The sequence below is a fragment of the Tasmannia lanceolata genome, unplaced genomic scaffold (genome assembly GCF_043159265.1).
Source record: "Tasmannia lanceolata isolate RefF3 unplaced genomic scaffold, GAP_Taslan_0.1 ptg000006l, whole genome shotgun sequence".
NCBI lineage: Eukaryota > Viridiplantae > Streptophyta > Magnoliopsida > Canellales > Winteraceae > Tasmannia > Tasmannia lanceolata.
In genome coordinates this window covers 47,931,265-48,219,622 of record NW_027518683.1, presented here as the reverse complement: position 1 = coordinate 48,219,622, position 288,358 = coordinate 47,931,265, and the positions used below count along the sequence as shown (strand labels likewise).

General features: G+C 38.7%; 5 protein-coding genes and 2 pseudogenes across 20 annotated transcripts; 4 read left to right on the top strand and 3 right to left on the bottom strand.

Moving 5' to 3' along the window:
- Positions 1–55,526: 55,526 nt before the first annotated feature.
- LOC143879112 (uncharacterized) lies at positions 55,527–56,432 on the bottom strand. Its single transcript, XM_077381296.1, has one exon. The coding sequence runs from the start codon at positions 56,430–56,432 to the stop codon at positions 55,527–55,529; it is 906 nt and encodes a 301-aa protein (XP_077237411.1).
- Positions 56,433–64,565: 8,133 nt separating this feature from the next.
- On the top strand, positions 64,566–92,611 carry LOC143880424 (UPF0481 protein At3g47200-like). Of its 4 annotated transcripts, none has more exons than XM_077383425.1 (5): positions 64,566–65,850; positions 84,915–85,103; positions 86,680–86,922; positions 90,200–90,353; positions 91,718–91,990. In XM_077383425.1, the coding sequence occupies exons 1-5, from the start codon at positions 64,801–64,803 to the stop codon at positions 91,843–91,845; spliced, it is 1,764 nt and encodes a 587-aa protein (XP_077239540.1). In that variant the 5' UTR covers positions 64,566–64,800; the 3' UTR covers positions 91,846–91,990. The 4 variants fall into 4 exon arrangements, with proteins under 4 accessions (XP_077239540.1, XP_077239537.1, XP_077239539.1 ...); XM_077383422.1 differs by having other exon boundaries at positions 64,572–65,850; positions 90,200–90,292; positions 91,718–92,611; XM_077383424.1 differs by lacking the exon at positions 84,915–85,103 and having other exon boundaries at positions 64,572–65,850; positions 90,200–90,292; positions 91,718–92,611.
- A 5,249-nt stretch (positions 92,612–97,860) lies between these two features.
- On the top strand, positions 97,861–244,550 carry LOC143880423 (UPF0481 protein At3g47200-like). 3 transcript variants are annotated; one of them, XM_077383419.1, is made up of 4 exons: positions 97,861–98,885; positions 194,290–194,466; positions 197,857–197,949; positions 243,576–244,550. In XM_077383419.1, the coding sequence occupies exons 1-4, from the start codon at positions 98,088–98,090 to the stop codon at positions 244,257–244,259; spliced, it is 1,752 nt and encodes a 583-aa protein (XP_077239534.1). In that variant the 5' UTR covers positions 97,861–98,087; the 3' UTR covers positions 244,260–244,550. The 3 variants fall into 3 exon arrangements, with proteins under 3 accessions (XP_077239534.1, XP_077239536.1, XP_077239535.1); XM_077383420.1 differs by lacking the exon at positions 97,861–98,885 and adding an exon at positions 188,695–189,546; XM_077383421.1 differs by lacking the exons at positions 194,290–194,466; positions 197,857–197,949; positions 243,576–244,550 and adding an exon at positions 106,913–107,773 and having other exon boundaries at positions 97,872–98,885.
- A 4,663-nt stretch (positions 244,551–249,213) lies between these two features.
- LOC143879110 (elongation factor 1-alpha pseudogene) lies at positions 249,214–249,525 on the top strand (annotated as a pseudogene).
- Positions 249,381–254,499, top strand: LOC143880421 (elongation factor 1-alpha pseudogene; annotated as a pseudogene). 10 transcript variants are annotated; one of them, XR_013251691.1, is made up of 8 exons: positions 249,381–249,521; positions 250,689–251,589; positions 251,675–251,773; positions 251,981–252,055; positions 252,147–252,196; positions 253,337–253,387; positions 253,481–253,530; positions 253,966–254,499. The product of XR_013251691.1 is annotated as an elongation factor 1-alpha pseudogene, transcript variant X6 (transcript). The 10 variants fall into 10 exon arrangements; XR_013251686.1 differs by having other exon boundaries at positions 250,689–251,773; XR_013251689.1 differs by having other exon boundaries at positions 250,689–251,773; positions 253,462–253,530.
- Positions 254,500–257,276: 2,777 nt separating this feature from the next.
- IRX9 (Nucleotide-diphospho-sugar transferases superfamily protein) lies at positions 257,277–260,499 on the bottom strand. Its single transcript, XM_077380918.1, has 3 exons — positions 259,512–260,499; positions 259,090–259,318; positions 257,277–257,741 (listed from the first exon to the last, which is right to left on the bottom strand). Exons 1-3 carry the CDS (start codon positions 260,186–260,188, stop codon positions 257,589–257,591), a joined length of 1,059 nt encoding a protein of 352 aa, XP_077237033.1. The 5' UTR covers positions 260,189–260,499; the 3' UTR covers positions 257,277–257,588.
- A 6,496-nt stretch (positions 260,500–266,995) lies between these two features.
- On the bottom strand, positions 266,996–270,456 carry LOC143880420 (vicilin-like seed storage protein At2g28490). The gene is made up of 5 exons (XM_077383417.1): positions 270,118–270,456; positions 269,436–269,617; positions 269,230–269,310; positions 268,361–268,780; positions 266,996–267,580 (listed from the first exon to the last, which is right to left on the bottom strand). The coding sequence occupies exons 1-5, from the start codon at positions 270,410–270,412 to the stop codon at positions 267,146–267,148; spliced, it is 1,413 nt and encodes a 470-aa protein (XP_077239532.1). The 5' UTR covers positions 270,413–270,456; the 3' UTR covers positions 266,996–267,145.
- Between the last annotated feature and the right edge of the window lie 17,902 nt (positions 270,457–288,358).

The window sequence follows — 288,358 nt, the reverse complement described above, 5'->3', positions numbered from 1 at the left end:
TCTCACTGGGCTGTATGATGTCTATCTAAAGCCTTATGTGGATTCCATATAATGTTAGGCATACGATGGGCTCACATCACATGACCGAGACCCCATTTTGGACTGATTCAAATCGTCCAATTAATGAACCACATTCATGAGCTATGTCATTTTCATGGATTAATCCTAACCATGAATTTTTATGGGCTACAATTCAATTAAGACTTCTTAAATTCTTTCTACCCAATAAATGGATGGTTCGGATTACTTCTATGATATCGTAGTGCACTTAATTGGGTGATCAAATCCACCCACTAATTATCTCGATAAAATAATATGAACCATTCATTTAAATGATCTTGGCCATCCAAAATATAGCTCATCCAGAAATCATCCTTGCTCTCAAATCAGCCCATATTTGTGCGAAAATCCAAAACAAAAGAGAGTAGCTTTAGCAAAGCAATAAATTGCATCTTATGGGTTCGGCCAATCTTGGACTCTTTTATGTTGAGAACATAGATAATCTAAGCCATTCAAATTGTAGCACCCACAATCTACCCTGATCTGGACACCCTATAAATTTTCTTTGGAATTTCGTCTCTCTAGCTCATTTTCTGTAAAAATTCGGAAATTACCCTGTAACACCAAAGACAGAAAAAATACCTTAGTAGCACCGCTTTAAATGAGAAAATTACATGTTATTTGTAACTAATTCACACATAAATGTGCTCATCAGTCCTGTTTTTGGAATATAGTTTTTTTTTGGAAAAATTATGAAAAAAATGCAAAGTTTACGTTATATTGTGAATCAAGGGTGGGGTTTTCAAATTCATGAGAAAAGGGCTGGCAGGTACGGTAGGGAATGGAAAACGACTAAAATACCCTCCCATCAATTTAACCACTCGTTTTACCCTTTCTCCCCCTTTTACCTTTTTTCACTCGTTTTTTCACTCGTTCTCCCCCTTTTATCTCGTTGACGGTGACTATTCTTGCCGGAAAGCTTCGGTCCACGTCGGAAAGCTTTGCTCTTCGCCGGAAAGTGTAGCTCCTCTTGCGAAAACCATTACTTCAACTCTCCCAAGGTTATTTTTAAACCATTTAATCTAGGGTTCATTTTTTGGGTTTTCTTGTTGGGGGGTTGGATATGAAATAGTTGGAACCATTATTGAAATTGAATGAAGCTATAATTAGTTCCTGTGTTAGGGTTTCAAAAGGTTTCAGTTGATTTCTAGGTTATCAATGGTGTCAAATGGTTTGGAAAGGGTTTCATTTTGTTGATTTTCATTTTTTTAGGGTTTGGATGGAATGAAAGAAATATATTTTAGAGACCAAATATTTTCTTAGTTTCCATGTATTTGACTATGGTTTCGAAGGATTTAATTTAGGGTTTCTATGTTTTCAAGGGTTTCATTTAGGGTTCCAAAGGGTTCCACCACTAATTGCTCGAATTTTAAATTCTTACTGGAATTTTTCCATAGGGTGGGACCCACTTTAAGAGGTGTTTTATCCTATTCAAAGAAGAGCCTTGATCTACACCATTGGATAAAAGAATCAAGGGCCTTGTTGAACTCCACTTGACCTTGTGTATGTTATCAAAGTTGGAAAACCTTTTAGTTCAAACAAATGCCGTTTGGAACATTTTTCTTTCATCATGATTTTGGCTCCTTGATCCATGAAACCTCGTTTAACAAGAAAAGATAGATCATTGATGGGGCCCACGAGTTTCACAAATTGAATTGTGTCCACCATGATGATCGGACATACATAATGTCCATACAAGGTAGCTGAAAATTCAAAAGGAGTACCATTATTAAGAGATGAAGGTTAAATTTTGGTTCTTAGTGGGGTTACTTTTTCTCTTCTATTCCCATCACTTTCCAACCGTAGGATGGAGATTTCCAAGGAGTTTATTTTTAGACAGACACTTGAGAAGAATAGCAATAAGGGTATTAAAATAGCAAGCTAGGGGATGAGTGTCATTGAAATAGTAACTCTATTTAGCCATTTGCTATTTTGAAAACGAGGGAGTGAAGAAACCGAAAAAGCAAGTTGCTAAGCTTAGAAGAATTGCATGGTGAACCATGTTGCTGCCATATGGCATCTTCTTTTGAAGGGATATGGAGATATGGTAATTGGGAATAAAATATTCAAGGTAAGTCAGCTATTGAAATTGGATATATTCTCTCCCTCTTTTATTAAAAGAATGAAAAGAAAAACGGTATATTGTTGTATAAAAGGGACCCATCTGGGTGTTAATTTAGAATGCATGGTATTTACTATTCCCGAAACAGTAAACCATTCTCATGATAAATTGGAGACGGCCAAACGTGAGACAAAAGACATATTCAGCATGTTAAAATTTGGGGAGGAAACTATCTATTTCTGCACATGCAAGTGGGCCCCTAAATGGCTTTCTTCGGTCTTTCTTTTATTTATTATTTGCTAAAATAGTAACATGGAAGAGAAGTTGCTGGAAGATGCTTTTGTTAAGTAAAAAAAAAAGAAGGAAAGGGTTGGGCTATTTTCGTGGGTGGAAGCTATTTTCCTTTCTTGGATAAGATATTATAGGAAAGTAGTGTTTTTTTTTTTTAAGGAGAGAAGGGTAGTCGATCACTACACTATGTTGTTTTTGTTCTCTCACTACTCTCTCCATCTCTTATTCTCCTCTCTCTCCATCCTCTCTAAAATTCTCTCCACTACTCTCAACCTCTCTCTCTTAGGTTTTCTTGTTCTTTCTTTTTCTTTTTCTTTTCAACTCTTAATCCAAGATATCATCATCCGCCATTCAAACTCAAGGTGACATTAAAGCTTGAAGGAGGAAGATTCAACCAAAGATTGGAGGAGAAAAAGAATAAGTTCCTTTTATTTTTGTTATTTATTTTAAGTTCAATTTGATGTAATTTTGTTTCAATTCAAGTTAGTGAAGAAGTAATTTGCTTTTGTTTCATTTCCTTTCAAGTTCTATATGGCAATTCTTCTCCTATCTATCTCTTTTATTTTTGTTTTTCTTCATTTCTTCATGAATAACTAAATCCTAATTACTTAGGGTTTAGTTGAAACCATGGGGAAGGAGAAATATTTATAATTAAATCAATCTACTCAATTGAAAAATTGTGTAGGATTTTGTGTTTGGAAAATTCCAATCATTCATGCCATTGGCTTTCCCCTTTCGTATGAATGATTGTTGATTAACAAATATAAAAATCTATATAATCAATGTAAATTGGAGAGTGGATTTGATTAATTACTTATAAGGAATGACATCCCTTTGATCTTATTCCTTATTGACTAGTTAATCAAATTTTAAACCTAGTTCAAGAGTTGTTTTAATTTATCAATTTAATCAAAACCCATGGTGGATTCTAACCCTAAGTATTCTCTTATATTGAATTAAGGTTTTTACACTATTCCAAATTACTTTTGCAATTTTCCAATTTACTTAAGTCCTTAGAATTTAGTTTTCTAATTAAATTAGATAAGTAGTTAATAGAGATCATTAAAATTTGGTACACTTTGCCTAAATTAGGATTTTAAATAAAAAAGATCTTAGTTAAATTTAATTCTTAGATTGAATAGAATATACGCTTATATATAGTGTTGGCTCCGAGGTCAAGTCCGTGGAAATCCTGAGATTTTGCTAGGCAACAGTATATCATAGCTAGTATTCTAATCGGTACAAGAATAGGATTGACAACTAGATTTCTCTTCCCTGAATTCGACCCGTATTTACACGATCCGTGCATTTGCGGTTATTTAATTTATTCAATCAAGTTTTTGGCGCCGTTGCCGGGGTAGAGAGTTGCATTAGAATCTTAATTATTCGAAGTGTTAGATTAGTAGTTACTTTTAGTTTAGTTATATTTTTGGTTTCTTGCCTATCCGTCTCTCTTACTTGGTTTTCTTGTGTTTATGACCGTAGGTTTGGTGCGGAACTCGGCCAATCGACTAGAAAGAGCAAACCGGTTAAAGACGGCGGAAGACATCGCAACAAATCCAAATCAAGTAGTCATGGCGGAAGAAGAAGAGCCGCCCAAGAGTTTGCGCGATCGCTTCTATCCGGCCCGAACCGCGCAACCTTCTTGCATTAGATTGCCGATTGCGCAGGGCAATAATTTTGAGCTAAAGTCGTAATTTATCTCTTTGCTTCCTCATTTTCATGGCCTCCCTTCGGAGGATGCTTATTTATTTTTGCGTGAGTTTGAAGATGTATGTGCTTTGATTAAGTTGCAACAACTTACCGATGATGCGGTAAAGTTGCGGTTTATTACGTTTTCACTCAAGAATGGAGCCAAAAAGTGGCTCTATGGCTTACCAACGAACTCCATCACCACTTGGGAGGAGTTCACCGTCGCTTTTCTAAAAAAGCTTTTTCCACTACATAAATAAGCTTAGGAACGATATTTTACAATTCAAACAAAAGCCATTAGAGTCATTTTCTAAGTTTATGGAGAGGTTCAAAGACCTACTCCAAGAGTGTCCTTACCATGGAATTAATTTGTGGCACTTATGCCAAATTGTTTATGAGGGCATAGATTATCAAACAAAGCAACTTCTTGAATCCATGTGTCCTAACGGTTTTACATCTTTCACGGATGAGGCGTGGCATGGAACTTCTTACTTGATTTGGCGAAAAAAACAAGAGAGTGAGAATCCACTCAAGACGGTGAGAGAGCCACTTCGAGTAAGGGATTTCTAATATAGGGTGCCATAGCAAAAGAGCCACATCTTGATAGCTTAATCAAAAGGCTAGAAGCAATAGTTGTTAAAGGACCTTCACAAGTCAATCAAATTGCACATAGTGTTCCCATGTGTAATTGGTGTCAAGCCACGGACCATGTCATGGAAGAGTGTCCAACTCTTGCTAAATTTGGTAATTCTAATGAGAATGTAAGTGCTTTGTATTCTAATAATCCTTATTCTAGCACTTATAATCCGGAATGGAGAAATCATCCCAACTTTTCATGGAGTCAAGGTGGACCATCTAATTTCCAAGGCCAAGGCCAATTCGGCCAACCTAGGCCCACCTTCCCTCCCACTTTTGTTCGGCCATCCCCTTCCCCTCCTACTTTTCAAAACCCCATGATCAATAATATTTCAAATCAGCAACCGCCGGGTTTTCAAAAACAAGGAGAGTCGGCACGCATAGCTTCCTTAGAAAAAAGCATAGAACTTCTCACTAGCACTTTCATGACAAACCAACACAACATGGAGAAGCAAATCTCCCAACTTGCCATGGCGTTGCGTGAGAGGGAAAAGGGGAAGATGCCAAGTGAACCCGTTCCTAATCCAAGGAACGTGAATATGAATGTGAATCAACAGGTACCGCCAAATCAGTTGAATGCCATTCAACCAATTTTGTCGCTGCAAGAGCCCTCCAACGAATGTAATGCTGTATATACTTTAAGGAGTGGTAGAGATTACCACAAGGAGGAGGTCAGATCTGAACCTTCTATAGATATACAAGATACATCCAAAGAGGTAAGAAAAGACTCCCCTCCAACAGGTTCGATTGCGGAACCCAAACAGGTAAGTGAAGAGCAGGCTGTTTCTCCACCTGAAAATGAGTATGTGCCTAAAGCTCCATTTCCAAGGAGACTTGCTAATAACAAGAAGGTGGATGCCATGGATAAAATTTTAAATGTGTTTAAACAAGTGCAAATTAGCATTCCTTTATTAGATGCGATTTCTCAGGTTCCTACTTATGCCAAAGTGTTGAAAGATTTGTGCACACAAAAGCGCACAAATAATGTGCCCAAGAAAGCTTTCTTGGCTGCAAATATAAGTTCCATCTTGTCTCAACAAATGGTGGTTAAGTATAAGGATCCAGGATGTCCTACTATTTCTTGCACTATTGGTAACACAAATATTGAACATGCTCTTTTGGATTTGAGTGCAAGTGTAAATCTCTTGCCTTTTTCTGTATTTAAGAAACTAGGATTATGAGACCTCAAACCAACCACCATCACTCCTCAATTGGCGGATAGATCAATTAAAATACCCAAAGGGATGGTTAAGGATGTGTTAGTTAAAGTAAGTGATTTTTTATTTCCCGTAGATTTTGTTGTGTTAGATACCGAGCATGTTGCTAATATCAAGGATCAAATTCCTATCATCCTTGGTAGGCCGTTCCTTGCCACTAGCAACGCTCTAATTAATTGTAGAAATGGATTAATGAAATTGTCTTTTGGAAACACATCGGTTGATTTTAATGTCTTTAGATTGGGTAAGCAACCAAATTTTCATGAAGAAATCAATATGTTGCATTCCTTTCCTGACGATATTGTTTCTAATTTTGAAATTGATTTTGATGCAGGATTCCAAGAATGCTTGGACGAACTAGGAAATGATGGAGATGATTTCTTTTCCAAAGCTTTTGCCATCCAAAACGTGGAGCCTGTTGGACCACTCGCAACATCTCTTCCAAAGACATCAATCGAAGAAGCGCCACAGTTGGAGTTGAAGCCCTTGCCTTCTCATTTACGTTATGCATTTTTGGGTAATAATTGTACTTTGCCTGTAATAATTGCTGTGGACCTAACCTCCCCTCAAGAGGAGGAACTCATTAAATTGTTAAAAGATAACAAGGAAGCCATAGGTTGGACAATGGCCGACATCAAAGGAATTAGCCCTTCGATTGTGCAAAATCACATCCATCTCGTTGAGGGTGCCAAACCTTCAAGGGAACATCAAAGAAGGGCTAATCCCGTGATGAAGAAAGCCATCCAAAAAGACATTTTAAAATGGTTAGATAACGGGATCATATATCCCATCTCGGATAGCCAATGGGTGAGTCCCGTCCAAGTAGTGCCTAAGAAGTCGGGAGTTACCGTTATACAATCCGCCACCAATGAACTTATTCCTACTCGTATTCAAACAGGGTGGCGGGTTTGTATTGACTACCGAAAGCTTAATGCTGCTACTTGGAAGGATCACTTTCCTTTGCCTTTTATTGATCAAATGTTAGAAAGGTTAGCAGGTCATGAGTATTATTGCTTTCTTGATGGATATTCCGGTTACAACCAAATTCCCATAGCTCCTGAAGATCAAGAGAAAATGATATTCACATGCCCCTTTGAAACGTTTGCTTATAGACGCATGCCTTTTGGGTTATGCAATGCACCGGCAACTTTCCAAAGATGCATGATGAGTATCTTTTCTGACATGGTGGAGACTTTCTTAGAGGTTTTTATGGATGATTTTTCTATTCATGGCTCCACCTATGCCGAATGTTTACACACTTAAAATTGGTTTTAGAAAGGAGTAGAGAAAAGAACCTTGTCCTCAATTGGGAAAAGTGTCATTTTATGGTAAAAGAGGGCATCGTTCTAGGACATGTGATTGCTAAAGAGGGAATTAAGGTTGATAAAGCCAAGGTGGATCTCATTGTCCATCTTCCACCACCCAAAAGCGTGAAGGATATTCGATCATTTTTGGGCCATGCGGGCTGTTACCGACGTTTTATAAAAGATTTTTCTAAAATTGCTAGGCCTCTAACCAACTTGTTAGCAAAAGATCAAAAATTTGAGTTTTTCAAAGAATGCTTCGATTCTTTTGAGTGTTTGAAAAAGGAGCTAACTACGGCTCCCATCATTCAAGCACCTAATTGGACCGAACCGTTTGAAATTATGTGTGATACTTCCGACTTTGCAATAGGAGCCGTGTTGGGTCAAAGATTCAATAAATTACCGCATGTAATCTATTATGCAAGTAGAACTCTCAATGATGCACAACTCAACTACACCACTACCGAGAAAGAATTTCTAGCGGTTGTGTTTGCATTAGAGAAGTTTCGGTCCTACTTGATTGGATCGCATGTGATAGTTTATACCGACCATTCGGCAATCAAGTATCTTGTTGGAAAGAAGGATGCTAAAGCTCGCCTCATTAGGTGGGTTTTACTTCTTCAAGAGTTTGATTTGGAGATTAGAGATAAAAAGGGTACGGAAAACTTGGTTGCCGATCACTTGTCTAGACTTCCTAATGCAAAGAATGACGAAGGTCCAATTAATGAAAACTTCCCTGATGAGCAATTGTTTGCTATTTCTAGTGAGCCATGGTATGCAGATATTGTGAATTACTTGCTTACAGGTGCTACACCGGATCATTGGTCCAACCAAGACAAATACCGGTTTCACTCACAGGTAAAGTATTTTTTTTGGGATGATCCCTATTTGTTCAAAACTTGTTCAGATTAGATTGTCCGACGATGTGTGTTCGATCATGAGCACCAATCGATTCTATCTTTTTGCCATGATCAAGCCTGTGGTGGCCACTTTAGTGCAAAGAAAACCGCGAACAAAGTTTTACAATGTGGTTTCTATTGGCCAAGTCTTTTTAGGGATGCTTTTGATTTTTGTAAGGCATGTAGATCTTGTCAGTCATTAGGTAGAGTTACAAAGCGAAATACGATGCCCCTCAACCCGATCTTAGTGGTAGAAATCTTTGATGTGTGGGGTATTGATTTTATGGGACAATTTCCCAACTCTTTTGAAAACTTGTATATTTTGTTAGGTGTAGATTATGTGTCAAAATGGATTGAAGCCATTGCTTGCAAATCTAATGACCACAAGGTGGTGGTCAAGTTTCTTAAAGAAAATATCTTTTCGTGCTTTGGTACACCTCGTGCCATCATTAGTGATAGGGGTAAGCACTTTTGTAATAGGCCGTTTGAAGCTCTTATGAAGAAATATGGTATTACTCATAAGTTGGCCACCCCTTATTATCCTCAAACGAGTGGCCAAGTGGAGGTTTCAAATAGGCAAATTAAGCAAATTTTGGAGAAGACAGTGAATCCAAACCGCAAAGATTGGTCCATTAGATTAGTGGATGCCTTGTGGGCTCATAGGATGGCATTCAAGACTGATCTTGGTCAGTCTCCTTACCGTCTTGTGTATGGAAAAGCTTGTCACCTCCCGGTTGAATTGGAACATAAAGCTTTTTGGGTTATTAAGAAACTAAACTTTGATTTGTCTTCTGGAGGTGTTCAAAGGAGATTACAACTTTCAGAATTGGAGGAGTTGCGCAATGAAGCGTACGAGAATGCAAAGATCTATAAAGAGAAGACAAAAGCTTTTCATGACAAACATCTTTTGAGAAAATCTTTTCAAGAGGGCGAAAAAGTGCTTCTCTACAATTCAAGATTGCATATCTTTCCAGGTAAGTTAAGATCCCGTTGGGATGGACCATATGTGGTTAATAAAGTTTTCTCCCATGGTGCGGTCGAGGTTCTAAATCCAAGCAATGGTGAGATTTTTAAAATTAATGGTCAAAGATTAAAGCCATTTATTGAGTTGTCCAAGCCGGATATGGAAGAGGTTACGGGTCTCCATGAACCTTCCTATTCGAATCATGCCTAAACAAATACGGTACGTACCCTCCTTTCTATTTTTTGTCCTCATATTTTTCTTTCTATTTTTAATGCCTTGAGGACAATGCATAAATCAAGTATGGGGGGGTAGCTTTTGAAAACTTCATTTTCTAATCTTTTCTATAGTTAAAGTTATAAATTTTCTTTTCCTTTTGTTTTTTGTAATTTTTCAAATTAGAAAGAACTTGGTATTCTTAAAAAGAAAGTTGTTTTCCTATTTTAAGTAAGAAAGTTAGTGGATATTTTAATTTTAAAATTTGAAAAATTAGAAAGAATACTTTCCTTTCTTAGTTTTGTTTTCTTTTGGAATCTTTCTTTTAAAAGGATTTGAATAAGAAATAGAAATAGAAAGTTGCTTTTTATATGGTATGGATAAAAAGAAAAGAAAGGTTGAAACAAAAGAAAGAAAGAATGATTTTTAGAAAGTTTTCTTCTTGATTATAGTTTTGATTTGTAGTGATTGAGTAAATTAAATAACCGCAAATGCACGGATCGTGTAAATAGGGGTCGAACTCAAGGAAGAGAAATCTAGTTGTCAATCCTATTCTTGTACCGATTAGAATACTTGCTATGATATACTATTGCCTGGCAAAATCTTAGGATTTCCGTGCACTTGACCTCGGAGCCAACACTATATATAAGCGTATATTCTATTCAATCTAAGAATCAAATTTAACTAAGATTTTTTTGATTTAAAATCCTAATTTAGGCAAAGTGTACCAAATTTTAATGATCTCAAATTTTAATGATCTCTATTAACTACTTATCTAATTTAATTAGAAAACTAAATTATAAGGGCTTAAGTAAATTGGAAAATTGCAAAAGTAATTTGGAATAGTGTAAAAACCTTAATTCAATATAAGAGAATACTTAGGGTTAGAATCCACCATGGGTTTGGATTAAATTGATTAATTAAAACAACTCTTGAACTGGGTTGAAAATTTGATTAACTAGTCAATAAAGAATAAGATCAAAGGGATGTCATTCCTTATAAGTAATTAATCAAATCCACTCTCCAATTTACATTGATTATATAGAACTTTATATTTGTTAATCAACAATCATTCATACGAAAGGGGAAAGCCAATGGCATGACTGATTGGAATTTTCCAAACACAAAATCCTACACAATTTTTCAATTGAGTAGATTGATTTAATTATAAATATTTATCCTTCCCCATGGTTTCAACTAAACCCTAAGTAATTAGGATTTAGTTATTCATGAAGAAATGAAGAAAAACAAAAATAAAAGAGATAGATGGGAGAAGAATTGGCATATAGAACTTGAAAGGAAATGAAACAAAAGCAAATTACTTCTTCACTAACTTGAATTGAAACAAAATTACATCAAATTGAACTTAAAATAAATTAAAAAATAAAAGGAACTTATTCTTTTTCTCCTCCAATCTTTGGTTGAATCTTCCTCCTTCAAGCTTTAATGTCACCTTGAGTTTGAATGGTGGATGATGATGCCTTGGATTGAGAGTTGAAAAGAAAAAGAAAAAGAAAGAACAAGAAAACCTAAGAGAGAGAGCTTGAGAGTAGTGGAGAGAATTTTAGAGAGGATGGAGAGAGAGGAGAATAAGAGATGGACAGAGTAGTGAGAGAACAAAAACAACATAGTGTAGTGATCGATCACCCTTCTCTCCTTAAAAAAAAAAAACACTACTTTCCTATAATATCTTATCCAAGAAAGGAAAATAGCTTCCACCCACGAAAATAGCCCAACCCTTTCGTTCTTTTTTTTTTACTTAACAAAAGCATCTTCCAGCAACTTCTCTTCCATGTTACTATTTCAACAAATAATAAATAAAAGAAAGACCGAAGAAAGCCATTTAGGGGCCCACTTGCATGTACAGAAATAGATAGTTTCTTCCCCAAATTTTAACATGCTGAATATGTCTTTTGTCTCACGTTTGGCCGTCTCCAATTTATCATGAGAATGGTTTACTGTTTCAGGAATAGTAAATACCATGCATTCTAAATTAACACCCAGGTGGGTCCCTTTTATACAACAATATACCGTTTTTCTTTTCATTCTTTTAATAAAAGAGGGAGAGAATATATTCAATTTCAATAGCTGACTTACCTTGAATATTTTATTCCCAATTACCATATCTCCATATCCCTTCAAAAGAAAATGCCATATGGCAGCAACATGGTTCACCATGCAATTCTTCTAAGCTTAGCAACTTGTTGTTTCGGTTTCTTCACTCCCTCGTTTTCAAAATAGCAAATGGCTAAATAGAGTTACTATTTCAATGACACTCATCCCTTAGCTTGCTATTTGAATACCCTTATTGCTATTCTTCTCAAGTGTCTGTCTAAAAATAAACTCCTTGGAAATCTCCATCCTACAGTTGGAAAGTGATGGGAATAGAAGAGAAAAAGTAACCCCACTAAGGACCAAAATTTAACCTTCATCTCTTAATAATGGCACTCCTTTTCAATTTTCAGCTACCTTGTATGGACATTATGTATGTCCGATCATCATGGTGGACACAATTCAATTTATGAAACTTGTGGGCCCCATCAATGATCTATCTTTTCTTGTTAAACGAGGTTTCATGGATCAAGGGCCCAAAATCATGATGAAAGAAAAATGTTCCAAACGGCAGTTGTTTGAACTAAAAGGTTTTCCAACTTTGATAACATACACAAGGTCAAGTGGAGTTCAACAAGGCCCTTGATTCTTTTATCCAATGGTGTAGATCAAGGCTCTTCTTTGAATAGGATAAAACACCTCTTAAAGTGGGTCCCACCCTATGGAAAAATTCCAGTAAGAATGTAAAATTCGAGCAATTAGTGGTGGTCCCCCTGCTACTTGGCCGAGCACCACAATGAATTCAGTAATCTTATTTTTTTTAAAACTCAATAGGCCCCACCAAGTTGACCGAACCACACTTATAATCTTAACCATCCATTTTAATTGCCCACAATTGAAGTAGAATGCGCCCAAAGAATATTCTCCATAAGAGTGATCCGAACCACTCAATTTGATTGCCCAAAGTCAGTGGTTATTTTCCCAACCCATTTTCGTGGGTTGGTCTAAACCGTTCATTGTGTGAACCTCAATGTAAATTACTTGTACTGCTCCTCTCTCTTCCCAAAGCTAATCCGAGCCATCCAAATTTTGGATCTCGATGTAATTTGAATCCCCAACTATTTCCATATGACGATCGTGACCATTGGTTGGATTGTACACTTGGATTCGGCTAAGATTTTTTCAAACTTTAAATTTTCTTTAAAATTTCCTTTCGCTAGCTCCATTTTCTTTGAAAATCCATAAATAACCCTGAAACACTAAAAACATAGAAAATACCTTAGAAGCACCGCTCTAAAATATAAAATATGCATGCATCTTACCACTACTATTGACACATAAATGTGTTCATCATGTAGCCTTTTTGACTTGAGCTATTAAGTCTGAAGGGTTTTTATGCCTAGTTCCTTAAAGCCAACTGGCTTGAGAGCAACTGACTGAAAACTCCATACATGGGTCAATTAGAAAGCTTAATAAATCAAAGCATTGCACGTAATCAAAGGTAAATTTGAACTCATATGCATCAATGTCTATGACATATGCAAATCAAAGATTAGTCGAACACTGCTTAGTAGCCTGGGTGTCTGGTGCATGCCCTGCATGTCATTCACGCCAAAAGCAGTAGAGGATTACAGAAACTGAGTTCTATTCTTAGAAAGTAATGGAAAAGTGTAAAGGATGGTGGACCATATAAGATTGCAATTTTTCTATTAAGTTTCAAAATTAAATTTCTTTTACGGTACGATTACATTAGAGGCAAGTTTAAGGGAGCAAAGTGGGACAAATTCAAAAGAGGATTCCTTCATTAAAATATTTTTCTAATTTTTCCAACTTGGGATAGGATGCAAAGATTAAGTATGGGAGTATTCTTGTTCTTCTATTTTGAGTAATTTATCAAAGAAAAAGGATTAGAAATTTTTACCTTTATTCTATAGTTAAATTTGGAAAGAAAAGTTTGTTTTTGGAATTTTATGTGTATATTCACTGCCAACACTCACGAGACATAAAAATGGCTTTAATCCGGCTTTGACAACTCAATAAATGGCTTTAATCTTTGACCATTAACTTTAAAAATCTCACCATTGCTTGGATTTAGAACCTCGACCGCACCATGGGAGAAAACTTTATGCACAATGTATGGTCCATCCCATCGAGACCGCAACTTACCAGGAAAGATATGCAATCTTGAATTGTAGAGAAGCACTTTTTCGCCCTCTTGAAACGATTTTCTCAAAATATGTTTATCATAAAAAGCTTTTGTCTTCTCTTTGTAGATTTTTGCATTCTCATAGGCATCATTCAGCAACTCTTCCAACTCGGCAAGTTGAAGTCTTCTATGATTACCTGCATAAGACAAATCAAAATTTAGTTTCTTAGTAGCCCAAAAAGCTTTATGTTCCAATTCAACCGGGAGGTGACAAGCTTTGCCATAAACAAGGCGGTAAGGAGACTGACCAAGATCAGTCTTGAATGCCGTCCTATGAGCCCACAAGGCATCCACTAATCTAACAGACCAATCTTTGTGGTTTGGATTTACTGTCTTCTCCAAAATTTGCTTAATTTGCCTATTTGAAACCTCCACTTGGCCACTCGTTTGAGGATGATAAGGGGTGGCCAACTTATGAGTAATACCATATTTCTTCATAAGAGCTTCAAGCGGTTTATTACAAAAGTGCTTACCCCTATCACTAATGATGGCACGAGGTGTACCGAAGCGCGAAAAAATATTTTCTTTAAGAAACTTGACCACCACCTTGTGGTCATTGGATTTGAAAGCAATGGCTTCAATCCATTTTGACACATAATCTACACCTAACAAAATATACAAGTTTTCAAAAGAGTTGGGAAACAGACCCATAAAATCAATACCCCACACATCGAAGATTTCTACCACTAAGATCGGGTTGAGGGGCATCATATTTCGCTTTGTAACTCTTCCAAATGACTGACAAGATCTACATGCCTTACAAAAATCAAAAGCATCCCTAAAAAGACTAGGCCAATAGAAACCACATTGTAAAACTTTGTGCGCGGTTTTCTTTGCACTAAAGTGGCCACCACAGGCTTGATCATGGCAAAAAGATAGAATCGATTGGTGCTCATGATCGGGCACACATCGTCGGACAATCTGATCCGAACAAGTTTTGAACAAATAGGGATCATCCCAAAAGAAATACTTTACCTGTGAGTGAAACCGGTATTTGTTTTGGTTGGACCAATGATCCGGTGTAGCACCTGTAACCAAGTAATTCACAATATCCGCATACCATGGTTCACTAAAAATAGCAAACAATTGCTCATCAGGGAAGTTTTCATTAATTGGACCTTCGTCATTCTTTGCATTAGGAAGTCTAGACAAGTGATCGACAATCAAGTTTTCCGTACCCTTTTTATCTCTAATCTCCAAATCAAACTCTTGAAGAAGTAAAACCTACCGAAAGAGGCGAGCTTTAGCATCCTTCTTTCCAACGAGATACTTGATTGCCGAATGGTGGGTATAAATTATCACATGCGATCCAATCAAGTAGGACCTAAACTTTTCTAATGCAAACACAACCGCTAGAAATTCTTTTTCCGTAGTGGTGTAGTTGAGTTGTGCATCATTGAGAGTCCTACTTGCATAATAGATTACATGCGGTAATTTATTGAATCTTTGACCCAACACGGCTCCTATTGCAAAGTCGGAAGCATCACACATAATTTCAAACGGTTCGGTCTAATCAGTTGCTTGAATGATGGGAGCCGTAGTAAGCTCCTTTTTCAAACACTCAAAAGAATCGAAGCATTCTTTGGAAAACTCAAATTTTTGATCTTTTGCTAACAAGTTGGTTAGAGGCCTAGCAATTTTAGAAAACTCTTTTATAAAACGCCGGTAAAAGCCCGCATGGCCTAAAAATGATCGAATATCCTTCACACTTTTGGGTGGTGGAAGATGGACAATGAGATCCACCTTAGCTTTATCAACCATAATACCTTCTTTTGAAATCACATGACCTAGAACTATGCCCTCTTTTACCATAAAATGACACTTTTCCCAATTGAGGACAAGGTTCTTTTCTCTACTCCTTTTTAAGACCAATTTTAACTGATGTAAACATTCGGCATAGGTGGAGCCATGAATAGAAAAATCATCCATAAAAACCTCTAAGAAGGTCTCCACCATGTCAGAAAAGATACTCATCATGCATCTTTGGAAATTTGTCGGAGCATTACATAAGCCAAAAGGCATGCGTCTATAAGCAAACGTTCCAAAGGGGCATGTGAATGTCGTTTTCTCTTTATCTTCAGGAGCTATGGGAATTTGGTTGTAACCGGAATATCCATCAAAAAAGCAATAATACTCATGACCTGCTAACCTTTCTAACATTTGATCAATAAAAGGCAAAGGAAAGTGATCCTTCCAAGTAGCGGCATTAAGCTTTCGGTAGTCAATACAAACCCGTCATCCCGTTTGAATGCGAGTTGGAATAAGCTCATTGGTGGCGGATTGTATAACCATGACTCCCAACTTCTTAGGCACTACTTGGACGGGACTCACCCATTGGCTATCCGAGATGGGATAAATGATCCCATTATCTAACCATTTTAAAATCTCTTTTTGGATGGCTTCCTTCATCACAGGATTAGCCCTTCTTTGATGTTCCCTTGAAGGTTTGGCACCCTCAACGAGATGGATGTGATGTTGCACAATCGAAGGGCTAAGTCCTTTGATGTCGGCCATTGTCCAACCTATGGCTTCCTTGTTATCTTTTAGCAATTTAATGAGTTCCTCCTCTTGAGGGGAGGTTAGATCCGCAGCAATTATTATAGGCAAAGTACAATTATCACCCAAAAATGCATAACGTAAATGAGAAGGCAAGGGCTTCAACTCCAACTGTGGCGCTTCTTCGATTGATGTCTTTGGAAGAGATGTTGCGAGTGGTCCAACAGGCTCAACGTTTTGGATGGCAAAAGTTTTGAAAAAGAAATCATCTTCATCATTTCCTAGTTCGTCCAAGCTTTCTTGGAATCCTGCATCAAAATCAATTTCAAAATTAGAAACAATATCGTCAGGAAAGGAATGCAACATATTGATTTCTTCATGAAAATTAGGTTGCTTACCCAATCTAAAGACATTAAAATCAACCGATGTGTTTCCAAAAGATAATTTCATTAGGCCATTCCTACAGTTAATTAAAGCATTGCTAGTAGCAAGGAAAGGCCTACTAAGGATGATAGGAATTTGATCCTTGATATTAGCAACATGCTCGGTATCTAACACAACAAAATCTACAGGAAATAAAAAAATCACCTACTTTAACTAACACATCATCAACCATCCCTTTGGGTGTTTTAATTGATCTATCCTTCAATTGAAGAGTGATGGTGGTTGGTTTGAGGTCTCCTAATCCTAGTTGCTTAAACACAGAAAAAGGCAAGAGATTTACACTTGCACCCAAATCCAAAAGAGCATGTTCAATATTTGTGTTACCAATAGTGCAAGAAATAGTAGGACATCCTGGGTCCTTATACTTAGCCACCATTTGTTGAGACAAGATGGAACTTATATTTGCGGCCAAGAAAGCTTTCTTGGGCACATTAATTGTGCGCTTTTGTGTGCACAAATCTTTCAACACTTTGGCATAAGTAGGAACCTGAGAAATCGCATCTAATAAAGGAATGTTAATTTGCACTTGTTTAAAGACATTTACAATTTTATCAATGGCATCCACCTTCTTATTATTAGCAAGTCTCCTTGGATAAGGAGCTTTAGGCACATACTCATTTTCAGGTGGAGAAACAACCTGCTCTTCACTTACCTGTTTGGGTTCCGCAATCGAGCCTGTTAGAGGGGAGTCTTTTCTTACCTCTTTGGATGTTTCTTGTATATCTATAGAAGGTTCAGATCTGACCTCCTCCTTGTGGTAATATCTACCACTCCTTAAAGCATATACGGCATTACATTCGTTGGAGGGCTCTTGCGGCGATAAAATTGGTTGAATGGTATTCAACTGATTTGGCGGTACCTGTTGATTCACATTCATATTCGCGTTCCTTGGATTAGGAACGGGTTGACTTGGCATCTTCCCCTTTTCCCTCTCATGCAACGCCATGGCAAGTTGGGAGATTTGCTTCTCCATGTTGTGTTGGCTTGTCATGAAAGTGCTAGTGAGAAGTTCTATGCTTTTTTCTAAGGAAGCTATGCGTGCCGACTCTCCTTGTTTTTGAAAACCCGGCGGTTGCTGATTTGAAACATTATTAATCATGGGGTTTTGAAAAGTAGGAGGGGAAGGGGATGGCTGAACAAAAGTGGGAGGGAAGGTGGGCCTAGGTTGGCCGAATTGGCCTTGGCCTTGGAAATTAGATGGTCCACCTTGACTCCATGAAAAGTTGGGATGATTTCTCCATTCCGGATTATAAGTGCTAGAATAAGGATTATTAGAATACAAAGCACTTACATTCTCATTAGAATTACCAAATTTAGCAAGAGTTGGACACTCTTCCATGACATGGTCCGTGGCTTGACACCAACTACACATAGGAACACTATGTGCAATTTGATTGACTTGTGAAGGTACTTTGACAATTATTGATTTTAGTCTTTTGATAAGGCTATTAAGATGGGCCTCTTTTGCCACGGCACCCTCTATTAGAAATCCCTTACTTGAAGTGGCTCTCTCACCGTCATGAGTGGAATCCCACTCTCTAGTTTTTTCCGCCAAATCAAGTAAGAAGTTCCATGCCGCGACCTCATCCGTGAAAGATGTAAAACCGTTAGGACACAGGGATTCAAGAAGTTGCTTTGTTTGGTAATCTATGCCCTCATAAACAATTTGGCATAAGTGCCACAAATCAATTCCATGGTGAGGACACTCTTGGAGTAGGTCTTTGAACCTCTCCATAAACTTAGAAAATGACTCTAATGGCTCTTTTTTTTAATTCTAAAATATTGTTCCTAAGCTTATTAGTTTTATGTAATGGAAAAAACTTTTTTAGGAAAGCGACGGCGAACTCCTCCCAAGTGGTGATGGAGTTCGTTGGTAAGCCATAGAGCCACTTTTTGGCTCCATCTTTGAGTGAAAACGTAATTAACCGCAACTTTACCGCATCATCGGTAATTTGTTGCAACTTAATCAAAGCACATACATCTTCAAACTCACGCAAAAAAAATAAGCATCCTCCGAAGTGATGTCATGAAAATGAGGAAGCAAAGAGATAAATTGTGATTTTAGCTCAAAATTATTGCCCTGTGCAATCGGCAATCTAATGCAAGAAGGTTGCGCGGTTCGGGCCAGATATAAGCGATCGCGCAAACTCTTGGGTGGCTCTTGTTCTTCCGCCATGACTACTTGATTTGGATTTGGTGTGATGTCTTCCGCCGTCTCTAACCGGTTTCCTCTTTCTAGTCGATTGGCCGAGTTCCGCACCCAACCTGCACTCATAAACACAAGAAAACCAAGTAAGAGAGATGGATAGGCAGGAAACAAAAATTATAACTGAACTAAAAATAACTACTAATCTAACACTTCGAATAATTAAGATTCTAATGCAACTCTCTTCGCAGGCAACGGCGCCAAAAACTTGATTGCAAAATTTAATAACCGCAAGTGCACGGATCGTGTAAATACGAGTCAAACTCAGGGAAGAGAAATCTAGTTGTCAATTCTATTCTTTTACCGATTAGAATACTAGCTATGATATAATGTTGCCTGGAATGGACTCAGGATTTCCGTGGACTTAGACCTAGGAGCCAACACTATATAGAAGCGTATATTCTATTCAATCTAAGAATCAAATTCAACTAAGATCTTTTTTATTTAAAATCCTAATTTAGGCAAAGTGTACCAAATTTTAATGATCTCTATTAACTACTTATCTAATTTAATTAGAAAACTAAATTCTAAGGGCTTAAGTAAATTGGTAAATTGCAAAAGTAATTTGGAATAGTGTAAAAACCTTAATTCAATATAAAAGATTACTTAGGGTTAGAATCCACCATGAGTTTGGATTAGATTGATTAATTAAAACAACTCTTGAATTGGGTTGAAAATTCGATTAACTAGTCAATAAGGAATAAGATCAAAGGGATGTCATTCCTTAAAAGTAATTAATCAAATCCACTCTCCAATTTATATTAATTATGTAGAACTTTATTTTTGTTAATCAACAATCATTCATACGAAAGGTGAAACCCAATGGCATGAATGATTGGGATTTTCCAAACACATAATCCTACACAATTTTTTAATTGAATACATTGATTTAATTATAAATATTTCTCCTTTCCCATGGCTTCAACTAAACTCTAAGTAATTAGGATTTAGTTGTTCATGGAAAATGGAAGAAAAACAAAAATAAAGGAGATATAAAAGAGAAGAGATGCCATATAAGAACTTAAACAAGCAAAATAACACAAGTACTCTCTTTAATATTGAACTTCGAAACAAAAGTACATCGAATTATAACTTGGAATTGAACTTGAAAATTAAGAACAAAAGTAAAGTAAACTTAGTCTTTTTCTCTTCTTCTCAAGTTTTGGTTGACTCCTAGTTCGCCTTCCTTCAAGCCTTGATCGCCTTACATTGATGTTGAACGGTTGGATCGACCCCCTTGATTTGGGAGAGAAAAAGAATGAAAAATTAAACAAGAGAATAAGAGGGAATTAATGCGCAAAATTTTGAGAAGAACAAGAAGAGGCGGAAAATTATTAGAAAACAACAAAATAAAGAGATGATAGCAAAAAGAGAGGGTTCGGCCAACTTAGGGGTGAGAAAAAAAAAACAGAGAGAGCCAGAGAGCATGGGAGTGAGACAAACTATATATGTGTTTTCTCTTTTTTTTTTGTTGCTCGGCTAAGCTTTTCAAAAATGGCAAGTGCTTTGCTTTCGGCTGATGGCAACTTGTATTGCATGGCATCTTTCTTTATTCGCATGACACGGTAGCATGTATGGCATAGCAATTAATAGCATCTTTGGATCGGCTTCTGTTTTTGTTTTGTTTATGGGAACAGCAAATTACTATTTTATAGCATGCATAGCATAGCTAACATGCCATATACATAGCCTTCTATCAACAGCAACATGCCTCTATTTGATACATAGCTTTGAACGGCTATTGCATGGGAACAGCAACATGGCTTGCATATATGGACAAAAGAGATGAAGAAGGGAAAGTGAAAGTGGGTCCCTCATGTGTTGTCTGTGTTTGGAATATAGTATTAGAAAATACCATTTTGTAATCCAAGAAAAACAAAAACGTGGGGTCCTTGTTTTAGACCAAGGTGGGTCCCATTTTTCCATGCGTCCAAAAAAAACAAAAAATTCATGGGCTGAATTGGCTTGCATGGTTTTGGTTGGCAAGATGCCAAATTTAGTATTGTTGCTTTCCATAATGTGAGAGTAGCACCGTGTAATGGCCGAGTGGGCCCCAGAATAGAAATTGCGGAATCATGAGGTGGAGAAGGGAGTTGCCACAACCATGTTTTGATAGCTACACTAACTAATCTCCTCCTTACATCAAAGGTTATTATATCCCATGGTAGTGGCGATATCATTTCAATTCACTAGCCAAAAAGCTGCTTCAAAACAAACCGGATCACCACCTTCCATTTAATCTCACTGGGTTGTATGATGTCTATCTAAAGCCTTGTGTGGATTCCATATAATGTTGGGCATACGATGGGCTCACATCACATGACCGAGACCCCATTTTGGACTGATTCAAATCGTCCAATTAATGAACCACATTCATGAGCTATGTCATTTTCATGGATTAATCCTAACCATGAATTTTTATGGGCTACAATTCAATTAAGACTTCTTAAATTCTTTCTACCCAATAAATGGATGGTTCGGATTACTTCGATGATATCGTAGTGCACTTAATTGGGTGATCAAATCCACCCACTAATTATCTCGATAAAATAATATGAACCATTCATTTAAATGATCTTGGCCATCCAAAATATAGCTCATCCAGAAATCATCCTTGCTCTCAAATCAGCCCATATTTGTGCGAAAATCCAAAACAAAAGAGAGTAGCTTTAGCAAAGCAATAAATTGCATCTTATGGGTTCTGCCAATATTGGACTCTTCTATGTTGAGAACATAGATAATCTAAGCCATTCAAATTGTAGCACCCACAATTGACCCTGATCTGGACACCCTATAAATTTTCTTTGGAATTTCGTCTCTCTAGCTCATTTTCTGTAAAAATTCGGAAATTACCCTGTAACACCAAAGACAGAAAAAATACCTTAGTAGCACCGCTTTAAATGAGAAATTATATGTTTTTTCTAACTACAATTCACACATAAATGTGCTCATCAGTCCTGTTTTTGGAATAGAGTTTTTTTTTGGAAAAATTATGAAAAAAATGCAAAGTTTACGTTATATTGTGAATCAAGGGTGGGGTTTTCAAATTCATGAGAAAAGGGCTGGCAGGTACGGTAGGGAATGGAAAACGACTAAAATACCCTCCCATCACTTTAACCACTCGTTTTACCCTTTCTCCCCCTTTTACCTTTTTTCACTCGTTTTCTCTCTTTTTTCACTCGTTTTTTCACTCGTTCTCCCCCTTTTATCTCGTTGACGGTGACTATTCTTGCTGGAAAGCTTCGGTCCACATCGGAAAGCTTCGCTCCTCGCCGGAAAGTGTAGCTCCTCTTGCGAAAACCATTACTTCAACTCTCCCAAGGTTATTTTTAAACCATTTAATCTAGGGTTTATTTTTTGGGTTTTCTTGTTGGGGGGTTGGATATGAAATAGTTGGAACCATTATTGAAATTGTATGAAGCTATAATTAGTTCCTGTGTTAGGGTTTCAAAAGGTTTCAGTTGATTTCTAGGTTATCAATGGTTTCAAATGGTTTGGAAAGGGTTTCATTTTGTTGATTTTCGTTTTTTTAGGGTTTGGATGGAATGAAAGAAATATATTTTAGAGACCAAATATTTTCTTAGTTTCCATGTATTTGACTATGGTTTCGAAGGATTTAATTTAGGGTTTCTATGTTTTCAAGGGTTTCATTTAGGGTTCCAAAGGGTTCCATTTGTTATGAAAGGTTTAATTGTGGTTTGTTAGGAGTTCATTCAGGATTTTTAGGTTTTTAAGGGTTTCATTTTGGTGGGCAAGGGTTTTATTTTTGTTTTCAAATGGTGTCATTTGATTCTGTTGGCAGAAGGACCGTTATCGATTTTGTTTTGCACTCTTTTGACAGAAGGGAAAGAGGCAAACCATTATTTTTGGGATTTTTGAGACCTTAGAACCCCTTGAAACCAGTAAGTATGGTTCCAAGGATCCTTATAACCACTGATTATGATTCCAACTGTCTAATGCTGTGTTTCAAGTGGTTCGAAGTCTGAAAATAGTGGTTCCTATTGTTCATTCTGTGGAAAGAATTATCCTAATTGTCAATTTTGGTTCAATTGTGGTTCCAACTCTCTAACTTGTGGTTCCAACCCTCATATTTGTTGTTCCAAGGATCCTCTATTTCGGCATTTTTCAATGGGTTCATCTTTGGTTTCTTTTTTGTATGTAGTTGGAACCATTTTTGTTTCTGAAGGGTTTCAATAGTTTAATTTTTTGGTTCAAAACGTTTCAATGTTTTAGGGTCGGTAGGGATTGAAAGATTACTAAAATACCCTTCCTTCTTTAACCACTCCTTTTACCCTTCTCCCCCATTTACCTTTTTACACTCAATTTCTCTCTTCCATTCCCCGCCGACGGAGATTGTTCTTGCCGGAAAGCTTCGCTCGTCGTCGGACATCTATTCCAATATTGCCGGGATCCATAATCCTCTTTCCAAAACCACTACTTGAACTCTCCGAAGGTATTTTTTAAATCAGGATTTCTTTTTTTGGGTTTTGTTCTTCAGGGGTTGGATCTGAAATACTTGGAACCATTATTGAAATTGTATGAAGCTATAATTAGTTCATCTGTTAGGGTTTGAAAAGGTTTCACTTGATTTCTAGTTTATCAATGGTTTCAAATGGTTTAGGGTTTCGTTTTGTTGCTTTTCATTTCTTTTGGGTTTCGATGGGTTGAAACAAATATATTTTTGAAACCAAATATTTTCTTAGTTTCCAAGTATTTAGCTATGGTTTCTAAGGATTTAATTTAGGGTTTCTATGTTTTGAAGGGTTTCATTTAGGGTTCAAAAGGGTTCCATTTGTTTTCAAAGGTTTAACTGTGGTTTCGAAGGATTTCATTAAGGATTTGTAGGTTTTAATTGTGGTGGCCAAGGGTTTTATTTTTGTTTGAAAGGGTTTCATTTGATTTTGTTGGCAGAAGGACCGTTATTGTAGACACCCCATTTTGACCGTGCCCTAAACCCTTCCAATTTTATGCAAAACCCCATCAAACCAATGCTTTAGGACTCCAAATTTCTCCCCAAGGTAAGTTAGGGTCCCAGCTAGGTCCCCGCAAAATTTCGTCAAAATCCGAGTACGTTTGCCTAGCGAACGAGCAGAGAAAGGACCGTAGTGTAAACCAGAAAAGGGGGGTGAATTATCCTGGAACGGTGCAGAGCAGATTTTGAATAAGACACGATTGGATGGTGCGCCCATCAATTTTTCCGCCAATAGTGCGCCCATCAATATTGGTAGTGCCAATATCACCACCCTGTTTTTATAAAATAAAAAAATAATAATAAAAAAATAAAAATCGATTTTACAGAGAGAGAGGAGAATCGTCGGTTTCTTTTACATATATAAATATATATATATAATATAAAATAAAAACCCATCATGATTGTCCCCCCTTTTTTTCTTTTCTTGAGCCCACACCTCCCATTTGACGAAAAAAAATAAAAATAAAAAACCATCATCACTGTCCCCCCTCCCTTTCCTTTTTTTCTTCATTTCCCCCTCATTTTCTTCACCTACCACCCCTCTTTCGTCAAACCAGAATAATATAAAAAAAAAAAAAAACCATTGGAGGAGTTCTTCTGGTCGCCAACCCTCTGCAGACAGAAAAAAAGAAAAGAAAAGAAGAAACGACAGTAGAAGAAAAACCAGAGGGGAGAGAGAGAGAGAGATCTGCAGAGGGGAGGGGGAGAGAGAGAGAGATCACCAGAGGGGAGAGAGAGAGAGAGAGAGAGGAGAGATCTGTAGAGAGAGAGAGAGGGAGAGAAAGAGAGAGAGAGAGAGAGTCTTCTCCTCCGGCAACCCAGCCGGAATCCGGCGAGGCCAAACCCATTTCCGACCGACCATCCACCGATCACCACCACCATCATCCGACCCTCCATCCACCACAGACCACCACCTCTTCTCCTCCGGCAACCCAACCGGATTCCGGCCACCTTCTCCGGCATCCTCCCAACCAACCACCGGAGCTCCACCGGCATCCACATCTCCTCCACCCCACCTCCAGCGGGCCCCACCTCCAGCGGGTCCCACATCAGCGGGTCCTACATCAGCGGGTCCCACATCAGCGGGCCCCACACAAGCACGACTCTGTCAATACCTTCCTGGATCTCTTGTTCCTCCTATAGCTGGCGTAAGTTCAATTTTTTTATTTTATAATTATTCATTCTTTGCACTACACGGGTCCCACATCAGCGGGTCCCACAGCGGGTCCCACATCAGTAGGTCCCACAGCGGGTCCCACATCAGCGGGTCCCACAGCGGGTCCCACATCAGTGGGTCCCACAACGGGTCCCACAGCGGGTCCCAGCGGGTCCCACATCAGCGGGTCCCACAGCGGGTCCCACATCAGTAGGTCCCACAGCGGGTCCCACATCCGTGGGTCCCACAGCGGGTCCCACAGCGGGTCCCACAAGCGGGTCCCACAGCGGGTCCCACATCAGCGGGTCCCACAGCGGGTCCCACAACAGCGGGTCCCACAGCGGGTCCCACAACAGCGGGTCCCACAGCGGGTCCCACATCAGTGGGTCCCACATCGGCGGGTCCCACAGCAGGTCACACATCAGCGGGTCCCACAACAGCGGGTCCTACTATGAATAGTAGTTTTGAATAGTACTTATAAATAGTAATTATGAATAGTAGTTTTGAATAGTACTTATAAATAGTAATTATGAATAGTAGTTTTGAATAGTACCTATAAATAGTAATTATGAATAGTATTTTTGAATAGTAATCTTGTATAGTAATTATAAATAGTAATTATAACAGTCTTCAGCACAGGAGTCAGTCCTTCAGTCAGTCCAGGAATTTTTCCTGTCATCATAGGGGTTAGGATTCTGTCCATCCTCCCATCAAGTTGTGATCTTTACCCGCTCCTGCAAGGTATAGGATGCTGTCCAACCCTTGCCGAGTTATTTTCCTGTTCGTTCCCCCGCAAAGTATAGGATGCTGTCCAACCTTTGCGGGATTCCAGAAGTCTCCCTACCCTTATGATGATAGGATTTTATTCTCTGGTGTCAAAAAAACAACAAAAACATTTCAAAAATACTTGAAAACAACAAAAACATTCCAAAAACACTTGAAAACAACAAAAACATTCCAAAAACACTTGCAAATTCAAAAACATCTCAAAAATAATTCAAAATCCAAAAACATTTTAAAAATCAAAAATTTCAAAAAAAATCTTGAGTCATGTGCAGAGTAGTTAGGAATTCTGGTCCGAACTACGTTGGCTTGATCCCTTTCAACAGGGTACGTAGTGCAGCTTGGGATCCACATCCCAGGTCCAGCCAAACCTTTAAAAATAAACATTTCAAATATTCCAAAAAAATACAAAAAAAAACTTCAAAACCTTTTCAAAAAAGATCTTCCCCTAGAGTTAGGAGTCTGTCCTAGATATTTAGGGTGTTTTAGAGTTAGGAGTCGGTCCTGATTTGTATTGATATGGTGTGTCCTGTCGTGTGAGTGTCCCTAGAGTTAGGAGGCCTCAAGTCGATCGGTTAGACATTTAGTCGAACCGATGGCTAGACTAGGAAGCATATAGTCAACCCATGGTTTTCCTTAGAATGCACAGCCTAGATACACATAGGATATAGGGCCCACCTGCATTAGCTTAAGGCTAATCAACTTGCATTAGTTAGGACATATAGAGAGTCCTAAAAATTACAATCCACTTGAATTTAAGCAATCGCACAAAAAGCTTTAAAAACTAGTCGAGTCTAGTTGATCGAGTCTAGGATAGCGGTCCTAGAGGTTTAGGCATTGTGGTTTAGCATAGGACACCGAACTACGTTGGCTCTGATTCTTCCCGAGGCCGGGATACGTAGTGCAGCTAGGATGGATGGCCATCCTGGTCCGAGTCAAGTATTGCATTAGAGTCTAGGGTTTGTCGTGTCGGGTCATGTGTCGAGTCGTGTTGTGTTGTGTGTTTTGCTGTGTTTTCTTATTTTTATGTACAGATCCTATACCTTTAGCTGTAGCATGCATGTGCTTGTCCACCAGAACTTAGACACCAATTAGGCATGGCACTCATAACCTAGCTATTCTTAGGCGACATATCTTTCATTTCTTTTGTGTGTGCTTCTTATTCATCTCCGAGACATGCATGATTAGCTAGACGTTATCTCGGAGATATTCGTTCCCATTTCGCATGATTTTCGCCCAAAACTCTTCAAAATTAATAATAAATGGCATAAGAGACCAGGTGCTAGCACTTGGGCGAATTGGGGGCGCCTAATCCCTTCCCCATTCGTCATCAGGCACGAACCCTATTTTATATCTCTGGTTATCCGTTGCAACAGAGCACAGCATGGGATCCAGGGCCCACTTCCTTGGATGGCGACTCTTCTTTGTTTAAGGTACGCCTCGAATCTGGGCTAGTCCCCGAATCGAGAGGTATCTCACTTTACATCGCCGCTCATGCTGTGAGGGGCACTCTTTCGAGAGTTCCTTGGTGGGGCTCTCCTTCACGTGGACGATCTAGAGAGACTCGTGCGGGGGCACGTCCCCTCACGCCCGTCCCGGATCTGGTTCCACAGACTGGCGACTCTGCTGGGGATTTCTTGAAACATTGCCTAACTCTGTAAAAATGCCATTGTTACTAATTTTGAGGAAATTTGGGCCAAAATCGAGTTAAATGGGAACTTTATCGTTAGAAATCCAGGGGCACCAAGTAGGCGCGTAAATAAAACAAGGGATTCACACATCGCACATCATACATTGTCATATTCTTTATTTCTTTCATCATTTTCATTATTGGCCTCAGGGAATAGATATGACGCGTACCAGATGGGAACCGTTGTATCTATTTCCGAGCTATGCGCCGGAGCTGCAGCCGTAGACACTGGGTGTGCTGGTGTTCTACAGCAGCCGATGAGCAATGAACATACTTTGTATAATGCTGGGTGTGCTGGCGTTATACATCAAGGGTATGGTCATAAGCATAGTACCCTGCAGAAATGCCCGGGCCCTACTTTTATTTCATTATATTATGTATATATATTAGTTTCTCCCTTTAGAACCAAAATTAGGGAACCCTTGCTAGGACACTATATATATGTACTCATATAGGACGAACATGTGCGACCAGCATATGTAAGCCTAGGATAGAAGTCAGCCTACCCATGTAGTGTAGAAGGGTAAGTCACACCGTGGTTACCCGCCGCGTTATCTAGTACACTCACAGACACTTCTGGGTCAAGATTTTCTTGGCTGCGCTAGATTAGACTAGGGTTGGTGCCCCTGGTTAGGATGTATATATATGTATATATTTATTATTAGATTAGGGCTTGCTTCTTAGTTAGGTTTCCTTCTAATCTAATCAATTTTTCCCCATCTATCCATTCTGTGGATTATCATCAGATTCTTGGCTCTTTTAGTCATGATCTGTTTTCCGTAAGCCTGATCATTTGATCGATCCTGATCAGATCACTCCACATGTCGATTGTGAGTCTATCTTGCCATTATCATTATCGGAGTGTGTGTTCTTGCTGAGAGCCCTGCTTTATCTTGATCATGACGGCATACTCTTCATGTTTAGTTGCTGAGACCCTCCTAGTATAGCCGTCATGCTGCTGATTCTTTTCAGAACCCTTGAACGTAATCATTATCCTTTTGGGTTCATTGACAAACTATGTGCTTACCTTACCACATCTCCTACTATAGCCGTTATGCTGTCGAATTTTCTCCAAATACCTTGAGTGTGATCATCATCCTTTTGGCTTGTTGACAAACCATGTACTTGCCGTACCACATCTTTATGTACAGTTGTTATGCTGTCGGATTTTACCCAACGGAAGGATGTATTGGTGCTACCTTTTGTCTCAACTTGCGCATTGCATTGCCATGTGATTAATTCTCATTGAGCTTAGTGTTTGTGGTGTCCATGAAAGGAGTCTTAGTCACTCGTCTGCCATCAACCCCAAAAGAGCTTTCATTTCTAAACTCGCTTGGTCTAGCCAGTCTGCTGTACCTTTTTCCTCTCACATTGCCCAGATGGCCGAGTACACTGAAAATCTCATCTTGACAGAAATGAGAGAGACGATGATGACATTCAAGACCTGATAGACAGGGATCCCCTCATTCTTCTTGAACTCAAGTGCTTCCAAGAACCCTACACCTAACCGTGTTGCACCTCCTACACCCACCATGGGAACCATTTCACCCATTCAACCCTTCATATATCTTACCACCTTTACCTGTACCACCTCTGGGCTGGAAAATGATTGGGAAGAGAAAAGAAAAATATCATACCAGAGAAAGCCTTGCCATTGTCAGGTGCCAAAGAACAATTTGAGCTGGGTCAACAGAAACCGAAGAGACCCTCCCTTCTGAGATTCTAACTCTAGGATTACTCTTTCCGATCATTATCGCCATTAATGAAGGCACGTTGTCCTTGAACTTTCAGCGCCAATCCGTTGCCTCCGATAAAGTGTCTCATCTTTGAAATTTGTTTTGAAGTGTGTATACCAACCCTCCTGTCAAAGTTGGTAAGTCTAACCATGTCAGTATCAATTCTAAGTATGTTGTGTTTACCGGTCTCTCTCATTGTGAGCCAATGTCCAATCTTTTGCTGAATTTGATGGAGAGCCTATCGTGGCGCATCAAAAATCATTGTATGTACTTCAAACATTCAATGAAAAGAACATTTGATTCCAGTGTCGTCAATATTCTTGTATATGTTCACTCTTGGATCTAATGTTAATAAACAAATTAAGACACCCTCCTCGAATGAGGATGCCGATGAAATTCTCCTCGAGATTTGAAAGATAATCAAACGAGAGGAAGAGCGTCGAGCAAAGCCACTTGAAGATGAAATTGATACCGTGGATAGTGGTATCGAAATCCGAAACTCGGGAAATAAGGATTGGCAAAATCTCCCGAAGAGTGCAAAGAGTCGATAAACCTATTTAGAGGGTTCAAGGAAGTGTTGCTTGGTCCTATGAGGATAAATCAGAAGCGTGCCTTGGCACTGTTCAACGTGAGTCACCCTCAGCTTCAGACATCAGGTCGAAAGAAAAAAAAAATCAAATGAAGAATACCAGACATCAAATGCAATGAATGAAAAATTGAGAGAAGACTTTCAGACAACAAAGTCATGAGCATAGAACATGAACCCCAAGAAGAATGCTTGGGCTATAAATTGTGATGGAATTTCCAGTTAAAACATTCCAGGTGTAGGGGCATTCCCCACATCCAAGCAAAAAAATTAAAATCAGAATGAACAAAGAAAAATAAGATAGAATCCAGAGAAGAAAGGAGAAGGGAGCATGCCCCACGTCAACTCCTCAAGAACGTCAGAATCGCAGGAAGCAGAGTCGATAAATGGATTGAAAATTTCAAAATCATCTTCAGCATTCATAGAAGACCCAGAGCCGTAGAATCCCGAATATCAGTGCGAGATCCCAAAGAAAAAGTGGGAATTCAATCAGTCTAGCTTGCACAGTGCAGATGAAGTCTTGCCAGGAAATGCCGCCAGACTCCTCAAAAAAAAAGAGAAAGGAAAAAAGTTCAAAGCCATTGAACCTTAGCCATTCAAGAAGCTTGTATGCCAAAACATCAGAAGGCCATCCTTGGACGCCTGAGCCTTAAACGCCAAAAATCCCAAGTTCAAAAAAAAATCCTTTTGCGAACACCTTCGAGCCTCAACAAAATCAAACATTCTTTTCAAACACCCGCAAATTAGGGGCATTTCGGCCCGAACTACGTCTGACCTGATCCCCAACTCTTCGGGGGTACGTAGGCAACCTGATCAATTCAGGTTCGGTCAACCTTTGGGATAAAAATCAAATTATTCCCTTTCAACCTTTGGGATAAAAGTCAAATTATTCCCTTTCAACCGTTGGGATAAAAATCAAATTATTCCCTTTCAACCTTTGGAATAAAAATCAAATTATTCCCTTTCAACTTTTGAGCTTAAAAGCCAAATCATTCTGTTCCAAATCTCAGTGAACTACGCGAACCTGATCCTCCATTATTGGGGTACTGAGGCAACCTGGCCAATCCAAGTCTAGTCGAAACTTTGAAATCCAAAAGAAATATCCAACCGTTTTGAACCCCAGCCCACTTAGAAAGTCCTTCTGGTGAACAAGCAGAGGTTCAAAGTCAAGAACAAAAAATGATGGAGTCTGAAGACCCGCTAGACTGAAAACCCGAGAGGGCGGTCTAGGCAAAATTTAGGGTCATTCACCCGCTAAGTTGACAACTGAAAAGTCAGCTTAGGCAAAAGTTAGGGTATCGAGCCCGCTGGATTGAAAACCCGAAAGGGCGAACCAGGCAAAAGTTAGGGCAAGCGGTCCGTCAAATTGAAAACCTGAAAAGGCAATCTGGTCAATGGCAATGACTTCCAGCAAAAAGTGAATCATTGAGGTGGAGAAACAGTCTTCAACCAGGGTAAAATCTCGGAGTCCAAGTAGTGCCAGCAAGCTTACTTTAACATTCCTCTAAACTGAGGGCATCGAAACCGAGCAATCCAAAAGGGATAATAACCATGACATAAACACCGAAAAAGGAGAGTTGTGCATCTTGACACGGTCTTCGAAATACTCTAAGAGTGGCTAAGCCATACCCTTAAAAAATGACACATCAGATCCAAGAGTGAGTCAAAAGCGAGTCGAGTCCTTGGAACAATGAGAATCTTCTTTGATTGAGTCCTTGGAAATCTGTTCCTCCTTCATATTTGTGTTCCCTCTCCTTGCGAAGTCCAAACTGTCAGATGCTGGAAGAATGGGAGCGTGTCATCCAAAATGCGAAGAAAATTCAGAGTAAATCCTGGTTTAGGTATCAGAAGGGGCGGGAGACATCTTGTTCAAACCTACCAGAGACCTTAAGCCTCCAAAAGTGAGCAATGCGAAAGAAGGGATTTTCAGACTCAGCCATCATGGTTATTGTCCTATTCTCTCCATACAAAAGAACTTTGCATCCTTGAGCCTTCATGAAATGAAGCATCTTTTCTTCAACCATCATTGTCCTGCCTCCTTAAAACTCCTGTCATGGAAACACAATATACTAGGGGCATCTTTTATGACTTGCGTCATAAAAGATATCAAGCACAAAAGGCAATCAGTGCCAATGTCTTCAGTAAGTTGAGATAAGAGATGTACGAGTATATCTCGAGCCAAACTTCAAACTTCTCAGACAAGTGCACTCTCTGAAAGGTCAACTTCCCCAGAAAATCAATTTCCTCAGTGGAGTCTAGAATTTGCTCGCGCAGCCTTCAATCCCCGGCAAAATTCAGTTCTCTCAAAAAAAAATGGTCAATACTCAAAACCTCAGCAAGTTACCTGTGTCTGGTTCTCAACAGAGATCGCACACTCCTAACGTTCTCGGCAAGAGACGATCAATCTTGTAATGGACTCGATCACAATCTCGATTTCTTGAATCAAAATTGTTCCTTCTTGAGTTTCGTGTTCTTGGTTCCTAGAGTGGTTTGATCATGATGATTGTCTAATTATACCGCTTTGTTGATCTGCCTAGATGCTGTCTTCTCAGATCCCAATTTAGGTTTGATCATGATAACTGTCTAATCATTCCGCCGTGTTGATCTGTCAAGATGCTATCTTCCCAGATCCCAATTTAGGTTTGATCATGATAACTGTCTAATCATTCCGCCGTGGTGATCTGTCAAGATGCTATCTTCCCAGATCCCAATTTAGGTTTGATCATGATAACTGTCTAATCATTCCGCCGTGTTGATCTGTCAAGATGCTATCTTCCCAGATCCCAATTTAGGTTTGATCATGATAGCTGTCTAATCATTCCGCCGTGTTGATCTGTCAAGATGCTATCTTCCCAGATCCCAATTTAGGTTTGATCATGATAACTGTCTAATCATTCCGCCGTGTTGATCTGTCAAGATGCTATCTTCCCAGATCCCAATTTAGGTTTGATCATGATAACTGTCTAATCATTCCGCCGTGGTGATCTGTCAAGATGTTATCTTCCCAGATCCCAATTTAGGTTTGATCATGATAACTGTCTAATCATTCCGCCGTGTTGATCTGTCAAGATGCTATCTTCCCAGATCCCAATTTAGGTTTGATCATGATAACTGTCTAATCATTCCGCCGTGTTGATCTGTCAAGATGCTATCTTCCCAGATCCCAATTTAGGTTTGATCATGATAGCTGTCTAATCATTCCGCCGTGTTGATCTGTCAAGATGCTATCTTCCCAGATCTCAATTTAGGCTTGATCATGATAGCTGTCTAATCATTCCACCATGTTGATCTGTCAAGATGCTATCTTCCCAGATCCCAATTTAGGTTTGATCATGATAGCTGTCTAATCATTCCGCCATGTTGATCTGTCAAGATGCTATCTTCCCAGATCCCAATTTAGGTTTGATCATGATAGCTGTCTAATCATTCCGCCATGGTGATCTGTCAAGATGCTATCTTCCCAGATCCCAATTTCGGTTTGATCATGATAGCTGTCTAATCATTCCGCCGTATTGATCTGTCAAGATGCTATCTTCCCAGATCCCAATTTAGGTTTGATCATGATAGCTGTCTAATCATTCCGCCGTGTTGATCTGTCAAGATGCTATCTTCCCAGATCCCAATTTAGGTTTGATCATGATAGCTGTCTAATCATTCCACCATGTTGATCTGTCAAGATGCTATCTTCTCAGATCCCAATTTAGGTTTGATCATGATAGCTGTCTAATCATTCCACCATGTTGATCTGTCAAGATGCTATCTTCCCAGATCCCAATTTAGGTTTGATCATGATAGCTGTCTAATCATTCCGCCCTGATCATCTGCCAAGATGCTATCTTCTCAGATCCAAATTCAGGTTTGCATATCTTCGACCTTTCGGTTCATTCGCAACCAGGTCAATCCTTGAGTTTTGACTCATTCGCAGTCTCGCTCATATCCTCGGCCTTTCGGTTCATTCGCAACCAGGTCATAGGTTTGATCATGATAACTGTCTAATCATTCCGCCCTGATCATCTGCCAAGATGCTATCTTCTCAGATCCAAATTCAGGCTTGCATATCTTCGACCTTTCGGTTCATTCGCAACCAGGTCAATCCTTTGAGTTTTGACTCATTCGCAGTCTCGCTCATATCCTCGGCCTTTCGGTTCATTCGCAACCAGGTCATAGGTTTGATCATGATAACCGTCTAATCATTCCGCCCTGATCATCTGCCAAGATGCTATCTTCTCAGATCCAAATTCAGGTTTGCATATCTTCAACCTTTCGGTTCATTCGCAACCAGGTCAATCCTTTGAGTTTTGACTCATTCGCAGTCTCGCTCATATCCTCGACCTTTTGGTTCATTCGCAACCGGGTCAAAATCATAGGTTTCCGACTCATTCGCAGTCAGGCCTGTTTTCTAATTTCTTGACTCATTCGCAGTCAAGTTAATCTCTTTGACTTCGGTTCGTTCGCAGCCAAGTCATAATTCTGGCCTTTTGGTTCATTCGCAACCGGGTCAAAATCTCGGACTCTTCGGCACATTCGCTGCCAAGTTCTCGCTGATTTCTTGATTCATTTGCAATCAAGATAATCTCCCGGACTTCGACTCCTTCGCAGTCGAGTCAATCTTTCAATTCTTAACTCATTCACAGCTAAAACCAAATTCCAGCCTTTTGGTTCATTCGCAACCAAGCTAAAATCTTAGACTCTTCGGCTCATTCGCTGCCGAGTTTCTTGCTGATTTCTTGATTCATTCGCAATCAAGCTAATCTCCCTGACTCTGACTCATTCGCAGTCGAGTCAATCCCTCACTTTATAGTTCATTCGCAACTAGGCCAGTATCCCTGATTTTGGCTCCTTTGCAGTCAAGTCAACCCTTCGCTTTTCGGTTCGCTCGCAACCAAGCAAATTTTGACCTTCCGACTCATTCGCAGTCAAGTCAATTCTCGGCTTCTGGTTCAATCGCTACCTAACCAATATCTTTCCCGGCTCTCTCGCAGCCAAATCAATCCTTTAAAGTTTTGCAAGAGAGGCTATCTCATCCATATATCCACTATTGAGTTACGAGTTCAAGAGAGGCTATCTCACCAGCGTTTGTGGAGTCAGAGTCCGGTGAAAGGCAATTTCACCATGTTATCTTTGTGAGTATCATTTTCAAAAATCCAAAAAAAAAAAAAAACAAAAAACAAAAAATCCAAAATTAAAAAAAAAAAAAAAAAAAAAACCCTCTGATTTTGGGCCAGTCAAAATGTGTTGTCTGTTCAGCTTTGACATTCGCGCGACAAGCACGCTCTGCCAAAGAGGGGCATCTGTAGACACCCCATTTTGACCGTGCCCTAAACCCTTCCAATTTTATGCAAAACCCCATCAAACCAATGCTTTAGGACTCCAAATTTCTCCCCAAGGTAAGTTAGGGTCCCAGCTAGGTCCCCGCAAAATTTCGTCAAAATCCGAGTACGTTTGCCTAGCGAACGAGCAGAGAAAGGACCGTAGTGTAAACCAGAAAAGGGGGGTGAATTATCCTGGAACGGTGCAGAGCAGATTTTGAATAAGACACGATTGGATGGTGCGCCCATCAATTTTTCCGCCAATAGTGCGCCCATCAATATTGGTAGTGCCAATATCACCACCCTGTTTTTATAAAATAAAAAAATAATAATAAAAAAATAAAAATCGATTTTACAGAGAGAGAGGAGAATCGTCGGTTTCTTTTACATATATAAATATATATATATAATATAAAATAAAAACCCATCATGATTGTCCCCCCTTTTTTTCTTTTCTTGAGCCCACACCTCCCATTTGACGAAAAAAAATAAAAATAAAAAACCATCATCACTGTCCCCCCTCCCTTTCCTTTTTTTCTTCATTTCCCCCTCATTTTCTTCACCTACCACCCCTCTTTCGTCAAACCAGAATAATATAAAAAAAAAAAAAAACCATTGGAGGAGTTCTTCTGGTCGCCAACCCTCTGCAGACAGAAAAAAAGAAAAGAAAAGAAGAAACGACAGTAGAAGAAAAACCAGAGGGGAGAGAGAGAGAGAGATCTGCAGAGGGGAGGGGGAGAGAGAGAGAGATCACCAGAGGGGAGAGAGAGAGAGAGAGAGAGGAGAGATCTGTAGAGAGAGAGAGAGGGAGAGAAAGAGAGAGAGAGAGAGAGTCTTCTCCTCCGGCAACCCAGCCGGAATCCGGCGAGGCCAAACCCATTTCCGACCGACCATCCACCGATCACCACCACCATCATCCGACCCTCCATCCACCACAGACCACCACCTCTTCTCCTCCGGCAACCCAACCGGATTCCGGCCACCTTCTCCGGCATCCTCCCAACCAACCACCGGAGCTCCACCGGCATCCACATCTCCTCCACCCCACCTCCAGCGGGCCCCACCTCCAGCGGGTCCCACATCAGCGGGTCCTACATCAGCGGGTCCCACATCAGCGGGCCCCACACAAGCACGACTCTGTCAATACCTTCCTGGATCTCTTGTTCCTCCTATAGCTGGCGTAAGTTCAATTTTTTTATTTTATAATTATTCATTCTTTGCACTACACGGGTCCCACATCAGCGGGTCCCACAGCGGGTCCCACATCAGTAGGTCCCACAGCGGGTCCCACATCAGCGGGTCCCACAGCGGGTCCCACATCAGTGGGTCCCACAACGGGTCCCACAGCGGGTCCCAGCGGGTCCCACATCAGCGGGTCCCACAGCGGGTCCCACATCAGTAGGTCCCACAGCGGGTCCCACATCCGTGGGTCCCACAGCGGGTCCCACAGCGGGTCCCACAAGCGGGTCCCACAGCGGGTCCCACATCAGCGGGTCCCACAGCGGGTCCCACAACAGCGGGTCCCACAGCGGGTCCCACAACAGCGGGTCCCACAGCGGGTCCCACATCAGTGGGTCCCACATCGGCGGGTCCCACAGCAGGTCACACATCAGCGGGTCCCACAACAGCGGGTCCTACTATGAATAGTAGTTTTGAATAGTACTTATAAATAGTAATTATGAATAGTAGTTTTGAATAGTACTTATAAATAGTAATTATGAATAGTAGTTTTGAATAGTACCTATAAATAGTAATTATGAATAGTATTTTTGAATAGTAATCTTGTATAGTAATTATAAATAGTAATTATAACAGTCTTCAGCACAGGAGTCAGTCCTTCAGTCAGTCCAGGAATTTTTCCTGTCATCATAGGGGTTAGGATTCTGTCCATCCTCCCATCAAGTTGTGATCTTTACCCGCTCCTGCAAGGTATAGGATGCTGTCCAACCCTTGCCGAGTTATTTTCCTGTTCGTTCCCCCGCAAAGTATAGGATGCTGTCCAACCTTTGCGGGATTCCAGAAGTCTCCCTACCCTTATGATGATAGGATTTTATTCTCTGGTGTCAAAAAAACAACAAAAACATTTCAAAAATACTTGAAAACAACAAAAACATTCCAAAAACACTTGAAAACAACAAAAACATTCCAAAAACACTTGCAAATTCAAAAACATCTCAAAAATAATTCAAAATCCAAAAACATTTTAAAAATCAAAAATTTCAAAAAAAATCTTGAGTCATGTGCAGAGTAGTTAGGAATTCTGGTCCGAACTACGTTGGCTTGATCCCTTTCAACAGGGTACGTAGTGCAGCTTGGGATCCACATCCCAGGTCCAGCCAAACCTTTAAAAATAAACATTTCAAATATTCCAAAAAAATACAAAAAAAAACTTCAAAACCTTTTCAAAAAAGATCTTCCCCTAGAGTTAGGAGTCTGTCCTAGATATTTAGGGTGTTTTAGAGTTAGGAGTCGGTCCTGATTTGTATTGATATGGTGTGTCCTGTCGTGTGAGTGTCCCTAGAGTTAGGAGGCCTCAAGTCGATCGGTTAGACATTTAGTCGAACCGATGGCTAGACTAGGAAGCATATAGTCAACCCATGGTTTTCCTTAGAATGCACAGCCTAGATACACATAGGATATAGGGCCCACCTGCATTAGCTTAAGGCTAATCAACTTGCATTAGTTAGGACATATAGAGAGTCCTAAAAATTACAATCCACTTGAATTTAAGCAATCGCACAAAAAGCTTTAAAAACTAGTCGAGTCTAGTTGATCGAGTCTAGGATAGCGGTCCTAGAGGTTTAGGCATTGTGGTTTAGCATAGGACACCGAACTACGTTGGCTCTGATTCTTCCCGAGGCCGGGATACGTAGTGCAGCTAGGATGGATGGCCATCCTGGTCCGAGTCAAGTATTGCATTAGAGTCTAGGGTTTGTCGTGTCGGGTCATGTGTCGAGTCGTGTTGTGTTGTGTGTTTTGCTGTGTTTTCTTATTTTTATGTACAGATCCTATACCTTTAGCTGTAGCATGCATGTGCTTGTCCACCAGAACTTAGACACCAATTAGGCATGGCACTCATAACCTAGCTATTCTTAGGCGACATATCTTTCATTTCTTTTGTGTGTGCTTCTTATTCATCTCCGAGACATGCATGATTAGCTAGACGTTATCTCGGAGATATTCGTTCCCATTTCGCATGATTTTCGCCCAAAACTCTTCAAAATTAATAATAAATGGCATAAGAGACCAGGTGCTAGCACTTGGGCGAATTGGGGGCGCCTAATCCCTTCCCCATTCGTCATCAGGCACGAACCCTATTTTATATCTCTGGTTATCCGTTGCAACAGAGCACAGCATGGGATCCAGGGCCCACTTCCTTGGATGGCGACTCTTCTTTGTTTAAGGTACGCCTCGAATCTGGGCTAGTCCCCGAATCGAGAGGTATCTCACTTTACATCGCCGCTCATGCTGTGAGGGGCACTCTTTCGAGAGTTCCTTGGTGGGGCTCTCCTTCACGTGGACGATCTAGAGAGACTCGTGCGGGGGCACGTCCCCTCACGCCCGTCCCGGATCTGGTTCCACAGTTATCGATTTTGTTTTCCACTCTTTTGACAGAAGGGAAAGAGGTAGAACGATTATTTATGGGATTTTTGAGACTTTAGAACCCTTGAAACCAGTAAGTATGGTTCGAAGGATCCTTGTAACCAGTAATTGTGATTCCAACTGTCTAATACTGTGTTTCAAGTGGTTCCAAGTCTGAAAATAGTGGTTCTTATTGTTCCTTCTATGGAAATAATTATCCTAATTGTCAATTTTGGTTCAATTGTGGTTCCAACTCTCTAACTTGTGGTTCCAACCTCATATTTGTGATTCCAAGGATCCTCTATTTCTGCATTTTTCAATGGATTCATCATTCGTTTCTTTTTTGTATATAGTTTGAAGCATTTTTGTTTCCGAAGGGTTTCAATAGTTAATTTTTGGTTCCAAAGGGTTTCAATATTTTAGGGTCGCATTTGTGGTTTCAATGGTTTCATTGGTTTCACTTAGTGTTTCATTTAGGGTTTCAATGGTTGCATATAGGTTTTCAATAGTTTAAAGGGTTTCATTTGGTGTTTCAATGGTTTTCAATGCTTTTCAATGGTTGAAATGTTTTGAATGTGTTTGAAGGGTTTCAATTACGGGTTTGAAAGTTGGAACCATTATTCCATGGAAGTTGGATCCATGAAACCACATATTACAAAGTTGGAACCAATATTCCATGGACCCTCTATCCAGTAATAGTGGTTCGAACGGTTTAATTTATGGTTTCGTAGTTCCTCTATCCAGTAATTGTGGTTTGAACTTTCTACTATGTGGTTTCAACTGTCGTATTTATGGTTTCATGGATCCTCTAACATTGGTTTGAAGTTGTTCCAAGTATCTAAATAGTGGTTTTTGTACGAACATTATGAAACATGGTTTTGTTCGAAGTATCTTCTTTTTCAACTTTTCAACTATCTTCTACTTGAAATATCTTCCCCTCCAAGTTTATTCTCCTACTTTCTGCAGATAAGGACCAGAAGCTACTCCCTTTTTACTTTGTGAACCCCTCTAACCACCTAAGCCAAAACCCCTATAGTCATGCGGCGCGCTAAGCAAATAAAGAAGAATGTGAATGTAGAAGAAGGGGTCTTCCACCCGCAAATGGCGTGGGAAGGCTATCCGTGAGCCCTCCCCTACTCCTCCTACCTCCGACGAGGATATGGGCGATGACGATCAAGATGTAGAGGTCGGCTCCCTCGGTTGTATAGAAACGAAAGGCATACTCCGAGGTAGGAAAGTCATTTTTAAAGATCTCGAAGATTTTAATGTGAAACCCTTATTTCTAGCGTTTGGATGGGTCAATTTTCTTGAAATTCACTGTGAATCGTACCCGACTCTCGTGAAGCAATTCTATGCCAATTACAGATTCGACAAAGATTCGAAGGTCTTCCAATCTAGAGTAAACAATAAAACCATCCATATAACACTTCAAAAGTTTTGTGAAGTTGTCTCTCTTCCCACCACAGGCGATGAAATCTACTTTTGGCCCGGTAATATGAATGACATTAGCGCCTGTATACATGATCCGGTCACCACCTATAGGGACCTTGGTTGCGAAGGCCCACCTACTGACGGCTCAACCAACGTATCGTACAATTCCCTCAGCCCTATGTGCAAAGTTCTACACAAGATTCTGACGAGAAATATCACGCCTCGCGGAGGCAATGCTGACATGGTCCGGCCTTTTGAAGCTTTTATTATGCATTGACTTCTTCGCGGCACGGCCCTTCACCTTGGCTATATCCTCCTTAGGTTCATGGAGGACACGAGGACGAAGGCCTTGGCTAGTCTACCATTCGGGATGCTTCTCACGCATGTCTTGAAGCATGAGATGCTGATACAAGGTGGTGAAGAACGCCTTAGTCCCTTTACTACGTTCAATGCTAAAACTATAAAGGCCATGCGGCTTGATGTACAGGGCCCTGCTCCCCCTCCTCGTCAGCCGGGTCAGCGTTTTGCATCACAGGAATTTGTTGTGCAGGAGCTTCGTGCACATCGTCAGTACCTTGACGGGCAGTTTACCGCGGTTCATCAGCCTCTAGAATCCCATCATCAGGACCAATTGGCGACTCAGCAAGTTTTGACTGGGCTACGCACCGAGGTCTCCACCCTCCGCCAGGACTACACCATGGCAGTCACCTCCCTCTGTCAGGGCTACGGCACAGCGGTCACCTCACTGACCGAGCAGGTTTCTTCACTCACCAACTTGGTCCGCCGTCTGTTGCCCCCAGATCATTAGACCGTTGCTGTGCAAAAAAAAAAAATTGTTTACTGTTTTTGGCATGTATATGGATTGTATGTTATTATGGTTGTTGTGGTTTATATTATGGATTGATGAATGTTATGTTATATAGGGGTTTCATATGTTATTATGGATGGATGGATGATATGTTAGTATGGTTCTATTTCTGTGTCTTGCTTGCATGGTATGTTTCTGATGGTTGTTATAAATTTGATTCAAGTATCTATATAGCTATGGTTGTTTTAAGTGATTTTTGGTGGTTTATGTTTGAATGGTTTAGCATGAGTCTCGTACAGTTTGTTATGGTTGCTATGAGTTGGGGAGCCGTATGTTGTTTGAAGCGATGTTTGATTGTTTAAATTTGAAGGGATTAGCTACGGTTGTCATATTTGGTGTTGATGATTGAAATTAACAAGAGGGGGGTGAATTGAATTTTAACACTAAATTATCCCTTTTGAAAATTACTTGTGAACCTAGTTAGAATTTTTCTTCTTTAAATTAGGTTTTTGGTTAGTGCAAGTAAGATTGAAAACAAAAGATATACCAAACCAAAAACAAGAATTGAAAGTACAAAAATGAGAGATGACACACCGATATATAGTGGTTCGGGCAAAGCCCTACTCCACTCTTCTTAAGATCGTCCTTAAGGATTTCCACTATTGGAGACCTCCACGATGCCCGGCTCCGAGGCGGTTACACTTCCAAGGGATATTAAATAAGGATGCCCTTACACCTTTACAAAGGACTCTCCTTCTCCGTCGAGTTCTAAGCGGTGCTCCCTAGGGTATTAAGGTAGGATGCCCTAGCCATCTTTACAAAAAAAATGAAGATTGAATAGCTTGGCTTCTTCTTGAAAGCTTGATGCTCTTCGTAGACCCTTGATTGCTCTTCAATGATGGTAGTTGCAAGTGAGAGCTCTAGATATCCCAGCTCAAGAAATTTGCAAGTGCAAGGCAAGTGTGGGAAGAAAACAAAATTTTAAGCAAAAATGGATTGCAAGTTTTCTTTAATGCTCAAGGAGGTTTTCAAATCATCAAGAGAGGGGAAATGAATCCTCTAGATGTTGTATATATAGCCTCTCTATGGAATATGACCGTTTGGGGGTGGCAATAACAAAAATCACAAATTTATTCAAATCCCAACGGCTATATTCTCACCTGTCGCGAGGTTCTCGGAGTTCCGAGAACCATTCTCGGAGCTCCAAGAAATTCTCAGAGCTCCGAGAAATATTCTCGGAGTTCCGAGAGAACGGCCAGAAGAAATAAAATTTCTACTAGACCATTTCTCGGAGTTCCGAGAAATTTCTCGGAGTTCCGAGGGAAGTCTCGGAGTTCCGAGCTCGGAGCTCTGAGAAAAATCTCGGAGTTCCGAGAAGCAAAAAAAACAGCAAATTCGAGATTTTATTGCTTGTTTGATTTTTGGCTTTTGGAACTCAACTCCTATGATACTTATGGAATGTTTATGAGGGTCCCAACATGTTGGTCCACCACATAATCATTCACTAAACCTTTAAAGTTCTTTAAGTGTTCTTTGAAAAACATTTTGAAAATACTTTGCCTTGACTTGAAAATCTAAAGAGATGAGATGTACAATGATACCTATGCCACCTTCAATTTCTCTTTAGCTTTGGTCTTCAAGTTGATCTTCCATCTTTGCATGCTTGCTTGAGAGATGATGTGAGCTCCACTTGGCTCCTTTGACTCTTGTTGGGTACATCTTCAAGCATGACCATGTTGTGTGTTGGTTTCTTCAATGATCAATCCTATCTTAAACACAACACTTCAAAGCAAATTGATTAGTATTCAAAAACACAATCAATTATGTTTAGAATCATCAAAACAAGATAGGAGAGTAGACCCTTGGGCTTACAATCTCCCCCTTTTTGATGATGACAAACAAAATTGATTATGAGGTGTGTGTGGAGTGACATAGTAGGCAAGTGAATATTGGAACTCCCCCTCAATATATGCACACAGATAAATGATACAAATTATAAGCATATGGTGCATATTATAAGCATATGGTGCATATAGTCAATTGAATAGATAATCAATTTCAAACCTTCTCCCCCTTTTGTCATCGACAGAAAGGGTGTAAAAAAAATAAAGCAATTTAGAAGTAGATGAAGATTGAGATAGGTACTCCCCCTAGATCAATGCTTATGGTATAAAAATATATAAAAATATATATAACCAAGTAATGCACATATACCTGTTCATGATCGAGATGTTGACATATGTCAAAATATTAGGTATTTTAATTAGAGTGAAAGTACCTCTCCAACTTAGAAAACTAAGAAGGCTAAGAGTACCAATTGAGTGATTTTTAAGATTAATATTTGACATCTCATTCATGCAGATACTACCAAACAAAGATGATATATATAAATACTATATAGATAAGCTGGTGAAAGGCACAAAGTATTTATTTGGCAATTTCTTTGACTTGATCCGCACTCCAAATGTTTAAGGCACTTCGGATATAACAAATTCTATCATCACTAAGGGGTTTTGTAAAGATATCCGCTAATTGATCTTCAGTGTTGATATACTTTAAGCAAATATCCCCTTTTTGTGAGTGATCTCTAATGAAGTGGTGCCTAATCTCAATGTGTTTTGTTCTTGAGTGTTGTATGGGGTTCTTTGTTAAGCTTATAGCACTAGTGTTGTCACATTGGATGAGAATATTTTCCATTTTAATGCAATAGTCCTTCAATGTGCTTTTCATCCATAGGACTTGAGCACAACAAGCTCCAGCTGCCACATATTCTGCTTCTGTTGTGGACAGAGCTACTGAATTTTGCTTCTTGCTAAACCATGAAACAAGTGATTTACCCACGAATTGGCAAGTCCCACTAGTGCTTTTCCTATCTACTCTACATCCAGCGAAGTCTGCATCTGAATATCCGATGAGAGTGAAGGAAGATGATCTTTCATACCATAGTCCTAGACTTTGTGTTCCTCTTAAATACTTGAAGATCTTTTTGACTGCTGATAGGTGAGACTCTTTTGGATCCGATTGAAATCAAGCACAGAGACAGACAGTAAACATAATGTCTGGTCTGCTGGCTGTCAAATAGAGTAAACTACATATCATACCCCTATACATCTTCTGGTCCACAGATTTGCCAAATTTATCCTTTTCTAGCTTAGCAGTAGTACTCATGGGAATTCTTGATGTCTTACTGCTATCCATGCCATACTTCTTTAATAACTTCTTTGTATATTTTTCTTGATTTAAAAATATTCCATTTTTGTATTGTTTAATTTGGAGTCCTAAGAAATAAGTTAACTCACCCATCATGCTCATTTTAAATTCATTTTTCATTAAAGTTGCAAATTCATCACACAATTTTTGATTAGTTGAGCCACATATGGTATCATCCACATATATCTGGACAAGGAGGATATCTTGATTTTCTCTCTTGATAAATAATATTTTATCCACCTTTCCCATCTCAAATCCTTTTTCAACCAAGAAAGTGCAAAGCCTCTCATACCAAGCTCTAGGAGCTTGCTTTAATCCATATAAAGCTTTATCAAGCCTGAAGACATGATTTGGGTGTTTGAAGTCTTCAAAACCTGGAGGTTGCTCAACATACACTTCCTCTTGGATATAGCCATTTAGGAAGGCACTTTTGACATCCATTTGATATAGTTTAAATCCTTTATGAGATGCATATGCCAAGAGTATCCTAATAGCCTCCATACGGGCAACAGGAGCAAATGTCTCATCATAGTCTATTCCCTCCTCCTGATTGTACCCTTGGGCTATCAGCCTAGCTTTATTTCTAGTGATAATTCCATTTTCATCCAATTTATTTCTATACACCCATCTCGTGCCAATGACAGGATGATCACTAGGTCTAGGCACTAGCCTCCACACCTTGTTCCTTTCGAATTGACTTAACAACTCTTGCATAGCCATCAACCAATATTCATCCTTTTCAGCTTCTTTGATGGATTTAGGTTCTAATTCGGATAGGAACGCCAAATTGTTACTCACACTACGATAGTATGATCGAGTTCTCACTGGCGATGTGGCATCACCTAAAATTTGGGATTCAGGATGATCTACCAATGTTCTCATATCCCTAGGTAATGAGTTATCATTTTCATTTTCTACTTCCTCACTAGGTAGTGTATGACTTGTAGATGCATGAGGAGGAGCACTTAATTTAGGAAAAAGATGTTCAATGGGTTCATCCTCATCATGTGGCATTTCTTGAGGTGTTGGCTCTCTCTCATCAAATGTCACATGCATGGATTCTTGTACAACTAGGGTTCTTCTATTAAATACTCTATATGCCTTGCTATGTGAAGAATACCCTAAGAAAATTCCATCATCCGACTTCTTATCAAATTTGTGTAGATTATCTTTAATGTTTAAAATGAAGCATTTACATCCAAACACTCTAAAATAGCTTATATTTGGTTTCAAATTTTTCCAAAGCTCATAAGGTATTTTCTTAGAAATTGGCCTTAAATATACCCTGTTTATGATATAGCAAGCGGAGCTAACCGCTTCCGCCCAAAAATATTTAGGGAGATCATTTTCATGCAACATAGTTCTAGCCATTTCTTGGAGAGTACGATTCTTTCTTTCTACAACTCCATTTTGTTGAGGTGTTCTAGGTGCGGAAAAATTATGTTTTATGCCATGTTCATTACAGTAAGTGTCAAAATGTACATTTTCAAATTCCGTTCCATGATCACTTCTAATGTAAGAGATAGCAACACCTTTTTTATTTTGTATTTGATTGCACAATATAAGGAAGTTTTCATAAGTTTCATCTTTGTGTGCTAGAAATATGACCCATGTAAATCGTGAGTAGTCATCCACAACTACAAACACGTACCTCTTTCCACCTAGGCTACTTGTCTTCATTGGTCCAAAAAGATCCATATGAAGTAGCTCCAAGGGGTAGGAAGTTGAAATCATATTTTTAAGTGCAAATGAGCTCTTCAATTGTTTTCCTAATTGACAAGTTCTACAAATGTGATCTTTGGTGTATTTGAACTTAGGCAATCCTCTAACAATTTCTTTTGAGGAGAGGGTAGAAATGAGTTCCATTCCGGCATGACCCAACCTCCTATGCCATAGCCAAGAATCCTCACTAATGGCATTAAGACAAGTCACATTTTGGAGTCTAAGATCATCTAGTCCAATTGTGTAAATGTTATTGTCTCTAGAACCTATGAATTTTACTTTTCCATCTATCTTATTTTTAATGCATTTGTCGGGATTGAAGACTACTTCAAACCCATTATCACATAATTGACTACTGCTAATAAGATTATGGGACAAGCCATCAACAAATAGTACATCATGTATGGGAGAGGTAGAGTTACCTATGGTGCCTTCACCTTTGACTTTTCCTTTCTTATCATCTCCAAAGGTAACGTCTCCACCATCCTTGAGTGATAGGGATGCAAATTGAGTAAGGTCGCCTGTCATGTGTCTAGAGCATCCACTATCAAGGTACCATGTGTTCTTCTTGTTATGGCTTTTAAGGCATACCTACATATGAATAGGCAAGTGAGATCCCTTAGGTACCCAAATCTTTCTAATCTTGCTATGTTCATTTATTTTCACTTTAGAGTTCAATTTGATTTTATCTTGTTTAGCATACAAGCAAGAAACCTTGTAATGACCTTCTAGACCACAATAAAAACAAATTTTGGTACTACTAGATGAAGCCTTTTCAAGTTTGTTTTTATAGTTGGATATTGCAGTATTCCATTTATGTCCAAGTCCACTTTTGTCACTTGACATTCTTTGTATATTAACAAGCTTATTCAATTTCAATGAACTATTTTCAAATTTTTCAAAAAGTTTCTTTAGTTCATCATATTCAAAAGATAGTTTATCATTTTCATGCTTTAGCTTGTTGTTTTCATTAGAAAGTTCTTGTCGGTTCTCATTTAAGATTTTGAGAGAAGCATTTAACTCATGAATTTCTACTTTGTATTTTTCATTTTTATCATCTAAAAATTCATGATCTTTCTTTAACCAACCAAATTCTTTTGTCATGTTAGCAAGGGAATTTTCAAGTAATGCAATTTTATCAAATTGAATTTCAAGTTCATCATTTGCATTTTGTAAGGAATCTAGAACTTCTTTTAAGACAATGACATCATTTAAAGTGTTTACCTCGTTATTGTCGTTTGTTGAGGTCATGAAGCACACGTTCCTTGCTATCAAGCAATCTTCGTCATCATTTTGTTCGCCTTCGCTTTCAATTTCCTCATCCCACGTGGCTGTCATTCCTTTCTTGCCTTCTCTTCTCTTGAAACGGTTGGTTGAAGAAGGCTCATTGTTGAGTGGACAATCCGGGTGAATGTGTCCAAGCTTCTTGCAACCGTAGCATCGGGGTTGAGAAGATCCATCACCAAGTTCTTCTTTCTTCTTGAATGGAGGATTGGTCCTTCTATTTCTCATGCCTGCCATATTCCTTTGTAAGAATTTGATCCTTCTTGTTAGGAGGGCAACTTCATCTTCCATGTCTTCCTTTGCATCTTCATTTTCACCTACATTACAAGCAAAAGCAATTCCTTTTCCTTTTTAAATTTTAGTTTCAATTTCGGGTGCTTTTGTTTTGAAAATCATCTCATGGGTGATCAAGGATCCAATTAGTTCATCTAGGTTTAATGTATTCATGTCCTTGGCTTCCGTGATTGCGGAGGTTTTGGATTCCCATGACAAAGGTAGGGACCTAAGAATTTTGGTCACTAAATCTCTATTAGAAAATTGTTTTCCAAGACCCCTTAGTCCATTTACAAGATTGGTGAATCTAGTGTACATGTCGGCAATTGTTTCATCGGGTGTCATTTGAAAGAGTTCATATTGCCGAAAAAGATGATTCATTTTAGATTCTTTGACTTGATTGGTTCCTTCATGGGTGACCTCTAAGGTATCCCAAATTTCCTTAGCCGAATTCAAATTTGATACTCTATTGAATTCTCCGGGAGATAGAGCACAAATAAGGGAATTCATAGCTTTGGCATTATAATTTGAAGCTTGTTGTTCGGCTTCGGTCCAATCATTTAGATTTCTTGTGGGTAATGTGTATTCCTTATTAATTGCTCTCCACATTTGATAATCTTGGGTTAAAAAGATTTTCATTTTAGTTTTCCAAAAACCATAGTTTGTTCCATCAAAATAGGGTGGCCTAGTGTTTGAGTAACCTTCATGGTGTTGAGGATGGTTTGCCATTTTAGAATCTTTACTCTAGACTGGTTAGGGTTTTAAAAAAAAAAATTAGAGACGAGGCTTTGATACCAATTGAAATTAACAAGAGGGGGGGTGAATTGAATTTTAACACTAAATTATCCCTTTTGAAAATTACTTGTGAACCTAGTTAGAATTTTTCTTCTTTAAATTAGGTTTTTGGTTAGTGCAAGTAAGATTGAAAACAAAAGATATACCAAACCAAAAACAAGAATTGAAAGTACAAAAATGAGAGATGACACACCGATATATAGTGGTTCGGGCAAAGCCCTACTCCACTCTTCTTAAGATCGTCCTTAAGGATTTCCACTATTGGAGACCTCCACGATGCCCGGCTCCGAGGCGGTTACACTTCCAAGGGATATTAAATAAGGATGCCCTTACACTTTTACAAAGGACTCTCCTTCTCCGCCGAGTTCTAAGCGGTGCTCCCTAGGGTATTAAGGTAGGATGCCCTAGCCACCTTTACAAAAAAAATGAAGATTGAATAGCTTGGCTTCTTCTTGAAAGCTTGATGCTCTTCGTAGACCCTTGATTGCTCTTCAATGATGGTAGTTGCAAGTGAGAGCTCTAGATATTCCAACTCAAGAAATTTGCAAGTGCAAGGCAAGTGTGGGAAGAAAACAAAATTTTAAGCAAAAATGGATTGCAAGTTTTCTTTAATGCTCAAGGAGGTTTTCAAATCATCAAGAGAGGGGAAATGAATCCTCTAGATGTTGTATAAATAGCCTCTCTATGGAATATGACCGTTTGGGGGTGGCAATAACAAAAATCACAAATTTATTCAAATCCCAACGGCTATATTCTTACCTGTCGCGAGGTTCTCGGAGTTCCGAGAACCATTCTCGGAGTTCCGAGAGAACGGCCAGAAGAAATAAAATTTCTACTGGACCATTTCTCGGAGTTCCGAGAAATTTCTCGGAGTTCCGAGCTCGGAGTTCCGAGAAGCAAAAAAAAAAACAGCAAATTCGAGATTTTATTGCTTGTTTGATTTTTGGCTTTTGGAACTCAACTCCTATGATACTTATGAAATGTTTATGAGGGTCCCAACATGTTGGTCCACCATATAATCATTCACTAAACCTTTAAAGTTCTTTAAGTGTTCTTTGAAAAACATTTTGAAAATACTTTGCCTTGACTTGAAAATCTAAAGAGAGGAGATGTACAATGATACCTATGCCACCTTCAATTTCTCTTTAGCTTTGGTCTTCAAGTTGATCTTCCATCTTTGTATGCTTGCTTGAGAGATGATGTGAGCTCCACTTGGCTCCTTTGACTCTTGTTGGGTACATCTTCAAGCATGACCATGTTGTGTGTTGGTTTCTTCAATGATCAATCCTATCTTAAACACAACACTTCAAAGCAAATTGATTAGTATTCAAAAACACAATCAATTATGTTTAGAATCATCAAAACAAGATAGGAGAGTAGACCTTTGGGCTTACAATGATCTTTACGTATGGTTGTTTGAAGTTACTTGGGGAGCCCTGTGTTGTTTCAAGTGATTACCTATGGTTTCTCTATCCTTGTTGTTTCAATGGAGTAATACTGTGTTTGAATAGACTAATATTGTGGTTGAAGTGATTGTTGCTGGTTTCAACAGATATAGACCAAGTTAAGAAAATTGTTGATCTTTCCCATCAATTATTTGCATCTTCGCCATGGTGAGTAACTGTTCTATTTTCCGTTTGCATCTCCTCGTGTTTCTACCTCAACTGTTTCATAGTGCCATGTTTTGCAGGCGAAATATGTCTTATCTAGATGTTGTCCGTCACGCTTTCACGAGTCCCTAAAAACGATTCGGTTACGGGATGCGCATAGGGATTTCATAAAGGAGACCCCATTTACAGATTTGATTCTGCATGAGGGCCTCGAAGATGTGGAGTTGCGGAAGAAGATTTTGACGACATTGGTAAATAAATGGGATCCCAAACGGAAAGCATTTCGTTTGGGCGGCATTGTAGTCCCATTTCTAGTTAGTGATGTAGCGAAGATATTAGGTTTAAGTATGATTGGGGAAAGGCCGCAATTAGATTGGTCTAGCAGGGATAGTGTGGATGGTTGGAGGTTTGGGGCTCCAACCGCCACCTTTGACGAGGTCGTCAAGGTTATTCATGCCGATATGGATTCAAACGAAGAAGACTTCGTGAAGTTGACTGTGAAGCATTTGATATTGTTATTCTGCAGCACTGTCTTGTTTGCGCAGAGGGACCAGAAGGCATGTTCTTGCCTCCTCCCGATATTGATCTGCAGACTATAGGAAATGTTGCATGGGCTTATCCCGTTCATGAGTTCTTGGTCAGATCATTAGATTCACATGCTGCACTCCATGGAAAGGGACATATACTGGGTTGCTCTATCATTTTACTGGTAATTATTGCATATAGTTTTTTGTTTCTATCTTATACGGATCTAATCTAGTTTGATATCAGGTATGGCTATTTGAGCATATCACGTTATGGGCACCTAATTGTCCTGATGCGTATCCGCGTCTATTTAAGTGGACCGTTCAGATGGATACGAAGAAGATGGAGCATAAACGGTTGATTAACTGTATTCTTCATGGGATGGTGAAAGCCTCAGAGGTGAGAGTATAATGCATGTTGATCGTTGTATGTCTTTCGTGTTATTTTTTACAGTCGTATTTGTAATTAATAATATGGAATGTATTTCAGGTGGTTAGGAGGGTCGAAGCTATGGCAAGGGAAGAATCTCTACTTCGAGTCGATGATCAACACGACGATGCTAGTATTCCTTGCGATTCAGTCGGTTCAATTGTGGTTGCAGTGGGGGATTGCATGGGTCCAACTATGCATGTACTGAGGGATCCAATGAGGCCAATTGCGACATATCAGAGGAGGGAACGAAGGAGGAGGAGTAGGAGAGGAAGAGGGGAACATGGGAAGTCTGAGGTACATGAATCCGTTACAAAGAGGTCAGTGGGGGATGGCATGGGTCCAATTGTGCCTGTAGTGGGGGATTCAATGGCGCCAACTGCAGCAGAGCAGGGGAGGGAAAGAAGGAGGAGTAGGAGAAGAAGTGGGGCACATGAGAAGTCCAAAGTAGATGAATCTGTTACAAAGAGATCATTGTTGGAGAGGATAACTAAAGTTGAACGTGAAATGAGGGAGATAAAAACTCATTTGTTCGGGAGATATTCGAGAAAGAGGGAAGGTTTGGAGTAAGGAAATGATATCCCAACGAAGATAACGAGAAAGAGGGAAGGAGAGGCCGAAAATAAGGATGGGGAAGCCGAGATAGTGACTGCCAAGGGGGAAGTAGGGGATGGTGTTTTTGTAGATGATATGGGGAAATATTTGGTTGATGATAGTGTAGAAGATATCTCTATTGATAGCCTAATTACTCGGGATGTCAGGGATGCTGCAGCTAATATGGTTACTATCTTGCTTGACAGTCCTGATTTGAACCCCAGTCAGAGTAAGAAATCGAATAAGAAACAAGATAAGAAACTAATTGGGAGCATTGAAAAAAATGTGAAGCAACGTCGAAGGAGGTTACAACCTAGTAGAGCACTCAGTTCATCATATGTCATAAGCAAGCGGAAAAGCATTTATGCTCTTCGCAATGTCACCGGGCCTGCAGCGATGAAGGTGGATGCATTGACAGTGCTACAACCTTAGTAAATTTTTGTACAACCTAGATTGTTTTGGAATTCTAATTTCTCCGATTAATTTCATAGATAGGTTGTTTCAGTACAATTATATGATCAAAGGTCCATAGAGGGAGATGACTTTTTACTGGATTTGCAGTGACAGAGTCATTCACAGTGATGGGTACCACATGTGTAAAGAAGACTTGCTTATACTAACCGATCGTAGAGGGTGGTTATCATCTCCGGTAAGATGTTATATGTTTCACTTAGTAACGTAAAGAGTGAATAATGCGTTGCTACACATTTCTTCTTAAATTCCTTCTCGTTGACCTATGGTCTGTTCTGTAGATTGTTAATGCATATACAGATTACTTGAACTTGCGGGACGAATGTTTGCGAACAAAACAAAAGGGAGCATGCATTTGCCTTACTACCCATCTAGCTGTGAGATTAAATTCACTTATAAGTAATGGTTTTTATTTTTGAAGCTACAGGCAATTCTAATTTCTAACATTTCTTTTTCTGGTTGCAGCAACTTATACTTCATGAAAGATGTGAACGTCCCGATGCATGTTCCAGATTCGTAAATCGTCTACAGAACATCCCACTTCAAGAGATACGAAAAGTACTCATTCCAATTAACATAGATATGGTTCATTGGGTTCTTCTAGTGTTGGATATGGGGCATCATACCTTCCTTCTTTACGATTCTCTAGTCGCTCGCACGGATTCTAGAAGTGTGCAACCTCTTATGAGTACTACTCTAAACTTGATTCGTAGGCCAATTATTAATTAATTTGTGCTGACTACTGCCCTAACGTACGGAATTATTGATTTGTAGGTCGATTACCTTGTTCAATGGTTCATAAGGGTGAAAGACAGTGATGTAAGTGCATTCCCTATTGATGTAGTGGCCGATCGGCCCATACAAGGTAACAGGTATGTTGCGTGCAATTACTTCAGTTTACGAAACCTCCGTAAACGATTAATTCTTATTGTTGCATATATTCTTCATGTTTTGCAGCCACGACTGTGGGCTGTTCGTTTTGAAAGAGATGGAATACATCACCCGTGACGCTAGCCTCGATTTCACCCAGAAAGATATTACGGCTATGCGAGATTCGCAACTTTCTGAAATGTTGAATGGGGTGTATGGGACAGTATCCCTGTAACTTGTTGACATTCTTACCTGGGAGACATTGTTGTTGGTTGTACATGTATTAGACTTCAATTGGTTGCCAGTTGATCTGATACTTGCTCTCTTCGTTCCAGAAGTAGGTGGCGGAAATCAACCTGCTAGGGTGACTGGATATTTTTCAAACAATTGGGAAACATCAAAATATTTTAGTTATTCATTATGATAATTGTGCTTGTTTGCAGGTAAGCCTTGTTTCAATTCCTGGCTCTCTTCAGCGTTAGTGGCAACTTGAAGAAGTCGTGGATGAAGAATGGCTTCAACATCTGCTCCTTCAATGGCAAGCTTCTGAGTGAGCAGGATCGGGAGAAGCGGAAGAAGTTGCAGGAAGAGTGGGAGAGATGGGGGAAGCACTGGAGACAGTTGCATGAGATGGCGAAGCTAGTGATGAAGAGGAAGAATATGAAGCCAAAGAAGTGGAAGTTGAAGAAGTCGTGGATGTTATAGAACAGATTGTCTCGTATGATTTTTTAGTAGTAGTACTCATTGATCACACTCTATTTTATTTTATTTTAACTTTTAAATGTTGATTGTATGTTTAATTTCAACCCATAACTGACACAGCTGGGACTTTTTGTTTCAGTCCCTATGTTCAATGAAACCAAGAGGCAGCTGCTAATTTTTCTTTTAGCCATTGGTCTCTCACTATTTATAAATGTAATCTGCAATTTATTATTTTTGCTGATATTGGCACTACAATGTTTTGATATTAGGGCGAACTCCTCTTATCTTTGGCTTATGACAGCATTTTGGTAATTGTACTACTTTGACAGCTAGTTAAATAAAAAATGAGAAGGTGAGTTTGCTCCATTATCAAAGCATGGGATCTATTTCTCCCCTTCGAACTTTCCAGGTTTGTTTGTGGATCAATGCGTGTATAATGTAGTGCTTTTAGTAAATCTGTGTCATCGTTCTCTCTGCCGTTGTTTGACCCCTTGACCTGAAATTCATTTTTCTCGGCTGGACAAATGTTTTTCAATTCTGCCCATACGAAAAAAATACTGGAATTGCTCCCAATATTACTTACACAGTTACATGTAAACCCCCTTAAAGTTTTGAATTTGTATAAGGTAGCCCCCTCTTTGAAACATAAGCAATGGTAATGAAGACCCCATACACCCCTCTGAACCCCATTCCCATATCCAAACACTGGGATTTGAATTGGTGTTAGATCGGATATCCGAAAGTTTGTTTCGGACTTCCGAATGAAGTCCAGTGGAATGGCCATTCTACTGGTCTTCATTCGGAAGTCTGAAACTTTGTTTGGACTTCCAAAACGGACTTCCGAAAAACCGTTCGGACTTGCGAATGAAGTCCAGTGGAATGGCAATTCTACTGGACTGCATTCGAAAGTCCAAACAAAGTTTCGGACTTCTGAATGAAATCGAATGGAATCACAATTCTACTGGAATTCATTCGGAAGTCCGAACGGTTTTTCAGAAGTCCGAACAAAGTTTCGGACTTCCGAATGAAATCCAGTGGAATCGCAATTCTACTGGACTTCCTTCGGAAGTCCGAGGCTGGGTTCGGACTTTCGAGTAGGCCTACGTACACATTGTTGGTCCACAGATGGAAGGGTTACGATGATCCGATGGACCTGATTTTTTGGGCACACCCTATATATGTGACGGCCCATCAAATGAACGCTTTGAATGATCCAAACAATGTGGGCCGACTGAGTTTTCAGTAGTGTTTGGAACCAATGATATTTCCAACACCAATGATACATTAATGATCACTTTTACAACAGTCACGATCAGCTGTACAACCAATTTAATACTATAAGTCTATAATAACGTTTAATTTATACAAATTCTGTGTGAGTAAATATCATGTGCAGTATGAAGTGTCCCAAAATCAATGCCACTTTGTACAAAAAAACCAACAACTCCATCCCTAAGCAAAGAAAGGAGGTGCGAAGGACACACCGGACCTACAAGAGAAACTTGCAACAATCAATAAAATGATGAGTTTGATATAGAAATCATATCGAGTGAGTAATAATGGAACATACCTATTTTCTGTAGGTGCGGATGGACCGATGGGCGTCATATTTAACTGACGATTTACAAGGGGATTTTTGCACGTTCTTTTGTTTTGTCCAGGTTCCCCTCATGATTTGCAGTTGTGATGTTGTCCAAATTGCAGCCCTCTTTCCATTCGTACTTTTTTGGGTCGTCCAGGCTGTCTTCTTACTCGTGGTGGCAACACTACTTCTAAAACATGGGATGGCTCCGGCCATTGTGTTCGATCTAAAGTAGGGTGAATCACCTCTTCATATGTAGTCCGATAAGTTGAAGCCAAAAACCAATCCTGGCAGTACCTATATTTGTCCAGCTTGTTTACTCCCATGGCTGCTATGGCATGCCCACACGGCAATCCCATCATTTGGAAAAGACCACATGTACACATTCTCTTCTCTAAGTCCACACGATCCATATTAGTTGATGATATCACTTCATATTCATTCCAACTACACGGCCGGGGTGTAAACTTACTGCCATACAAACATGATCTGTCTAACCATTTTTCTGCATTATGGGTCAAATGCGTTTTCCATTTAGAAGCAGCCTTGCGGCGAAGGTGGAAGTAGTCTTGTACTTTCCATCTAGTGTGATCGACTAGAGCCGCGATCGGTAACTCCCGTGCGCCCTTTAATACGTTGTTGAAGGACTCCGCGGCATTAGTTGTCAACATATTCCACCTAGACCCTTTAAATATACATTAGCCCAGTTTTCTTTAGGAATCTCAGATATCAATTTCTCTGCTTTTGCGTTCTTCGCTTTAATACATTCCATCGTCTCCTTATAGTCTCTCTCCCTTAAAGCATATACGGCTCTCGAAAATAGTTTGCAAAGTATTTGACTCTTAAAGGTCTTCAGGAAATTGGCATTGAGGTGACGAATACAGTAGCTATGGTACAATCCCGGCAATGCTTCGTCTATAGCTCTAGGCAAACCCTTCATCCGATCAGAGGAAATAGTGAATTCGTTGTTGTTTTTTTCTGCTGGTATCACCCTCTGGCGGAGTAAACGAAGAAACCATAGCCAGCTCTCATACATCTCATTCTCAACCATTGCATATGCTAACGGAAATAATCCACCGTCACCATCTACTGCAGTCGCAGTCAATAAAATTCCTTTATACTTGCCTCGCAAATGTGTCCCATCAATTAGTATCAGTGGTCTAATTGTTCGACTGAAGGCGCGTATGCTAGGGCCGAATGACCAAAATAAACGACCAAATGTATTATCTCCACCCGTCCATAGCTCCCGACTACGATATACACACATAATGGTGCCAGGATTGCATCTCTCCATCACTTCAGCATATGCAGGAAGGATGCGGTAAGACGCCTCGGCATTTCCACACATTATTTCATGTATAATGACCTTCGCATTGAAAGCCTTCGCATAGCTTATGGTTATACCCCACTTATCCTTGATGTATGCTCTTATCAAAGCAGGCCTCACATCTCCTGGGCGGGGAAATAACCCAAGGCAGGGGTCTGCTGCCCAAGCTGCTGTGACAAGGGGATGGTCATTACCCCTCAAAGTACGTGAGCATGTATGCTCTGGCACAAACCTTTTTACCATAACATGATCCAAATAATTTCTCCCACTGATTCTGAAGGGGCAACTTTTATCCTTGCATCTAACAGCATACTTTGTAGGCTTTGAATCTACTGGGACGAATACAAACTTCCGTTCAACTCTTTGACTTTCTTCTTAAATACTTTCAAATTCGGAAAGATTCCCCCCACCTTGATCTCCTCAAGTCCTATACGTCCCTCATTTAATTCATCTACAACCATCTCATCTACTTTCAACGGCTCCCTCGTATACGTATTACAGAACGGGTCACCCACAACGTTCTGTAGACCAACGAGGGGGCGTCACCTTCGCACTCATCTTCCTTACCAAAGTCACCTTCGCGCTCACTGTTCTCAACAAAGTCATCATCACCAAATGAATCATCACCCTTTATACTGTTACCATCCTCGCATTCAATGCCATCACTAACATGCATATCACTATGAAAATCCCTGTTGAACTCTGCATCGTGCTTGCACAGTAGGGACTACGTTAGAATGAATATTGTATGAGACAAACATAGAACTGGCCAAGTAAATGTAATTAGTAATTAGAAGATTACATGGCAGTGCTCATATGTTGAGTTGTATTTTCCTCTGTCTTATTAAAAATAGGGTCCTCATAGTCTTGGTTCAAGTCCACTGAATATCTTTTTGGATTCCGAGCAATATTGGTATCTTTTCGGATTCTGCCCAATATTGGTATGTTCTTCGGACCAGCAACGTCATTTCGATCAGGTGTTGCTGAGGCTGCACGGATGGAATTATTTCCGGGGTTCAATGGCGGTTCAAGAGGACGAGAAGAAGGTTCACAAATATTTTCATATAAAATAGGATCTTCATAATGTTGATTTCTATCCCCCATATTCCTAACCAATGACAAATTTCACATGAGCTAATAGTGTAATCGAATGAGAGTTCAAAGAATGAAAATTTCCACCTGAGTGAATATTTTACCTCCGGATGGGGATCGGTGCAGAACTAATTCCTCCTACTTTGTACTCTTTAGTTATGTACATGCTCATACAATTGAAGAGGCTATTCTCAAAGAGCATCATCACCATAGCTAGGTCATCATCATTTCGAATGTCGTACAATAAGATTTGATATGGATCCACGACATATCGACATTTTATAGATTGCGAGATACCGATTGCTGTGGTTCCAATTTTTTGGTGAACTAGAGACTCAAATTCTGAAAATTTTATATGCCGATTCACAATTAAAGACATCTTCGTCCCGCCAATATACTGAAATGATACTTCATCCTTCAAGTACCCATCAACGTGTAAGATAAAAGAAGCCCTTCTTTCCACCATTTTCGCAAACCCTATTAGGATAAGAACCGTTATTAAACCTTTATAAAATTTCAATACAAACTATGAACAACCATTTACAATGATACAACCACTTTAGAATGTTAGAACCACAATTGGAACAATAAGTTAGACTCTTGGAACCACATTTTATACCTCGGAACCACTACGGAACCACATTTTATACCTCGGAACAACTAGGGAACCACATTCTATACCCCTGAACCACTACGAAACCACATCTTATACCCCGGAACTAGTTGGGAACCACAATTGATACCCCGGAACCACTAGGGAAACACATTTTATAGTTCAGAACGACTAGGGAACCATATTTTCTACCCTGGAACCACTCGGGAACCACATTTTATACACCGGAACCACTAGGGAACCACATCTTATACCCCAGAACCACTTGCGAACCACATTTTATACGCCGTAACCACTAGAGAACCACATTTCATACCCTGGAACCACTAGGGATACACATTTTATACCCCTGAACCACTAGGGAACCACATCTTATACCCTGGAACGACTTGTGAGCCACATTTTATACGCCGGAACCACTAGGGAACCACATTTCATACCTCAGAACCACTAAGGAACCATATTTTCTACCCTGGAACCACTAGGGAACGACATTTTCTACCCCGTAACCACTAGAGAATCACATTTTATAAGCCGGAAGGACTAGGGAACGACATTTTATACCCGGGAACCTCTACGGAACCACATCTTATACACTGGAACCACTTGGGAGCTATATTTTATACGCCGGAACCACTAGAGAACCACATTTCATACGCCAGAACCACTAGGGAACCACATTTATACTCCGCAACCACTACGGAACCACAGTTTATACCTCGTAACAACTAGGGAACCACATTTTATACCCCGAAACCACTAGGGAACCACATTTTAAACCCCGGAACCACTTGGGAACCACATTTTATACGCCGGAACCACTAGGAAACCACATTTTATACCCAGAACCAGTAGGGAAACACATTTTATACCTTGGAACAACTAGGGAACCACATTTTATACAACGCAACCACTACGGAACCACATTTTATACCTCGGAACCACTAGGGAACCACATTTTCTACCCCGGAACCACTAAGGAAGCACATTTATTACCCCATGACCACTCGGGAACCACATTTCATACCCCGGAACCACTAGGGAACCACATTTTATACCCCACAACCACTACGGAACCATATTTTATACCTCGGAACCACTAGGGAACCATATTTTCTACCCCGGAACCACTAGGGAACCACATATTTTACTCCAGGACCACTCGGGAACCACATTTTATACCCCGGAACCACTAGGGAAACACATTTTATACCTCGGAATCACGAGGGAACCACATTTTATACCCCGCAACCACTCCGGAACCACATTTTATACCTCGGAACCACTAGGGAACCACATTTTATACCCCGCAACCACTACGGAACCACATTTTATACCTTGAAACCACTAGGGAACCACATTTTCTACCCCGAAACCACTAGGGAACCACATTTTTTACCCCGGGACCACTCGGGAACCACATTTTATACCCCGGAACCACTAGGGAACCACATCTTATACCCTGGAACGACTTGTGAGCCACATTTTATACCCCGGAACCAATAGGGAACAACATTTTATACCCCTAAACCATTACAGAACCACATTTTATACCTCAGAACCACTAAGGACCCACATTTTCTACCCCGGAACCACTAGGGAACCACATTTTTTATCCCGGGACCAGTCGGGAATCACATTTTATACCCCGGAACCACTACAGAAACACATTTTATACCTCGGAACCACTAGGGAACCACATTTTATACACCGCAACCACTATGGAACCACATTTTATAGCTCGGAACCATTAGGGAATCACATGTTCTACCCCGGAACCACTAGGGAAGCACATTTTTTACCCCGGGACCACTTGGGAACCAAATTTCATACCCCGGAAGCACTAGGGAACCACATTTTATACCCCACAACCACTACGGAACCACATTTTATACCTCGGAACCACTAGGGAACCACATTTTCTACCCCGGAACCACTAGGGAACCACATATTTTACCCCTGGACCACTCGGGAACCACATTTTATACCCCGGAACCACTAGGAAAACACATTTTATACCTCGGAATCACTAGGAAACCACATTTTATACCCCGTAACCACTCCGGAACCACATTTTATACCTAGGAACCACTAGGGAACCACATTTTCTACCCCGGAATTACTAAGGAACCACATTTCATACCCCGGAACCACTAGGGAACCGCATTTTATACCCCGCAACCACTACGGAACCACATTTTATACCTTGGAATCACTAGGGAACCACATTTTCTACCCTTGAACCACTAGGGAAGCACATTTTTTACCCCGGGACCACTCGGGAACCACTTATACCCCGGAACCACTAGGGGAACACATTTATACCTCGGAACCACTAGGGAACCATATTTTCTATCCTGGAACCACTAGGGAACCACATTTTATACACCGGAACCACTAGGGAACCACATCTTATACCCCGAAACCACTTGAAAACCACATTTTATACGCCGGAACCACTAGGGAACAACATTTCATACCCCGGAACCACTAGGGAACCATATTTTATACCCCTGAACCACTACGGAACCAGATTTTATACTCGGGAACCACTACGGAACCACATTTTATACCCCACAATCACTACGGAACCACATTTTATACCTTGTAACCACTAGGGAAACACATTTTATACCTCGGAACCACTAGGGAACCATATTTTCTACCCTGGAACCACTAGGGAAGCACATTTTATACACCGGAACCACTAGGGAACCACATCTTATACCCCAGAACAACTTGAAAACTACATTTTATACATCGGAACCACATTTCATACCCCGGAACCACTAGGGAAACATATTTTGTACCCCTAAACCACTACAGAACCACATTTTATACCTCAGAACCACTAGGGAACCACATTTTACACCCGGGAACCACTATGGAACCACATTTTATACCCCGCAACCACTACGGAACCACATTTTATACATCGTAACCACCAGGGAAACACATTTTATACCTCAGAACCACTAGGGAACCATATTTTCTACCCTGGAACCACTAGGGAACCACATTTTATACACCGGAACCACTAGAGAACCACATCTTATACCCTGCAACCTCTTGAAAACCACATTTTATACGCCGGAACCACTAGGGAACCACATTTCATACCCCGGAACCACTAGGGAACCATATTTTATACCCCTGAACCACTACGGAACCACATTTTATACATCGGAACCACTAGGGAACCACATTTTATACCCCAGTAACTCTACGGAACCACATTTTATACCCCGCAACCACTATGGAACCACATTTTATACCTCGTAACCACTAGGGAACCACATTTTATACCCTGGAACCACTAGGGAACAACATTTTATACGCCGGACCCACTAGGGAACCACATTTCATACCCCATAACCACTAGGGAACCACATTTTATACCCCTGAACCTAGTACGGAACAACATTTTATACTCCGGAACCATTTGGGAACCACATTTTATACACCGGAACTACTAGGAAACCACATTTCATACCCCGGAACCACTAGGAAACCATATTTTATACCCCTGAACTACTACGGAACCACATTTTATACCTCGGAACCACTAGGGAACCACATTTTATACCCCGAAACCACTAGGGAACCACATTTTATACCTCGCAACTAAGGGTGTCAATTTTGGCTCGGGCTCGGAAGCTCGCTCGAGCTCGGCTCGAAAAAAGCTCGGCTCGAGCTCAGCTCGAATCCTTAACGAGCCGAGCCGAGCCGGCTTGCTAGGCTCGTTAAGCTTAACGAGCCGAGCCCGAATTAGGCCAGGCTCGGCTCGTTAAGAAAAACCCGTATAAAAGTAGTCGTAAATATAATATAAATAGTAGTAAATATAATATAAATATAATACAGCTGACGTATAATCATGACTTTTTCCGTAAATGTCATAACTTCCTACCTTTTAGTTGTATTTTTTTTGTAATTGTCATAACTTTTTACCATTTTTTGGTAATTTTCCATTTAAAACTTTATACATTCGCTACTATTATACTTTTTCCGTAATGATTACTTCTTTTTTTACTTTTTTTCGGTAATGATTACTCTTTCTCTTTGCTGTGATAATCCAAACCGTCCATTTGATATTCGAATATAACCCAAGCTCGATAGGCTCGCGAGCCTAGCCGAGCCTGACCGAGCCGAGCCGAGCGGAGCCTGGTTCGAGCCCGAGCCTAGCCTTTGAGCTTAACGAGCCGAGCCGAGCCTGGCCAAGCTCGGCTCGGCTCGGCTCGTTTACACCCCTACTCGCAACCACTATGGAACCACTTTTTATACCTCGTAACCAAAAGGGAACCACATTTTTTACCCCGGAACCACAAGGGAACCACATTTTATACTCTGCATCCATTACAGAACCACATTTTATACCTCGTAACCACTAGGGAATGACATTTTATACCCTGGAACCACTAGGGAACCACATTTTCAACCCCGAAACCACTTGGGAACCACATTTTATACGCCAGAACCACTAGGGAACACATTTCATACCCCAGAACCACTAGGGAACCACATTTTATACCCTTGAACCTAGTACGGAACCAAATTTATACCTCAGAACCACTAGGGAACCACATTTTATATGCCGGAACCAGTACGGAGCGACATTTTCTACCCCGGAACCAGTACGAACCAAATTGGGTAGAAACAAGTAATGGTCTTTTTCCAACAGAGAAAATGGTGGTTCTAACTTTCTTTTAAAACCCAAGAAAACAATGAAAACAATTATACAACAAACATAGAACAACTTGGGTAATTTCTCTGTTTTTTTTAACACAAAACAATGGAAACCTTCATAAAATGTTAAAACCCAACAAAACATGAAAACCTTTATAAATTGTTAAAACCCAACAAAACATGAAAACCTTCATAAAATGTTAAACCATATTCAAGTAGAGGAGCATGGACCTACTTGGAGCTATGTTTATCACCCAAGTTCAAATTTGTCACAAGTAATGGTGTTTTTTTTTTTAACAAAATACAATGGGATTGGAGCTTCCAAAGGATGACAATGGCTGCACTGGGTGTCTTTCACGTTGGATGGGTGGGGAAGAAGAAAGAAAAACGTGAAGTGGGTAGCTGAAAAAAACATAGGGATTAGAGCATAAAAAATGGTGGGAAAATGAAAGTGGGGGTATATTTGTCCTAAAACTCATACTCTCTCACCTGACAGCCCTTTTTTTACAAAATTTAAATATCTATCCTTTATTCACAATTTAGCATAAACTTTGCATTTTTTAAATAATTTTTCCTTTTTTTTTTTGTTTTTTTGCTATTTATTATCCATTGTTAGGCGGATATTTTACACTTGTTTTCCTGGCATACCCTTTTTCGTCATTAACTATGCTAACTACGCTTATGAAATGATGGGAATGCTAAATTGAAAGGCACTCTTATAAAACACAACTGTAAGGGCACCCCATTCGAGCCACGTCACCCAACCGGGTTAAATTATTCACTTGATTTTGCATTATCAGTGCCATTATAACTGCAGTTGGTCAAGTGGATCCAATGGGGCACCCTTGTGATTGGGTTTTTCCAAGGTTCCCTCTCTTTACTTTAGCTTTCCTTTCACTACAACAAACTACACTTTTGCCGGCTTTCATAACCGCCGGCCAAACAAGCCATAACGCCGGCTTATGATTTACTGGCGGATTGCTAGGGTGTATTATTTCGCCGGCTAATAGTAATGGTAAAACTTTCGCCGGCGCTAAGAAATGTCGGGATAATATATGGCGATCAGATGCGCAGGGACCAAGTGCAGGGTATCCATAGGTTGATTGCGGGCTAAACACTTATGAAAAACAGTTGCCGGCCGCTGGCTAAGTAAGTTCGAGATTACATTTGGAAAACATTTTTCATAGAAAAATTTGACTGTAATTTTGTTCTATGGTTATTTTTTTCACTCCTCATGCATAACATGAGTTGGGCCAATCATTTTACACCCATGCATTAGTACGAGTGTGGACCACCATTTTACCACCAGGCCCAATCATTGTGTGGATTCCACCATTTTACATCTCATGTTTTGATGGAGTGGGCCCATTATTTTGCACCCAATCATAGCAGGGTCAAAAATGCTAGTATCCTATATAAATATAAAATGACATAAAAACAAGGGTATTGCTGTTACCCATGTTATAAGAAATATAGACGTATATGTTTCATTGAGAAACAATGGGGTGTCTTCCTAACAGGTCTCTATAAAAATAGAGATAAAAGAAACACTACACCACTAACAAGTTTTACTTGAAAATTGAAATTTACAATACACCATGATTTAACATCTTAAAAAAAAAACTAAATCAATGCTGTAAATAAGCCTATAAAATGACCTCTTTATTGCATCAGTCAGGTGGCTACATATAATATCTGATAAATATCAACAACCTTGTGAGATTGATGAGTTACATAGTTACAAAATTCTTAAAATCCTTGAAATTTTTTCCAAAACTTTATCCCAGTTTTAGAATTTAAATAATTATGAATAATTTTTGTTATTTTTTAAAAAAAACACATTGTTTAATTGAATAAGGAATTTTTGAATTTAATGAATAACTCGTCAGTTTCTAAAATGCCATTTTAGTGAATTTGAACTCACATCATAAGCTGTTGGAGATGACATTATTTACTCTTTTATACTTTAGTCTCCTTTTAAGGTTGGCTTACACTGCATGTGGACTTTTATTATGAAATGATTTTTAAACCTAGGGAAACAACCCTGTTGGAGATGGCCTTATTTAATATTTTATTCTTCAACACATCTTCTATTTCCTTTTCATAGAAAATTCTAACCAAGATTGAAACCAAATCATGAGAGAATGGGAGGAAAATGCTACCTCAGCAGTTTAGAACTTAGAAGATATCAGAAGAAAGGTAATACCTTGTGGGTTTCAAGCCATGGAGACAGTGGTGGAAGGATTACTAACAGGAGAGAAAAGTAACTTGGTAGCCGATATTGAGAACCAAATCCTCCCTAACAATTTTCGTGGAGATGAGGAAGAGAAACCGGAGGATGTGGTGGCGCCAGTTATGGTGGCGCGAGTCACCGAGGTAGAGGAGGTCGACGAGGTCGTGGTGGGGGCGAACGGGCTGGTGATGGCGGCGCCAGTCACCGAGATAGAGGAGGTCCACGAGGTAGTGCCGGGGGCGAATGCGCCGGTGATGGTGGCGCCAGTCACCGAGATAGAGGAGGCCCACGAGGTCGTGCCGGGGGCGAACGAGCCAGTGATGGTGGCGCCAGTCACCGAGATAGAGGAGACCCACGAGGTCGCGACGGGGGCGAACGGGCCGGTGATGGTGGCGCCAGTCACCGAGATAGAGGAGGTTCACGAGGTCGTGCTGGGGGCGAATGCTCCGGCGATGGTGGCGCCAGTCACCGAGATAGAGGAGGTCGACGAGGTCATGCCGGGGGCAAACACGCCGGTGATGGTGGGAGAGGAGGAGGAGATATTGAAGGAGAGGTCGATTTATATTGTACCGCAATGGATAAAACGGCTAAATAAGGCGGCCTACGAACCACATATAGTGTCCATAGGACCCTACCATCATGGGAAATCACACTTGAAGCCATTCGAAGAGCACAAGGTAAGAGCTCGCGACCAGTTTATCAAGAGATCAGAGAAAACCGAGGAAGATTACAAGAAGGCATTAAAGGAAGTGGAGGAAAAATTGAAAAGGTCTTATGAGCAGCTTCGTGATCAGAGGTGGAATGATTCAGAAAATTTCTTGAAACTGATGCTGGTGGACGGATGTTTCTATATCGAGTTTGGAAGAGTATTAGAGGGGACGATGACGGACTATTCTCGCGCAGACCCCATTTTCAGCTTTCATGGCATCTCCATCATCGCTTCCTTTGTTAGGCGAGACACGATGATGCTTGAAAACCAGCTGCCTTTACTGGTTATTGAGACTTTGCTAGCTGTTGAAAGTGGTACAGAGATGGACGAGGTCTGTATGACTTGCTTCAATTTTCTTTTACTTTCAGTATCATGAATTCTTTTTCCTGGAATACCCCAATGGTGAGGGACTGTGGGAGAGGCATAGATAGGAGATGGAGAGAGTGAGAGGAGAGGGAAATAAAAAGCCTCAACTCATTCGTGCCCTCTCAAGACTCTCCTTGTCCCACCAGCCCTACTCCTCCCTCACCACTTGGTTAGACACTAACTTATTATGAAAATATACAAAGGGGAATGATATATCCGCCCCTTTTGATTACTTCAGACAGGCTAGTGTACGTGGCAATCAACCGATTCAACCCCGTTGATACACTGCTGTTGGCTGTCCAAAGTAATCAAAAGGGACGGATATATCACTTCCTAAAACAAAATGGGCGATGATATAGGCTCCGTCTATTTCAACTTAAAATGCGTGCAAAACAGATTTCACACCCAATTTTTCTCACTTAAAGAATGGGCATAAAATTTGTTTTATGCCTATTTTCTACATAGGAATGGGCAAAAAATTTGTCTTATGGCTATTTTTTCACTTAAAAGTTGGCATATAGTTTTACACCCATTTTACCACACCATATGGAAAGGAAAATGAAATGTAGGCAGCCTCTTTAGGCTCATTTTTTGTAGAAAGAAATGGAACCATATATAAAAGGAAAATGATATGTCGGCTCGGCAAAAAAAACGGGACGGCAAAAATTTGAGTTTAATATGGCATTGGTTGAAAAAAAAAAAAAACGTAATAAAAAAAATGGAAACACAAGAAAATGAGTTTAGAATTTTGTCACTTACAAAATATGGTGGGGTAAAATTGGAAAGGTGGCCAAAAAACATGTTTAAAAGGGTTTTGAACATGTTTAAAACATTTGCCTAAAAAACGGAGTTTTATTCGGAGTTTTAAACCGCAGGAATAAAAGGCGTTTTTACGTTTCAAAGGGAGTTTTGCCGACTCATGTGGCCTCCCAAGTGGGCGTAGGGGATGAGATGACCACTCCCTGTGCATCATGGCCAAACTATTGAAAGCGAGTACAATTTGCCCTCTTGGCTCCTTTTACCACGTCATCCATGTGGGCCTCTGACGTGGCACATAAGGTTGGGCTCCTTGAAAAACCGACAGGTACTCGATCAATAGCTGATAAGGGTTTTTTTTCAATAATTGTTAAGAATCCTGGTGGGTAGAGTAGTTGTGTCTAGGTAGGATTAGGATTTGAGTATGCTTAGGGTCCTTGAATTTTCAAGGCAGTTACTAGCAAAAGCAGTTTCCTATCTCAATAGAGAGTTTACCTTGAGATTTTAATAGTATCCTATTCATATGGGAAATCCCCATTCATCCTATAACCCAAATACGCTTTGTGTACGACTTCAAGGCAAAAGAAGGTACAACTCGAAATAACTACAACCGAGAGAAAAAAGAAAAAAAAGAAGGCAGACTTGGGTTTTAAAGAAAAGTGAAGACTCGGTGATGTTTTACGCTTTGGGTCTTCGAGGCAAAAGAGGGTACAACTACAGCCAAGAGAAAAAGAAACAAATGCAGAGTTGGATTTTTACAGAAAAGTGAAAACGCCTTTACTGGTGTTGGTGGGATTTGTGGCTGATGGAGATTTAAGATCAACAAGTAATGATGCTTCAAGGCGCGTAATCGCTTTCCTTAAGACAAATTTTGCCCCCACCAGTAGCCTTGTAAGAATATCCTACAAATGTCTGACGACGCTTTGTACAAGCGGAATCAAACCCAAAACGCCCTTTAAGAATTACAAGCCTCAGAGAAATTCACTAAAACTGTTTTTGCAGAAAAACAGTATTTATTGTATTGTTTAGTATAAAACTCATCCTTTAAAAACAAGAGAGTAAACAAGAAAGTAGGGAAATTTCATGAGAGAAAAGTCCAGCAATAACTATATATCAAAAGACAGATTTTCTACTCTTTTTATAGAGTCATAGATGTCTTTTCAATGTAAAAAGCATCCCATCAAAGTACCCTTTAGAATGTTAAAAGCATCCCTTCAAAGTACCCTTTAGATTAGTTTGTACAATGGCCATTAGATCGCACCTCTTCGCGATATAATTAATTTGGATCATCCATAAAGTTTCCCTTGAGTTTGAAATCATCCATGACTATTGGGAAGCAAAAGGACACGAAGAGATTCAAATTTGGAAGTGAAAAGATGTGTCCATTTTTCTCCCAACGGATAGATTTTCTCACAGCCGCGGTAGACCAGGATACCTGCAGTAGACCGGGATACCCGCGGTCGCCCGCCAATATGCTTATAAACTTTTTATTTTTACGATCCAAAGAACCGCGGTTGACTGGCCATACCTTTCTGGAAATCGTTTATATTTCCAGATTCCAATTCGCGGTCGACCGAACCTCCGCGGTCGACCGGCCCTCTTTGAAAATCTGTTTTAATTTCTGTTTTTATTTGATAATGCACTTTAAAACATTTTGAATTGACCCAAAACATTTTGAAAATATCTAATAACTAGTTCTTCTTTGGCATTCTTTTGGGTGAAGGAAAAATGAAGAAGAAGAGTTTTGGATCTCTCTTGGGTGAGGAGGAAGAAGAAGAAGCAAGGCTATTCTAGGAAGCGAAAGCGCTTGGATCCTAGACGGCGTAGAGATTGTTTCTCATTTATCTGGAGAAAGCTTTGGGCTTTTGTATTCTTCGGAAACGTTGCGTATTGTTAACACGTAATACCAGGAACACACTTCGTGTTCAGATTGTTAACGGGCCACCGCAGAGGGCTGATTTTGCGCCTCAATTCCGCAATAAGTGGTATCAAAGCTTTGATTTTATAATGGCTGTAACGGTTTCTAATGTAAAGTTTGAAGTTGAAAGATTTGACAGGAAGAACAATTTTAATTTGTGGCAAGTCAATCTTCATTATTTGTTAGTTCAACAATGATTACATAAAGCACTGTTATGGAAGGCGAAGAAGCCTGTAGATATGTCAGATGATGACTCGGATGACATGGAGTTGAAGGCTATGAGCTCTATTCGCTTCTCGTGGGAAACGATGTCAAATACTATGTCATGTATGAGAAATCTGCAGCAGATATGTGGTTAAACTTGAAAGCCTGTATATCACAAAGTCTCTTACAACCAGGTTGTATTTGAAACAACAACTTTACACCTTGAATATGAAGGAAGGGACTGAAGTGATAGAACACTTGAATGCCGATAACAAGATAATCTGTCAATTATCGAATATTGATGTGAGAATTGATTATGAAGACAAGGGCTTGATTTTGTTGACTTCTCTGCCTCCATCGTATGAACATTTCGTTGCAACACTACTTTATGATAAGGATACTATAAAAGCTAGATGACGTCACTGCTGCTCTACTTTCTAATGAGATAAGAACGAGGCCTACGGGTAAGAAGCAAGCAGAAGGTTTGGTTTTTAGAGGAAGACCACTGTAATAGGAGAAAGGATTAATCGAGGCAAGTCTAGGTCAAAATCGAAAAGAGGAGAAGGCAAGATAAAGTGTTTCTATTGCCATAAATTGGGCACGTAAAGAAAGAATGCCGAAAACATAAGGAAGATCCGAAAAAGTAGTAATAAGCGGCTTTAGAACAAGCAAGTGTGGCAGAAGAAAACTAAGATGAAGACTACGGTAAGGTTCTCATTGCCTCATCAGGTATTGATTGTTATCATGATGTGTGGATCCTTGATACATGATGTTCTTTTCATATGTGCCCACATAGCCATTTGTTCTCTACGTATGAGTAGTAGAACGGTGGCTTGGTTTTGATGGGGAATGACAATTCTTGCAAGACAGTTGGGATAAGCACAGTGAATTTAAAGATGTTTGATGGGACCATTAGAACCTTGACAGGAGTTAGACATGTTCCAAAGCTGAAGAAAAATTAATTTTTCTTTGGGTGCTTTAGACACTAGTGGATGTCGATTTACTGAAGATGGTGGAGCTCTGAAAGTTGTAAATTGTTATCTTATGGTCATGAAGGCAAAGATGATCAAAAATTATTTATACGAGTTGATGAGAAAGACAATGGTAGGTGGAGCAGCCATTTCTAAAGAAGAAAATGATGTGACTGATTTGACACAGCTTTGGCATATGCGGTTGGGACATATGAGTCAGCAGGGTTTGAGAAAGCTCAGCAATCAGGATCTACTCAAGGGTGTTAAAAGTTACAAGTTAAACTTCTGTGAGCATTGTGTCTTCGGCAAACAGTGCAGGGCGGAGTTTCAAAACTTCAATTCATCGCAGGGCAAACAGTTGTTTCAAATGCCAGTGCTCTCTATTTTGTGGCGTTTGTCGATGATTAATCTAGAAAAGTATGGATTTGCTTTCTATAGGGAATCTGAGATGTTTTCCACATTCAAGAAATGGAAGACCATAATTGAGAAGCAAACTGGCAACGAGGTGAAGTGTCTGAGGACGGACTATGGAGGAGAATATATGTCTTCTAAATTTATTGAGTTCTGCAAGGGCGAAGGCATAGTTCGCTACTTTACTACACCAGAAATTCCACAACATAATGGAGTTGCAGAACGACTTAACAGGACTCTTATAGAGAAGGCTCGCAGTATGTTGAGAAATGCTGGATTAGAGAAGGACATCTGGGCAGAAGTGGTTAATACAGCATGTTACTTGGTCAACAGGTCACCTTCGACAGCAATTTCTTGCAAAACTCCAGAAGAGGTATGATCAGATAAACCTTGTGATTATTCTATTTTGAGAATATTTGGTTGTCTTGCTTATATTCATGTTAATAATGACCAATGCTCTAAACTTGACCCAAAATCTAAAAAGTGTATTTTTCTTAAATATGCATGTGTGGTCAAGGGATATAGTGTGGGATCCTTCTTTTAACAAGCTAACAATTAGTCGAGATATTTTTTTTCGATAAATCTTCTATGTTAAAGTCACCTACGCAGATTGGAGAAGAAGAATAACATGACATGGGTGAGACCATTGAGGTGGAGGTTGACACTCCAAAAGAAGTGTAGAAAGAAAATATTCAAGTTGAAATTCCCGAAGCAAGACTGCTTGGGCAGGATCAGCAGATGCACCAGTCAGAATCACAGGTTAGAAGATCTCAAAGAACTCATAAGCCACCCGTACGATATGGATATGAGGACATGTTGGCTTTTGCATTGGTAACAAAAAGTGGAGATCCGGCTACATTCTAAGTAGCAGTTTTCTGTGAAAACTCTAAGAATTGGGAGGATGCAATGGGTAAAGAAGTGGAATCTCTTCAGAAGAACCAGACTTGAGATTTGGTGGAGTTACCAAAGGGCAAAAGGATGATTAGGTGCAAGTGGATTTATAGAAAAAATGAGGAAAGCTCAGAAAATGGTGCAGAAAAATACAAAGCACGTTTAGTGGCAAATGATATGCTCAGAAGGAAGGAGTGGACTACAATGAGATATTTTCACCAGTAGTGAAGCATACTTCGATAAGAGTATTACTTGCCATGCAGCGTTGTTTGACCTTGATCTTGAGCAACTTGATGTGAAAACAGTGTTTTTGCATGGGAATCTAGAAAAGGAAATCTACTTGCATCAACCAGAGGGTATCAAGTGTTGGAAAATGAAATATCATGGACAACGTGGATTCAGATTACCTTGGAGATTTGGACAAAAGAAGGTACACCACGTGTAATGCTTTTATGCTTGCTAAAAGACTTGTCAGTTGGAGGCCCACTTTACAGTCAACTATAGCTTTGTCTACTATAGAGACAGATTATATGGCAGCAACAAAAGTGGTGAAGAAGTCATATTGGTGAGAGGACTCGTAATTGAACTTGGGGTCGAGCAAGAAAACACTTGTGTATATTGCGATAGCCAGAGTGCTTTGGACTTGGCAAGGAATAAAGATTTTCATGCGAGGACAAAACAAATAGATGTGAGGTACCATTTTATTCAAGAGGTCATTGATGGAGATGAAATTTCCTTGGAGAAGGTGGACACAAGAAGCAATGCTGCAGACATGTTGACTAAGCTTGTACTACAAAGAAGTTCAAACATTGCTTGGACTTGATTAACATCCAACAAGTTGGGTCGAACTAGCACCCTTTGGGGTATGGTGGAGAAGACTTTGTGATGAAATATATTTTTACAGATTGTCGATGAATCAAATTCAAGCCAAGGTGGAGAAAGTTAAAGTTGCCTTGAATTTTCAAGGCTACGTGCAAAACCAGTTTCCTATCTTAGTAGGAAACCTTGAGATTTTAATAGTATCCTATTCATATGGGAAATCTCTACTCCAGGTTGGAGAATTATCCTTAACACAAATGCGTTTATTGCGTACGACTTTGAAAAACATTATTGGGTGATGTTTTATGCTTTGGGTCTTCAAGGCAAAAGAGGGTACAACTCGAAATAACTAGAATTAATCGATAGAAAAGAAAAATCGCAGAGTTGGGTTTTTACAGAAAAGTGAAAACATCTTAACCGGTTCTTCTTGGGCACTTTTTTGGGTAAAGGAAAAGTGAAGAAGAATAGTTTTGGATCTCTCTTGGGAGGGAAGGCACTTGGATCCTAGATGGTGTAGAGATTGTTTCTCGTGTAATCCGGAGAAAGCTTTACGCTTTTGTAATCTAGTGAGTGATTCTTGTAATCCACATAGGCTCTGTTCACTTGTTTTCCCGAGAAAGAAAAGGAAAGGAAAGGAAAGGAATCTGACGTGGCAAAATGGAAAGGAAAGGAAAAGAAACTGTGATTTTCCCATGCTTTCTCGCTGTTCACTTGCCCAGAAAGGGAGGGAAAATATGCAGGAAAGTTATTTTCTCGCTGTTCACTTGCCCAGAAAGGGAGGGAAAATATACAGGAAAGTTATTTTCTCGCTGTTCAGTTGCCCAGAAAGCGGATGGATCAAGACCGTTGATTGGGCAGATCCAACAGTGCAAAATTTCTAGACTTGTCAAAATTTAGCTTCAACCTGGGGGGGGGGGGGGCTCCACCTCTACACTTCCAACACCTTTTTAATATAATTGAAAGTGACTTTTTCGAAAAAAAAAAAAAATTTGAAATTACTCTATATAATGTGCCACGTAGGTTATATAGCAATCACATAATACAATTTCAGCTGATTCAAAGCATGAATTTGATAAATTACATATTCAAACTATTGTTAGCTACAACTGTGTTTCCCACATAAAAGCTCAAGAATCAGGGCATCACTCTGGCAGTTTTATGTTCTAATCTCCATGGTTGCCTAAATGACATGACTGTACCTGAAGGCAATGAGCAGCACTTTCACTTGTCGAGTCGATTGACAATGCTCGTTGGTAGAGTTCCCTTGCTGTAACTATGTTTATCATAAACTAAAACTAACCAATTATAAGAATCAAATCATCCAAAAAGAAATTAAACATTAGTTATAACATTTCCACCTAACTCATACATCCAAAATAAAGTTCATATATAAACGGTTGAACAAAAAATAGATAAACATCACATAGCCAAATGGCGCATACGGCGCAGAATGCGCCTCAACATCTCCACTCGGTCCATCTCGTCGAGAGAAAGGAAGGCCCTAGCTTTCTTGTGATGCCCGTGAAGGTACACATAAGCATCAATAAGGTCACCTCTAACGTAACCATCAATGTTCAGCACTGCATCTTTGAGGCCAGGGAGGCTGTGTACCTCACTAGTAGAAGTTCCTGCATCACCAACCATTTTAATGCCCAGTCTGCATATAAAACCATAATGTGAGTAAACATACCTCATAAACAAGTGGGAAAAAAGTCTAAAATACTACTATCATAGGTACTAACCCCACACCAATGGCAAACCCCAAAAACCAAGGAACACTGTGGATGTCCTCTTCACGCTTGTCTTGCAAATCCTCATGGCGCTTATCATATGCATTTAAGGCTGCTTCTGCCTCCTTCCTTGTAGCGTAGGAGCGATAAGATGCTCCACTATACCTGTTCACTTGAAGGTGACAATCTGCCCAACTGTCGAATATGCCCACCTGCCGTCCCTTGAAAACGACATAAAATTTATCCTTCGCCATTACCTGGTACCACATAAACAAGTCATAATAGTTGCAATAACAAATGATAGATAAACAACATTTTCATTTAGAAGCTTTATAAGATAACATACAAAAACTATTGATGCAATCAAACCCATACATAATTTAGTCCATCAAACCCATACTAATTTAGTCCATCAAACTCATACCAACAAACCCATGAACCAATACTAATGCAAACATAGAAATTACATAAATCTCAAGAAAGCAAGGAATATAAGCTACGGTTCCAGCAAACTACACATCGAAATTGTGAAATCCACATCCAAACACAGGTGGTGCACAACTATTGCGACCATGTCATTTCCTAACGACGACGTGCTTCGAAATCATTCCACATTTGATTCATGATTGCGGTTCGAATGTTACGACCTTCCCTTACATCCTCGGCCCTGGTCATAGGAGGAGGAGGAACAGGTCCTTCTTCCTCCTCTTCCTCCTCAGCTACAAGCGATGCCAGCTCATCGTCAACATCCTGAATGTAGGAGTCATCAGGCATCTCCCTCCTAATGTGGTTGTGGACGCAGCAACAGGCCAACACTATGTCGATCTGCTTGGAATATGAATACATGGGTGCTGAATTTAATATGCTGAATCGCTTCTTCAAGACACCAAAAGTTCGCTCGATTACATTCCTGGCTGAAGAATGCCTTTGATTATACAACTCCTCGGCTTTCCTAGGTCTGCGCCCTCTAATCTGATTGAGATGGTAACCAATACCTCGGATTGGAGTTATAAAATGGGACAGACACGGATACCCGGCATCACCAAGGTAAAACGTTCCTACAATGAAACAAAGGATTACAATTAAATTAGCTAAGTACTACAGAAACCGCATCAATACAAACAGTCTAATAAGCTAATTATTACCTGGCAAAATGGGAATCCCGTTCGGCTTTGATATAGCAGATGCTAACACCCGTGAGTCCGATGCCGACCCCTCCCACCCACAAAGGACGTAGGTAAACTTTAGGTCAAAGTCGCAACAGGCTAACACATTTTGGGATGGGAAGTGCTTACGACAAATATATCTTTTTTGAATATCCTCAGATACTTTTGCATGAATGTGGGTCCCGTCAATTGCACCAATACAATCCTATAATAAGGACATTCAAATGTCAACCTGAATTAACAACCTTCAGTCGAAATGCGTAGCTATCGTAAACGTACCTTAAAGTAAGGCATAAAATTAGGATTATCAAGGATTGCCCGTGGTGTCTCCCTTGATGGACGTACTATAAACATGTCTTGTAGGATGTGAACAGCGTCGAGAACCTTATTAAAATACTTTGAAACAGTAGCCCCTGACCTTCTTGTGGTTGCCCTAACAGTACGATTCCTTTCATTGTGTGCAATCACACTTAAGAAAATAGCCACCTGTTCCTCAACAGTGCAGTGAATTGTGTCTTTCAACAATGTCGTGCTTCTGAAAAGGCCCATGAAGGAGCGGAAGCACCGAACATCCATTCGAAGAAGAGCAACACAATGGTTCTCTGCGTGCGTGATACGTCTAACAAAGGTCCTACGGGTTAAGTATCCGCTTTCGTAAGGGGTTCTTGTAATATTCTGCTCAAGGTATAGTCGAACCCTAAGCGTAACTGCGGCCGCCGCAGAGATTACTATAGCTGCAGCTCGAAGGATCAACATCCGCCTATCTGCTGGTTGACGAGGCATGATGGTAACCCTACCAAATACTAAAACAAATAACATTTAGGATAATAACACAACCGGCAAAGACACCATAACCACAGTCACAACCATCGAAACAAAACTCCTACAGCCACCACCAACCACCAAAGCACCAACAACCACCCACAACCTCCAAACCACCATTAACCACCAAACAACCAAAACCCACAACCACCAATGTAAGAATATGCGAAGCAAAACTGTGCATGAATGTGAACCACCCACAACCAATATCCACCAAACCGTAGATGGACTACACAGAAAAATTGCACCCAAAAAAATTGCAAAATTATAAAACAGAGATGGACTACATAGAAAAGAAGCAACAAGAACAAAAGAATCTGTAAAAAAATCAAATAACAGAAACATTACAATTAGGTTGAAAAAAATCAATACAAATAACCTTCATAAAATTAACCTTCACAAAAATCAGTACAATAACCTTCGCTACAACACACAGTAAAACACAATCCTAAAATCGGTACAATGACTGAACTCGTGTTGTGAAGAACACAAATCCGACCCCAGATTTCCCAAATCCAAGCCTTATTTACCGAAAATCCAACCCAAGTTCAACCTAAAACGAAACCCTAACAATATATATCGAAACCGTAAGGAGAAGACTCAACTCATGTTGTGAAGAACAAAAATCGGACCCCAGATTTCCCAAATCCAAGCCCTATTTACCCAAAATCCAACCCACGTTCAACCCAAACCGAAACCCTAACAATACATATAAAAAAAAAAAGAATATTTGTTACAGACCCAATCCGACGTTTGAACGGAGAAGAAGAGTTTCAAAAAAAAATCCACCAAACCAGTAGGAGAAGATATGTTGGAAAGAAGCAGAACTCCCCCCAAAAATGAAAAAAAAGAAGTCACTGAAAGGCGTATTGGCAGAAAAAATAAAAAAAAGGAGAAAAGGAGGAAGAGAGAGACGAGATCTAACCTTCTTTGGGGTCGCCGGAGGGGAGAGCTCGCCGGACGGGGTGATCTTGCTTGCCGGAATCGTGAAGAAGAGGACTTAGGTGAGAGGAGGGTTTTTGCTCGACAGAGAGATGCCCGATATATTTTCTCGCTGGAAAAGGAAATGGGTTTTCCCATCTATTTTGTGGGAAAACAATCGAGTCAAAGCGCGAGAAAGTGGGTTTTCCACGTCCTTATTTTCCTTTACCACGTCTGTAAATTCTCTTTCTCGAGAAACCTTGTGAACAGCGGAATACATCCCATCACGGGAAAATTTGCCCTACTTTCGTTTCCTTTCCTTTCTCGGGACGGCAAGTGAACAGAGCCATAGTGAAATCTTTTAAGGTCTTCTCTCGTGGAAGTAGACTTAGCCGAACCACATAAAATTTTGTATGCTTTATTTGTGGTTTATCTTGCACTTTACTTTATTTGTTCTTGCAAATGTACTTTAGAAACGTTGCGTATTGTTAACAAATAATACCAGAAAAACACTTTCGTGTTCAGATTTTGCTCCCCAATTCTGTAAAAACTCCTAGTAGGAAAAGAGGTCATGATTTTTTTTATAAAAGTAATTATGTGCAAGCGTGTGGATGGTTTTTACTTGCTTTTGGTTATTCTAGTTCTTTGTGGATTCAAAGAACAATCCTTCGTGGATTCGAAGGTCGACGGCGATCAACCCCGACTTGTTCTTTGCACTTCCTCCTACTCGAGGTCGTATCAGAACCCTGATACGTTCTCTTGTGGTGGTAGAGATGTTCAATTCTTTACAGACTATTGTTAATCAAATAGAGGAGCAATTAATACAGTTGAATCATGTTTAGCACGAGCAACCCCATATCGACAACGGTGATCGGCAACGACACGCTCAACCTCCACCCCGAGTTCCACTCATTAGCCCTAGAGTTTTGTATTTTCAAAAGGACAAGTATTCTAGGGAGGAGGAATTCGAAGAGCTTGTAAGCCCAATGGTTCTACCCTTGGCTATCCTCTATCTTGTTTTACAACACTCAAATGATTATGTACACTGATGATGTTTGATGTTTTAAGTTGAGGATTATAGATTTAAAAGCTTACGAAGCTTGGATCAAGCCTGTGGATGTATCATGGAGAATCAAAGGAAGTCGAGCACTGAAGATCCATAAAGGGAAGAAAACGTGAAGTGATGAAGAGCATATTGAAGATCAAGTGTAAAACAAGTCCTTTAGAGTGTAAAAACCCAATCCCAATCAAAGACCATCAAGATGCATTAGTGGGAGTTTAAAATAGTCCAAAAAATTGTATATAATCAAGAAAATCAATTGGACCAAAAGTGGAAAAATCCAAGAAATGTGACTGTTGAAATGGCCAAATAAGCACTAGCTTGGGCGTCCGAAGATGTTTCTCGGACGTCCAAGACAAGGTTAAGAGAACCAAAGAAATTCTCAGTTGTGTTTTCTCAGTTGCGTTGCTTCGCTTGCTCGAAGAAGTGTTCGGGCATCTGAGAAAAGTGTTCAGGCGTTCGAACGACATTTTTCTAGTTTTTTTTATACTTAAAGAGGCTAGTTGCTCAGGCATTCAAAGATCGCCCGAGATGACAGTTGGAAGTGCCATAATAGCTAGTTTTGGGTTTTTTATCCTATAAAAAAAGGGTTTCCACCCCTTTAATCACTTAAGACACTCTCTAAACGCAACCTTGAACATCCTACTAAGTGAGAAACATCTTTGTGCCTCTTGCAAATCATTTTGAGAAGGATTGGATGTTAGGACAAATTTGTATATCTTCATCTTCATCTTGTAGCCTTCAAAGGATTTTTTTTTCTTTCTTGCGCCTTTTATTTGGTGAGTGCTTGGAGATGCAGAGCTTTCTCCATGGTGGGATCTTCACTGAGGTTAGGAAGATGAGATTGTAAAGATGGGATCTTCAGTGAAGTTAAGAAGATCAAGTTTTAGTGGAAGCCATCAACGGGTTTTGGTGGAGTGGGGCTTGGGTTTAAGACTGAACCACTATAAAAATCTCCAGTGCAACTCTTTTCACGCTCTCTTTACTCTCATTTAATTTTTATCTTTCTAGTTTAAATTGGATATTGTTATTTTGGTTTAAATTTGTCACTAAGTTTTAAAAAGGGCAAAGATATTCTAAAACCCAATTTATGCCCCCTCTTGGGTTGTCATCACATCACCTGGGCCTCATATAAGTTGTATTTTCAATTGGTATCAGAGCTAAACGCTCTTTTTCACCTTTTAATTTATTTTCGATCTAGAGTGGATACATCATATTCTTTGCTCAGTTGGGAATTTTGATTGCAGGTTCAAAATTTATCCTTTTTCTTCCAAATCTTGATAAATTGCTATATTTAACCTATTTATATAGTAGATAACTATTTTGTTTTACATCTTTCTCTTACATGACCCTACCCAAATATAAATCTCATTCAATTACTTTATCCATCTATTTTGTTCTTTAATCGAATTTCAATTTCTTTTTCTCTTCAATCTTAAATTACTAACTAATTGTGCGTCGCACAGTAGGTCCCACAGTATTGCCTTAAGGAAGTCTTTTGTTTCTAAGCTTGTTGTCATGGTCTTTTGATTTTCTCTTGTACGTGTTCCTCAATCGGTTTAAGTATTTCATTTACATTTTTGTTTCCCTTCTAAATGTTGATTTATCTGTTTTGCCTCATTATGTTTTCATTCTTTTATTCTCTCTATTGATCTATGAATGTAAGAGCACATAAAAAAAGGTTGCTGGTTATTAGGCTCTCTCTCTCTCTCTCTCTCTCTCTCTCTCTCTCTCTCTCTCTCTATATATATATATATATATAGAGGAAAGTGTCTCTAGTCTCTCCCCTAGATAAGCTTATCTACTCCTCCCTTTAAAAAAACACAGTGGGCCCACGCTGTTTGGATGATCCAAAGCATTCATTTGATAGGTCCTAACATAGATAGGGTGTGCCCAAAAAATCAGCACCAAAGGGTCATCCTAGAACTTCATTTTGTGGGGCACACCGTGTCCAAAATGGACGCATATAAACGTGGACGTTTATATGTGTCCATTCTGGGTACCACAAGGCCCCACAAAACGAAGTTCTAGGATGACCCTTTGGTGCTGATTTTTTGGGCACACCCTATCTATGTTAGGACCTATCAAATGAATGCTTTGGATCATCCAAACAGCGTGGGCCCACTGTGTTTTTTTAAAGGGAGGAGTAGATAAGCTTATCTAGGGGAGAGACTAGAGACACTTTCCTCATATATATATATATATATATATATATATATATATATATATATATAGGGGAAAGTGATTGTGAGCGGCCCCTCATATAAGCTTATATGAGGTGACCGTTAAAAACATGGTGGGACCCACATTTTTTGGGTGACCCGAACCGGTCATTTGATAGGCCCTGACATAGATAGGGGTGCCCAAAAACTCAGCTCCATAGGATCATCTCAACCCCTGGTACTGTGGAGGTGAAAGAGGGGAAATTGGACGGGTAAGTGGGCAAATTTATACCCACCCATTTTCCCCTCTTTCACCTCCATATTCTAAGGGTTGGGACGATCCTATGGAGCTGATTTTTTGGGCACCCCTTATCTATGTCAGGGCCTATCAAATGACCGGTTCGGATCACCCAAAAAATGTGGGTCCCACCATGTTTTTAGCGGTCACCTCATATAAGCTTATATGAGGGGCCGCTCACAATCACTTTCCCTATATATATATATATATATATATATATATATATATATATATATATATATATATGAGGAAAGTGAAGCTACAACGCCGGCTTAAAATTCAATGGGCCCACATTGTTTTGGTGATCCAAACCATTCATTTGATTGGCCCTCACATAGATAGGGTGTCCACCAAAAATCAGCTCCATAGGATCATCCCAACCCTTCAAACTGTGGAGGCAAAAATGGACATATTTGTGAAGGTTTTTACACGTTCATTTTTGCCTCCACAAATTGTAGGGTTGGGATGATCCTATGGAGCTGATTTTTGGTGGACACCCTATCTATGTGAGGGCCAATCAAATGAATTCTTTGGATCACCAAAACAATGTGGGCCCATTGTATTTTAAGCCGGCGGTGTAGCTTCACTTTCCTCTATATATATATGGGAAAGGTGTGCGTACTCGGTCTTGTAGATAAGCTTATCTACTCGGTCGGGTTAAAAACAGTGGGAGCCCACATTTTTTGGGTGATCCAAACCATTCATTTGAAAGGCCCTTACCTAGATAGGGTGTCCACAAAAAATCAGCCCCATAGGATCATCCTAACCCATGCAACAGTGGAGGGAAAAATGGGCAGATTTGTGGACACCCTATCTAGGTAAGGGCCTTTCAAATGAATGGTTTGGATCACCCCAAAAATGTGGGCTCCCACTGTTTTTAACCCGACCGAGTAGATAAGCTTATCTACAAGACCGAGTACGCACACCTTTCCCTATATATATATATATATATATATATATATATATATATATAGAGAGAGAGAGAGAGAGAGAGAGAGAGAGGAAAGTGAAGCTACACCGCCGGCGTAGCTAACTTAGCTACACCGCCGGCTTAAAATACAATGGGCCCACATTGTTTTGGTGATCCAAACCATTCATTTGATTGGCCCTCACATAGATAGGGTGTCCACCAAAAATCAGCTCCATAGGATCATCCCAACCCTACGATTTGTGGAGGCAAAAATGAACGTGTAAAAACCTTCACAAATTTGTCCATTTTTGCCTCCACAGTTTGAAGGGTTGGGATGATCCTATGGAACTGATTTTTGGTGGACACCCTATCTATGTGAGGGCCAATCAAATGAATGGTTTGGATCACCAAAACAATGTGGGCCCATTGTATTTTAAGCCGGCGGTGTAGCTAAGTTAGCTACACCGGCGGTGTAGCTTCACTTTCCTCATATATATATATATATATATATATATATATATATATATATATATATATATATATATATATATATATGTGTGTGTGTGTGTGTGTATAAAACATGAGACAATGTACTTCACATAACAAGGATTTAGCTTTTACGATCCGCTAAGCTATTCTTTGTTATCCGTAAAAATAAGAGACAGCATGGAATTAGCTTTTACGCTTAGCACATAACAAGGATTCTATGTAAGATTGGATCAAGTACTTCACAAGCAATTAATTGTCAATAAGAATAAGCAGAATACAACTTATCACATATAGAAAATGCAATGTACCATGATATAAATACGAAAGTAACATAAAAATATCTAACTTGTCAACAACCAACAAATTTTCATGTTATAAAACATGAGACAATGTTTATTTTACTAGATATAGCTAGGTAAAGAAGGGAACTCTCCCAAAGGAATGCACTCCCACTCGGGAGGAAAAGGCATTACCATAGGTACCTTGGGAACTCTCCCAAACGCGCAGTTCCACTCGAAAGGCAAAACAGTACCAAAAGCTCCATGAAAACTCTCCCATAATTACACACTTCCAGTAGGAAGGCAAAGTGATACCTCAACCTAGCTATACTAGTCTTGCAATGAACATCAAACGATTCACTTGAATCGAACAATAACCAATCCATGGATTAAAAACTATCATATCAAACAATAATCAACCAAAGATTGTAAGCAACAATAAGTCCAACGAATCATAATTATTGTTCAACTTGCAGATTTTTAATAGAGATATATCAAACTAAACATGCCATTTGAATAACAGAGATATATATCAGTTCTAAAACAAAAATTATGATTTCTAACATGGTTCGTAAATCATGGTTTCCATGTGGTAAAACATCCTAACATAGAAGCACAAGTTACGTACCAATAATTTGAACAACTGATTCCTTTGAAACCCTCCTAGTTCAATCTTCCAAACAACGTAAAATTCATGTAACATCTATTTTAGAAAGTCGCTAATCTTTTGAAGAATAAATTACAAGTCTTTACGACCCAAAAGTCCAAAACAAGGGCCGAAATCCAAAACTGCAACACCAGCTGCACAATCTGAGGGAACTCAGCTCGATCGATCGATCCTTACTTGGTCAACTCTGATAGTTGACCGACCAAGCTCGGTCGACTATCCAGAACCCGATTATGGGTTCTGAGATTTGTGGGACTTGGTCCGTTTTGACACACAAAAACTGTCCAAAATCCCTGTTTTCTCTCTCCAAAGACTACTATAACACTCTTTATTAATCCCTTTAATCTAAAACAAGATTAGGGTTTTCAAAATACCTATAGATTATGTAAATCTTGGAGAAAACGCATTTTCCAAACCGTAATCTTTACAAAGTAATTTGCTACAAATATCTTATTTAAAAACATATTTTTCCATTGATTCTTAACACAATATCATCAAGATCAGTCTTGGGTTGGTGATTTCCATCCTCAGTTCGTTATCCAACCCAATGAATTTTCAAGAAAAACCCATTGGTTTGGTTTGATAACTCAACAATCTCTCAACCACATCGCCAACTCAAGATCCAATCTTGTTTTCTTCAATCAACATTAATGATTACAGATTGGGGAAGGTTTTTCAAGATCAAAACAAGAAGGATTGAATGAAATTTTCATATAAGAACTTTGCTACTTCGATCCTTTGTATGTATTATTTTTTTGAACATCGACCTTTTAAAAAAAATTGCATACCATCAACCACTCACCGTTTGGATGTGATCCCTTCTGCTTCTGCGCTATATCAGATTACTTAGAACATATGTAAATTTTAGAATTTTGGCTTACCATACTTTGGTTTATTTATAATTCTTTGGACTCATTTTGGCATACTAAACTCAACTGAATTGATTTATTATCATGTAGTTGAGCTTCGACTGACTGTGGATTAACATTTTTGAGACATTGATCCTTCCAGCATTGACAAAAGGAGCTGAAGATTAGATTCTGCCATGATCATGTTTTAGTTTATTTCTCTTTTATTTGATAGCGACCACTTTTGAACAGATGAATTAAACTATGCTAATTAATTTTGCTTTGAGACCTTTTTTTGTCAAACTTGTATTATAACATATGAGCTCAACCACCTCTATTTCCTTCCATTTATTATGTTTGATTCTTTCATTTCATTTGCTATTACATAATCAAATGCCGTGAATAAAATACAATTAGGATTATGTACATATAACACCCAAATTGAATCTTACCAAACAACATTAAGTCAGACATGGAACAAAATTCGTTGATGTAGACCTTTGATCTGGTAGGCAAGAACCATTCCATATGTATGATTAAGGGCTACAAATGTCATTGTTTTAGATTATCTGAGATGAGAAATTATAGATCAAGAGGATGGCATCATTAGATCAAGGATCTTCTTTAGCGAAAATCCCAATGTTTGTTACATTTAAGCTCTTACTTGTAATGCCATTTTGATTTTGGAATATCCTGACAATTATTAAGACATTAATAGAACCAAGGAAGGCGACAACCATAGCGTCATAAAATATGGAAAAAAATATAAAAAAGGGAGATACAAAGGTATTACAAATAGTCGGCCACACCTTTGTACGATCTATACCATTCTTTATTTTTCACCAATTAATTTCTTTTAGATCTAGCGTAGATACATCATATTCTTTGCTTGGTTGGGATTATTGATTGCAGGTACAAAATGTATATTTTTTCTTCCAAATCTTGATAAATTGTTATATTAAACCAATTTATATAGTAGATAACTATTTTGTTCTATTTCTTTCTCTAACATGACCCTACCCAAATATAAAACTTGTACAATTAGTCCACCCATCTATTTTGTTCTTGGATCTAATTTCAATTACTTTTTCATTTCGATCTTAAATTATTTCCTAACCGGGCATCGCATGGTTGGTCCAAATAGTATTGCCTTAAGGAAGTCTTCTATTCCTAAGCTTGTTGTCATGGTCTTTTGGTACTCATTCTTCAATTATTTTAAGTATTTCATTTCCATTGTTGTTTCCCTTCTTCAATTATTTTGCCTCATTATTTTTTCATTCCTTTATCCACTCAATTTATCTATGAAAGTAAGAGCACATGCAAAAGGTTGCTTGGTAATTAGGCTCTGTGTGTGTGTGTTTTTGAGTGTATGGGCCAGTGGGAATGTATATTCAATGGGTTTTCTTCTATGTAGGAAGGTTTTGTGTTTTGCAGGTACGACTTGAAAATGCTCTCCTTCTCTGTCTCTGTTTTCATGTGTGTGGGTGTATTTCCAATAGTTTTTCTTCTCTATAGGATTGTTTTGGTCTTTGTTAATATCTGAGGATTCTTTAGAATTTTGAAATTCCTTACTGGTTCATCAAATGTCCAAGAGCACTCCTTAGCAGTACGGCCAATATGAAATTTCAACCTAAATAGTTCAGATGGCAGATCATTTTTGTTAATGAAACATGGCATTAATTGTGGTTATTTTCCATTTTTTATGTAGGATGCTGCTGCTGCTGTCCCTGTTATGGCTCCTGCTCCTGTCCCTGCCCCAGCCCCTGCCCCAGCCCCAGCCATAGCCCCAGCCCCAGCCCCTGCTCCAGCACCTGCCCCAGCCCCAGCCCCAGCCGCTGCCCCTGTCCCAACCCCTGCCCCAGCCCCTGCCCCACTGACTCTAGGCTCCGGTGAATGGGTAAGCATCCAACTTTTGCTTGGAGATCTTACAAACACAAATCCAAACCTTAACTTTCAAAGTTTAATTTTGCTTTGAGACCTTCCTTTCTTGTCAAACATGTATTATAACATATGAGCTCAACCACCTCTATTTCCTTTCATTTATTATCTTTGATTCTTTAATTTCATTTGCTATTACTAAATCAAATGCCGTGAATAAAATACAATTAGGATTATGTACAAAGAACACCCAAATTGAATCTTACCAAAACAATATTAAGTCAGACATGGAACAAAAATTAGTTGATGTAGACCTTTGATCTGGTAGGCAACAACCATTCCATATGTATGATTAAGGGCTGCAATTGTCATTGTCTTAGATTATATGAGATGGGAAATTATAGATCAAGAGGATGGCATCATTAAATCAAGGATCTTCTTTAGGCGAAAATCCAAATGTTTGTTACATTTAAGCTCTTACTTGTAATGCCATTTTGATTTTGGAATATCTTGACAACTATTAAGACATTAATAGAACCGAGGAAGGCGACAACCATAGCGTCATAAAATATGGAAAAAAATATAAAAAAGGGAGATACAAAGGTATTACAAATAGTCGGCCACACCTTTGTACGATCTATACCATTCTTTATTTTTCACCAATTAATTTCTTTTAGATCTTGCGTAGACACATCATATTCTTTGCTCGGTTGGAATTATTGATTGCAGGTACAAAATGTATATTTTTTCTTCCAAACCTTGATAAATTGTTATATTAAACCAATTTATATAGCAGGTAACTATTTTGTTCTATTTCTTTCTCTTACATGACCCTACCCAAATATAAAACTCATACAATCAGTCCACCCATCTATTTTGTTCTTGAATCAAATTTTAATTTCTTTTTCTTTTCGATCTTAAATTAGTTCCTAACCGTGCATCGCATGGTTGGTCCCACTAGTATTTCCTTAAGGAAGTCTTTCATTCCTAAGCTTGCTATCATGGTCTTTTGATACACATTCTTCAGTCATTTTAAGTATTTCATTTCCATTGTTGTTTCCCTTCTAATTGTTGATTTATCTGTTTTGCCTCATTTTTTTTTCATTACTTTATTCTCTCAATGCATCTATGAAAGTAAGATCACATGCAAAAGGTTGCTTAGTAATTGGGCCCTCTCTCTCTCTCTCTCTCTCTCTCTCTCTCTCTCTCTCTCTCTCTCTGTGTGTGTGTGTGTGTGTGTGTGTTTGAGTGTATGGGCCAATGGGTATGTATATTCAATGGGTTTTCTTCTATGTAGGAAAATTTTGTCTTTTGCAGGTACAAGTTGAAAATGCTCTCCTTCTTTGTCGTTGTTTTCTTGTGTGTGTGTGTGTATTTCCAATAGTTTTTCTTCTCTATAGGATTGTTTTGGTCTTTGTTAACATCTGAGGATTCCTAAGAATTTTGAAATTCCTTACTGGTTTCATCAAATGTCCAAGGGAACTCCTTAGCAGTTGGGCCAATATGAAATTTCAACCTACATAGTTTAGATAGCTGGTCATTTTTGTTAATGAAACATGGCATTTATTCTGGGTTTTTTTCCATTTTTTATGTAGGATGCTTCTGCTGCTGTCCCGGTTGTGACTCCTGCTCCTGCCACTGCCCCTGCTCCTTCCCCCGCCCCTGCCCACGCCCCAGTCCTTGCCCCAGCCCCAGCCCCTGCTCCTGCGCCTGCCCCTGCCCCTGCCCCTGCCCAAGACCCTACCCAAGCCCCTGCCCCTGCCCTTGCCCTTGCCCCTGCTCCTGCTCCTGCTCCTGCTCCTGCCCCAGCCCCGCTGACTCTAGCCTCCGGTGAATCGGTGAGCGTCCAACTTTTGCTTGGTGATCTTACAAACAGAAATCCAAACCGTATCTTTCAAAGTTTAATTTTGCTTTCAGACCTTCCTCTTTTGTCAAACATGAATTATAACATATGAGCACAATCACCTCTATTTCCTTTCATTTATTATGTTTGATTGTTTCATTGCGTTTGGTATTACTGAATCAAATGCCGTGAATAAAATACAATTAGGATTATGTACAAACATCACCCAAATTGAATCTTACCAAAATAATATTAAGTCAGACATGGAACAAAATTAATTGATGTAGACCTCAGATCTGGTACGCAACAACCATTCCATATGTATGATTAAGGGCTACAAATGTCATTGTTTTAGATTATCTGATATGAGAAATTATAGATCAAGAGGATGGCATCATTAGGTCAAGGATCTTCTTTAGACGAAAATCCAAATGTTTGTTACATTTAAGCTCTTACTTGTAATGCCATTTTGATTTTGGAATATCTTGACAACTATTAAGACAATAATAGAACCAAGAAAGGCGACAACCATAGCGTCTTAAAATATGGAAACAAACATATAAAAGGGAGATACAAATGTATTACAAATAGTTGGCCGGTTGAGATTAATTTCTTTATTTTTGTACGATCAACCATTCTTTATTTTTCACAAATTAATTTCTTTTATATCTAGGGAAGATGCGTCATATTCTTTGCTCGGTTGAGATTATTGATTGCAGGTACAAAATGTATGTTTTTTCTTCCAAATCTTGATAAATTGTTATATTAAAGCAATTTATATAGTAGATAACTATTTTGTTCTATTTCTTTCTTTGACATGACCCTACCCGAATATAAAACTCATACAATTAGTCCTCCCATCTATTTTCTTCTTGAATCAAATTTCAATTTCTTTATCTTTTCGATCTTAAATTATTCCTAACCGTGCATCGCATGGTTGGTCCCACTAGTATTGCCTTAAGGAAGTCTTCTATTCCTAAGCTTGCTATCATGGTCTCTTGGTACGCATTCTTCACTCATTTTAAGTATTTCATTTCGTTGTTTCCCTTCTAATTGTTGATTTATCTGTTTTTACTCATTATTTTTTCATTCCTTTATTCTCTGAATTCATCTATGAAAGTAAGAGCACATGCAAAAGGTTGCTTGCTCTCTCTCTCTCTCTCTCTCTCTCTCTCTCTCTCTCTCTCTGTGTGTGTTTGAGTGTATGGGCCAGTGGGTATGTATATTCAATGGGTTTTCTTCTATGTAGGAATGTTTTGTCTTTTGCAGGTACGACTTGAAAATGCTCTCCTTCTCTGTCTCTGTTTTCATGTGTGTGGTTGTATTTCCAATAGTTTTTCTTCTCTATAGGATTATTTTAGTCTTTGTTAATATTTGAGGATTCTTAAGAATTTTGAAATTCCTTGCTGGTTTCAGCAAATGTCCAAGAGAACTCCTTAGCAGTAGGGCTGAAATGAAATTTCAACCTACTTAGTTTAGATAGCTGATCATTTTTGTTAATGAAACATAGCATTTATTGTGGGTTTTTTTCCTTTTTTTTATGTAGGATGCTTCTGTAGATGTCCCTGTTATGGCCCCAGCCCCAACCCCAACCCCAGCCCCATCCCCAGCCCCAACCCCAACCCCAGCCCCATCCCCAGCCCCCTGGCCCTGTCCCAGCCCCAGCCCTAGCCCCAGCCCCTGCCCAAGTCCCTACGTCTGCCCCTGCCCCAATGACTCTTGCTTCCAATAAATCTGTAAGCGTCAAACTTTTGCTTGGGGATCTTACAAACACATATCCAAACCTTATTTTTCAAGGTCTACTTTTGCTTTGAGACCTTCCTTTTTGTCAAACAATTATTTTAACATATGAGCTCAAACACTGCCAATTGCTTTCATTTTTTATGTTTGATTCTTTCATTTCATTTCTTATTACTGGATAAGATTCCATGAATAAAATTCAATTAGGATTATGTACAAGCAACACCGAAATTGAATCTTACCAAAACACTCAGACATGGAACATAATTAGTTGATGTAGACATTTGATCTGGTAGGCAACAACCATCACATATGTATGATTAAGGGCTACAAATGTCATTGTTATAGATTATCAGAGACGAGACATTATAGATCAAGAGGATGGCATCATCAGATCAAGGATCTTCTTTAGGTGAAAATCCAAATGTTTGTTACATTTAAGATCTTAGTTGTAATGCCTTTTCTATTTTGGAAAATCCTGTCAACTATTAAGAAATTAGTAGAATCGACGAAGGCGACAACAATAGGGTTATAAAATATGGAAAAAATCATATAAAATGGACATACAAATGTATTGCATATAGTCGGCTTCACATTTGTATGATTTATACCATTCTTTATTTTTCAAAATTTAATTTCTTTTAGATCTAGAGTAGATACAGCATATTCTTTGCTCAGTTGGGATAATTGATTGCAGGTTCAAAATGTATGTTTTTTCTTCCAAATCTTGATAAATCGTTATATTAAACCTATTTATATAGTAGATAACTATTTTGTTCTATATCTTTCTCTTACACTACCCTTCCCAAATTTAAAACTCATACAATTACTCCACCCATCTATTTTGTGCTTGAATCAAATTTAAATTTATTTTCCTTTTCGATCGTAAATTATTTCCTAACCGTGCATCGCACGGTTGGTCCCACTAGTATTGCCTTACGAGCATCTTTTGTTTCTAAGCTTGTTGCCATGTTCGTTTGATTTTCTTTGGTACGCGTTCTTCTATCAGTTTAAGTATTTCATTTACATTGTGGTTTCCCTTCTAATTGTTGATTTATCTATTTTGCCTCATTATTTTTTCAATTCTTTATTCTCTCAATTGATCTATGAAAGTAAGAGCGCATGCAAAAGGTTGCTTGGTAATTGGATTCTCTCTCTCTCTCTCTCTCTCTCTCTCTCTCTCTGTGTGTGTGGTCCTGTTGGTATCTATTTTCAATGGGTTTTCTTTTGTATAGGAAGGTTTTGTCTTTTGCAGGTACGACTTGAAAATACTCTCCTTCTCTGTCTCTGTATTTATGTGTGTAGGTGTATTTCCAATAATTTTTCTTCTCTATAGAATTGTTTTGGTCTTTGTTAATATCTGAGGATTCTTAAGAATTTTGAAATTCCTTGAAGGTTTCATCAAATGTCCAAGGACACTCCTTAGCAGTAGGGCCAATATGAAATTTCAACCTACATAGTTTAGATAGCTGAACATTTTTGTTAGTGAAAATGGCATTTGTTGTGGGTTTTATTTTCCATTTTTTATGTAGGATGCTTCTGTTGCTGTCCCGTTTATGGCTCCTACCCCTGCCCCTGCCCCTGCCCCAGTCCCTGTCTCAATGGCTCTTGCCTCCAATAAATCGGTAAGCGTCCAACTTTTGCTTGGAAATCTTACAAATGCAAATCCAAACCTTATTTTTCAAGGTTTAATTTTTCTTCGAGACCTTCCTTTTTGTCAAACAAGTATTATAACATATGAGCTCAAACACTTATATTTGCTTTCATTTTTTTTTGTTTGATTCTTTAATTTCGTTTGCTATTACTGGATCGGATATCGTGAATAAAATTCAATTAGGATTATGTACAAACAACACCCGGATTGAATCTTACCAAAACAATATCAGGTCAGACATAGAACATAATTATTTTATGTAGACATTTGATCTGGCAGGCAACAACCAAACCATATGTAAGATTAAGGGCTACAAATGTCATTGTTTTAGATTATCTGAGACGAGACATTATAGATCAAGAGGATGACATCTTCAGATCAAGGATCGTCTTTATGCGAAAATCCAAATATTCATTTCATTTAAGCTCTTATTTGTAATGCCATTTTGATCTTGGAATATCATCTCAACTATTTAGACATTAATAGAAACAAGGAAGGTGACAATCATAGCGTCAGAAAATATGGAAAAACTCATATAAAATGTAGATACAAATGTATTACAAATAGTCAGCCTCACCTTTGTATGATCTATACCATTCTTTATTTTTCACCATGTAATATCTTTTCGATCTAGAGTACTTACATCATATTCTTTGCTCAGTTTGGAATATTGATTGCAGGTTCAAAATTTATCCTTTTATTTCCAAATCTCAATAAATTGTAATATTTAACCTATTTATATAATATATAACTATTATGTTCAATATCTTTTTCGTGCATGACCCTACCCAAATATAAAACTCTTACAATTACTCCACCCATCTATTTTGTTCTTTGATCAATTTTCAATTTCTTTTTGCTTTCGATCTTAAATTACTTCCTTACCATGCATCTCACTGTTGGTTTTACTAGTCTTGTCTTAAGGACAATGGGTTTTGACCCATGCTTCAGCCTATAAGTGTTTTTACTCTTAATTTTGATATTTTGTACTATACTATGTGTTTTGGGCAAATGTTGTGAACCCATCAAACTTGGTTTACGGTTCGGCCATGAAAACCCATCAAACTTGATTTGTTTTTGTGGTCCTTTTTATCTTATGCATGGGATGTCGGTTTTGGTTGGTGTGTTGCCTCATAAAGTTTTACAAGATTGGCGGTGCCCCTAGCTAGGACACAATCGGCCTTTTACCACTGACACCAAAAGAGATTTAGTAATAACTTTGAAATGATATTTCCACTCCTTTGTTTTAAAGATGACAATCCTCTTTTCATTTTACACCTGTTTAATTAGCTGTTTCTTTCAAGAAGCAATCAAAAACCTGTTTAGTGAAATGAGTGGGAGTCTGGATAATCAATTCAATAGGTCTTAACTATCTAAAGCTTTTTTCCCATTGAAGTCCACAGCCACACCTCACTTGCTGGCCCAGTTGAGAGAAGGTCTGCTTGGAACACCACTACCAACTCCAACTCAAACGGAACAGCCACCCCTACGATTGACCACCTGGCCTGCGACAGAACTTCATAAGGCTGGAGTTAAGTTCGTAAAGTTAGAGGATCTTGGCATCAATGACATTAAATTCAACAACGGTACTCTCAGCCTCCCCTATCTTGACGTGGATGATACAATGGAAACCAAGTTCCTGAATTTAATTGCCTATGAGCGCCTTCACTCCAGAGCAGGATACCAAGTGATTTCCTACATCTTTCTCATGAGCACCCTTATTCGATCCACTAAGGATGCGAAATTGCTTGAGTCCCACTCGATACTCTCCAAGTCACATGAGAGGGGGCAGGTACAAGTGGTGAGGTTCTTTCTGCAGCTCGGAAATGGCATTCGAATCGACCCGGCAAGTAATCTGGCACAGGTGATGCTGTCGTTGGAGGACTACCACAAGAAATACAAAGATAAGTGGAAGACAAAGTGCAAACGATTTGTTAAGGATTCGTTTACCATTCTAGTCAATAAATACTTCAAGAGCCCTTGGACTCTCATCTCACTCTTGGCGGCAGCAGCTCTATTGGCCCTCGCCAGTACTCAGACTTACTATTCTAGCCATAAGAAATCCAAATGAATCTGCTACCCCTCCCACGTCCTTGGGATAGTGCTTTGTCTCAGTTCTACACATTTTTAATATCTCTTGATTCGTCTTTTCGCATCATTTTTTTTTTTTTTTTGGCTACTGACTCTCTCTGGTCTTCGTATCATGTATCTTCTGCATTATCATTTCCCGAAAGGACTTCATTTTCAATAAAAGTTAAAGGGGATGGAAATTCAATTATTTAAGGAAAAGATAACTTTGAAATGATCTTTCCACTCCTTTTAGCAGGATGTACTATAGATGATACATGTTACCAAATTGGCAAAAGCCAATCAATTGGTCGGTCAAGATCATGTGAAGGGTACTTAATTCTTATTTTATGTAGAGCATATCAAGTGAACTGTTCATATCATCCGGTTCGGGTTCCGGTTGACTTTTCCCAACCCGGGTTGGGTTCGGGTCGGATTCAGGTAGAGTGTATGGCAACCCGATCCGAGTGAAACCCAATTTTTTTTTTTTTTTTTTTAGTTTTTTAAGCTTAAACACTCGGGTTGGGTAATGTTGAAGTCGTGTCGGGTTGGAAAAATGGGTTGTTCGGATCGGGTCGAACCTCTTCGAGTTAGAAATCGGGCCAGATCGGGTTTGGGTTGGAAAAATGGGTTCCTCGGGTCAGGTGGTCAGGTCTGGTTGGCCTCAACCCGACCAACCCGACCGACTTGAGTTGCACCCCTAGTGTGCATTTCAAAGGTTGTAAATTCCAGATTTTAACTTACAAAATACAGCCTTTAGCTTATAAAACTCAGGTTTTAGCTTGTAAAATCTAGGATTGTTCCTGTATCCATATGGAGACTTAGAAATATTTTTTCTTTGCAATCTCTCCCGGAAAATTGATACAATACAAACCGGGCTCATCGCCTAAGGAAGGCCCTGCTTGAATTACTTGAACTTTCTTGAAAAGTTTTGAAAAGAAAAACTTTTCAGGAATTGCTTGATTTTTAATTGTTGATCACACAGGAAAAAAAAGTCGCTAATGCAATTCAAGTTTTCTTTAGGGGCCTTCAATGTATAATGATCTTTCTCTAAATAAGTCAATGCTCATATTATTTCTCTGGGAAATTTTTTCCACAGGAAATGTTTTTCTTGCAATCCAAACAGGACCTCAAGAGACTCGTTCCAAAAGACAGCTGCCAAAAATTCCTCCAAAAGGAGAGATAACTATCCACGTGTTCCAACTTTACCTAAAAGAGAACCCACTAAAAAAGGCAGACAAATCGCGGCCCTTGGATCACTATTGGATGAAATGTGAAATTATCGAACGGTCAATATTCAATATGAAACCGTAAATTAGAAAGCATCTAGGGTTTCTTAGTAAAGAGTCAAATACGGCATTTTAGAAATTTCAAAGCTCACGACTTAATCTCGACCGCTAAAACAAGTGTTACCAATTCCTCGCCGTGGAATAAATGTAGACGGCTTGATTCGAACCTTTGATTGAAACCATTGGATAGAAAATCTAACGGGGGAGAAAGAAACCCTAATGAGTTGGGGCCTAAAACTGTCATTTTCAAATTTTAAATAGAGAAAATTGACGTATGTTAGTTTTAGGGCTTTTAGCAATTAATTTTCAAAAGTAGGACTGCTTGGAAAATATGCTTTTCTTAGGGATTACTAAGCAATTATTTTGCCATGTAGGGACTAATAATAAAAAATCCCTAAAATTTATGAACACTAGGCCGTTTGGATACGCGGATTTTAGAATCCAGGTTTTTAGTTTGAAAACAGTGTAAAAGAAGGTTAGAGAAAAGAGAACAAGAGGAGCAGCGGTCATTTTTTACTCATTTTTTACTTCTCTCCCTTCTTTCCATCAGCAAGAGAGTAGCAGATCCTCCCATATTTCCAGGTTTTAGAAATCATAGGATGTAGGAGAGATTTTTAAAACCTGATTTTCTTGCTTAAAATCCAAAAATCGCTACCAGGATCGACAACATCCAACAACTTGATGCATATCCTCTTTTACTCTGTTTTCAAACTAAAAACCTGGATTCTAAAATCCACGTATCCAAACGGCCAAAACACCCAATAGAAACAAAAATTATCTGTGACTATAGATAGTAAATAAATTATTTATTAAAATATTCAGCGACGGAACTTATTATACCTCACAAATTCTTTTTTCACTAGCAAAATGCTTGTTGCCCACCACCCGTCTTTTTTATCGAAAAACCTCCCATGATATTTAGCGATTGATTGTTTCTTCCATCGTTGTTTGTGCTGTGAGCAATGGACATAGTCAACAGTCGTTATTGGATTTTAAGAATCATGTTGCACGTTGCTATTTGATTTTGGGTGTTTTTCTTGTGCTGTCATGATTTTCTTCTAATTTTCTTCTAATTTTAAGAATCATGGGCCATGGTTGGACCGGTTTGGGCCGAATCAGGCTCCTTTCTAATTCAATCATCCATCCAGTTTTTAAAATATAGTTTTTTTTTTGGCTATTTATTATCCATTGTTAGGCGGATATTTTAATCCAACACCGTATACCAAGAGTAACTCAAGAGAAAACCCATAAGAGAAAACTCAAGAAAAAATCCAAGAGAAAATACCCAAGAGAAAATACCTAAGAGAAAACCCCAGGAAAAAAACACTTTCTTCGATCTGCCTCCCTCTCTCTCTCTCTCTCTCTCCCTCTCACACACACACACACACCCAAGCCACTCTTCCTTCCACACACAAATTGTGTGAATGTGAGATTTCATATTTAGGTTTAACAAAACCTAAACTAAAGACTTTCTATTTGTGTCCTTGCCTTCCCACCCAAGCAACTACCGTGTGGTGGGAAATAAGGTAACTTTCCAACAATCTCTACCTTTGCTTATTTTCCAGCCACCTGAAGTTTTTCTGTTGATGTATCCACCGATCCGCTGTCGCCGCAAACCACCATTGACCTTTCGAAGTTTAGCTACACACCCTCGAATCATCCTAGTTCTGACTCATCCTGATTCGACCAACACGGCCAATGCACATGTGTAGCCAACCCGTTGACTCATCCAGTCAACCTTGGAGAGGGATCTCGACCAATCCTCCCCAACGCAGGTACTGTCACCTTCTCACCATCATCTACAACCTGGAAACCTGTCTCTGCACCAACTGCGAAAGAGACACGTGCGTGCACACAATTACCATATTTCTAACAGCCCATCGAGATCTTACGAACACTAGTCACTGTGTTCCGACCAGACGGTATAATCCACGACACTCATCTCCTTTCATCAGAACCATACAGCCGCGTGCGATTTTCATGGATTCACCCGCAGCTGAAAACTTGCAACCCCTAGAGTCCAATCGACCAAGAGATACTATATTCTTCTGTAGCTTTGGGACATATGCCATACCACCCAAAGTACGAACCACTCCATCAAGCATTTTGATCTTCACCGTCCCAACTCCCGTGACGTCACAAGTAGACCTATCACCTAAGGACACAACACCCGCCCTTGTCTCCTGGAATATCTCTAAATATTCCCTCATGGAGCATACATGAAGAGAGCACCCTGAATCTAAAATCCACTCATCATGAGGAGAAGTTTGATTACTTGTGCAGACTGTGAGAACTTCTCCTAACTCTTCACCCTGCTCATCCGTTACCGCCACGACAACATTCGTAGCACCATTGTCTGTCCGGTCAGCTCGCTTTGAACAATCCCGCTTAATGTGGTCATATTCCTTGCAATGGTAACACTGCACACCCTTTCCGCCGACCCTGGATCTTGTCCTGTCTTTTCCTAATCTCCTGTCAGATGACTTTTCTCTTTGATTCCCATCATGAACAATCAACTCATGCTCTTCATTTCCACCAAGAACAGATTTCTTCCACATCTCATTTGATAAGAGTGACGCCGTGACTTCCTCTAATTTTATTATCCTTACCATACAACAAAGTCGTCACCAGGTTGTCATACGAATCAGGAAGTGAAGTATGAAACAAAAGGGCCTTATCTTCTTCCTTCAACTTTTCGTCAACCTTATGGAGCTGATCCACAAGCCCGTTGAACACCGTAATGTGTTCCAGAATATCCCCACTTCCTGCATCTTCAGCCCATAAAATTACCGCTTCAGATACAACTTGTTGGCCAAGCTTTTTGACATATAAAGCTTTTCCAAGTTCTCTCATGATTTAGGAGAATCTTCTTCTTCAATAATATTAAACATAACGCTATCTGCCAGATATAGTCGAATTGTGGTGACCGCCTTCGACTTAATGTCTTACCACTCGGCATCTGTCATCTTCTATGGCTTCCCATCCTTTCCCTTTAACGCCTTAGCCGAGCCTTGTTGAACTAGGATGTCCTTCGCCCTCATCTGCCATAGGGTGAAACTTCCCTTTCCGTCAAATCTGTCAATGTTAAATTCAGTAGAACTTGATTCTATCGTCAGCTTAGATTACTTCGCACTTCTCGGTGTATTGCTCCACCTCGAACGAGAATCTTTCTTGGACAATCTTTCTACTCTAAAGATCGTTCTAACTGTGATCCAACCACAACACTCACGATCACTCCACCCGGCCTCGACGATCGCTCCAACCACGGCTCTGATACCACTTGTTGAGAAAATCTGCCAGGACAATCCGATCCGATCGTGCACAAATTAATGGAAAAATAAAAATAACAAACAAGCCACAAGATGAACACCAAGATTTTACGTGGTTCGGCCAAGCCTACTTCACGGGCGAGAAACACGATCTTCCACTATGAGAAAAACAAAATACAAGGACTACAATGGATTAGTTTCAAACCCACAAATTCGCAACCCTTTCCCTGCTTCTCAATTCAAGATGGCAACCAAGAGTAACTCAAGAGAAAACCCACAAGAGAATATCCGAGAAAAAACCCAAGAAAAAGTACCCAAGAGAAAATACCTAAGAAAAAAAAACTTTCTTTTTCTTCTCTCTCACACACACCCAAGCCACTCTTGCTTCCAAACACAAATCGTGTGAATGTGAGATTTTATATTTAGGTTTTAACAAGGGCGCTGATAATCCCCCTCCCCCCTCTACGGCTACTAACGCAATTTGATAGACCACATCGTAAATAGGTGGTGTCCCTAAAAACCATTTCCAAATGATGATCCTAGCCCTTAGATATAAAGAGAAATAATTTTTTACTATTTAAAAAATTATGAATAATTAAAAAAAAAAAAAAAACGCATTGTTTGAATTAAATAAGGAATTTTTGAATTTAATGAATAACTCGTTAGTTTCTAAAATGCCATTGTAGTGAATTTGAACTCACATCATAATATAGCAATTAGCAAACAAGGGAAGTCAACTACCCTTTTTACATTTTTTTTCGAAATTTTTTTTTTTTTTGGAAGCCAACCAATTATTCCAAAAGTTTAAAGCTGTTGGAGATGACAATATTTACACTTTCATACTTTACCCTTTTTAAGGTTTGCTTCCACTACATGTGGACTTTTATTATCAAGGATTTTTAAACCTTGGGAAACAACCTTGGGAAACAACCCTGTTGGAGATGGCCTTATTTAATCTTTTATTCTTCAACACATCTTCTATTCCTTTTCTTATAAAATTCTACACCGAGAGCCCCACCAACATTGAAACCAAATCATGAAATTGACTTGAGAAAACGGGAGGAAAATGCTACCTCAGCAGTTAGAAGAATCAGAAGAAAGAATGATTAAGCAGCTGGTATGACCTTGTGGGTTTCAAGCCATGAAGACGGTGGAGGAAGGATTACTAACAGGAGAGAAAAGTAACTTGGTAGCCGATATTGAGAACCAAATCCTCCCTAACAATTTTCGTGGAGATGAGGAAGAGAAACCGGAGGATGTGGTGGCGCCGGTGATGGTGGCGCGAGTCACCGAGATAGAGGAGGTCGACGAGGTAGTGGTGGGGGCAAACGCGCCGGTTATGGTGGCGCCAGTCACAGAGATAGAGGAGGTCCACGAGGTCGTGCCGGGAGCGATCGCGCCGGTGATGGTGGCGCCAGTCACCGAGATAGAGGAGGAGGAGATATTGAGGGAGAGGTCGATTTATATGGTACCGGAATGGATAAAACGGCTAAATACAGAGGCCTACGAACCACAGATAGTGTCCATAGGACCCTACCATCATGAGAAATCACACTTGATGCCATTAGAAGAGCACAAGCAAAGATCTCTCCATCAGTTTATCAAGAGATCAAAGAAGGCCGAGGAAGATTACAAGAGGGCATTAGAGGAAGTGGAGAAACAACTGAGAAGCTCTTATGAGCGGCTTCATGAGGCGTGGAATGATTCAGCCAAATTCTTGAAACTGATGCTGGTGGACGGATGTTTCTATATCGAGTTTGGAAGAGTATTAGAGCGGAAGAAGAACGACTATTCTGGCACAGACCCCATTTTCAGCTTTCATGGCAGCTCCATCATCGCTCCCTCCATTAGGCGAGACACGATGATGCTTGAAAACCAGCTGCCTTTACTGGTTACTAAGATTTTGCTAGCTGTTGAAAGTGGTACAAAGAGAGACGAGGTCTGTATGACTTGCTTCAATTTTCTTTAACTTTCAGCACCATATGTGAATTCTTTTTCCTGGAATATCCCAATGGTGAGGGAGGGATATATAGGAGATGGACAGAGTGAGAGGAGAGGGAGATAAAAAGCCTGAAAAACCAGAGAACAAAAAACCCCACTCAAAATATGGACTTTTGCAGTTTTTCCTGACTTTTTAGCCACATCCACCCTCAATTTATTCGTGTCCTCTCAAGACTCTTCTTCTCCCACAAGCTCTACTCCTCTGTACTCCTCTCTCACCACTTGGAGGCACTAATTTATTATGAAGAAAAACAAAAGGAAGTGATATATCTGCCCTTTTTTATTACTTTGTACGGCAAGGCCAGTGGCATTCAACCCCATTGAACTCTTCTGACGTGAAGGACATCAGCCCATCTATAGTCATTCATACACTGCTGCTGGCTGTCCGAAGTAATCAAAATGGGCAGATATATCACTTCCGGGCCGATATTTTTTCCCCATCTGACGTGATTTGAAGTCAAAGAGCGTTAAAGTCTGCCCACAATTCATGTTAAAATGGGTGCTTCTTATCCTACAGCGGTGCGAAAAAATCATCTCCCAAAAAAAATTTCTAGCTGCCGGACATGGCAGGCTCCGCTTATTTCGACTAAAAATGGGTGAAAAACAAATTTCACACCCAATTTTTCGACTTGAAGACTGCATAAAATTTGTTTTATGCTTGTCTTTTCACTTAAATAATGAACGGGCATAAAATTTCTTTTACGCCTATTTTCTACTTATGAATGGACATAAAGTTTGTCTTATGGCTATTTGTTCACATAAAAGTTGGCATAAAGTTTGTTTTACACGTACCCATTTTCCGACACCGTATGGAAAGGAAAATGAGATGTAGACAGCTCTTTACGCCCATTTTTTGTAGAAAGAAATGGAACCATATATAAAAGGAAAATGATATGTCGACACCCATAGTGAAACGTGGTTCGGAAAAAAACAGGGGACGGCAAAAATTCGAGTTTAATACGGCATTGGTTGAAAAAAAATCCGAGTGAAAAATTGGAAACACAAGAAAATGAGTTTAGACTTTTGTCACTTACAAAATATGATTGGGTAAAATTGGAAAGGTGGCCAAAAAAACATGTTTAAAAGGGTTTTAAACAAGAGAGATTTTTTTTTATGAGTTTTTTTTTTAAACAAGGGAGTTTTGCTGACTCATGTGGACTCCCAAGTGGGCATAGGGGATGAGATGACCGCTCCCTGTGCATCATGGCCAAATTATTGAAGGTGAGTACAATTTGCCCTCCAGGCTCCTTTTACCACCTCATCAATGTGGGCCTCTGACGTGCCGCATAAGGTTGGGCTCCTTGAAAAACTGACAGGTACTCGATAGCTGATAAGGGTTTTTTTCAATAATTGTTAAGAATCCTAGTGCGTAGAGTAGACTAAGTAGTTGTGTCCAAGGCTTAAAATTTTGGTTTCGGTAGCGGTTTCGGACCCTGAAAATTTGAAATTTTGACCGAAATTTTGAAATTTCGGTCGAAATCTTGTACAAAACCCGAAACTAATATTTTATTCAATATTAAATTTCTGCCGAAATTACTAAAATTTCGGTGAAATATAATATTAATATTAAAAAAAAAATTGGGTCAAATTTTGGAAAAACCAAAATTACGGTCGAAATAAATGACCGTTAAAACCATGGTTGTGTCTAGGTAGGATTAGGATTTGAGTATGCTTAGGGTCCTTGAATTTTCAAGGCAGTTACTTGCAAACGCAGTTTCCTATCTCAATAGGTGAGAATTTATGTGGTGGCTGACCCTCAAAATTACAAGGGCAGGGTGGCAAAACTCTGCCCCTTGATTATTGATTCTGGTCAAACCACCTTTTTTGACTTCCCACTTAGATAAAAAAATCAAGGGGCATAGTTTTGTCTCTTGCTCTTGTAATTTTGATGGTCGGGCATCATATAAAAACTCCTCAATAGGTTACCTTGAGATTTTAATAGCATCCTATTCATATGGGAAATCCCCATTCATCCCTTAACCCAAATACGCTTTGTGTATGACTTTGAAAAACGTTATTGGGTGATATTTTAACCTTTGGGTCTTCAAGGCAAAAGTGCGTACAACTCGAAATAACTACAACCGGGAGAGAAAAAGTAAAAAAAAGGCAGAGTTGGGTTTTAAAGAAAATTGAAGATCGAGTAACGTTTTACGCTTTGGGTCTTCAAGGCAAAAGAGGGTACAACTACAGCCAAGAGAAAAAGAAAAAAGTCAGAGTTGGATTTTTACAGAAAAGTGAAAATGCCATCGCTGGTTCTTCTTGGGCATTCTTTTGGGTGAAGGAAAAATGAAGAAGAAGAGTTTTTTATCTCTCTTGGGTGAAGGAAAAATGAAGAAAGAAGAGTTTTGGATCTCTCTTGGGTGAAGGAAAAATGAAGAAAGAAGAAGAAGCAAGGCTATTTTAGGAAGCGAAAGAGCTTAGAACCTAGACGGCGTAGATATTGTTTCTCATTTATCTGGAGAAAGCTTTGGGCTTTTGTATTACTTTGGAAACGTTGTGTATTGTTAACACGTAATACCAGGAACACACTTTCGTGTTCAGATTGTTAACGGGCCACCGTAGAGGTCTGATTTTGTGCCTCAATTTTTCAATAAGTGGTATCAAAGCTTTGGTTTTATAATGGCGGTGACGGTTTCTAGTGTAAAGTTTGAAGTTGAAAGATTTGACAAGAAGAACAATTTTAATTTGTGGCAAGTCAATCTTCGTTTTTTGTTAGTTCAACAATGATTACATAAAGCATTGTTAGGGAAGACGAAGAAGCCTGTAGATATGTCAGACGATTTCTCAGATGACATGGATTTGAAGGCTATGAGCTCTATTCGCTTATCGTGGGAAATGATGTCAAATACCATGTCATGTATGAGAAATCTACAGCAGATATGTGGTTAAACTTGAGAGCTTGTATATCACAAAGTCTCTTACAATCAGGTTGTATTTGAAACAACAATTTTACACCTAGAATATGAAGGAAGGGACTGAAGTGATAGAACATTTGAATGCCTATAATAAGATAATTTGTCAATTATCGAATATTGATGTGAGAATTGATGATGAAGACAAGGCCTTGATTTTATTGACTTCTCTACCTCCATTGTATGAACATTTGGTTACAACACTACTTTATGATAAGGATACTATAAAGCTAGATGACGTCACTGTTGGTCTACCTTCTAATGAGATAAGAAAGAGGCCTACGGGTGAGAAGCAAGCAGGTTTTCAGAGGTATACCACTAGAATAGGAGAAAGGGAGTAATCAAGGCAAGTCTAGGTCAAAATTGAAAACAGGGAAAGGCAAGATAAAGTGTTTCTATTGCCATAAATTGGGCATGTAAAGAAAGAATGTCGAAAACATAAGGAAGATCTGGAAAAGAAGCAAGGAGAGGCTTCAGAACAAGCAAGTGTAGCAGAAGAAAACTCAAATGAATACTACGGTAAGGTGCTCACTAGCTCATCAGGTATTGATTGTTATCATGACGTGTGGATCCTTAATACAGGATGTTCTTTTCATATGTGCCTACATAGACATTTGTTCTCTACATATGAGTAGTAGAATGATAGCTCGGTTTTGATGGGGAATGACAATTCTTTCGAGACAGCTGGGATAAGCACAGTAAATTTAAAGATGTATGATGGGACCATTAGAACCTTGACAGGAGTTAGACATGTTCCAAAGCTGAAGAAAAATTTGATTTCTTTTGGTGGTTTAGACACTAGTGGATGTCTGTTTACTGGAGATGGTGGAACTCTAAAAGTTGTAAATGGTTATCTTATGGTCATGAAGGCAAAGATGATCAAAAATTATTTTGATTAGTTGAAAGTTGTAAATGGTTATCTTATGACAAGCCAGGTTGCCTACGTACCCCTGAAAATGTGAGGATTAGGTCATAACGTAGTTCAAACTCTTAAAAAAATGCCCATGGTTTATTATGTGTTTGAAAAAATTGTTTAGTTTTAATCTTTTGGCTCAAATGGTTCACAAATGGATTTTAAAACATTAGGATTTTTGCTAATAAAGGCTCAAACGTCCAAGGATGGCCTCCTGATGTCTTGACTTGCAAGCTCTTTTGCTTAAGGTTCAAAGACTTTGAATATTTTTGTCGAAGAGTCTGATGATTTTTCTGGCAAGACTTCAACCACAATATTCCACTCAACTTACACTTGTCTCAAAGATTTTGAATTTATGTTCAAGACTCTGCAACTCTCAAAAGTCTCCAAATGGTAAAGACGATTCTCATATGCAATCTATCACATCGACTCTATCATCTGGGTCTTTGATTTTTCTAAGGAGCTGACACATGAACAGATTCCCTTCTCCTCTTTGTCTTTCTCTCGTACTTTCTTTATTTCGAATGTTCTCTTTCTTTTGGACATAAGATCTGTCCCTACTCATGAAATATTCCAACTTGGAATCTCATCAAAACATACAGCCCAAGTATTCTTTTAGGGTTCAAACCTATGACTTCATTTTCTAAAAGTCTTCTCTCAACTCATCATTAGCTCCACTAGATGTCTGATGTTCATCTCTTTAAAATTTCTGCTTTTGACTACGTGTCTAAAGCTGATAGAGTCTTGCTTTGCATCACGACAGGCATTCACCTGGTTTATTCTTATAGGATCAAGTAAGACTACCTCAAACCCCTCTAAATAGGTTTATCAATTCTTTGCGCTTCTCGAGAGGTAAAGTTTTACCAATCCATCTTTTTCGAGTTCCAGATTTCGATACCACTATCGATGGCTTCGATTTCTTCTTTGAGTGGCTATGCTCGACGCTCTTCCTCTTGTTTGACCTTTTTCAAATCTCAAGGAAAATTTCGTCCGCATTCTCATCCGAGAAGGGTGTCTTTAGTTATTTAAACATTAGATCTAAGAGTAAATCATAAGAATAATGGTAACACAGGAATCAAATCTTTATTGAATTGGAAATTTCAAATACATTGATGATTATAGACGCGCCTCAATGGGCTCCACATCTGACTTAACAAAAGACAAAACAATGACTTTGAATGAACATGACTGTCCAGAAATTGTTGGTCCTCCTGATGCCAATCCCCTGGCGATGATGACCGTCTTTGGAAGCTCGGGTTTATGAGAAGGTCAATTATGCTTCGAGTTCAACAAGTATTTATCGACACGCCCTGCCCTACCAGCCTTTCAACTTCATTTTTTAGGTTATAACAATCATCTGTAGTGTGGCCGTGGTCACCGTGAAAATGGCAATATTTACTAGTATTGCATTTTCGACCGCTACCTTTCAGCTTGGGCGGCCATTGGAGATCCTCCTTTCCTCGAATTTCGTAAAGGACATTTGCAACAGACGTATTTAAATGGGTGTAGTTGTACCTTTTAAACTGTTGCGAGAGAGCTCGGCTACCAGATTGTGGCTGCCTATTGTCGGATCGAGGAGGTTTTCCCTGACTATTGTTTGAATGAACCTCCTCCTTCCTCTTTTCCGGAGCTTTGGTGAGCTCTAATTCTCTTTCCATGGTGAAAGATTCTTCATTGTTAACATATTTGTCTCCTGCCGCCATTAGCTCCTCGAGATCTCGGGGAGGGTCGATATTCACGGCTACCTTGAGATCCCTATCGTGGACAGTTGATTTCATCGCTGCTCTAACCATCTCATGATTAGGGTCCTTGATTTGTGATAATTCACCCCTGAACCGACCTATAAAAGATCGTAAGGATTCATCATTCCCTTGACGGAGAGCGAGGACTGCGTCAACAGGTTTTTTCTGTGGCCGACTGTTGGCGAAGTACGTCACAAATTCCCTACCTAACTCTCAAAAAGAAGATATGGAGTTAGGTTTAAAGCGGTCGTACCAACTATTCGCTGCTCTTTTCAAATATGAAGAAAAGGCGAGACACATGACTGTGTCGTTAGCGCCTTTAAATTCCATCGCCCTCCGGTAAGCCTGCAGGTATTCCAATGGATCTGACGCACCATCGTAGAGATCAAGCCTTGGTAAGTCCAATTTTGGTATCAATTGAGCCTGTGCTATAACTTCTACGAATGGCGATTGTACCTCATTCTCCCATTCAGTCAGGAGATCCGGCTCATAAGGTTTCTTAATGTGACGCTGCATCTCCCTAACTTGTCGTTGAGGTTTGGCGAGGAGTCCTGAATAGCACGTGAATTCCGTTTCTTAAATTATGATGGGCTTGTCTTGCGCTTGGTTCAGGTTTCCTACGCTATTGACCCGCTGTGGAACGTTGATTTGAGTCGGAAAAGGCCTAAAGGTTAATTCCGGTGCCCGTCGGTCGTTCGCTTCTTCGTTCCCGTAATTAGATCTGGGGCTAGTATCGAAGCAGAAGGTCGGTGATTTATTGGCCTTCGACTACGAGGGTTTCTGCCCTCGGCCGTTTCATCCTGCTCTTCTTCTAAGGGTGAGTTCCTCAGATTTCTCACCTCCGCAATTAATGGGGAATCATTGATGTTTTGAGCCATTGGTGGAGGGGGTGGCAATCGTCTTAATATTTCTTGAAGGGCAGTAGAAACATCACCAACTTGTGACGCAAGTCGACGTGGTCATAGTGACTGGAGTGATATCTTCGTTATTAGGCGTTTCCTCCGGAACTTGATTCTCGGGGATTATAGCCTGTTCTTGACTCTTGGTCATTACTCCTTCGCCTTGTGGGTTGGCGACTGATTTCGAGTTTTTGATCTCGAATTTGTCATGGTGGCCCACGGAGGGCGCCAATCTGATGATGCCGAAATCCGCTCTATACGATCTAGCGGTGATAGAGTTGTTCCTGTAAGCAACTTGCACTCACAGAAAGATATTAAGAAGACCAGAGTTATGATACTACAATATTTAGCTAGAAATCGGAATCACAGGTGAATTGAAGGGAAGGGGATGAAGTACAGAAGTGTTACCAACAGCATTTGATGGAGAAGGTTTGAGACTGAACTTGGTCTTTACAAGCCGCCTACGTACCCCTTCTTTGAGGATCAAGTCTAACGTAGTTCCATTATGAAGGTTAGGGTCTCCTTTTATAAAGAATAAGGTCCATAATGTTTATAAGTTTATTATTTTGGGAGTCTTTCCTAATTGGTCGACTTTCCCGGGAGATAGATTCATATCTCTTTTTAATAGATATCACATCTCCTCATATAAGTAAGTTTATTATTAATGAGACTCCTTTTTTAAGAAGCCACCACTCAAGGTATGTTACCTCTTTGAGGGGCAGTTTCCTAATTACGAACGTCGCTATTTATAAGGGGAGGATAATATCTTATTCCACTATCCGTAGGTCGGTTTCCAATTATTTGGGGATGCCACGTGTCGTTCATCAATGGTAGATACCAATTTTATCCCTAACAATTAGTTTAGTTACTTAAGCAATATATACAAAAGGTATTATTCATTAAATATTCGATATTAGAGATTTACGTTTATAATTCCAACAATATATCTAGAACACCGTTGATTTGAAGTATAACCGTTTTGGGCAAATGTTGTGAACCCATTAATCCGATGATCGGAAGCCCTTGATCCATCAAACTTGGTTTACAGTTCGGCCATGAAAACCTAGGAGATTGATTTATTTTATTTTTTTGTAGTCCTCTTTATCTTATGCATGGGATGGTCGGTTTAGGTTGGTTGGTTGCCTACTTGCCTCGTAAAGATTCATAAGATTGACGGTGCCCCCTAGGAGACAGCCGATGCCTTTTACCACTGACTCTAATAGAGACTTTATGGTTAGTCGTTCTTTATTTGCATTCATTTGTTTGAAAGTTGGTAATAACTTTGAAACGATATAATTCATTTGTTTTAAATTTAGTAATAACATTGAAATGATATTTCCATTCCTTTGTTTTAAAGATGACAATCCTCTCTTCATTTTACACCTGTTTAATTAGCTTTTTCTTTCAAGAACCAATCAAAAACCTGTTTAGTGAAGTGAGTGGGAGTCTGGATAATCAATTCAATGTCTTAACTATCACAAGCTTTGTTCCCATTGAAGTCCACAGCCACCCCTCACTTTCTGGCCCAGTTGAGAGAGGAACTGCTTGGAAAACCACTCCCAACTCCAACTCAAACCGAAAAGGGCTTCCGATTGATCTCCCCCTGTCCTGCGACAGAACTTCATGAGGCCGGAGTTAAGTTCGTGATGGTAGACGATATTGGCATCAATGACATTGAATTCAACAACGGTATTCTCAGCCTCCCCCGTCTTGACGTGAATGATATAATGGAAACCATGTTCCTGAATTTCATTGCCTATGAGCGCCTTCACTCCAGAGCAGGATACCAAGTGATTTCCTACATGTTTCTCATGAGCACCCTTATTCGATCAGCTAAGGATGAGAAATTGCTTGCGTCTTACAGGATACTCCACAACTCACATGAGAACCAGGTACAAGTGGTGAAGTTCTTTCGGCAGCTTGGAAATGGCATTCGAATCGATCCGGAAAGTAATCTGACCCAGGTGATGGAGTCGTTGCAGGAATACCACAAGAAGTACAGAGATAACTGGAAGATAAAGTGCAAACGATTTGTTAAGGATTCGTTTACCATTCTAGTCAATAAATACTTCAAGAACCCTTGGACTCTCATCTCTCTCTTGGTTGCAGCAGCTCTATTGGCCCTCACCAGTGCTCAGACTTACTATGCCAGCCACTCTAATACAAATCCAAATGAATCTGCTATCCCTCCCACATCCATGGGATAGTGGCATTTTTATTTGTCTTTTCGCATCTCTGTGTTTTTTTTTTTTTGGCTACTGACTCTCTCTCTGGTCTTCAGATCATGTATCTTCTGCATTATCATTTCCCGAATAGGACTTCATTTTCAATAAAAGTTAAAGGGGATGGAAATTCAATTATTTAAGGAAAAGACAAATAAAATGGGAGTAAAATAGGAAAAGGAGACGGTTACCTATCTATCTATCTATTATAATATATTAATATAACAGGATGGGGGTTTCACTCTTTATGGCATCCTCATTCAAAAAGGCATAAAAAATAAAATTTCAGGATTGTCTCCTATTTGATGATAAATTCGCACCCCTTATAGGATGATTCTCGCCCAAATTGACGTCTAAAAGCGTTGAAGTCTGACGCTTTTTGTCGCTTTTTTGTCGGCAATTCACTTTACAGGGGTGCGAATCATCCTATAGGGAATGCAAAATTTTCTTCTCCCTTTTCTTTCTCAAATAGGAAACCTAAAACTTGGGGATTATTTCCTATTTCTTATCTCTTCCTAAAATATGCTCTTATAATATCAGGATTCCTTTACAAAAAAAAAAACAACATTACCATTGAGTTAACCCTTTTTAATCTGTATTTATTGCTTTATGGATTAGACTATTAGAGTTCCTTCCTTTGTCTTTTATTTATGGACGTCACTCCAAAAAACAAATATCAGAATTCGTTTGGTTTTCCATTCATTGATTTATATGAAGAAACTGTTAGTAAGATTCAATCTCTCTTTTTGCAAGGTGCTTTTTTTTTTTTTTTTTTCTTGAGGTATATGTTTTTTTTTTAACTTCAAATCATTTCCATAGGATCTGTTTGTTGAGGTTTCTATAATGTGGAGTTTCTTTTTCTGATTGGAGGGTTAGGATCATCCTGAGATGATTTAATGGGTTGCATCTTATTTGAGTGGTGGTCCATCAAATGAACTGTTTAGATCATTTTAAATCATCTCCATAGGATGATCCTAACCCTCCGTTTGTTGAGGTTTTTATATTGTGGATTCTCTTTACAGATAGAAGGGTTAGGATCACCCTAAAGGAGGTCATTTAATGGGTTGCATCTTATTTGAGCGGTGGCCCATCAAATCAATGAATGGTTTATATCATTTTAAATCATCTCCATAGGATTATCCTAACCTCCATTTGTGGAGGTTTCTATAATGTGGAGTCTCTAATCAGATCAGAGGATTAGGATCATCCTAAGAAGGTGCATGATTTAACGGGTTACATCTTATTGGAGTGGTGGCCCATCAAATGAACAGTTTACATCATCAAACGAATGGCCCATTATCAATCAGATGATCTGGAATGTCCGCCTAGCAGGATGTACCATAGATGATACATGTTACAAATTTGGCAGAAGCCAATCAATTGGTCGGTCGAGATCATGCGAAGGGTACTTAATTCTTATTTTATGTAGAGCCTATCAAGTGAACTGTCCAGATCATCCGGTTCGGTTCCGGTTGACTTTTACCAACCCAGGTTGGGTTCGGGTCGGATTCAGGTTGAGGGTATGGCAACCCGATCCGAGTGAAACCCAATTTTTTTTTATAATTTTTTAGTTTTTTAAGCTTAAACACTCGGGTTGGGTAATGTTGAAGTCGGGTCGGGTTGGAAAAATGGGTTATTCGAGTCAGGTCGGGTTTGGGTTGGAAAAATGGGTTCCTCGGGTCAGGTCTGGTTGGCCTCAACCCGACCGACTTGAGTTGCACCCCTAGTGTGCATTTCAAAGGTTGTAAAATCCAGGTTTTAACTTATAAAATACAGCCTTTAGCTTATAAAAATCAGGTTTTAGCTTGTAAAATCTAGGATTGTTCATGTATCCTTATGGAGACTTAGAAATATTTTTTCTTTGCAATCTCTCCCGGAAAATTGATACAATACAAACCGAGCTCATCGCCTAAGGAAAGCCCTGCTTGAATTACTTGAACTTTCTTGAAAAGTTTTGAAAAGAAAAACTTTTCAGGAATTGCTTGATTTTTAATTGTTTGATCACACAGGAAAAAAAAGTCGCTAATGCAATTCAAGTTTTCTTTAGGGGCCTTCAACGTATAATGATCTCTCTCTAAACAAGTCAATGCTCATATTATTTCTCTGGGAAATTTTTTCCACAGGAAATGTTTTTCTTGTAATCCAAACAGGACCTAAAGAGACTCGGTCCAAAAGGCAGCTGCCAAAAAATCCTCCAAAAGGAGAGTTAATTATCCACGTGTTCCAACTTTACCTAAAAGAGAACCCACTAAAAAAGGCAGACAAATCGCGACCCCAAAATGAAAAATTATCGAACGGTCAATATTCAATATGAAACAATAAATTAGAAAGCATCTAGGGTTTCTTAGTAAAGAGTCAAATACGGCATTTTAGAAATTTCAAAGCTCACGACTTAATCTCGACCGCTAAAACAAGCGTTACCAAATCTTCGCCGTGGAATAAATGTAGACGGCTTGATTCGAACCTTTGATTGAAACCATTGGATAGAAAATCCAACGGGGGAGAAAGAAACCCTAATGAGTTGGGGCCTAAAACTGTCATTTTCAAATTTTAAATGGAGAAAATTGGCGTACGTTAGTTTTAGGGACCTTTTAGCAATTAATTTTTAGAAGTAGGACTGCTTGGAAAATATGCTTTTCTTAGGGACTATTAAGCAATTATTTTGCCATGTAGGGACTAATCATCAAAAATGCCTAAAATTTATGAACACTAGGCCATTTGGATACGCGGATTTTAGAATCCAGGTTTTTAGTTTGAAAACAGTGTAAAAGAGGGTTAGAGAAAAGAGAACAAGAGGACTAGCGGTCGTTTTTTACTCATTTTTTACTTCTCTCTCTTCTTTCCATCAGCAAGAGAGTAGCAGATCCTCCTATATTTCCAGGTTTTAGAAATCATGGGATGTTGGAGAGACTTTTAAAACCTGATTTTCACTAGCAAATGCTTGTTGCCCAACACCCGTCTTTTTGATCGAAAAACCTGCCATGATATCTAGCGATGGATTGTTTTTTCCATCGTTGTTTGTGCTATGAGCAATGGACATAGTCAACAGTCGTTATTTGATTTCAAGAATCATGTTGCACGTTGCTATTTGATTTTGGGTGTTTTTCTTGTACTGTCATGATTTTCTTCTAATTTTAAGAATCATGGGCCATGGTTGGACCGGTTTGGGCCGAATCAGGCCCCTTTCTAATTCAATCATCCATCCAGCTTTTAGAATATAGTTTTTTTTTTGCTATTTATTATCCATTGTTAGGCTGATATTTTAAACTTGTTTTTCTGGGATACCCTTTTTTGTCATTAACTATGCTAACTACGATTATGAAATGAAGGGAATGCTAAATTGAAAGGCACTCTTATAAAACACAACTGTTAGGGCACCCCATTGGATCCACATCACCCGCGTTAATTATTCACTTGATTTTGCATTTTCAGTGCCATTATAAATGCAGTTGGTCAAGTGGATCCAATGGGGCACCCTTGTAGCTGGGTTTTTCCAAGGTTCCCTTTAGTTTAGCTTTCCTTTCACTACAACAAACTACACTTTCGCCGGTTTTCATTACTGCCGGCCAAACAAGCCATAAACGCCGGCATATGATTGAGTGGCCGATTGCCGGGGTTTATTATTTCGCCGGCTAATAGTGATGGGAAAACTTTTGCCGGCGTTAAGAAATGTCGGGATAATATATGGCGATCAGAAGCGCAGGGACCAAATGCCGGGTACGGGGTATCCATAGGTCGATTGCTGGCTAAACACTTTTGAAAAACAGTTGCCGGCCGCTGGCTAAGTAAGTTCGAGATTACATTTGGAAAACATTTTTCATAAAAAAAAAAATTTACTGTAATTTTTTGCTATGGTTATTTTTTTCACACCTCATGCATACCAAGAGTTGGGCCAATCATTTTACACCCATGCATTAGTACGAGTGTGGACCACCATTTTACCACCAGGCCCAGTCGTTGTGTGGAATCCACCGTTTTACATCTCATTGGACCTGGCAAAAAGTGACCCGGACCCACGGTCCACCCGGCCCGCCCGTAAATTACGGGTCTGGGTCACCAATTAGTGTCCCGTTTGAAATTGACCCGCGGGTGCACCCGGCCCGTCAGAGCTGGGCCCGGCCAGGTGGACCCGCGGGTGCCCGTAGAGAAGTGCAAAGGTTTTATTTTGGCACCTTTTGGCACTTTATTCCATAATTGTCGGAACTTTTACTTTTTACATGTATTGTTTTCTGTCATTGTCATAACTTTTTCTTTTTCTACATATTTTTTTCCATAATTGTCATAGTTTAGAACATTCTTTTGGTTTTTTTTCGTAATTTTTCTACTTTGCGTATATTTTTCCGTAATTTCTCATTTAAAACTTAGTACCCATGGTTATTATTTATTGCTAGCCACCTTTTCACAAATCGTACTTCTGCCAATCTTTGCAGTTTTCACCACGCGACAATAAGACAAATCTCTCAAACAGTCATCCTAAATGGGTTGCGAAGGTAGCTAGCAAATCCCTGTACAAATTAAAAAATCTTAAAGAACATGTCAAAAATCCGGGTGGCCCGCGGGTCGACCCGGCCCGTACGGGCCGGGTGTGGATCCAAGCTTAGTGACCCGTAAAATTTTCCGGGTCATTTTGACCCGCAAAACTGGCCTGGCCCGCCTGTTTGCCAGGTCTACATCTCATGTTTTGATGGAGTGGGCCCATTATTTTACACCCAATCATAGCACGGCCAAAAATGCTAGTATCCTATATATATATAATGACATTGTTGAGAAAATCCACCCGGGCAATCCGATCCGATCCGATCATGCACAAATGAAAATGAGCTAGGCAACCTGAGAGGGGGGGGGGGGTGGAATTAGGTTTAAAAAATTGTAGTTTAGAAAATCCTCGTTTTAAATCCCTTATTCTTAGTAATAATGAAACACTTATCTAAGCAAGTATTTATAATGCAAATAGAGTTAGAGTGTTACCAATGTGATTGCAAGAATGTAAGACATGATAGAGTAGAAGGCACACCACAATAACACCACGATTTATAGTGGTTCGGTCCACAAAAGAGACCTACTCCACTCTTCTTGAGGTTGCACTCAAGGTTATCCACCATCCGAAGGCCACACAACGCCCGGCATCAAGACTCCTTACAAATCCGAGTCTTTAAACTCACCGAGTCTTCAAACTCACCAAGGGTAATGACCCTCTCTCTTTACAATGGTAGATGAAAGAAGAAAAAGCTCTCAAGCCTCTTTAATAGGCAAATATAAATAAGGAAGCTCAACAAACACTCTTGCTTGTGACTTCAACAACAACCACCCTATAAAGATCTCTCTTAGAAGATTTAATGTAATGGCACACTAGAGAAATCAGTGAAAGGTATCTCACATTCAAGTAGAAAACTTAGAGAAGGTGAGAGTTGAAAGCCCTTGAAGAAGATAGCTAGGGTTTTTAATTTTTGCAAGAAGTGGTCCTTTAGGGTTTTCCCAAAAGGTGTTTAACTAGCGATTCACAAGAGAAACCCTAATTTTGACTTTCAAATGCGTCGCGGACGCATTGCCGGACGACCGCAAATTATAGCCATTTTAAACTTAAGCCGCGCGCTAAAGTCCATAAGCGGACGACCGCAGGATCCCGGACGACCGTGTTTTTCTCGGTTATTTTTGTTAACCTTTCAAGGGTACAGACGGACGTCCGCTGGATTCCCGGACGACCGCATTTCTCTCGGTTTTTAGCTTGATAAACCACAAGTACAGACGGACGTCCGCTAGATTCTCGGACGTCTGTAATTCCCTCAATTATCCATATTGAAAATTCAAAGTGCAGACGGACGTCCACCATAACCCCGGACGTCCGTAATTCCTCTGGATGCAATAACTTTTGTTTTTCTAGGAAATTTACCACGGACTTGAATCAACTAATGAGAGTTTGATTCCTATACATACCTAAAGTTAGTTTTAGGACTCCCTAGGTGTCAAAAACATAATCAACCAAGAGAGAGCATACAGTATAATCTTTCATGAGAGCGGCTTCTCTTTGGGTTGCTTGATTCTTCAATCATCTTGTTGGCCAATCTGTCTTGGATCTTCAATCCGTGTTCACTTTCGTTCCAAAGATCCCTTGTAACAGCTACAATGTCTTTGCTTAGAGGACTTGCTTGTTTTATTGAATAACACATGTTTATTTCATATACAAGCACTTTGCAATGGTCAATCAATATGGGTTTAGGTTCAATCAAAACATGAGTGATCGAAAACCATTCGGCTTACAATCTCCCCCTTTTTGATTGATGGCAAAAAACCCAGATTGATTGCAAGGTAGGAGCTGGACAAGTAACGTGAAGAATTTGCTTCCCCTCAGTAGAAGCTCCCCTTGAGTATTAGCAACAGTTAAGCATGTAATTTTGGGAGACTTCTATACAATATATAACAGTAAGTGTAAGCAATCAACCAATATCTTCTCCCCCTTCGACAAAAATCAAAAGGGGATCATTGAATAGACTGAGAAATGTAAAAGATCATGTGTACAACATTCATAGTCTAGGATACACTTCAACCATCTAGCTTTAATAGAAGAGTTATTTAAACAAGTCATTTAAGCCATAGTGAAACTAGTAATGGTCAAGGCAAACATATCAGTTGTGCAACCAAATGAACATCTAATATCTCCATGCCATCCACACAGTAAATAGCTATAGTGTTCAGAACATCCAAGTATAATGTAAACATTTGAACAAACCATGAGATAATTCATCATCAGATCAAGTTCAAACTATGGTATCCAACAAACCCATAGCAACCAAAATACGGAGCTATAAAGCCCCGAGAATAGTATCAAGTGCAGTGTGGAAAGTGTAAAAGTAGTATATGAACCCTGAATAATACATGCCAGAGATACGAAATCAGAGTGTGTAGACACCCCATTTTGACCGTACCGTAAACTTCTCGTGTTTGTGCAAAACCCTATCAAATCAGCTAGGTAGGGTCCCAAATTTCACCTTAAGCTAGATTAGGGTCTCATCTAGGTACCCGCAAAATTTCGTCGAAATCCGAGCGCGTTTGCTTAGTGAACGAGCCAGGAGAAGACCGTAGTGTAAGCGTGAAAGAGGGGGGTTGAGTTAATCGAGATAGGGGCTGTCCATGGGTAATTTGTTGCAGGAAGGTGTCCCGGGGCAATTAAAAAGGGACGAATTTGTTCTCCTAATTTTCATTTAAATTTTTTTCAGTGGACCACCCTTTCATACCAAAAGCAAAGCTAAATTTACTAATGGGGGTTGTCCCATAGCATAATGGGGGTAAAAATTTTGAGATTTTCTATAAAAGGGATTAGACTCTCATTTGCAAGGGATTGAGGCTTTCTTCACAAACCCTAGCAGAGCTCATAGAAGAGAAACCCATTTTCCCTTTTCTTTTTCTATGAAACCCTTATTACATTCTCCGATCGAGCACCGTCCAAAACTCCGGCGAGATCATAAGCTCCGGCTGGTGTAATCCTTTTGTCCGGCCACCTTTTTCATCGAGAGATCTGCAGATCTAATCTCGTTTTCACTCATTATCATAAGTTTCTTCTTAGATCTAGCTAAAAACCTTTGTCTTCGCCTTAAACTCCAAAAGTCCAACCGGATCTATTTTTTTTTTTTTCCTTTCCTCCATTTTTTCTGGTGAGATTTATTATCTCCGATCATCTTCTCAGGCAAGATCCGGCTAGATTCTGATCAATTTCAGCCAAAACTCTCTTTTATTCCCTTGATCTGCATCCAGTATAGATTTTCATTCTCCATTAAATTTCGTCCCTTTCTAGCCTGGAAATTTGTAGATCTGAAATTTTCCCTTGCTTAAATCTTAGATCTGCAAATTTTTACACTTAGATCTATGATCGGTGATCTTTTTCTCGAAAAATCTTAGATCTGTTGATTGTGAGGATTTTATATGAAGGAAAGGAAGGAGCATCTGCAAATCTAGCCTTGTAAGCCTTTGATCCATTGATTGTGTAGCCTGAAGAAAATCTGAAGGAAATAGGTATTTATTTTTTTAATTGAATTACTTTTCTTTGATCTACATGATCTCTAGTTCCTTGATTTTATAATTGTTGAATTGATTGTTCATGTTATCATTTATTATTGCTTTATTAACTTTATAGGTAGTATAGTTTATAGCAATTTAAGATTCCAGTAGGTTTTGATCTTGAAGTGTATGTTTTGTATCCAATTATTTATTTATTTATTTTTATCTGGCGGTATTTATAATTTTTTTTTTAGAGATTTGGCTTCTTGTTTGAGCATTGATATGTATGGTGCTCGAATTGATTTTTACAAGGAATTTAGAATTAGTATTGTTTTGAGTTGATCTTGTACATAATTTTGAGCTAAGTGAGCTTGTTCATGATTCTGAGCTAAAAAGGAACTTGTTCATGATTCTAAGCTATAGAGGAATTCATTGATTTGTTATCATTCCAGATTTTCATGATACACTGTTAAGGTAGACTTTTCTTATAATGGTGTAGATGTAATTCTCGCTACAAGTTTCTGGACTGTTTTAAATCGTGTTTTTAGGCTAGTAAATGACAGAATTAGGAAACATGATAAACTGTGAAGTTTTAGGTCTTTTCAATATCTTTCCAACAAGTACTCTTGGTCAAAATTTGGAGCTGTGGTTAAACAGTTATGGTTGTTTTGGTAGACTGTGTGTTAGTTCTAGGCATGTTAATAACAGAATCAGGTTTTGACAGAAGCATGATCAGTTTGTATGCTCTGTTTTGAGGTTTTCTTTAGAACTATTTGGAAATGTTAATGATGTTTCATGATTTGTTTTTATAGTGAATGACAAAATGATTTTTAGTGGCATAGAGTCAAGTTTCATATAATAGGCATGCTCATTTTGTTGTTTTTTATCTTGATTAGATCAACAGACATGATAATTTTAAATAGAGAGTGGGCTGGGTGTAATTTGCTCTATATTTTTGGTACCGTTCTTCTCATAATATTTAAGGAGCTATGATAATTTCATGTTATGATTAGAATGAAGTAATGTAAATGTATTAGTTAGAGTAAGTTGGTATTTGAATTGATTAAGGATAATGAGAAGAGCATGAAAAGAGCATTTATGTGTTTCAAGAATTTGATATGGATGTATTTTTAGACAGCAACATAACTATTGATGTTATAAATTGGTAATAATGAAACTGTTGGAGTTAAAAGCTTTGTGTTATGTTAAGCTTATTCTCAAGTTACTAGTTGTTATTCAAGGTTAATATTTATATTTAAATATATTATATAGGGTGTGATATCCAGTTGGAGGTGAGTCGCTTAAATTGGATTAGAAATCTCATCAGTTGCAAGAGGATGTTTATTATGATAACTCAGAATGCAAATATGCCTGGATTGTTATAACCTGTTATAAAGACGGGTGTGTGTGTGTTAATTTGATGATAGTTTAACATGAGTATTTGAAGATTCATATAGATCATTATCTAAGGTAGATGTTGTCTGTATGGACGTTTGGTTATGTACTTATGATAATTGAATACCTTGGACAAAATGACGATAAAATGAATTAAATGATGCATGACTAATAAATTGAAATTATGATGTAATCAATCTTTTCGTGATAAAGGTTATTGTGTGTCACCTATGATATACTTAACTGATTTAGTGTTCTGTAGGAAATTGGCATTAGTATTTCTATGTTTAATGAGGTTCATAAAATGTCTCACATTTTATTGCATTACTCAAAATATATGTTAAGATAAAAGGGGCTTTGGTATATAAATAGATTGTCATAGACGTGGGCACGCCCATTACTTAGCTTTTCATAGTGGCATTTGTGTCACAAGCCTTATGATTTAACGAGTTTAGATATATGGGTTCAAGTCATAATAGTACAGACCCAAGGTTTAACCTTTATCAGATTTTACACATTCAAATTTCATATTCTGATCCTCATATAGTTCAGTTCCTTGTACATTTGAACTGCCATATACTTACAAATTGATTTCATTTTAAAACATTATATAGTGTTTTATGCCTATAAATTAATATTTATTTTATTTTACTGCCTTTTAATTATTCAAGTGACTGATGGTGATTTCCTTTTTTATGTATGTTTTAACAATGGTAGCATATGTAATCATGTCTTAGAGATCTTATAAGGTTTCGTTCCCAACTATGTCTTGATGATTTTATAAACATATAGCATAGCTCCACACATGGTTCATTTCTTAGGGCTCATTGCTTTGAATTTGATGATGTCATCGTATGAAATTTTTCATCTTTTATTTATTAGAATCAAGCATTCGGTTTGCTGTCCATGAAGTGTAGTTATTCAATATTAATTTTGAGGTCAATATCTTTAAATCATTATTTTACTTTTGCTACACAATATAGAAACTTTTTGATCTTGCTTTGTCACTATTGGATTTTGTACAAGTTGAATAATACTATGTTTGTTCTGTGGAGGAAGGTTTAGACTGAATTTTCAATTTGGTACACATTTACTACACTTTTGATTGAGAACAAAAAGTTATAAATTGTTGTTGGACTGATTGTATGTTAAGTGATAAAGTATACTTCATGTTTAAAAGATATGATAATAACTCATAGCAGACTTTTCTCTTTATTGAGCCCAGTTTTCCCCTACTTCAGCCTTTTCGTTTGAGCATAGTTTTACCCCATTGTCACCTCTGTTTCAGCACAGATTTTGCCCACAAATCTGTCCATGTTTCACCTCTGTTTCAGCACAGATTCTGCCCCACGAATCTGTCCAGGTTTCATCCACAGAATCTGCCCATGTTTGAGCACAATTTCAACACAGAATCTGTTTATATTGGAGGCACAATTTCAGCACAGAATCTGTCCATATTCGAGCACATTTTTCAATACAGAATCTGTCCTTGTTTGAACCCAGTTTTAGCCCCAAAATCTGTCCATATTTCACCTATGAATCTGTCACAGATTCTGCCCCAAAATCTGTCCATATTTCACCTATGAATCTGTCACAGATTCTGCCCCAAAATCTGTCCCAATTCTTGCCCGGTTCAGCCCACAAAATCTGTCCCAATTCTTGCCCGGTTTAGCCCATGAAATTTGTCCCATTTCATGCTCAGTTTTTTGCATAAAATCTGTTCATATTTCAACTCAGTTTTTGCACTGAAATCTATTCACAAATCACTCCAGTTTTGCACAAGTTCAGTCCACGATTCAATCCCCGTTCTGTAAGATATAAGGCCAACCCATTTTTTTTTTTTTTTAAAGCCAAGGCTGTTTCCCTCCTCTGGCACTGAGATTCTGTCTGGAACTTGGGGGCCTTACCCTTATAAAAAGTTTTTATGGTATTTTAAAAAGAGGGTTCTATACTTATACTTGTCAATGAACACTCTCTTGCTCCATCATTTCCATGACCTCATTAGCTCGCAAAAAGAACCCACCTCTCACAAAGCTATGCAACAATGCGTCCAAAAGCTCCTGGTCAAACTTAATTGAGCTGGAATGGAAAGCACTTTCATTTCTCCTCACAGCTCAATTACCTTCAAATATTTTCCCTCAAGAGCAGCATACCCAGTGACCAGCGAATGAAATGTCTGTGCATTAGGCTGGTGCCCCAAAGCCTTCATTTTCTTTAGAGCCTTCTCAGCATCTTGCATCAATCTCTTCTTAGAAGTGGATCACATTGTTCCAATCATGAACACCGCAATACACGTCCTCTCTTTCTTTGATTTCGTCCAATAGCTTACCCATCAAGCCCGCCTCACCACTTGCCGCATACGCTTTCACTATCATCTCGAATTCATGGTAACCAAATTTTGATCAGCAGTATACAAACCTTGTGTAGTTTCGACTTATGACTATTGCAGCCCTTAGAATTTAATATTTCCAAAGTGAACTTTAAATGGAAAATATTGAATCAAAATGTCATTTGATGATCATTAAAGCATTCACTTGGGAAATTATCTACCCATCATTTTTTTTAGTTGACTGAATTCTAGAGGCAAGTTATTGTATATGGGATTTCATGATATACTATTCTCTATAAGATATAGCATAGAGTTTGTATTTTCTATTGAGTTAAAGTTAATTATATCATTTAATGGGAAAATGAAATTTTGTTTATCTGTAATAAATTTTATCATGCAGTGCTAATTGTGATATGCTTGTAATGACTTATTTTGTTGTGATCAGTTGAGTTTGACTTTCGATAAAGCTTGATTGTCTTGTGGTCATATATAAGAATTTTCTTTAAGTAGTATTGAATATAAGGAAATTGCATTTTTTTTAGGGAATCAGATTTTATATTAGCACTCAAATCATGATCTCATAGTTGCTTGATAACGTGAAATCTATGGAAGCCTATAGGGTGGTAACTGTGATATTACACTGATAAAAGTATCATATATATTCAAATCTCTTTAATTGTAATGTTAATAATAATGTAATTGAATCTTAAAGTGTCAATATTGTTAAAATTCGAGTTATTTTCCCATCTTGAGAGGACTTACTTAGTCCAAGTAGCGCTCCTCTCTATTGTATAGTTAGACTTACTTAGTTTTTTTTTTTTAAAAAAAGCCATTGAGCCTCAGGTTTCCGTCCTCCTTGTAAGGGCAATGAAGGCGTTAGCCCAAGCCCATCTTTAGGGGACTCGTTTAGTCCAAGTAGTTTTTCCTTCTTTCTTTTAGTAGGCTAGCTTAGCCTTTTAAGTGCGTTTGGGCGTTGGGCATTAGTAGCCCAAACCCATCTATAGGGGACTTGCTTAGTCCCAACAGGGTTTTCCCTATTTATTTAGAAACTTTTTTCTAATCTTTTAGATGATAGCTTCTCCTTTTCATTGTTTAAGTGACGAAAGAGTCATTTAGAGCGTATCCTTGAGAAGTTTACCTTAGCAAAAGAGTACTCATAGGAGGCATGACTTGCCTCATTTGTGGAGTCCTTATTTAGAGACAAGCCTTGTCTCATTTAGGGAGTTCCTCTTTTAGGAGGTTTACTCAACCTCATGTTAGTGTCTTTCTCATTTCTAGAGCGAGTCTTTGACTCATTCGCCTTCCTGTATAGAGCAATAGAGAATTTTGGACTCGTTGGCTTCTCATTTAGAATTGGTTATCCTGCATGTTAGGAATTCGCCCGTAGCCTTTTAGTTTGTCTTTAGATAGAAGTTTATCATTTAAGTTGCTTTTACCTGCTAGGGTTCTTAGATCATTTTCATTGTTCTTGAGATGTTTGTTTACTTGTTTGTGGATTGTTACAAATTATTTTGAGTTACTAGTTTGTTGGTTTGGGGTTTCCCCTTTACCCTAAGGGTTTTACCCTAGGGTGTTACTTTGTGTGTTCCTTTTGGTCTTTGACCAAGAGGGTGAAAACATTTAAAATTTTAAAATCCATAAAACCATTGAAATCTTAGAATCTCAAGAACATTGAAATCATTTAAAATCACAAAAAAATTAGAAAATTGAAACCTAAAAACAATTGAATATTTTAAAATTCAAAAAAAAAAAAAAAACATTTAAATATCATTTCATGTGTTTCTATAATCTGTTGGAAATTTAATACTTTTCTTTCATACTAAGTTTTGAATTAGGGTTCGAAGACGGTAATAAATGGACTGTTCAGGTGAGACTATCTTGAAAGCTTATCATACTCATTCTTTATTTAAATAAATTGTTTAATTGAAGAAGGAAATCAGATGACTACTCTATTCGATATTATCGACATGAGTACTGTCTGATTTCAAGGCGGTTTGTAAGAATATTATTATATGTGTATTGAAATCAGATGATTACTTTGGCATCATCTGGTTTCGCTGAGTCCCCGTATTGGGGTTTGTGGTTGGCATTGAAGTGTTTGATATTGTTTTACTTTATTAGGCTATCAGCGGCTGGTCTGGACTAATTAATGTTGTTTATCATTTTATGATTGCTATTCTTACAGATTATGCGCTTTTTAGTTATAAATCATACTTTGCTAATACTTGATTTGTTTTTTTTTATAATAATTAAATGGAAACTTGAGATTACCTGGTAGCCTTTTTCTTCTCTTTAGTTGTCGTTGCTCTTATTTGTCTTAGACTAGCACAGTCTCATTAGAGCTTGGCCTTTTGAGGTCCTTTCTTTTTCCTTGCCTTTGGCATTTGATTACTTGATTTAGGGGTTTCCCCTGTTTGCCCTAGGGTTTGGCCCTAAGGTTTTGCTTTGTATTTTCCCTTAGGTCTTTGACCAAAAGGGTAAAAACTCTTTAAAAACTTTAAAAACATTGTAAAAAGTTTTAAAATCCAAAAACTTTGAATATTTTAAAACTCAAAAACATTAGAAATTTAAAACATCAAAAACATTTGAAAAACATTAAAAAGCCATTAAATCATTTGGAGTGTTTGCTTTTAGTGATAGCAGTTAGGAGAGTTCGATTCGAACTACGTTGGCTTGATCCTCTCTCACGAGGTACGTAGTGCAGCTTGGGATCCATATCCCAAGTCCAGCCAAACCTTTAAAAATAAATTTGTCAAACCTTCAAAAAAAATACAAAGCTTCTTCAAAACCTTTTTAAAAGATCTTCCTCTAGAGTTGGGAGTCTGTCCTAGCTGTTTAGTGTGTTCTAGAGTTAGGAGTCTGTCTTGATTTGTATTGATATGGTGTGTCCTGTCGTGTGAGTGTCCCTAGAGTTAGAAGGCCTCGAGTCGATCGGTTAGACATTTAGTCGAACCGATGGCTAGACTAGGCATATAGTCAACCTTTGTTTTCCTTAGGAAACACAGCCTAGTTACACATAGGTTGTAGGAACCACCTGCATTAGCCTAGGGCTAATCTGCATTTAGTTAGGGCATATAGGGTGTCCTAAAATTCACAATTCACTGGAACTTAAATAATCGTATAAGAAACTTTAATAACTGGTCCGGTCTTTTAGATCGAGTCTAAGATAGAGGGCTAGGTGTCTTAGGCATCATAGCTTAGAATAGGTCATTCGAACTACGTTGACTCCGATTCTTCCTGAGGCCGGGATACGTAGAGCAGCTGGGATGGACGGCCATCTTGGTCCGAGTCAAGTCGCATTAGAGTTAGGACTTGTCTTGTCCTGTCATATATAGGTTTGACTTGTGTTTTATGTTTTGATGTGTTTTCTTACTTTCTTGTACTGATACTATACCTTTAGCTGTAGCTTGCATGTGTATGTCTACCAGAACTTAGATACCCATTAGACATGTCACCCATAACTTAGCTTTGCTTAGGTGACACATTTTTTTATTTATTTTGTATGCTTATTTCTTTATCCTCAGGAAATGCATGCTTAGGTAGACGATTCCTGAGGATTGTTCCCATTTCACATGATTTTCGCCCCCCGAAACTCTTTGAGGTTAATAATAAATGGCATAAGAGACCAAGTGCTTGCACTTGGACGAATTGGGGGTGCTCTCAGACCTTCTCCATTCGTAATCAGGCACGGACCCATATATATTTTTGGTTATCCATGGTATACAGAGCATATTTTTGTTTAAAGGATCCATGGCCGTATACCGTGGATGGCGACTCTGAGTTTGTTTAGGTACGTTTCGAATCCGGATTTGTTCCCGAATCGAAAGGTATCTCTTTTATATCGCCACTCGTGCTATGCTATGAGGGTGGCATTCGTTTCGAGAGTTCCCTGGTAGAGCTCTCCTTCACACGTGGATGATCCAGATGGTGTTAGGGACCCGTTCCCTCGCCGCCTATCTCGGATCGGGGTCCACAGGCTGGCGACTCTGCTGGGGATGTTCTTGAAACGTTGCCTAACTCTGTTAAAATGCCATTTGTTACTAACTTTGAGGAATTTTTGGCTAAAATCATTGTAAATGGGAATTTAATCGCTTAGAATCCAGGGGAACCAAATAGATGTTTAAAACAAGGGATTCACACACTGCACGGCATACATCATTTTGTTTTTATTTTTGCTCTTATTTGATTTTATTATTATTGGCTCCATGGGATAGATACAGTACATGCCAGATGGGATGTCATTACCCTGCTGGGATTGTTGTATCTATTACCAAGCTATGCGCCGGTGCTGCAGACGTAAACACTAGGCGTACTTGTGTTTACAGTAGCCGATGAGCAATGAAGCATACTATGTATAACACTAGGCGTACTTGTGTTATACATGTTAAGTATGGATCATAAGCATAGTACCCGATATATTGAGTTCGGAGCTCTACTTTCATTTTACATATATTATGTACATGAATATATTTGCTGGCTTAGTGAAACCCAATTAGGATCTGCATGTGTTTATATATATTGTATCCATATAAGGACGAACATGTGTTTCTCACACATGTTGGAGCCTAGATTTAGGAGCCATGTCCTATTCATAGACTATTGTAGTTCACTTTATGTGACTACAGCGCGGTCCTAGTACACTCACATGTTTGTCTGGAGTCAAGTGTCTTGACTCTATGGGATCATATTTTAGGGCTGGTGCCCCTGGTTAGGATATATATGTATATATCTTATATATTGATTATCAGATTAGGGCCTACTCTTTAGTGAGGTTTCCTTGTCTAATCTAATTAGTCATATCAATCCGTTTTTCAAATCTAGACCCGACCAGTGGCCTTACTTGCCCCTCTCATGGTCGTGGCCTATCTTTTGCTCTTCTCATTGAGATTTTGTCCATATATCTCTTGATTATAAGATCAGGACCTACTTTCTAGTAGAGATTTCTGGCTTGAATCAGTCCGTCTTGTTTATCCATCTCTCAGATCTAAACCTGGCTAGTGACTTATACTTGTCACACTCATAGCTACGGTTTATTCTTTGACCCAGTGATGATAAATTTCACCTGTTTTATTCTTCAAATTCAAACCTCATTTATCCATTCTTTTGTTGTGTCATTCATATTTTGTATATATTAATCAAATTTTTGCTTGTTTTGTCTTTAGATATGGTCGACAGTTTGTCTACTGTCTCTATGACCATAGTCTATCATTGTTGATCTCCTTGATCATACATTTTTGACATCCATCTTCCAGATTTAGATCCGGTCTATGATCTACTCTTGTCATTTTGTGACCGCGGTCTTGTTTCTGAGTTTCTGATCATCTTTGATCATCATTGGAACATTCGATGTCACCAATTGTATCCTTCTTATGTTTGATCATTAAGTTTATCTCTAATCTTTGATTATTCCAAGTTATCTTCATTCCCTCATTATCCCTTCATATCTTTGTGTCAGGTCTGATTATGGCGAACATTTTGTTGGATAACTGGATAGCCGATGCAATTAAAGCTCTTCCGCGTGAACAGTCACAGAGAAATATGGCTGATCATTTCATCAATTCGTTCACTCATTTGAACAGTCGGGATATAAATTGGAAGTTTCTCCAAGCAGCCGCTGGACTTTGGGATCCTGTTCTTCATGTATTCAAATTTGGTCGTTTTGAACTCTGTCCCATATTTGAGGATTGGTGTGCCCTGCTAGAGCTCCCATCTGAGGGACTCTGGATCAAACCTTCAAGGATAGAATCTCCTCATAATCTGTTTTGCAAACTATTCAAAAATGAAACTGTGGATGCTCTGCCGTGTCTAACGGATAAGTGCGTAAAAATTCAAGACTTGATTAAGCTCTTTTCCAAAAACGTCGATCCTACTAATTCTCGTTTTCAAGATTGTCGACGTAGCGCTTTAATCTTTATGGTCTTCGCACGACACGTTCTTCGCGGAAACTCCCACGTTGCATCTTTGACCCTATTAAGAGTGGTAGATCAGATTAATGAGGGGAGGAATCCTATACCCACCATGTTAGCAGAGACCTTCTTGGGACTAGATCTTATTGCTTCCCAAGAGATCAAAGACAATTTTTGTGGGTGTGTAAAGTTGTTGTATGTCTGGCTTGGTGAAAAACTTCAATTTCTTCAGCGACAAAACCAAAATCCGTATACCCTGAAAAATTTCCGTACATGGAAACCAATCGCCAATCAACCTCAGTCTATTGATGAATGGCGCAATTGGTTACAACATGTAGAGTGGAACCAGTTTCGTTGGGTGAGTCATTCGTGCTTCCAAATTTTCACTAGCACTTACCCACATCCGTTTGTTTACCTCATGGGTCTTGAGAAATCATCTTTTTATGCACCCATGAGATTTCTCCATCAGGTTACGGGAATTTTATGTCCTCCCGGAGCTGTAGTCCCTCCTCTTTGTGAAGATCTCACTCCTGATCTTATCAGATCCATTGTGGCTGCTTGGGGAAACAAAAATATGGAAAGAAGGTTCAGTTTATCATCCCAAGCCCGACGTGATGAAATATTGGAAGAGCCTGCAAGCAGGAGGGCTCGGATTGAAGAGTCTTGAAATTTCATATCTGTTTGGATTATCTTGATTTTTTGTATTTCCTTTTTATTTGTCAATCTTCTTATCCAAATTGTGATCAGAGATTCGTATTGTCATATGTTGTAATCACAATTCAAATTTTATCAATGAAAGTGTGTTTGTTTTTCTCTTATCTTTATTTGCTCAGAATGTCTTATTTCACTCATCATTCATTTAATCTAATATGTTAATTTCCATTCAGGATTCTGAAAGAGAGCAACCATCGCTCCATCAAAAGAAAACCAGTCCAAACCTACCTGGTCTAGATCTTCCTCTGTTTCTAGACTTGTCCGTCATTTTGACTCACCTATATCATCCAGAGAATCTTTATCCCCTACCTTTGAGTTATCTAACTCATCTGAGTCTGACCAAATGGCTGATATAACTGATCCCATGATGGTCATTCAAGAAATGTTGAGAAACATGTCTCGAGATATCTCGGGATTGAAAGAAGAAATGGCCGTGTTAAAATCCCAAAGCACTGACAAGAGCTCTACTTCTAGAGCGCCTGTCGTCCAGCCTGCTCCTTCTGCATTTCCTGCTCCCAATAGACCTCATGTTCCTGCTGAGGAGATTGACCTAGACGAGGGCCAATATGCTGAAGAGTATTGTGCTCCGCAGACAAATAGGGAGAATGAGTTATTCAATATGTGTCAGAAGATGGCCAAGGACATTGAAAACATGAAGTTCCAGGGGCCGAAAAGATTCGACATTTCTGAATACTTTGAGACTCCTACTGTTACTTTGCCGCCGAAGTTCAAAGCACCAGATTATGATAGATATGATGGCACTGGGTGCCCCAGAAACCATGTCAGATGGTTCATAACCCTCTCTTAGCAGCACGGGTTGAGCCGTGAACAAATGGCTCAGCTATTTCCCATGTCTCTCATAGGAATAGCTAAGAAGTGGTTTCTGAGGTTAAAGCCGGAAGAAACAAGGTCTTTGGATGATATATCGAACTTGTTTGTTGAACAATTTTCGATGGAGGAAGGGATTGAGATAACGAAGAGAGACCTGAAGCAGCTAAAGCAAGGTCCTCAGGAGACTTTCACGTTGTTTATCAGGCGCTGGAGGCGCAAGTCTGCACAGTTGAGTCAGAGGATGCCCGAGGAAGATCAGATCAAGTTAGTGATCAAGAGTCTGTCTCCGCAATACTTCCATTTCATAGCACCCCAACACTATCCCAGTTTTGATCATTTGATAAAAACTGGCACCCAGACGGAGGATGCTATAGCTAAGGGGCTCAGAGCAAAGGCACTGTCTGATGTGCGGGAAGGCAAGAGGCCTATGGCCCCACCTAAAGAAGTTCATGCAGTGAACTATTTCAAGCCGGCTTTCAGACCAGAGGTCAAGGCTGTCGCTGAGGTGGCTAGACCAGTAAGAAAAAATGTTTTCAGGCAATTCGATCCTCTCCCTTATCCTTTACCGATGATATTGAAAAAGCTGGTGAGGGACAAAAAGATAAAGCTTCCGGATCTGAAACCTGTGCCAAATCCATTACCACCATACTGGAGGCTGGATCAGCATTGTGAATATCACAGGAATTCTGGTCATCTAACTGAAAATTGCCTCGCCTTGAAGCATGCAATTCAAAATCTGATTGATAAAGATGAGCTCTCAGTTAAAGGGCCGAATATTACTCAGAATCCTCTCCCGAATCATCGTGCTGCTCCTCCTCCTACAGCAAATGCCATCTTTCGTGATGAGCCCATTCTTGATCCATCTACCCTTATATGTGCTATCATGACAGATAACACATATGTTTTGGAGTTTGACGAGGAAGAACTTCAAGATGTGAAAGGGAAGCAGCCCTATATATTGTCATTCAGTGACTTAGAGATTGCTGAGTCCTCTTCGTCTCAGTCGTATACCTCTCATTATGGTGATATGGGGAAAGAAGGGAAGACTCCATATGTTTTGGAAATGGATGACTTCCAGCAAGAAGATGTCAGAATTCCTTACGTTTTGAGTATGGATGACGATGAATTGTTACTGTTAGATGATCAATGTGACGAGATGCGTCACATGACCAGAGGAGGGCGAGTCTTTAAACCTCCTGAGTTGAGCGCTGACAATCCGGCAGAGATTGCAAGAGCTGTTGATGGCCAGAGGCAGAATCGGTTCGTGGTGAATGAAGAAGATGATAATCTTCTGAAGCAGTTGAAGAAAACCCAAGCAAATATTTCTGTTTGGGGACTTTTGATGTCATCTTCGAAGCACCGGAAAGTGGTGTTGAAAGAGTTAAATTCTGCTCAAGTGTCTGTTGAAATAACTCCCGACGAGCTTGTCGGCATAGTTTCCATGTCTAAAGCGGCGAAAACTCTATCATTTACAGACAGCGATTTGCCACCCGAAGGGAAAGATCATGCGAAAGCCCTCAGAATAACTGTTATTTGCAACAAGAAGAAGGTACCTGAAGTCCTTGTCGATAATGGGTCTGCACTGAACGTATGCCCCTTAAGCACAGCAACTACCTTGGGTTTTGGACCTGAAAGCTTCATTCCTTCAGATCAGGGTATCTTGGCCTATGATGGGACTAGGCGGGATGTAATAGGGACCTTAATAACTGAAGTGCAAATAGGTGGAGAGGAATTCGATATTGAGTTCCAAGTTCTTGATATTAGGGCCTCCTTTCTGTTGTTGATCGGTCGCCCATGGTTACATAAGGTTGGAGCTGTCCCATCCACCTTACATCAGAAATTGAAATTCATTCTGAACCATAAGGTGATTACTGTTAAAGGAGACCCGGATTTGGAAGTGGGTCAAATTTCGCAGGAATTGACCCTGGGAAAAGAAGGAGATATTAGTTTGACTGGTTTCTCTTTAGAAGTGGCGACTATAACCGTTAAAGAAGCGATGAATGAAGAGATTTTCTTTTTGAGCAGTACAAATTCCAATGTAGTCAGGATGATACGTCTACAGGGCTATATCCCAGGGGCAGGACTTGGCAGATACCATCAGGGTATGACTGAGTGGCCAGTATTCAAGACCTTTAATGGTTTATTTGGACTTGGGTATGAACCAACCAAGGCAGAGGTCAAAGAAATGAAGCGATATATGATGAAATGGGCAGAGTCTCGTCGCAAAGGTTTGGACTTGCCGATGGGGCCATTTGATTTAAGGATGAATGGGCGTTTCCGTAAGGAAGGAGCAAATTTTCCTTTCTGTGGCTTTACTGAAACCTGGATAGACGAGTCTACTGGGCAGAGACTTCCTGGGTTAGAAATTTTCTTTGATTGTGATTTGGATGATGAGCCGATAAGTTTGCAGACCGCTGAAATAGACTGGGCAGATGCAATGGGGCCAGATGCACTGAGCTCCCTTTTCCATGAGAATTCGCAGACTGTGGCCATGATCAGCAGGGGCCCGCTTGTACTGAATCCCACTCACCTTATTACCCCGGCTGATGGACCTTTGACTAATTGGACCTCTCAGGTCCTACCTCAGGTTACTTTCCAGTCCTGTCATTCTCCCTCAAAAGAGTCAGTTGTTTATAAGTATGTGTCATTCTCTGAGTCTAATTCAGGGTCTTCCGTTTGTAATGATTCTTTTAATGCAAGTACTGTAGAGGTCAAGTCTATTTCTGAAGTCGGTGATGAATCCATTTCACCTAGTGAAGTCGAGTTGGAGGCTGTTTCTGCTGATGAGCCTGGCGTTTCTTCTTTGCATCTGTTTGAATCGGTTGATAATGATGTCAACCTATCATTTGAGTCTGTAAATACATTTCATGAGTCCATTGTAAAGCCTGATGTGGGCCATTCGTCATTGGATGTATTCAATTCTACTTTCAATGAAATAAAGGAATTTTCTTCTGTGTACATTCCTGTTTCTGTTTCATCTACTGAATCTGCTTTAAAATCTGATAATAATAATGATAATCAAGACTCCCCCTCTGATGAGGATGCCGACGAAACTTCCCCTGAAATCAAACACATGATTCAACAGGAGGAGAGTCGCCGAGCAAAACCACTTGAAGAGGAAATTGAAATCGTGAATATTGGTGATGAAACCTTAATTCGAGAAATAAGGATTGGCAAAACTTTATCTCTTGAGGAGCGCAAAGAATTAATCTCTTTACTTAAGGAGTTCAAGGAGGTCTTTGCTTGGTCTTATGATGACATGCCGGGATTGAGTGAGGAGATTGTTCAGCACAAATTACCCTTGATCCCTGGCATTAATCCAAAGAAGCAAAAACTCCGAAAACTCAAAACTGAATGGGAGTTAAAAGTTTATGAAGAAGTCAAGAAGCTTCTAGAGGTGAAATTCATCCAAGTGGTTGAATACCCTGAATGGCTCGCTAATGTAGTACCAGTGCCCAAGAAGGATGGGAAGGTTCGAATGTGTGTTGATTTTCGAGACCTGAACAAAGCAAGTCCAAAAGATGATTTTCCATTGCCAAACATTGATCTCCTGGTGGATAATACTGCTGGACATGCTTTGTTATCATTTATGGATGGGTTCTCGGGATACAACCAGATCAAGATGGCACCCGAAGACATGATGAAAACAGCGTTTATCACTCAGTGGGGTACTTACTGCTACAGAGTAATGCCATTTGGTTTAAAGAATGCTGGTGCAACTTATCAGAGGGCAGCAACTACTCTTCTTCATGATATGATTCACAAAGAAGTCGAAGTCTATGTAGATGACATGATCGTTAAAGCAAAGACTAGACCGGAGCATACAGTTGCTTTGAGAAAATTCTTTGAGAGGATCAAGAAATATCAGCTTCGCCTGAATCCAAACAAATGTGTATTTGGAGTTACATCAGGGAAACTCCTTGGATTTATGGTCAGTGAAAGAGGAATTGAGGTAGATCCTCAAAAGATCAAGGCAATCCAGGAAATGGAACCGCCAAGAACAGAAAGGCAGATCAGAGGTTTCCTCGGAAAAGTTCAATACTTGAGAAGGTTCATATCTCATTTAACTATGACATGTGAACCAATTTTCAAGCTTTTAAAGAAGAGCTCCTCGAAGAAGTGGAATGATGAATGCCAGGAAGCATTTGAAAAAGTTAAACAATGTTTATCTTTGCCTCCTGTCTTATCACCTGTCATTCATGGCCAACCCTTGTTGATGTATTTGTCAATTACAAACACTGCAATGGGTTGTATGCTTGCTCAGAAAGATCCAGAGTCTAAGCGAGAAAAGCCTATCTATTATATCAGTAAGAAGATGCTAGAATATGAGTTAAAGTACACAGTTTTGGAAAAGACTTGTCTAGCATTAGTTTGGGCTACCCAAAGGCTTCGCCACTATCTGTTATCAAACAAGGTATTTTTATTGTCACGGATGGATCCGTTAAAGTACTTGTTTGAAAAACCCGCCCTTACAGGAAGGACTGCAAGATGGTTGTTATTGTTGTCGGAGTTTGACATCACTTATGTCACTCAGAAGTCCATCAAAGGACGGGTTATAGCAGAGCAGTTAGCTGATTCTCCCACAGAGGAGAATGTTTTTCTGAAGGCTGAGTTTCCTGATGAAGAGATCATGGATATTGAAGAAGAAATTCCGAGTACCAGATGGTCGATGTATTTTGACGGAGCGGTCAATAATCGGGGTCAAGGAGTGGGTGCTGTTTTGATATCTCCAAAGAAAGAGTATATCCCTATATCCATCAAACTGCAGTTTGAATGCACAAACAACATGGCAGAATATGAAGCTTGTATTGCAGGGCTTGAGGCAGCTTTAGCTCTTCAAATTCAAGACATAGATGTGTTTGGGGACTCAATGCTCATTATTTGTCAGATCAATGGGAAATGGAAAACTCGAGAGGATAAATTGATTCCTTATAATACATATTTGGAATTTCTGGTTAAAAAATTTAAGAATATCATTTTTACTCATTTGTCAAGAACCAGGAACCACTTTGCTGATGCTTTGGCTACTTTGGCTTCGATGCTTGACATCTCTGCAACTATGGAAGTCCAACCCTTAGCTGTGAGATTACAGTGGGCTCCTGCGCATGTGAATGCGATTGAAATATCAGTCAGGTGTCCAGATGGGAAGCCGTGGTTTATTGATATCAAGAATCTCATTTCTGGTAAAGGACATCCTCCTGAAGCTTCGAGCAAAGAGAGAAAGACTCTTCAGAGATTAGCTGCCAACTTCATCATTTGTGGTGAAGAGCTGTACAGGCGATCTTTTGATGGTATTCAACTCCTGTGTGTGGATGAAGACAAAGCTGCGGAGCTTATTGAGCAGACTCATGAAGGAGTCTGTGGCCCTCATATGAATGGGAAAATGTTATCCAGAAAGATTTTGAGACTTGGTTTTTATTGGCCCACAATGGAAGCAGACTGCTTTGCTTTTGTGAAGAAATGTCACAAGTGCCAGGTCTATGCAAATCTCATTCATATTCCTCCTTCAGAGTTGCATTCTTTGTCTTCGCCATGGCCATTCTCAGTATGGGGAATAGACATAATTGGGAAGATTTATCCGAAGTCCTCGAGCGGGCATGAGTACATTTTGGTAGCTATCGATTATTTTACAAAGTGGATCGAGGCTGCATCCTATGCTTCCATAACTTCGAACACAGTTGCGAAGTTCATTCGTGCGAATATTATTTGTAGATACGGAGTACCTCACGAGTTGATTTCAGATAATGGGTCACATTTCAAAAAGGAGGTTTTACACCTGTGTGAAGAGTTCAAGATCAGACATCATAAGTCGTCTCCTTACAGACCTCAAACAAATGGGGCTGTAGAGGCAGCGAATAAGAATATCAAAGTCATTATCAGTAAGATGACTGAGACTTATAAAGACTGGTCGAACAAACTTTCATATGCTTTGTGGGCTTATCGGACATCGATCAGATCTTCGACAGGTATGACTCCGTATTCTTTGGTGTACGGAATGGAAGCGGTTTTGCCGGTTGAGCTGAGAATTCCCTCTTTGAGAGTGATGATAGAGGCTAGCTTACCAGAGTCTGAGTGGGCAAGAGCCAGACATGATGAGCTGCAGATGATAGATGAGAAGAGGCTGAGAGCTTTATATCACATTCAGGGATATCAAAGGAGGATTGAAAGAGCTTTCAACAAGAAAGTTCGCGTTCGAGACTTGAAGCCTGGAGACCTTGTTTTGAAGTCCAATAGGGCACCAATATTTGACCCGAGAGGGAAATTCAGGCCAAACTGGTCTGGTCCTTACATTATTGATGAAGTCTTGCCTGGAAAAGCCGTAAGACTCCTCAATGAAAGCGGAGAAAAATTAAATGAACCTACAAACCTGGATCAGTTAAAAAAATATTACGCCTGATACACCAGGAGGCCATCTTTGATCGATTTGAGCTTTGAGCCAACAACCTATATGTTTAAAACCATTTGTGAACCCTTTTGAACCAATAAAAAAATAATACTTCTTTTCTTTGACAAACTCGAACTAGGGGCATCTTTTATGACTTGCGTCATAAAAGATATTGAACTTGAACTACGTTTTGACCTGATCCCTTTTTAAGGGTACGTAGGTAGCCTGATTAATTCAGGTTCGGTCACATCTTTTGTAACATTTTGAAAATAAAAATCTTTGAAACCCCAAATGGGCGAACTACGCAGACCTGATTCCCATTTTCTTCAGGGATACGTAGGCAGTCTGGAGGGTCCAGATTCAGTTTAAAAACATTTAAACACACCAATGATTACCCCTACTTGAACCTAAGCCTACATGAAAGTCCTTCTGGTGTATTTTGGCCCAGGTTTGTAGAGAAATAGAAAAATAAAAAAGATGAGGGAGTCTTAGACCCGCTAGATCGAAAACCCGAAAGGGCGGTCTAGAAAAAAAAAATTAGGGTGCAAAGCCTGCTGGATGGAAAATCTGCAAGGGCAGACAGTCCAGGCAAAAATTAAGGCATGCGGTCCGCTAAATCGAAAACCTAAAAAGGCGATTTGGTCATGGCAGTGACTTCATGCAGAAAGGACAATTTCAAGAGTCAGCTAGACTTTCTTTTCTTTGGCATTACTTCAATGTCTGAATAAGCGCCAGCAAGGCTTTCTTTGATACTCTTTGAGTTAGGGAGGTTCAGACTAAGCAATTCAAAGAGATAATAACCATGACTGAAATACCGAAAGGGGGAATAAAACACCTTTAAACGCGGTATTCAAAAGATTCTGAGAGTGGTTGACTTTTAACCTTTTAAAAAAAAAAACATTTATCAGTCTAAGAAGCAGATCCAGTGTCTCTTAGTGTAAAAGTCATGTGTTGTCAAAGTCTTCGTTTTGTTTTTGTCAAAGTCTTTCCTTTGTTGAGTCGAGTTCAAGTTTTGAGGTCTTGTTAGTCAGAGTTCTCCCAAAGCTGTGGTGATAAAAAAAATCCCTCAGAGAAGAGGAGAATTAGCGACTCTCGTGGATAGTGTGAAACCGAGCAGAGTTCAGAAAATGACATCCCTTAAACTCCTTTGCAGTATCAGCAAATGGCAGAAATGAAGAGAATTTCGAGCAGAACAAGTTTCTTGTACCCAATGAAAAGCCTTGTAAATTCAAGTGTTCGTGAGAAGAATCTTTTGTAAATCCCAAGTGTTTGATAATGAAAAACCTTTGGCCTATTTTTCTTGTGTTGCTCTATGATGAATCTTGTTGTGGAAGTAATCATACTAGGGGCATCTTTTATAACTTACGTTATAAAAGATATCAATCAAGTAATGATTTCTGAGATGGATATTTTCATTGGATAGCGACTAGAGAAGTTTGAGCGTGTTCTTTTAAGTCGAATTCCTCAGTCCGGTTGTTCTCCTTTGAAGTCAAGTATTTTTTGAAAATTCTCTACCCCAGTGGAGTCTAGAATTCATTCTAACAATCTTCAAACCTTTGTTAAATGTTTTTTACTTTTGAAAAAGAGTTGATACCCGAGAATTTCTTCAAATTATTCAAGTCCGGTCTTTGACCGAGATTTTTTTTTAGTTACTCTTTGTGAGAGATGATTTGTTCATCAATGAAATCTATAAGAGTCAATCTTTTGCTTCTTTATTTTAAGATTTTTTTTTTTTTTTTTTTAAGGTAGAAAGTTACCAGAGTCTGTATCTCATGACCTGATACTTTTCTTTCATCAATTTGAAAGTTTTTAATGCCTTTTCCTTTCAATCATCCTTTGTTTTAAGTTTCTAATAAGATTAGAAATTAAATGCTTCGTGTTTCTCGGTCTTGGTTTTCATTTAGCGTTTTGAGAAGTTTTCAATGAAGTTGGAAATTACCGGAGTTTTTGCTATGTGGTTTGGTCTTTTTCTTTAATTTTTAAAATGAGACTCTTTGAGTGTTTGGTTTTATAATCTTTTTGGTGAAGTTTTTCTTACTCTTTGAGTGTTTGGTTTTGTATCTGTATGGAGCTGGTTTATGCGGCACCATACATCCGTAATGTGTCGCTACCTAACTGGTTAGGAGTCAGGCATATCTGCGAAGAGGTTCATATGGATCTGATTTTTGCAGAATCATATGAATCTGGATTTACATGGAGCTGGTTTATGCGGCACCATATAAATCTTAGGTGATTCGCTACCTTGAAAGAGAGGAGTCAGAGTTACCTGGATAACTAAACAGATGGATTTTTAGCAATGGTCTGTATAGTTATCGCCCTGCTTTTAAACTCTTTGAGTGTTTGGTTTTATGCTTATTATCGTATATCTGTGAAGGACTTATATGGATCTGATTTTTGCAGAACCATAAGAGTCTGGATATATGAGAAGCTGGTTTATGCAGCATCATATAAAAAAAAAAAACTCTTTGAGTGTTTGGTTTTATGTTTGTTTTAGTATGTCTAAGAGGAGATTCATATGGATCTAGTTTATGCCGAGCCATATGAATTTGGATTTCTATGGAGCAGCTGGTTTATGTGGCACCATGTAAAACAAATTTTCTCTGAGTGTTTGTGATTTCAAAATAAAAATATATAAAAAAAATAAAAAATAAAAATGAAGGAGTGTTTGTGTTTTCTGTTTGTTGAGTTGAGTCATAAGCATTAGAAAAGGGTTGTCTCTTTGAGATATCATGGTTACCTTTATTTTTAAAGGTTAGTGAGAGACCACTTTCCTATTTGCTTTGAGTCTTGTTGTAGTTGTTTTACTTTTGTGAATATCGTTTTTTTTTTTTTAAAAAAAACCCAAAAATTATTTTCTTTTGTTTTCGCGTCGATCAAAATGTGTTGTCTGTTCGACTTTGGCATTCGCGTGACAAGCACGCTCTGCCAAAGAGGGGCATCTGTAGACACCCCATTTTGACCGTACCGTAAACTTCTCGTGTTTGTGCAAAACCCTATCAAATCAGCTAGGTAGGGTCCCAAATTTCACCTTAAGCTAGATTAGGGTCTCATCTAGGTACCCGCAAAATTTCGTCGAAATCCGAGCGCGTTTGCTTAGTGAACGAGCCAGGAGAAGACCGTAGTGTAAGCGTGAAAGAGGGGGGTTGAGTTAATCGAGATAGGGGCTGTCCATGGGTAATTTGTTGCAGGAAGGTGTCCCGGGGCAATTAAAAAGGGACGAATTTGTTCTCCTAATTTTCATTTAAATTTTTTTCAGTGGACCACCCTTTCATACCAAAAGCAAAGCTAAATTTACTAATGGGGGTTGTCCCATAGCATAATGGGGGTAAAAATTTTGAGATTTTCTATAAAAGGGATTAGACTCTCATTTGCAAGGGATTGAGGCTTTCTTCACAAACCCTAGCAGAGCTCATAGAAGAGAAACCCATTTTCCCTTTTCTTTTTCTTTGAAACCCTTATTACATTCTCCGATCGAGCACCGTCCAAAACTCCGGCGAGATCATAAGCTCCGGCTGGTGTAATCCTTTTGTCCGGCCACCTTTTTCATCGAGAGATCTGCAGATCTAATCTCGTTTTCACTCATTATCATAAGTTTCTTCTTAGATCTAGCTAAAAACCTTTGTCTTCGCCTTAAACTCCAAAAGTCCAACCGGATCTATTTTTTTTTTTTTTTCCTTTCCTCCATTTTTTCTGGTGAGATTTATTATCTCCGATCATCTTCTCAGGCAAGATCCGGCTAGATTCCGATCAATTTCAGCCAAAACTCTCTTTTATTCCCTTGATCTGCATCCAGTATAGATTTTCATTCTCCATTAAATTTCGTCCCTTTCTAGCCTGGAAATTTGTAGATCTGAAATTTTCCCTTGCTTAAATCTTAGATCTGCAAATTTTTACACTTAGATCTATGATCGGTGATCTTTTTCTCGAAAAATCTTAGATCTGTTGATTGTGAGGATTTTATATGAAGGAAAGGAAGGAGCATCTGCAAATCTAGCCTTGTAAGCCTTTGATCCATTGATTGTGTAGCCTGAAGAAAATCTGAAGGAAATAGGTATTTATTTTTTTAATTGAATTACTTTTCTTTGATCTACATGATCTCTAGTTCCTTGATTTTATAATTGTTGAATTGATTGTTCATGTTATCATTTATTATTGCTTTATTAACTTTATAGGTAGTATAGTTTATAGCAATTTAAGATTCCAGTAGGTTTTGATCTTGAAGTGTATGTTTTGTATCCAATTATTTATTTATTTATTTTTATCTGGCGGTATTTATAATTTTTTTTTTAGAGATTTGGCTTCTTGTTTGAGCATTGATATGTATGGTGCTCGAATTGATTTTTACAAGGAATTTAGAATTAGTATTGTTTTGAGTTGATCTTGTACATAATTTTGAGCTAAGTGAGCTTGTTCATGATTCTGAGCTAAAAAGGAACTTGTTCATGATTCTAAGCTATAGAGGAATTCATTGATTTGTTATCATTCCAGATTTTCATGATACACTGTTAAGGTAGACTTTTCTTATAATGGTGTAGATGTAATTCTCGCTACAAGTTTCTGGACTGTTTTAAATCGTGTTTTTAGGCTAGTAAATGACAGAATTAGGAAACATGATAAACTGTGAAGTTTTAGGTCTTTTCAATATCTTTCCAACAAGTACTCTTGGTCAAAATTTGGAGCTGTGGTTAAACAGTTATGGTTGTTTTGGTAGACTGTGTGTTAGTTCTAGGCATGTTAATAACAGAATCAGGTTTTGACAGAAGCATGATCAGTTTGTATGCTCTGTTTTGAGGTTTTCTTTAGAACTATTTGGAAATGTTAATGATGTTTCATGATTTGTTTTTATAGTGAATGACAAAATGATTTTTAGTGGCATAGAGTCAAGTTTCATATAATAGGCATGCTCATTTTGTTGTTTTTTATCTTGATTAGATCAACAGACATGATAATTTTAAATAGAGAGTGGGCTGGGTGTAATTTGCTCTATATTTTTGGTACCGTTCTTCTCATAATATTTAAGGAGCTATGATAATTTCATGTTATGATTAGAATGAAGTAATGTAAATGTATTAGTTAGAGTAAGTTGGTATTTGAATTGATTAAGGATAATGAGAAGAGCATGAAAAGAGCATTTATGTGTTTCAAGAATTTGATATGGATGTATTTTTAGACAGCAACATAACTATTGGTGTTATAAATTGGTAATAATGAAACTGTTGGAGTTAAAAGCTTTGTGTTATGTTAAGCTTATTCTCAAGTTACTAGTTGTTATTCAAGGTTAATATTTATATTTAAATATATTATATAGGGTGTGATATCCAGTTGGAGGTGAGTCGCTTAAATTGGATTAGAAATCTCATCAGTTGCAAGAGGATGTTTATTATGATAACTCAGAATGCAAATATGCCTGGATTGTTATAACCTGTTATAAAGACGGGTGTGTGTGTGTTAATTTGATGATAGTTTAACATGAGTATTTGAAGATTCATATAGATCATTATCTAAGGTAGATGTTGTCTGTATGGACGTTTGGTTATGTACTTATGATAATTGAATACCTTGGACAAAATGACGATAAAATGAATTAAATGATGCATGACTAATAAATTGAAATTATGATGTAATCAATCTTTTCGTGATAAAGGTTATTGTGTGTCACCTATGATATACTTAACTGATTTAGTGTTCTGTAGGAAATTGGCATTAGTATTTCTATGTTTAATGAGGTTCATAAAATGTCTCACATTTTATTGCATTACTCAAAATATATGTTAAGATAAAAGGGGCTTTGGTATATAAATAGATTGTCATAGACGTGGGCACGCCCATTACTTAGCTTTTCATAGTGGCATTTGTGTCACAAGCCTTATGATTTAACGAGTTTAGATATATGGGTTCAAGTCATAATAGTACAGACCCAAGGTTTAACCTTTATCAGATTTTACACATTCAAATTTCATATTCTGATCCTCATATAGTTCAGTTCCTTGTACATTTGAACTGCCATATACTTACAAATTGATTTCATTTTAAAACATTATATAGTGTTTTATGCCTATAAATTAATATTTATTTTATTTTACTGCCTTTTAATTATTCAAGTGACTGATGGTGATTTCCTTTTTTATGTATGTTTTAACAATGGTAGCATATGTAATCATGTCTTAGAGATCTTATAAGGTTTCGTTCCCAACTATGTCTTGATGATTTTATAAACATATAGCATAGCTCCACACATGGTTCATTTCTTAGGGCTCATTGCTTTGAATTTGATGATGTCATCGTATGAAATTTTTCATCTTTTATTTATTAGAATCAAGCATTCGGTTTGCTGTCCATGAAGTGTAGTTATTCAATATTAATTTTGAGGTCAATATCTTTAAATCATTATTTTACTTTTGCTACACAATATAGAAACTTTTTGATCTTGCTTTGTCACTATTGGATTTTGTACAAGTTGAATAATACTATGTTTGTTCTGTGGAGGAAGGTTTAGACTGAATTTTCAATTTGGTACACATTTACTACACTTTTGATTGAGAACAAAAAGTTATAAATTGTTGTTGGACTGATTGTATGTTAAGTGATAAAGTATACTTCATGTTTAAAAGATATGATAATAACTCATAGCAGACTTTTCTCTTTATTGAGCCCAGTTTTCCCCTACTTCAGCCTTTTCGTTTGAGCATAGTTTTACCCCATTGTCACCTCTGTTTCAGCACAGATTTTGCCCACAAATCTGTCCATGTTTCACCTCTGTTTCAGCACAGATTCTGCCCCACGAATCTGTCCAGGTTTCATCCACAGAATCTGCCCATGTTTGAGCACAATTTCAACACAGAATCTGTTTATATTGGAGGCACAATTTCAGCACAGAATCTGTCCATATTCGAGCACATTTTTCAATACAGAATCTGTCCTTGTTTGAACCCAGTTTTAGCCCCAAAATCTGTCCATATTTCACCTATGAATCTGTCACAGATTCTGCCCCAAAATCTGTCCATATTTCACCTATGAATCTGTCACAGATTCTGCCCCAAAATCTGTCCCAATTCTTGCCCGGTTCAGCCCACAAAATCTGTCCCAATTCTTGCCCGGTTTAGCCCATGAAATTTGTCCCATTTCATGCTCAGTTTTTTGCATAAAATCTGTTCATATTTCAACTCAGTTTTTGCACTGAAATCTATTCACAAATCACTCCAGTTTTGCACAAGTTCAGTCCACGATTCAATCCCCGTTCTGTAAGATATAAGGCCAACCCATTTATTTTTTTTTAAAGCCAAGGCTGTTTCCCTCCTCTGGCACTGAGATTCTGTCTGGAACTTGGGGGCCTTACCCTTATAAAAAGTTTTTATGGTATTTTAAAAAGAGGGTTCTATACTTATACTTGTCAATGAACACTCTCTTGCTCCATCATTTCCATGACCTCATTAGCTCGCAAAAAGAACCCACCTCTCACAAAGCTATGCAACAATGCGTCCAAAAGCTCCTGGTCAAACTTAATTGAGCTGGAATGGAAAGCACTTTCATTTCTCCTCACAGCTCAATTACCTTCAAACATTTTCCCTCAAGAGCAGCATACCCAGTGACCAGCGAATGAAATGTCTGTGCATTAGGCTGGTGCCCCAAAGCCTTCATTTTCTTTAGAGCCTTCTCAGCATCTTGCATCAATCTCTTCTTAGAAGTGGATCACATTGTTCCAATCATGAACACCGCAATACACGTCCTCTCTTTCTTTGATTTCGTCCAATAGCTTACCCATCAAGCCCGCCTCACCACTTGCCGCATACCCTTTCACTATCATCTCGAATTCATGGTAACCAAATTTTGATCAGCAGTATACAAACCTTGTGTAGTTTCGACTTATGACTATTGCAGCCCTTAGAATTTAATATTTCCAAAGTGAACTTTAAATGGAAAATATTGAATCAAAATGTCATTTGATGATCATTAAAGCATTCACTTGGGAAATTATCTACCCATCATTTTTTTTAGTTGACTGAATTCTAGAGGCAAGTTATTGTATATGGGATTTCATGATATACTATTCTCTATAAGATATAGCATAGAGTTTGTATTTTCTATTGAGTTAAAGTTAATTATATCATTTAATGGGAAAATGAAATTTTGTTTATCTGTAATAAATTTTATCATGCAGTGCTAATTGTGATATGCTTGTAATGACTTATTTTGTTGTGATCAGTTGAGTTTGACTTTCGATAAAGCTTGATTGTCTTGTGGTCATATATAAGAATTTTCTTTAAGTAGTATTGAATATAAGGAAATTGCATTTTTTTTAGGGAATCAGATTTTATATTAGCACTCAAATCATGATCTCATAGTTGCTTGATAACGTGAAATCTATGGAAGCCTATAGGGTGGTAACTGTGATATTACACTGATAAAAGTATCATATATATTCAAATCTCTTTAATTGTAATGTTAATAATAATGTAATTGAATCTTAAAGTGTCAATATTGTTAAAATTCGAGTTATTTTCCCATCTTGAGAGGACTTACTTAGTCCAAGTAGCGCTCCTCTCTATTGTATAGTTAGACTTACTTAGTTTTTTTTTTTTTTAAAAAGCCCTTGAGCCTCAGGTTTCCGTCCTCCTTGTAAGGGCAATGAAGGCGTTAGCCCAAGCCCATCTTTAGGGGACTCGTTTAGTCCAAGTAGTTTTTCCTTCTTTCTTTTAGTAGGCTAGCTTAGCCTTTTAAGTGCGTTTGGGCGTTGGGCATTAGTAGCCCAAACCCATCTATAGGGGACTTGCTTAGTCCCAACAGGGTTTTCCCTATTTATTTAGAAACTTTTTTCTAATCTTTTAGATGATAGCTTCTCCTTTTCATTGTTTAAGTGACGAAAGAGTCATTTAGAGCGTATCCTTGAGAAGTTTACCTTAGCAAAAGAGTACTCATAGGAGGCATGACTTGCCTCATTTGTGGAGTCCTTATTTAGAGACAAGCCTTGTCTCATTTAGGGAGTTCCTCTTTTAGGAGGTTTACTCAACCTCATGTTAGTGTCTTTCTCATTTCTAGAGCGAGTCTTTGACTCATTCGCCTTCCTGTATAGAGCAATAGAGAATTTTGGACTCGTTGGCTTCTCATTTAGAATTGGTTATCCTGCATGTTAGGAATTCGCCCGTAGCCTTTTAGTTTGTCTTTAGATAGAAGTTTATCATTTAAGTTGCTTTTACCTGCTAGGGTTCTTAGATCATTTTCATTGTTCTTGAGATGTTTGTTTACTTGTTTGTGGATTGTTACAAATTATTTTGAGTTACTAGTTTGTTGGTTTGGGGTTTCCCCTTTACCCTAAGGGTTTTACCCTAGGGTGTTACTTTGTGTGTTCCTTTTGGTCTTTGACCAAGAGGGTGAAAACATTTAAAATTTTAAAATCCATAAAACCATTGAAATCTTAGAATCTCAAGAACATTGAAATCATTTAAAATCACAAAAAAATTAGAAAATTGAAACCTAAAAACAATTGAATATTTTAAAATTCAAAAAAAAAAAAAAACATTTAAATATCATTTCATGTGTTTCTATAATCTGTTGGAAATTTAATACTTTTCTTTCATACTAAGTTTTGAATTAGGGTTCGAAGACGGTAATAAATGGACTGTTCAGGTGAGACTATCTTGAAAGCTTATCATACTCATTCTTTATTTAAATAAATTGTTTAATTGAAGAAGGAAATCAGATGACTACTCTATTCGATATTATCGACATGAGTACTGTCTGATTTCAAGGCGGTTTGTAAGAATATTATTATATGTGTATTGAAATCAGATGATTACTTTGGCATCATCTGGTTTCGCTGAGTCCCCGTATTGGGGTTTGTGGTTGGCATTGAAGTGTTTGATATTGTTTTACTTTATTAGGCTATCCAGCGGCTGGTCTGGACTAATTAATGTTGTTTATCATTTTATGATTGCTATTCTTACAGATTATGCGCTTTTTAGTTATAAATCATACTTTGCTAATACTTGATTTGTTTTTTTTTATAATAATTAAATGGAAACTTGAGATTACCTGGTAGCCTTTTTCTTCTCTTTAGTTGTCGTTGCTCTTATTTGTCTTAGACTAGCACAGTCTCATTAGAGCTTGGCCTTTTGAGGTCCTTTCTTTTTCCTTGCCTTTGGCATTTGATTACTTGATTTAGGGGTTTCCCCTGTTTGCCCTAGGGTTTGGCCCTAAGGTTTTGCTTTGTATTTTCCCTTAGGTCTTTGACCAAAAGGGTAAAAACTCTTTAAAAACTTTAAAAACATTGTAAAAAGTTTTAAAATCCAAAAACTTTGAATATTTTAAAACTCAAAAACATTAGAAATTTAAAACATCAAAAACATTTGAAAAATATTAAAAAGCCATTAAATCATTTGGAGTGTTTGCTTTTAGTGATAGCAGTTAGGAGAGTTCGATTCGAACTACGTTGGCTTGATCCTCTCTCACGAGGTACGTAGTGCAGCTTGGGATCCATATCCCAAGTCCAGCCAAACCTTTAAAAATAAATTTGTCAAACCTTCAAAAAAAAAAAAATACAAAGCTTCTTCAAAACCTTTTTAAAAGATCTTCCTCTAGAGTTGGGAGTCTGTCCTAGCTGTTTAGTGTGTTCTAGAGTTAGGAGTCTGTCTTGATTTGTATTGATATGGTGTGTCCTGTCGTGTGAGTGTCCCTAGAGTTAGAAGGCCTCGAGTCGATCGGTTAGACATTTAGTCGAACCGATGGCTAGACTAGGCATATAGTCAACCTTTGTTTTCCTTAGGAAACACAGCCTAGTTACACATAGGTTGTAGGAACCACCTGCATTAGCCTAGGGCTAATCTGCATTTAGTTAGGGCATATAGGGTGTCCTAAAATTCACAATTCACTGGAACTTAAATAATCGTATAAGAAACTTTAATAACTGGTCCGGTCTTTTAGATCGAGTCTAAGATAGAGGGCTAGGTGTCTTAGGCATCATAGCTTAGAATAGGTCATTCGAACTACGTTGACTCCGATTCTTCCTGAGGCCGGGATACGTAGAGCAGCTGGGATGGACGGCCATCTTGGTCCGAGTCAAGTCGCATTAGAGTTAGGACTTGTCTTGTCCTGTCATATATAGGTTTGACTTGTGTTTTATGTTTTGATGTGTTTTCTTACTTTCTTGTACTGATACTATACCTTTAGCTGTAGCTTGCATGTGTATGTCTACCAGAACTTAGACACCCATTAGACATGTCACCCATAACTTAGCTTTGCTTAGGTGACACATTTTTTTATTTATTTTGTATGCTTATTTCTTTATCCTCAGGAAATGCATGCTTAGGTAGACGATTCCTGAGGATTGTTCCCATTTCACATGATTTTCGCCCGAAACTCTTTGAGGTTAATAATAAATGGCATAAGAGACCAAGTGCTTGCACTTGGACGAATTGGGGGTGCTCTCAGACCTTCTCCATTCGTAATCAGGCACGGACCCATATATATTTTTGGTTATCCATGGTATACAGAGCATATTTTTGTTTAAAGGATCCATGGCCGTATACCGTGGATGGCGACTCTGAGTTTGTTTAGGTACGTTTCGAATCCGGATTTGTTCCCGAATCGAAAGGTATCTCTTTTATATCGCCACTCGTGCTATGCTATGAGGGTGGCATTCGTTTCGAGAGTTCCCTGGTAGAGCTCTCCTTCACACGTGGATGATCCAGATGGTGTTAGGGACCCGTTCCCTCGCCGCCTATCTCGGATCGGGGTCCCCAGCAGAGTCACCAGCCTGTGGACCCCGATCCGAGATAGGCGGCGAGGGAACGGGTCCCTAACACCATCTGGATCATCCACGTGTGAAGGAGAGCTCTACCAGGGAACTCTCGAAACGAATGCCACCCTCATAGCATAGCACGAGTGGCGATATAAAAGAGATACCTTTCGATTCGGGAACAAATCCGGATTCGAAACGTACCTAAACAAACTCAGAGTCGCCATCCACGGTATACGGCCATGGATCCTTTAAACAAAAATATGCTCTGTATACCATGGATAACCAAAAATATATATGGGTCCGTGCCTGATTACGAATGGAGAAGGTCTGAGAGCACCCCTAATTCGTCCAAGTGCAAGCACTTGGTCTCTTATGCCATTTATTATTAACCTCAAAGAGTTTCGGGCGAAAATCATGTGAAATGGGAACAATCCTCAGGAATCGTCTACCTAAGCATGCATTTCCTGAGGATAAAGAAATAAGCATACAAAATAAATAAAAAAAATGTGTCACCTAAGCAAAGCTAAGTTATGGGTGACATGTCTAATGGGTGTCTAAGTTCTGGTAGACATACACATGCAAGCTACAGCTAAAGGTATAGTATCAGTACAAGAAAGTAAGAAAACACATCAAAACATAAAACACAAGTCAAACCTATATATGACAGGACAAGACAAGTCCTAACTCTAATGCGACTTGACTCGGACCAAGATGGCCGTCCATCCCAGCTGCTCTACGTATCCCGGCCTCAGGAAGAATCGGAGTTAACGTAGTTCGAATGACCTATTCTAAGCTATGATGCCTAAGACACCTAGCCCTCTATCTTAGACTCGATCTAAAAGACCGGACCAGTTATTAAAGTTTCTTATACGATTATTTAAGTTCCAGTGAATTGTGAATTTTAGGACACCCTATATGCCCTAACTAAATGCAGATTAGCCCTAGGCTAATGCAGGTGGTTCCTACAACCTATGTGTAACTAGGCTGTGTTTCCTAAGGAAAACAAAGGTTGACTATATGCCTAGTCTAGCCATCGGTTCGACTAAATGTCTAACCGATCGACTCGAGGCCTTCTAACTCTAGGGACACTCACACGACAGGACACACCATATCAATACAAATCAAGACAGACTCCTAACTCTAGAACACACTAAACAGCTAGGACAGACTCCCAACTCTAGAGGAAGATCTTTTAAAAAGGTTTTGAAGAAGCTTTGTATTTTTTTTTTTTTGAAGGTTTGACAAATTTATTTTTAAAGGTTTGGCTGGACTTGGGATATGGATCCCAAGCTGCACTACGTACCTCGTGAGAGAGGATCAAGCCAACGTAGTTCGAATCGAACTCTCCTAACTGCTATCACTAAAAGCAAACACTCCAAATGATTTAATGGCTTTTTAATGTTTTTCAAATGTTTTTGATGTTTTAAATTTCTAATGTTTTTGAGTTTTAAAATATTCAAAGTTTTTGGATTTTAAAACTTTTTACAATGTTTTTAAAGTTTTTAAAGAGTTTTTACCCTTTTGGTCAAAGACCTAAGGGAAAATACAAAGCAAAACCTTAGGGCCAAACCCTAGGGCAAACAGGGGAAACCCCTAAATCAAGTAATCAAATGCCAAAGGCAAGGAAAAAGAAAGGACCTCAAAAGGCCAAGCTCTAATGAGACTGTGCTAGTCTAAGACAAATAAGAGCAACGACAACTAAAGAGAAGAAAAAGGCTACCAGGTAATCTCAAGTTTCCATTTAATTATTATAAAAAAAAACAAATCAAGTATTAGCAAAGTATGATTTATAACTAAAAAGCGCATAATCTGTAAGAATAGCAATCATAAAATGATAAACAACATTAATTAGTCCAGACCAGCCGCTGGATAGCCTAATAAAGTAAAACAATATCAAACACTTCAATGCCAACCACAAACCCCAATACGGGGACTCAGCGAAACCAGATGATGCCAAAGTAATCATCTGATTTCAATACACATATAATAATATTCTTACAAACCGCCTTGAAATCAGACAGTACTCATGTCGATAATATCGAATAGAGTAGTCATCTGATTTCCTTCTTCAATTAAACAATTTATTTAAATAAAGAATGAGTATGATAAGCTTTCAAGATAGTCTCACCTGAACAGTCCATTTATTACCGTCTTCGAGCCCTAATTCAAAACTTAGTATGAAAGAAAAGTATTAAATTTCCAACAGATTATAGAAACACATGAAATGATATTTAAATGTTTTTTTTTTTTTTTTGAATTTTAAAATATTCAATTGTTTTTAGGTTTCAATTTTCTAATTTTTTTGTGATTTTAAATGATTTCAATGTTCTTGAGATTCTAAGATTTCAATGGTTTTATGGATTTTAAAATTTTAAATGTTTTCACCCTCTTGGTCAAAGACCAAAAGGAACACACAAAGTAACACCCTAGGGTAAAATCCTTAGGGTAAACGGGAAACCCCAAACCAACAAACTAGTAACTCAAAATAATTTGTAACAATCCACAAACAAGTAAACAAACATCTCAAGAACAATGAAAATGATCTAAGAACCCTAGCAGGTAAAAGCAACTTAAATGATAAACTTCTATCTAAAGACAAACTAAAAGGCTACGGGCGAATTCCTAACATGCAGGATAACCAATTCTAAATGAGAAGCCAACGAGTCCAAAATTCTCTATTGCTCTATACAGGAAGGCGAATGAGTCAAAGACTCGCTCTAGAAATGAGAAAGACACTAACATGAGGTTGAGTAAACCTCCTAAAAGAGGAACTCCCTAAATGAGACAAGGCTTGTCTCTAAATAAGGACTCCACAAATGAGGCAAGTCATGCCTCCTATGAGTACTCTTTTGCTAAGGTAAACTTCTCAAGGATACGCTCTAAATGACTCTTTCGTCACTTAAACAATGAAAATGAGAAGCTATCATCTAAAAGATTAGAAAAAAGTTTCTAAATAAATAGGGAAAACCCTATTGGGACTAAGCAAGTCCCCTATAGATGGGTTTGGGCTACTAATGCCCAACGCCCAAACGCACTTAAAAGGCTAAGCTAGCCTACTAAAAGAAAGAAGGAAAAACTACTTGGACTAAACGAGTCCCCTAAAGATGGGCTTGGGCTAACGCCTTCATTGCCCTTACAAGGAGGACGGAAACCTGAGGCTCAAGGGCTTTTTAAAAAAAAAAAAAACTAAGTAAGTCTAACTATACAATAGAGAGGAGCGCTACTTGGACTAAGTAAGTCCTCTCAAGATGGGAAAATAACTCGAATTTTAACAATATTGACACTTTAAGATTCAATTACATTATTATTAACATTACAATTAAAGAGATTTGAATATATATGATACTTTTATCAGTGTAATATCACAGTTACCACCCTATAGGCTTCCATAGATTTCACGTTATCAAGCAACTATGAGATCATGATTTGAGTGCTAATATAAAATCTGATTCCCTAAAAAAAATGCAATTTCCTTATATTCAATACTACTTAAAGAAAATTCTTATATATGACCACAAGACAATCAAGCTTTATCGAAAGTCAAACTCAACTGATCACAACAAAATAAGTCATTACAAGCATATCACAATTAGCACTGCATGATAAAATTTATTACAGATAAACAAAATTTCATTTTCCCATTAAATGATATAATTAACTTTAACTCAATAGAAAATACAAACTCTATGCTATATCTTATAGAGAATAGTATATCATGAAATCCCATATACAATAACTTGCCTCTAGAATTCAGTCAACTAAAAAAAATGATGGGTAGATAATTTCCCAAGTGAATGCTTTAATGATCATCAAATGACATTTTGATTCAATATTTTCCATTTAAAGTTCACTTTGGAAATATTAAATTCTAAGGGCTGCAATAGTCATAAGTCGAAACTACACAAGGTTTGTATACTGCTGATCAAAATTTGGTTACCATGAATTCGAGATGATAGTGAAAGGGTATGCGGCAAGTGGTGAGGCGGGCTTGATGGGTAAGCTATTGGACGAAATCAAAGAAAGAGAGGACGTGTATTGCGGTGTTCATGATTGGAACAATGTGATCCACTTCTAAGAAGAGATTGATGCAAGATGCTGAGAAGGCTCTAAAGAAAATGAAGGCTTTGGGGCACCAGCCTAATGCACAGACATTTCATTCGCTGGTCACTGGGTATGCTGCTCTTGAGGGAAAATATTTGAAGGTAATTGAGCTGTGAGGAGAAATGAAAGTGCTTTCCATTCCAGCTCAATTAAGTTTGACCAGGAGCTTTTGGACGCATTGTTGCATAGCTTTGTGAGAGGTGGGTTCTTTTTGCGAGCTAATGAGGTCATGGAAATGATGGAGCAAGAGAGTGTTCATTGACAAGTATAAGTATAGAACCCTCTTTTTAAAATACCATAAAAACTTTTTATAAGGGTAAGGCCCCCAAGTTCCAGACAGAATCTCAGTGCCAGAGGAGGGAAACAGCCTTGGCTTTCAAAAAAAAAAAAAAATGGGTTGGCCTTATATCTTACAGAACGGGGAATGAATCGTGGACTGAACTTGTGCAAAACTGGAGTGATTTGTGAATAGATTTCAGTGGAAAAACTGAGTTGAAATATGAACAGATTTTATGCAAAAAACTGAGCATGAAATGGGACAAATTTCATGGGCTAAACCGGGCAAGAATTGGGACAGATTTTGTGGGCTGAACCGGGCAAGAATTGGGACAGATTTTGGGGCAGAATCTGTGACAGATTCATAGGTGAAATATGGACAGATTTTGGGGCAGAATCTGTGACAGATTCATAGGTGAAATATGGACAGATTTTGGGGCTAAAACTGGGTTCAAACAAGGACAGATTCTGTATTGAAAAATGTGCTCGAATATGGACAGATTCTGTGCTGAAATTGTGCCTCCAATATAAACAGATTCTGTGTTGAAATTGTGCTCAAACATGGGCAGATTCTGTGGATGAAACCTGGACAGATTCGTGGGGCAGAATCTGTGCTGAAACAGAGGTGAAACATGGACAGATTTGTGGGCAAAATCTGTGCTGAAACAGAGGTGACAATGGGGTAAAACTATGCTCAAACGAAAAGGCTGAAGTAGGGGAAAACTGGGCTCAATAAAGAGAAAAGTCTGCTATGAGTTATTATCATATCTTTTAAACATGAAGTATACTTTATCACTTAACATACAATCAGTCCAACAACAATTTATAACTTTTTGTTCTCAATCAAAAGTGTAGTAAATGTGTATCAAATTGAAAATTCAGTCTAAACCTTCCTCCACAGAACAAACATAGTATTATTCAACTTGTACAAAATCCAATAGTGACAAAGCAAGATCAAAAAGTTTCTATATTGTGTAGCAAAAGTAAAATAATGATTTAAAGATATTGACCTCAAAATTAATATTGAATAACTACACTTCATGGACAGCAAACCGAATGCTTGATTCTAATAAATAAAAGATGAAAAATTTCATACGATGACATCATCAAATTCAAAGCAATGAGCCCTAAGAAATGAACCATGTGTGGAGCTATGCTATATGTTTATAAAATCATCAAGACATAGTTGGGAACGAAACCTTATAAGATCTCTAAGACATGATTACATATGCTACCATTGTTAAAACATACATAAAAAAGGAAATCACCATCAGTCACTTGAATAATTAAAAGGCAGTAAAATAAAATAAATATTAATTTATAGGCATAAAACACTATATAATGTTTTAAAATGAAATCAATTTGTAAGTATATGGCAGTTCAAATGTACAAGGAACTGAACTATATGAGGATCAGAATATGAAATTTGAATGTGTAAAATCTGATAAAGGTTAAACCTTGGGTCTGTACTATTATGACTTGAACCCATATATCTAAACTCGTTAAATCATAAGGCTTGTGACACAAATGCCACTATGAAAAGCTAAGTAATGGGCGTGCCCACGTCTATGACAATCTATTTATATACCAAAGCCCCTTTTATCTTAACATATATTTTGAGTAATGCAATAAAATGTGAGACATTTTATGAACCTCATTAAACATAGAAATACTAATGCCAATTTCCTACAGAACACTAAATCAGTTAAGTATATCATAGGTGACACACAATAACCTTTATCACGAAAAGATTGATTACATCATAATTTCAATTTATTAGTCATGCATCATTTAAATCATTTTATCGTCATTTTGTCCAAGGTATTCAATTATCATAAGTACATAACCAAACGTCCATACAGACAACATCTACCTTAGATAATGATCTATATGAATCTTCAAATACTCATGTTAAACTATCATCAAATTAACACACACACACCCGTCTTTATAACAGGTTATAACAATCCAGGCATATTTGCATTCTGAGTTATCATAATAAACATCCTCTTGCAACTGATGAGATTTCTAATCCAATTTAAGCGACTCACCTCCAACTGGATATCACACCCTATATAATATATTTAAATATAAATATTAACCTTGAATAACAACTAGTAACTTGAGAATAAGCTTAACATAACACAAAGCTTTTAACTCCAACAGTTTCATTATTACCAATTTATAACATCAATAGTTATGTTGCTGTCTAAAAATACATCCATATCAAATTCTTGAAACACATAAATGCTCTTTTCATGCTCTTCTCATTATCCTTAATCAATTCAAATACCAACTTACTCTAACTAATACATTTACATTACTTCATTCTAATCATAACATGAAATTATCATAGCTCCTTAAATATTATGAGAAGAACGGTACCAAAAATATAGAGCAAATTACACCCAGCCCACTCTCTATTTAAAATTATCATGTCTGTTGATCTAATCAAGATAAAAAACAACAAAATGAGCATGCCTATTATATGAAACTTGACTCTATGCCACTAAAAATCATTTTGTCATTCACTATAAAAACAAATCATGAAACATCATTATCATTTCCAAATAGTTCTAAAGAAAACCTCAAAACAGAGCATACAAACTGATCATGCTTCTGTCAAAACCTGATTCTGTTATTAACATGCCTAGAACTAACACACAGTCTACCAAAACAACCATAACTGTTTAACCACAGCTCCAAATTTTGACCAAGAGTACTTGTTGGAAAGATATTGAAAAGACCTAAAACTTCACAGTTTATCATGTTTCCTAATTCTGTCATTTACTAGCCTAAAAACACGATTTAAAACAGTCCAGAAACTTGTAGCGAGAATTACATCTACACCATTATAAGAAAAGTCTACCTTAACAGTGTATCATGAAAATCTGGAATGATAACAAATCAATGAATTCCTCTATAGCTTAGAATCATGAACAAGTTCCTTTTTAGCTCAGAATCATGAACAAGCTCACTTAGCTCAAAATTATGTACAAGATCAACTCAAAACAATACTAATTCTAAATTCCTTGTAAAAATCAATTCGAGCACCATACATATCAATGCTCAAACAAGAAGCCAAATCTCTAAAAAAAAAATTATAAATACCGCCAGATAAAAATAAATAAATAAATAATTGGATACAAAACATACACTTCAAGATCAAAACCTACTGGAATCTTAAATTGCTATAAACTATACTACCTATAAAGTTAATAAAGCAATAATAAATGATAACATGAACAATCAATTCAACAATTATAAAATCAAGGAACTGGAGATCATGTAGATCAAAGAAAAGTAATTCAATTAAAAAAATAAATACCTATTTCCTTCAGATTTTCTTCAGGCTACACAATCAATGGATCAAAGGCTTACAAGGCTAGATTTGCAGATGCTCCTTCCTTTCCTTCATATAAAATCCTCACAATCAACAGATCTAAGATTTTTCGAGAAAAAGATCACCGATCATAGATCTAAGTGTAAAAATTTGCAGATCTAAGATTTAAGCAAGGGAAAATTTCAGATCTACAAATTTCCAGGCTAGAAAGGGACGAAATTTAATGGAGAATGAAAATCTATACTGGATGCAGATCAAGGGAATAAAAGAGAGTTTTGGCTGAAATTGATCGGAATCTAGCCGGATCTTGCCTGAGAAGATGATCGGCGATAATAAATCTCACCAGAAAAAATGGAGGAAAGGAAAAAAAAAAAAAATAGATCCGGTTGGACTTTTGGAGTTTAAGGCGAAGACAAAGGTTTTTAGCTAGATCTAAGAAGAAACTTATGATAATGAGTGAAAACGAGATTAGATCTGCAGATCTCTCGATGAAAAAGGTGGCCGGACAAAAGGATTACACCAGCCGGAGCTTATGATCTCGCCGGAGTTTTGGACGGTGCTCGATCGGAGAAGAAGATCGGAGAATGTAATAAGGGTTTCAAAGAAAAAGAAAAGGGAAAATGGGTTTCTCTTCTATGAGCTCTGCTAGGGTTTGTGAAGAAAGCCTCAATCCCTTGCAAATGAGAGTCTAATCCCTTTTATAGAAAATCTCAAAATTTTTACCCCCATTATGCTATGGGACAACCCCCATTAGTAAATTTAGCTTTGCTTTTGGTATGAAAGGGTGGTCCACTGAAAAAAATTTAAATGAAAATTAGGAGAACAAATTCGTCCCTTTTTAATTGCCCCGGGACACCTTCCTGCAACAAATTACCCATGGACAGCCCCTATCTCGATTAACTCAACCCCCCTCTTTCACGCTTACACTACGGTCTTCTACTGGCTCGTTCACTAAGCAAACGCGCTCGGATTTCGACGAAATTTTGCGGGTACCTAGATGAGACCCTAATCTAGCTTAAGGTGAAATTTGGGACCCTACCTAGCTGATTTGATAGGGTTTTGCACAAACACGAGAAGTTTACGGTACGGTCAAAATGGGGTGTCTACAGATGCCCCTCTTTGGCAGAGCGTGCTTGTCACGCGAATGCCAAAGTCGAACAGACAACACATTTTGATCGACGCGAAAATAAAAGAAAATAATTTTTGGGTTTTTTTTTAAAAAAAAAAAACGATATTCACAAAAGTAAAACAACTACAACAAGACTCAAAGCAAATAGGAAAGTGGTCTCTCACTAACCTTTAAAAATAAAGGTAACCATGATATCTCAAAGAGACAACCCTTTTCTAATGCTTATGACTCAACTCAACAAACAGAAAACACAAACACTCCTTCATTTTTATTTTTTATTTTTTTTATATATTTTTATTTTGAAATCACAAACACTCAGAGAAAATTTGTTTTACATGGTGCCACATAAACCAGCTGCTCCATAGAAATCCAAATTCATATGGCTCGGCATAAACTAGATCCATATGAATCTCCTCTTAGACATACTAAAACAAACATAAAACCAAACACTCAAAGAGTTTTTTTTTTTTTATATGATGCTGCATAAACCAGCTTCTCATATATCCAGACTCTTATGGTTCTGCAAAAATCAGATCCATATAAGTCCTTCACAGATATACGATAATAAGCATAAAACCAAACACTCAAAGAGTTTAAAAGCAGGGCGATAACTATACAGACCATTGCTAAAAATCCATCTGTTTAGTTATCCAGGTAACTCTGACTCCTCTCTTTCAAGGTAGCGAATCACCTAAGATTTATATGGTGCCGCATAAACCAGCTCCATGTAAATCCAGATTCATATGATTCTGCAAAAATCAGATCCATATGAACCTCTTCGCAGATATGCCTGACTCCTAACCAGTTAGGTAGCGACACATTACGGATGTATGGTGCCGCATAAACCAGCTCCATACAGATACAAAACCAAACACTCAAAGAGTAAGAAAAACTTCACCAAAACGATTATAAAACCAAACACTCAAAGAGTCTCATTTTAAAAATTAAAGAAAAAGACCAAACCACATAGCAAAAACTCCGGTAATTTCCAACTTCATTGAAAACTTCTCAAAACGCTAAATGAAAACCAAGACCGAGAAACACGAAGCATTTAATTTCTAATCTTATTAGAAACTTAAAACAAAGGATGATTGAAAGGAAAAGGCATTAAAAACTTTCAAATTGATGAAAGAAAAGTATCAGGTCATGAGATACAGACTCTGGTAACTTTCTACCTTAAAAAAAAAAAAAAAAAAATCTTAAAACAAAGAAGCAAAAGATTGACTCTTATAGATTTCATTGATGAACAAATCATCTCTCACAAAGAGTAACTAAAAAAAAATCTCGGTCAAAGACCGGACTTGAATAATTTGAAGAAATTCTCGGGTATCAACTCTTTTTCAAAAGTAAAAAACATTTAACAAAGGTTTGAAGATTGTTAGAATGAATTCTAGACTCCACTGGGGTAGAGAATTTTCAAAAAATACTTGACTTCAAAGGAGAACAACCGGACTGAGGAATTCGACTTAAAAGAACACGCTCAAACTTCTCTAGTCGCTATCCAATGAAAATATCCATCTCAGAAATCATTACTTGATTGATATCTTTTATAACGTAAGTTATAAAAGATGCCCCTAGTATGATTACTTCCACAACAAGATTCATCATAGAGCAACACAAGAAAAATAGGCCAAAGGTTTTTCATTATCAAACACTTGGGATTTACAAAAGATTCTTCTCACGAACACTTGAATTTACAAGGCTTTTCATTGGGTACAAGAAACTTGTTCTGCTCGAAATTCTCTTCATTTCTGCCATTTGCTGATACTGCAAAGGAGTTTAAGGGATGTCATTTTCTGAACTCTGCTCGGTTTCACACTATCCACGAGAGTCGCTAATTCTCCTCTTCTCTGAGGGATTTTTTTTATCACCACAGCTTTGGGAGAACTCCGACTAACAAGACCTCAAAACTTGAACTCGACTCAACAAAGGAAAGACTTTGACAAAAACAAAACGAAGACTTTGACAACACATGACTTTTACACTAAGAGACACTGGATCTGCTTCTTAGACTGATAAATGTTTTTTTTTTTAAAAGGTTAAAAGTCAACCACTCTCAGAATCTTTTGAATACCGCGTTTAAAGGTGTTTTATTCCCCCTTTCGGTATTTCAGTCATGGTTATTATCTCTTTGAATTGCTTAGTCTGAACCTCCCTAACTCAAAGAGTATCAAAGAAAGCCTTGCTGGCGCTTATTCAGACATTGAAGTAATGCCAAAGAAAAGAAAGTCTAGCTGACTCTTGAAATTGTCCTTTCTGCATGAAGTCACTGCCATGACCAAATCGCCTTTTTAGGTTTTCGATTTAGCGGACCGCATGCCTTAATTTTTGCCTGGACTGTCTGCCCTTGCAGATTTTCCATCCAGCAGGCTTTGCACCCTAATTTTTTTTTTCTAGACCGCCCTTTCGGGTTTTCGATCTAGCAGGTCTAAGACTCCCTCATCTTTTTTATTTTTCTATTTCTCTACAAACCTGGGCCAAAATACACCAGAAGGACTTTCATGTAGGCTTAGGTTCAAGTAGGGGTAATCATTGGTGTGTTTAAATGTTTTTAAACTGAATCTGGACCCTCCAGACTGCCTACGTATCCCTGAAGAAAATGGGAATCAGGTCTGCGTAGTTCGCCCATTTGGGGTTTCAAAGATTTTTATTTTCAAAATGTTACAAAAGATGTGACCGAACCTGAATTAATCAGGCTACCTACGTACCCTTAAAAAGGGATCAGGTCAAAACGTAGTTCAAGTTCAATATCTTTTATGACGCAAGTCATAAAAGATGCCCCTAGTTCGAGTTTGTCAAAGAAAAGAAGTATTATTTTTTTATTGGTTCAAAAGGGTTCACAAATGGTTTTAAACATATAGGTTGTTGGCTCAAAGCTCAAATCGATCAAAGATGGCCTCCTGGTGTATCAGGCGTAATATTTTTTTAACTGATCCAGGTTTGTAGGTTCATTTAATTTTTCTCCGCTTTCATTGAGGAGTCTTACGGCTTTTCCAGGCAAGACTTCATCAATAATGTAAGGACCAGACCAGTTTGGCCTGAATTTCCCTCTCGGGTCAAATATTGGTGCCCTATTGGACTTCAAAACAAGGTCTCCAGGCTTCAAGTCTCGAACGCGAACTTTCTTGTTGAAAGCTCTTTCAATCCTCCTTTGATATCCCTGAATGTGATATAAAGCTCTCAGCCTCTTCTCATCTATCATCTGCAGCTCATCATGTCTGGCTCTTGCCCACTCAGACTCTGGTAAGCTAGCCTCTATCATCACTCTCAAAGAGGGAATTCTCAGCTCAACCGGCAAAACCGCTTCCATTCCGTACACCAAAGAATACGGAGTCATACCTGTCGAAGATCTGATCGATGTCCGATAAGCCCACAAAGCATATGAAAGTTTGTTCGACCAGTCTTTATAAGTCTCAGTCATCTTACTGATAATGACTTTGATATTCTTATTCGCTGCCTCTACAGCCCCATTTGTTTGAGGTCTGTAAGGAGACGACTTATGATGTCTGATCTTGAACTCTTCACACAGGTGTAAAACCTCCTTTTTGAAATGTGACCCATTATCTGAAATCAACTCGTGAGGTACTCCGTATCTACAAATAATATTCGCACGAATGAACTTCGCAACTGTGTTCGAAGTTATGGAAGCATAGGATGCAGCCTCGATCCACTTTGTAAAATAATCGATAGCTACCAAAATGTACTCATGCCCGCTCGAGGACTTCGGATAAATCTTCCCAATTATGTCTATTCCCCATACTGAGAATGGCCATGGCGAAGACAAAGAATGCAACTCTGAAGGAGGAATATGAATGAGATTTGCATAGACCTGGCACTTGTGACATTTCTTCACAAAAGCAAAGCAGTCTGCTTCCATTGTGGGCCAATAAAAACCAAGTCTCAAAATCTTTCTGGATAACATTTTCCCATTCATATGAGGGCCACAGACTCCTTCATGAGTCTGCTCAATAAGCTCCGCAGCTTTGTCTTCATCCACACACAGGAGTTGAATACCATCAAAAGATCGCCTGTACAGCTCTTCACCACAAATGATGAAGTTGGCAGCTAATCTCTGAAGAGTCTTTCTCTCTTTGCTCGAAGCTTCAGGAGGATGTCCTTTACCAGAAATGAGATTCTTGATATCAATAAACCACGGCTTCCCATCTGGACACCTGGCTGATATTTCAATCGCATTCACATGCGCAGGAGCCCACTGTAATCTCACAGCTAAGGGTTGGACTTCCATAGTTGCAGAGATGTCAAGCATCGAAGCCAAAGTAGCCAAAGCATCAGCAAAGTGGTTCCTGGTTCTTGACAAATGAGTAAAAATGATATTCTTAAATTTTTTAACCAGAAATTCCAAATATGTATTATAAGGAATCAATTTATCCTCTCGAGTTTTCCATTTCCCATTGATCTGACAAATAATGAGCATTGAGTCCCCAAACACATCTATGTCTTGAATTTGAAGAGCTAAAGCTGCCTCAAGCCCTGCAATACAAGCTTCATATTCTGCCATGTTGTTTGTGCATTCAAACTGCAGTTTGATGGATATAGGGATATACTCTTTCTTTGGAGATATCAAAACAGCACCCACTCCTTGACCCCGATTATTGACCGCTCCGTCAAAATACATCGACCATCTGGTACTCGGAATTTCTTCTTCAATATCCATGATCTCTTCATCAGGAAACTCAGCCTTCAGAAAAACATTCTCCTCTGTGGGAGAATCAGCTAACTGCTCTGCTATAACCCGTCCTTTGATGGACTTCTGAGTGACATAAGTGATGTCAAACTCCGACAACAATAACAACCATCTTGCAGTCCTTCCTGTAAGGGCGGGTTTTTCAAACAAGTACTTTAACGGATCCATCCGTGACAATAAAAATACCTTGTTTGATAACAGATAGTGGCGAAGCCTTTGGGTAGCCCAAACTAATGCTAGACAAGTCTTTTCCAAAACTGTGTACTTTAACTCATATTCTAGCATCTTCTTACTGATATAATAGATAGGCTTTTCTCGCTTAGACTCTGGATCTTTCTGAGCAAGCATACAACCCATTGCAGTGTTTGTAATTGACAAATACATCAACAAGGGTTGGCCATGAATGACAGGTGATAAGACAGGAGGCAAAGATAAACATTGTTTAACTTTTTCAAATGCTTCCTGGCATTCATCATTCCACTTCTTCGAGGAGCTCTTCTTTAAAAGCTTGAAAATTGGTTCACATGTCATAGTTAAATGAGATATGAACCTTCTCAAGTATTGAACTTTTCCGAGGAAACCTCTGATCTGCCTTTCTGTTCTTGGCGGTTCCATTTCCTGGATTGCCTTGATCTTTTGAGGATCTACCTCAATTCCTCTTTCACTGACCATAAATCCAAGGAGTTTCCCTGATGTAACTCCAAATACACATTTGTTTGGATTCAGGCGAAGCTGATATTTCTTGATCCTCTCAAAGAATTTTCTCAAAGCAACTGTATGCTCCGGTCTAGTCTTTGCTTTAACGATCATGTCATCTACATAGACTTCGACTTCTTTGTGAATCATATCATGAAGAAGAGTAGTTGCTGCCCTCTGATAAGTTGCACCAGCATTCTTTAAACCAAATGGCATTACTCTGTAGCAGTAAGTACCCCACTGAGTGATAAACGCTGTTTTCATCATGTCTTCGGGTGCCATCTTGATCTGGTTGTATCCCGAGAACCCATCCATAAATGATAACAAAGCATGTCCAGCAGTATTATCCACCAGGAGATCAATGTTTGGCAATGGAAAATCATCTTTTGGACTTGCTTTGTTCAGGTCTCGAAAATCAACACACATTCGAACCATCCCATCCTTCTTGGGCACTGGTACTACATTAGCGAGCCATTCAGGGTATTCAACCACTTGGATGAATTTCACCTCTAGAAGCTTCTTGACTTCTTCATAAACTTTTAACTCCCATTCAGTTTTGAGTTTTCAGAGTTTTTGCTTCTTTGGATTAATGCCAGGGATCAACGGTAATTTGTGCTGAACAATCTCCTCACTCAATCCCGGCATGTCATCATAAGACCAAGCAAAGACCTCCTTGAACTCCTTAAGTAAAGAGATTAATTCCTTGCGTTCCTCAGGAGATAAAGTTTTGCCAATCCTTATTTCCCGAATTAAGGTTTCATCACCAATATTCACAATTTCAATCTCCTCTTCAAGTGGTTTTGCTCGGCGACTCTCCTCCTGTTGAATCATGTGTTTGATTTCAGGGGAAGTTTCGTCGGCATCCTCATCAGAGGGGAAATCTTGATTATCATTATTATTATCAGATTTTAAAGCAGATTCAGTAGATGAAACAGAAACAGGAATGTACACAGAAGAAAACTCCTTTATTTCATTGAAAGTAGAATTGAATACATCCAATGACGAATGGCCCACATCAGGCTTTACAATGGACTCATGAAACGTATTTACAGACTCGAATGATAGGTTGACATCAGTATCAACCGATTCAAACAAATGCAAAGGAGGAACGCCAGGCCCATCAGCAGAAACATCCTCCAACTCGACTTCACTAGGTGAGATGGACTCATCACCGACCTCAGAAATAGACTTGACCTCTATAGTACCTGCATTAAAAGAATCATTAGAAATGGAAGACCCCGAATTAGACTCAGAGAACGACACATACTTATAAACAACTGACTCTTTTGAGGGAGAATGACAGGACTGGAAAGTAACCTGAGGTAGGACCTGAGAGGTCCAATTAGTCAAAGGTCCATCAGCCGGGGTAATAAGGTGAGTGGGATTCAGTACAAGCGGGCCCCTGCTGATCATGGCCACAGTCTGCGAATTCTCATGGAAAAGGGAGCTCAGTGCATCTGGCCCCATTGCATCTGCCCAGTCTATTTCAGCGGTCTGCAAACTTATCGGCTCATCATCCAAATCACAATCAAAGAAAATTTCTAACCCAGGAAGTCTCTGCCCAGTAGACTCGTCTATCCAGGTTTCAGTAAAGCCACAGAAAGGAAAATTTGCTCCTTCCTTACGGAAACGCCCATTCATCCTTAAATCAAATGGCCCCATCGGCAAGTCCAAACCTTTGCGACGAGACTCTGCCCATTTCATCATATATCGCTTCATTTCTTTGACCTCTGCCTTGGTTGGTTCATACCCAAGTCCAAATAAACCATTAAAGGTCTTGAATACTGGCCACTCAGTCATACCCTGATGGTATCTGCCAAGTCCTGCCCCTGGGATATAGCCCTGTAGACGTATCATCCTGACTACATTGGAATTTGTACTGCTCAAAAAGAAAATCTCTCCATTCATCGCTTCTTTAACGGTTATAGTCGCCACTTCTAAAGAGAAACCAGTCAAACTAATATCTCCTTCTTTTCCCAGGGTCAATTCCTGCGAAATTTGACCCACTTCCAAATCCGGGTCTCCTTTAACAGTAATCACCTTATGGTTCAGAATGAATTTCAATTTCTGATGTAAGGTGGATGGGACAGCTCCAACCTTATGTAACCATGGGCGACCGATCAACAACAGAAAGGAGGCCCTAATATCAAGAACTTGGAACTCAATATCGAATTCCTCTCCACCTATTTGCACTTCAGTTATTAAGGTCCCTATTACATCCCGCCTAGTCCCATCATAGGCCAAGATACCCTGATCTGAAGGAATAAAGCTTTCAGGTCCAAAACCCAAGGTAGTTGCTGTGCTTAAGGGGCATACGTTCAGTGCAGACCCATTATCGACAAGGACTTCAGGTACCTTCTTCTTGTTGCAAATAACAGTTATTCTGAGGGCTTTCGCATGATCTTTCCCTTCGGGTGGCAAATCGCTGTCTGTAAATGATAGAGTTTTCGCCGCTTTAGACATGGAAACTATGCCGACAAGCTCGTCGGGAGTTATTTCAACAGACACTTGAGCAGAATTTAACTCTTTCAACACCACTTTCCGGTGCTTCGAAGATGACATCAAAAGTCCCCAAACAGAAATATTTGCTTGGGTTTTCTTCAACTGCTTCAGAAGATTATCATCTTCTTCATTCACCACGAACCGATTCTGCCTCTGGCCATCAACAGCTCTTGCAATCTCTGCCGGATTGTCAGCGCTCAACTCAGGAGGTTTAAAGACTCGCCCTCCTCTGGTCATGTGACGCATCTCGTCACATTGATCATCTAACAGCAACAATTCATCGTCATCCATACTCAAAACGTAAGGAATTCTGACATCTTCTTGCTGGAAGTCATCCATTTCCAAAACATATGGAGTCTTCCCTTCTTTCCCCATATCACCATAATGAGAGGTATACGACTGAGACGAAGAGGACTCAGCAATCTCTAAGTCACTGAATGACAATATATAGGGCTGCTTCCCTTTCACATCTTGAAGTTCTTCCTCGTCAAACTCCAAAACATATGTGTTATCTGTCATGATAGCACATATAAGGGTAGATGGATCAAGAATGGGCTCATCACGAAAGATGGCATTTGCTGTAGGAGGAGGAGCAGCACGATGATTCGGGAGAGGATTCTGAGTAATATTCGGCCCTTTAACTGAGAGCTCATCTTTATCAATCAGATTTTGAATTGCATGCTTCAAGGCGAGGCAATTTTCAGTTAGATGACCAGAATTCCTGTGATATTCACAATGCTGATCCAGCCTCCAGTATGGTGGTAATGGATTTGGCACAGGTTTCAGATCCGGAAACTTTATCTTTTTGTCCCTCACCAGCTTTTTCAATATCATCGGTAAAGGATAAGGGAGAGGATCGAATTGCCTGAAAACATTTTTTCTTACTGGTCTAGCCACCTCAGCGACAGCCTTGACCTCTGGTCTGAAAGCCGGCTTGAAATAGTTCACTGCATGAACTTCTTTAGGTGGGGCCATAGGCCTCTTGCCTTCCCGCACATCAGACAGTGCCTTTGCTCTGAGCCCCTTAGCTATAGCATCCTCCGTCTGGGTGCCAGTTTTTATCAAATGATCAAAACTGGGATAGTGTTGGGGTGCTATGAAATGGAAGTATTGCGGAGACAGACTCTTGATCACTAACTTGATCTGATCTTCCTCGGGCATCCTCTGACTCAACTGTGCAGACTTGCGCCTCCAGCGCCTGATAAACAACGTGAAAGTCTCCTGAGGACCTTGCTTTAGCTGCTTCAGGTCTCTCTTCGTTATCTCAATCCCTTCCTCCATCGAAAATTGTTCAACAAACAAGTTCGATATATCATCCAAAGACCTTGTTTCTTCCGGCTTTAACCTCAGAAACCACTTCTTAGCTATTCCTATGAGAGACATGGGAAATAGCTGAGCCATTTGTTCACGGCTCAACCCGTGCTGCTGAGAGAGGGTTATGAACCATCTGACATGGTTTCTGGGGCACCCAGTGCCATCATATCTATCATAATCTGGTGCTTTGAACTTCGGCGGCAAAGTAACAGTAGGAGTCTCAAAGTATTCAGAAATGTCGAATCTTTTCGGCCCCTGGAACTTCATGTTTTCAATGTCCTTGGCCATCTTCTGACACATATTGAATAACTCATTCTCCCTATTTGTCTGCGGAGCACAATACTCTTCAGCATATTGGCCCTCGTCTAGGTCAATCTCCTCAGCAGGAACATGAGGTCTATTGGGAGCAGGAAATGCAGAAGGAGCAGGCTGGACGACAGGCGCTCTAGAAGTAGAGCTCTTGTCAGTGCTTTGGGATTTTAACACGGCCATTTCTTCTTTCAATCCCGAGATATCTCGAGACATGTTTCTCAACATTTCTTGAATGACCATCATGGGATTAGTTATATCAGCCATTTGGTCAGACTCAGATGAGTTAGATAACTCAAAGGTAGGGGATAAAGATTCTCTGGATGATATAGGTGAGTCAAAATGACGGACAAGTCTAGAAACAGAGGAAGATCTAGACCAGGTAGGTTTGGACTGGTTTTCTTTTGATGGAGCGATGGTTGCTCTCTTTCAGAATCCTGAATGGAAATTAACATATTAGATTAAATGAATGATGAGTGAAATAAGACATTCTGAGCAAATAAAGATAAGAGAAAAACAAACACACTTTCATTGATAAAATTTGAATTGTGATTACAACATATGACAATACGAATCTCTGATCACAATTTGGATAAGAAGATTGACAAATAAAAAGGAAATACAAAAAATCAAGATAATCCAAACAGATATGAAATTTCAAGACTCTTCAATCCGAGCCCTCCTGCTTGCAGGCTCTTCCAATATTTCATCACGTCGGGCTTGGGATGATAAACTGAACCTTCTTTCCATATTTTTGTTTCCCCAAGCAGCCACAATGGATCTGATAAGATCAGGAGTGAGATCTTCACAAAGAGGAGGGACTACAGCTCCGGGAGGACATAAAATTCCCGTAACCTGATGGAGAAATCTCATGGGTGCATAAAAAGATGATTTCTCAAGACCCATGAGGTAAACAAACGGATGTGGGTAAGTGCTAGTGAAAATTTGGAAGCACGAATGACTCACCCAACGAAACTGGTTTCACTCTACATGTTGTAACCAATTGCGCCATTCATCAATAGACTGAGGTTGATTGGCGATTGGTTTCCATGTACGGAAATTTTTCAGGGTATACGGATTTTGGTTTTGTCGCTGAAGAAATTGAAGTTTTTCACCAAGCCAGACATACAACAACTTTACACACCCACAAAAATTGTCTTTGATCTCTTGGGAAGCAATAAGATCTAGTCCCAAGAAGGTCTCTGCTAACATGGTGGGTATAGGATTCCTCCCCTCATTAATCTGATCTACCACTCTTAATAGGGTCAAAGATGCAACGTGGGAGTTTCCGCGAAGAACGTGTCGTGCGAAGACCATAAAGATTAAAGCGCTACGTCGACAATCTTGAAAACGAGAATTAGTAGGATCGACGTTTTTGGAAAAGAGCTTAATCAAGTCTTGAATTTTTACGCACTTATCCGTTAGACACGGCAGAGCATCCACAGTTTCATTTTTGAATAGTTTGCAAAACAGATTATGAGGAGATTCTATCCTTGAAGGTTTGATCCAGAGTCCCTCAGATGGGAGCTCTAGCAGGGCACACCAATCCTCAAATATGGGACAGAGTTCAAAACGACCAAATTTGAATACATGAAGAACAGGATCCCAAAGTCCAGCGGCTGCTTGGAGAAACTTCCAATTTATATCCCGACTGTTCAAATGAGTGAACGAATTGATGAAATGATCAGCCATATTTCTCTGTGACTGTTCACGCGGAAGAGCTTTAATTGCATCGGCTATCCAGTTATCCAACAAAATGTTCGCCATAATCAGACCTGACACAAAGATATGAAGGGATAATGAGGGAATGAAGATAACTTGGAATAATCAAAGATTAGAGATAAACTTAATGATCAAACATAAGAAGGATACAATTGGTGACATCGAATGTTCCAATGATGATCAAAGATGATCAGAAACTCAGAAACAAGACCGCGGTCACAAAATGACAAGAGTAGATCATAGACCGGATCTAAATCTGGAAGATGGATGTCAAAAATGTATGATCAAGGAGATCAACAATGATAGACTATGGTCATAGAGACAGTAGACAAACTGTCGACCATATCTAAAGACAAAACAAGCAAAAATTTGATTAATATATACAAAATATGAATGACACAACAAAAGAATGGATAAATGAGGTTTGAATTTGAAGAATAAAACAGGTGAAATTTATCATCACTGGGTCAAAGAATAAACCGTAGCTATGAGTGTGACAAGTATAAGTCACTAGCCAGGTTTAGATCTGAGAGATGGATAAACAAGACGGACTGATTCAAGCCAGAAATCTCTACTAGAAAGTAGGTCATGATCTTATAATCAAGAGATATATGGACAAAATCTCAATGAGAAGAGCAAAAGATAGGCTACGACCATGAGAGGGGCAAGTAAGGCCACTGGTCGGGTCTAGATTTGAAAAACGGATTGATATGACTAATTAGATTAGACAAGGAAACCTCACTAAAGAGTAGGCCCTAATCTGATAATCAATATATAAGATATATACATATATATCCTAACCAGGGGCACCAGCCCTAAAATATGATCCCATAGAGTCAAGACACTTGACTCCAGACAAACATGTGAGTGTACTAGGACCGCGCTGTAGTCACATAAAGTGAACTACAATAGTCTATGAATAGGACATGGCTCCTAAATCTAGGCTCCAACATGTGTGAGAAACACATGTTCGTCCTTATATGGATACAATATATATAAACACATGCAGATCCTAATTGGGTTTCACTAAGCCAGCAAATATATTCATGTACATAATATATGTAAAATGAAAGTAGAGCTCCGAACTCAATATATCGGGTACTATGCTTATGATCCATACTTAACATGTATAACACAAGTACGCCTAGTGTTATACATAGTATGCTTCATTGCTCATCGGCTGCTGTAAACACAAGTACGCCTAGTGTTTACGTCTGCAGCACCGGCGCATAGCTTGGTAATAGATACAACAATCCCAGCAAATGACATCCCATCTGGCATGTACTGTATCTATCCCATGGAGCCAATAATAATAAAATCAAATAAGAGCAAAAATAAAAACAAAATGATGTATGCCGTGCAGTGTGTGAATCCCTTGTTTTAAACATCTATTTGGTGCCCCTGGATTCTAAGCGATTAAATTCCCATTTACAATGATTTTAGCCAAAAATTCCTCAAAGTTAGTAACAAATGGCATTTTAACAGAGTTAGGCAACGTTTCAAGAACATCCCCAGCAGAGTCGCCAGCCTGTGGACCCCGATCCGAGATAGGCGGCCAGGGAACGGGTCCCTAACACCATCTGGATCATCCACGTGTGAAGGAGAGCTCTACCAGGGAACTCTCGAAACGAATGCCACCCTCATAGCATAGCACGAGTGGCGATATAAAAGAGATACCTTTCGATTCGGGAACAAATCCGGATTCGAAACGTACCTAAACAAACTCAGAGTCGCCATCCACGGTATACGGCCATGGATCCTTTAAACAAAAATATGCTCTGTATACCATGGATAACCAAAAATATATATGGGTCCGTGCCTGATTACGAATGGAGAAGGTCTGAGAGCACCCCCAATTCGTCCAAGTGCAAGCACTTGGTCTCTTATGCCATTTATTATTAACCTCAAAGAGTTTCGGGGGGCGAAAATCATGTGAAATGGGAACAATCCTCAGGAATCGTCTACCTAAGCATGCATTTCCTGAGGATAAAGAAATAAGCATACAAAATAAATAAAAAAATGTATAGTAAAGCTAAGTTATGGGTGACATGTCTAATGGGTATCTAAGTTCTGGTAGACATACACATGCAAGCTACAGCTAAAGGTATAGTATCAGTACAAGAAAGTAAGAAAACACATCAAAACATAAAACACAAGTCAAACCTATATATGACAGGACAAGACAAGTCCTAACTCTAATGCGACTTGACTCGGACCAAGATGGCCGTCCATCCCAGCTGCTCTACGTATCCCGGCCTCAGGAAGAATCGGAGTCAACGTAGTTCGAATGACCTATTCTAAGCTATGATGCCTAAGACACCTAGCCCTCTATCTTAGACTCGATCTAAAAGACCGGACCAGTTATTAAAGTTTCTTATACGATTATTTAAGTTCCAGTGAATTGTGAATTTTAGGACACCCTATATGCCCTAACTAAATGCAGATTAGCCCTAGGCTAATGCAGGTGGTTCCTACAACCTATGTGTAACTAGGCTGTGTTTCCTAAGGAAAACAAAGGTTGACTATATGCCTAGTCTAGCCATCGGTTCGACTAAATGTCTAACCGATCGACTCGAGGCCTTCTAACTCTAGGGACACTCACACGACAGGACACACCATATCAATACAAATCAAGACAGACTCCTAACTCTAGAACACACTAAACAGCTAGGACAGACTCCCAACTCTAGAGGAAGATCTTTTAAAAAGGTTTTGAAGAAGCTTTGTATTTTTTTTGAAGGTTTGACAAATTTATTTTTAAAGGTTTGGCTGGACTTGGGATATGGATCCCAAGCTGCACTACGTACCTCGTGAGAGAGGATCAAGCCAACGTAGTTCGAATCGAACTCTCCTAACTGCTATCACTAAAAACAAACACTCCAAATGATTTAATGGCTTTTTAATGTTTTTCAAATGTTTTTGATGTTTTAAATTTCTAATGTTTTTGAGTTTTAAAATATTCAAAGTTTTTGGATTTTAAAACTTTTTACAATGTTTTTAAAGTTTTTAAAGAGTTTTTACCCTTTTGGTCAAAGACCTAAGGGAAAATACAAAGCAAAACCTTAGGGCCAAACCCTAGGGCAAACAGGGGAAACCCCTAAATCAAGTAATCAAATGCCAAAGGCAAGGAAAAAGAAAGGACCTCAAAAGGCCAAGCTCTAATGAGACTGTGCTAGTCTAAGACAAATAAGAGCAACGACAACTAAAGAGAAGAAAAAGGCTACCAGGTAATCTCAAGTTTCCATTTAATTATTATAAAAAAAAACAAATCAAGTATTAGCAAAGTATGATTTATAACTAAAAAGCGCATAATCTGTAAGAATAGCAATCATAAAATGATAAACAACATTAATTAGTCCAGACCAGCCGCTGGATAGCCTAATAAAGTAAAACAATATCAAACACTTCAATGCCAACCACAAACCCCAATACGGGGACTCAGCGAAACCAGATGATGCCAAAGTAATCATCTGATTTCAATACACATATAATAATATTCTTACAAACCGCCTTGAAATCAGACAGTACTCATGTCGATAATATCGAATAGAGTAGTCATCTGATTTCCTTCTTCAATTAAACAATTTATTTAAATAAAGAATGAGTATGATAAGCTTTCAAGATAGTCTCATCTGAACAGTCCATTTATTACCGTCTTCGAACCCTAATTCAAACTTTAGTATGAAAGAAAAGTATTAAATTTCCAACAGATTATAGAAACACATGAAATGATATTTAAATGTTTTTTTTTTTTTTGAATTTTAAAATATTCAATTGTTTTTAGGTTTCAATTTTCTAATTTTTTTGTGATTTTAAATGATTTCAATGTTCTTGAGATTCTAAGATTTCAATGGTTTTATGGATTTTAAAATTTTAAATGTTTTCACCCTCTTGGTCAAAGACCAAAAGGAACACACAATTTAACACCCTAGGGTAAAACCCTTAGGGTAAAGGGGAAACCCCAAACCAACAAACTAGTAACTCAAAATAATTTGTAACAATCCACAAACAAGTAAACAAACATCTCAAGAACAATGAAAATGATCTAAGAACCCTAGCAGGTAAAAGCAACTTAAATGATAAACTTCTATCTAAAGACAAACTAAAAGGCTACGGGCGAATTCCTAACATGCAGGATAACCAATTCTAAATGAGAAGCCAACGAGTCCAAAATTCTCTATTGCTCTATACAGGAAGGCGAATGAGTCAAAGACTCGCTCTAGAAATGAGAAAGACACTAACATGAGGTTGAGTAAACCTCCTAAAAGAGGAACTCCCTAAATGAGACAAGGCTTGTCTCTAAATAAGGACTCCACAAATGAGGCAAGTCATGCCTCCTATGAGTACTCTTTTGCTAAGGTAAACTTCTCAAGGATACGCTCTAAATGACTCTTTCGTCACTTAAACAATGAAAAGGAGAAGCTATCATCTAAAAGATTAGAAAAAAGTTTCTAAATAAATAGGGAAAACCCTATTGGGACTAAGCAAGTCCCCTATAGATGGGTTTGGGCTACTAATGCCCAACGCCCAAACGCACTTAAAAGGCTAAGCTAGCCTACTAAAAGAAAGAAGGAAAAACTACTTGGACTAAACGAGTCCCCTAAAGATGGGCTTGGGCTAACGCCTTCATTGCCCTTACAAGGAGGACGGAAACCTGAGGCTCAAGGGCTTTTTAAAAAAAAAAAAAAACTAAGTAAGTCTAACTATACAATAGAGAGGAGCGCTACTTGGACTAAGTAAGTCCTCTCAAGATGGGAAAATAACTCGAATTTTAACAATATTGACACTTTAAGATTCAATTACATTATTATTAACATTACAATTAAAGAGATTTGAATATATATGATACTTTTATCAGTGTAATATCACAGTTACCACCCTATAGGCTTCCATAGATTTCATGTTATCAAGCAACTATGAGATCATGATTTGAGTGCTAGTATAAAATCTGATTCCCTAAAAAAAATGCAATTTCCTTATATTCAATACTACTTAAAGAAAATTCTTATATATGACCACAAGACAATCAAGCTTTATCGAAAGTCAAACTCAACTGATCACAACAAAATAAGTCATTACAAGCATATCACAATTAGCACTGCATGATAAAATTTATTACAGATAAACAAAATTTCATTTTCCCATTAAATGATATAATTAACTTTAACTCAATAGAAAATACAAACTCTATGCTATATCTTATAGAGAATAGTATATCATGAAATCCCATATACAATAACTTGCCTCTAGAATTCAGTCAACTAAAAAAAATGATGGGTAGATAATTTCCCAAGTGAATGCTTTAATGATCATCAAATGACATTTTGATTCAATATTTTCCATTTAAAGTTCACTTTGGAAATATTAAATTCTAAGGGCTGCAATAGTCATAAGTCGAAACTACACAAGATTTGTATACTGCTGATCAAAATTTGGTTACCATGAATTCGAGATGATAGTGAAAGGGTATGCGGCAAGTGGTGAGGCGGGCTTGATGGGTAAGCTATTGGACGAAATCAAAGAAAGAGAGGACGTGTATTGCGGTGTTCATGATTGGAACAATGTGATCCACTTCTAAGAAGAGATTGATGCAAGATGCTGAGAAGGCTCTAAAGAAAATGAAGGCTTTGGGGCACCAGCCTAATGCACAGACATTTCATTCGCTGGTCACTGGGTATGCTGCTCTTGAGGGAAAATATTTGAAGGTAATTGAGCTGTGAGGAGAAATGAAAGTGCTTTCCATTCCAGCTCAATTAAGTTTGACCAGGAGCTTTTGGACGCATTGTTGCATAGCTTTGTGAGAGGTGGGTTCTTTTTGCGAGCTAATGAGGTCATGGAAATGATGGAGCAAGAGAGTGTTCATTGACAAGTATAAGTATAGAACCCTCTTTTTAAAATACCATAAAAACTTTTTATAAGGGTAAGGCCCCCAAGTTCCAGACAGAATCTCAGTGCCAGAGGAGGGAAACAGCCTTGGCTTTCAAAAAAAAAAAAAATGGGTTGGCCTTATATCTTACAGAACGGGGATTGAATCGTGGACTGAACTTGTGCAAAACTGGAGTGATTTGTGAATAGATTTCAGTGCAAAAACTGAGTTGAAATATGAACAGATTTTATGCAAAAAACTGAGCATGAAATGGGACAAATTTCATGGGCTAAACCGGGCAAGAATTGGGACAGATTTTGTGGGCTGAACCGGGCAAGAATTGGGACAGATTTTGGGGCAGAATCTGTGACAGATTCATAGGTGAAATATGGACAGATTTTGGGGCAGAATCTGTGACAGATTCATAGGTGAAATATGGACAGATTTTGGGGCTAAAACTGGGTTCAAACAAGGACAGATTCTGTATTGAAAAATGTGCTCGAATATGGACAGATTCTGTGCTGAAATTGTGCCTCCAATATAAACAGATTCTGTGTTGAAATTGTGCTCAAACATGGGCAGATTCTGTGGATGAAACCTGGACAGATTCGTGGGGCAGAATCTGTGCTGAAACAGAGGTGAAACATGGACAGATTTGTGGGCAAAATCTGTGCTGAAACAGAGGTGACAATGGGGTAAAACTATGCTCAAACGAAAAGGCTGAAGTAGGGGAAAACTGGGCTCAATAAAGAGAAAAGTCTGCTATGAGTTATTATCATATCTTTTAAACATGAAGTATACTTTATCACTTAACATACAATCAGTCCAACAACAATTTATAACTTTTTGTTCTCAATCAAAAGTGTAGTAAATGTGTATCAAATTGAAAATTCAGTCTAAACCTTCCTCCACAGAACAAACATAGTATTATTCAACTTGTACAAAATCCAATAGTGACAAAGCAAGATCAAAAAGTTTCTATATTGTGTAGCAAAAGTAAAATAATGATTTAAAGATATTGACCTCAAAATTAATATTGAATAACTACACTTCATGGACAGCAAACCGAATGCTTGATTCTAATAAATAAAAGATGAAAAATTTCATACGATGACATCATCAAATTCAAAGCAATGAGCCCTAAGAAATGAACCATGTGTGGAGCTATGCTATATGTTTATAAAATCATCAAGACATAGTTGGGAACGAAACCTTATAAGATCTCTAAGACATGATTACATATGCTACCATTGTTAAAACATACATAAAAAAGGAAATCACCATCAGTCACTTGAATAATTAAAAGGCAGTAAAATAAAATAAATATTAATTTATAGGCATAAAACACTATATAATGTTTTAAAATGAAATCAATTTGTAAGTATATGGCAGTTCAAATGTACAAGGAACTGAACTATATGAGGATCAGAATATGAAATTTGAATGTGTAAAATCTGATAAAGGTTAAACCTTGGGTCTGTACTATTATGACTTGAACCCATATATCTAAACTCGTTAAATCATAAGGCTTGTGACACAAATGCCACTATGAAAAGCTAAGTAATGGGCGTGCCCACGTCTATGACAATCTATTTATATACCAAAGCCCCTTTTATCTTAACATATATTTTGAGTAATGCAATAAAATGTGAGACATTTTATGAACCTCATTAAACATAGAAATACTAATGCCAATTTCCTACAGAACACTAAATCAGTTAAGTATATCATAGGTGACACACAATAACCTTTATCACGAAAAGATTGATTACATCATAATTTCAATTTATTAGTCATGCATCATTTAAATCATTTTATCGTCATTTTGTCCAAGGTATTCAATTATCATAAGTACATAACCAAACGTCCATACAGACAACATCTACCTTAGATAATGATCTATATGAATCTTCAAATACTCATGTTAAACTATCATCAAATTAACACACACACACCCGTCTTTATAACAGGTTATAACAATCCAGGCATATTTGCATTCTGAGTTATCATAATAAACATCCTCTTGCAACTGATGAGATTTCTAATCCAATTTAAGCGACTCACCTCCAACTGGATATCACACCCTATATAATATATTTAAATATAAATATTAACCTTGAATAACAACTAGTAACTTGAGAATAAGCTTAACATAACACAAAGCTTTTAACTCCAACAGTTTCATTATTACCAATTTATAACATCAATAGTTATGTTGCTGTCTAAAAATACATCCATATCAAATTCTTGAAACACATAAATGCTCTTTTCATGCTCTTCTCATTATCCTTAATCAATTCAAATACCAACTTACTCTAACTAATACATTTACATTACTTCATTCTAATCATAACATGAAATTATCATAGCTCCTTAAATATTATGAGAAGAACGGTACCAAAAATATAGAGCAAATTACACCCAGCCCACTCTCTATTTAAAATTATCATGTCTGTTGATCTAATCAAGATAAAAAACAACAAAATGAGCATGCCTATTATATGAAACTTGACTCTATGCCACTAAAAATCATTTTGTCATTCACTATAAAAACAAATCATGAAACATCATTAACATTTCCAAATAGTTCTAAAGAAAACCTCAAAACAGAGCATACAAACTGATCATGCTTCTGTCAAAACCTGATTCTGTTATTAACATGCCTAGAACTAACACACAGTCTACCAAAACAACCATAACTGTTTAACCACAGCTCCAAATTTTGACCAAGAGTACTTGTTGGAAAGATATTGAAAAGACCTAAAACTTCACAGTTTATCATGTTTCCTAATTCTGTCATTTACTAGCCTAAAAACACGATTTAAAACAGTCCAGAAACATGTAGCGAGAATTACATCTACACCATTATAAGAAAAGTCTACCTTAACAGTGTATCATGAAAATCTGGAATGATAACAAATCAATGAATTCCTCTATAGCTTAGAATCATGAACAAGTTCCTTTTTAGCTCAGAATCATGAACAAGCTCACTTAGCTCAAAATTATGTACAAGATCAACTCAAAACAATACTAATTCTAAATTCCTTGTAAAAATCAATTCGAGCACCATACATATCAATGCTCAAACAAGAAGCCAAATCTCTAAAAAAAAAATTATAAATACCGCCAGATAAAAATAAATAAATAAATAATTGGATACAAAACATACACTTCAAGATCAAAACCTACTGGAATCTTAAATTGCTATAAACTATACTACCTATAAAGTTAATAAAGCAATAATAAATGATAACATGAACAATCAATTCAACAATTATAAAATCAAGGAACTAGAGATCATGTAGATCAAAGAAAAGTAATTCAATTAAAAAAATAAATACCTATTTCCTTCAGATTTTCTTCAGGCTACACAATCAATGGATCAAAGGCTTACAAGGCTAGATTTGCAGATGCTCCTTCCTTTCCTTCATATAAAATCCTCACAATCAACAGATCTAAGATTTTTCGAGAAAAAGATCACCGATCATAGATCTAAGTGTAAAAATTTGCAGATCTAAGATTTAAGCAAGGGAAAATTTCAGATCTACAAATTTCCAGGCTAGAAAGGGACGAAATTTAATGGAGAATGAAAATCTATACTGGATGCAGATCAAGGGAATAAAAGAGAGTTTTGGCTGAAATTGATCGGAATCTAGCCGGATCTTGCCTGAGAAGATGATCGGAGATAATAAATCTCACCAGAAAAAATGGAGGAAAGGAAAAAAAAAAAAATAGATCCGGTTGGACTTTTGGAGTTTAAGGCGAAGACAAAGGTTTTTAGCTAGATCTAAGAAGAAACTTATGATAATGAGTGAAAACGAGATTAGATTTGCAGATCTCTCGATGAAAAAGGTGGCCGGACAAAAGGATTACACCAGCCGGAGCTTATGATCTCGCCGGAGTTTTGGACGGTGCTCGATCGGAGAAGAAGATCGGAGAATGTAATAAGGGTTTCAAAGAAAAAGAAAAGGGAAAATGGGTTTCTCTTCTATGAGCTCTGCTAGGGTTTGTGAAGAAAGCCTCAATCCCTTGCAAATGAGAGTCTAATCCCTTTTATAGAAAATCTCAAAATTTTTACCCCCATTATGCTATGGGACAACCCCCATTAGTAAATTTAGCTTTGCTTTTGGTATGAAAGGGTGGTCCACTGAAAAAAATTTAAATGAAAATTAGGAGAACAAATTCGTCCCTTTTTAATTGCCCCGGGACACCTTCCTGCAACAAATTACCCATGGACAGCCCCTATCTCGATTAACTCAACCCCCCTCTTTCACGCTTACACTACGGTCTTCTCCTGGCTCGTTCACTAAGCAAACGCGCTCGGATTTCGACGAAATTTTGCGGGTACCTAGATGAGACCCTAATCTAGCTTAAGGTGAAATTTGGGACCCTACCTAGCTGATTTGATAGGGTTTTGCACAAACACGAGAAGTTTACGGTACGGTCAAAATGGGGTGTCTACAGAGTGCAGGCATGCAAAAAGAAGGACTCCAAGTCCTAATCCGGAGGTGGTGAGGGAGCAGGCGAATCGGCAGCATAGCGCTCCGCGAATGCAGTGAACTCCTCATGGAGATGTGTGACGTCCAGTGATAGGTCCGAAATAGAGCCACCAAGGGCGTCATACTGTGCCTTGTTTTCCAATCGAGATTGCTCCACTGAATGTTGGTGCCTATCATAATGATGAACAAATGAACCCTGCAGACCATGATAGAGGATATCAAAATCGCGAGCTGTGCCGGTGAAAGTAGAAGCAGGACCGCCAGTGTGTGAGAATGGCTGTGAAGGTGCGAGAGCAACAGGTGGAGCAGCAGGGGCATCGGCCTCGTCGGCACTGTCCTCGGGAACATTAGAATCAACATGTGCAGGAAGGTTTTCTATGAATTGAGGAATGCGCATCCGACAAAGTGTAGCTTTGTCGATGTCGATGGTGGCAGAGAGGACTTTACATTTTCAAGAGGAATGTCAAGAAATTGAAGGCGGTTTAGAAGCAGACCATAGGGAAGATGAGTATGTGCTTTGGTAGAGACCTTTTCCATATGTCGAAAAATGACATAGGCGAGCCTAACAGGGGTATTGGTAAGGAGAGCAAATGTAAGAAACGCCTCTAGAGGGCGTACCTCATCCTTACACCCGGCCCGTGGAGTGATGTTATTGTAAATGATCAGGTGATATATACGGGCAGTTTCAGAAAGGTCATGGGTCTTTACCTGAGTGGATGGATCATAGGCTTTACAAATGCGTGAGAACACAGTGAGAGATGGGATACCGGTGGAATCAATGTCGTCATTTAGCTGAAAATAGACTGGAGCACCATCATTTGAAAGTTCAAGTACGTTTGCAAATTGTTCAAGGGCAAGTGTTACCTTTTTTATGACTTATTTTGGTTGTGAGGGTCAAGGTTTTAAGCTAAATCTTAAGATTTGTATAAAATTCATAAATGAGAGTAGGATATACGCACCACGGACTGTTCGAGAGAATACCTTCCTAACCAAGAGCGGTAAAGTCATTAACAAGAGGAAATCGTTCGTAGGCCTCAGTATCGACGCGCCTTCCGCTTAGAATCTTCCTCTTTGGAATTTGCTGAATCATAAGCTCCGAGTATGTTTGAGGAGGCGGCGGTGGAGGTGACGGAGATCGACCTGGATCACGAACATGTTTTCCTTTGTTTCTCCCTCGTGAAGAACTCTCGCCTTGAGCCGTACGTGATTTCGGCATCATGCAATGAATATAGAGCAAAAAAGGAGATGAAATACACAAAGAGGGGAAGAGAAATGACCACCGGATGCAGCACGCACGGCGGAGGAAGCAAAACTCCGGTTGAATGAGTGCCGGAAGGAAGGATTTACCAGACGAAGTAAAGGAAGGAAGAGGAGGAAAGGTAAAAAGATAAGAAATGAAAGTGAAAATGAGTTTTTAACCCAAACGTCCGCGCTTCAAACGCTTTCTCCCAGACAACCGGGAGACGACGGGCATCTGTTCGCCCAGAAACAGCAAAATGACCAGATTGATCTATACCGTCCAATTTTGAGTGAATACTTGTACATTTTGAGTGCACCATACAAACCAAATGTGTGTGAAACTAGTGAATCATAAAAATTATATAATTGTCACACATAATAGCCAAGGAGACTTCCCCATGCATCAAACAATTAGATTTCAATGATAATTATCGAGTTCTAGTACATGAGACATACTCCAAATATTCAAGCCACTACAAATATCACAAATGATCTTCATTAAGGGATTTTATGAAAATATCCGCTAATTGATCATTGGTATGAATATATTCAATTGAAATATCTCATTTTTTAGAGTGATCTCTCAAGAAATGGTGTCTAATCTCAATGTGCTTGGTTCTGGAGTGTTGAATGGAATTTTTGGTGAGATTTATAGCACTAGTGTTATCACAATGAATAGGTACACATTTCATGCTCAAACCAAAATCCAAAAGAGTATTTTTCATCCAAAGAATTTGAGCACAACAAGCACCGACCGCAATATACCCGGCATCAGTTGTAGATAGAGCAGCAGAGTTTTGTTTCTTACTAAACCAAGAGATAAGTGATCTCCCAAGAAACTGACATGTACCACTTGTGCTCTTTCTATCTACCCGACAACCTGTAAAGTCGGTATCGAAGTAGCCTTCTAGGTCAAATGAATCACATTTACCATAACATAGACCAAAAAAGGGAGTGCCTCTCAAATATTTGAAAATTCTCTTAATTGCAAACAAATGGGACTCTCTTCGGTCCGATTGAAAACGTGCACATAAGCAAACACTAAACACGATATCAGGTCTACTAGCAGTTAAGTATAAGAGACTACCAATCATACCTCTGTATTTCTTTTGATCCACCTTGGAGCTACTATCTTCTTTAGATAGCTTTGAGGAAGTGCTCATAGGAGTGGGCTTTATAGGTGATGTGTCAATGCCAAACCTTTTCAAAAGCTCATGAGTATACTTTTCTTAATTAATAAATATACCATTAGTCAATTGATGTATTTGAAGACCAAGAAAGAATTTAAGCTCACCCATCATACTCATTTCAAATTTATTTTTCATGCATTGAGAAAATTCATTACACATGCTTTCATTTGTAGCACCAAAAATAGTGTCATCAACATAAATTTGCACAATCAAAATATCATTTTTCTTTCTTTTGATAAACAAGGTTTTGTCAACTTTTCCGATTTGAAAACCATTGTTCAACAAAAAGGATGTCAATCTTTCATACCAAGCTCTAGAAGTTTGCTTTAAACCATATAGTGCTTTATCCAATTTGTAAATATGATTTGAAAATTTGAAGTTTTCAAAACCTGGGGGTTGTTCAACATAAACTTCTTCCATAATATAACCATTTAAGAAAGCACTTTTAACATCCATTTGATACAATTTAAATCCTTTATGACATGCAAAGGCAAGGAGCATTCTAATAGCTTCAAGTCTAGCAACCGGAGAGAAGGTTTCATCATAATCGATGCCCTCTTCTTGGTTGTAGCCTTGAGCAACAAGTCTTGCTTTGTTCCTTGAGATATTTTTATGTTCATCAAGTTTATTTCTATACACCCACCTAGTGCCAATGACAAATTAATTATTAGGCCTAGAAACCAACTTCCAAACCGTGTTTCTTTCAAATTGGTTGAGTTCCTCTTGCATATCAATCATCTAAAATTCATCTTTGCTACTCAAAAACATAACCCATGTGTATCTAGAAAAATCCATCAACAACAACATACACATATCTCTTCCCAACAATGCTACAAGTTTTCATAGGACCAAAAAGATCCATATGAAGAAGTTGTAGAGGTCTAGTGGTAGACATGACGCTTTTGGGTTTAAAAGAGTCTTTTGTTTGTTTTCCTTTCTGAGAGGCTCTATAAACATGATCGTTTGAGAACTTGAGTTTAGGCAAGCCATTGACAATTTCTTTATTGCAAAGTTTCGACAATAATTCCATATGTGCATGCCCTAATCTTCTATGCCAAGTCCATGAGTTATTATCAATAGAAGAAAGACATTTTACATTTTGTGATGTGAGTTCCTCTAATGCAAAAGTGTAAACATTATCATTTCTAGTTGCAATGAAGCTAACTGTGTCACTGTGTGTGCCTTTCACAATGAATTTATCATTTTTAAATGTGACCTCATTTCCAACATCACAAAGTTGACTAATGCTAAGTAAATTCATAGCCAAACCATCAGCAAGCAAAACATTAGATATGGTGATGTCTTTAAAAGTAATTATACCTTCATCGATGATTTTTCCCTTCTTGTCGTCGCCGAAGGTGACCTTACCTTGATTCCCCATGGTGATGGATGAAAACTTGGATGGATCTTCGGTCATGTGTCTTGAGCACTAGCTATCCAAGTACCATTTGTCCGTTTTGACACTTCCTTTAGCGCAAATCCATTTTGACACTTCTATACTTAGGTACCCAAGTTCTTTTGGGTCCTTCCATGTTAGTATCGTACAACTCATCCTTTCTTACCCAAACATACTTTACTTGTTTTCTTATTTTGCAAGTAAAATTGTTATGTCCAATTTTTCCACAGTAATGACACGTAGGAACAAAAGAGTTAGTCTTTGTATTTGACTCTGAATTATTCTTTCGTTTGTATGGTTGGACAAACTTGTTCTTGTAAGCCTTCTTTTGAAATGGTTGGTATCCCAAACCGGCCATTCCATTAGAAACATTCATTTCAAGAATCTTATCAAGCTTAGACTTTCCACATGAAAATTTTAATTGAAGCTTGTCATTGTCTTGTTTCAATTCTTTATTTGCATGAAAGAGTTTTTCAATATCTTCATATAGCTTGTTATTTTCTTCTTTCAATTCATTATTTTTCAAAACAAGATTGTCAATCATTTGATTCAAATAGTTGTTTTCATAGACGAGAAGATTCGTTCCTTTGTTAAAGATCCAAACTCTTTGGTAATTTTTTCAAGTGAACTTTTTAGATTCTTGGTTTTTGAAACTTCAAGAAGGAGACCTTCTTGAAACTTTTCACATGCATCAAAGAGTTCATCATAAGTAAAAGATTTTTCAATATCATTTTCATTGTCACTGAATTCACTTTCCGAGTTGAGGGGTTCGACATATACCTTTTCTTCATGGGGTTCAAGTGACATGAAGCATATGTTGGCATCTTCTTCCTCGCTTGACTCGCTTGCGGATGAACAACTAAGACCGTCCCAAGTTGCACCAAAGCTTTTGTTCTTTTCCTTCTTCTTTCTTCTTGAATTGTCCTCTTGCTTGTTCAAGGGACAATTGGGTCGGATGTGTCCGATTTTCTTGCATCTATAGCATCTTGGAGGATCATCTTCTTTTGCATCTTTTTCTCTCCAAGTGGGCTTGTCCTTCCTGAAGCCTCCTTTCTTTCTTCTTGAGAAGTGATGGAACTTCTTGGTGAGGAGAGCTAGTCCGTCTCCTATATTTTAAAATTTTTCTCCTTCACTTTCACTATCACTCTCAGGGCTCGCCTTGAAGGCAAATCCTTTCTTCTTGGGATCATCCTTGTGCCCCTGTTGATCCGCTCTCTTTTTCATTTTTATCTCGTGGGTGATAAGAGACCCAACGAGTTCTTCTAGAAGAATAGTATCAAGATTCTTTGATTCTTCAATAGTGGTAATCTTGGGATCCCAAAAGGCAGGTGTGACCGAAGTAATTTGTTCACAATTTCTTCATTGGTGTAGGTCTTCCCTAGTCCTTCCATCTCATTTAAAATGTTAGTGAACCGGATATACATATCGGATATAGATTCATCATTTTTATTTTAAAAGCTTCAAAATCACTAACCAAAAGATTTATTTTGGTCTTTTTAACTTGAGTGGTTCCCTCGTGAGTAGTTTTGAGGGTGGTCCAAATATCTTTGGCCGTTTTGCAAGTAGAAACTCGGTTAAATTCCTCGGGAGACAATGCACAAAAAGTGTATTCACTCCTTTGGAGTTTAAGGCAGCTCTCTTCTTTTGAGCATCTGTCCACTCACTTCTTTTGGTTGTAGGTGGAATGTATCCATCTTCTACAAGTTCCCACATATCATAATCATGTGATTGAAGAAAGAAGGTCATTCTAGTTTTCCAATAACCATAGTTTGTTCCGTTAAAATAGGGTGGTCTTGTCACAGATTGTCCTTCAACATTTCCAGAAGAGGTTGCCATGATCTTTTACTCTTGTAAGATTTTGAACACTCAAAATCCTATATTAGGAGTCCAAAGCTCTGATACCAAGTGAAAATGAGCTAGGCAACCTAAGAGGGGGGCGTGAATTAGGTTTAAAAAATTGTAATTTAGAAAACCCTCGTTTTAAATCCTTGTTCTTAGTAAATAATGAAAAACTTATATAAGCAAGTATTTATAATGCAAATAGAGTTAGAGTGTTACCAATGTGATTGCAAGAATGTAAGACAAGATAGAGTAGAAGGCACACCACAGTAACACCACGATTTATAGTGGTTCGGTCCACAAAAGTGACCTACTCGACTCTTCTTGAGGTCGTACTCAAGGTTATCCACTATCCGAAGGCAACACAATGCCCGGCTTCAAGGCTCCTTACAAATCCAAGTCTTTAAACTCATCGAGTCTTTAAACTCGCCAAGGGTAATGACTCTCTCTCTTTACAATGGTAGATGAAAGAAATAAAAACTCTCAAGCCTCTTCAATAAGAAAATACAAATAAGGAAGCTCAATAAAGACTCTTACTTGTGACTTCAACAGCAACCACCCTAAAAAGATCTCTCTTGGAAGATTTAATGTAATGGCACACTAGAGAAATCATTGAAAGGTATCTCACATTCAAGTAGAAAACTTAGAGTAGGTGAGAGTTGAAAGCTCTTGAAGAAGATAGCTAGAGTTTTTAATTTTTGCAAGAAGTGGTCCTTTAGGGTTTTCCCAAAAGGTGTTTAAATAGTGATTCACAAGAGAAACCCTAATTTTGACTTTCAAATGCGTCGCGGACGCATTGCCGGACGACCGCAAATTATAGCCGTTTTAAACTTAAGCCGCGCGCTAAAGTTCGTAAGCAGATGACTGGATCCCGAACGACCGCATTTTTCTCGGTTATTTTTGTTAACCTTTCAAGGGTACAAACGGACGTCCGCCGGATTCTCGGACCGCCCCATTTCTCTCGGTTTTTATCTTGATAAACCACAAGTACAGACGGACGTCCGCCAAATTCCCGAACGTTCGTAATTCCCTCAGTTATCCATATTGAAAATTCAAAGTGCAGACGGACGTCCGCCATAACCCCGGACGTCCATAATTCAGCTGGATGCAATAACTTGTGTTTTCCGAGGAAATTTACTACGGACTTGAATCAACTAATAGGAGTGTGATTCCTATACATACCTAAAGTTAGTTTTAGGACTCCCTAGGTGCCAAAAACCTAATCAACCAAGAGAGAGCATGCAATATAATTTTTCATGAGAGTGGCTTCTCTTTGGGTTGCTTGATTCTTCAATCATCTGGTTGGCTTCAATCAATCTGTCTTGGATCTTCAATCTGTGTTCACTTTCGTTCCAAAGATCCCTTGTAATAGCTACAATGTCTTTGTTTGGTGGACTTGCTTGTTTTATTGAATAACACATGTTTATTTCATATACAAGCACTTTGCAATGGTCAATCAATATGGGTTTAGGTTCAATCAAAACATGAGTGATCGAAAACTATTCGGCTTACAACAAATTAACAGAAAAATAAAAATAAGAAACAAGCCACAAGATGAACACCAAGATTTTACATGGTTCAAGCCTACTCCACAAGCGAGAAATTGTGGACCCCGATCTTAGAGAGGCGGGGGACGAGCCCCACACGAAGTCTCAGGATCATCCACGTGAATGGAGAGCTCTACCAAGGAACTCTCGAAAGAAGTGTCCCTCAGAGCATGAGTGGCGATACAAAGGGAGATACCTCTCGATTCGGGGACTAGCCCAGATTCGATGCGTACCTTAAACAAAGAAGAGTCGCCATCCAAGGAAGTGGGCCCTGGATCCCATACTATGCTCTGTTGCAACGGATAACCAGAGATTATAAAAGAAAGGTTCGTGCCTGATTACGAATTTGGAAGGTCCGAAGAGCACCTCATCCGCCCAAGTGCAAACACCTGGTCTCTTATGCCATTTACTTATTGATTTTGAAGAGTTTTGGGCGAAAGTCATGTGAAATGGGAACACATATCTTCGAGAAGACGTCTATCTAATCATGCATGTCTCGGAGGAATAATAAGCACACATAAAAGAAATGAAATAAGTGTCACCTGAGAAAAGCTAGGTTATGAGCGTCATACCTAATTGGTATCTAAATTCTGGTGTACAAACACATGCATGCTACAGCTAAAAATATAGGATCTGTACATGAAAGTAAGAAAACACAACAAAACACACAACACAAATCAACTCTATACACGACTGGACAAGAGGAATCCTAAAACTCTAATGCAAGACTTGACTCGGACCAAGATGGCCATCCATCCCAGCTGCTCTACGTATCCCGGCCTCGGGAAGAATCAGAGTCGACGTAGTTCGATGACCTATTCTAAACTACGATGCCTAACCATCTAGAACCGCTATCTTAGACTCGATCCACTAGACTCAACTGATTTTTAAAGTTTTTTGTAAGATTGCTTAAATTCAAGTGAATTATAATTTTTAGGACTCTCTATATGCCTTAACTAATACAATTTGATTAGCCTTAAGCTAATGCAGGTGGGCCCTATATCCTATGTGTATCTAGGTTGTGCAACCTAATGAAAACCATGGGCTGACTATATGCTTCCTAGTCTAGCCATCAGTTCGATTAAATGTCTAACCGATCAACTTGAGGCCTCATAACTTTAGGGACACTCACACAACAGGACACACCATATCAATATAAACAAGACAGACTCCTAACTCTAAAACACCCCAAACGGCTAGGACAGACTCCTAACTCTAGGGGAAGATCTTTTTGAAAAGGTTTTGAAGAATTTTTGTATTTTTGGAGGTTTTGAAATGCTTATTTTGAAAGGTTTGGCTGGACCTGGGAGGCAGATCCCAAGCTGCACTACGTACCCTGTGGAAAGGGATCAAGCCAACGTAGTTCGGACAAGAAATTCCTAACTACTCTTAATGACTCAGATTTTGAGAATTTTAGGTTTTTTCAGATATTTTTCAAGTGTTTTTTTGAATTTTTGACACAAGATGACAAAATCCTATCATCATAAGGGTAGGATAGACTCCTGATATCCCGCAAAAGTTGGACAACATCCTATGCTTTGCAGGGAAAAAAGATAGACTCACAACTCTGCAAGGGTTGGACAGCATCCTATACCTTGCAAGAGTGGATAAAAATCACATGATTTGATTAGAGGTTGGAAAGAATCCTAACCCCTATGATGATAGGACAGATTCTTGAAACTAGTAATTCTAAGAAGGAGGTGCTAATGAGACAAAGCCTGTCTCCAAATGATTTGACTTTTTACTGAGACATAGCTTGTCTCTTTAAAAAAATGGGTGGGCTCTAGATGACTCTTTCATTGCCCTTACAATGAAAAGAAAAATCTAATTATTTAAAGGGGATACACATCTAAAAGATTGGGCAAGTCTTTTAAATATAAGAGGGAAATGATACTGGGACTGAGCAAGTCCCCTAATGATGGGCTTGGGCTATCGCCTTCATCGCCCTTACTATTATTATGGTTACCAAGCACCCTAAAGCTTACATATATCATAAGGAAATATAGACAAGCAAAATGTGCAGCTATTATACATGATTGTATTGATACTATTCAAAAAGGAGATCTCATACAGAGAACAAATTTTCAGCCCAAAATACTTCATGAAAACATTATCTGAAAAGGTTGTAAAAAAGAAAAAGCCACAAATGAGAATGAAGATTTGAGACTATAATGACATTGATGAATTCTAAACCACAAGATTTATGGGAAATTTAATACCAGTATACTCATGTTTTGACATTCTCTCACAAAATCAAAGAAATGGGGTACACATGGTCAAATCTTACAGGAACAGAGTGAGTATACAATTATTTCACATGTTCAGACCTATGAGCATCATGGAAAATTTCGATAAAACACACAACACTAGCAAACATTGGCATCCATGAAACAATCAAAGAGGAATAATAGAGAACCCAGGCCTATTGAAAAGTATACAACTAAAGAGAGCAATCAAGCATTCATACAGGATGAATGGAAGTGAAGAATATTACCTGATTGAAGAACTGTCAATTGTAATAAGTGTGAGATCACCTGAATCGAGTAGATGTTCTCCGGTTGCTGACAACGAAGGTGATCGGACCCGAATTGAGGATTTTACAATTCCCGTACCGGACGACGAGGGAAAATAACCGGAGCAAGAGATCTCATCAAATAAGATAGCTGCGAATCATTTTCTTCTTCTTCTCCATGCTTCCAAAACCCTTCTTCTGTGTTTTCTTCACAAGAATCCAAGCTCTACTCTTCTTCGGAAGCTCTGATTAAATCTATGCAACAATGTTGTCCCTCACACTAAATTTCTAATCCTTCCGTTCACTTCCTCAGAAACTTCCTCTATCCCTCAGCTTTTGAAACCCTAGCTCTGAAATTTCAACTATTTCACATGGAACCAGATGCCGACCTATCCATTTCCTCTATCTCTCTCTCTACCCGTCACTTTATCATAGATCTCTTTATTTTCCTGCAATTTCTTCACATATTCTTTTTTGAAACCCTAAAATTAGAATCCTTCTTCTTCTTTGCTAACCCCAGCCGATCTCTAATCTAAGAAGTAGATATGGTACAGAGAAAAATTTGGTGAGGAAATATAGTGTACAAACAAATGCTCACTTCATTGGAGATAGAGATTGGATTTTCCACCGGATTCCGACAAGATTCGCCGAAAAATGAAAAAGAAATTCAAGGTGACAAGAAAAGAAATGTCTAGATTCCAGCAGAATCACCGGAGTTGCAGAGGAATTATAAGAGATAACGGAGATTTTTCGCTAAAATTGTCAAGGAAACGATAAAAATGATGTAGATCTATAACCTGTATAAGCGAAGATTATGATTGTGAGGTGAAGAAATTCGGACGGATTGTGGCCGGAGCTTCGATATAATGACCGGAGAAGATGGAATTTAGACCAAATAGATCAAGCTAAGAAGTTAGGGTTTCAACTCCCTCATCTCCTCTCTCTGTTTCTCTGTTTCTCTGTTTCATAAAAAAAATGAGATTCTCCTTCCTCTGATTTTGGCGGCTAGAGTTTGAAGAAACGTCCGGAATCTATGGAGATCCACCAGATTCCGATGGGCCACCAGAGAATATAGAAATGGTTAGATTCAGGGGGAGCTGAAGCAATTGATCTCTGCAAATTTTCTCCCTTTCTCTGCTATGTTATAAAACCACAAAAAATAGTGCAATGGAGGTAGTTGAACTTGTGATGGCCGAAAATAGAAGACAAAACCAAAGGTGATCGGAAAATGACCGGATTCTGGTAAGCCACCAAACAATGAGAAGTTAGGTTTTTTCTAGGGTTTCGGAAGGTAAATCTAGGGCTTGAGAGTCTGGATCTTGAATTTGGATGAGTATAAGAGGGAAACGGATGTAGTAATGATGATCTAGAAGAACTCCGGCGGTCGGATCTCCGACGGGACATCCGGATTCGAGCGAAATCTCGTCGGAGAAGAAGGCTAGGGTTTAGAGATGAGATCCTCTCTCTCTCTCTCTCTCTCTCTCTCTCTCTCTCTCTCTCTCTCTCTCTCTCTCTCTCTCTCTCTCTCTCTCTCTCTCTCTCTCTCTCTCTCTCTCTCTCTGTGTGTGTGTGTGTGTGTGTGTGTTCGAAGATCTGGAAATGATCTCTCTTTTATGAAGATCCGGTGATGGAAATGCCGGAGGTGATCGGAATTTCAGCGAACTAAACGAATAAGATGAAAGCTCTTCTCTCTGCAATTTTCTTCTTCTCTCTGAAGCTTATATCCCTGATCGGAGCTTTGCCGGAGGCTAGCCGGTGATCGATCGGAGAGGATAAAGATAAGCTTCGCACGAGATCTACTTTCTCTCTCCTTCTCTCTCTCTCTCTCTCTGACGGAATTTTTTTTATTTTTTTCTAAAATCACAGCTTAAGTCTGTATTTATAGATAAAGAGGGAAGTTGATATTAACACTAACATTATTGATTGGCGCGCGGTTGCGCAAATATTGATAAACACACAGTGCAATCGTGTCCTATTCGGACCACGATCTGCACCGCTCAGGATGAATTCACACCCCTTTTGTGGTTTACACTACGGACACTCTCCCATCTCATTCGCTAGGCAAACGAGCTCGGAATTCGACAAAATTTTGCAGGGAGCTTGATAGGATCCTACCCTAGCTTAGGGTGAATTTTGGGACCCTAATTCATTCATTTGATGGGTTTTGGATAAAATTGGAAGGTTTAGGGCACAGTCAAAATGGGGTGTCTACAGAAATACGATCTTCCACTATGAGAAAAACAAAATACAAGGATTACAATGGATTAATTTCAAACCCACAAATCTGCAACCCTTTCCCTGCTTCTCAATCGAAGACGGTACAACAAGAGTAACTCAAGAGAAAACCCACAAGAGAATATCCGAGAAAAAACCCAAGAGAAAATACCTAAGAAAAAAACACTTTCTTTTTCCTCTCTCTCTCTCTCTCTCTCTCTCTCTCTCTCTCTCTCTCTCTCTCCACAACAGGAACAGTTGATGGGCCCCCAAAATTCTCCTCCTTGGTGCCCAAATCCAACCCACTATGACAGTGTACCGTCCAGACCATAGGATGATCCAAGCGGTCTATTTGATAGGCCACATCATAAATAGGTTGTGCCCCAAAAAACCATTTTCATATGATGATCCTAGCCCTCAGATATAAAGAGAAGTTGCTTATTATGGAAACCTCTATAGATTGGAGGGCTGTGATCATCCTATGCAAATGATTTTTTGGGCACAACCCATTTACATTATGGCCCATCAAATGGACGGCTCGTATCATCCTATGGTATGATCAGCGCCCTTTAACAAAACCTAAACAAAAGACTTTCTATTTGTGCCCTTGCCTTCCCACCCAAGTAACTACCGTGTGGGTGGGAAAAAAGGCAACTTTCCAACAGACATAAAAACAAGGGTATGATATCCGGGGACACTCTTCCTAATAGGTCTCTATAAAAATTGAGGTAAAAGAAACACTACACCACTAACAAATTTTACTTGAAAATTGAAATTTACAATACACCATGATTTAACATCTTTAAAAAAAAAAACTATATAAATGTTGTAAATAAGCCTATAAATTGACCTCTTTATTGCATTAGTCAGGTGGCTACATATAATTTCTGATATATATCAACATCCTTGTGAGATTGATGAGTTACATAGTTACAAAATTCTTAAAATCCCTGAAAAATTTTACATCTCGTTTTACTATGTAAAAAATTATGAATAATTTTTTTTTAAAAAAAACGCATTGTTTGAATTAAATAAGGAATTTTTGAGTTTAATGAATAACTCGTTAGTTTCTAAAATGCCATTCTAGTGAATTTGAACTCACATCATAATATAGCAATTAGCAAACAAGGGAAATCAACTGCCCTTTTTCCATGTTTTTTTCGATTTTTTTTTTTTTGGAAGCCAACTAATTATTCCAAAAGCTTAAAGCTGTTGGAGATGACTTTATCTACACTTTTATACTTTACCCTCCTTTTTAAGGTTTGCTTACACTACATGTGGACTTTTATTATCAACCTAGGGAAACAACCCTGTTGGAGACGGCCTTATTTAATTTTTTTTTTTTAAACACATCTTCTATTTCCTTTTCTTATAAAATTCTACACCGAGAGCCCCGCCAAGATTGAAACCAAATCATGAAATTGACTTGAGAAACTGGGAGGAAAATGCTACATCAGCAGTTAGAAGATATCAGAAGAAAGAAAGATTAAGCAGCTGGTATGACCTTGTGGGTTTCAAGCCATGGAGACGGTGGAGGAAGGATTACTAACAGGAGAGAAAAGTAACTTGGTAGCCGATATTGAGAACCAAATCCTCCCTGACAATTTTCGTGGAGATGAGGAAGAGAAACCGGAGGATGTGGGGGCGCGAGTCATCGAGATAGAGGAGGTTGACGAGGCCGTGGTGGGGGTGAGCGCGCCAGTCACCGAGATAGAGGAGGAGGAGATATTGAGGGAGAGGTCGATTTATATGGTACCAGAATGGATAAAACGGCTAAATACAGAGGCCTACGAACCACATATAGTGTCCATAGGACCCTACCATCATGGGAAATCACACTTGATACCATTAGAAGAGCACAAGCAAAGAGCTCTCCACCAGTTTATCAAGAGATCAAAGAAGGCCGAGGAAGATTACAAGAAGGCATTAAAGGAAGTGGAGAAACAACTGAGAAGCTCTTATGAGCAGCTTCATGAGTGGTGGAATGATTCAGACAAATTCTTGAAACTGATGCTGGTGGACGGATGTTTCTATATCGAGTTTGGAAGAGTATTAGAGGGGAAGAAGAAGAAGGACTATTCTCGCACAGACCCCATTTTCAGCTTTCATGGCAGCTCCATCATCGCTCCCTCCATTAGGCGAGACATGATGATGCTTGAAAACCAGCTGCCTTTACTCGTTACTAAGATTTTGCTAGCTGTTGAAAGTGATACAGAGATAGACAAGGTCTGTATGACTTGCTTCAATTTTCTTTTACTTTCAGTACCATGAATTATTTTTCCTGAAATATCCCAATGGTGAGGGACTGTGGGAGAGGGATAGATAGGAGATGGACAGAGTGAGGAGAGGGAGATAAAAAGCCTGCAAAACCAGAGAACAAAAAACTCCACTCAAAATATGGACTTTTTCCTTATTTTTTAGCCACATCCACCCTCAATTTATTCGTGTCCCCTCAAGACTCTCCTTCTCCCACAAGCCCTACTACTCTGTACTCCTCTCTCTCACCACTTTGAGACACTAATTTATCATGAAGAAAAACAAAAGGAAGTGATATACCCGCCCCTTTTGATTACTTTGGACAGCCAGGGCCAGTGGCATCAACCCCATTGAATTCTTCTTACGTGAAGTACATCAGCCCATCTACAGTCATTGATACACTGCTGCTGGCTGTCCGAAGTAATCAAAAGGGACGGATATATCACTTCCCAAAATAAAATGGGCAATGATTTTTTTTCCCTACGAACGTGATTTGACGTCAAAGAGCGTTGAAGTCTGCCCGCAATTCATGTTAAAATGGGTGCTTATTATCCTACAGCGGTGCGAAAAAAATAATCTCCCAAAAAAATTTCTAGCTGCCGGACATGGCCATAGGCTCCGTTTATTTAGACTAAAAATGGGTGCAAAACAAATTTCACACCCAATTTTTCGACTTGAAGAATGTGCATAAAATTTGTCTTATACCTATCTTTTCACTTAAATAATGAATGGGCATAAAATTTATTTTATGCCTATTTTCTACTTAAGAATGGACATAAAGTTTGCACTTAAAAGTTGGCATAAAGTTTGTTTTACACGTACCCATTTTACGACACCATGTGGAAACGAAAATGAGATGTAGACAGCCTCTTTACGCCCATGTTTTTTGTAGAAAGAAATGGAACCGTATATAAAAGGAAAATGATATGTCGACTCCCAGAGTAGTTAGCGAAACGTGGTTAGGCAAAAAAAAGTTTAATACGGCATTGGTTGAAAATAAAACGTAGTGAAAAATTGGAAACACAAAAAAATGAGTTTAGAATTTGGTCACTTACAAAATATGGTGGGGTAAAATTGGAAAGGTGGCCAAAAAAACATGTTTAAAAGGGTTTAAGCATATTTAAAACATTTGCCCAAAAAAACAGATTTTTATTCGAAGTTTTAAACAGCAGGAATAAAAGGTGTTTTTACATTTAAAAGGGAGTTTTGCTGACTCATGTGGACTCCCAAGTGGGCGTAGGTAGGGGTGTTCATTATTCGGTTAAAACCGAATAACCGAGCCGAACCGAATTGGTTAGGTCGGTTTGGTTCGGTTTTGTTCCTTTTCGGTTCGGGTTTTTTTTTTTGGAAATTCGGTTATTTGGTTTCGATTTCGATTAACCGAAATTATGATAAAAACCATTATTTTTTCAAAAAAAAGTGTTATATGGGCACTCCATAGGATGATCAAAACCGTTCATTTGATTGATCACAACTTAATTAGGTTGTGCTCAAAAAATCATTTCGATTGGATGAACCTAGCCCTCCTATCGAAACCAAGATGTTGCTTTTTTCCCTCTTTTTCTCCCACTATAACCGAATTTTTAATCGGTTCGGTTTTTAAAAATTTTGGTTCGGTTTCGGTTACCGAAATTTGATAACCGAAATTATTTCGGTTATTAAATTTAGGTTATTTATGTTCGGTTATAACCGAATAACCACCCCTAGGCGTAGGGGATGAGATGACCGCTCCTGTGCATCATGGCCAAACTATTGAAGGCGAGTACAATTTGCCCTCATGGCTCCTTTTACCACCTTATCAATGTGGGCCTCTGACGTGGCGCTTAAGGTTGGGCTCCTTGAAAAACCGACAGGTACTCGATAGCTGATTTTTTTTCCAATAATTGTTAAGAATCCTAGTGGGTAGAGTAGACTGAGTAGTTGTGTCTAGGTAGGATTAGGATTTGAGTATGCCTAGGGTCCTTGAATTTTCAAGGCAGCTACTTGCAAAATCAGTTTCCTATCTCAATAGGTTACCTTGAGATTTTAATAGTATGCTATTCATATGGGAAATCCCCATTCATCCTTTAACCCAAATACGCTTTGTGTACGACTTTGAAAAATGTTATTGGGTGATGTTTTAACCATTGGATCTTCAAGGCAAAAGTGGGTACAAGTCGAAATAACTACAACCGAGAAAAAAGAAAAGGTCAGAGTTGGGTTTTAAAGAAAAGTGAACACCAGGTTATGTTTTACGCTTTGGTTCTTCAAGGCAAAAGAAGGTACAAGTGTACAACTACAGCCAAGAGAAAAAGAAAAAACGCAGAGTTGAATTTTTACATAAAAGTGAAAACACCTTCACTGGTTCTTCTTGGGCATTCTTTTGGGTGAAGGAAAATGAAGAAGAAAAGTTTTGGATCTCTCTTGGGTAAGGAGGAAGAAAACGAAGCAAGGCTATTCTAGGAAGCGAAAGCGCTTGGATCCTAGACGGCGTAAAGATTGTTTCTCATTAATATGGAGAAAGCTTTGGGCTTTTGAATTACTTCGGAAACGTTGCGTATTGTTAACATGTAATACCAGGAACACACTTTCGTGTTCCGATTGTTAACGGGCCACCGCAGAGGGCTGATTTTGCGCCTCAATTCCGCAATAAGTGGTATCAAAGCTTTGGTTTTATAATGGCGGTGACGGTTTCTAGTGTAAAGTTTGAAATTGAAAGATTTGACAGGAAGAACAATTTTAATTTGTGGCAAGTCAATCTTCGTTATTTGTTAGTTCAACAATGATTACATAAAGCACTTTTAGGGAAGGCAAAAATGCCTGTAGATATGTCAGATGATTTCTCGGATGACATGGATTTGAAGGCTATGCGCTCTATTTGCTTATCATGGGAAACGATATCAAATACCATGTCATTTATGAGAAATCTGCAGCAAATATGTGGTTAAACTTGAGAGCTTGTATATCACAAAGCCTCTTATAACCAGGTTGTATTTGAAACAACAACTTTACACCTTGAATATGAAGGAAGGGACTGAAGTGATAGAAAACTTGAATGCCTATAACAAGATAATTTGTCAATTATCGAATATTGATGTGAGAATTGATGATGAAGACAAGGCCTTGATTTTGTTGACTTCTCCACCTCCATGGTATGAACATTTGGTTACAACACTACTTTATGATAAGGATACTATAAAGCTAGATGACGTCACTTCTGCTCTACTTTCTAAGGAGATAAGAAAGAGGCCTACAGGTGAGAAGCAAGCAAAAGGTTTGATTTTCAAAGGTAGACCACTAGATTGGGAGAAAGGGAATAATCAAGGCAAGTCTAGGTCAAAATTGAAAACAGGGAAAGGCAAGATATAGTGTTTCTATTTCCATAAATTGAGCATGTAAAGAAAGAATGCTGAAAACATAAGGAAGACTCAGAAAAGAAGCAAGGAGAGGCTTCAGAACAAGTAAGTGTGGTAGAAGAAAACTCAGATGAAGACTACGGTAAGGTGCTCACTGCCTCATCAGGGATTGATTGTTATCATGAAGCGTGGATCCTTAATACAGGATGTTCTTTTCATATGTGCCTACAAAGACATTTGTTCTCTACATATGAGTAGTAGAATGGTGGCTCGGTTTTGATGAGGAATGACAATTCTTGCAAGACAGTTGAGATAAGCACAGTAAATTTAAAGATGTATGATGGGACCATTAGAACCTTGACAGGAGTTAGACATGTTCCAAAGCTGAAGAAAAATTTGATTTCTTTTGATGCTTTAGACACTAGTGGATGTCTGTTTACTGGAGATGGTGGAACTCTGAAAGTTGTAAATAGTTATCTTTTGGTCATGAAGGCAAAGATGATCAAAAATTATTTATACGAGTTGATGGGAAAGACTGTGGTAGGTGGAGCAGCCATTTCTACAGAAGAAAATCATGTGACTGATTTGACACAGCTTTGGCATATGTGGTTGGGACATATGAGTCAGTAAGGTTTGAGTACTTCACATAGATGGTTGGGACACAGCTTTGTCTACCCATCTATTTTGTTCTTGGATCAAATTTCAATTTCTTTTTCTTTTCGATCTTAAATTATTTCCTAACCGTGCATCTCATGGTTGGTCCCACTAGTATTGCCTTAAGGAAGTCTTCTATTCCTAAGCTGGTTGTCATGGTCTTTTGGTACGCATTCTTCAATCATTTTAAGTATTTTATTTCCATTGTTGTTTCCCTTCTAATTGTTGATTTATCTGTTTTGCCTCATTATTTTTCCATTCCTTTATTCTCTCAATTCATCTATGAAAGTAAGAGCACATGCAAAAGGTTGCTTGGTAATTGGGCTCTCTCTCTCTCTCTCTCTCTCTCTCTCTACATCTGTGCGTGTGTTTGCGTGTATGGGCCAGTGCGTATGTATATTCAATGGGTTTTCTTCTATGTAGGAAGGTTTTGTTCTCTCTATCTCTGTTTACGACTTGAAAATGCTCTCCTTCTCTATCTCTGTTTTCATGTGTGTGGGTGTATTTCCAATAGTTTTTCTTCTCTATAGGATTTTTTTGGTCTTTGTTAATATCTGAGGATTCTTAAGAATTTTGAAATTACTTACTGGTTTCATCAAATGTCCAAGAGTACTCCTTAGCAGTAGGGCCAATATGAAGTTTCAACCTACATAGTTTAGGTAGCTGATCATTTTTGTTAATGAAACATGGCATTAATTGTGGGTTTTTTCCATTTTTTATGTAGGCTGCTTCTGCTGCTGTCCCTGTTATGGCTCCAGCTCCTGGCCCTGCCCCAGCCCATGCCCTTGCGCCAGCCCCAACCCCTGCCCCAGGCCCTGCCCTAGTCCCTGCCGATGCCACTGCCGCTGCCCCTGCCCCTGCCTCTGCCCCATCCCCACTGACTCTAGGCTCCGGTGAAAGGGTAAGCATCCAACTTTTGCTTGGAGATCCTACAAACACAAATCCAAATCTTAACGTTCAAAGTTTAATTTTGCTTTGTGGCCTTCCTTTTTTGTCAAACATGTATTATAACATTGAGCTCAACCACCTCTATTTCCTTTCATTTATTATGTTTGATTCTTTCATTTCATTTGCTATTACTGAATCAAATGCCGTGAATAAAATACAATTAGGATTATGTACAAACAGCACCCAAATTGAATCTTACCAAAACAATATAAAGTCAGACATGGAACAAAATTAGTTGATGTAGACCTTTGATCTGGTAGGCAACAACCATTCCATATGTATGATTAAGGACTACAAGTGTCATTATTTTAGATTATCTGAGATGAGAAATTATAGATCAAGAGGATGGCATCATCAGATCAAGGATCTTCTTTAGGCGAAAATCCAAATGTTTGTTACATTTAAGATCTTAGTTGTAATGCCTTTTTTATTTTGGAAAATCCTGTCAACTATTAAGACATTAATAGAACCGAGGAAGGCGACAACAATAGGGTTATAAAATATGGAAAAAATCATATTAGATACAAACGTATTACATATAGACGGCCTCACATTTCTATGATTTATACCATTCTTTATTTTTCACCATTTAATTTCTTTTGGATCTAGAGTAGATACATCATGTTCTTTGCTCCGTTGGGATAATTGATTGCAGGTTCAAAATGTTTGTTTTTTCTTACAAATCTTGATAAATCGTTATATTAAACCTATTTATGTAGTTGATAACTATTTTGTTCTATATCTTTCTCTTACATGACCCTTCCCAAATTTAAAACTCATACAATTACTCAACCCATCTATTTTGTTCTTGAATCAAATTTAAATTTATTTTCCTTTTCGAGCGTAAATTATTTCCTAACCGTTCATTGCACGGTTGGTCCCACTAGTATTGCCTTATGGGCATCTTTTGTTTCTAAGCTTGTTGTCATGGTCGTTTGATTTTCTTTGGTATGCGTTCTTCAATCAGTTTAAGTATTTCATTTACATTGTTTTTTCCCTTCTAATTGTAGATTTATCTATTTTGCCTCATTATTTTTTCAATTCTTAATTCTCTCAATTGATCTATGAAAGTAAGAGCACATGCAAGAGATTGCTTTGTAATCTCTCTCTCTCTCTCTCTCTCTCTCTCTCTCTCTCTCTCTCTCTCTCTCTCTCTCTATATATATATATATATATATATATATATATATATATAGGAAAAGGTGTGCGTACTCGGTCGAGTAGATAAGCTTATCTACTCGGTCGGGTTAAAAACAGTGGGGGCCCACATTTTTTGGGTGATCCAAACCATTCATTTGAAAGGCCCTTATCTAGATAGGGTGTCCACAAAAAATCAGCCCCATAGGATCATCCTAACCCATGCAACAGTGGAGGGGAATATGGGCAGATTTGTGGACAAGCTGTGTTTGTCCATTTTTCCTCATTTTTCCCTCCACTGTTGCATGGGTTAGGATGATCCTATGGGGCTGATTTTTTGTGGACACCCTATCTAGGTAAGGGCCTTTCAAATGAATGGTTTGGATCACCCCAAAAATGTGGGCCCCCACTGTTTTTAACCCGACCGAGTAGATAAGCTTATCTACTCGACCGAGTACGCACACCTTTCCCTATATATATATATATATATATATATATATATATATATATATATATATATATATATATATATATATATATGTGTGTGTGTGTGTGTGTGTGTGTGTGTGTGTGTGTGTGTGTGTGTGTGTGTGTTTGTGTGTGTGGTCCTGGGTATCTATTTTCAATGGGTTTTCTTCTATATAGGAAGGTTTTGTCTTTTGAAGGTACAACTTGAAAATACTCTCCTTCTCTGTCTTTGTGTTTATGTGTGTAGGTGTATTTCCAATAGTTTTTCTTCTCTATAGAATTGTTTTGGTCTATGTTAATATCTGAGGATTCTTAAGAATCTTGAAATTCCTTGAGGCCCGTTTGGATACCCCTTGGATTTGGATTTGGAGGTGAATTTGGATTTCCAAAATCAATGGATTCAAAATCCAGAATTTTAAAATTCACAAATTTATAAATAATGCCGTTTGGATGACCATGTATAGATTTGGATTTCAAATCTAAATTAATTTTTTTTTGTTTGGATGATCTTTGGATTTGAATTTGAAATCTAACAAAACCAAAATGCCCTAAAATACTTGATATAGAGGCATTTCAGCCATTTTCCATGATCCAGGAGTATTCTAGTCATTTTACCCTATATGGGGCTGTTTTGATCATTTTTTATGTCATAAGGCTGTTTGTCATTTTCCATGACTCAGGGTATTTGGTCATTTTCCCCTAGTATAGGTGTATTTCGGTCATTTTGCATGATCCGGATTTTACCTAATATGGCATATTTTTATCATTTTTATCTCATGAGGGTATTTTTAGTCATTTGTCATTTTTCATGAGCCATGGGTAATTTTTACTTGATATAGGGGTATTTCAGTAATTTTCTATGATCTTGGGGTATTCTAGTCATTTTACCCTATATGAGGTTTATTTTTATCATTTTTATGTCATAAGGGTATTTTAGTCATTTTACACGACTCGGGGGTATTTTTTCATTTTTACCTGGTATAGGGGTATTTCAGTCACTTTGCTTGACCTGGGGGTATTCTAGTCATTTTACCTAATATGGCATATTTTTATCATTTTTATCTCATAGAGGGTATTCTTAGTCATTTTAGTCATTTTTTATGAGCCATTGGTCATTTTTACTTGATATAAGGGGTATTTTAGTAATTTTCCATAATCTTGGGGTATTCTAGTCATTTACCCTATATGAGGTTATTTTGATCATTTTTATGTCATAAGGGTATTTTAGTCATTTTGCACGACTCGGGGGTATTTTTTTCATTTTTACTTGGTATAGGGTATTTCGGTCATTTTGCCTGACCGGGTTGTTTTCTAGTCATTTTACCTAATACAACATATTTTGATCATTTTTTAATGTCATATGGGTACTTTAGTCATTTAACACTTCTTTGGTATATTTTGGTCATTTTAACCCCTTACGGGTCACATTTAGATTTATAAATAACCTCTCGCATAAAGGATTTATAAATCCAAAAAATTACACTCAAATCCAAATCCAAATCCAGATGTCGTAAAGGCTTGCCAAACGTCGAATTTGGATTTAAAGATCCAAATTCACCTCCAAATCCAAATCCAAGGCGTATCCAAACGGCCCCTGAAGGTTTCATCAAATGTCCAAGGACACTCCTTAGCAGTAGGGCCAATATGACATTTCAACCTACATAGTTTAGATAGCTGAGTATTTTTGTTAGTGAAAATGCCATTTGTTGTGGGTTTTATTTTCCATTTTTTTATGTAGGATGCTTCTGTTGGCGTCCCGTTTATGGCTCCTACCCCTGCCCCTGCCCCTGCTCCAGTCCTTGCCTCAATGACTCTTGCCTCCAATAAATCGGTAAGCGTCCAACTTTTGCTTGGAAATCTTACAAATGCAAATCCAAACCTTATTTTTCAAGGTTTAATTTTTCTTCGATACCTTCCTTTTTGTCAAACAAGTATTATAACATAAGAGCTCAAACACCTATATTTGCTTTCATTTCTTATGTTTGATTCATTCATTTCGTTTGCTATTATTAGATAAGATATCGTGAATAAAATTCAATTAGGATTATGTACAAACAACACCCGGATTGAATCTTACCAAAACAATATCAGGTCAGACATAGAACATAATTATTTTATGTAGACATTTGATCTGGCAGGCAACAACCAAACCATATGTAAGATTAAGGGCTACAAATGTCATTGTTTTAGATTATCTGAGACGAGACATTATAGATCAAGAGGATGACATCATCAGATCAAGGATCGTCTTTATGCGAAAATCCAAATATTCATTTCATTTAAGCTCTTATTTGTAATGCCATTTTGATCTTGGAATATCATCTCAACTATTTAGACATTAATAGAAACAAGGAAGGTGACAATCATAGCGTTAGAAAATATGGAAAAACTCATATAAAATGTAGATACAAATGTATTACAAATAGTCGGCCTCACCTTTGTATGATATATACCATTCTTTATTTTTCACCATTTAATATCTTTTCGATCTAGAGTAGTTAAATCATATTATTCTTTATTGCAGGTTCAGAATTTATCCTTTTATTTCCAAATCTCGATAAATTATAATATTTAACCTATTTATATAATAAATAACTATTTTGTTCAATATCTTTCTCTTGCATGACCCTACCCAAATATAAAACTCTTACAATTACTCCACCCATCTATTTTGTTCTTTAATCAATTTTCAATTTCTTTTTCTTTTGAGATAATTATTAAAAAAATGCAAACATTTGCTGAAATTGTGAATCAAGAGTAGAGTTGTTAAAATAAAAAAAGAGGGGTTGTCAGGTGCTTTTAGAGTGCTTTAGGACAAGAATACCCTCCTTGCTTTTCCCTCCACCTTGTAGCTCTAATCCCCATGCACTTTTCACCTACCTCATTTTCACCTTTTACCTTCTTCTTCCCTAAGCCATCCAAACATGAGAAACTCCATTGAAGCTGTAGACACCCAATTTTGTCAAGGCGGTACTAATGATAGGTGTCGCGAGGAAGAACCTTATGACGAGTCCCAGAGCACCAGTTAGGTTTCTCTTAATCTCTCTTTAGGGTATTTACAAAAGGGAATAAATTCTGAAAATGATCTTATCCCGGGGAAGCAATCGAAAAATCTATTTTTACGCAGCATCCGCCTTTTCGGCAACCAGAAAGCCTGTTTTACATAGCACTCGACTTTTTTTGGCAAATCAAATGATACTTTATCTTTCAAAACCAAGCAATATTAGGTTCATTGGAAAGTACGTGAAACGACGAATCCAACGCACATGACTGCGCGTAAATCCGAGTTCAAACGAAAAAGTTATGCACGTTTTAAAAACGAGCAGTAAAAGAGGCAAAAACCACCAAATTCGCCCAGGGCGAATTTTGACCGACTTTGGCACAAAATATCTACCCCCCCCCCCGAAAAAAAAAAACCCTATAAATAGGAGGGGGGGTAAGGGTTTCTCATTCCTCTTCTCCCTCTCTCTCCTCTTTTTGGGGTTTTCTCTCCCCTCTTTTGGTGTATACACCATCCTTCGATGTATTTCTATACACTGAACTCCTGCAGAAATTTCAGAAAAACACCTAATTAGCTTACTTTTTAGAAGAGAGAAAGTAGAGAAACACTAGGTAGCTCACACCGGGCGTCGGCACTCCGCCGAAATTCCAAAGGTTCGGAGCGACATCCTCTTTTTACGCCGTTGTTCTATTGAATTTTGCAGAACTGCGAGCTACTTTTCAATAGTAGCTATTGTTCTGCCGAAATTTCGACAACTTCAGAGCTCTTTCAGCCGCATAGCGTCGTTACGCTACCGAAATCTCGTCAGCTTCAGAGCTCATATTCTCCAAACAGCGCAGTAACGCTGCCCAATTATACTGGTAAAATAACATTAATTTACCATCTATCTGCAATTTCATTTACAAAGTAAGGTACAAGGTGGTGGCATCATAAGTTCACCGTGGTTAAGCCCAAAGAGCTTATGATATAAATCCCCTACCTTTCTTTTTATTTCTGCAATTTACAGCTTTCTGTAATTTCCTTTACAAGTAAAATACAAGGTGGTGACGTCATAAAATCTTAGTCGCACAGCTGAGCAAATTATAATATAAACCCCTCTGCCTTTCTTTTACTTTAGCAATTTACAGCTTTCTGTAATTTCCTTTACAAGTAAAGTACGAGGTGGTGACGTCATAAAATCTTGGTCGCACGGCTTAGCAAATTATGACATAAATCCCTCTGCTTTTCTTTTACTTTCCGCACTGTATTTTTCCGTTAGATTTGGCGACTCAATTGGGATTAGTTGCAATTCCCTCATTGGGTTTGTGACATATGGTCTCAAACGGGACTAAGTCGTAACCGCTTATTTTCGGCGTTTTTCCTTTACTTTCAATAATGTCTTTTCCGTTAGATTTGGCGACTCAATTGTGATCAGTTGTAATTCCCTCCTTGGGTTTGTGACATATGGTCTCAAACGAGACTAAGCCACAACCGCTTATTTTCTGATTTTTTCTGTACATTCATTTCATTTACGCCCTGAAATTAAGCATAACCAAAATAAAGGATAAAAAGATAACTTATCATGATTCAAATTCTTCGAAAAATGCCAATCCAAGTGAAGAGACCAGATTAATCCGGGCAAGGGGGGTGCCTAACACCTTCTTCGATTGTCACCATAACCCTTACCCAGATATTTGTGAGGATCATGCCTTAAGGCAAACAGAGCAAAGTATAAGGTTCTACGTCCAAAGCAAAGGAACCCATGATTACTATTCTTCCAATGAAATTCGAGTCGTTACTCATTTCCTTGGAATAATAGACACGAGTCCTAGGCCCTAACCTAGGTGGCGACTCTGAGTTTCTCTATCTTGCGAAGTTAGGACCACGGTTCCGAGTTCTGAAGCAGCACAGATCAAATAACACTCCCATAAAAACCCGATGTGGTGATCCCCTGTCGTGCTGCGCAACACGGGAAAAAATCGGATACCACAAAAGCTTGCCATTGCCATACATTAGAAAGTCCATTGCCATTGCCATTTGAAAAAAAAAACTCCATTGGTTCTCTTTAGTTTGCTTTGGGTGATAAACGTATGCTCCGGTTGGTCCATTCTCCTCCACTTAGGTTTTACATGTTCTTTTCATGTTTTTCTGTTTTTTGTGATTTGGTTTATTTTCATCCTCTTTACAATGGTGTCTTTGTTTGGTTACATATATATATATTGACCTCTCTCTCTCTCAGTTTCAAATGATTAAATAGTGGTTCCAAGAATGTAAATTATGGTTCCAAGAGTGTAAATAGGGTTCATACATTGTAATAGTATTTCACTGGTTGTAAAAGTGATCATGAGTGTATTAATAGTGGTTCAAGTACTCATAATCAGTATGTATACAATCAGAACCATTATGTAGACCTCGGAACCACAATTTAGTGGTTTCGATTGATTAAATAGTGGTTCAAAGAGTGTAAATTATGGTTCCAAGAGTGTAAATAGGGGTTCATACATTGTAAAAGTATTTTAGTGGTTCCAAAAGTGATTATAAGTGTATTAATATTGGTTTAGGTACTCAAAATCAGTATGTGTACAATCAGAACCATTATGTAGACACCGGAACCATAATTTAGTGGTTTCGATTGATTAAATAGTGGTTCTAAGAGGGTAAATTATGGTTCCAAGTGTAAAAATAAGGGTTCATACATTGTAATAGTATTTCAGTGGTTCCAAAATTGATCATAAGTGTATTAATAGTGGTTTAGGTATTCAAAATCAGTATGTATATAATCGGAACCACTATGTAAACATCGGAACCACAATTTAGTGGTTTCGATAATTAAATAATGGTTCCAAGAGTGTAAATTATGGTTCCAAGTGTAAAAATAGGGGTTCATACATTAAAATAGTATTTCATTGGTTGCAAAAGTGATAATGAGTGTATTAATAGTGGTTTAGGTACTCATAATCAGTATGTATACAATGGGAACCATTATGTAGACCTCGGAACCACAATTTAGTGGTTTCGATTGATTAAATAGTGGTTCCAAATGGTGTAAATTATGGTCCCAAGAGTGTAAATTGGGGTTCATACATTGTAATAGTATTTCATTGGTAGTAAAAGTGATCATGAGTGTATTAATAGTGGTTTAAGCACTCATAATCAGTATGTATACACTTGGAACCATTATGTAGACCTCGGAACCACAATTTAGCAGTTTCGATTAATTAAATAGTGGTTCCAAGAGTGTAAATTATGGTTCCAAGAGTGTAAATAGTGGTTCATACATTGTAATAGTATTTCATTGGTTGTAAAAGTGATCATGGGTGTATCATTAGTGGTTTAAACACTCATAATCAGTAAATAAACACTTGGAACCACTATTTATACGTCGGAACCACACTTGAAAACACTCAAAATGTTGACCTTGCATCCTTGGACAAACTCGCATTGTTTTGGGGACCCTTGTTGCTACACATGATACTTACATTGGTAGAATTTAGACCTTATAGCCACTATTTGGCCAGAGGTGTACATGTTTTCGAACATCAATTTTAATTTTGACACTCTTTTCATACTGGAACCACACTTTTGATTATGGAACCACTCTTTTGATATTGGAACTACTATTTCTCACATAGGAACCACTCTTTTAATACTAGAACCATTTCGTTCGGGAGTCCGAATGACCTTTTGGACTTCCGATAGGAGTCCAGTAGTTTGTGATGGAAGTGGTACCCAATCGGGAGTCCGACTCGGACTTTCGATTATTTCCGTCGGACTCCCGATTGGGTATCATTTCCATCAGAAACTACTAGACTCCTATCGAAAGTCCGAAAGGTCATTCGAACTCTTGAACAAAGTGGTTCCAGTTTGAAAGAATGGTTCCAATATTAAAAGAGTGGTTCCATGATGAAAAGAGTGGTTCCAATATCAAAAGAGTGGTTCTAGTCTGAAAAGAGTGGTTTTTTCATTATGAAAAGAGTGGTTCTAATATCAAAATAGTGGTTTCAGTATGAAAAGAGCGGTTCCTAAGTTAGAAATAATAGTTCTGTTTCCAAGATAGTGGTTCCATTATTTAAAAAAGTGCTAGCGGTAGTACTGGTTCCATTAATCCAATCAGACCAAAACTGATACACATAGTACCTTAGGGTGCTCGTAATATTCCATCAAAATTTAGGAGTGTTTCCCAAACCCTAGTGACAAAATTCGAAGCCATTTTATAGTGAAAACATAGAGAACAACAACCTACTGATCTTGGATTATTCTGAAAACTATACCATTGCGTCCGAAATGCCGAAAAACTTAAGGGTACAGTTCAGAACTTTTTCTGTTTATGATCCTAAACCCAAGAAAAGTTGGAATATTCAGTGCCCAAGAAAAGCAGAGATTCGCGGAAAAGCAACCTACAGGTCTCACATTGTTACGAAACCAGTACCATTGCGTCCGGAATGCCGAGAAAAGGTAGGGTATAATTGAAAACTTTTCTTGAATATCAGATTTAAGGGCCCAAATTTATGCTTGAAAAGAATTCGAGAAAAGGACAAAATACAAAAAGCATCACGATGACTAGCGTGTCATGGTGATGCACCCACATCGTGACTCTAAGTCGATAACACACCTTTTATTATTTATTTATGGGAAAATTATTAAAAAAGTTAGAGGTGAAAGGGCATTGGGATTAGAGCCCTAAAAGGTGGAGGGAAAAGCAAGAAGGGTATTCTTGTCCTAAGGGAGTTTAAAAAGTACCTGACAGCCCCTCTTTCACGCTTTTAATAACTCTACCCTTGATTCACAATTTCAGCAAAAGTTTGCATTTTTTTTAATAATTTTCCCTTTTCTATTTTATCTTAAATTACTTCCTTACCATTCATCTCACGGTTGGTTTTGCTAGTCTTGTCTTAAGGACAATGGGTTTTGACCCATGCCTCACCCTATAAGTGTTTTTACTCTTAATTTTGATAATTTTGATATTTTGTACTAATACTATGTGTTTTGGCTTGTGCCTCAACTGATTGTTTCATACTCTCAACTTTGATATTAATAATATTTATTTAGTTAGTTTAGTTACTTACTCGACAAAGCAATATATACAAAAGGTATTATTCATTATATATTCGATATTAGAGATTTACGTTTATAATTCCAACAATATATCTAGAACGCCGTTGATCCGAAGGATAACCGTTTTGGGCAAATGTTGTGAACCCATTAATCCGATGATCAGAAGCCCTTGATCCATCAAACTTGGTTTACAGTTTGGCCATGAAAACCTAGGAGATTGATTTTTTTTTGTAGTCCTTTTTATCTTATGCATGGGTGTAGACACCTGTAGACACCCCATTTTGACCGGACCCAAGTTCGCTGTGCTTGGGCGAAGCCCCATCTAATCACCAAGTTAGGATCTCGAATTGCACCCTAAGCTAGGTTAGGGTCCCCCATAGGTCCCCGTAAAATTTCATTGAAATCCGACCCGATTTGTCAAATAAGACGAGCCGGGAGAGGGTGCATAGTACAAATCCAAAGGGGGGTGAATTATCTGCAGAATGGGATATCCAGTTGAAGAGGGGGGTGAGTTATCCTGTGATGGTCGCGCCCAGGCCAAATAAGACAACAATGGCGGGCGCGACTCATCCATTTTTGTGCGCCCATCAAATGGGGGTGCAGATATCAACAGGTTATTTTAACCTATATAAAAAAAATCAAAAAACGAAGGGGGAGGAGCTCATTGGTAAAAGACAAAAAAAAAGATAGAGAGAGAGAGGAAGAGGGGAGCTCATTTCTACAAAAAAAAAAAAAAAAAAAAAAAAAAAAAAATACAGAGAAAGGGAGAGAGAGAGCTTCTCCTCCGGCAACGGTGCCGGAGCTCCGATCGGATCGGCCACCACCTCATCTTTGCCTCCATCCTATTTCTGCAACCCAACTCCTCCGACCACATCCCACCGGAGCCGCCCATATTTTCCCTCATCACCACCTCCGATCGAGCTTTCACCCAATCACAACCACCAACAGCCACCACCTCCATTGATTCCGGCAAGCTTGCCGGAATCCGATCACCACCGTCGAACCATCTCCACCTTCTCCTTCATTTTCCCCTTTTCTCCTCTGCAAAACCCAAACCACCACTATTCGGCCATTTCCAGCCCTACCACCATCTCCTCCACCCCACTTCCAACTTCTTCTTCTTCATTTTATTTTATTTTTTTTATTTTTAAAAAAAGAAAAGAAAAAAAAAGAAGGAGAGATCTGCAGAGAGAAAAGAGAGAGAGAGAGAAGGATCTTCTTCTCCGACAGAAATTTCGTCGGAGTCCGATCATCACCACCTCCGACCGGCTATGCCGGAATCCGGCCCCAACTCCGGCCACCCTTACGCTCAGGTATTTTCATTTTTTATGTTTATTTATTTATTTATTTTTAATTTTTTTTTGTCGTTTCATCATTGCATGTTTGACTGTTCGTTGATTATTAATATTAAATTATCGAGAATAGTAACAGCTGTTTGAATAGTAATAGGATTAAATTTTTATTTTCGTGAATAGTAAAGGTTGCGTGAACAGTACCAGGTCGATTAATATTATTAAATCATTATTTTCGTCGATTAATATTATTAAATTATTAATTTTGTCGGTGATTAATTATTGTTTTTTGACCGTAATGATTATTTTATTTAAATTATTATTTTTGTCGGTTATTAATATTATTAAATTATTAATTTTTTTGACCGCGATGATTACTATTAATTAAGTATTATTATTTTTCTTTCGGTGGAATATTTAATTGTTATTTCGTTTTCAATTACCGATGTGGGACCCGTTTGTGTGGGGCCCGCCGATGTGGGGCCCGCTGATGTGGGGCCCGCTATTGTGGGGCCCGCCGATGTGGGACCCGTTTGTGTGGGGCCCGCCGATGTATGAATAGTACTTTTGAATAGTACTTTTGAATAGTACTTTTGAATAGTACTTTTGAATAGTACTTTTGAATAGTACTTTTGAATAGTACTTTTGAATAGTACTTTTGAATAGTACTTTTGAATAGTAGCTTTGAATAGTAGCTTTGAATAGTAGCTTTGAATAGTAGCTTTGAATAGTAGCTTTGAATAGTAGTTTTGAATAGTAGTTGTCAATAGTAATTATAAATAGTAGTTTTGTATGCTTTATTTGCTCATCACATTTACTCAAACTTAATCTAACAAAATCTGAAGGCATCATAGATTGCGCGAACTTATTGCACACACTTACATCACTTTCATCTAAACTCCTGCATCTCACATGCACACACATCCTATTTTAGGAACCCGGAGTGTTATCTAGCATGGTTGACTGGGATTTCATCACCTGGTGCCTCTGTGCTAGAGAAGCATTCCACCCTTAGCCTAGTACCTTTATGGTACGTAAACGGATCTCTTGTTCACGTACTGATACGCCGGACACTGGTACAGTATATCGAACATGGATTCGCGCTAAGGGAACTCTTGGCCTTACCCCTAGATTAACCCACACATGCATGTAGTATACGAACACATGTGCATCACGTGTGTAAGCCTAGTTTAGGATATCCTACCCATTTGTGTCTAGATTAGGCCGTAGTCCATCTTCCAATGGCTACGATCGGTCCTAGGTACACAAACAAAGTCATGAGTCAAGATCCTCTCTCCACTCCGCTAGATTATGGTTAGGGTTGATGCCTTCAGGTAACACTGATAAAATGTGCGAAGATTAAAAAACTTTTCCTTTGGGGTTAGGATGTAAATCCCATTCATTTCCAAAGATCTCATAGGATTAGTCATTCATGATCCATCCGTTGAAAGCAATCTTATGCTATCTCATCTCATCTTGATCACAGATTTTCAATCTTATATTATCTGATTTGACTCGTGTTTTCATCTCTTTTAGAGAGTCTTTGACTCATTTATCCTTTAGTTGGTGTTAGTGGAGTCTTTGACTCGTGTTTCTTTTCCTTTAGAGAGTCTTTGACTCATATATCCTTTAGTCGGTGTTAGTAGAGTCTTTGACTCGTGTTTTCATCTCTTTTAGAGAGTCTTTGACTCATTTATCCTTTAGTTGGTGTTAGTAGAGTCTTTGACTCATGTTTCTTTTCCTTTAGAGAGTCTTTGACTCATTTAGCCTTTAGTTGGTGTTAGTAGAGTCTTTGACTCGTGTTTCTTTTCCTTTAGAGAGTCTTTGACTTATATATCCTTTAGTTGGTGTTAGTGGAGTCTTTGACTCGTATTTTCATCTCTTTTAGAGAGTCTTTGACTCATTTATCCTTTAGTTGGTGTTAGTGGAGTCTTTGACTCGTATTTCTTTTCCTTTAGAGAGTCTTTGACTCATATATCCTTTAGTTGGTGTTAGTGGAGTCTTTGACTCGTATTTTCATCTCTTTTAGAGAGTCTTTGACTCATTTATCCTTTAGTTAGTGTTAGTGGAGTCTTTGACTCGTATTTCTTTTCCTTTAGAGAGTCTTTGACTCATATATCCTTTAGTTGGTGTTAGTGGAGTCTTTGACTCGTGTTTTTCATCTCTTTTAGAGAGTCTTTACTCATTAATCCTTTAGTTAATGTTAGTGGAGTCTTTGACTCGTGTTTCTTTTCCTTTAGAGAGTCTTTGACTCATTTATCTTTTAGTTGGTGTCATTGGAGTCTTTGACTCGTGTTTCCGTTTTTAGAGAGTCTTTGACTCATCTGTTTTATTTGCAGTATTATTAGAGAGTCTTTGACTTCGTTATCTCATTTCAGTGTTATCAGTTGCTCTTATTAGAGAGTCTTTGACTCGTTTATCCTTTAGTCGCTTTTATTAGAGAGTCTTTGACTCATTTATTCTCCAGTTACTGTCATTAGAGAGTCTTTGACTCATTTGCTCTTATAATAGTATTATTAGAGCATAGTTGATTTGCCGTAAGTGTTTGATAGGTAGAGAGTTCGTTTCGAACTACGTTGGCTTGATCCTCTTCCACGAGGTACGTAGTGCAGCTTGGGATCCACATCCCAAGTCCAGCCAAACCTTTAAAAATAAAAATTTTAAATCTTTCAAAGTTACAAAAATATTCAAACCATTTTGAAAAAGATCTTCCTCTAGAGTTAGGAGTATGTCCTAGCTGTTTAGGTAGTGTTCTAGAGTTAGGAGTTTGTCTTGATTTGTATTGATATGGTATGTCCTGTCGTGTGAGTGTCCCTAGAGTTAGGAGGCCTCGAGTCGATCGGTTAGACATTTAGTCGAACCGATGGCTAGACTAGGCATATAGTCATCCCGTGGTTTTCATTAGGTTGCACGGCCTAGTTACACATAGGATTGTAGGAACCACCTGCATTAGCTTAAGGCTAATCAATCTGCATTTAGTTAGGGCATATAGGATGTCCTAAAATTCACCATTCATTGGAATTTAAATAATAGTTCAAGAAGCTTTAATAACTAGTCCGGTCTTTTAGATCGAGTCTAGGATAGAGGTCTAGGTGTCTTAGGCATCATAATTTTGAATAGGGCATCGAACTACGTGGGCTCTGTGGACCCCGATCCGGAGAGGACGACGAGTGCGGCGAGGGACGCGAGGTCCCCACAGCAATCCTCTAAGATCTCCACAATGTGAAGGAGAGCTCTGCCAAGGAACTCTCGAAACGGATGCCACCCTCACAGCATAGCACGAGTGGCGATATAAAAAAGAAAGAGATATGTCTCGATCCGGAACCGAGGTTCGAAACCGAGACATACCTGAAATAAACTCAGAGTCGCCATCCATGGATAGGCCATGGAACCCTAAAATCAAATCCTCTGTGCAATGGATAACCAGAAATATATATGGGTCCGTGCCTGGTTACGAATGGGGAAGGTCTGAGAGCACCCCCAATTCGCCCGAGTGCAAGCACTTGGTCTCTTATGCCATTTTCATTAATTCCAAAGAAGTTTGAGTAAAAATCATGTGAAATGGGAACAATCCTCAGGAATCGTCTACCTAAGCATGCATTTCCTGAGAATGGAGAAATAAACACGTAAAATGAAATGAAAAATGTGTCACCTAAGCAAAGCTAGGTTATGAGCGACATGCCTAATGGGTGTCTAAGTTTCTGGTGGACACGCACATGCAAGCTACAACCAAAGGTATAGTATCAGTACAAGAAAGTAAGAAAACATATCAAAACATGAGACACAAATCTATGCTATGTATGACGGGACAAGACAAGTCCTAACTCTAATGCAGGACTGGACTCGGACCAGAATGGCCATCCATCCTAGCTGCGCTACGTATCCCGGCCTCGGGAAGAATCGGAGCCCACGTAGTTCGATGCCCTATTCTAAATTATGATGCCTAAGACATCTAGCCCTCTATCCTAGACTCGATCTAAAAGACCGAACCAGTTATTAAAGCTTCTTGTATGATTATTAAAATTCCAGTGAATTGTGGATTTTAGGACACCCTATATGCCCTAACTAATGCAAGTTGATTAGCCTTAGGCTAATGCAGGTGGTTCCTACAATCCTATGTGTAACTAGGCTGTGCAACCTAATGAAAACCACGGGCTGACTATATGCCTAGTCTAGCCATCGGTTCGACTAAATGTCTAACCGATCGACTCGAGGCCTCCTAACTCTAGGGACACTCACACGACAGGACATACCATATCAATACAAATCAAGACAAACTCCTAACTCTAGAACACAACCTAAACAGCTAGGACACACTCCTAACTCTAAAGGAAGATCTTTTTGAAAATGGTTTGAATATTTTTGTAATTTTCAAAGGTTTAAAATGTTTATTTTTAAAGGTTTGGCTGGACTTGGGATGTGGATCCCAAGCTGCACTACGTACCTCGTGGAAGAGGATCAAGCCAACGTAGTTCGAAACGAACTCTCAAACTACGCTTATAAAAGAAAACACTCAACACTTTAGATTTTTTTAAGGTTTTTGATGTTTTCAAATGTTTTTTGAGTTTTAAATTTCTAATTTTTTTTGGATTTTAAAGCTTTTCCAATGCTCAGGACCTTAAAATATTTTTAATCTTAAAGGGAACACGCAAGTAATACCACAAACTAGGGCAAAGCCCTAAAGCAAAAGGGGAAACCCCGAATAAGCAATTAGCGTCTCAAAGAGACAAACCACAACAAGAAAGATAGCGTCCCAAGAAGAGAGAAAACGATCCAAGATCCCAAGCAAGCAAAGCTCTAATAAGACTGAGTTAGCCTCTAATCAAAAGCGAAGTAATCAACAACTCTAAAGGAGAAACTCCGAACTAACAACACTAAAGAGGGGAACAAATGAGTCAGAGACTCTCTAATACTACAACTTAGAGGAGGAATGAGTCAAAGACTCCCAAATAACGCCAACAGAAGAACCAATGAGTCAAGGACTTCCTAGTAATACAACAAAAGAACGAATGAGTCAAAGACTCTCTAAAAGAAATGGAAACATGAGTCAAAGACTCCAATAACACCAACTAAAGGATAGATGAGTCAAAGACTCTCTAAAAGAAAAGGAAACACGAATTTGCACATTTTATCAGTGTTACCTGAAGGCATCGACCCTAACCATAATCTAGCGGAGTGGAGAGAGGATCTCGACTCATGACTTTGTTTGTGTACCTAGGACCGATCGTAGCCATTGGAAGATGGACTACGGCCTAATCTAGACACAAATGGGTAGGATATCCTAAACTAGGCTCACACACGTGATGCACATGTGTTCGTATACTACATGCATGTGTGGGTTAATCTAGGGGTAAGGCCAAGAGTTCCCTTAGCGCGAATCCATGTTCGATATACTGTACCAGTGTCCGGCGTATCAGTACGTGAACAAGAGATCCGTTTACGTACCATAAAGGTACTAGGCTAAGGGTGGAATGCTTCTCTAGCACAGAGGCACCAGGTGATGAAATCCCAGTCAACCATGCTAGATAACACTCCGGGTTCCTAAAATAGGACGTGTGTGCATATGAGATGCAGGGGTTTAGATGCAAGTGATGTAAGTGTGTGCGATAAGTTCGCGCAATCTATGATGCCTTCAGGTTTTGTTAGATTAAGTTTGAGTAAATGTGATGAGAAAATAAAACATACAAACTAATCACAGCATCAGGATTTTACAAAGGAAATCAGTGATTCCTAAGGTTTCTATTTTAATAATTTAATGATTGAATATGTGATGGAATATTATGATCTGGAAATTTTTAAAACAATTTGATTTTAATTCAATTTACTCAAGGATTTTAAAAGGTTTCAATTCAGATTGTAGATTTACACATCAACATATAACAAATCTTTTCAGAACAAGATGAAATTTTTACAGTAACTTCTCCTTAATTATATAAGATTATAATAAAAATTTCATAGATTTTAAATGTGGTTTGCTATTAGTGTTTCAATGTTGAAAGTTTCTGTCCAGATTGTGAATTAACACAGTAACGTATAGCAAATCAATTCAAAACAATATGAAATTTCTATAGTATGTGTATTACAATAAGAAAGGATTACTGTAAAAGTTTCATAAATTTTAAAAATGATTTACTATTAATTTACGATTTTACAAATATCCATCCAGATTATGAATTAACAAAGAAACACATAGTAAATCAAATCCAAATCAGTTTAAACTTTATGAAAACATGTAATTCCAGTAGTAATTATCAAACAAATATTTTCAGAAGTTTTCATTGCAATTTACTATTTTTATCAGATTTAATACAGCATGCATGATTTTACGTAAAAAATCATAAACAAATATCCAACAGCAACCAAAAATCTTGAAAAATTCACGGGAGATTAGATTAGATTTAATTTGCATCTCATCCAAATTTCACTTTTGAAAACATTATAGAGTTTTTGAAAATTGGTTTTTTCCAAAAATACCCCTAGAGTTAAATGAATTTTTAAACCCTTTAAATCAAATCAAGAATTCATAAAGAAATTCGTACTAATTCAAAATCTTACAATTATGTTATGTTTAAATTTTCATTGATTTTGGATCTATGTTGACATCTTCTTAAATTCAATCTTTAGAATTTTACCCCTTTGAGGGTAAAGTTCAAAAGGTCAAATTACGGTCAAAACGAAGTCAAAATTCTTCGAAATTCCAGATTTCTACACTTCTTAATGTTCAAAACACTCAGAGATTGAAAAAAACATATTTTGAATAACAATAAGAAAAAATAAAAATAAATCACAAATTCAATCCTAGCATGCTTCTAGTTTAAGATATATGAAAGAGGGTTTTGGAATACCAACCTTGCTAGCTCTCCTTGTCTCTAGGGTAAGTAATCCTCGGATATACGCTTTGTCTTACCCTTTCAATTAGCAAAGAAAACCCCAAAAAAAAATGTTGCCGCCGATCCGTTCCGCCGTCTTCACTTTCTCTTAGAGGGAAGGATTGGGAGGTGATTGGGAGAGATAATGGAAGAAGAATATAGGGAAAGGGATTGGAGGGAGTGATTGGAAGAGATAATGGAAGAGAAAAAGATAATGGAAGATAAATCTCTCCTTTTCTCCCCTTTTTTTCTATGGATGGGAAGGAAGATATATATAGGGAGAGAAAGAGAGAGAGAGAGATGTGTTGGTGGAGAGCTCATCATGTTGTCCCTCTTAGTGGAGAATCCATCATCATTCTTCTTAGTGGAGGGCCCATCATGTTTCTTAGTGGAGAATCCATCATCATTCTTCTTAGTGGAGGGCCCATCATGTTTCTTAGTGGAGAATCCATCATCATTCTTCTTAGTGGAGGGCCCATCATGTTTCTTAGTGGAGAATCCATCATCATTCTTCTTAGTGGAGGGCCCATCATGTTTCTTAGTGGAGAATCCATCATCATTCTTCTTAGTGGAGGGCCCATCATGTTTCTTAGTGGAGAATCCATCATTATTGTTCTTAGTGGAGGGCCCATCATGTTTCTTTAGTGGAGAATCCATCATTATTGTTCTTCATAAGAGGCCTCACAAGAGGCCCTACTGAGGCCCCACAATGTGGGCCCCACAACGCGGGCCCCACAACGTGGGCCCCACAATGTGGGCCCTCGGTTGATTCGAATTTTAAACAAATGTTCAATGCGGGCCCACCAAACGGGTCCAAATTCTCCCTCGCTTGGATTCTTATGAATAATCTCTCTCAACCTCTCACGGAAAAAATGCGAAACATGGCGGAAATGATCGGATGGGGTTTCTCCCAAGCATAGCGAACTTGGGTCCGGTCAAAATGGGGTGTCTACAGATGCCCCTCTTTGGCAGAGCGTGTGTAACACGCGAATGGCAAAGCTGAACAGACGACACATTTTGACTGACCCGAAACCAAAACAAAGCAAATTTTTGGGTTTTCAGTTTTAAAACGATATTCACAAAGATAAAACTCTACTAACAATAGGGAGATAGTCTCTCACCGACTCTTAACTCGGCAACTAAGACATCTCAAAGAGATAGTCTCTCCCTAATAATCATGACTCGACTAATTAATAAAAAACGAACGAACGATTACAAAAACACAAACATTTTTTCTTTTTCTTTTTTTTTATATATCAGGCTAAGCCAAAGTAAACATAACAATTGCTCCAAGAGCACCAACCAAAGAAACAAGTCAATCACTTCAATCACTCAAAGAGCTTCCATTTTCTTTTTTAATTTTTTAGAAACCACATTGCAATTTGTCCAAGACAAGTATAATTCGAAACACTCAAAGAGTTTTTTTTTTTTTAGAAACCTGCAAAAATAGGCCAAAGACCAATGTATTGAAACTCGTCCAAAACAAGTTCAAAACCAAACACTCAAAGAGTTTTTCCTTTTTAGAAACCTGCAAAAATAGGCCAAAGACCAATGTATTGAAACTCGTCCAAAACAAGTTCAAAACCAAACACTCAAAGAGTTTTTCCTTTTTAGAAACCTGCAAAAATAGGCCAAAGACCAATGTATTGAAACTCGTCCAAAACAAGTTCAAAACCAAACACTCAAAGAGTTTTTTTTCTTTTTAGAAACCTGCAAAAATAGGCCAAAGACCAATGTATTGAAACTCGTCCAAAACAAGTTCAAAACCAAACACTCAAAGAGTTTTTTTTTTTAAATCATGCCGATCAGTCAAAGACTCGACCAATTATTAGGGTAATCGAATATTCAAGCTAAACTCAAACTTCTAATACCCGAGGCGAGACTAAGTCTCAAGCCCAGCGATAGTTATACAGATCATTGCTGAAAATAAATCTGTGTAACTATCCGAGTAACTCTGACTCCTCTCTTTCAAGGTAGCGAATCACTCCGGATCATGCGGTTCTGCTAAACAGTTCCACGTAAATCCAAATTCGTAGGTCCTGCTAAACAGTCCCCTACAAACCTCTTCGCAGATACACATGACTCCTAACACGTTAGGAAGCTGCACATTGCGGGACGATGATTAGGTAAGTCACCACTTGACATTACACTACTAATCATCTGGGTACTAAGTACCAGAGGCGAGACTAAGTCTCAAGCCTAGCGATAGTTATACAGATCATTACTGAAAATAAATCTGTTTAACTATCCGAGTAACTCTGACTCCTCTCTTTCAAGGTAGCGAATCACTCTGGATCACGCGGTTCTGCTAAACAGTTCCACATAAACCCAAATTCGTAGGTCCTGCTAAACAGTCCCCTACAAACCTCTTCGCAGATACACATGACTCCTAACTCGTTAAGAAGCTGCACATTGCGGAACGATGATTAGGTAAGTCACTACTTGACATTACACTACTAATCATCGGGGTACTAAATACCCGGGAGAAGGAAGAAAAGACCAATCCGTGTAACACAGGATCGGAAATATTTTCCTTATTAAAACATTTCAAAAAGACCAAACCGTGTAACACAGGTTCGATAATTTCCATCTCTATTAAAATCTTTCAAAAGGACCAAACCGTGTAACACAGGTTCGGTAATTTCTATCTCTGTTAAAAACTTTCAAAACGACCAAACTGTGTAACACAGGTTCGGTAATTTCAAACTCTGTTAAAATCTTTCAAAAAGACCAAACCGCGTAACGCAAGTTCGGTAATTTCAAACTCTGTTAAAATCTTTCAAAAGGAATGAAGAATTTACCATCTTTGATCGATTTCACTAATGGGCCAGTCATCTCTTACCAAGAATAACTAGGAGCGCATGATCTTTGCTGAAAGCAAAACTCAAATAGATTGATGAGATTTTCAGGTGCTGACTCTCTTTAACAGGTGAGAAGCATTTTGATGAGGTTTGAAGGATGCAGGAGTAGATTTTATACTCCGCTGGGAATTAAAGTTTCTGAAACTGACTCCAAAAGAAACAATTGGATCAAGGAATTCAACTCAAAGAGCATGTTCAAGCTTCTCTGCTTTCTATTTGCTAAGAATAGATATCCCAGTTATCATTGTGTAATATCTTTTATGACGTAAGTCATAAAAGATGCCCCTAGTATGATGTGCTTCCATGACAAAGTCTTAAGAAGGCAGAACCAAGGTAAGTAGAAAAAATTTGAGTTTGCATGGGTTCTTTCTTTGGTATAGTGGTAAAACCAACTCTACAAAGGCTGAACGTAAGAATTCTTCATTTTGCTCAGTGTTTGAGGCTTTGATGTTTCAGGCAGGTCAGAATAAAAAATCTCTTGCCCTTCTTTGATTCTTAAACCAGGATCTACTCTAGATTTTTCTTTACATTTTGGAAGGTGTACACCCATTCTCTTCAGTGCCAAACACTTTTGATTCTAAAAGAAAATAATGATAAACAAGGAACAGACTCCTGAGGACTCTTTCAAAGAAGACTTACAATATTAAAGGGACTTGACTAAATTCTGATTCATCCTTAGATAAAATGTGTTATTTTTTTAAATGGTAAGGTCAGCCACTCTTAGAGTACTCTCAAAACTATGTCAAGATGACCTAATTTCCTCCATCGGGATCTCCGTCATGGTTGTTACCCCTTTCGGATTGCTCGGTCTTAATGCCCCTAGTTTAAAAAAGTGTCAAAATAAGTCTCGCTGACACTACTCGGATTCCAGGATTCTGCCCTGTGCAGAGGTGGCTTCTCCGTCTCCCTGATTTCTCTCTTCAAAAGAAGTCATAACTTTTGCTTTCCAAGCTTTCAGTCTGAAAGACCACTTATCTCAACTTTTGCTTGTACTCAAACTTGGGAATTCTACGTAACTGAGGAACTCCTTCTGCTTCTATTCAACTCAACTGTTCATGGGAAGTCTTTGCCCTTGACTGGATTACCTCTTCAAGTTTTCAATCCAGCAGACCACTACCCTGACTTTTTGCATAAGCTAACTCTTTTGGCTGTTAACTTAGCAAATGTATATCTCTAGGCCGCCCTTTCGGGTTTTCAACCTAGTGGGTCTTCAGACTCTCATTCTTTTCTTTCTATTTTTCTTTTCATTCGCCTTGAACCTTTGCTTGTTTCACCAGAAGGACTTTCTAGGTGGGCTTGGGTTTGAAAGGGTTGAATACCTAAGGTTCTAAAGATTTGAACCGAATCTGGTCTAGCCAGACTACCTACGTACCCCAAAGATGGAGGATCAGATCCGCGTAGTTCGCTTTGGGATTTTTCAAAGAATGGTTTAGCATTTAGCTTCAAAATTTTCAAAGGGGATTTTATCCCAAGGTTTGACCGAACTTGAATTAATCAAGTTGCCTACGTACCCCTGAAGAGGTGGGGATCAGGTCCGACGTAGTTCGGGTGCATAAATGCCCCGGGTTTATAATGTGTTTGAAAAGAAGTTGTTTTAATTTTGCTTTTGGCCCAAAGGGTTTACAAATGGATTTTAAAACATTAGGATTTTGGCTATAAAAGCTCAAACGATCAAGGATGGCCTCCTGATGTATTTGATGTACAAGCCCTTTTGTTTAAGGTTCAAAGCCTTTGAAAATTTTTTTTTTTGAGGAGTCTGGTGGTTTTCTGGCAAAACTTCAACCACTGTGCTCCACTCCCGTCTCAAAGATCTTGAATTTATGCTCAAGATTCCACAACTCTGTCTGAAAATCTTCTCTCAATATCTCATCAGCTCCACAGGATGCCTGACGCTTATCTCTTTAAAATTTTATTCATCAACTGGATGTCTAAAGCAGATGAAGTCTTGCTTTGATCAACGACAGGGCATTCCCCTGGTTTATCCTTATAGGATCAAGCAAAACTACCTCAAACCCCTCTAAACAGGTTTATCAATTCTTTGCGCTCCTTAGGAGATAAAGTTTTTCCAATCCATCCATCCCGAGTTTCGGATTTCGATACCACTATCAATGGCTTTGATTTCTTCTTTAAGTGGCTATGCTCGACGCTCTTCCTCTCGTTCGACCATCTTTCAGATCTCGAGGTGAATTTCGTCTGCATTCTCATCCGAGAAGGGGGTCTTTAGTTGTTTAAACATTAGATCTAAGAGTGAATCATAGAGTATCAAAGATACGAAATCAACAATTTTATTGAATTGAAGACTGTAAGTACATTGATGATTTTTGACACACCTCAATGGGCTCTTCAACAGTTCTGATAGAAAACAGAATACTGACTCTGTATAAGAAAGATTGACAGACATGACTTCATTTTTTTTTTTTAACATCTACGTAACTGAACTTTTTCAACTTAGAGAGAAGAAAGTTGATGTACACTCAATGAAAGACAAATCTAAAGATACAGGACACTTCTTCAAAGGTAGTGAACTGACACTGAAAGCTTATAGGTGATATACCTTTCCTCATGATAATGATAACTATAAAGTTCAATCCCGGAGTAGAAATCACAGAAAAGGCAACTCCACAAGGTCTAGGTTAAATGGGGCAACAAAAGGCTTATGTTGACAATGTGGGTAAAACAATAGACTGCCTGGATCAAGTATGATTAGAAATAGTCAGTCTTTAGAAAAAATGGTCTTTCGCTAAACATAGACTCTTGACTTGGAAGCACACACACTAGATCAATAGTCATGGGATAAAGATTCTGAACAAACAGAGAAAAGAGTAATCTTGAAATACACCAAAGGGTATTTTATTCTAAAAATCAAAGAAATATTGTCTATGAAGGTCAAAGCGAAATAGACAGTGATATTATGACCTACATCAACAGGGTTTCAATGAATTCTCAATCCACACCTTGAAGTCTCATTTGAGTATAACTGCTCTTCTTTTTGGGAATGAAAGAGTCAGGAACGATAAACATCCATAATCAAAATAAATTTCGATCTCAGCAATGATCATGCACTCAAAGAATACAGGTAAGATCAAACTTTTCCATTAATGATTTCGATATGATCCAAGGGTAAAAGATATATGATAGGTAAACATGGATCAAAAAATCAATGGCTCAGATAATAGACCATGGCCATAAGAATGACAAAAGTAGGGTCAAAGACCAGATCTAAAATCTGAATGATGGATATCAACAACTGTACGATCAATATGAGATGAAATGATAGACCATGGTCATAAGGACAGCAAACGAGCTATCGGCCAGATCTCAAGACAAACAGGTTGACAAATAAGGATCTAATCCTACTAAATGATGTATACATGAGAATCAAGACAAGGCAGACTGACTCCAAAGGATAGCAATCATGCTTAACATACTTTTGGATAAAATCCAGCAGCATAACGGCTATACGAGGAGGTCAAGGTCCAGACTAAGTAAACTGACTCTAAAGAGTAGCCGTCATGCTCAAAATGTTCTGGATAAAATCCGGCAGCATAACGACTATACAAGGGATCACCCTAGCTCAATCGAAAGGTATGAATAACGGTTACTAGAGAAGGGTGATCAACAGATGGACTAACCAAAGGTGAGAATATACAACAATGGGTCAAACCCTATAATCAACAGATCAAGGGCTAAACTCGGCCAAGGTAATGACGGTCAAAATCCACTGACTAGATCTAGATCTAAATTCGGAATGGATATAACCGACTGAAAGGAATAAGGAATCTCTGACTAAGAGGAGAACCATAATATACATAATCAGTATATATAAGTAAATACACATACACACAAATCCTAACCAGGGGCACCAGCCCTAATTCTAATCTAACGGAGTCAAGGAAGTCTCGACTCAAGACAGACTGGTGAGTGTACTAGGACAGTGTTGTAGCAATGTAAAAATGAGCTACCCTAGTCTACAAATGGGGCAAAGCTCCTCTAGGCTCCACATGTGTAAGCAACAGATGTTCGACCCTATATGAATGCAATATACACACGGGTACTCCCTAGTTGGGCTTCACTAGGTCAGTAAGTATATATATAATATATATAAAACAAAGTAGGGCTCCGGACTCAATCTAATGGGTACTATGCGTATGAAACATACTTAATATGCTGCAGCGCTGGCGCATAGCTTGGAAATAGATTCAACAGTACCATCAGGATGTAATAACATCCCAGTCAGGCACGCATTGAATCTATCCCATGGAGCCAATAATGAAAAACAATGAAAAATAATAATAAAAAATAAAAAATAAAAAAAAATATGACAATGCATGATGTGCAGTGTGTGAATCCTTTGTTTTAATTACGCACCTACCTGGTGCCCCTGGATTCTAACGATAGAGTTCCCATTTAAAATGATTTTAGCTCAAATTTCTCCAAAGTTAATAAAAATGGCATTTTTAAAGAGTTAGGCAATGTTTCAAGAACTCCCCAGCAGAGTCGCCAGCCTGTGGACCCCGATCCGGAGAGGACGACGAGTGCGGCGAGGGACGCGAGGTCCCCACAGCAATCCTCTAAGATCTCCACAATGTGAAGGAGAGCTCTGCCAAGGAACTCTCGAAACGGATGCCACCCTCACAGCATAGCACGAGTGGCGATATAAAAAAGAAAGAGATATGTCTCGATCCGGAACCGAGGTTCGAAACCGAGACATACCTGAAATAAACTCAGAGTCGCCATCCATGGATAGGCCATGGAACCCTAAAATCAAATCCTCTGTGCAATGGATAACCAGAAATATATATGGGTCCGTGCCTGGTTACGAATGGGGAAGGTCTGAGAGCACCCCCAATTCGCCCGAGTGCAAGCACTTGGTCTCTTATGCCATTTTCATTAATTCCAAAGAAGTTTGAGTAAAAATCATGTGAAATGGGAACAATCCTCAGGAATCGTCTACCTAAGCATGCATTTCCTGAGAATGGAGAAATAAACACGTAAAATGAAATGAAAAATGTGTCACCTAAGCAAAGCTAGGTTATGAGCGACATGCCTAATGGGTGTCTAAGTTTCTGGTGGACACGCACATGCAAGCTACAACCAAAGGTATAGTATCAGTACAAGAAAGTAAGAAAACATATCAAAACATGAGACACAAATCTATGCTATGTATGACGGGACAAGACAAGTCCTAACTCTAATGCAGGACTGGACTCGGACCAGAATGGCCATCCATCCTAGCTGCGCTACGTATCCCGGCCTCGGGAAGAATCGGAGCCCACGTAGTTCGATGCCCTATTCTAAATTATGATGCCTAAGACATCTAGCCCTCTATCCTAGACTCGATCTAAAAGACCGAACCAGTTATTAAAGCTTCTTGTATGATTATTAAAATTCCAGTGAATTGTGGATTTTAGGACACCCTATATGCCCTAACTAATGCAAGTTGATTAGCCTTAGGCTAATGCAGGTGGTTCCTACAATCCTATGTGTAACTAGGCTGTGCAACCTAATGAAAACCACGGGCTGACTATATGCCTAGTCTAGCCATCGGTTCGACTAAATGTCTAACCGATCGACTCGAGGCCTCCTAACTCTAGGGACACTCACACGACAGGACATACCATATCAATACAAATCAAGACAAACTCCTAACTCTAGAACACAACCTAAACAGCTAGGACACACTCCTAACTCTAAAGGAAGATCTTTTTGAAAATGGTTTGAATATTTTTGTAATTTTCAAAGGTTTAAAATGTTTATTTTTAAAGGTTTGGCTGGACTTGGGATGTGGATCCCAAGCTGCACTACGTACCTCGTGGAAGAGGATCAAGCCAACGTAGTTCGAAACGAACTCTCAAACTACGCTTATAAAAGAAAACACTCAACACTTTAGATTTTTTTAAGGTTTTTGATGTTTTCAAATGTTTTTTGAGTTTTAAATTTCTAATTTTTTTTGGATTTTAAAGCTTTTCCAATGCTCAGGACCTTAAAATATTTTTAATCTTAAAGGGAACACGCAAGTAATACCACAAACTAGGGCAAAGCCCTAAAGCAAAAGGGGAAACCCCGAATAAGCAATTAGCGTCTCAAAGAGACAAACCACAACAAGAAAGATAGCGTCCCAAGAAGAGAGAAAACGATCCAAGATCCCAAGCAAGCAAAGCTCTAATAAGACTGAGTTAGCCTCTAATCAAAAGCGAAGTAATCAACAACTCTAAAGGAGAAACTCCGAACTAACAACACTAAAGAGGGGAACAAATGAGTCAGAGACTCTCTAATACTACAACTTAGAGGAGGAATGAGTCAAAGACTCCCAAATAACGCCAACAGAAGAACCAATGAGTCAAGGACTTCCTAGTAATACAACAAAAGAACGAATGAGTCAAAGACTCTCTAAAAGAAATGGAAACATGAGTCAAAGACTCCAATAACACCAACTAAAGGATAGATGAGTCAAAGACTCTCTAAAAGAAAAGGAAACACGAATTTGCACATTTTATCAGTGTTACCTGAAGGCATCGACCCTAACCATAATCTAGCGGAGTGGAGAGAGGATCTCGACTCATGACTTTGTTTGTGTACCTAGGACCGATCGTAGCCATTGGAAGATGGACTACGGCCTAATCTAGACACAAATGGGTAGGATATCCTAAACTAGGCTCACACACGTGATGCACATGTGTTCGTATACTACATGCATGTGTGGGTTAATCTAGGGGTAAGGCCAAGAGTTCCCTTAGCGCGAATCCATGTTCGATATACTGTACCAGTGTCCGGCGTATCAGTACGTGAACAAGAGATCCGTTTACGTACCATAAAGGTACTAGGCTAAGGGTGGAATGCTTCTCTAGCACAGAGGCACCAGGTGATGAAATCCCAGTCAACCATGCTAGATAACACTCCGGGTTCCTAAAATAGGACGTGTGTGCATGTGAGATGCAGGGGTTTAGATGCAAGTGATGTAAGTGTGTGCGATAAGTTCGCGCAATCTATGATGCCTTCAGGTTTTGTTAGATTAAGTTTGAGTAAATGTGATGAGAAAATAAAACATACAAACTAATCACAGCATCAGGATTTTACAAAGGAAATCAGTGATTCCTAAGGTTTCTATTTTAATAATTTAATGATTGAATATGTGATGGAATATTATGATCTGGAAATTTTTAAAACAATTTGATTTTAATTCAATTTACTCAAGGATTTTAAAAGGTTTCAATTCAGATTGTAGATTTACACATCAACATATAACAAATCTTTTCAGAACAAGATGAAATTTTTACAGTAACTTCTCCTTAATTATATAAGATTATAATAAAAATTTCATAGATTTTAAATGTGGTTTGCTATTAGTGTTTCAATGTTGAAAGTTTCTGTCCAGATTGTGAATTAACACAGTAACGTATAGCAAATCAATTCAAAACAATATGAAATTTCTATAGTATGTGTATTACAATAAGAAAGGATTACTGTAAAAGTTTCATAAATTTTAAAAATGATTTACTATTAATTTACGATTTTACAAATATCCATCCAGATTATGAATTAACAAAGAAACACATAGTAAATCAAATCCAAATCAGTTTAAACTTTATGAAAACATGTAATTCCAGTAGTAATTATCAAACAAATATTTTCAGAAGTTTTCATTGCAATTTACTATTTTTATCAGATTTAATACAGCATGCATGATTTTACGTAAAAAATCATAAACAAATATCCAACAGCAACCAAAAATCTTGAAAAATTCACGGGAGATTAGATTAGATTTAATTTGCATCTCATCCAAATTTCACTTTTGAAAACATTATAGAGTTTTTGAAAATTGGTTTTTTCCAAAAATACCCCTAGAGTTAAATGAATTTTTAAACCCTTTAAATCAAATCAAGAATTCATAAAGAAATTCGTACTAATTCAAAATCTTACAATTATGTTATGTTTAAATTTTCATTGATTTTGGATCTATGTTGACATCTTCTTAAATTCAATCTTTAGAATTTTACCCCTTTGAGGGTAAAGTTCAAAAGGTCAAATTACGGTCAAAACGAAGTCAAAATTCTTCGAAATTCCAGATTTCTACACTTCTTAATGTTCAAAACACTCAGAGATTGAAAAAAACATATTTTGAATAACAATAAGAAAAAATAAAAATAAATCACAAATTCAATCCTAGCATGCTTCTAGTTTAAGATATATGAAAGAGGGTTTTGGAATACCAACCTTGCTAGCTCTCCTTGTCTCTAGGGTAAGTAATCCTCGGATATACGCTTTGTCTTACCCTTTCAATTAGCAAAGAAAACCCCCAAAAAAAATGTTGCCGCCGATCCGTTCCGCCGTCTTCACTTTCTCTTAGAGGGAAGGATTGGGAGGTGATTGGGAGAGATAATGGAAGAAGAATATAGGGAAAGGGATTGGAGGGAGTGATTGGAAGAGATAATGGAAGAGAAAAAGATAATGGAAGATAAATCTCTCCTTTTCTCCCCTTTTTTTCTATGGATGGGAAGGAAGATATATATAGGGAGAGAAAGAGAGAGAGAGAGATGTGTTGGTAGAGAGCTCATCATGTTGTCCCTCTTAGTGGAGAATCCATCATCATTCTTCTTAGTGGAGGGCCCATCATGTTTCTTAGTGGAGAATCCATCATCATTCTTCTTAGTGGAGGGCCCATCATGTTTCTTAGTGGAGAATCCATCATCATTCTTCTTAGTGGAGGGCCCATCATGTTTCTTAGTGGAGAATCCATCATCATTCTTCTTAGTGGAGGGCCCATCATGTTTCTTAGTGGAGAATCCATCATCATTCTTCTTAGTGGAGGGCCCATCATGTTTCTTAGTGGAGAATCCATCATTATTGTTCTTAGTGGAGGGCCCATCATGTTTCTTTAGTGGAGAATCCATCATTATTGTTCTTCATAAGAGGCCTCACAAGAGGCCCTACTGAGGCCCCACAATGTGGGCCCCACAACGCGGGCCCCACAACGTGGGCCCCACAATGTGGGCCCTCGGTTGATTCGAATTTTAAACAAATGTTCAATGCGGGCCCACCAAACGGGTCCAAATTCTCCCTCGCTTGGATTCTTATGAATAATCTCTCTCAACCTCTCACGGAAAAAATGCGAAACATGGCGGAAATGATCGGATGGGGTTTCTCCCAAGCATAGCGAACTTGGGTCCGGTCAAAATGGGGTGTCTACAGGCTCCGATTCTTCCCGAGGCCGGGATACGTAGCGCAGCTAGGATGGATGGCCATTCTGGTCCGAGTCCAGTCCTGCATTAGAGTTAGGACTTGTCTTGTCCCGTCATACATAGCATAGATTTGTGTCTCATGTTTTGATATGTTTTCTTACTTTCTTGTACTGATACTATACCTTTGGTTGTAGCTTGCATGTGCGTGTCCACCAGAAACTTAGACACCCATTAGGCATGTCACTCATAACCTAGCTTTGCTTAGGTGACACATTTTTCATTTCATTTTACGTGTTTATTTCTCCATTCTCAGGAAATGCATGCTTAGGTAGACGATTCCTGAGGATTGTTCCCATTTCACATGATTTTTACTCAAACTTCTTTGGAATTAATGAAAATGGCATAAGAGACCAAGTGCTTGCACTCGGGCGAATTGGGGGTGCTCTCAGACCTTCCCCATTCGTAACCAGGCACGAACCCATATATATTTCTGGTTATCCATTGCACAGAGGATTTGATTTTAGGGTTCCATGGCCTATCCATGGATGGCGACTCTGAGTTCTTTTTAGGTACATCTCGGTTTCGAGCCCTGGCTCCTGATCAGGATGTATCTCATTCGTTTTGTATCGCCACTCGTGCTATGCTGTGAGGGTGGCATCCGTTTCGAGAGTTCCTTGGCAGAGCTCTCCTTCACATTGTGGAGATCTTAGAGGATTGCTGTGGGGACCTCGCGTCCCTCGCCGCACTCGTCCTCTCCGGATCGGGGTCCACAGGCTGGCGACTCTGCTGGGGAGTTCTTGAAACATTGCCTAACTATTTAAAAATGCCATTTTTATTAACTTTGGAGAAATTTGAGCTAAAATCATTTTAAATGGGAACTCTATCGTTAGAATCCAGGGGCACCAGGTAGGTGCGTAATTAAAACAAGGGATTCACACACTGCACATCATATGTTATCATATTGTTTATTCTTTACTTATTTCATTGTTTTTCATTATTATTGGCTCCACGGGATAGATTGAATGCGTGCCCGACTGGGATGTCATTACACCCTGATGGTACTGTTGAATCTATTTCCAAGCTATGCGCCGGTGCTGCAGCCGTAGACATTGGGCGTACTTTTGTCTACAGCAGCCGATGAGCAATGAAGCATACTATGTATGACACGGGGCGTACTTGTGTTATACATATTAGGTATGTTTCATACGCATAGTACCCTTTAGATTGAGTCCGGAGCCTTACTTTGTTTTATATATTATGTATATACTTACTGGCCTAGTGAAATCCAACTAGGAAGTACCTGTGTTTATATACATCTGTATTGCATTCATAAAGGGTCGAACATGTGTTGCTCACACATGTGGAGCCTAGAGTTAGGAGCCTTGTCCCCTTTGTAGACTAGGGTAGTTCATTTTATATGGCTACAACACGGTCCTAGTACACTCATCAGTCTGTCTTGAGTCGAGACTTTCTCGACTCCGTTAGATTAGATTAGGGCTGGTGCCCCTGGTTAGGATTTGTGTGTATGTGTATATACCTATATATACTGATTATGTATATTAGGGTTCTCCTCTTAGTTAGAGTTCCTTATTCATTTCAGTTGGTTATATCCATTCTCTGTTCAGATCCTAGTCAGTGGCTTTTGCTTGCCATTACCTTGGCCATGATCTGTCATTTGATCTGTTGTTTATAGGATTTGACCCGTTGTCATATGTTCTCACCTTCGGTCGGTCCTTCATTTGGTCACCTTTCTAAGGTAACCATAATTCGAGCTTGTCTTACCACCATTATTCGTACCTTTGGTTGAGCTGTGGGAATCCTTTGTCTAGCCGTTATGCTGCCGGATTTTATCCAGAATATTTTGAGCATGACCGCTATCTCTTAGAGTTAGGAAATCCATGAGTTTACCCTACCTTACTTCCTTGTTTAGCGTCGTTATGCTGCCGGATTTTATCCAGAATATTTTTTAGCATAACCGATATTTCTTAGAATTAGGAAAACCATGAGTTTGCCTTACTTCCTTGTATAGCCGTTGTGCTGCCGAATTTTTCGCAACACATGTCAGTCATGATTGCTATCCTTTGGAGTCAGTCTACTTTGTCTTGATTCCCATATATACATGGCTCAGTAGGATTAGATCCTTACCTGTTTTATCTTGAGATCTGGCCGATAGCTCGTTTGCTGTCCTTATGACCATGATCTATCATTTCTGATCATATTGATCATACAGTTGTTGATATTCATCATTCAGATTTTAGATCTGGTCTTTGACCCTACTTTTGTCATTCTTATGGCCATGGTCTATTATCTGAGCCATTGATTTTCATTGATCCATGTTTACCTATCATATATCTTTTACCTTTGGATCATATCGAAATCATTGATGAAAAAGTTTGATCTTACCAGTATTCTTTGAGTGCATGATCATTGCTGAGATCGAAACTTATTTTGATTAGGGATGTTTATCGTTCCTGACTCTTTCATTCCCAAAAGAAGAACAGTTATACCCAAAGAACACCTTAAGGAGTAGATTGAGGATTCTTTCTAGATTAACATGCCCATTGATGTGCTCAAGATTACTCTATCTCTATTTGTTCAGAATCTTTATCCCATGATTATTGATCTAGTGTGTGTGCTTCCAAGTCAACAGTCTGTATTTAGCGAAAGACCATTCTTTCAAAAGACTGACCATTTCTGAACTCATTTGATCCAGGCAGTCCATTGTTTTACCCACATTGTCAACATAAGCCTTTGTTGCCCCATTTAACCCGGACTTTGTAGGGTTTCCCTTTCCGAGATTCCTACTACGGGATCGAACTCAGTAGCTATCATCATGAAGGAAGGCGGGTTACCCATAAACTTTCAGTGCCACCTTTTTGTTCATGAAGATTCGTACAGTTTTTAGAGTGTCTTTTTGTTGAATCTATGCCAACTCCTAGGTTGAAAGTTGTTGAGCCTTGTAGTATCAATGTCAAAAAAAAAAAAAGTGTGTCATGTTTGTCAGTCGTGTTCATTCATAGTCTGTTGTTTCCATCCTTTGTCAAGTTCAATGTAAAGCCCATTGAGGCGTGTCGAAAAAAAAAAAAAGAGTTACTGATGTACTTAAGAGTCTTCAAGTCAATAAAGTTGTTGGTTTCGAATCTTTGATGTTTTATGATTGACTCTTTAGATCTAATGTTTAAATAACTAAGGACCCCCTTCTCGGATGAGAATGCAGACGAAATTCCCCTCGAGATCTGAAAGATGGTCAAACGAGAGGAAGAGCGTCTAGCATAGCCACTTAAAGAAGAAATCAAAGTCATTGATAGTGGTATCGAAATCCGAAGCTCGGGAAAGATGGATTGACAAAACTATATCTCTCGAGGAACGCAAAGAATTGATGAACCTGTTTATAGGGGTTTGAGGTAGTCTTGCTTGATCCTATAAGGATAAATCAGGGGAATGCCCTGTCGTTGAGCAAAGCAAGATTTCATCTGCTTTGGACATCCAGTTGAAGGGTAAAATTTTAAAGAGATAAGCATCATACATCTTGTGGAGCTGATGAAATACTGAGGGAAGATTTTCAGACAGGGAGTTGTGGAATCCTGAACATAAATTTAAGATCTTCGAGATGGGAGTGGAGCACAGTGGTTGAAGTTTTGCCTAACATGCCGTCAGACTCCTCAAAAAAAAAAAAAAAAAAAAAAGTTCAAAGGCTTTGAACCTTAAACAAAAGAGCTTGTACATCAAATACATCAGGAGGCCATCATTGGACGTTTGAGCCTTAATAGCCAAAATCCTAACGTTTTAAAATCCTTTTGAGAACCCTTTGGGCCAACGATTTAAAGCTAATACTTCTTTTCAAACACATTATAAACCCGGGGCATTTATGCACCCGAACTACGTCGGACCTGATCCCCAACTCTTCAGGGGTACGTAGGCAACTTGATTTATTCAGGTTCGGTCAAACCTTGGGATAAAATCCTTTTTAAAATTTTGAAGCTAAATGCTAAACCATTCTTTGAAAAACCCCAAAGCGAACTACGCGGATCTGATCCTCCATTTTTGGGGTACGTAGGTAGTCTGGCTAGACCAGATTCGGTCCAAATCGTTTGAACTTCAAATATCCCCTTTTTTTTTTTGAACCTAAGCCTTCCTAGAAAGTCCTTCTGGTAAAACAAGCAAAGGTTCAAGGCAAATGAAAGCAAAAACAGAAAAAAGAACGAGAGTCTGAAGACCCACTAGGTTGAAAACCCGAAAGGGCGGCCTAAATGAAATCATGTGCTTGCTAAGTCATTAACCAAAGAAGTTGGCTTATGCAAAGGCAAGGGTAGCGGTCTGCTGGATTGAAAATTGATGAGATACCGAAGGAGTTCTTCAGTTGTGCAGAATTTTCAAAGTTTGAGTTGTGACTTCTTTTGAAGAGAGAAATCAAGGAGACAGAGAATCATTCTCAAACAGGGCAGGATCCCAGAATCCGAGTAGTGTCGGCAAGACTTGCTTTGATACTTTTCTAAACTAGGGGCATTGAAACTGAGCAATCCGAAGGTGGTATAACCATGACGGAGATCCCGATGGAGGAAATTAGAACTTCTTGACATGGTTTTTCGAGATTACTCTAAGAATGGCTAGCCTTAACATGAAAAAATAGCACATTTGATCTAAGGGTGAATCAGAATGTAGTCGAGTCTCTTGAATAATCTACACCTTCTTTGATAGAGTCCTTGGGAGTCTGTCCTTCATTTATATTTGTTTTCTTTCAAGGTCTAAGTTGTCCGGCACTGAAAGGAAGGGATGTATACCTTTCAAAATGAAAGACCCTGGTTTAGGTATCCTGTTCGGACAGGCTGAATATGTCAAGTTTCAAGCAGTTGGTGTCAGAAAGAGCGAACCTCAAATAGTGGTCAATGAAAGGAGAAGTCTTTGAGCTTAGCCATTTTCCCATCTTTACTCCCAAGAAAGAACCTATGCAAATCCAAAAATTTCCTTATCTATCCTTGTTCTACTTTTCTTGAGACTCTTGTCATGGAAGTACAATACACTAGGGGCATCTTTTATGACTTGCGTCATAAAAGATATCAAGCATCAAAGGCAATCAGTGCCAATGTTTACAACAAGTTGAAGTAAGAGAGATGCGAGCACGTCTTGAGCCAAATCTTTGAACTCTTCAGATGAGCCCTCTTTCTTGAAAGAGTCAAGTTCTAAAGAAAATCAATTTCCCCAGCGGAATCTAGAATTTGCTCCTACAACCGTCAAACCTCAGCAGAATGCTTTTCACCTGTTAAAGAGAGTCAGCACCTAAAAATCTCATCAATCTACTTGAGTTTTGCTTTCAGCAAAGATCATGCGCTCTTAATTATTCTCGGTAAGAGATGACTGGCCCATTAGTGAATTTGATCATAGATGATACATTCTTCATTCCTTTTGAAAGTTTTTCGATGTATCTCCTTGGCTCCTAGCTTTGCTATGTTATAGCCATTGTTTCTCCCCTCGACCTCTAACTTTGTTATGTCAGGTGTTTTCTGGCTCTCGATTCCAGGATAAAAACTCGATGTATCTCCTTGGCTCCTAGCTTTGCTATGTTATAGCCATTGTTTCTTCCCTCGACCTCTAACTTTGTTATGTCAGGTGTTTTCTGGCTCTCGACTCCAGGATAAAAACTCGATGTATCTCCTTGGCTCCTAGCTTTGCTATGTTATAGCCATTGTTTCTTCCCTCGACCTCTAACTTTGTTATGTCAGGTGTTTTCTGGCTCTCGACTCCAGGATAAAAACTCGATGTATCTCCTTGGCTCCTAGCTTTGCTATGTTATAGCCATTGTTTCTTCCCTCGACCTCTAACTTTGTTATGTCAGGTGTTTTCTGGCTCTCGACTCCAGGATAAAAACTCGATGTATCTCCTTGGCTCCTAGCTTTGCTATGTTATAGCCATTGTTTCTTCCCTCGACCTCTAACTTTGTTATGTCAGGTGTTTTCTGGCTCTCGACTCCAGGATAAAAACTCGATGTATCTCCTTGGCTCCTAGCTTTGCTATGTTATAGCCATTGTTTCTTCCCTCGACCTCTAACTTTGTTATGTCAGGTGTTTTCTGGCTCTCGACTCCAGGATAAAAACTCGATGTATCTCCTTGGCTCCTAGCTTTGCTATGTTATAGCCATTGTTTCTTCCCTCGACCTCTAACTTTGTTATGTCAGGTGTTTTCTGGCTCTCGACTCCAGGATAAAAACTCGATGTATCTCCTTGGCTCCTAGCTTTGCTATGTTATAGCCATTGTTTCTTCCCTCGACCTCTAACTTTGTTATGTCAGGTGTTTTCTGGCTCTCGACTCCAGGATAAAAACTCGATGTATCTCCTTGGCTCCTAGCTTTGCTATGTTATAGCCATTGTTTCTTCCCTCGACCTCTAACTTTGTTATGTCAGGTGTTTTCTGGCTCTCGATTCCAGGATAAAAACTCGATGTATCTCCTTGGCTCCTAGCTTTGCTATGTTATAGCCATTGTTTCTTCCTTCGACCTCTAACTTTGTTATGTCAGGTGTTTTCTGGCTATCGACTCCAGGATAAAAACTCGATGTATCTCCTTGGCTCCTAGCTTTGCTATGTTATAGCCATTGTTTCTTCCTTCGACCTCTAACTTTGTTATGTCAGGTGTTTTCTGGCTATCGACTCCAGGATAAAAACTCGATGTATCTCCATGCTCCTAGCTTTGTATTGTTATAGACTTTGTTTCTTCCCTCGACCTCTAACTTTGTTATGTCAGGTGTTTTCTGGCTGTCGACTCCAGGATAAAAACTCGGTGGTAAAAAAAAAAAGTAAACTCTTTGAGTGTTTGGATTTATGCTTGTCTTAGACAAGTTACATTGTGGTTTCTAAAAAAAAAATGAAAACTCTTTGAGTGATTGGAATGATTTGTTTGTTTGTTTGGTTGATGCTCTTTGAGCAATTGCTATGTTTACTTTGGCTTAGCCTGATAAAAAAGGAAGAAGAAGTGTTTGTGTTTTTGTAATCGTTCGTTCGTTTTTTGTTAACTAGTTTAGAGAGTTGAGTCATGAGTATTAGGGAGAGACTATCTCTTTGAGTTGTCTTGGTTGCCGAGTTAAGAGTCGGTGAGAGGCTATCTCCCTATTGTTGGTAGAGTTTTATCTTTGTGAATATCGTTTTAAAACTGAAAACCCAAAAATTTGCTTTGCTTTCGGGTCAGTCAAAATGTGTCGTCTGTTCAGCTTTTCCATTCGCGTGTTACACACGCTCTGCCAAAGAGGGGCATCTGTAGACACCCCATTTTGACCGGACCCAAGTTCGCTGTGCTTGGGCGAAGCCCCATCTAATCACCAAGTTAGGATCTCGAATTGCACCCTAAGCTAGGTTAGGGTCCCCCATAGGTCCCCGTAAAATTTCATTGAAATCCGACCCGATTTGTCAAATAAGACGAGCCGGGAGAGGGTGCATAGTACAAATCCAAAGGGGGGTGATTATCTGCAGAATGGGATATCCAGTTGAAGAGGGGGGTGAGTTATCCTGTGATGGTCGCGCCCAGGCCAAATAAGACAAAAATGGCGGGCGCGACTCATCCATTTTTGTGCGCCCATCAAATGGGGGTGCAGATATCAACAGGTTATTTTAACCTATATAAAAAAAATCAAAAAACGAAGGGGGAGGAGCTCATTGGTAAAAGACAAAAAAAAGATAGAGAGAGAGAGGAAGAGGGGAGCTCATTTCTACAAAAAAAAAAAAAAAAAAAAAAATAAATAAATACAGAGAAAGGGAGAGAGAGAGCTTCTCCTCCGGCAACGGTGCCGGAGCTCCGATCGGATCGGCCACCACCTCATCTTTGCCTCCATCCTATTTCTGCAACCCAACTCCTCCGACCACATCCCACCGGAGCCGCCCATATTTTCCCTCATCACCACCTCCGATCGAGCTTTCACCCAATCACAACCACCAACAGCCACCACCTCCATTGATTCCGGCAAGCTTGCCGGAATCCGATCACCACCGTCGAACCATCTCCACCTTCTCCTTCATTTTCCCCTTTTCTCCTCTGCAAAACCCAAACCACCACTATTCGGCCATTTCCAGCCCTACCACCATCTCCTCCACCCCACTTCCAACTTCTTCTTCTTCATTTTATTTTATTTTTTTTATTTTTAAAAAAAGAAAAGAAAAAAAAAGAAGGAGAGATCTGCAGAGAGAAAAGAGAGAGAGAGAGAAGGATCTTCTTCTCCGACAGAAATTTCGTCGGAGTCCGAATCATCACCACCTCCGACCGGCTATGCCGGAATCCGGCCCCAACTCCGGCCACCCTTACGCTCAGGTATTTTCATTTTTTATGTTTATTTATTTATTTATTTTTAATTTTTTTTTGTCGTTTCATCATTGCATGTTTGACTGTTCGTTGATTATTAATATTAAATTATCGAGAATAGTAACAGCTGTTTGAATAGTAATAGGATTAAATTTTTATTTTCGTGAATAGTAAAGGTTGCGTGAACAGTACCAGGTCGATTAATATTATTAAATCATTATTTTCGTCGATTAATATTATTAAATTATTAATTTTGTCGGTGATTAATTATTGTTTTTTGACCGTAATGATTATTTTATTTAAATTATTATTTTTGTCGGTTATTAATATTATTAAATTATTAATTTTTTTGACCGCGATGATTACTATTAATTAAGTATTATTATTTTTCTTTCGGTGGAATATTTAATTGTTATTTCGTTTTCAATTACCGATGTGGGACCCGTTTGTGTGGGGCCCGCTGATGTGGGACCCGCTGTGTGGAGCCCGCCGATGTGGGGCCCGCTGATGTGGGGCCCGCTGATGTGGGACCCGTTTGTGTGGGGCCCGCCGATGTATGAATAGTACTTGGTAGGTCCTACTGTGAATAGTACTTTTGAATAGTACTTTTGAATAGTACTTTTGAATAGTACTTTTGAATAGTACTTTTGAATAGTACTTTTGAATAGTAGCTTTGAATAGTAGCTTTGAATAGTAGCTTTGAATAGTAGCTTTGAATAGTAGCTTTGAATAGTAGTTTTGAATAGTAGTTGTCAATAGTAATTATAAATAGTAGTTTTGTATGCTTTATTTGCTCATCACATTTACTCAAACTTAATCTAACAAAATCTGAAGGCATCATAGATTGCGCGAACTTATTGCACACACTTACATCACTTTCATCTAAACTCCTGCATCTCACATGCACACACATCCTATTTTAGGAACCCGGAGTGTTATCTAGCATGGTTGACTGGGATTTCATCACCTGGTGCCTCTGTGCTAGAGAAGCATTCCACCCTTAGCCTAGTACCTTTATGGTACGTAAACGGATCTCTTGTTCACGTACTGATACGCCGGACACTGGTACAGTATATCGAACATGGATTCGCGCTAAGGGAACTCTTGGCCTTACCCCTAGATTAACCCACACATGCATGTAGTATACGAACACATGTGCATCACGTGTGTAAGCCTAGTTTAGGATATCCTACCCATTTGTGTCTAGATTAGGCCGTAGTCCATCTTCCAATGGCTACGATCGGTCCTAGGTACACAAACAAAGTCATGAGTCAAGATCCTCTCTCCACTCCGCTAGATTATGGTTAGGGTTGATGCCTTCAGGTAACACTGATAAAATGTGCGAAGATTAAAAAACTTTTCCTTTGGGGTTAGGATGTAAATCCCATTCATTTCCAAAGATCTCATAGGATTAGTCATTCATGATCCATCCGTTGAAAGCAATCTTATGCTATCTCATCTCATCTTGATCACAGATTTTCAATCTTATATTATCTGATTTGACTCGTGTTTTCATCTCTTTTAGAGAGTCTTTGACTCATTTATCCTTTAGTTGGTGTTAGTGGAGTCTTTGACTCGTGTTTCTTTTCCTTTAGAGAGTCTTTGACTCATATATCCTTTAGTCGGTGTTAGTAGAGTCTTTGACTCGTGTTTTCATCTCTTTTAGAGAGTCTTTGACTCATTTATCCTTTAGTTGGTGTTAGTAGAGTCTTTGACTCATGTTTCTTTTCCTTTAGAGAGTCTTTGACTCATTTAGCCTTTAGTTGGTGTTAGTAGAGTCTTTGACTCGTGTTTCTTTTCCTTTAGAGAGTCTTTGACTTATATATCCTTTAGTTGGTGTTAGTGGAGTCTTTGACTCGTATTTTCATCTCTTTTAGAGAGTCTTTGACTCATTTATCCTTTAGTTGGTGTTAGTGGAGTCTTTGACTCGTATTTCTTTTCCTTTAGAGAGTCTTTGACTCATATATCCTTTAGTTGGTGTTAGTGGAGTCTTTGACTCGTATTTTCATCTCTTTTAGAGAGTCTTTGACTCATTTATCCTTTAGTTAGTGTTAGTGGAGTCTTTGACTCGTATTTCTTTTCCTTTAGAGAGTCTTTGACTCATATATCCTTTAGTTGGTGTTAGTGGAGTCTTTGACTCGTGTTTTTCATCTCTTTTAGAGAGTCTTTACTCATTAATCCTTTAGTTAATGTTAGTGGAGTCTTTGACTCGTGTTTCTTTTCCTTTAGAGAGTCTTTGACTCATTTATCTTTTAGTTGGTGTCATTGGAGTCTTTGACTCGTGTTTCCGTTTTTAGAGAGTCTTTGACTCATCTGTTTTATTTGCAGTATTATTAGAGAGTCTTTGACTTCGTTATCTCATTTCAGTGTTATCAGTTGCTCTTATTAGAGAGTCTTTGACTCGTTTATCCTTTAGTCGCTTTTATTAGAGAGTCTTTGACTCATTTATTCTCCAGTTACTGTCATTAGAGAGTCTTTGACTCATTTGCTCTTATAATAGTATTATTAGAGCATAGTTGATTTGCCGTAAGTGTTTGATAGGTAGAGAGTTCGTTTCGAACTACGTTGGCTTGATCCTCTTCCACGAGGTACGTAGTGCAGCTTGGGATCCACATCCCAAGTCCAGCCAAACCTTTAAAAATAAAAATTTTAAATCTTTCAAAGTTACAAAAATATTCAAACCATTTTGAAAAAGATCTTCCTCTAGAGTTAGGAGTATGTCCTAGCTGTTTAGGTAGTGTTCTAGAGTTAGGAGTTTGTCTTGATTTGTATTGATATGGTATGTCCTGTCGTGTGAGTGTCCCTAGAGTTAGGAGGCCTCGAGTCGATCGGTTAGACATTTAGTCGAACCGATGGCTAGACTAGGCATATAGTCATCCCGTGGTTTTCATTAGGTTGCACGGCCTAGTTACACATAGGATTGTAGGAACCACCTGCATTAGCTTAAGGCTAATCAATCTGCATTTAGTTAGGGCATATAGGATGTCCTAAAATCCACCATTCATTGGAATTTAAATAATAGTTCAAGAAGCTTTAATAACTAGTCCGGTCTTTTAGATCGAGTCTAGGATAGAGGTCTAGGTGTCTTAGGCATCATAATTTTGAATAGGGCATCGAACTACGTGGGCTCCGATTCTTCCCGAGGCCGGGATACGTAGCGCAGCTAGGATGGATGGCCATTCTGGTCCGAGTCCAGTCCTGCATTAGAGTTAGGACTTGTCTTGTCCCGTCATACATAGCATAGATTTGTGTCTCATGTTTTGATATGTTTTCTTACTTTCTTGTACTGATACTATACCTTTGGTTGTAGCTTGCATGTGCGTGTCCACCAGAAACTTAGACACCCATTAGGCATGTCACTCATAACCTAGCTTTGCTTAGGTGACACATTTTTCATTTCATTTTACGTGTTTATTTCTCCATTCTCAGGAAATGCATGCTTAGGTAGACGATTCCTGAGGATTGTTCCCATTTCACATGATTTTTACTCAAACTTCTTTGGAATTAATGAAAATGGCATAAGAGACCAAGTGCTTGCACTCGGGCGAATTGGGGGTGCTCTCAGACCTTCCCCATTCGTAACCAGGCACGAACCCATATATATTTCTGGTTATCCATTGCACAGAGGATTTGATTTTAGGGTTCCATGGCCTATCCATGGATGGCGACTCTGAGTTCTTTTTAGGTACATCTCGGTTTCGAGCCCTGGCTCCTGATCAGGATGTATCTCATTCGTTTTGTATCGCCACTCGTGCTATGCTGTGAGGGTGGCATCCGTTTCGAGAGTTCCTTGGCAGAGCTCTCCTTCACATTGTGGAGATCTTAGAGGATTGCTGTGGGGACCTCGCGTCCCTCGCCGCACTCGTCCTCTCCGGATCGGGGTCCACAACACCCCATTTTGACCGGACCTTAAAAGTCCCCAAAATCGAATAAAAACTTCAAAAATCGAATGAAATTCCCAAATTCAGAGTCCCAAAATATCCCGAAATTAATCTCAAAAATTCCTGAAGGATTGGGCCCAAAATGAGAAGAAGGCTTGAGTTTTTAGCATCTTATTGTGCGTATTCCTGGGTACAAATTCCCCAGGAGGTTGTTAGTATTCTCAGGGATACCCTGCAAAATTTCATGGCAATCGGGCGAAAAATGTGAAGAAAGACAGGCGAAGTTTGTGCAATAATCAAAACTGGGTTGTGATAGGGTATGAATTATCAAAGCTTGGTTGTGTAAGCAACCCCTATTGGCCTTTGGATCAAATCAAGGGGTCAGGATCGTTTGAAGAGAAGAAAATTTTCACCCCATTTTTCTACCCGGACCCCCCCCCCTTTTAGGATAAAAATTGTCGCAAAATACACTAGGTGGTGGCTGTCCATGGAGGATGGGGGGAGGAAAAATTTAAAAATTTCCCTTTATATGCATCGAATTAGGGTTGAAAGGGAGAGCTCATTTTCGTTGGAGAAAATAAAACAGAGAGAGAGAAGCAGAGAAGATAGAAAACCTACCCCATGTCCATCTTCTCCGGCAAGCTTGCCGGAATCTGGCAAGCCTATCCCACCTCCATCTACCATTCTCCACCTTCATCTCCATCTCTCCACCTCCACCTTCTTCTTCTACCCCTGTTCCCTTCTCTCAAGATCCTAAAATCATCTCCTATCAAAACCCATTTCAAAACCCAAACCATTTTCTCGGCCATCCACCTCCAAATCCACCGATCTCTCCCCCATCTAGCTTCTTCATTTTTTATTTTTTATTTTTCTCTCTAACATTCAGAGAGAGAGAGAGGAGCAGAGAGAAGAAAATCCTTCTTCTCCGGTGAGTTGTGCCAGAATCCGGCACCCATTCCATCTTCTCCGATCCAACCTCACGTCGGCCACCATCACCAACCCCATTTCCGGCAGACCACCTCTTCACAAACCCTCCTCTTCCCACCTTGCTCGACCTCCATTAAAGACCTCCATCATCGCAGCCACCACGACCTTCATATTCTTCTCCCCCTCCATTTTCTACCCATGTTCCTCAAAACCTTCTCCTAAACCCCCATTAGATCCAGATCCATCACCACCAAACCCACCACCACCTTCACAAAACCCATTTCGTTTTTTTTATCCCCACCATCATAGCCACCGTACCCCCCATTAAACCCATTTTCCCCATTCCAACATCAGCCATAATCCCCATTCCAGCAACCCTCTTCTCTCCTCTCCATCACCATTTCCTCCTGAAACCCTAGAATCCGACCTCCGGCCCCATCTCCGGCCAGCCCATCCCCATCTCCTCCGGCAGATTTTGCCTGAGCACCCATTCCGGCCAAGCCTCCACCCCAAACCCACTTTGGTTAGAAACAGGGGGATTCCCATTTCGTGGAAAACACAGAGAGGGGGAGGGGGTCTTTTCCCATCTTGCAGAAAATTAGAGGGAGCTAGGAGAGGTGGAGGAGAAGAGTTGTGCATCCGCACCTCCAGCCTCCATTTTCCGCCACCACCCGATCTCGGAACATCGACTCCGGCGAAGAATATTCACTCAATTTGGGTAATCTCTATTCCTTCCTTTCTATGTTTGTTTAGTGGATGTGTTGGTTATTTCCTTTACCCCTTTTTGGGTAATGTTGGTCTAGCTTGTTCCTCTTGATATCTAAATCAAATTTCTATTGGTGAAAATTTTCCTTCGAGCACTACTTAATTTATATTGAACCATTGTAACATTCTGTTTCTTTTGATGCCCATTGTTTTCATCTGAACTTTGTTTAGACCTTGTATTTCATAAAAAAAAAATTGGTTAAATTTACATCCAAACCTTAGGCAATGGCACTGTAAGTTTTGGTGTTGTGTTCATGTAACGAAAAGGAAAATCAGGTCTGGGAGGTGACTTGAAGGTCTTATAGATATTTGTGTTAAGCTTTTAGAGGGAAATCAAATGAGGTTTCTGTGGTTATTAAAATAAAGTGTGGTCCATAATCAGTTGCATTAGTTATCAGTCTCAAGGTTACTATGATAAGTCACTCTGGGTTAACTTAGGTTTTCCTAAAGAAATGGCATCTATATTATCATTTTCTAAATAACTAGAGTGCGGAATATCGGCTGTGTTATAGCGTATAGCAAGGCAGTGCTTATGTCATTACTTGGTTTTGATGATGATAACACTCTCAAAGCCCATCTCTTAATTGCAAGTTTTCCTTGTCTGCACGAAAGTTTATGGTATAGAGACCATCTTGGTAGAATAGCAGAGAAAAGTATAAACTTCCACTTGGTCTTATTTGGATTATTGGAATGATAGCATTTGATGTAGATGGAATGTACCAAATACCTTACAGGGGAGATTTTTTCCTTTCGGGTATATGTTGGAAGGGAAGCATATGAAGAGTTTAGTAGGTCCATTATGGTGATTTGTAACATTGGGGTCCATATGACCTTGCGTTTGTTTCACTTAGACCCACCTTTCTTAAATTTCAGTGGAGTGTGTTGTGATGACATGAGTCAAAATTTGATGCCATTCGTAAACTGTCAAGAGGAATTCTTCTCTCTCTTCCCTCAGAATCTGATGTTAGTATAACCCAGTATCTATAGGCGTGGGTTAATAAATTGCTGCCTCAATTTGGATTATTTTGAAGCTTTCCTTTTAATGACCCTTGGTGGCTGTCAATGCTCTCCTTTTCATTAACTATATCATGCCTTATTAATCTAGCTTGCATCCTGATGGGCTCATTTGGAGGATAAGGAATTGGGATTTGATTACTTAATTCGGTTTTCACTTCCAATGGTCTTCTCAAATATCTATTTGAATGATATGTGTATCAACGATGACCCCCGTCCTTAGCTTCGGTCAATATCTAGTCTCATACTTTGTATGAATTCGCTTTGGGATTTCCTAGTGTGTGTGTATCTAAGCGATGTATGAATGGAGTTGGGCTTCTTGAATCCATTTTATTACAGTGTTGATTCTTTTGGAGCCCCGGAAGAGAGAATGGCTTTGATGAGTCCCTTTTCTTCCTTTATTCTTATTCCCCTCCAGACTTGAATTTCATTTACGATTCTTTGAATAATTTTTAGTCATTAGGGGCTTTCATTAGAATCTAGAGTTCCACTGGTATTTGACTTACTCTTTGTTTCTCGAAATTTTCAGTCGGTTCAGGCTATGACGGAATGCTTCTTGAGCCTATCATTTCCCTTCCTGCCTTAGAACTTTCACAGGTTAAGGGATTTCTACATTCTAGGGTTGTTCATAGGGTCTAGGAGTCTATCTTACCATCATAGAGTTTAGGAATCTGTCCTACTCTCTATCATAGGGTTTAGGAGTCTGTCCTACCCCCTATAGAGTTTAGGAGTCTGTCCAACCTCTATAGAGTATAGGAGTCTGTCTTACCCTGCTAGAGTTTACTAGTCAATCCTACTCTTTATAGAGTTAGGGGTCCATCTATCCTCTATAGGGTTAGGAGTCCATCCAACCGTTATAGAGTTTAGGAGTCTGTCCTATCCCTTCATAGAGCTTAGGATTCTATCATTCCATCTTTCAGAGTCAGTCTTTGCTTGTTCCTAGGCTTCATAGTTTAGAAAGGGTTCCGAACTACGGATGGCTTGATCCCTAGCTGAGGGGTACGTAGGCAGCTCAGGCTTGCAGCTGGCATCCCGAGTTCAGTCACTACTTCAAAAACTTCTATAAGCTTCAAAATCTTTCAAACCTTCCAAAACTACAAAAATTCTTCAAAATAAACTTACCAACAATTTTCAAAAGATCTTCCCATAGAGTTAGGAGTCTGTCCTAGACATTTGGGGGTGTCATAGAGTTAGGAGTCTGTCCTGAGTGTGTTGCTTTGCCGTGTTTGGTCGTGTGAGTATCTCTAGAGTTAGGAGGCCTCGAGTCGTGGTCGGCTAGACACTTAGTCGATCCGATGGCTAGACTAGAACGCACTTAGATAGCCCATGGTTTTCCTTAGGACGCACAGCCTAGTCACACATAGGGTGTAGGGTCCACTTGCATTAGTTAGGGCATATAGGGAGTCCTAAAAATTACCATTCACTTGAACTTAAGTAATAGCAAGAAGCTCTAAAAACTAATCGAGTCTAGTTGATCGAGCCTAGGATAGCGGTCCTAGAGGGTTAGGCATTGTAGTTTAGCATAGGTCGTCGAACTACGTTGACTCTAATTCTTCCCGAGGCCGGGATACGTAATGCAGCCAGGATGGATGGCCATTTTGGTCCGAGTCAAGTATCATATTAGAGTCTTAGGGTTTGTCCAGTTATGTTGTGTGTGGAGTCAAGTCGTGCTGCGTATTTTGTTGTGTTTTCTTACTTTCATGTGCAGACCCTATACTTTTAGCTTTAGCATGCATGTGTTTGCTCATCAGAACTTAGACACCAATTAGGTATGACACTCATAACCTAGCTATTCTTAGGTTGCCTGCCTTTCATTTCTTTTGTGTGTGCTTCTTATTCATCTCCGAGACATGCATGATTAGCTAGACATTATCTCGGAGATATTCGTTCCCATTTCGCATAATTTTCGCCCAAAACTCTTCAAAGTTAATAATAAATGGCATGAGAGACCAGGTGCTTGCACTTGGGCGAATTGAGGGCGCCTAACCCCTTCCCCATTCGTCATCAGGCACGGACCTTTTGTATCTCTGGTTATCTGTTGCGACAGAGCACAGCATGGGATCCAGGGCCCACTTCCTTGGATGGCGACTCTTTCTTTCTTTAAGGTGTGTCTCGAATTCGGGCTAGTCCCCGAATCGAGAGGTATCTCACTTTTCATCGCCGCTCATGCTGTGAGGGGCACTCTTTTGAGAGTTCCTTGGTGGAGCTCTCCTTCACGTGGATGATCTAAAGACTTTCTGGGGGCTCGTCCCCCCTCCTCTCTCGGATCGGGGTCCACAACGGGATGTCGGTTTTGGTTGGTGTGTTACCTCATAAAGTTTTATAAGATTGGCAGTTCCCCCTGGGACACAACCTATGCCTTTCACCACTGACACTATGAAATCCCAATAGGCAAAACAAGAGGGGGTGAATTGAGTCTAATTAAAAATCTCTACAATTTGTAATTTGGTTAAACCCTAGAAATTAAAATTGCAACTAGCCCTTGTTAATTTATAAATGAATAAGTAAAAGATATTACCACAATCTTGCACAAATGAAAGAAGAGAGAAAGAGACAATGTACACGAGATTTATAGTGGTTCGGTCTATCACAAGACCTACTCCACTCTTCACGTCCACGCGCGAGTTCCACTATCTCGATCCTCCTTCAAATGGCCGGATCAATGAGCCAATTACAATGATAAAGCTTCTCCTTTCGTGGGCCGAAGCGTAGAACCCTTTACAACCAAGCTTCTCCTTTCTCAAGGGCCGAAGCATAAAAACCCCTCTCACAAGCTTCTTCTTCTATAGGGTTGAAGCGTAGAAACCATCTCCTCAAACAAGCTTCTTCTTCTATAGGGTTGAAGCGTAGAAACCCTCTTTACAAAAATGGAAGGAAGAAATAAATAAAAGCTCTCAAGTCTCTTAAAGGCAAATACAACTCTCAAGCTCACTAAATCTCCAGATGATAGAAACTAGATGCTCCTGGAGACTCTCTTGACAAGTAATGGATGCAAGTTCAATTGCACAAGAGGTAGAAGATGATTCCTGTTGATTTTGAAAGATAAAGCTCAAAGATTTGATAAAATGATGTTTCAAAATGTTAGAATGAAGGTCTTTTATGGTGTTTAAATAGCCCTAAAAGATTTATGACCGTTTGAGGGCAATACTGTAATTTATGGGTTAGGTACACCTACCCTGCGCAGGCCCCAACGGCTCTTTTGCCAGACCGGGGCTGTCGACCAAGCTACGGATATCGCCCACCCTTATCGGGCGCCCTTTTTTATTTTTGAATTTCGAACATCCGCGGTTGCCCGCCGAGGGCTACCTATTCGATAAACATTTTGGCTCAAAACATAGAGCAGTCGACCGAGCTCACGCAGTCGCCCGCTAAGGGCTTTCTAATTTGAAAATTATTTGGCTCGAAAAATATTCCTCGGTCGACCAGACCTTTGCGGACGTCCGCCAAGACCAACCTGGATATTTTCTGGATTTCCAGAAAACGAATCCGCGGTCTACCGGCCGCTAAAATTCGAGATGTCCTGGAATTCCAGGTTCTATCCCGCGGTCACCCTGCCTAGCCCGGTCAACCGGCCCTACTTTAAAAACTTGGTTTTAAATATTTTGTGCAAGGGACTTTGGGTCATGGTCTTTGGGCTTTACATATGTGTTTTCAAATACATTAATGCACTTGAAAAAATGGTTTTAAAGATGATTTGAAAACATTAAAATATGCAAACACTAAATGCCAAAAGGACTCCAATGCATTCTAAAAACTAAAGAACCTTGAGTCTTCTTTTGTTTCGATCTTCTTGATTGCTTGCATAGCTTTCTCCTTATCTTGAGATAGTCTTCAAATTTGATCTCGCACTTGTGGTTCCCTTGATTCTTCGATACATCATACGACTTGAAGGATGACCATCAAGACTTGACTTTCTCCAAGACTAGCTCTTGTTCTTCTTGCTTCAAGTGTTGATATGAATGTAACCTGTCTAAATCACAACACTAGCAAGAATATTAGCATCATATAATCAATTTGAGTTTGTAGATCATCAAAACGTAGGTATGGTTGAACCCTTGGGCTTACACACTAAAAGAGACTTTATGGTCAGTCGTTCTTTATTTGCATTCATTTGTTTGAAAGTTGGTAATAACTTTGAAATGATATAATTCATTTGTTTTAAATTTAGTAATAACATTGAAATGATATTTCCACTCCTTTGTTTTAAAGATGACAATCCTCTCTTCATTTTACACCTGTTTAATTAGCTTTTTCTTTGATGAACCAATCAAAAACCTTTTTAGTGAAGTGAGTGGGAGTCTGGATAATCAATTCAATATGTCTTAACTATCAAAAGCTTTTTTCCCATTGAAGTCCACAGCCACACCTCACTTTCTGGCCCAGTTGAGAGAGAAACTGCTTGGAAAACCACTACCAACTCCAACTCAAACCGAAAAGGACTTCCTATGGATCTCCCACTGGCCTGCCACAGAACTTCGTGAGGCTGGAGTTAAGTTCGTGAAGTTAGACAATATTGGCATCAATGACATTAAATTCAACAACGGTACTCTCAGCCTCCCCTATCTTGACGTGAATGATACAATGGAAACCATGTTCCTGAATTTTATTGCCTATGAGCGCCTTGACTCCAGAGCAGGATACCAAGTGATTTCCTACATGTTTTTCATGAGCACCCTTATTCGATCAGCTGAGGATGCGAAATTGCTTGTGTCACACTGGATACTCCCCAAGTCACATGTGAGCGAGGTACAAGTGGTGAATTTCTTTCAGCAGCTCGGAGATGGCATTCGAATCGATCCGGCAAGTAATCTGACCCAGGTGATGGAGTCGCTGCGGGACTACCACATTAAGTACAGAGATAACTGGAAGACAAAGTGCAAACGATTTGTTAAGGATTCGTTTACCACTCTCGTCAATAAATGCTGCAAGAGCCCTTGGACTATCATCTCATTCTTAGCCGCAGCAAGTCTATTGGCCCTCACCAGTGCTCAGACTTACTATGCTATCCACTCTAATACAAAATACAAATCCAAATGAATCTGCTACGCCTCCCACATCCTTGGGATAGTGCTTTGTCTCAGTTCTATGCATTTTTACTATCTCTTGATTCGTCTTTTCGTATGTGTGTGTGTGTGTGTGTTTTTTTTTTTTTTTTTTTTGCTATCGACTTTCTCTGGTCTTCATATCATGTATCTTCTGCATTATCATTTCCCCAAAAGGAGATGGTTGTTTATCTATCTATTATAATTATAATATTACAGGATGGGGGTTTCACTCTTCATGGCATCCTCATTCAAAAAGGCATAAAAAATATAATTTTAGGATTGTTTCCTATTTTCTTTTGGAGATGATAAATTCGCACCCCTTAGTCCCTTGAAGAAACTGTTGGTAAGATTCAATCTCTCTTTTTCAAGGTGCTTTCCCTTTTTTTACTTGAGGTATGTTTTTTTTTTTTACTTCAAATCATCTCCATAGGATCTGTTTGTTGAGGTTTCTATAATGTGGAGTTTCTTTTTCAGATTGGAGGGTTAGGATCATCCTGAGATGATTTAATGGGTTGCATCTTATTTGAGTGGTGGTCCATCAAATGAACAATTTAGATCATTTTAAATCATCTCCATAGGATGATCCTAACCCTCCGTTTGTTGAGGTTTCTATATTGTGGATTCTCTTTACATATATGAGGGTTAGGATCATCCTAAGGAGATCATTTAATGGGTTGAATCTTATTTGAGCGATCAGCAGTGGCCCAACAAATTAATGAATGGTTTAGATCATTTTAAATCATCTCCATAGGATTATCCTAACCTCCATTTGTGGAGGTTTCTATAATGTGGAGTTTCTAATCAGATCAGAGGGTTAGGATCATCCTAAGGAGATGATTTAATGGGTTACATCTTATTTGAGTGGTGGCCCATCAATTGAACAGTTTACATCATCAAACGAATGGCCCATTCCTGATTTGTCTGTATGATCGATCAGATGATCTGGAATGTCCACCTAGCAGGATGTACTATAGATGATACATGTTACAAAATTGGCAAAAGCCAACCAATTGGTCGGTCAAGATCATGTGAAAGGGTACTTAATTCTTATTTTATGTAGGACCCATCAGAGGAACGGTCCGTATCATCCAGTTCGGGTTCGGGTTCTGGTTGACTTTTCCCAACCCAGGTTGCGTTCAGGTTGGGTTCAGGTTCAGGTTCAGGTTGGGGTTTGGCAACCCGTCCCGAGTGAAACCCGACTTTTTTTATAATTTTTTAATTTTTTAAGCTTAAAAACTCGGGTTGGGTCGGGTTGAAGTCGGGTCGGATCGGGTCAGGTTGAACCTCGTCGGGTTAGAAATCGGATCGGGTTCGGGTTGGAAAATGGGTTTCTTAGGTCGGATCTGGTTGGCTTCAACCCGACCCAACCGAGCCCGAGTTGCACCCGTAGACTGTGCATTTCAAAGATTGTAAAATCCAGATTTTAACTTATAAAATACAGCCTTTAGCTTATAAAAATCAGGTTTTAGCTTGTAAAATCTAGGATTGTCCATGTATCCTTATTAGACCTGGCAAACGGGTGGGTCGGGCCGGGTCAACCCGCGAGTGGTGCGGGTGCGGGTCACACGGGTCAGAATTTTGGTGACCCGCATTTTTGCGGGTCAGAAATTTGATGACCCGCGGGTGGGCTGGGTTAACCCGCGGGTCACCCGCAATTATAAGCAAATATAATATGGGATTTAAATTCTCCTGATTTGACGTGATTTGACCGCACCCAAGTTTTTCCCGTAATTGTAATAACTCTACACATGTTTGTCGTATTTTTCTCGGATGATCCAACACTGCTGAGGGCACTCTCACTTTTTTAAAGGTATGGTATGGCCCACGCCATCGGATGATCCAAACCGTCCATTAGATGGGCCATAGGCAAAATAGGTTATACTCCAAAAATCATTTACATCTGATGATTTTCCAAGAGCTGATAACATTCTCCAATAAATTCTTAAAAATTACTTTAAAATGCGGGTGCCCGCGGGTACCCGCGGGTTGACCCGGCCCAACCCATGTTTTTGCGGGTTGGGTTGCCCGCGGGTCAAATTTTGGCGGGTCACTAAAACCCAGACCCGTGCCCGCAAATTTGCAGGTGGGCCGGGTCAACCCGCGGGCATGGGTCGGTTTTGCCAGGTCTAATCCTTATGGAGACTTAGAAATATTTTTTTCCTTGCAAATCTTTCCCGGAAAATTGCTACAATCCAAACTAGGCTTATCGCCTAAGACCTGCTTGAATTACAGGAACTTTCTAGAAAAGTTTGGAAAAGAAAAACTTTTCAGGAATTGCTTAATTTTTAATTGTTTGGATTACACATGAAAAAAAAGTCACTAATGCAATTCAAGTTTTCTTTAGAGGCCTTTAATTTATAATGATCTCTCTCTAAATAAGTCAATGCCCATATTATTTCTCCCTACGTCACGGTGGGGAATTTTTTCCACAGGAAATGTTTTTCTTGCAATCCAAACAGGACCTAAAGGCTCTGTTCACTTGCCTTCTTGAGAAAGGAAAGGAGAAGAAAGTAAGCCGAATTTTCCCGTGATTGGACATGATTTGACATTTTCCGCCGTTCACTTATTTTCTCGAGAAAGCGGAATTACACAGGTGGAACATATAAACAATGACATGGAAAACCAACTTTCTTGCACTTTCCCTCTAAATTTTCTCACCAAAACGGTGGGAAAATCACTTTCCTGAGAAAACCACTTTGCCTGCATACTTTCTTTTCCTTTCTCGGCCAAGTGAACAACGGAATTTTCTCACAAAAGGAATTTTCTCACAGTTTCTTTTCCTTTCTTTTTCAATTTTTCACGTCAGATTCTTTTTCTTTCTTTTCTTTTCCTGCAGCTAGAAAACAAGTGAAAACGATCCATTCCAAAAGTCATCTGCCAAAACTTTAAAATTCCTCACCGACCTCCAAAAGGAGAGAGAAAACGATCCACGTGTTCTAACTTCACCGAAAAGGCAGACAAATCCCAACCCTTGGATCACTATTGGATGAAATGTGAAATTATCCAACGGTCAGTATTCAAGGAGCGTAGAGGAGATATGAAACCCTAAATTCGAAAACAAGCTAGGGTTTCCAGAAATTTCCAAGCTCACGACTTAACATCGACCGCTAAAACAAGCGTTGCGAAATCCTCGCCGTGTATTAAATGTAGACGGCTGGATTATAGCGGTTGATTGAAATCATTGGATAGAAAATCCAACGGTGGAGAAAGAAACCCTAATGACGAAACCCTAAAATCAGTTTATAGGAGTAGAGGCATCTTCATTTTACAACCCTCTTTGCATTTTAATTTGCTCCTCTGCTCTCTGTTTTGAGAGCGATCTTCTTCTAGGGTTTTCTGAATCCCAAGGTCAGATATTTCTATTTTTTTTTAAAAATTTCTTTTTTATGCATAATCTTGTAAAATATTTTACTCTATTGAAACCCTAAACTGAAAGGCAAGGGTTTATACTGTTTGTTAATCGATATGAAGTTAGGGTTTTACAATTTTCATGACACTTATGGCATCAGATTCGAGTTTTTTTGGTAAAACTTTTGATTGATCTATGAATTCTCTAGTTGTTTGTAGTTTCATTCGATCTAACTTCTTAGATTTCTTTTCTTTTTCTTCTTAAATAGTCTGGTTTCCGATTTATTTGGTTTACTGCTTTTTTAGTTTGTGCGATAGATATTAGTACTAGATCTGAAACTTTTATGCGTTGATCTGAATTTCATATTTAAGCTCTTCATTTTTTTTTTCTTAAATCGTTTGATCTGAATTTCTTATTCAAGCTCTTCATTTTATTTTTTTCTTAAATCGTTTTGCTTCTGATTGATGTAGTGTACTGCTGTTTAAGTTTATGTATGTTAGGCGATTTCAGTTTAATCTTTTTGTTCCGGATATTAATCCCTATGAAGTTAGGTTAGGGTTTTGAACGCTGGATGGTCGACTTTTATGTTTTATAGTATCAGATTTGAGGTTTTTGGTAAAGTTTTGGATTGTTCTATGATTTTTATATTTTTTTCAAGTGTCTTTTGATAAAACTTCTTATCTATTTTTATTTGTGTGCTGCTCTTGTTAATTAGTATTTCGTTGTTCTTGTGTTTACATGTTTGAGATCATTCTGGTTCTTATTATGACCTATTTAAGATTTTCAGAAGCTATAATTATTCTTCTTATTGTGACCTATTTAAGATTTTCAGAAGCTATCATTATTCTATTTTTATTTTTCTGAGTTTTTTTTTTATGGAGTTGGGTTTCAGGTTTTGACAATAGGTAGTAGCACTCTAGTTACGTAGCTCCATGTCTGTTACCGAATTCATGGTTTACTCTCTTCTCTGCTTATATAAATAAATTAGATCCTTCTTTGTCCTCGGGGTATCTTTTTATGGTTCTTTGCACATCACTACTGTACAGAAATCTGTAAGATCAGTGAATATCTACTCTGTTCATCTCATAGAAACTACCTTCGTTGGGCCAGGATACAAATAACGCTTATATAATTATTGTATTTGCTTTTGTACCGTTTGCTTTTTGTTCTTCCTTATGCTCTCCTCCTTGGTCACTTTTTTAATATAAATTGATTTGCCATTAAAAAAAGCTGTGAATTTGAATAACCTTACTTGTGTTTTTCAAATCAATGATTTAAAAAAGGAAAGGTTCAATACTTCAATGGTACCAGATCTAGATAGTCTGATTGTATGCTATTGTGATTCTGTCCACGATCTGAAATAGGTTGATTTTATCTGCTAAACAAGTATTCTGATTTACACAATTCTTGTTTTCCTGCAGTTTTTGCTTTCTTTTTTAATTTATTTCAAGTCAAGGGTAAGGAGAAGGTTCACATCAACATCGTGGTCATTGGCCATGTTGACTCCGGAAAGTCAACCACCACAGGACATCTCATTTACAAGCTTGGTGGTATTGACAAGCGTGTTATTGAGAGATTTGAGAAAGAAGCTGCTGAGATGAACAAGAGGTCTTTCAAGTATGCTTGGGTTCTGGACAAGCTCAAGGCCGAGCGTGAGCATGGTATCACCATTGATATTGCACTCTGGAAATTCGAGACTACGAAATACGACTGCACTGTTATTGATGCCCCTGGACATCGTGACTTTATCAAGAACATGATTACGGGAACCTCTCAGGCCGACTGTGCCGTCCTCATCATTGATTCCACCACAGGTGGATTCGAAGCCTGTATCTCAAAGGATGGCCAGACCCGTGAGCATGCCTTGCTTGCCTTCACCCTTGGTGTCAAGCAGATGATCTGTTGGTAGGATTTTGTTTACGTTTATGATAATTATTTTCTTGCTTCTAGTTTAGAGTTTACTGTTGTGATGGTTCTTGCTTCTTGGTTTCATTTTGAATCCTTGCTTGGTTTTATTATGAAGGATGTTGTTAACCCATTACTTTCTGTCGTTGTTCTCGTGCTGTGCTTGCATGTCTTTTAGTGGTTTTCCTTACTGTGGAATATCAAATGTATGGATTGGTTTTAACCCAATTTTACTTGTTCAATGGTTTTGATTTTTTTCAAGTGTATTGTCATTGGTTGCCATCCTCCAGCCCATTCTGTCATTGCTTTACTTGTAAACTTTGTTGTCTTATAATGCTGATTTAAAATCTGTACACAACCCTGATTTTCAAATTGCTCAAGATTCTTGTTCTTTCCTTTTTATGACGGGCTTTATTTCTTTTGTAAACTTTAAATTTAAAGCCTCATTTTTTATTCTCTATGGAAATTTGGAAATCAACATTATTAACTTGTATAGTGTATGTGTTACTTTGATGAAGCCTTTTCTTTTGTAGCAACCTTGTTGATGAAGTTGATCACTTTCAGTGTGCTATCGTGGTTCACTTTTATATGTGACTTGTGATGCCTTTCATGATTGGTCATTCCCCTTCCATTCTCTGTCATTGTTTCTTCTAAACTTGTTCTATAATGGGAAATTTTATCAGCACTACTGTATTTTGATGAGGGCACTCCTCACTTTATTAAAAGTACGGTATTGCCCGCACCATAGGATGATCCAAACCGTCCATTAGATGGGTCACAGCCTAAATAGGCTGTGCCCCGAAATTTATTTCCATAGGTTGATCCTAACCCTCCGATCTATAGAGGGTTAGGATCAACCCTCTAACATTCAGATCCGAGGGTTAGGATCAACCTATGGAAATGATTTTTGGGGCACAACCTATTTAGGCTGTGGCCAATCTAATGGACGGTTTGGATCATCCTATGGTGCGGGCCATACCGTACTTTTAATAAAGTGAGGAGTGCCCTCATCAAAATACAGTAATGCTGATAACATTTCCCTCTATAAATTTTTTTTGAGTTTGTTTTCATTGTTCTAATGTTCTTATATAATTTTATTGTGAGTTTGTCTACTTTTGCCCTCTTTCATGTGATTACTTGTCTAACTTGGCTATTCTATATGGGCAGATGGATGCCACCACCCCAAAGTATTCCAAGGCTAGGTACGATGAAATTGTTAAGGAGGTGTCTTCCTACCTGAAGAAAGTGGGTTACAACCCCGAGAAAATCCCCTTCGTCCCCATCTCTGGTTTCGAAGGCGACAACATGATTGAGAGGTCCACAAACCTTGATTGGTACAAGGGCCCAACCCTCCTTGATGCCCTTGACATGATCTTGGAGCCCAAGAGGCCATCAGACAAGCCACTGCGTCTCCCACTTCAGGACGTTTACAAGATCGGTGGCATTGGTACTGTCCCCGTTGGACGTGTTGAGACTGGTGTCCTCAAACCCAGCACAGTTGTCACCTTCGCCCCCACTGGATTGACCACTGAAGTTAAGTCTGTTGAGATGCACCACGAGGCCCTCCAAGAGGCTCTGCCAGGTGACAATGTTGGCTTCAACGTTAAGAATGTTGCAGTTAAGGATCTCAAGCGTGGGTATGTTGCTTCCAACTCCAAGGATGACCCTGCCAAGGAAGCTGCAAACTTTACATCTCAGGTCATCATCATGAACCACCCTGGCCAGATCGGCAACGGATACACCCCAGTCCTTGACTGCCACACTTCCCACATTGCCGTTAAGTTTGCCGAGATCCTCACCAAGATCGACAGGCGATCTGGCAAGGAGCTCGAGAAGGAGCCCAAGTTTTTGAAGAACGGTGATGCGGGTTTCGTGAAGATGATTCCCACCAAGCCCATGGTGTTGGAGACCTTCTCCGAGTACCCTCCACTAGGACGTTTTGCTGTTAGGGACATGCGCCAGACTGTTGCTGTTGGAGTAATTAAGAGTGTTGAGAAGAAGGATCCCTCTGGTGCCAAGGTCACGAAATCTGCTGCCAAGAAGAAATGAACTGTGGTGCTGAGCAGGAGTATGATAGTAATAGAGTCGGTCATTAGTTTTGGTCGTTATTTTAGTAGTTGTGATAGTGTCAATGATGGTTTGTTTTGTCTCAGTTTTCTGTCTATGAAGGCCAGGATGGTGCTGAGCAGTCAGCAGCAGACCTGGGTGCTTGACAGGCGGTGGCGGAGGCTAGTGGCTATTACTAGTATGAGGTGAGTTATGTTTTGTGGTGAAACTCTGCTTTTCTCCCTTTGATATGAGTTTGCAATAAATTTTCTTTTATGTCTTTCTGGTTGAGTTAAAAGTTTATGAAACATTGGTAATGTTATTTAATGTCACTTTGAGGTTTTATTAGATGTTCAATTTTAGTATGTGATACTATATTGCGTTTAATTTTGTTGCATCCTTTGCTTCCCAAGGGATGTTTTTTCATTCCCACAGCAAGAGAGTCAAAAGCATGCTCTCTAGATGTCATCAAGCCATCCATCTCTCAGGTGAAATTTGCTTTATTTCTAATTTTCCTTGAGATATTTCTGTCCATGCATGGAATGGTAAGAGAACAGTAGTATCTTTGGTCCTTTTCAGTAAGATAATGATCCAAGGAAGGAGGGGGGACGGATACAGATGCCCTTAAGGTGATTTTAGTTAGCATTCATTTAAATTTATCACTTTTGGAGGCTCCATGTGTCTTTTGATCTGACCATTGGAACTCCCCTGATAGACACGTTACGTTGAACGGTCCACTGAAACCATATCTGCGCTGATATAACCACTGAAACCATTTCGGTTGATCGGAAGTCTTAATATGTCCCTCCTAGATGCAGTAGTCATTTTGATGCCTTGTATTATACAAAATGTAGATTCTTTTAGGCGTCCCTGTCTTACTGTGCGATGGCTCTCTAGGCAAGGGCTCTCAGATTTTTGCTGCCATTCGTCGTTGGGATTTGTCCGTAAAATTAAGGGCCTGTTTGGATACCTCATGCATTTGTATTTTGATTTGGATTTGAGTTTTGGATACAAAACACATCAATCATAATTCGCGATCATGTTTTAAGAGAGAGAGAAAGAGGGAGGGAGGGAGGGATGTCTCGCTGCTGCTGGAGCAACGTCGAGGAGCAGCGATGGTGATGGAAGTTGCCACAAATATTGATTTCCATTTCAGAAAAGATTTGAAAATCGGTACATTTTGGACTGTTGTAGCTGATTTGGAAATCTAAGGATCTGATCGAGTTCAAAATATCAACTAAATCCAAATCTAAATCTTTCTGGTATCCAAACGTGGCCTAAACTATTTCCTGTAGTAGGCCTTTTTGGTAGGAAAATGATATCAGCACAACCATATTTTGATATCTTCACTAACCAATCTTTTAGTATTTATGGAGCTGTCCAAAAGGTTATTACATTTTCCGTTTGAAGACGAATAGATGCTGGGTTTGTAAAAATATAAAAAAAGTGGTTGTGCTGTTAACCTTTCCCTTTTCGAATGAATAGGGATGGTGCAATTAATCCCATGAAAATGGCCCTGCACGGGATGGAGATGCTCTGTTTGAGTTGCATTAATAGGGATGGTGCAATTAATCCCATGAAAATGGGGATTCGCCTGGGGATTCCCCTGTTCAAGTGAAGAAGATGACGGGTATTAAAAAAATTTCCCCAAAGTTGCGGGGTGGGAATGGCCCCGCCCTGCCCCGTAATCCCCGTCTATCTATCTTTAGTTATTGGGGTGTCTATATTTAGGTATTGCGTGTGATATTTTATTTTTTTCATTCCCACAGCAAGAGAGACAAAAGCATGCTCTCTGGATGTCAACAAGCCATCCATCTCAGGTGAAATTTGCTTCATTTCCAGTTTTCCTTGAGAGTTATTTCTATTCATGTATGGAATGTTAAGAGAACAGCAGTATCTGTTGCCCTTTTCAGTAAGATAATGATTCAGGGAAGGAGTGGGGGAGAAGAAAGATGCCTTCAAGGTGATTTTAATTATCTTCTTTTAGAATATTCACCTTCTGAGGCTCCATGTGTCTGTTGATCTGACCATTGAAACTCCCTGATAGTGATAAATAAGTTGGTTACCATATCTGTCGATCTAACCATAGTCCCCATATCTGTTGATCTTAACCATTGGAACCATTTCAGTTGATTGGATGTCTTAATATGCCCTTCCTAGATGCTGTAGACTTCATTTTGATGCCTCTTATGGCATACAAAATGATCTGATTTTTAGGCTTCCCAGTCTTGCGATGCGAAGGCTCCTCTACTACTTTGGGAGCTTTCAGATCACTGCCGTTTCCTATGGGACTTAGTTCATCGTTTGGGTTTATCTGTTAGTACTTAGGGATGCTCTTTTTGGGTTAAAGGAATGTCATTTGCTGGAAATATTTTTTTAGGAATTTTTTTGGTTTCAGGTAATGAATTATTTAGAGGGGTATCAGGCCCTTTTAAATGCTGCTTTGGCTTACGATGTAAAAGCTTGGAAATTCTTGCAATTTGGACTGAAGGAGAATTCCGTTAGGTCTCAAAACTCGTTTTACACCCATTTTGCATCAAAAGAAACGGCAGCGCCTCATGAAAGAAGGTCTTGTTGCTGGGTTAATTACTGATCGATCACAATTCTGGGTAGAAGAGACCCCACAATGGTTGAGATCACTTTTCAAATGGGTCATGTTCGATGTTTCAGCCTCTTCCCATTATTTGTTTCTAGCTTTTAAGACATTCTTTTTTTCAATTGTTAGGATAATTTATCATCTTCCATAAAAGGAAACAATAGATTGATATCAAACAAGGACAGCGTATAATCCTTGTAATTTTATTTAGTGGTGGAGCTATTGATCTCAAATCGATAACAGGGAAAAGCTGTGAACTTATCATCAATCATGCAGAGATGGTCGAGCTTGCATGATTCACAATGTAAATGGCAAAAGTTTGGTAGTGTGTTACAATGTTTTTGCTTTGGAATGTCTTTTATTTTATAAGTAAATTATAAATTGATACCAAATCAAACGTGGAAAAGATGTGTGAACCTATTTTCAGAACCATGCAAAGTTGGTGGAGCTATAATGTTGCATGACTCTCCCTGTATAAATGACCAACCCAAGGGGGATTGTAACTTTCTCTAGCTGAGCAGATAGTTATAAAAATAAGAGCACAAGGAACAACACAAACTTAGTTACTTAAAAAGAAATCTGTGGCACCTCATCTCCCATGGCTACTCCACCTACAACCATTCCTCCTGGTTTTAGATTTAAACCAGCAGACCAAGAACTTGTCATTCACCACCTCTTACAAAAAGGTTAACTCCATTGATCTCCCGGATGGTCCAATAACAGACATTCATGAATCAGATCTTTATATATTTCCTCCATATCAACTGGTTCATATTCTAGATGAGAAATCTGATGGTGAAAGAGAGCGTTATTGGAGGTCAAATGAAGATAAAGACTGATCTATGACGAAGATGGGATGGAAATCGCTTTCAAGTTCTCGCTAACATACTACTCTAAAATGCCTCCAAATATGAGGAAAACACGTTGGATTATGGAGGAGTATCGAATGCTAGAAAGTGACATGGATACACCAGTTCTAGTAAGGATAAGATACCTGCGTTTAGGGGAATCACCATAGGTTTAAATTTTAAAATAAATTAGAAGGGCTAGATTGTTTGGTTAAAAAACAATTCTTCTCCATCTATTATTTCATTTAGTTGAGTTATAGGAGGTTGTTTTCAACAGGCAATGGTTGCATTTAGCAACTATTTTATATTTTTCTTATTTTTTGATAAGCGTTACGATTAGTGGAATTACTATTCCGTTATCCTAGTTTATTCATTATTTTATTTTTCTTTTTTTTTTTACGATTCTTATGGGTCATTCTTTCTTTTTTTTTAAAAATAATTTTTAGGGTTCATTTACAATGTATGCACATATTCTTCCAAGAGAAAAGATGAGCGGATAGAAATACAAGTAGGACTTATCTGTACAAATATCCAAAAACTTGTAATTCATTAGGCCTTGTCTGATGGGAGTGGATAGAAGGACGGGGTCATGCATCAAAATCTGCACCCATAGGACAATTCTAACCTAGACTATTGTTTATTTTTCAAAAAATGCAACTACTCATATTTTTATTGAACAATATGCACATTCATAGTATAAGATCCCACCGAGGCGTTGGCTCTTCGACATAAAGTCACGGGTTTGCTCACGGGTTTGCTCCCTGTTGGCGAGTGTTCGAATCCCGCCCCCGACTTACCTGATACACGTGGTGAGTGGGTCGTTGCGTGTATCCGTAAGGACTTGTCCTACTCCCGAAGGGGGTGGGGACATCCTACGTCATCAAAAAAAAAAAAGAACCCATTTTTCTGTGGGTCTAATTACACGAACGATCTCTCTAGGATTGAATCCTAACCAAAAAGCATTGAGACCCATGTGGGTTAATCAACAATGTTGCTCTGGTGGACCATCCTGAGGTACCCATATTGTCCTAATTCCATGCGAAAGGAAGTCTGATAACAATTTTACAGTCTTGTATAATCTTTTATTGGGTAATCGAAAGGCTCTATTGTCAAATGAATTTAGTAACTATTGAAGACTAATTTGATTATCACAGCCTTTCGGGTTAAAATAAATATCCATCCAACTTTATCCATGAAAAACTCTTGAATTTTAGAGGTCTTAAAAAAAAGAGCATCATCGATCTTGAGGTGTATCCTATCAGGCGCAAAGCAATAGAAAGGAATGCCAAGATTTTACGTGGTTCAACCAAGATGCCTACGTCTAGAGTGACAGCACGATCTTCCACTCTGAGAAAATAATAAAACATGATTACAGTTGTTTTATGCCAAAACTGCAAACTGCAATTCTTTTCAATTTCTTCAACCAAGACCGTACACAAAGAGAAACAGAAAAGACAGATCCGCTATCAATTTCTCACCATAAGGGAAAACTGCTTAAAGAAAGCTCTCTATTTTCTCTCACCCCCCCCCCTTTTAAGTATATTTGTAGAATTTTTCAAAGACCTAGTTCTAGTTTAACTAGTGGATGTTGGAGTAAAATTAAATAGAAACAAAATAAAGGCTTTGGGGCGTGATTGATCACTGTCTTAAAGAAGATATTGCTTGGGGAATTCTCCTCCAGGATACAATAAAGCACTCTCAACTCTCTGTATAAAACTACAAGAATAGGGAGAAGGAAGGGAAATATATTTCTTACACTTAATAATTTCCTTTTTATAATAAACCAATGGTCATAATCCAACAGACATGACTCTTCTAACCGATTTCTAATATCAAGAGTCTGTCACTACAAGAAGATATGACTCTTCTAACCAGTTTATAATTTGAAGAGTAGTGCCTCTACAAGAAGATATGACTCTTCTAATTTGAAGAGTCGTGTCTCTACGAGAAGATATGACTCTTCTCACTGGTTTCTAATTTGAAAAGTTATGTCTCTAAAATAAGATATGACTCTTCTAACAAGTTTTAATTTGAAGAGTCATGTCTATACAATAAAAGAAATTGTAAATGCCTAAAATCTTTTCCTTTTCGATGTGGGATTGAATTCTCACATTATAGTTTACATTATGTTACAAACTACACCAACCAACAGTAGACCCATAGACTAACTCTTTGTTCAACAAGGTGCTATGCTCCATAACAATTCACATTACCCTGGTTGACGACTAGCGAGAACAAGGAGAAACCCACGTACAGTGGGAAACAAGCCAAAAACCCAAAAGGATGCTTTACAATAATTTCCAACTTACATTGATTTCCTTATCATGGATTACAACGGAATAATATGTTCTCATCGTTTGCGCATTTTATTTTATTTTTTTTTGAAATGTGCACACCTTCAAACGTCTCCTTATATAGGTCGACAATCTTCGGAAAAAAAAAAAACCCTTATAGCAAAACCATAAATAAATTGCTTTCGAATAGGGTTCGAAAGATAAAAAAATAAAACAAAAAGTTCCCAAAAATAGCGCGACATTTCTCCTCCTCCTTGTGTTTCTCTTTTCTTCTTCTCATCTTCTACCTACTTGTTTGATTTGATTGAATAGAGAAGGAGAGATTTTGTGCGGGTATGTGGAGGTGCCACAACATGATTTTAGAGCAATCTCGTGGAAATACCTTCAGCTTGCTCTCGTCTTCAAATACCACTTGTTGTACAAATTTCATAGAATCCTGAAACATGGTACAGAGAAAAAATGTTCACATACAATTCAAGTTAGAGGTTCAACTTGGTCCCATGTTTTGGGAATTTGGGTTGAACTTTTATCATGAAATTGGATCGGTGGTTGATTCTAATTCATTTTTATAGCAAAAGCTCAATCCAACCCAACCCAACCCAACCCAAGTTGCATCCCTAGTCTTAGTCTTGATGAAATAAATCCTTACTCGCTAATCTCCGTGATGCAATGGATGTTAACATTCCTAATTTGTTTAAGAGGTTTTATATGTGTTGCATGCATGAAGTCCAGTATTTTTCAAAAAGTAATGTGGGACCCACTTTATAGGATGATCCAAACCGTTTATTTGTTGGGCTATAACGTTACTTGTTGCTCTCCGTATGTCATCTCCACAGGATGATCCTAACCCTAATGTTGTGGGCCCCTACAGATCGGAGGGTTAGGATCATCCTATGGAGATGATTTACCGGGTGCAACAAATGAACGGTTTGGATCATCCTATGTAGTCGGTCCATATGTACTTTTTGAAAAATACTGGACTTCATAAGACGCTTAACGGGTATTTCGTCAGAGTCACACAACAAATAAAATCTTTGTTTTAGGTCAGACGCATCTATCATTGATCTTTTCAGAACGACTAATTAAATTACATCTGTTGTTGATAATAATAATGCACTCAAGAGTCCGGACTTAATTAAATATGATTATGATTTGTTTAATGATTTGACAGCTTTCCTACCATTTAATATGAAATTAAGCCAGATAGATGCCTTAATCCTCGCTTCTCATGAGATGGAATGATCTGGCCACTCATAGGGGGCCCCACCTCAGGGAGTGTGACAACTGTAAGAATCCTAATGATCCCTTCGACAGCCTCCTAATCGGCAAAATTGCTATTCAAGCATCCAATCAGAAGGCTAGAATCACCCGCCAAAGAGTTCAATCTTTACGCTATGATGAATATATGAACGGTCAGGATTACTAGCCTTGCACATGGGTGTGTCTCATGGTTAACTAACTACTAATACTTACTAATGTAGTTAAAATTAAAACTTAGTGCTACGCTAAACTTCAATGTCTTAATAGGGTAAGATGCATTGATTACCCTTGTATCCCTTGTTAAGAATTTAACCAGGTAGAACGCGCTCATAAAAGCTAGCCATTAGATGGAGGGTGTTCATTCCCTTATAACCCATCTCCATCCATTTCACTTATCCGATGTGGGACTATTTTGCTTTTGCGTGGAACCCCAGCATTCCTTACTGATAACTTCTGTCAATGGATAAATCCAGTTTGTCACACTTAAGCTCATTCATCAATCTAGACCGTTGATCTATACATACCTGTGAAGTGTCCTGGATGGATGAAGCGCGGCCCCATCTCTCTGGGTCCCAAAGAACAGAGCTGCTGAATGCAAAACTGGAAGTATGAATTGGAAATATGGTATCTGTGTGATTGATTTTGTTCCTCAGATGCCATCCTAAAAACTGAGAAGAACTGCAAATGGGTCCTTCAATCACAACTCTCTTCCTATTAGCTGACAGCAGAGCCACTGGCCATGTCCCAAAAACCCTGTAAGAATTTGAGCATTTGAATTTGATCAGTCCAAGCTCAAAGTTAAAGAGATCCCTTTAAAATCAAACCCATATAGAGAGAGACCTTAGATTGATTCTTGACCCAACTGGTAATCCAAATATTGTTCTCTTGAAATACAAAAACTAGTAGAAAGATTACCAAATGACAGAGGGAGGGAAGAGATTCATACTCGATTTCTCGGATATCTTCGAAGAGCTGAAGATCATAGACATTCGAAACGTCCGCAAAGTGAACGATCCCGTCGAGCCGATGATGCTCTATGTGATTAAGCGCCATGTTTCTCTGATGATCAGTTTCAGCTTCTGGGTATGTAAAGTTCTCCTTGTAAACCAAATGCCTGTACATAATTCCTGTTTTCCTCAATATATCCATAATTTCTGAAGAATCTGAATGGGATTGTACAACAATCCACAAAAGGGGTTGTGGAATCAATTTCAAAGTATTAGCCAATTTCCTCAGGAACCCACCCTGAAACCGATTACTTGAACTCGTCGTCGTCGTTATAATAATCAAAAGCCTTCTATTAATCAATTCCAATCCATCATCTTCATCCAACGGTGGGTCCAAATTGCTCGAACTTATCGGTGATTCCACTGGAGTCTCAACCATTAGACTCCTATTCAAATTTCGGACCGAGTCCGAATTTTCTAACGCTTGGATGGGTTGTTGGGGCGATAATTCTTGGACTTCTAGGGATTGATTCGATACGATTCGGCCAGAAAATATCGAAGCAGTGTTCGCGGGAGCGAAGCCTGTGAAGAGACCCATAACAAAGCAGAGGGAGAAATGAAAGAGGGCTTTCTTCCAAACTTGGATTTTCTTCTTGGATCTATCAAAGGAACCCATCTCTCCAAATCAAAATTGAAACAAAACCCAAGTCACAGATTGTTGAAAAAAGCTCTTTATTTATCTGGAAAGAGCCCAACAGCTCTATTCCCTTTGCTCTCTATCTGTATGGCACTGTTGAAATAACAATTCAGCAACCTCTAACGTGGACCTTTTTTTCCTTTGAGAGTGGGAAAGGTTAGTGAAATTTAATTATAAATAGCCTTTCATTCTCACTAACTCAATGTGTATGTTTGTGGGAAAGAACATATATAAATTGGGGCAAGCAAATCATTAGGTGTGGAAGAGAGAGAGATGGTATCTTATTTTGTTTCTCATGATTGTTTGTGTGATTGCTTCACTTGGTCTTCTCTTGAAGCCAAAGAAAAACACACCAAGAGAAGGTAGCTTCCACCAAATTGTCGTTGAGACAGAAACACACCACCTAAAATGTGTATAATTATTTTAAATCTGCATCCTTCATCATCATTAGACCCCAAGTCAAATCCGTGAGAGACCCGGGACCCATATAATATGAATATACAACCACTTCTACGTATAAAAATAGGGATTAGTCGTTTCCCCGCACCTCCACTCCCTGTCTCCCTTTTTTAACCCATACGGGTGTGGCTCTTTGGCTTAAAGTCATGGTATGCTCCTCATTGATGCGAGTACAAATCGCCCGGGCTTACCCGTGCATGTGGTTCACGGGTGATTGCACACTTCTGTAAAGAATAGTCCCGCTCTACAAATTGGGGTGGCGATATTCTCTGTCGGGGATTAGGGGTGCAACTTCTGTGACTCCATTTCGTCACAGGTTGGGTTGGCATTTCCCTAGGTTGGGTTGTGAAAAGCCAACCGGATTTAATTTCGAGTTGGGTTAGGGTTGAGGCCTTGGGCATACCAACCAGACATGAACCCGACTTCCATCCTCTAATTTTATCATGGGTTCGAAACTCTTAGGGTCATATTTTTTTGAGCTATAGCCCAAACCAGACCTGACTCAACCCGACCCAATTTGGAAAAAAAGAGTTAGACGGGTCGGGTTACGGTTGAGAGGTTTTGGATTGAGTTGGGTTAGGGTGGACCCACCCAGCCCGGGTTGCACTCCTAATAGGGATCTTTTGCAAAGATGGTGTCGTCTTGATTCACGAGAAGGATCGTGATGCTAGATGTGCCACATGTGTTTGGTGATTGAGACCGTTGGTCTGGTGGGTCGTTATCAAGTGATCTAGCAGGTCAGATACTGTTCCAGAATCAAGAATTGAAAACAATTCATGGATAGGGAAAACCTAGAATAACATTTTTTTTTTCTCACCCTTGATCATGGGTCTAAGGGTGACACCAACGACAATGGGCTGGATTTGTGATGGGCCACTAGATTTATGGGGCCAATCAGAGTACATGTGGCGGTGGGTCCATGTCATACAAGAAAACAGTGACGTTTTAGAAAAGATGTTCTCACAATTCATAAAGAAATGTTTTTATATATCTCACTAGCAATGGCATTACTGCAAAAGTAGGTCATTTTCTATCAGTTGAAATTATTATCATTATCATTAGAAAGTAAAAGGGTATCTCCCAATTAAATGAATTGATTCTTGACCCAATGGGTTCTTGATTTAAAGTTTAGGTTTTTTAAAGGAGTTTTTACTTGAGGACCATATATCCAATATGGAATATTACTGCCTATCTTTTGAGGATATACAAAGGGCAATGATATTTTCACTCCCCCTACAGTACGCATTCGCTCCCCTTTTAACTTGATTTGACGTCAAAAAGCATTAATAAGGGGAGCGAATGCGTACTGCAGGGGGAGTGAAAATATCATCGCCCTATACAAAATACCATTAACAATTTGCAGTTTGATGTAGGAAGACTACTTGCCCTCATGCCCTGTCATGCTGCTGAAAAAACCCTGAACGAACAGTCTTTCTTAGAAAAAAGATAAAAGGCCTTCCATCTCTCAATAGAAGACCAAATATCCCTTAATTTTGGTCATTAAAAATTTATCATTTTAAAAATGAAAAAGTGTTGCTACTCGGTCTTGTAGCTAAGCTTATCTACTCGGTCGGGTTAAATACAGTGGCGGCCCACATTGTTTGGGTGATCCAAACCATTCATTTGAAAGCCGCTTACCCAGATAGGGTGTCCACAAAAAATCAGACCCATAAGATGATCCTAACCCATCCAACAGTGGAGGGGAAAATTGGTAGATTTGTGGACAAACTGTGTCTGTCTATTTTTTCCCATTTTCCCTCCACTGTTGGATGGATTAGGATCATCCTATGGATCTGATTTTTTGTGGACACCCAAACTAGGTAAGGGACTTTCAAATGAATGATTCTGATCACTCAAACAATGTGGGCCCCCACTGTATTTAACCCGACCGAGTAAATAAGCTTAGCTACAAGATTGAGTAGCAACACTTTTCTGTTTAAAAAAAGAGTAGACGTTAATAAATATTAATTTGTTAAATAATTATTTTATGGGAAAGGTGAGCGTACTCGGTCGAGTAGATAAGCTTATCTACTCGGTCGGGTTAAAAATAGTGGGGGCCCACATTTTTGGGGTGATCCAAACCATTCATTTGAAAGGCCCTTACCTAGATAGGGTGTCCACAAAAAATCAGCCCCATAGGATCATCCTAACCCATCCAACAGTGGAGGGAAAATGAGAAAAAATGGACAAACACAGCTTGTCCACAAATCTGCCCATTTTTCCCTCCACTGTTGGATGGGTTAGGATGATCCTATGGGGCTGATTTTTTGTGGACACCCTATCTAGGTAAGGGCCTTTCAAATGAATGGTTTGGATCACCCCAAAAATGTGGGCCCCCACTATTTTTAACCCGACCGAGTAGATAAGCTTATCTACTCGACCGAGTACGCTCACCTTTCCCTTTTTTTTTATTAAGTACTATTAAGTACTTTGATAAGTATATTATTCAAATAATAGAAACCTAAATTCCCTTTCGTAATTTATTTATCTCCTGCTATGTCTAAATTGTCCCCTCTTTGCAACTAAACTGACTAGCAACCTCCCCGCAAGTCGCAACTAATCTGCCAACTCTCTCTCTCTCTCTCTCTCTCTCTCTCTCTCTCTCTCTCTCTGTGTGAAACAACCAATTACTCCAAAAGCTTAAGATGTTGGAGAAAGCGTTATTTAATCTTTTATACTTTAACACTCTCCCTCACGTGTGGCCCCTCTTTTTAGGGTTGGCCTACATGTGGCACATGTGGACCCTCTACTGTGTTTGGCCACTGCATGAGGATTTTGCTATCAAGGAGGTTTGAACCCAAGCATTTGATCCGATACCGTATGAAAAAACCAATTACTCCAAAAGCTTAAGCTGTTGGAGAAGGCGTTGTTTAATCTTTTATACTTTGACACCAATTAAGGCCATGTCTGGCAGCCCGGAATTCTTTTATGATAAATTGGTTTCTCCAAAGTGGTCAGAGAGGGAATAGGGAGTGGGAGGAGAGAGATTTGAGAGGTCACACTTGAGATTAGTTTGAGAAGTGGCTAAAAATCAGGAAAAAATCAATCTTATTTTGAGTAGAGTTTTTTGGTTTCCTGATTTTTAGCACCCCTCTCTCACCACTCGGAGACACCAATTTATTGTTAAAAAATTCATGGCAGCCAAGCATGCCCTAAACCATCTCTCTCTCTACCTCTCTCTCTCTACAATCAAACCAGCTAGCATCTCTCTCTAAACTTGTATACCTTTCTCTACAAGTAATTCCCTCTCTTCGAATCTCTTGAGCAACCCACCGAAGCGAGTGAGAAATCATGAGTTTTCTATTGAGTTTTTACCCTATTAGGATAAAAATCTTACGACATAAAATTGCTATAGCAATGGTTGGACAACAGTTGAACTAATTCATCCACGTGTTGAAAGGATAGATGAAAGGTGGATAAGTACTTATAAGTAACCGTTAGGATCAACGCATATAAATACAAGAAGAGAAGACTATAAACGGGATCCCCACATCGACATACAACTTGTATCATTTTCTTTTATTTAGGAATAGTCTGCAACTTAGATCTCTTATTCTTTCTACTTTTATTCCAACAATTCCATTGTGTAATGTGAAGGCATCGATGAACATTATCTTCAAGAAGGAATTTTTTGGTCTTGTCCTTTTGGTGAATATCTTTTTCATTACACTAAGGGGCCGTTTGGATACGCGGATTTTAGAATCCAGGTTTTTACTTTGAAAATAGTGTATAAGAGGGAGCGTTTCTTGGATTTTAAGTGAGAAATTCAGGTTTTAAAAATCTCTCCTGCATCCTGGGATTTCTAAAACCTGGAAATATGGGAGGTTCTCCTACTCTCATGTTGACGGAAAGAAGGACGAGAAGTCAAAAACGACGGCTGGTCCGCTTCTTCTCTTGTCTCATAGCTACAATTTTGAAGAAATCCCGGATTCTAAAATCCATGTATCCAAACGGCCCCTGAATGAGTTATGAAGTCCTTGTTCACAAGGCAATTGAACCAACAATTGTTTGATCGCGGTTTGGATATTACATGGGTTGGAGTCACATTTTTATTAATTAGAAAGGCATTCGAAAACCTTCCATCAAAGAACATTCTTTTCTCATAAAAATTGAGTATAGGATTTTTGCACCAAGACCTGGCTTTCTATCCTTGTCTGTGGACATGTCATCTTTGTCTCCTCCCAACAAAATCAAAGTAAAAAGTAGTTTTTTTGCATGAATTTCTTGGGAATTATGCTCTCTCTCTTTTCTCTTCTCTGTATTGGTGACACACCCAACCTCTACCCTACAAGGTTGACAACTGTTAGGGGTAAAATCGGAACACGCCCTCAAGATCATGACACGTGTCACCTAATCATCTAACGGATCACACAGTACCCACCTTTCGTTTTCTCCGGCTAACAGACTCCACGACCAGGCATGCCACGTCAATAAAAACCGTTAAGACTCAGGCCTCACGAGCACGCGCCCTAATGTGTATGCTCATAATCACTTCCTGGCCAATCTCCGGGGGACAAGTAAGAATTACACCGAAACAGGGAATAAACCTCCCTAGAAAAGGGATTCTCCCCGCTCAAGTTACAGGACTGGAACTTCTCCCTCTGAGGAGAAGCTAGCTGGAACCTATTCACCCCCGCCACGATACACCGTGGATATACGGTGATCCATTGGTAACTGGTTTCTAACCGTTGCCCTTTCAAATTGCTTCGTCTTTGCTTCTAATTATCCTGTGGTGCCTATTTACTGACTTGAGTGTCGGAGTGGCCCTCTGAAGCCAAAACTCCCGGGGCCCTAACGCTTTTCTGTGAGTGGAGGACACAAACGGTGTATCTCTACCAACCGTGCGATCACAGTGATGAGATAGAGCGCTATCACATCCAAACACTGATTACCAAGAAGAGAGTTTGTGACCCTAATATAAAAATAATGAAACTCTTTTCCCATGGACTTAAAACATTGTCAATGCATGTAACCCTTAATTTTCTTGTTCTGTATGTATGTTTTTTGCATCTCATCTTATCATTGACTGCACATAGTTTGAACATAATTTTAGCGAGACTAAAGATCTCTCCGTTTAAAGCGCCCACCCCCCACACCCCACACCCCCCCCCCCCCCCCCCCCCACCCCCCCCTCCTCTTCTCTAACTTTGTTTTGGTTGTACAGGAAGTTCGATCATACTTTTAGGGAGATTAAAGATATCCTAGTTTACAACATCATCCTTTAAGCTTTCTTTACATAATTTTATTGAAGATTGATTTAGGCCATGATTTTTTATTTTTTTTCATGAAATTTTAGTTTATCACATAGTGAGAGAGGACTAGCAAGGGTGGGAGATGAAGAGACTTGAGATCACATGACTGCGGGAGGAAACAGTAAGAAATGGGTAATGAGTAGGGAAAAATTAAATTGTTTTATGACTAGAGATTTCCTTTTCCTTGTTTTTTAGCCTTTTCTAAGCGTCTCCTCACTAATTCCCTCTTTCATCTCCCCCATCTCCTACAGCCCTGGCACTCTATCATGATAAACTAAAATTTCATGGAAAAAAATTCATGGCAGCCAAGCATTGGCCATTGGTGGTCTTTTAAGAGGATAAAAGGAAGGCCGAGATACAAGGAATGCACAAATTGCCCTTTGTAATTCTCTAGAGAGATCATTACATAAAAGGGATTTGCTAGTGTCCATCGCATTAGGCAGTCGCGGATGGTTTGTTGCATCGGACAAAGCCACAGAGGCTCGCTTTTCAGCAGATTTTGTCCTCATTCGCAAGGTTCGCAAGGTGGCTGCTGTCAGATGCAATAAACCATCTGCTGCGAAATGCCTGCTTCATTGAAAAGTAACATTGACTTTGAGAAATTGACCATTTAGCCCACTTTTAGATGATATTTAGGGAAATGATATATTTGCCCAATTTTCTTCCCTGGGCCACCCGCTTGTAGTGTAAAAGGAAAGGGTGGCCATAAATACACCAGAAGGGGCTGGCCCCGGGATAAAAATGGGGCTAATATATGACTTCCCTAATAGTTAAGGGAGGAATGATAGCTGCAAGGGCCCTCTTTATGCAAGGGCCGGAGAAGGGCCTTTGAATAGATCCACGTAATTTTTTTAAATCGGTTGAGAAACTGAATTTGGTTGCACTTAATGACGTGGATCTATTCAAGGGCCCTTCTTTAGCCCTTGCATAAAGAGGCCCCTAGGATCCGAGGCCCCTAGGATCCATCATTCCTCTAGTTAAGGATGTTTATGAATTCCATTCATGCTCTTAAATAAAGCCAAATGAGCATGAGAAGATAGATTCTTGAAACCCTTCTAGAGAATTGAAAAAAAGAGAGAAAAAAACAGTCTTCATCATTCACAATTCAAAAGATCAAACACCATCATTCACAATTCAAAAGATCAAACACCAAAGAACAGAAATTCCAACAAACATCCAAACAGAAAAAAAAAGGAATATTAGTAAATAATCAAAGCCCATCACCTTACTCACTAGCAGCAGTGTTGATGAACAAAGGCAGCTCTTCTCCCTTCATCTCTTTGGTTTCAGGCCATGGAGGAAGTATAATAGACTCTCTCTGCGCCTCAATGATTCTCTTATACTTCTCTTCACTCACGTCGAATGCCATCGCCATCTCAGGCCCACCCATGATCTTTGGTATGGAGCTCGCACCCACTAGGAACTGGGGCCGATTCCTCCTGGACGAAGTCGTGAAGCCGAAGAACTCGAATGTGCCGCTGTGGGATGCAATTTGGCAGAAGGGGAAGTATTTGGGCACCCAAAAGACGTCCCCTTGTCGTACCTCGGTGTTCATCGCCAAGCTACCATTAGGGAACACCACCTGGATTGTACCGGACCCACTAAGCACCACGCCATATTCGGTTGCCGTTGGATTCACATGCGGGGCCATCATCGATCCCTGATAAAAGATCACAACCGTTGACCGTTAGTCCATATGCAAGACTATGCTAGACCTGCAAATAGTTAAGGGGGATGGTTTAATATTTGTGTCAAAAGACCTATATTCTGATCGGATCCGGATAGATCCAGGTCACAATATGGGTGGATCCTAATGGGAGAATTGATCCATATATCCAGGTCACAATATGGGCAGATTCTAATGGGAGAATTCCTCGGATCCTAATCTACAGATGCGGACTGTACAGGGTCGCCTACAAAAACCTCCGTACTTATTTGGGTCTGGGTATCTGTGGATGCTGAATATAGATCCTCAAATCTGCAGAAGTCCTAATCGGATCCTGAATTGTGGGTCCGAAGAACTGATCGAACTATCCATTTTTATCCAGGTCATATACATAATCTCCTTAACCTAATTAGGCCCAATCTCCAAACCCTATTTGGGCTAGATATCTGTGGATCCTGGATCTGAAGCCCTAATCGGATCCTGAAATATGGGTCCAAATAGAACCCATCGGACTATCCATTTTAATAAGATCAGACCATGGAGATCTAAACGGACCATTCCGGTCCATATGCAACCCTGACTATTTGAGTGCTTTGGAGACATCAATACTCAGATATGATTCACCATTTCGTGAGATCCTAATCGTCTAATCAGTTCAAGGCCGCTAATCAGACGTCTGAATCTGGCATTCTAAGTTGTGGCCACAAGATGGACGGTCCAGATCAATGATCGTGGATCGACAAAAAATAATTGAATCACAAAGCAAAAATTTACCGCAGTGAGATTAACAAGGTAGACGCCAATCCCCGAGTGTTTAAGAGGATTATAGACATGTTCATCAAGAGCAACACTCCATCCATAATTGTTCTTGAAATCAGGATCTTTTTCATACAGGTTGTATGATTTTGGAGAACGAATTGCACCCTTATTCTCCTTCACAAGAAAAGATCTTAGCAACTTTCTCCATGTCCATTCTTTAACTTCTTTATGTTCTCTGTCATCATCATCATCTTCATCATCGTCACCATTATCATATTTCTTTTCTGCAAATTGTCTCTTTTCTTCTCTTTCCTTCTGTTTTAATTGCATTAAAGAAGCCCATCTGTTCAGTTGATTGGTTTCAGAGCCCGTCATGAACACAATCGGCCCACCCTTTTGCCTCTCCGTGATCGAGGCCAGTTCATCAACAGAGACCTGGAAGAAACACAGCTTTAATGTTATGATAACGAATAAAAACTACAACTCTGAATTAGAGGGCGCCCTTGCATAAATAAGATGAAAGGACGCCCCACTGGTTGAAAGTTGCCAAAGTGCATTTATTGCCTTAGATTTTTACATCTTCGATGCTATTATAAATACACTTTGGTGAGTTTCAACCAATGTGAACGCCCTTTGATCTTAACACAACTCTAACAGCTTAAGCTTTTGGAGTAAAACTTCCCCCCTCCGGAGTTCAAAACCTAACAACTCATTGATATTAAAAATCCACATGTAAGTGTACGGCCAACATAAAAAGGACTAAAAGAGTGGCCAATGTGAAGGGGAGTATTAAAGTATAAATGATTAAATAACACCGATGAGAAGATGGATCTAACAAAATACTTATCAAATAAAAAACCCACAAAAATTTCAGTCCTACTTACATTAAATGCGGTTGTGAGAGTCCTCATGTCGAAACCAGCCAACACAGAAGTTGGATATGTTCCTCCTCCAATGTAGAACGACTGTAAATTAAAAAGAAAAAAGAAAAAGGAAAATCCAAACTCAAATGCATTTAAGCATTGATAAGATCAAAATTCAGAAAATTAAGAATCAACTATTGAAGAAGAAGAAGAAAAAAAAAATCCACCTGGAAAGTACTCTCTCGTAGGCCCTCCGACGTATCAATACTGCAAATTATCTCAAGTCTCTGCCCTTTGCCCACATTTACCATATAAAACGCTGAGCCTGCTGGAATTCTATAAATATCTCCAATTCTCAATTGTTTCTCCACCATTTCATCTTTGTATATCCACCCGATCTTCATTTCTCCTGATCATACAGTACAAGAGAGAAAAACAAGATAGTAAAAGATCAAGATTTTATTTGATGTACGGCCACTATATGGCCCAAGGTTGATCCAAACCGTTCATTTGTCGAGCCACAACATAAATAGGTTGTTCCCAAAAAATCATTTCCATAGGAAGATACTAACCCTCCGATCTATATAAACTGCACATTATGGAAACCTCTACAGATCGGAGGATTAGGATCAGGCTATGGATTTTTTTTTTTTTGCCACAGCCTATTTAGATTATGGCACAACAAATGAACGGTTTGGATCATCCTATATAGTGGGCCCCACATTAATTTTTGAAAAATACTGGACTATAAGGCCATACTCTATCATTTCTCCTAAAAGATCACTCAATAAATGGGGAAAAAAACACAGAATAACTATCATGCAAGAGAAAGAAAAGACTGAATCCAAAACAGAAAAACATGAATAAGAGACCAATACAGTATCTACTCTAGACCAATACAGTATATACCTATGCGAATGAATAGTATCAAGCTGGAATCCATGTACTGAGGAATAAAGAGGGTGTTGGGTTCCATAGAGATGAAACCAATATGCATGGGGCTATGTATATCTCTTCCCCTGTTATCTCCTCTCATGATTCTGATCTCTCCACCATCTGTTTTCACCACTTGCTTTGAACTCTGCAACAGAAAGATCCCTCTTTTCTCTTCTTCTTCTTCTTCATGGTATTCTGTAGCTGAAATAATTGGAATAGAGAAAATGAGAAGTAGTAGAAGTGAATTGGGCATGATTGAAATACCCATTTTTTTGTTCTTTGTTCTTGGATGTGGGTAGAGAGGTTGGGATGTGGGTTTATGAAGGGATGAAGAACGAGGAAGGTGGCGCACGTATGGGTCATACGTGTCCAAGTAGCTTGATACTTTCTCTGGTCAGCAACCGTTGAGATTTAGCTAGAGATTTTCGGCTCTCTCTGTTACCTCTTTTCTCTATTCCTTCCAATTTTCTTGCTACTGTTGAATACTGATCTCCTCGATTACCGAAAGCAAGATGATGATCTGTTTCTTGACCCCAAACGTTGGACACCAACCTTCTATTTATTGATGTACGTATACTTAGTGGTGAAAATGGACCCAGATGGTCCGCCGGATCCGAATGTTAGTGGATTGGACACATAGATCGCACCTGATCGGCTTAAGCCCTGTTTGTCTTAGGCCTTGTAGTGGTGAAAATGGACCCAGATGGTCCAATGGATCCAGAGGATCCGAATGTTGTTGGCTTGGGCACATAGATCGCACCTGATCGGCTTAAGCCCTGGTCGGCTTAGGCCTCGTTGGTTTTAGATTATGACAACCGATTTCTAGCCCAAACATATTATTGGGCTCAAAATTAATAATAGGTTTTGGGCTAACAATCGGTATGTTATAATCTAAAATGTGCAGGGCTTTACTAAGGTGAGTCCCAAGCCAAGTATTGGACTCAAAATTATGTTTAATTTTGATTCCAATAATTGGTTTGGGACCAACAATTGGTTGTTATAATCTAAAACAAACAAGGCGACAACAGATTGTCAACCTAAAACCAATTATTGGTCTCAAATGTAAATGTAATTTTGAGTCCGGTGCAAATGCAAACCATTGCCTAGAAAATTAAAAAATATATCTGTGGGATGATCTAACCCTCAATCCGCATCCTAATTACATTGGAGCATAACGAATAAATAGTTTGGATCTTCGAACAAGGTAGGGCCACTACATTTTTTTATAAAAAAATGCGCACAACTACGTGACAAATAGAGTCAGGTGAATAGTAACGGGCAACCAAACAATACAAAGAATAGGAAAATATGTCATTTTACTTTGATTTTCTCAATTTTTATTGCAACTGTTAGAAAGGTTGAAAAATCCCTAGCAAAATTGCTACACATAGCGGAAGAATAAATCATGTACTACAAATTTTTTTACTCTGACCCAGGATTCCTAGGGATTAATTGATTTTATTGTGATTCAATAAACACAAATATAAATACCTTTAAGTTGTTGTAGATAAGAACTCGTCCCCATGATCTACTCTTCGAAAATTCGTCGACGATGACACGAAACCGCAGCTTGAACTGATGAATTCCTTTTGTTGCACAAAGGATCTTATAAACAACTCTTTGTTTACTTTATAATCTGATCTTAATCAGATTATACTATAGAAATTATTATTTAGAACAATGAAGATTAGTTAGATGAATGCCTTTGAGTTCAAAAAAGCTAAAACTAGTTGAGGAATAGAGAGATCAAAGGGAACGAATTTTCTTGTGTGTCTCTTTCAATTTCCAGCGCATGGGTTATGAAAGAGCTGTAGAAAACTCTAATCATTTGTCTTGTATTTATAGATATTTGAATTGTCTTTGATACAATCCAAAGTTTCTAGAGAATTCTTAAAAAACAAGAAAACTAGTCAAAATTGGGAGCTTTCAATTTGGAAACAAGCTAGTTTGCTTTTTTCAAAATAGAAACCAAACAATGCGGGGAATGTTTTTAGAAATTCTTGGACGTTTAGAAAGCCCTAAATTGGGCATTTTTCCAAGTAGGTCAAATTTATACTAAAATAATCCCTAAAAGTTCTCCTACACTCTCTCCTTTTTCTACTTTCCCATTATAATGCCATAGGTCAAATTTAGACTTCATTTTTTGACAAATAAATGGATAAACTAGAAAAAATCATAAACTAAAAAGTTGTAGATCTTTTAAAGTTCTTCAAAACGAGTAGTTATACATTAATTTTGGCTAAGAGGTGAGTAAGTTATGACTGGTTTAGTAAAACAAGTCTATAAGCTAAACTTACAATTTTTTATTTAATTTTTTTAATTAAATAAACATATTTCCTCCCATCCAATGGGACAAAGCTTCATCTATATTTTTTCATAATTCTAAAAATACCCTTGAGTTAACATTTAGGTAAATTGGTATTCTCATTACATCACATGGTGTATGCACCATGAGAACTATGTAAATCTTTCCCTTTGCATCAAATGCGACAAAAATAATTTGTGTGTGAACTAATAAATGCGGGAGCTCTATCTAATAGATTATAATAGGTCAATCGAGTAGTGAGTGGGATCGTAGCAGGGATTTAACGGTAGATCCTGCAGAACCCGCAAGTGGGTTCCACTGCGATTATTGCTCCGTAGCTAATACAACAATCGCATTGAGTCAGTGGCCTCCATCGAGACGTAACCCTAAAAATAACTGTCAAATCATCATAACCCTAATCACATCAAATGTGCAAGTCCTTTCTCCAAGTCTACATCTACCGAGTTGAGTCCTACGGAGAGTGAATATTAACTACCCCTGGGCTCACTCATAGTATACCTTTCAATCAAGCAGTGCCAACCCACAAATGCATTTGCTAAAATTATTTCAAAACTTATTTTGTGAAATCCTTTTGATAAACATCTTATCAAATCCACTTGGCCAGGTATTTTTCTAGGCCTACTGCTCTGAGCAAAACCGTAGATGTTATCCTATATATAGGTGGAGAATTCCATGTCGGGTATCACTATTAACCTTGAAGGTTTGTGCAACACTCCAGCACTATGCTCTGGTGACTCCAAGAGAATCACGGTTAGATAGACAAAATATGAGAGACTCGTCAACAGACCAATATGACCCCTCAGGTCAAAGGATATATAAAGGGTCATGTCTGGTAGAATAGCTCATATGTCTCTTGTCCACAAGCCATTTTGATGTAATCCCATTCAGTACGCAATCTCATCATCGTACCCATTCTATCTTGCTTAGGGTCCACTACCCAAGTGATTGAGATAAGTCACTCCACATCTCGTGCCTGTAGGCAAGATAGATGTCAGTTGTGTACAGGCAGAGGTGTCCAACCTCAACCCCAACTAGGAACTATTAAGGTCTGCAAAGAACCGAAATCCCATATCACCTTGCTCTTTAGGATCTATGAATCCATCACCATGGGTTTCCTACTTTGCTACCTAAGGACAAATACGTGTTAGTAATTAGTACCCATAAATGTCATGAGAAAGAAAGTTTTATTGATTAACATGCAAAATATACTGGATTTTAGGGCACCAACTCTAACAGTCTCTCACTTACCCTCAAAGCCAGTTATGCATATATCTTAGACCCATCCCCTCAACATGCATGTCAAACATCTTTTGGGTCTGCCACGCTATCCGCTGAAGCAGCCTTTGCAATAGCCACATCTCCTCCGTCAATGATCTCCCGTATCACATGATACTTTCGAAGTACATGCTTGGACTTCTGATGAGACCTCGGTTCCTTTGCTCGAGCAATCACTCCGTTGTTATCACAATATAGCGTAATGGGTCTCTCGACAGAGGGTACAACTCCAAGGTCATCCAAAAACTTTTGCAGCCATACTATCTCCTTCGCTGCTTCGCTCGCAACGATATACTCAGCCTCAGTCGTGGAATCTAATGTGGTGTCTTGCTTGCAATTTCTCCATGACACTGCCCCATTTGCTAAGGTGAACATAAAAACTTGATAATGATTGCATGTCATCAAGGCCAGACTGAAAGTCCACGTCGGTAAAACCAGAAACGACTAACTCGTCTGCACCATAAATTAAACAATAATGTTTAATTCTCCTAAGACACTTGAAAATATGTTTAACTGCTATCCAATGCTCTAGACTGATATTTGTTAGCCGCACTTACAGAGTGACAGATATCTAGTCTTATACATAACTAGCATATATAAGACTTACCAAAGCCGAAGCGTAGGGAATGTTGTTCATAACCTGCTTATCCTCAGGTGTCTTGGGAGACATCTTCTTGGATAGCTTGATTCCATGCCTTAAAGGAACTAATCCCTTCTTAGAATCTGTCATATTGTACCTCACCAATATCTTATCTATGTAAGTTTCTTGTAATAGACTAAGCTTCCTATTCTTACGATCCCTAAACAATTTAAGTCCCAGAATGTATGAAGCTTCCCCAGATCTTTCATAGTAAACGTGCTTGAAAGCCATAACTTTGTACTTGACAACATTCCGACATCATTGCCAATGAGTAGGATGTCATCTACATAAAGAACCAAGAATGTTACCGCGCTCCCACTGACCTTCTAGTAAATACAAACCTCATCCACGTTTTGACAGAAGCCAAACTCCTTGACTGCTTGATCAAAATGAAGGTTCCAACTACATAAAGAATCATTTCTGCATCGATGTCTAACATCGCCTCTATGTAGTTAAGTTGATCTGTATCTTCTGTGTTCGCTTCACCCAAGTAGACAAGTCTATCGGGTTGTCTTACCTCCCTAGTACTACATCGTAGTGTTGGAATAGGTTTAGTGGGTATTTGCTCAACTTCTTCATATCTCTCCACTAGATTTTCGGGTTGCTCTTCTAAGGTAATCATATCATTTCAGCTCGCATCTTGAATAAACTCTTCTTCTAAGAATGCGGCATTCCGGCTTACAAAATAGTTTTGTTCGCCAGGGTTATAAAACATATAACCCTTCATTTCTTTAGGATATCCAATAAAGAGACACATATTGGTTCGTGCTTCCAACTTTTCAACACCTAGCTTTTTAACATGGGCAGGACAACCCCATATCCTCATATGATTAAATGTGGATTTTCTGCTTGTCCATATCTCATATGGAGTCCTCGATACTGATTTAATTGGTACTCGATTAAGGATGTAGAGTGCCGTTTCTAGGGCGAATCCCTATAGAAACAGAGGTGCTTGTGCAAAACTCATCATAGATCGAACCATGTCTAATAGTGTTCGATTTCTCGTTTCTGACACACCGTTTAACTCTGGTGTTGCAGGTGGAGTCCATTGAGAAACTATTCTGTTTTCTTTTAAGTAGTCCTTAAACTCATCCGAGAGGTATTCTCCTCCCCTGTCGGAGCGAAGTGTCTTAATATTCTTGTTTAACTGGTTTTCTACTTCACTCTTGAACTTTTTGAACTTTTCAAAGGTCTCAGTCTTACGCCGCATTAGGTACAGGTAATCGTAACTTGAATGGTTATCCGTGAAAATCACGAAGTAGACAAACCCTCCTCTCGTAGGATGAGAAAAATGACCACATACATACGTATGTATCAATTCCAATACACTTTCGCTTCTTCCACTTTGTCCTTGAAGGGAATTTTAGTCATTTTGCCTTGGAGACATGGCTCACAAGTTGGAAAGGGTTCCACCTGGATTGAATCCAATGGACCATCTTTCACTAGCCTTGTGATTCGCTCTAGGCCAATGTGACCCAATCGAAGATGCCAAAGGTGTGTTGGAATTATCGTGTCCCTTGCCCTTTTGAGATTTGGAACATCAATACTCGGAATATTCTCAACATAACTTACGTTCTCTTAGGCGTTAATTAAATATAGGCCATGACTCATTGTACCTTCCACAATTAAGGAATTTTCCTGTTTAATGAAAACAAATTTTTTATTAAAACTAGTAAAATATCTATCATCAAATAACTTTGAAACTGAAATTAAATTCCTTCTTATTGAAGGTACATAGAGACAATCCTTTAGTATTAGATAACCGCCTGAAAACGTCAAAATGTATTTTGTTACAACTTGGACCATAACTGTTGCTTCAGTTCCAACCTGTAGGGTGAGCTCCCCCTCAGTCAACCTTTTGATTCTTCTGAACCTCTACAAAACATTCCAGATGTGTAAGGTCACACCTGTGTCAACACACCAGGAAAATACAGGACAAATCATATTAGTTTCAGCAACAAAAACTTGCAACATACCTGAGGTAGGCTTGTTGCCCTGCTTGGTAGCTAGATAGCTCCTGCAGTTCCGCTTTCAATGTCCAGTCTTTCCATAATGGAAGCAACCATCATTGCCCGTGGTTGACTTCTTCTTCTTAAAGTTCTTCTTGTTCTTTGCCATTGGGATGTTCTTCTTAGAGCCTTGGCCTTTTGCTCTTCATTTTCGTTTACCTTTCAGCTTAGGTGTTGAAGGTCCATTACCCTTTGTTAGGAAGGCACTTTTCTTATTACTCTTTTGCAGATTCTCAGCTGTCTGAACTTGATTCATCAGCACCGTCAAGGTCATTTTTATTTTGTTCATGTGATAGGCCATAACAAACTCTTTGAATGACCCACATAGGAAAGACAAGACAATATTGATCTACATTTCAACATCCATGATGGCCCCCAAGATGTCGAGCTCGTTCAGATAGCCCATCATCTTTAGCATGTGGTCCCTAACTGGGGTTCTCTCTACCATCTTGGTAGATATTAGGCCTCTAATCGTCAACAGCCTAGCTTTGCGATGTTGTTCTCCAAATATTTCTTTAATATTAAGCATTATATCAGAGGTTGTTGCCATTCCAATATGTTGCTGTTGCAGCACATTGGACATAGAGCCAAGGATGCAACACTTTGGCATCTCATTGTCTTCAAGCCACTTAGACTTTCTATCGTAGTCTGCTTGAGGCGCATCGGGACCAGGTAGTTCAGGCTCCTCAGTGGTAAGAACCCAATAAACTTAGCGGCTGTGAGCACTAGCATTAGGTTCCTTTTCCAGTCGAGGTAATTTGGACAAGTTAACGTATTTTCATCTAGGATCTTAGTAAATGGGTTGAATGAAGCCATGGTATCTACGCGGAAAGGAAAGAGGCATAATTAGCAAAACTACCATTTTAGTAAATTTCATAACATATCCATCAGATCTGGGATTTTGATCTACGATGAAACCTCGCCCCCATATATATACTAGTTGCAGACCCTTGCGATGCACGGGCCGGCCCAAAAAAATATTGTTTTGTAACTTATTTAAAAAAGAAAGAAGAAGAAAAGAAACTGCTAAAATTTAAAAAAATGAAAAAAGGGGCAAATTATTAGCATATTGGATTGGTATCTGTTGGTTTTACACATCTCACCATTTATTTTTTATTTATAGCCCAGTGCAAATTTTCCTATTACAATGTTAGCCTATCTAACTTTTCAACCCATGTTTTTATTGTTTACTTACATAAAACTCTTTAAAACTTAACTAAAAAAGGAGAGAGATTATAGTAGATTTAATTGGTTACTATGGAGAGAAATAAGGAAGTTTTAGAAATCCTTTTCAAAGTAGACGGTGGAAAGAGGGGTTGCTTTCTTTTTAAGAGGAAGCTAATAAAGATTGAGAGAGACTATAGGAGATTTAATTGGTTGATATGGAGAGAAATAAGGAAGTTGTAGAATTCCTTCTCAAACATAAACTGATGAAATTTTGGTGCTATGCACAGAAGTTGCATGTATAATATCCTTTCTCTTAAAAGGGGCTATACATAGAAGTTGCGTGTATAGGACGGGTGCCACGTGGCAGCACCACGTTGTACAATATTCAGCTTTACTCATTTCCTCATATATATATATATATATATATATATATATATATAGAGAGAGAGAGAGAGAGAGAGAGAGAGAAAACGGTTCCTACACATATGTGTAGAGAGTTCTCTACACACTAGCTTAAAATACAGTGGGGGCCCACATTGTTTGGGTGATCCAAGCCATCCATTATAAAGGCCCTCACATAGATAGGGTGTCTACAAAAAATCAGATCCATATGATCATCTCAACCCTACGATTTGTGGAGGTGAAATGGATGTCTTTAAACCTTCATAAATTAGTCCATTTTTTGCCTCCACAGTTCGAATGGTTAGGATGATCCTATGGATCTGATTTTTTGTGGACACCCTATCTATGTGAGGGCCTTAAAAATGAATGGTTTGGATCACCCAAATAATGTGGCCCCCACTGTATTTTAAGCTAGTGTGTAGATAACTTATCTACACATATGTGTAGGAACCGTTCTCTCATATATATATATATATATATATATATATATATATATATATATATATATATATATATATATAGAGAGAGAGAGAGAGAGAGAGAGAGAGAGAGAGGAAACTGTTGGTGAGCTCACCAAACTTATAGTGAGCTAGCTTGCCCAATCACTGGGGGCCCACTTTGTTAGGATGATCCAAAGCATTCATTTGAAAGTCCATTACATAGATGGGGGGTGTACAAAATCAGCTCCATAGGATCATCCTAACCCCTCCATTTGTGGAGGACAAAAATGGGGCAGATTTGTGTCTGTCCATTTTTGTCCTCCACAAATGCAGGGGTTAGGATGATCCTATGGAGCTGATTTTTGGTACACCCCCCATCTATGTAAGGGACTTTCAAATGAATGCTTTGGATTATCCTAACAAAGTGGGCCCCCATGTGATTGGGCAAGCTAGCTCACCATAAGTTTGGTGAGCTTAAGCTCACCAACAGTTTCCTCATATATATATATATATATATATATATATATGAGGAAATGAAGTATGAGCAGCTGCACAGATAAGCTATCTGTGCATGGCTGCACAAACCATAGTGGGGGCCACATTTTTTGGGGGATCCAAAGCATTCATTTGGAAGGCCCTTCCATGGATAGGGTGTGTACCAAAAATCGGCCCTATAGGATCATCCTAACCCAATCAAAATTGGAGGGGAAAATGGACAGATACTGTTTCTACCCATTTTTTCCCTCCAAAAATGGCAGGGTTAGGATGATCCTAAGGGGCTGATTTTTGGTACCCACCCTATCCATGGAAGGGCCTTCCAAATGAATGCTTTGGATCCCCCAAAAATGTGGCCCCCACTATTGTTCGTGTAGCCATACACAAATAGCTTATCTGTGCAGCTACACATACTTCATTTCCTCTCTCTCTCTCTCTCTCTCTCTCTCTCTCTCTCTATATATATATATATATATATATATATATATATATATATATATATATATATATATATATATATATATATATATATATATCGGAAAAGTGTTGCTACTCGGTCTGTGGCTAAGCTTATCTACTCGGTCAGGTTAAATACAGTGGGAGCCCACATTATTTGGGTGATCCAAACCTTTCATTTGAAAGTCCCTTACCTAGATAAGGTGTCCACAAAAAATCAGACCCATAGGATGATCCTAACCCATCCAACAGTGGAGGGGAAAATGGGAAAAAAAATGGACAGACACAGTTTGTCCACAAATATGCCCATATTCCCTCCATTTTTATATAAATTTTATTATGCTATTGATATTGGCAATATATGTATAAGAAAACAGTTCATTCATTCGAGCGCAGATAAGCTTATCTACGCTCGAGTGCAGAAAACATGGTGGGCCCACATTTTTTGGGTGATCCTAAGCATTCATTTGAAAGGCCCCATCACGGATGGGGTGTGTACCAAAAATCAGTTCCATTGGATTATCCTAACACTTCCATTTGTGGGGTGAAAAAATGGGCATATTTGTGGACAAGCAATTTTTTGGTACACACTACACACCCCATCCATGATGGGGCCTTTCAAATGAATGCTTAGGATCACCCAAAAAATGTGGGCCCACCCTTGTTTTAGGTACTTGAGCGCAGATTAGCTATCTGCGCTCGAGCGCAAGAACTGTTGACAACTAGGGGTGGTTATTCGGTTATAACCGAACCGAAATAACCGAAATAATTTCGGTAACCGAAACCGAACCGAAATTTTAAAAAACCGAACCGATTAAAAATTCGATTATTCGGTTATAACCGAATAGTTGGTGAAAAAGAGGGGAAAAAGCAAAATCTTTGTTTCGATCAGAGGGCTAGGATGATCCAATCGAAATGATTTTTTGAGCACAACCTAATTAAGTTGTGATCAATCAAATGGACGGTTTCGATCATCCTTTGGAGTGCCCATATCACATCTTTTTTTGAAAAAATAATGGTTTTTATCATTAATTCGGTTATTTCGGTTAACCGAATTTTTTTTAGAGATAACCGAAACCGAACCGAAATGGGAAAAAACCGAACCGAACCGACCGAACCAATTCGGTTCGGTTCGGTTCGGTTATTCGGTTTTAACCGAATAATGAACACCCCTATTGACAACACAAGTTCAAGGCACAAGTACTCTAGCAACATCAATTTTTATGAAACTCTTGCAACGAAGCATCAACTTTATTGGTGGACTTGCCGCGTGCAAAGTAAGGTCCAATGGAATAATCTCGGCCCTCGATCTATGATGTTTCATTTAGGGCAGTTATATCCCCTACTGGTTGTGTAACAATTAATTTATTTAAATCCTTGAGGAAGGTACCCCGCCCATTTTTTTCAAAATGAATTGTATGGCCCACACCATGAGATGATCTAAACTGTCCATTTGATGGGCCACAACGTAAATAGGTTGTCCCAAAAAAATCATTTGATGATCCTAGCCATCTGATCTAAAGAGAAACTCCATATTATGGAAACCTTTATAGATCTGATGGTTAGGAACATCCTAAGGAAATGATTTTTTTGGCTCACAACCTATTTACGTTTTCGCCCATCAAATGGATTGCTTGGACCGTACACTTCATTTTGAAAAATATGGATGGGGCCTACAGTTGGGCCTTAATGTTACTAGGCCCCCAAAACAGCTCCATCGGATGATCCTAACCCTTTGATTTGTAGATAAACTACACCATATAAAAATCTCTATAGATTGAAGATTGAAGAGTTTTGAATAGTTAGGAACTTAGGATCGCCGAATGGAGATGATTTTCATGGTACGGTCGTATTTACATTGGGACGTACCAACTGAATGGTTTTTATATTTGAACAAGGTGGACCCCACGTTATTTCTGTATATATTCCAATATAGAGATGATTTTCAGGAAAAGGCCTTTTTTTATTAGGCCCATCAAAGTATTTTTCAAAATGTACTATACGTATCACATCATAGGATGATCCAAACCATTTATTTGATGGGCCACAATGTAAAAATAGATAGTGCCTCAAAAAAATCATTTCCATAGGATGATCCTATCCCCCATTCATTAGTTTTTTTTCTTGGAAATTTCTTCTTGGTGTTTCTTATAGGATGAAAACATAAATCTAACTTAGGAAACTCATTTGATCTCCTATTTATAATTTTCGTCTTGTGAGTCTTCTTGCATTGGTTTCAATTGAATGTGATTCTACTTTTACAATGGTTGCACTACTGGGTAATATTCGTTCTTCATGGAAGCTGCCAGACCTACCCAACCTGGTTTTCATCGTTGTGATCGTCCTATGTTTGGCAGTTGTGCTCAGCCCTCTTGAATCCGCAGAAAATCTCTCGGTGGTTCCCATAACACTGATTTTTTCCCCTGGCAATGGATTTTTCAGGGAAAGAAATAGTGGATAAGAAATAACACAAAGATATGAAGTGGGTTGTCAGAAGTACAAAGATTAGTATAAAGATTTTGTAGAGGAACAGGGGAGTCTATAAGATAGAATATATCTTTCTTCTAACCTTCGTCCAATTCCTATTTTGAAATTCACATGAAAATTATTGTGGACATAAATTCATTCTTGGAAATGTTTTCCCCTTCCAAATGGGCATTGAAATTTCTTTTAAGCCCATTTTACATTTAAATAAACACAGTTTGGTTCCGTCAGGTAGTTTGTTTTCTATTTACCACTAATACTGTGTTCCCAAACTGTGTATCACACAGTTGGCCCCACTAGTAAGAAATAAAAAGGGGAACTTAAGCTGAAATATTATTCACTAGAAGAACCCCATACATTTCTCACAAAGAAAAAGGAAGGAAAGATTTCCAGTGACAAAGTCAGCCATTCATTTCTCACAAAGGGATTGTTTGGACTAAATTAACCAAAAAATTATTTTTCTCTATAAAATAAAGTATTCCATAAAAAAATGCTATATCTAGTAGGGTTGCAGTCTGTCTAGGAAAGATGAAAATTTTGAAAAAAAGTTCCATGTATCGAAAATGAGTTGACCAAAAGCACTTAGGGCTAAAGCATGGGAAGATAAGCTAAACATTGAAAAGGTAATCCTAATCTAACGTAACTACATAGTTGGCAAATCTAATCAAACCATCTCTAATCTAATCCCTGATGATCCAAGCATGAGATCTCCCACACTCTAACATGAAGATTTAATCATCCTTGAGTACTGCGTGATTACTACTTGTTAGTGATAGTGGGGTTCATTGCATAATCAATAGTTAATGGTAATAAACAAGATCTCAAAAGAATGCTTAATTGAATTTCTGCGATAATATATCAAGAAAGCTTGCTTAAGAAAAAATCACTATTAGCAATTAATAGCCACTATTAAAGCAAGAGACTAAAGATAATTAGTATTCATCTTACCCTTAGGAGGTATAACTGAGAGATAAAAAAAAATGTAACCAAAACATCATTCATAAGAATAGTCTCTCATTATGTCCCTCATCAATTCTCCCATCATATTCCTCATAATTGTATCTTATTGATTTAATTTTGTGGTTGCTGTTCTCTCCTGCAAAACTGAGCCACGAAATGGCTTTCCGCAAAATTGCCTACCAAATTCCGCTTCATAAATATTAGCATATTCTAATATGCAGGTTTATAAGAATAACAAAGGTTACCAGTTAAAAATATAAACAAAGTGTTAGAAGTAAGGAAAAAAAAAACTCCCATCACATATGATACGTGCTCACTTGGAAGAAGATAACAACAGTACCAAATTAATGAACATCCCTCATCCGGGGGAAATCCCTCACAATCCAAATGAATCTGAATAAACAAGAGTGTATTTATTGAGAAAACACCTCAACCAGCCATCTCCTATTTAACTTCAACCTTACTACAAATCATCCTGATCAAACCCATCAACTCCCTAAAAACAACCCACTTACTTGACTCCCTATCCCATACGCCTCTAGGATAACTGACTCTGACTCACTTAACAAATAAAGATAAATGACAATAAATAAAGATAAATAATAGCAACAGCATCACATATCCTTATAAAGATTACCATAGTCTAATCAAATTTAAAAACTAAAACAAATATAACAAGTAAAGAAACTATTAAGGAGGCTGGTGCCACTTTCACCTCAAACAAACCAGCTATGATTCACTGTGAGATTAATGAACCATGGCTCCACCAACACCGCTTTCAACTGATACTTTTGCTTCTCCTTATCATCATCACGTCCACGAACATAATCCAGATTAGGATAAAAAATGTCACCCTCCGGCCCATGATTAATCGTCCCACAAAGAGTTATACTGATCCTTTTCTCCTCTCCAAATTTGATATTTCTCTCCTTTCCAACTTGATCCAACCATTTCCTTGTACTAATATCACTAATTACCCGTTCTAAATAATTCTCCTTCAGTTCAAATTTATAACTTACTTTTCCTGGGGAAGGTCCTATCGCAAGCTGGTAATAGCTGCTACTCTTCTTAGAAGGATTTAAAGTTTCCATCATCATCAGCTTTGAATCAAATAAATAAAAAAGCTGGTCTTTGACACTATATTTAACAGATGTAATGTGTTTGAATTTAGGATGAGAGCTATAAGTGTGCGTCTCCCAATCACTACTTCCATGACAACACATGTTGATCTCTATCGTATTACTATCAGGATTAGTAATACGATTAATGACAAAAACAATGCAATCTTTAGAAGTAGGAGGGGAGGAGAAGGTTGCGGCATGACCAGAAAGTTTGAAACCATGGATCTCCGGTAAATCAATTTTCGCGCGAGAGAAAATATTGAAGAAGAAGAGGCGGGCGTCTAGGTGGACGAGTAACCATCCTTGTTCCGAGGCCATGCAATCTGCGCCTTTTAACTCTGGGATTTGCATCAAGTAAGACTTTTCTGAGTTTAGGTCGTATAGAAAACAATTGGAATGGTTGTAGAACAACATCCATGGTTTGAAGGATTGGGGAAGTGATGAAGAATTGAAGGAAGAAGCCAATCGCCATTGCTTACATACACTACAAAATGCGGTGAATTCGATTAGATTCAATCGGGCAGCGATCAATGCTCCGATATCGATTGGAAGATCTGCCCATCTTCTCTCCTCTCCATCCCTATTGCACTGTTTAGTCATTACCTTAGTTGATATGTGCACCCTTCTCTTTTCTCCATTGCTGATACCCCTATTACACTGTTTAGCCATTACATCAATCCTATTAAACTCTTCAGCCATTTCCTTCTCTACATTGTAGACAACCCTATAAAAGTGTTCAGCCATTACCTTCTCTACAATGTCAGCCACCTTATTACACTGTTTAGCCATTACCTTAGTTGATATGGGCACTAGAAGGCACTGCAATAGAACGATTAGAAGATCTACATAACTTCCAAGAAACCAATGCAATACAACCATTAGAAGATCTGTACATCTTCTATGAAGCCAAAGCAATAGAACCATTAGAAGATCTATACATTTTATAACAACCCAATGCAAGAGACCCATTAAAAGATCTATATATGTTCTAGCTTTCTCCTGTTCATTGTCTGCAACCCTGTTATACTCTTTAGCCATTGATTTGGAGGAGATTTAGCAAAACTGAAACTGATGCAGTGAAAAGGTAATTTAATACCTAAGCAAATCTCATCAAAAGTAGTCCCTCCTAACAAGAATATATGGTGATCATAACCATCCGATAAATGGGCATAACTAACTCAGATTAAGTCTCCTTGATAGGTGATAGGAAAAACCTTTCCAATGATAGGAACGAACATAGAAACCTTTTGAATCCATGTTTGGCACGTCTTTTACTAGAAATCTATAGTATATCTATCTATAAGCCATAGGTGTGAGGTGGCTATTTCCCCCTTCACCAGATCCTACGTTCCATTCCCTCAATTTTCCAATTAAAAATTAAAACGTTTCGATCTTACTTCGTAAAATCTCTCCCTCTAATTTGTTTGGTATAATCTCTCCCTTAAATCTCTCCCCACTTTCCCTAAAATCTCTCTTTACAATTATCCTTTTAGAATGATTTATAATGAATATGGGATTGCCGTAGGACTGGGGTAAAAAATATAATAGTTCCAAAATTAGATAATTTCTAACAAAAGTCCATTTACGGTTGGCCAATTCTCTTCGAGTTTTTATATGATGAAAGGTTATATAGTCCATTATTTTTCAAAAGTACCGTACGGCCCACTCCATATCCAAACAGTCCATTAGATGGGCCACAACCTAAATAGGTTGTGCCCCAAAAATCATTTCCATAGATTGAACCTAACCATCCGATCTGTAGAGGGACGGCACTTTAGAGGGTTGATCCTAACCCTCTATAGATCGGATGGTTATGATCAACCTATGGAAATAATTTTTGGGGCACAACCGATTTAGGTTGTGGCCAATCTTATGGACGGTTTGGATCATCCTATGGTGTGGGCCGTATGGTTCTTTTTGAAAAATAATGAACTATAAGGCCTTTCATATATAAAAAATCATTCTCATAAATGGAAAACTATTGGGTTAAGATTAAAATCACAGATACCCACCGTGGTTTTCAGGAAAATTTGAGCTGAAAATTGTTGGTTTGAAATTACATAGAGATAGGCACGCCTTTTTGTTTAAATGTTTTTGCTTTTTTTTTGGCTCGGAGGATCATGTATTCTTAAAGGTAATTAATCACTAAAAGAGTTTAAATCTATAAGTTTTTAAATGGAAATTGATATGGAGACCGAGAGTACCACCGAGTGTGCTTGGCTATATAACAAAAATATGGAAAGCCTTACTACTTCACAGTTCAATAGGGGTGCAACTCGGGTCGGGTTCAACCGAATTTGGGTTGGGTCGGGTCAGGTTAAGCTTTTCGCAGATCGGGTTGGGTTAGGGTTGGGAAAAATCAACCCGAATTGAAAATCGGGTTGGGTCGGGTTGGGATGTCGGGCAACCCGACCCGACCTAATCCGAATTGGAAATTTTAAATTCTCATTTAGTAGTGATGTTAATTCCAAGATATACATATGATCCTAGTTTATATTAATATTACTGTATTCCGTCTGAAGAAGTTCTATATAATGTGTTTTTCTTTTTCAACATTGAAATAGTCTCCACAGTCCACAATGGACAGTTTGGACAATCCTATGTTGCGGGCCATACCTTACTTTAATAAAGTGAGGAGTGTGATCAGCAAAATATAGTAGTGCGGATAACATTTCCCTTTGTTAATTGTTAGTCCCTGTTTGTTTTGGATTTTGAGAACCGATTGTGAGTCAAAAACTGATTATTGGTGACTCACTATTGGTTCTCAAAATCCACAACAACCCTGCTTGAGTTGAGGTGGTCAATTGTTGGTACCATATCAAATTGGGTCAACCCAACCCGAATTGGAAATCGGGTTGGGTCGGGTTGAGGAAATTACAAATCAGATTGGGTCGGGTTGAACCCAGCCGGGTTGGAAATCGGGTTGGGTAGGGTTGGGTTAGAAAAATGGGTTCCTTGGGTTGAGTAGGGTTGACCTCAACCCGACCCAACCCGACCCGAGTTGCAGCCCTACAGTTTAAGGATTTTTTGCCACTTGCACCGACAAAAAAAGTAAAAAAGAACAAAGAAAAATCAAAGAAGCGTAATCATATAGTTTATAAAACCATTACGATCATTATTTGCAAATAATTATATTTAACTTCAAAACAAATTAATTGTGATTAATTGCAAATAATTATTACAATTATACGTGATTATTTGCTAATATTTATTAGATTTATGGGGCCCTAAACTATGGGCTTGTTGATCCAAATAGAGGCAATCAATATCTAAGCCAACCTAACCTGTAACCATTTGTAATTATTATTTTGCTTTCTTTATATAGCAAATAATTCTAATCTTTCTACAGCAAATTTCTAAATGTTGGTTAACACGTACATTTTCTTTGCATGGGTTTTTTTTACTAGTTTTAAGAAATTCTTACATTTCAGCTTCATCCTATATCTCTCCTCCATCACCATACTTACACGTGGCATTTGTGTGGTGATCAACACGCCCACTTACACGAGGCAATATTTGTGTGGTGATCAACACCGTTAATACAAAGTTTCATCGTTTGGAGCAATTTTTATCCGATAAAACTGGGATTTTTCCCAACTCCCACCACATATGGCCTGATAGAACCCTAAGTTCCAACGATGAGAAAATAAAAAAGAGAGGGAAAGAGAAAGAGAAATGGGTTGATTCGAGGTAACCCGGGCCTCCCAATAAGCAAGAAAGCAATAGAATTTCGCATAATCCACTAGCCATACGGTATCTACATTATATAGACGATCTATGGGTTCCTGAATAGGAATTAACCCAAAGATGGAATATGTAAAATAGGAAAGACAACATAACAGTGCTAAAAATAAAGCTTGCTAAAATAAAGTCTTGCCAAAAGGAGGGACCGTAAGATCCTCCCGCCCTTCAATCCAACCTTGTCCTCAAGGTTGACCAGCAACAAGCTCCGGAAATCTTTCTTGTAACGGCTCCCATGTAGCATCTTCTGCTGGCAAATTTGTCCATTGCACCAATATCTCTGTCACGGCCCGATTACCACGCTTGACCATCTGTCGTTCCAACATAGTCTGCGGTTGGATTTTGAGCTCTCCATTGGGAAGAATCTCCGGAAGTTGGCTCTGAACCACAATTGTATCACCCACCCTTTTCTTCAAGAGAGACACGTGAAAGACAGGGTGTATCTTAGCCCCTTCTCGAAGGTCCAATCGATAGGCTACAGGCCCAATTCGTTCAAGCACTTTGTATGGCCCATAGAACTTGGATGATAACTTCCTCAATGCACGAACATTGATCGAGGTCTGCCGATAAGGCTGTAGACGAAGATAGACCCAATCTCCAACCTGAAATTCACATTCCGACCGATGCTTGTCTGCTTGCTGCTTCATACGGGCTTGGGCCCCAACTAGGTTTTCCTTTAAGAGCTTAAAGATACGATC

Excerpts from the sequence above, each read along its gene's own strand:
- LOC143879112 (XM_077381296.1), bottom strand. The coding sequence starts at position 56,432 with ATGGTAAAAAGGTTTGTGCCAGAGCATACATGCTCACGTACTTTGAGG.
- LOC143880424 (XM_077383422.1), top strand. The coding sequence starts at position 64,801 with ATGGAGACAGTGGTGGAAGGATTACTAACAGGAGAGAAAAGTAACTTG. Across the intron at positions 85,104-86,679 it reads CTCTAGGCTCCGGTGAATGG|GATGCTTCTGCTGCTGTCCC; the intron begins GTAAGCATCCAA and ends TTTTTTATGTAG. Across the intron at positions 86,923-90,199 it reads CTCTAGCCTCCGGTGAATCG|GATGCTTCTGTTGCTGTCCC; the intron begins GTGAGCGTCCAA and ends TTTTTTATGTAG.
- LOC143880423 (XM_077383419.1), top strand. The coding sequence starts at position 98,088 with ATGAAGACGGTGGAGGAAGGATTACTAACAGGAGAGAAAAGTAACTTG. Across the intron at positions 98,886-194,289 it reads GTGGTACAAAGAGAGACGAG|GCTGCTTCTGCTGCTGTCCC; the intron begins GTCTGTATGACT and ends TTTTTTATGTAG. Across the intron at positions 194,467-197,856 it reads CTCTAGGCTCCGGTGAAAGG|GATGCTTCTGTTGGCGTCCC; the intron begins GTAAGCATCCAA and ends TTTTTTATGTAG.
- IRX9 (XM_077380918.1), bottom strand. The coding sequence starts at position 260,188 with ATGGGTTCCTTTGATAGATCCAAGAAGAAAATCCAAGTTTGGAAGAAA. Across the intron at positions 259,319-259,511 it reads GAAGATATCCGAGAAATCGA|GGTTTTTGGGACATGGCCAG; the intron begins GTATGAATCTCT and ends AAATTCTTACAG. Across the intron at positions 257,742-259,089 it reads CCATCCAGGACACTTCACAG|GATTCTATGAAATTTGTACA; the intron begins GTATGTATAGAT and ends ACCATGTTTCAG.
- LOC143880420 (XM_077383417.1), bottom strand. The coding sequence starts at position 270,412 with ATGGGTATTTCAATCATGCCCAATTCACTTCTACTACTTCTCATTTTC. Across the intron at positions 268,781-269,229 it reads CTCTCACAACCGCATTTAAT|GTCTCTGTTGATGAACTGGC; the intron begins GTAAGTAGGACT and ends TGTTTCTTCCAG. Across the intron at positions 267,581-268,360 it reads ACCTTGTTAATCTCACTGCG|GGATCGATGATGGCCCCGCA; the intron begins GTAAATTTTTGC and ends ATCTTTTATCAG.